The 288358-nt window shown below is 42.5% G+C and overlaps 4 protein-coding genes and 1 long non-coding RNA gene across 15 annotated transcripts; 3 read left to right on the top strand and 2 right to left on the bottom strand.

The window, feature by feature from the left end:
• Positions 1–6328: 6328 nt before the first annotated feature.
• Positions 6329–31846, top strand: TNNI1 (troponin I1, slow skeletal type). The gene is made up of 9 exons (XM_033918189.1): positions 6329–6425; positions 13706–13736; positions 14136–14139; positions 17983–18024; positions 23465–23596; positions 25840–25929; positions 28775–28951; positions 30119–30230; positions 31160–31846. Exons 2-8 carry the CDS (start codon positions 13726–13728, stop codon positions 30224–30226), a joined length of 564 nt encoding a protein of 187 aa, XP_033774080.1. The 5' UTR covers positions 6329–6425; positions 13706–13725; the 3' UTR covers positions 30227–30230; positions 31160–31846.
• A 722-nt stretch (positions 31847–32568) lies between these two features.
• LOC117347363 lies at positions 32569–55347 on the bottom strand. Its single transcript, XR_004536777.1, has 3 exons — positions 55214–55347; positions 35461–35550; positions 32569–33055 (listed from the first exon to the last, which is right to left on the bottom strand). It is a non-coding gene; the product is annotated as an uncharacterized LOC117347363 (long non-coding RNA).
• Positions 55348–55352: 5 nt separating this feature from the next.
• LAD1 (ladinin 1) lies at positions 55353–97428 on the top strand. Its single transcript, XM_033918188.1, has 12 exons — positions 55353–55572; positions 64054–64200; positions 65531–66227; positions 68048–68157; positions 74478–74688; positions 81997–82131; positions 83808–83851; positions 85455–85527; positions 87097–87231; positions 89653–89745; positions 91844–91915; positions 96327–97428. The coding sequence occupies exons 1-11, from the start codon at positions 55535–55537 to the stop codon at positions 91889–91891; spliced, it is 1731 nt and encodes a 576-aa protein (XP_033774079.1). The 5' UTR covers positions 55353–55534; the 3' UTR covers positions 91892–91915; positions 96327–97428.
• A 1181-nt stretch (positions 97429–98609) lies between these two features.
• On the top strand, positions 98610–136830 carry TNNT2 (troponin T2, cardiac type). Of its 10 annotated transcripts, none has more exons than XM_033917820.1 (16): positions 98610–99471; positions 108535–108583; positions 112021–112031; positions 112129–112143; positions 113937–113972; positions 116692–116754; positions 117455–117487; positions 119322–119340; positions 122422–122482; positions 123227–123343; positions 123443–123520; positions 126512–126625; positions 126712–126821; positions 128761–128851; positions 132779–132819; positions 136274–136830. In XM_033917820.1, the coding sequence occupies exons 2-16, from the start codon at positions 108549–108551 to the stop codon at positions 136320–136322; spliced, it is 873 nt and encodes a 290-aa protein (XP_033773711.1). In that variant the 5' UTR covers positions 98610–99471; positions 108535–108548; the 3' UTR covers positions 136323–136830. The 10 variants fall into 10 exon arrangements, with proteins under 10 accessions (XP_033773711.1, XP_033773716.1, XP_033773708.1 ...); XM_033917817.1 differs by having other exon boundaries at positions 98616–99618; positions 119319–119340; XM_033917818.1 differs by having other exon boundaries at positions 98616–99618; positions 112132–112143; positions 119319–119340.
• Positions 136831–151689: 14859 nt separating this feature from the next.
• PKP1 (plakophilin 1) lies at positions 151690–244140 on the bottom strand. 2 transcript variants are annotated; one of them, XM_033919014.1, is made up of 14 exons: positions 243690–244140; positions 225066–225160; positions 192664–193163; positions 189476–189620; positions 187233–187440; positions 182511–182688; positions 173424–173538; positions 172051–172218; positions 170125–170301; positions 162533–162686; positions 161901–162090; positions 159917–160001; positions 158132–158223; positions 151690–155049 (listed from the first exon to the last, which is right to left on the bottom strand). In XM_033919014.1, exons 1-13 carry the CDS (start codon positions 243910–243912, stop codon positions 158149–158151), a joined length of 2313 nt encoding a protein of 770 aa, XP_033774905.1. In that variant the 5' UTR covers positions 243913–244140; the 3' UTR covers positions 151690–155049; positions 158132–158148. The 2 variants fall into 2 exon arrangements, with proteins under 2 accessions (XP_033774905.1, XP_033774904.1); XM_033919013.1 differs by having other exon boundaries at positions 192664–193166; positions 243690–244139.
• Between the last annotated feature and the right edge of the window lie 44218 nt (positions 244141–288358).

Consider the following 288358-nt stretch of genomic DNA (forward strand, 5'->3'; position numbering starts at 1 on the left):
ATATAGCAGTTCTATATTCAGGTGCTCAGTCATTTGCCCCTATCTATCTCGGTGGGCTCACAATCTATCTAATGTACCTGGGGCAATGGAGAATTGAGTGACTTGCCCAGGGTCACAGGGAGCTCTTTGGGGACAACGGGCTAGAAAAAAAATAAATAAATAGAGTGTGGGATCACCACTCCAGCGTTCTGAGGCTTTATCTTTCACCATTAATATTAATCTGGTGCCTAGTTGTTTTCATTTATTGCTGGATCTGCAATGAATGCAATGGCTATATCTCTCTCTCATGAATATTCATTGTGGGTATCCTGAAAGCTTGATTGGCTGGGAATCCCCCAGGACAGGTTTTGGAAGCCACTGATCTACATCTTTTTTTAAACAACATGGACGAGACCATTTTAATTCAAGTGAACAGATCGTGCCAGATAGGACAGGCTAATCTAGTCTTAGTTTTCACCCACGGCATGTACAGACTTGTCCTGCTTTTTCATCTCCCTGGCTGCATGTGATGGGTGATGAGGGGGAACACCAGGATTTAATCAACTTTCATCCCTGGTGGCTTTAGTCTAAGTGATGACAGAACCTGATCACTTATGGCCCCTATCTTCTTTGAAATGAACGAACAGAAGCCTATTCCATTTTGGTTTGTCACCGTCCCCACTGTATCTTTCAGTAAATTATATTTATCCCCGTACTTGGGTCTGAGTTTCACTTTGGCTGCAAGAATGGATCTTTTCCACTTTGGGTGATAGCCCTCTACTTAGGATGTGTGAATGGTTTCCTCTCACAGACTTGGGTCCTGTCTCAGTATTCAGGAACGTCAGTTTCCATCAGGTTTTCTAAAACTCTTCTATTTTTATAGTTTTGGTTTTGTTTCGACATGGGAGCCAAACATTAGGGAAATTATAGCAGGGGGAAAAAGTCACCTCAAAGAAGCAACTAGGTGCAAAATTTGTCCCCACTATAAGATTATAATACAGGTGTGACATTAGTGACCCCTATGATACACTAAGATCGAATAATCAGTGCCTCTGTCCTACAAAACTGACAGTCCAGAAATGAATAGAGAGAGAATTCAGGCCACTAGGTGTCACTGTACAGCAACAGTGGAGCTTCACGGTAGTTATAGCCCTAGTCAGCCTAGCGCTATTGAATTTAAGACACCTACTTCGACCACTGAAGCAGCAGGCCAGTTCTTAGGTTTTATAAAAAGCTAGTGGTGCTTATTAGAGTCTAAGAACCCTCACGTCAATTATAACCATTCTCTGTGCTACGTTAATCTCCTGGCCTTGGAAGGCCCTAAAATAATAGCAACATCTAAGAGAGGGGGAGAGGACACTATGGGAGGGAAATAGTTGGACTGCTTCTATTTAAAGACTAGAAATGCACAGCTGTTGTTTGTAAGTCTATTGTAGTGGCAGAGGGACCTGGCTCTTTCCTGCAAAGGTCAGCACAAAAGGTTTCAGAAACTCACTGCTCCATTTCTGTGGAAACCAGGGCCCCGATTCACTAAAGTCAGCAGTCATCGCTAAACCAATTCACACAACGGCCCATCACGTGCTTTTCCCCTCGATCGCCCATTTTCCCATCCAGCCATGCAAATTAGTAAAACCCCATGCAAAATAGCCAAGCGATTGATTCACTTACATTGCTTGGCTATTTTCCATCGAGTTTTATGATCCTAAAAACCCGACTGCTGTAGACCTGTTGATACCAACAGGTCTGTCTGTTTTTTGACAGGTCTGCCTGGATTTTTAAAAAATCTTTTATCCATGGCACAGATATTTTGCGTGTATTACACATGCAAAATAACTGCCCCATAAAAAAAAAAAATGAAAAAAATCCCCCATTGCTCACAATGGCCCTCCCCCAATGACCCCCAACAATCATGCCCCCTCAAGCCACCGTTCCCCCAACCCCAAAAAGATGGTAGGAGGGAAGCCCACTCCCTCCTGCCATGAAGACTCCCATTGGCCTACCTGCTCCCCTGAAAAAAAGCAGCAGAAGGGATGCCCACTTCCTTCTGCTACCGCAGTGCTCCCGCCCTGCCCCTTCCTCCTCCCTGCTCCAGTGTCCTTACCTTCTGTTGGGAGCAGGAGGTACCACAAACACCTCCTGCTCCTGCTCCTCTGCCTGATCTGCTATGCCACTAGGTCTTAGGCCCCTCCTCGGTGTATCATGTGATTGGCTCAGACGCTTCACCTCCCTAAAGATTAGTGCACGCTACATGCTAAGATGCCCATAGAAATATAATGGATGTCTTAGCATGTAGCACGCACAAATCTTTTATCGTGCGCTAAGTCGGTTAGCGCACCTTAAAGGATCCCAAAATTAACTAAACATATTTAAAAATCATGCAGTCACACCACAGTGCTAAATGCTCAGATCTTTCTTTCTTTCTAATTGGGACAGCAGACCTCACAACGCAGTACAGCAGCTGGACCAATCAGATCGGAAGCAGATTTTGCTGTACATGTGGTTAGAATTATGTTTTCCTGCTTCTGTGAATTGCGGATGAACTTCTTTTAAAGAGATTTTCAGATCCCTAATGGGCACGATGTTGGAAAGAAGCTGCCTTACAAAAGGCTCTGGTACCCCCCCTCCTTGGAAGTATTTAAAGTCTTCAGAGGAGGAGGGATTGCATTGTACATCCCTCCTAACAAGGATGTGGGTGTTCTCACTGCGACCTTCTCATTATGCCAGGAAGTGGAAACCGTGAGGTGCTGGTGCCCTTGTGAGGCTCGGGATGGGGTTACGAGGGGAACAGGAAAAAGCAGTAGGGTACTCCGATTAGGATTCTTAGCTGGCAACTTCTTCCTATCCTGAAATCATCCCCCATCTCCATAACACACTGATCTCCACCCCATCTGCCTTACTGTTACAATCGGCCTGTTAACCGAGTCAATGATCTCATGATCTTAGGCCATTTGTAGCCCACTGCCTCACACTCTGGTACTGTAGGGTCATGAAATGGTTAACTGTTGTTTAAAATATTGCTCTGGCCTACATAGCTAAAGAAAGTTTACAATCTATTGACTTCATCTGCCTAAAATGTATGTCCCTGCCTTACCACATTGTAAGCTAAATAGATAAGAGTTTGAGTCATGATGTATCCTGCTCTTCTGTACATTTAACATTTAGAACTGTAAGAGTTAGATAAGTGACCTGCTAGTGTGAGCTTAGGACCAATAATAATTGTAGAAAGTTATAGAAGTAACAAATGAAAATTGTAGTTTTTGCATATATTAGTTTGCGAAAAGGGCATAAAAGTCCGTGTATTTCCTGTTTCTGACACTCTAGTAGGCAGGCTATTAACTGCACTAGAGTCCGGTATACCGTAATAAATCTCTTGTACTTTCTTCATGCCTCTGACTTTGTGAGTCTGTCCAAGTGACCTTTCAGTACCCCAGCTTGGATCATTCTCAGGCCTATGCAGGAGCCCCCAGATTTCAAGAGGGTCAGCCTAACCTGCACCATCCGACGAGATGCATCAACCCAAACCTACCCTGAAAGCTTGACCATAATAGCAGCAGGGATTAAAATAAAAAGGTATTGTCATCTCAAGACCATGGCATGTGGCAGAGGGAGCTTAATCTGATCTGTCGTAAAAATACTCAGAAGACAGGTGCAGTTAGACATTCCCTTGGCAAATCCCCTCCTCCAAATAGTTTCGTTGCCTTGTCCAAAGACAAAGGGTTTCTGATACCCTAATGACCAGACAATAGGGTGCTTGAATAGACAAGTCACCGAGAGATCAGCTATGCAGTATATACCTATGAACTTAGGGTTACCATATGGCTCCAGAAAAAGGAGGACAGATTGAGATATCCGGGTTTTACTTCTATTGCTTTCAATGGAAGCAAAACCCAGATGTCTCAATCTGTCCTATTTGCTCACATTGTTTTGAATGGAAGTAAAAACCCGGATGTCTCAATCCATCCTCCTTTGTCTGGAGCCATATGGTAACCCTATATCAGGGGTAGGGAACTCCGGTCCTTGAGAGCTGTATTCCAGTCGGGTTTTCAGGATTTCCCCAATGAATATGCATGAGATCTATTTGCACGCGTTGCTTTCAATGCATATTCATTGGGGAAATCCTGAAAACCCGATGGAATACGGCTCTCGAGGACCGGAGTTCCCTACCCCTGCCCTATATGAACTGAATTTTCCCAAAAGGAGGGATGAGGGTAAAGGTGTGTGACAATAACTGACCAGTGGGTCCAGGAGCATGATCTGCTTGGTTATTTTAAACTAGCAGTCATGTGGCAGGCTTTGCTCTAATGTTTTATCTGTACCAGTCCTGGTTTTACCCTCAGTGCATCTAAGGCAGAGGTGTCAAAGTCCCTCCTCGAGGGCCGCAATCCAGTCGGGTTTTCAGGATTTCCTCAATAAATATGCATCAGATCTATTAGCATACAATGAGAGCTGTGCATGCAAATAGATCTCATGCATAGTCATTGGAGAAATCCTGAAAACCCGACTGGATTGCGGCCTTCGAGGAGGGACTTTGATACCTCTGATCTAGGGACTTGTAGCACAGCTTTGTAAAACCAGGAGTGGCTCAACTCACCCCTTGCTGCTGACAATCTCATTTGGAAATATTGAAGCCATGTATCACATTTGAAAAAGATCTTTAAAACCCATTATTTTTCACCTATTGTCTTTGCATAACACTCCTTGGTAAACAAGACTAAGAATGTTATAATGCCTCTGTATCGATTCCATGGTGCGACCTTGCCTTGAGTATTGCATTCAATTTTGGTCGCCTTATCTCAAAAAATATATAGCAGAACTAGAAAAGGTTCAAAGAAGAGCGACCAAGATGATAAAAGGGATCTACAAATCCTGAGTGGTGTAGAATGGGTACAAATAAATCAATTTTTTTACTCCATCAAAAATTACAAAGACTAGGGGACACTCGATGAAGTTACAGGGAGATACTTTTAAAACGAATAGGAGGAAATATTTTTTCACTCAGAGATTAGTTAAGCTGTGGAATGCATTTGCAGAGGATGTGGTAAGAGTGGTTAACGTAGCTGGTTTTTAAGTTTAAACATTTTTATTGAAGGAACAAAATGAGAATACATTCATATAATATATCAAAGATATTTCTTACAAAAAAATTCACATATTTAAAAAACTTCCATTCCATATAATACATATTATCAAATAATATTATCATTCCTCCAATCATTTTATATTATAAACCATAATCCCTCAGTATTACCCTCCCTCTCTCCACTTCCCCCCTCCCTTCCTCACCTTCCCCCTTCCCTCCAACCCATTTTTTATTCTCCCTCCATCCCATTTTCCCTCCCCCTCCCCGAATGAAAAGTGACAAAAAACAGCCAAGATCTGGAATGTAATTAAGACAACCATAGTTTCAGTGTAATTAATTGAGAATTAAACTTCTCACTCTAGGTGAAAGTTTTTTGAATATAGGGATCCCAAGTCTTCATAAAAAGATGAGATCGTCTAGGAGATCGACAAACCTCCCAAACCTCAAATAAAAGTAAACGATACAACTGGTTCCTCCAATGCCCAAAACCTGGAGATTCTTTCTGTAACCAATATTGCATAATACATTTATAACCAATCATACATGCCTTCTGAAATAAAAGGCATCTCCCTTGACCAAATACCCCAATACGTAGCTGGTTTTAAAAAAGGTTTGGACAAGTTCCTGGAGAAAAAGTCCATAGCCTGCTATTCAGACAGACATGGGGGGAGGAGCCACTAGCCCTGGATTGGTAGCATGGAATGTTGCTATTTTTTGGGGTTTTTTTGCAGGGTACTAGTGACCTGGATTGGCCACCATGACGATGGGCTACTGAGCTAGATTGATCATTGGTCTGACCCAGTAAGGTTATTCTTACGGTCTTATGTTCTTATCAGAGAGTCTGAGGAAGGCCTTACCCGTCAGATGAAATTCACTGGGGTGATAAAGAAAGCTCTAAAAGGCGATTGACCACAGTGGTGTAGTGGGTGGGGAAAATGCAAACAAGACAGTAGATTTCAGGTGACCCAGGTGAAAAGCACAGACACCGTGAAATTTGTGGCCTTGCAGGAGAGGGATTGCACACCCCATCCTACCTCTACTAGTATTTTATAACAAACTGTAGATTTTCAGCAGCTCTAGAAAGACCACTCTGTCCGTGTGATCTGGGGAAAGAGAATGGCACAGGTATCCCAACTATCACAGGTAAGGCAGGTGCTCATGGCTTAACTGCATGCTATACTTGGGTAAATAGGGTAGGGTTGACTGACTTTATGGCCATCTATAAGGGGTGGCTCTCTATGAGTTATTTTTACTCCCCAGTCACAGTTAGGCTTGGATTAAAAACACTCCTCTCTTTGCATTCTCGCTGCAGTCTGCCTCTGTCCAACCTCCAACAACCATCTTCCAGCTGTCTGTACCACAGGAGGTAAGAATGGTGTGTGTGGGTGTGTGTGTGGGGGGGGGGGGTTACTGGGCATTGCCAATCACAGACTCGACCTACCACCCCAAAATGTGCAGGATTTCTGCTCCACTGAGCTGAAACTGATAGACTAACCTGACCGATTTTCAGAATTATGTTCCCAAAAGATAATCCCTGCTCCCATCATTTGGGAAACCGGCTCTCTGAATGCCACTACCAACTGAGAGCTTCCACCCTGCATATAGCCGCATGGGATCAGCCAGAGGCTGTGTGTGATCAAGGATCACAACCCACCATGCTCACGATTAAACTTTGCAAGAGTGGGATAGTGCTAGGGTAAATTTAATCTGTCACCTGGGAATGGACGTATTAAAAAAAAAAAAAAAAAATCCCAAAATGATATTTGTCTTTTGTGTTCCAGGGGAACAATATTTATTTTATGTTTTCTTAGGCTCCGGGGCTGGCGTCATGATTGTAGCAGGTTTCCGGGTCTTGCCGCATCTGTGTAGAAAGAACCGACGGCTGACACAGATGCGGCAAGACCTGGAAACCTGCTACAATCAATATCTATTTTACTTTGAGGTAAGAGCAAACTCTTAAGTAGTGGGGTGAGACAAGGATGGGGAGTTAAGAGAAAGGGAAGCAGCGTGCTGTATGAGAATATCCCCCTACCCCATAGCCTTCCATTGTCTTTAAATGAAAAAGACGAGGTAAGGACCCTAGATAGTTTCCAAAGGAGTTCTCTCTCTTTTTAATGGGTTGGTTTTTTTCCAAGTATCTTTATTGATTTTTTAAAAAGAAAAACAATAATGCAGCAGGTAACACGAGAATAAAGTCCAAGATATTCATATTGCCCAAACAGTCATTGCATAGATTAAAAGTGAAAATGTTTGGAGGAATGTTAGAATTTTATAGAATATATGGATTAGGATTTTAACATTTGTAAAATCATTTGTAAAGAATATCTTTCTATATAATATGTATGAATTTTTGCTCTATTCTTTCAATAAAATGTTTGAACTTAAAAAGTGAAAGTACGTTATTATACATTGTATGTGATTCAGGATATATGCGTCTGATAAGTTATTACATAATGATTCATAGGTTTGTCAGGAAGCGAGGCAATATTTGTCAAGATTTTACAAAACTGAGAGCAAGATTCGTTTTTAATAGTGATAATCTTTTCATACTTTCTTATCATGCATAAATAATTCCACCATTACATACAGTTGAGTCATGAGTTATCTTTCCAGTGGGATGCATGCTATCTCTCTTTTTAATATGTGTGTGTGGGGGGGAGGGGTCAAAAATGCCACATCGAGTTTCCAACTTTTATGTTATAACATTTTATTGAAGGAATCAAGTAAATATACAATAATATAAAACAAAGAAATATTCTTCACAAATAATTTCACAATTCTGATATTTCCATACATATTTCTATCATTCCTCCAAAATTTTTTTTATATGATCTACCCTATTCCACCTTTCACCCCCCCCTTTCCCTTTCTCCACTTCCCTTTCCCCCCCTCCCCCCCAGGATGGAAGGTGACATAGATTGCCAGGTCTTGGGACACAATGAAGGTTTCAAAAGCTTCAATGTAATTCATTAAGAATCATACTTCGTGCTCTAGAAGAAAGTTTTTGAATATAGGGGACCCAAATTTGCATAAAGAGACGAGTTTGTCTAGGAAATCGACGAACCTCCCAAACCTCAAATAAAAGTAAACGATGTAGTTGGTTCCTCCATTGCCAAAAACTAGGAGGTTCTTTCTGTAACCAATATTGCATAATACATTTATGACCTATCATCCATGCTTTCTTAAAATAAAAGGCATCTCCCTTGACCATATACCCCACAAGCAGCAGCCTTACCAAATAGCACCCCCTTGGGGATTCCACTACTAAACTATCCCATAACGCAGTGATTCCCAACCCTGTCCTGGAGGACCACCAGGCCAATCGGGTTTTCAGGCTAGCCCTAATGAATATGCATGAGAGAGATTTGCATATGATGGAAGTGATAGGCATGCAAATTTGCTTCATGCATATTCATTAGGGCTAGCCTGAAAACCCGATTGGCCTGGTGTTCCTCCAGGACAGGGTTGGGAACCACTGCCATAACGAACCCAAATATAATAGGATGGCAGACCAGAATGACTTAATGAGAGGACGTTGCCAAAAAGCACAAGATAACGTGTTGAGGCCTTTATCGCATTTAATACAATTTGGAGAATTTACTAAACCCGCATGAAAAGCTTGTATTTGTGAGAAATATGCCCTATGTATCATTCTATATGTACATTCCTTCCATAGGCAACCAATCTATCCTCTTACTGTTTTCCCTTACGTATCCATCATCCTTTTTGATTGTCTCCGGCTATTTTTATTATTTATGTTGTTACCTTTGAAACATTTGTACAAATGTTTTTCATTTTCTGTAAACTGCCTAGGTATTTAGGCAGTACAGTATATCAAATACAACAAACTTGAAAAGGATGACCATGTTTAGAGCAATGCGCCCTGATTCCCTCTGTAGCACTATGGAAAGCAAGCAGTCTTTATGTATTTATTTAATTTAATTCTCTATACCGTTCTTCCAGGGGAGCTTAGAACGGTTTACATGAATTTATTCAGGTACTCAAGCATTTTCCCTGTCTGTCCCGGGGGGCTCACAATCTATGTAATGTACCTGGGGCAATGGGGGGGATTAAGTGACTTGCCCAGGGTCACAAGGAGCAGCATGGGTTTGAACCCACTACCTCAGGGTGCTGAGGCTGTAGCTTTAACCACTGTGATACTCTAGAAATCAAAATGTAGCAAAAATGAGCCAAGTATAGGACAATCAAGCCATTGTGACATCACTGCTGAGGTTGGCTCTTAGGCATTAGTTGAATGAGGCATTATGATGTCACAATACCAGCTCTGGTTATCAGAGGCTGAAACTTGTCACACTATTTACTTTTTCAATTTTCTATCCCGTTCTCCCAGGGAGCTCAGAATGATTTACATGAATTTATTCAGCATTTTTCCCTGTCTGTCCCAGCAGGCTCACAATCTATCTAATGTACCTGGGGCAATGGGGGGGATTAAGTGACTTACCCAAGGTCATGAGGAGCAGCGTGGGTTTGAACCCACAACCTCAGGGTGCTGAGGCTGTAGCTTTAACCACTGCACCACTCTAGAATTAAAAATGTAGTAAAAGTGAGCCAAGTATAGGACAATCCAGCCATTGTGACATCACTGATGAGGTTGGCTCTTAGTCATTGGTGGAATGAGGCATTATGATGTCACAATACCAGCTCTGGTTATCAGAGGCTGAAACTTTTCACACTATTTATTTATTCAGTTTTCTTTACTGTTCTCCCAGGGGAGCTCAGAACGGTTTACATGAATTTATTCAGGTACTCAAGCATTTTTTCCTGTCTGTCCCGGTGGGCTCACAAGCTACCTAATGTACCGGAAGCAATGGGGAGATTAAGTGACTTGCCCAGGGTCACAAGAAGCAGCTTAGGTTTGAACCCACAGCCTCAGGGTGCTGAGGCTGCAGCTTTAACCACTGCGCCACACACTGTCTGAACTTTATAGCAGCTTCTAGGTGCAGCTTCCAATCAGCCTAATAACAGGAGCAGGTGGTTTGGTCTCAGCACACAGAAAATGTATTCCCAGTATATGGAAAAGAAAAGTTCCAGGACTCTGTGTGTCCCTAATACACAGAGTACAGGTTAGACAGTCCTTTCTGTATAAAATGATATTGTAGGCGAGGACAGGGTAAGCCGGCTTCTTAGCATTTGCTCTGCAGAATTTGAGCTTATAGATGCTATATGCCCTTCTCAAGGCCTTATTGTACTGTTTCCTCCTGCTGAGTCATGAAAGAAGTGAAAATCCTCAACAGAATTCTTTTTTTTATTATTATTATTTTTATTAAGGAATCAAAGGCAAACAGGCAACAATAAACAATGCCCAACAACGTTAAAAAAACATACACGATGCAAGCAATAAGATAGATACAGGCCTGAGGAACATCATACAGTGCCACAAACGCTACCAAACAACCTTGCCATTAAGATTCATACAAGCCCAGACTTTGGGGGTGGGGGGGGATCCAGGTGGGAGGAGGGGAGTGCCGACTTACAGAAGAATTCTACAGGGACCGACTATGATGGAGACAGGAGCGGTAGTTAGAAGAAAACTTTCTGTACAGCAATCTCCGCTGACTACCAGTCTGTCAGAGGTTCCTCTAGTGGGGGCACAGGTTCAAACAACATTGAGGTTTGTTCAGCACTAAAAGTCTGGACAGCTCCTGTGACAAGACAGATGAAGTCACATCCAAATTTTATCAGGTTGGAAATTAGAGAATAACACGGTGACAAAATTCATCACCGTTCCTGTCCCCGCGGATAACCGCGGGAAATAATCCCATGTCATTTTCTAGTGTCTATTTCAACCTCAGTCCTTCTACACTGCATTCTTCAAAGCAAAGCTTGAGGGTCAGTGGTTGTGGCCATTCATACTCTGATTCTTATGTGAGCCAAGGATAATGAAGCCATTGTGACATCACTGATGTGATTGGCTCTTAGGCACTGGTGGAATGAGGCATTATGACATCACAATATCTGCTCTGGATACCAGAGACTGTCATTCTTTTGTGTCTATTTCAACCTCAGTCCTTCTACACCGGCATTCTTCAAAGCAAAGCTTGCGGGTCAGTGGTTGTGCCCAATTATACTCTGATTCTTCCCTCTCTCCTTAAAGAATGACAATAAGATGGTTTCCCGCGGTTATTCACGAGGACGGGAACAGTGATGAATTTTGTTACCGTGTCATTTTCTATTGGAAATGTATTTATTTGGACTTAGCTCACGCATTTTTGGTTGTAGATCAAAGTGAGTCACATTCAGGTATAATCTAAGTTTGCACCTGAGCCAATGGAGTGATCTTATACCCTAGTAGGTTTCATGGTCACAAGTATTGCAAAGGTGACATTGATACCCAGACCCCCAAATAGCTGAACAACCACTGCTATGTTATGGTGATGGGACAAAAGTGCGCCGGACAAAGGCGAGCCGACATTACAGAGCAGACAATTGAGCGCAAGACTCTAGCGCGACGCCGTCAAAGTTTATTTTAAAGAGCTGCGAGGAAGGGGTGTGGGGGGTGTAACCCCCCACATTATAAAGAAAACTTAACTTTTCCCCTAATAAATACAGAAAAAGTTGTTTCCTCTATAATGGGGGGTTCCAACCCCCAAAACCCCTCCCCATGGCAGCGCGAACACTATTAAGTAAACTGGGGGAGCTTTTTAAAATAAACTTTTACGGTGGCACGCTGGAGTCTTGCGCTCAATTGTCTGCTCTGTAATGTCGGTGCGCCTTTGTCCCGTGCGTTTATGACTGTGATATGTAATATGTATTAATAAAATGCTTATGACCACTGTTCATGTGAGGTGAGAGGCTGCACCTTATGCAAGCAGAACTATTTGGTACATAAGATAGTGGATAGTTTCCCAAGGATCCTCCGATTGCCATCCGAGTAACCTAACTCGATGTTGGTTCCAATCTTCATCGATCCTTTTTTGTTTGTGCTCTGTTCTAAATACTATTAATGATAAATTTAACTTGGCTTTTCATAAAAGCACCCCCACCACCGCCAAGCTAAGTTAAATTTTAATGTATTTTATTTATTGTATTTTAAACATTTGTAGCCCGTATATCAAACTTCTATGCAGATAACACCATTACATGCATAATGAAACTATACAGACTTAAATCAAAATAAAACATCACCATTCAGTATACAATTCAAAAACATCTTCAAATAAATGAACTAAATAATAACAAAACTGTAAAATACCCAAATCTGAAAATGGCAGTTGAAAAAAGTGAGCTTTCAAACTTTTTTGAAAGGCCAAAAAGTCAGCGATCAAACGAATGCAGTCTGGGACTGAGATCCACAACGATGGTCCCGCTACTTGAAACGTGCGAGCACAATTCGCAATTTTGATCACAGAGTGAATTGAAGGAATAACCAAATAGTTTCTGCCTTGTGATCTAAAAGAACGAGAAGGAGGTTTAAGCCAAGGGAACCTGTCACCAGGAGTGGGAACCCTAGGATAGTAGACTTGGGGGTGGGTCAGTAGAGTGGGCAGACCTGATGGGCTATGGCCCTTATCTGCCGTCATCTTTTATGTTTCTATGTTTCTATGAATAGATTTAAATACCAACGTTAGTATCTTAAATTGTATTCTCCAAATGACTGGCAACCAGTGAAGCTCAACCAGTATCATTACAAGCATCATTAATAGAACAGAGCACAAACAAAAAAGGATCGATGAAGATTGGAACCGACATCGAGTTAGGTTACTCGGATGGCAATCGGAGGATTCTTGAGAAACTATCTACCATCTTATGTACCGAATAGTTCTGCTCGCATAACTGTTTACAGAGCGAAATGCTGCAGAGCATTTCTTGAGAAGTCCTATACACTGCACCTAAGGGCATACACAAATGAGTAGAAGAGCGGGAAGAATCGCCAAAGTTCATCCCGCTCCTGACGTCACCACTGCAAGCTGGGTCAGAACCCCTGAGTGACACATTCTGTGTTCTGATTTTGCTTTGCATGGGCTTGAGCAGCTGGTCTGGCTCCAAATTTGGAATGTGACACTCCCCCTGCCCCTTGCCCTGGCATAAGTTTGTCTAACACCAGTCATGGCTCTTACATTTAAACCGGGGGTGGGGTGGGTAGGTGGGACTCCTTTGAACATGTAATGGGAGAGGTATCCATTCCCGCAAATGAAAACTTACAATGTACTGCCAGAATCGACGACAGGATTCAAGTTAATGCAGTTCATTGTTAAGTTTATTGCATAAATAAGATTCCAGAATATATTAGTTAATCTTGCTGGATGACCTCCATATTTGGAATATTGTTACTATAGAGTTTAGGAGGGCATTTAGGACATTATATTATGTTATAAAGATGGATGACCAATTATATCAACTGCATATATTTTGTACTGTAAATCTGTGATTACCAATAAAAATTGTTAAACCTTAACACTGGGTTTTACTAAATGGCGCAAGAGGCTTTTAGCGTAGGTTGGCGAGGTAAATGCTCTCATAGGAATTCTATGGGCAGCGGAGCATTTACCTTGCTTGCCTTCGCTAAAATCCTCTAGCGCCGTTTAGTAACAGGAGCCCTAAATTTTGCCACAGTGGCTCCTCCTTGAAAAATAACCAATGATCACTGCACGGTGGGTCAATACTTTCTTTTCCACTTTTTTTCAGGGGAAGTCTCTGCTGTCATCATGCCTGAACTGTAAGTAAATAAACACCAGAAAGAAGAGTTTGGAAACCTCCATAAAAGTCAGCATTGAATCCGGAATTCCACTGAATGGCCAACTTACCCCCACCTCCACCCAGTGGCGTAACGTCTGGGCTGATGGCACATTGCCCCCTACTCTTCCCTGCTGCTTAAGTGCCACCACTCTTTTTGCCGCTTTAATGGCCCCCGCCCCCAGTGTACCTCTTGAAATGTTCACCGGAGCAAGCATAATCTTCCACCTGCTGCTCACGCAAGTCACGGCTTCCTTCTGATGTCACATCCTGGCCTGGTGAGCAGGAAGTGACATCAGAAGGGAGCCGAGGCTGGTGCAAGCAGCAAGTGGAAGATGATGCTCGTGCAGGCAAACATTTAAGAAAGTATGGAGGGGGGAAGAGAGGTGCTGGTGCTGCTGCCCCCCAATGAAGGCAGTACCTTGGGCGGTCCCCTGCCCCCCTTTCTATGCCACTGCCCCCACCCACAGCTCTAGTAAGCTTCTCAGCCACCCAGTTGTCAGTTCTTGGGCAAGACAAATAACTTGTAAAATTTCACTTCTGAGCCTACACAATTCCAGCCGGGTCCACCTTTCTATCGGACCAATTCTATAAATGGGCGCCTAGAAGTACAACGCCGCTTGCGTGCTCTATAATGACCTAAGTGTTGTGATGGAATTGGTGCTAAGCCCCCCCCCCACCTCCCATTGTGGTGCCTATTTCTAGGTGACTCTTTCTAAAAACTACTCTGATAGAAATTAACTCTCTATCCTGAAAAGTAAATGACAGCCCAGTCAATGATGTAATAAGGGAGGAGGGAGTAGGGATGCCAGCTTTTCTCCTTCCTCTGGTATGGGGGGGTCTATTAAATACATTCTTCCTCCATGCCTCTTGTAGCTGTCACTGGCAATGATCGGGGTCTCTCCCTGCTACTCACGCTAGCTTCAGCCCTCCCTCTGATGTCATATCCTGTTCACAGGACCTGGAAGTGATGTCAGAGGGCAGACTCAGCTAGTGCAAACAGCAGGTAGGTGACCCTGCTCACTGCTGGTGACATCCATAAGAGGTAGGGGGAAATTAATTTAAGGGGCTCCCCACCACCAGCAGTGGGGATGCCATCACCCCTCACTACAATACTAAACCCAGGTTGGAGCTATGTGGATCCCCTCACCTCCCTCTCCATTTTTAAAGTCTGATTACCCTTGCATTTTGAAATGTCTAAGAAAAAAAGAGCCTGCATTCTTCCTACCCAGACACGCAAGCACATACACTTATAACACTTCAGGGTCATACTTTCTTAGTACATTGTATGGCCCTCTTACTGACAAATATATTTTAATATGATTTCCTCTTTCTTTTTCATTCCTATTTTGTACCTTCTGCAAATGACTCCCTGAAGAGAGGTAAGGTGTCACTGCTTTTCTTTGTCTGGCACAACACATAAAAGTCTGGAACGAAACAATATCAGACACAGAAAATCAAGTAAAAAACCAAATAGTTTCTAGTTCAGTAGCCAGTGAGGAAAGAACAGTTCTTTGATTGTCCATATGCTTACGAAACTATAATGAAGGAAAAAAACCTCAGTGTTTGCTTAATTCATCTAGCTCTCATGTACCGGTAGCTTTAAGCAAAGCAAGGAAACAAAAAAAAAGAAAGACCCAAGCCTCGAGATATTATGAAGAACAGCAAAAAGAGGCAGACGTCACAGCTAGTGAGAGAAAATGATAGCTTTATTGATTTGAAGAGACGCTGACACGATTAATACTGTCTCCTGAAGAAGGCGACGTAGTTGCCGAAACTGGGTCCTAATTGGGACTTCATTTTAAAGACTTCAAATCAATAAAGCTATCATTTTCCCTCGCTGGTTGTGACGTCTCCATTGCCTCTTTCTACTGTTCTTTAAAGCAAACACAAAATACACTCCAAAAAGCTGCCAAAAACCTAAACTAGTAACAACAAAAAAGGCAGAAAGTAGTCACACCAAGGTTCACTAAGGGGGCGCTCAGGACCAAAACTGTGCACCCCATGCAACACCGCGTACAGACTATCATAGATAATACCAAAGTAAAGGGTGCTCTCAGTGTGAACAAGCAGCGATAGGAGTCAAGCTCCAACACTTCACGAATTAGGTAGAGGTAATAATATACCCCCACCCGCACACCATCATTGAGCACCCTGGGTGTGCTCTAAATCAAAGTGAAAATATCCACCGATCTAAACCAATAAATCAAAATAGGTGAGTTAACAGGTGAAACCTGAGCGACCCCAAAATGAACCCTGCCAGCCAAGACCCCGACAAAAATCAATCAAAATGAATCAAACAGATGCAAATCAAGAAGTTAATAGACTTAACTGAAAGATGAAAAAACCACATCGCTGAAGCATGACACTGAAGCGCACCAGGACACAGGTTCAAAGCAACACATCGCAGGGAAAAATGGCACTATTATGCGAAAGTTTCATAAGTAAGTATCAACCAAACAGCGCAGTTTAAACCAACGGCAACTCCCTGCAAAGCTGCTATATCAGAGCATTCAATCCAAAATGTAAACAATTAAAGGCACCTGCACTTATATTTCTCAAAGCTGCTCCGTGTCTTACTGTACAAGATGATCAGCTGCATTTTCAGCTCAACTCGTGGCCTTCCAGCTCAGAATTCCCGACAAGAGAAATTTCTGTTTAATTTCATGCTGACATATATACAAGCTCTATAAATTCTATAAGTTATACCCATGAGAGTCTCACCCAATCCCCACCCAGATTCTGCCAATATGTACAACCACCTGTCAGATACATGTATGCCTGTATACACACACATATATACCATTATCCTAAACATTTATGAGGCCAATCGGTGCATAAATGTTAGTGAGGATATCTTAATAAAGTATAATGTGTGTATCTGCAGAACTTAGGTGCACTCACCCTAGTTCTGTGGCTAGCATTTATACTTAGCCCTAACATATAAGCACATATTTTGGCTGTTAGGCTAATATTTTATAAAGATAACTAGGCACCTAAGTTTCTTTTTAGAATACATTCCTACCAGATGCCCTCTGGGCACCTATTTATACGAGCACAATGGTAGAATTACTCAAATACTCCCCTGATAGGGACACCTGATGGTCATCAAGGGAAATGAATCTCAAGAATGCTGCGCCCTGCTGCTCTTGGCCACAGGAGGGCACTGCTATACTCCATTAATCAATATAAACAAAGAAATGGAGACTGCTGCCTGGAGGTCATGGACAGTGGCTGTCCAATATGAGAACCAGATGAGAGGATGGGCTTGCAAAGGGAGATGAGAATGAACCATATGGGGGCACTATTCAGTCAATGCATAACGATAAGCTTACTTTTTACCTGTTTGTACAATCAATCAAGTACAGTATGTTTATCTAGGGCTTTTATAGATGGAAAAGCCTTTACAAAATGACCCTCTAATAGGGCTGGTCTAAGAAAGAGAGTCTCTATTTAGGCACTCTGATGTCACACAGTGACCTGGGTGCCCAGATTCTGTTATAGAATACAGTACTCCCCCACAATTTGGGGGGTTCCGTTCTAGGAACCCCCGCAAATTTTGAAAAACCGTGAATACAGTTAAAAGGCAGGAGAGGGCAGCTGGGGCGCTGGTGGGTGCAAAATCGCTCGCGGTATGCTCCTACCGCCTCTTCCTGTTACTAAAGTCAGGCTCCACCAATCAGGAGCTGCTTTGACATGCAGCTCCTGATTGGTGTAGCCTGAATTTAGTACAGGAAGAAGTGGTCGGAGAATACCGCAAATTAGTGAGTCTGTGATTTGTGAACCGCAAATTCGCGGGGGAACACTGTACTGGCGTAACACTTATACGCTTGAGTTACACCAGTCAAATAAATCTGGCATAACTTCTGTCGCATAAGTGTAGCAAGGGTGCACATGACTTACAGTATTTGTAGCTTACATGCATAAGTGACTGCTCTGCCCATGCCCCTGTCAGTCTGCACCCATGTAAATGCCCCCTTGCTTTTATGTGCTATGCAATTTCTATATGTCCTTACATAACAATGCTTAGTTGCATTGGTACCACTTATGTGCACATATGTGCACTTACCCTCAAAAGGTATGGTATTCTGAATATATACAAGAACAAGTGGTACGTGCATAATGCCAATGCCTGGTTACAGAATTGCCCTCTAAGTGCACATTTTAAACTCGGTCTTCTTGAAGAGGCTACGGAGCTTTAAAACATGTTCTATTCTCTCTGCCTTTAGAGGAAGTCAAAGATCTCAGCCTCACGCAAGCTTTTACTGAAGGTAAGTTCCTAGAAGCCTGAAAGCATTTCTGGTGTACCTATAAAGCTCCGTGCACAGAGCACACATGCTGGACCCCTCAAAAACACACGAAGGGATGGAGAACAGGATTTTTCTACTCCCGCTCCTCAAACCACTCTGAATCTTGTTTGCTGAGATGCCAAGTTACCCAGTTGTAGCTTGGAGGTTTGGATTTCTGACCACCCCATCCCGATGCATTATGGGCCTCGCATCAACGGACAAGATCAGGCACTACTGATCCCACGCTGCATTGGGGTGTAAGTTCAAAACCAGGACTGGGCAAAAATATCCAGCCTGGAACTGGGTAACTTGACATCTCTGGATCAAGCAGGTAAAATTTAGCTAGGCAGGTTACAGCTGGCTTCAGATCATCAGGGACAAACTGATCCAGTCCTGGTTTTATCCATGATGCATCGATGACTTAGTATTCCAATTTCCAAGTCCCTAAATCAGAAGTAGGAAAATGACTTATTAAACTTCTCACCCACAGAAGCCTTCTGTCTGGCCTGCAGTGACCAAAAACATGTCACATCTGTCTGGAAATCTGAGAGGACCACTGCAGCTAACTCTAGCCCCCTACTTGTCCTGTTTGTCTGTTGATTAAATTGTAAGCTCTACAGAGCAGGGACTGTCTCTTGAGTGTTATAATCTACAGCACTTTCTACATCTAGCAGTGTTATAGAAATGATTAGTAGAAATAGTAGTAGCACTACCCCTCAACCCCACCATAGAAACATGATGGCAGATAAAGACCACATGGCCCATCTAGTCTGCCCATCTGCAGTATCCACTATCTCCTCCTCTTCCTATTGGCTAAGGCTCTTAACATTTGCATCTCCTCTTCCTATAGGCTAAGGCTCTTTACACCTGCATTGTGATGTCATAGAGATTTATGGTTATAGAAACATAGTAACATGATGGCAGATAAAGGCCAAATGGCCCATCTAGTCTGCCCATCCGCAGTAACCATTATCTCTTTCTTTCTCCGAGAGATTCTATGTGCCTATCCCATGCCGTCATGAATTCAGACACAGTCGCTATCTCCACCACCTCTTCCAGGAGATTGTTCCATGCATCTACCACCCTTTCTGTAAAAAAGTATTTCCTCAGATTACTCCGGAGCCTATCACCTCTTAACTTCATCCTGTGCCCTCTCATTCAGGTGTCAAAGTCAGTCCTCGAGGGCCGCAATCCAGCCGGGTTTTCAGGATTTCCCCAATGAATATGCATGAGATCTATTAGCATGCAATGAAAGCAGTGCATGCAAATAGATCTCATGCATATTCATTGGGGAAATCCTGTAAACCCGGCTGGAATGCAGCCCTCGAGGACTGACTTTGACACCCCTAGAGCTTCCTTGCAAATTAAAGAGATTCGACTCATGCGCATTTACATTACGTAGGTATTTAAACCTCTTTATCATATCTCCCCTCTCCCACCTTTCCTCCAAAGTATATAGATTGAGATCTTTAAGTCTGTCCCCATACACCTTATCATGAAGACCACATACTATTTTAGTTGCCTTCCTCTGGACCGACTCCATCCTTTTTATATCTTTTTTAAGGTGCGGCCTCCAGAAATGTACAGGCTCCTATTCTGGTCCTCGACACCAAGAGTTTGCCTATTCCTCACATTCAGCAAGGACCAGACCAAGAATGAACAAGACTGCTTCAGTGACCTGAGGCCATATTATAACTCTATTCCCAGCTTCCAAACGCAGTGCTTGACAGTCTCATCTTTCAAATTACTGGAAATTTACATAGTGAATGTTTTAAAGTGATTTAGCCACAGGATGGCAATGTTACTTCAAAATTATCCCTAAGGGAGGTTATAAAGAATTGTACAGTACTTATATAAAGGATTAGCTGGACATATAAAGTTTTCTATGAGCAATGGAGGATCCCAATTAGCCTGCTTTGCAAAAGTGTATGCAGCCACCTCAGGGATAAAGGGCCATCGTCTCTGAAATGAGGAAGGGGGAACTATTTTGATTGTTACAGTTGTCCGCAGCAAAACCCGGACAACTACAATAACCATGACACCAGCTGCGGAAGCCTAAGAGAATGAATTATTTTGTTATGCATCATTTAGAAATGAGATCAAACAGGAGGCAGTAGGACAGGGGTAGGGAACTCCGGTCCTCGAGAGCCATATTCCAGTCGGGTGTTCAGGATTTCCACAATGAATATGCATGAGATCTATTTGCATGCACTGCTTTCAATACATATTCATTGGGGAAATCCTGAAAACCCGACTGGAATACGGCTCTCGAGGACCGGAGTTCCCTACCCCTGCAGTAGGAGGTGAAATGACTCACAAAAAGAGGCAGCATTAGCAGTGGAAGAAAAGCCCAGAGTTGCTGACTGTTCTAAGGGAAGGGGGGGGAAGGACTGAGTCAATGGCAGATTTGGGTTTAAAGGATTAGAGAAGTGAGGTACTGAGATATACAATGATTTGTGAGAGCCTGGTTCCAAGAGGCAGGTGATGAGCCACTAAAGTTGAATGGAGCATACTCAGCTGAGCCGGACCTCAAAATCTGGGGAACCTCGCAGCTCAGTTCATAAAGCAGGGTTACTTACCTGTAACAACGATTCTCCATAGACTGCAAAATTACAGTACCAATCAGCAGGTAGGGCCTATGTCCTTGATTTTCACTTCCAGTCCTCAAGGGTCAGTGAAAGGTCAGATTTTCAGGATATCACTAATGAATATGCATGGGGGGGGTGGAGATCTTCTTGCCCATTTCTCCAATTATATGCAAATCTCTTGTGCAATATGGACATACTTAAAACCTGACCTGTCGGCTGGTCATCAAAGACATGGGAATAAAACCCAAGGTCCTGCACAAAAAAACTCCACTTACGTCAAAAACAGAAATCACTCATACAAAAATTCAGTCCAGGTTTCTTAGTGAAAGTCCATAAATAATAATATTAATAATAATAATTTTATTTCTTATATACCACTATACCATAAGTTCATAACAAATAATTTATCTTCATTGCTGTTTTCACAAACTTGTATTGCTTTCAAATTTGTGAAAACAGCAATGAAGATAAGTAATTGGGGTTTTTTCTGCTAATTTTTGCTTACACGCTGCTTTTGTCAGTCTTATATGACGCTGCTGAAAGACATATGTTACAGCTTTGTGATTTACACCCATTGAGATTGAAATACATCATTGGTGCCATTGTTTAAAAGTCAGTTGTTTGTGGACTTTCACTAAGAAACCTGGACTGAATTTTTGTATGAGTGATTTTGTTTCTGATGTAAGTGGAGTGATTTTCCAGACCCAGGATGATTTGAGCTCTAGGGATTGCTATATTGGTTCAAGAGCTGCCTATTGCGGTCTGGTTTTCTCCACTTTAGTATTATTTTTCTTGTTTTCCAGTCTTTTTATGCATGAATGGGAGCCCCAATAATTCTTACAACACAAATAATAATTTAAGTGATAAGTTTTTGATATACATCTGGGTCCACTTGTTTGGTGGTATGCAGAAAAAGAAGGACAGATTGAGACATCTGGGGTTTTCTTCCATTGCTTTCAGTGGAAGTAAAAACCGGATGTCTCAATCTGACCTCTTTTGAGATTTGTTCTTCAATGTGATTCTCTGAAGAAGCGTGGCGACAAACGGGCCCGTCAGAATCACTTATATAAGATAAGTGGTGTTTGAATCACTTATATATGAAATGGCCTTGATAGCTGGACAATGATTAAAATGCTTTGCATATAGATGAAATGTTAATGAGCAGATGAACAAAAAGTTTTTTAAATTATTTATATAATTAATTTTTGCATAGTCAAAAATCTGCATTTTTGCACACCCAAATGATCTAGTTGCAGTTTGCACATTTATAAGCTTAAGGAGGTTGGCGGAAGATCAGTGATTAGAATATGGTTGTCTTGGTCGAACAGCTATTGTAGCTGACTTAAATTTTTAAGCAACCTATCTGAGATCTTTCCTCCAAAAATCTCTTGGGGCTGATTCATTAGATAATATCAATATTTTTATTTTTAAGTTCTTTTGGCAATTAATAAGATCCACTTGTGGTTTTGCATTTGGACTCTTTTTTTTTCTGGAGCCATATGGTCATCCTAGGTCTGTATCCTCTCCTCTTCTGAAGGGGGTCTGATAGAAGGTATCCTGACTAATTTGGGAACTAACAAATGTATTTAGCTTGTGCCTTTCCCAGTAATTCAAGGCAAGTTATACTTGGGTATACTTAGGGTTATCAGACATCTGGGACAACCCAGACATGCTCTCTTTTTAGAGGACGGACTTTCGGTCTTGGAGAATGAGATGTACAGTGTCAGCATCTATGAGACAAACTTGGTTCTTTTTATTACATAGAGCTTTTTGGACCCCAGTTTGTTTACAAAAGTTGGATAGCTCTAAATCTAATAGATGCTGGCACTGTAATCTAGAAGTGGGGACATTGGATCATCTAATTTTTTGTTGCCCCTGCATTAGGAATTTTTGGAATTCAATTTGGTCTCAAATAAATTGCTTATTGGAAAATCATGTGGAAATATCATATGATACTGCTCTGTTCGGTATGTCTAAGAGGAAAAAAAGTCAATTATCAGCACATAACAATAAGCTTTTGATGATAATGACGGGTGTTGCTATGCAACATATTACTAACAACTGGAAAAATTATAGTAATCTCAATTATACATTTTGGTGGAATTCCCTGTGTCATATTTACAAGATGGAAAGAGCAATTGCAATACAGAAAGGAAGTTATAAAATTTTTTTAAAGATATGGAGACCGATGGTTGATTTTTGTAGTGAATAGGCATCATTTTTCTTTGATAATATACATAGGGGGGGTGGGAAGATTGGAAGATAAGATGTAGCAAAATTGAAATTTTGAAGGAATATGATAGTTTTAATGATTGTATAGAAAGATGGGAGGGGGGAGGGTTTTTAATTAATTTACATATTAAGAATATAATGTATGATGTTCAAGTGTTATACGATAGTATTTCATGTTGTTCTTTTTGTGCACTTGATGTAAGTTTGAAAAAGAATAAAGAAATTAAAAAAAAAAAAGGATGGACTTTCCAAAACCCGACATTTGTCCGAGTTTTGAAAATCCCCGATGAGTTCCGGCCGCATCTGGAGGGCCTCTGAGCATGCATGGATGACACTACACATCCACACAGGCTCCAGGCCCTCCAGACATGGCTGCAGTTTGTCCAGAAGAAGAGAGGAGGGATTGGGGAGGAGGGGCTTGGGGAGGGGCTGAAGGTGGAGGTGGAATGGGGCGGTGTCCTGTGTCCGGGGTTTCCCAGAGAAAAATATGGTAACCCTAGGTATAGTAGGGAGTTCTCAAGATCACACAGAACAGCTGCTCGAACCACTCCGCCATTGTTCCTCCGGCCCTCATGCCGCGGCTTTCTGATTTTGCTTTGCAGAGCTTGCTACTTGCTAAGGCCAAAGAAGCCTGGGAACAGGAACAAGTGGACAGAGAAGGCGAGAAGGAGAGGTACCTCGCCGAACGTGTCTCAACCCCCAGGACCAGTGGCCTTTCCCGAAATGATCTCCAGGTGTGTTAAAAAGGAGAAAAAGCTCAGTCATTAAAACAGGGACAAGGTAGATGCCTTTTATTTCAAAAGGCATGCATGATTGGCCACAAATGTATTTTGCAATATTGGTTACAGAAAGATCCTCCTAGTTTTTGGCATTGGAGGAACCAACTCCATCGTTTCATTTTATTTGAAGTTAGGGAGGTTTGTAAGTTTCCTAGATGTACACGTTTCTTTTTGAAAATTTGAGACTCCTATATTCAAAATCTTTCCTCTAGAGCACAAAGTATGATTATTAATATTTTCATTGAAGCGTTGGAAACATTCATAGCATCACAATACCTGGTAATATGTGTCATCTTCCATTCAGGGGTGGGGGAGAACTGGGGGGTGCAGGGGTAAGATGGAATAGGTCATATAGAAATGTATATTGAAGGAATGATAGAAATATGTATGTAAATATCATAATTTATTATAATTTGATTAATTACTTCAATACAATCTTAAAAGGAGGGGGAAGGGGAGGGGAATGGTGGTGAGTAGTGGGGTTGATATGGGTCATATGGAAATATATTTTGGAGGAATGATAGAAATATGTATGTAAATATCATAATTTATTATAATTTGATTAATTACTTCAATACAATCTTAAAAGGAAGGGGGAAGGGGAGGGAAGTGGTGGTGAGTAGTGGGGTTGATATGGGTCATATGGAAATATATTTTGGAGGAATGATAGAAATCTGTATGAAAATATCATAATTGTGAATCTATTTGAAATTAAAATCTATTTGTATTAAAAAAAACAAAAACAAAAAACCCAGGGTTTTCCACACAGAGTACTCTTTTTCGTTTTTTGCCATGAGCTCTGCACATGACCTGCATCCCCCACAGATGGCCTCCACATTAAAAGAGTGAAAAGTGTCCAACTGACACCGCTGGAACCAGAAGTCCTTTCAACAGAAGGTTTTCCTGTTGAAAGTCTCAGAGCTTCCAAGTTACTCAGTTCCAGGAGGGAGATTTTAGGCCAGTGCTGGATTTCTGCCAACCTCATCCAGGTGCATTATGGGACCGGCAGCACTGATTTCAATGGGTAGAATCAAGGACTATATATACCGTACTGTTTTGAGATGTAAGTTTAAAACCAGGACCGGACAAAAAGTCTCCCTTCTGGAACTGGGTAACTTGGTAGCTCTGTTTTCTAATCAACCTCCAGGCCAGGGGTGTCAAAGTCCGTCCTCGAGGGCTGCAATCCAGTTGGGTTTTCAGGATTTCCCCAATGAATATGGCTGAGATCTATTTGCATGCACTGCTTTCATTGTATGCTAACAGATCTCATGCACATTCATTGGGGAAATCCTGAAAACCCGGCTGGATTCCGGCCCTCGAGGAGGGAGTTTGACACTCCTGCTCCAGGCCATGAGGAGTCAGTCTTGGGATTTCAGTTCCTCTTTCAAAATGTTATGGAAATTCTCAGAGAGGGTTTTAGCTTCAGCTGCTCCGTAGGGAATGACTTTGTATTATTTTTATGCAGAAATCTTAGAATTTTTCTTGATTTTTTGGGCAATATTTTTCAGTTAATTTTAAGCTCTTGGCTTAATACAAATTTCTCAATCCGTCCTCCTTTTTCTGGAGCCATATGGTAACTCTATAAAAGCTAAGAAATCAAAGAAGAAAGGGTGATCCATAGCATGAGTAAGGTAAGGAAAAAGGTCAAGAGTGGAAATCCAAAGCAAAATAGTATGACTTCAATTGCACTTTAAAAAATCTTTTTATGGACGTTTGGGATCCTTATATTCAGAATCTTTCACCAAAAATACGAAGTTTGGTTATCAATGATTTATTATGAAAATTAGGTTTAATAATTACATTCCAGTTATTTATTTTAATTCTTTATTTTTGTCAACTTTCATCCAGGGTGAGGGATTTCATTTAGGGGAAGATAGTGGGTAGGGGGTGGAATTAAGGGGGATGTAGATAAGATTGAATTAATTCATATGTAAATTAAATTTGTATGAAATATTATTGTAATTCTTATTGTATTGAATGTATTTTTGTATTATCCTATTGTACTGATTATTTGATTCTTTCAATAAAAATTGTTATACATAAAAGTCGCAAAAGATTTTTCGATGCGGAGGGAGGCATTAGATACCAGTTACTTACCTTATGCAATCATACAATCCATTGTGTTTTGTAGTCTGAGGCATTTATTTTGAATGGATTCTTTTTTAATCACGGGTTTGTTTCTTGTCCATTAATGGCAGGAGCTATGCCGAGAACTTCTTGATAAAATGCATATGGTGGACGAGGAACGATATGACATCGAGGCAAAGGTCATACACAACACAAGAGAGGTGAGGAGGGTTGAAGGTCATACAACATGCTAGAAATTTCCATTATGGTGACAGTGACACCTGAAGGGTGAAAACAGAAGAATGTGACAGACATCAACCTGGATAAGGAGAGTTATCCTACAAGAGATATACAGTGGGGCAGAAATCGAAAGGAACAGCATAAGATGGGAAGTGAGAAATTCGATATGCATTGAGCAGGGGGAAAAACTCAACATTGAAAACCTGTGTAAGAAGGCAGGGCCAGAGCAAGAAAGATACCAGTGTTCCAGTTCATAGGGGAAGATCATTGATGATGTCATTAGAAATGATAGTGGTAATAGTGCTGTACACGTGCCTAACCTGAAATTTTGTCTCCAGTTTTGGTCTGGCCGCTGGAACTGATTTAGAGAAAGTTGCCCACACAAGTACAGGTGGGACTTTATAACCTAAACACCGTATATACTCGGATATAAGCTGTCCTGAATATAAACTGAGGTAACCTTTTTCCCCCCAAAAGGTTGGCTTGAATATAAACCGGGGGTTAATATTCAAGTACCCTACCCCCCTGCCTCCCTGGCTCTGCACCCAGTCCCCCTTCCTCCCTGCCCTGCCAGGCTCTGCACCCCAAACTGGATATATGTTACTTTCCAGAAACACCCAGAAGGGGACAGACTGACACTCACCATCAAAGCTCTGTCATTTCTAGCATAAGTTAGATCAGTGTCTCTCAAACTGTGTGCCATGGCACAGTGGTGTGCCTTGAAGAGATCCTGGATGTACCCTGAACAGATTCCAGAATTTTATTTTTAAAAATTCCCTTCATAAGTATAACTAGACAAGATGGCATGCACGTCACGCACGCAAATATCTGTCAATGTTATGAGCATCTGTGTGTGCAATGATACAACCGCCCAGACAAATTCGTTCTTTGACGTGATTGGTCTTCTTATCTTTGTGAACTTGGATTTTCGGTTCTGACAGAAATTAAATAAACAGAGAATGAATGCAGATGGATGATGAAATGTGTGTTTGCTTGTCGACTATCGAGCCGCGTTTTAAGCTAATTTGAACTCAAAAACAAGCACATCCATCGCATTGATTAGCAATTCTATTCTATCTACTTTAGTTTCACCGTTGTTACAATTACCCATGCATACCTTAAAGAACTTTAAATAAATAACTCTCAGATTTACCCCCTTTTACTAAACCATGATAGCGGTTATTAGCGTAGGGAGCCACGCTGAATGCTCTGCGCTGCTCCCGAAGCTCATTGAGGTCCTATGAGTGTCAGGAGCCTTGTGGAGCATTCAATGCGGCTCCCTGCGCTAATAACTGCTATCGCGGTTTAGTAAAAGGGGGGGGGGGGTAATTTTTTGTTGTTTTTTGCAATTTTATCATTTCAATTATAATATGCCATGAAAAACATTTGCTCCGTTTAGTGTGCCAGAGCTAAAAAAAAGTTTGAGAGACACTGACACCCCTCCTCCCCCCTTTTACAAAACCGCGATAGCAGTTTTTAGCGCAGGCCGGCGTGCTGAACGCTCTACGCTGCTCCCGACGCTCATAGAGTTCCTACGAGTGTTGGGAGCAGCGCGCCGGCCTGCGCTAAAAGCCGCTATTGTGGTTTTGCAAAAGAGGGGGTGAGGTAGGTGCTCTTGCTCACCTTTAGCACCTCCTGGTGCAAGGAAGGACTGGCAGAGATCCGGCTTCCATGAGGCAGCGCCATTGTGAGCTGGATAATGAATCTTCTTTTGTAAAAATTCTGCCATTGTTAAAGCAAAATCAAGAACTACAAATGTAGCTTTTGTGCTGGATCCGCCTTACTTGCTTTTCAGTTCCGCCGCTTTTACAAGGCAGTAAATCTCTCCTTGAATTAAAGGCGATATAGGAAAGCAAAACACCAGGCAGCAATTAAGCACCAGCCCTGGACCCAGGTCAAAAATAACAACTACAAGGCACTTGAATCAGTTCAAATGGATGATCAAATAAGCAAAATCTATAAAGTTTCTTTTAAATATTTAGTGTTATAAGTTTGGTAAAGCTCTCAAGAGAAATCCTGAGCCTACGGAATGTGGAAGGAGGAGTGGGAGGTGCTAATATGTGGTTCTTCAGAACCCTTCCCCCACCCACCCTACCCACTCCACCCATCCAAGCAGAAATCAAATTCCTTCACCATAAGTGTGACTATGGTAGGAATAGCTAGAGTTACCTCAGAAAAGAAACTTTGTAAAAAAAAAAAAAAAATTGCTTATGCTGCCACAAGAAAAGGTACATACCTTTTAAACAGCGCATAAAGGTCGTCTTTTGTTATTTGAGACTTGGGAAGTTAGACGTTCGGCTAGGAAAATTCGTATATTTATGGAAATTTGGGATCCGTATATTCAAAATCTTTCACCTAAGGCTAGAAGTTTAATTCTTAATTATTTAAATTGAAGCTGTGATTATTTACTTAAAATTTTAGTTCTTCATTTTTATTATTCTTTATTTTTGACAGCTTCCATTGGGTTTGGGGGCTTTAATAACAGATTTACATATAATTAAAAAGGGTTGGGATGGGAGGAGGAGGGAATTGATTTAAAAAGGGGTTTGAATTTGATAATATATTAAGGTTTATTGTAGATAATATGAAATATATTTTGGAGGAATAATAGAACTATGTTTGATAAATATTTTTATGAATATAATTGTTATAAACTTAATTTGTATTCAATAAAAATGTTATAAATTAAAAGGTCCAAGAAAGAAAGGAGAATTAAGAAGAAGACCAAAAGAAGCCACATTTAGTGAGGAATCACGTGAGCGCAGAACTGGAACAGGCTCAGGTAGTGCTCAGTTATGTTAACTCTTTTTTTTTTTCTCCTTGCAGATTCGGGACCTAAAGATGAAAGTGATGGACCTCCGGGGGAAGTTTAAACGGCCACCTCTGCGCCGGGTCAGAGTCTCCGCTGATGCCATGTTGAGAGCTTTGCTTGGCTCCAAACACAAAGTATCCATGGATCTGAGGGCCAACCTGAAGTCTGTCAAGAAAGAAGACACTGAGAAGGTGAGGAGCCGGGACCGGCCTTGCGGTTCTAAAGAAGGAAGGAACCGGTATCGCTCCCCCCCCCCACCCCACCCCCGCGTGAACCGGCACCCCGCACCCGAACAACTTGAAACTTATCCCCTGTCTGGCACTGGCCGAGATTCTCGGCGAGAGGGAGAATTAGAAGGCCTTGAGCATACGCAGATGCATGCTCAGGGCCCGGCAGAGGCAGGAAGTTCTTCAAGCGGCACCGGCACGTCCTGTGGGCTGCGTGCTGGTGCCAGACGGGGAGGGGGGGTAAGTTTCAAGTTGTTTGGGCAGGGAGTGCCGGTTTGCACAGGGGGGGGGGGGCCTTTGCGAGCGGAGGGGGGGAGCAGCGCCGCTGGCCTCATGGGGGGGCGGGAACGTATCAATCGAGTTTCCATTATTTCCTATGGGGGAAACTCGCTTTGATATACGAGTATTTTGGTTTACGAGCATGCTTCTGGAATGAATTATGCTCATAAGCCAAGGTTCCACTGTATCTGGAAAACTTATTTTTCCAGAATCATTCAAAATCTGAGCTATAAATCTGACCCCTTTATTTACCCATAATCTAAACGTAACATTTGTCAATAAAATTTGTAGATTATTACCCATAATAGCATGCGCGGTATACGCGTGTGCACGCTATATTAAAATTTTATTGACAAATGTTACCTTTAGATTATGGGTAATAATCTACAAATTTTATTTGTCAAAACTTTTGTTTTATCTTCAGTTTATTTGAAACTTTCAGTCTAATATAAATGTTTAAAGGACATTAGAACCTTTTTAATGCATGCAAATCAATGGAATTCTTTTCGTTCCTAGGTTAACATGAATTAAAGTGAGCGATTTTGAATGCACTAAGGGGTCCTTTTACTAAGGCGCGCTAATCAATTTAGCATGCGTTAACGATTAGCACGCACTAAATCGGTTAGCGCGCCTTAGTAACAGGACCTCTAAAATTTTAAGGCACGTTAACCAAGCAAATGCAGGCTAATGCACATTCCTAGACCGTTCGTCTGTTCAGGACAGTGAATGATCTAAAGCAGCATTCGTCGATCAACCTTTGTCGGTGGCTTAGTTGATAATCGCCAACCAATGAGCCCTAAGAAAGTCAGGCTGGGAATGTCCACCAATGCCATGCTTGCTCTTTGCCGCTAGGAACGTCCCGTGGAAGTGAGTGACTGGCGTAAGAATGTTGAAGCCATGTCTGGAATGGAGGGCAGGAAGAAGATGTTTGATGCTGCCAAAGCACCAAGTGGCCAGTGAAAAGGTAACGACCTGTTTAAATTGCTCTAGAAAGCACCACCAGAAAATAGAGCTTGCAAAATCCTTAGACCAGAGACAATGCAGGGATGGGAAGTCAGATGTCAAGGTCTTATCCCATGTCATTAACAAGCAGAAAAAATATGACTCTGTGCGTTTGTTTGCTGCTAAGAGTGCAAAATCTTGATGGCATTCATCCCAGAACACCTCCCCCCCCCCCCAACACACACCAAAACAAAGAACTTGGACTACAACAGGCCAAGAGAATTTTCTGACTACCCATCCTTAGGGTTACCAGATATTTGGATTTTCCCAGACATGTCCTCCTTTTCAGGACATGTCTGGGGGATTCGGACGGCTTTTCAAAACCCAGCGCTTTGCCCGGGTTTTGAAAAACTTTCAACAAATCGCCGTCAGGCAGGAGGGCATCCACGCATGCGCGTATGCTCTCCTGCCTGACTAAAGCAGGCAGCAGGGGACGGGACGGGGCCAGGGTGGGATTGGGGGTGGGGCTGGGCATAAAGGGATGGGGATGGGTGGAACTGGGCGGGTCTAGGGATCCGGATTTTCCTTTTGGAAAACCTGGTAACCCTACCCATCCCTAGCAAATAGCAGATAAAGAACTTGGAGGGGGATGATGAAGGGAATTGGTGCTTGTCAGCTTGCTAAAGATGACAGAGAGCTCTCAGATTTCACACTTTTCCTCCAGGGGACTGGTAGGGGAATCAGATGACTCCATGTCATAAGGGGTAAGCTAGTCCAGTCCTATTTTACCCCAGTGCATGCATGGCTTTGTACTTGTCCTTCAGATTTCTCTTAGGAAAATGAATGGGACATAACCCTGCATAGCAGAATGCCTTCACACCATCTTGCGCACTGAGACTGGAAATGTTGTTTCATTCTGAGATATTTTTTTCTCTCTCTCTCCCTTTTCAGCTAGAATATTCCTGGACTCATCCCAAATGGTCCCTGGATATCCCCAGATGAATCACACAGCTTCCCTTCCCCCATCGTCTTTTTTCCCAACCTTCCACATCTCCTTCCATCTACTATGTTTGTCTAAAGCTCTCAAAACAGAGAAAATCATTGGACTGTTTCATTAAAAAACTGATATGGCCTCCACTGTGGCCGGGCATTGCTTGCCAAGCTCTCATTTTTCCCTTAGGTAGAACCAGAGAAGTTTAGATCAGTGAGGAACCTCAGCTGGTGATATGAGCTCAGTGCTGTCTTTTCATACCATTAAGTAAAATGTCATAATTGTGGTAAGGCTTGAACAGGTTTCTCTGGTTTCCAATGTGGTTCAGTGAGTTATGTACCTCGGATGTAGACCAATAACATCCCAATAAAATGGTCTTTCTTTCTAAACAGATCTGGTTCTCTCTCTGCAATGTGGTGTTCAGGCTGTAGCATATCACTACACTGTCTCTCTCCCCCCCCCCCCCCCTCCGTGATGCACAATATTTCAGAATGCACAAATTATAGTAGTTCTCTGTCAGGAAACAGTGTGGGATGGTAGGAGGTAGGGAAATCCCCTTCACCCTCTGTGTATGGAGTGTATTTAAATGCTGTCTGTATACTCTACGTTATAACTGTGTTCAATAAAATAATATTTCGGACAAACACGCTCTTAATGTCTGCCGACTTTGTTTCATTTTTATTGGGATATGGATTCTGATAGAGTGGTCCCGCATACATTTCTTCCAGTGCCTCTCAGTCCTGATCTGTGGAAGACCCCCAGCTACGAGTCGCAATAAAACTCCGCACACAGCTCTGCCAATGCATCTCAGCCGTTCCCTGCACCTCTCTCTGATATTTTGCAGATTTCCCAGCCCCTGGCAGCCTAAGGAGCAACAATCAGGTCTCTCGCGAAAGGTATCCAAGCGTTTTTTTTTTTTTAATTTCTCATTTTCTGAATCCTCTATAAAAAAAAAAAAACCCTAAACGTGCATGCGCACTTAGGGTTTTGTGATCTCTGGCACCTTTCTGTGTCCATCCGTCCCGAATTTGATTTCTGGTGCGTGGGGCGATTTCAGCGGCAGTTTGACTCCTGCGCTGCCAGGACGCCTCTTCTCACCTCCAACCCACCTCCACCAACCAGCAAACACAGCAGCCACAGGGTATTTGCTAGGCCGGCCCACTTCAATAATGCGAGGTGGGCCGGCCTAGAAAAAGCCCCAAGGCTGCCCGGGTTAGCGGATGCTGAACAGGGAGAGCAGGGAAAGGAGAAGGCCTACTGCTGGACAGAGGGAGCAGAGAAGAGGTGATGCTGGACGGGGGGGGGGGGGAAGAAAGGGAGAAGGGCTACTGCTGGACAGGGGGAGCAGGCAAGGGGTGGTAGTGGACAGCCGAGGAAAGAGAGACAGAAAGAAAGAAAGACAGACAGCGGCCAAGGAGAGAGAGAGAGAGAGAAAGAAAGACACACACATCTATTCTAGCACCTGTTAAGGTAACGGGCTTAAAGACTAGTGTTTTTATATCTGATGTAGGATTGTGATCCACCTACTCCACAAGCAGGAGCAGAAATTGGTGAGTTGATTTGATGATCTTTTCCCCATCCAAATTGTTATTTACATCTGACAAAAACTCGTGGAGTGCAAAGACTCTGAAAGCTTCTCCTCCTTAGCCTCATGGTCCATTTAGAATTGAAGCAATCTGGGATGCTGCTGTGCTGCTTGTCATCCTCCCATTTCTAATCCTACCTGCTGATTTCATTTTCATTTGAGTAGGTGAATTGAAATTTCTCTGTAAGGCAAATGATGAATCATTGCAAAAACTAGACTATAAAGAAAGATAGAGGGTGATTCATTCTGGACGAAAGCTGAGAACCCAGACCTATAAAGAAGAGTAACACCAAGGAAGATATTAGATTAGCAGATTTAAACACCAAGAAACAAATCTGAATGCATACGATTCCTTATCCACCACCCAAATTTACTACACCCCACCCCAGTATTTTCTGAAATAAAAAAAATGGACAGTACATATATTCTCTAGTGGTGACAGCCGGAAAAGTTTTGTGTAGTTTCATTTCCTGTTTTATATTCAGGACAATTTTCATTTTATTCGGGTTTTCTTGCTCATCCTCCCCCCTCCCCTTTTATGAAGCCGCGTTAGGGTTTTGTATCGCCGTGGCGGTAAAAAAAATCCTAACGTGCCTTCATAAAAGGGGGTTTTGTCATTAGAGGAGCAATGTTGTTAAAACACTAAATCTTCCACCACAAGACACCTGACTACGTTTCTGTCAAACATAGACAGTACACCCCCAGCCGTTCCCTCCGCTCTGAAGTGAAGAATCAACTCAGCATCCGCCCAGGGAGATCTCTCCAAATGGAAACGGCACGCAAGTGCTCCTACAGCCACTTTATCCCTCGTCTATGGAACCAACTGCCCGCACAAACCCAAAAACTAGACTCACGGAGGGCTTTCCGAAAGGCAGTAAAGAATCTCCTTGTTGGTCAATGATGACTTCAATAAATGGACTTCTCTCCGTAAAATGACTCCATCAATTAGACTCTGGCCCTTTTTGCCTCCTTCTATGTACTTCTTGAATATATCTGTCATGTCTGTGGAGTTATTTTGTGACTGCCTTCTTGTAACCCTCTGGCAATGCGTTCCAGAGAGCTTAACTATTCTTTCCTCCTCCAACTCTTACAATCCTGCCTCTGCCCCGTCATTTCTTCAGTGATATGTCTGAAACTAAGTCTTGTCACTTTCCTTCACCTCCTAAGATGAACATCTGTCTTGTTAGAGTTATAAAAAAAATGAGGTTCAATGTATGAAAATTTATGTTTTGAAAAAGGAAGCGCACCAGGTCATGACTATACTAAAAGATGTTGGCTTTTTAATCCACCTCCTCAGACTGTAAAAATATAGAAAGACAATTAAGACTTAAACCTAAATAAAGGACTCCAGAGAGCAAGAAATGAATCTTCACAGAAGCGCACTGTCCCTTTAACAAAATGATATTGAAAGGTAAAGTTAACTTTTATAGGGCTGCTTATGATCAAGGCATTGTTTACCAAGTTAGACTCAGTTCTTTTGCATTGTAATTATTTTCTGCTGGGCTAAAGTACACAGAACAAAGATAAAAGTTAAAAATTACACACTCTACCCCCTGGGCAGCCTGCAGTATGCTCTGGCACATTGTGGTCGGACGTAACCAGATTATTAAGGTATTGAACATTGTAATGATCTAATGCACACTGCAGTCAAGCTTATTCCAACCCGCCTGCTGAAGCTGGCATATAAAAAAATAACTTAATATGTCCCATTAACTAGACGTCCCCAGAATTCTTTTTGAAAAAGAAAAACTAAAGGTTTTCAACATGCAGCAAATGATCTGGCTCTCTGTCCGTCTGCCCACAAGCAAGCTAACTTTTGTTAACAAGGACCGCTGAATTGGATCACTCCATGTCTTCTAGACCAGTGGTTCCCAACCCTGTCCTGGAGGACCACCAGGCCAATCGGGTTTTCGGGATAACCCTAATGAATATGCATGGAGCAGATTTGCATGCCTGTCACTTCCATTATATGCAAATCTCTCTCATGCATATTCATTAGGGCTAGCCTGAAAACCCGAATGGCCTGGTGGTCCTCCAGGACAGGGTTGGGAACCACTGTTCTAGACCACTGGTTCCCAACCCTGTTCTGGAGGACCACCAGGCCAATCGGGTTTTCGGGATAACCCTAATGAATATGCATGGAGCAGATTTGCATGCCTGTCATTTCCATTATATGCAAATCTCTCTCATGCATATTCATTAGGGCTAGCCTGAAAACCCGAATGGCCTGGTGGTCCTCCAGGACAGGGTTGGGAACCACTGTTCTAGACCACTGGTTCCCAACCCTGTCCTGGAGGACCACCAGGCCAATCGGGTTTTCGGGCTAGCCCTAATGAATATGCATGAAGCAAATTTGCATGCCTTTCACTTCCATTATGTGCAAATCTCTCTCATGCATATTCATTAGGACTAGCCTGAAAACCCGATTGGCCTGGTGGTCCTCCAGAACAGGGTTGGGAACCACTGTTCAAGACCATGTTTTGTCATGCTATGTTAGCCATGTATGCCGTACTATGCTCATCATGCTATATTTTGCTGTATTAAACTCGCCATGCTTTATCTCATCATACCATGTTATGTCATATTATGCTTTACCATTAGCAGTCACATTAGCCTTCGCCATGACAATCAATAAATCTCAGGGGCTAACTTTAGAAAAAGTGGGCATATACTTACAAGAACCAGTATTCAGCCATGGCCATTTATATGTAGCTTTTTCTAGAGTTAGAAGGTTTTCAGACATTCTGATGACAGTTGTAGATGGCCCTGACCAAGGAAAAAAACAAAAGGAATTGACCCCAGGAAAACTATTACCTAACTCAAACAGAATCTTCACAAGAAATATTGTTTATAAGGACATTTTATAGATATACAACATAAAAGACCCTTAAAATTATCTTACTATTAACAATAAACCATACAATATTAACAGTAAATCAATCGTAAAATGGATATTAAACTACTCACGGTAACTTTTAACTAAAATTTTATCAATGTTAAGTCTGCACATCTATTCTAGCACCCGTTAATCTAACGGGCTTAAACACTAGTGTTATGTCATATTATGCTTTATCATCTCTGTCAGACAATGTTTACCGTGCGATCTTATGCCATACTATAGAAACATAGAAACATAGAAACATAGAAAGATGACGGCAGAAAAGGGCCACAGCCATCAAGTCTGCCCACCCTACTGACCCACCCCATTAAGTCTGAATGCTGATGACCTAGTTCCTTAATTCTCGTAGGGATCCCACGTGGATGTCCCATTTATTCTTAAAGTCGAGCACGTTGGTGGCCTCGACCACCTGCACTGGAAGTCTGTTCCAGTGATCTACCACCCTTTCTGTGAAAAAATACTTCCTGGTGTCACCATTAAATTTCCCTCCTCTGAGTTTGAGCGGGTGCCCCCTTGTGACCGAGGGTCCCTTGGGAAAGAATAAGTCGTTTTCCACTTCGACACGACCTGTGATGTACTTAAACGTCTCAATCATGTCACCCCTTTCCCTACGCTCCTCTAGAGTGTAGAGCTGTAACTTGCCCAGTCTTTCTTCGTATGAGAGACCCTTGAGTCCGGAGACCATCCTAGTGGCCATCCGCTGGACCGACTCAGCCCGAAGCACATCTTTACAGTAATGTGGCCTCCAGAATTGCACACAGTATTCCAGGTGAGGTCTCACCATGGTTCTGTAAAGTGGCGCAGGAGTTAAAGCTACAGCCTCAGCAACCTGAGGTTGAGGATTCAAACCCACGCTGCTCCTTGTGACCCTGGGCAAGTCACTTGGTCCCCATTTGCCCCAGGTACATTAGATAGATTGTGATCCCACTGGGACAGACAGGGAAAAGTGCTTGAGTACCTGAATAAATTCATATAAACCATTCTGAGCTCCCTGGGAGAGCAGAATAGAAAATTGAATACATAAACAGTGTGAAGAGTTTCAGTCTCTTATAACCAGAGCTGGCATTGTGATGTCATAATGCCTAAGAGCCAACCGCATCAGTGATGTCACAATTGCTTGATTGTCCCATACTACACTGATTTCTAGAGTGGCGGACTGGTTACAGCTGCAGCCTCAACACCCTGAGGTTGAGGATTCGACTCCACGCTGCTCCTTGTGATCCTGGGCAAGTCACTTGGTCCCCATTAGACAGATTGTGAGCCCACTGGGACAGACAGGGAAAAATGCTTGAGTACCTGAATAAATTCATGTAAACCGTTCTGAGCTCCCCTGGGAGAACAGTATAGAAAATTGAATAAATAAATAGAAAGCAGCAGAGCGTACAAAGGCGGAAATGCACAGAACTCTGGCACCGTTCTCTTCAGTGCTGGGGGGGAAAAAACCCTGATTTTTTTTAGAGACCAATGCTCAACACTAACAACATGCAAATGACATGCTCACAGTTAGTGTTGAACATTAGTTGGCAAAGGGCTTGGTGCTTCCTGGTGCATGCCCATAAGAAGTGTGCGGTAGGTAGGTGCAGCTAGAAGTAGGAAGCAATGGGGTAAGTATATGGAGGAGAGAAAAAGCTGCTGCTGCTGCCTCCAGAGGAAGAAGAAGGCAAGTGCAGCTGTAAAAATCACCCTGCCCTAACAACTAAAACCTACCCATAGCTCCAAAGGTAGGTTTTAGTTATTAGGGCAGGGAGTTTCCGTGTTCTGTTGTTCTGAACATTGCACAGAACTGCTAACGAGCTCATTAGCGTAAGACCTGTGGTCACTGCTTCCATGCGTGATAAAGCGGCAGCCGAAAGCCTCTGTGCATTAGCAGCAAAAAAACATTTCATTTAGACTGGCCAAAACCTGTCCCATCCCTAACAAGTGTTCGAGACTTCGGCAGATGAGGACAGAGCTCGCAGGGATGGGGAAGGCACAGGGACAGAACTCGTGGGGACAGGATGATGATGTAGATAGATCCTGCGGGGACGGGGGACAAATTTGTCCCTGTGTCATTCCCTACTCCTCACTGAGTTTTGCCGGCACCCAAATTTGGCCAATGCTTATTGAATCCAAATCTATATTTTTTAAATCTGAGTTTGTCCGCCAAGCCCCTTCCCTTACCATGTTTAAAAGCAGACTGAAAACCTACCTTTTTGATATAGCCTTCCATCTGAACAGATTGCGGCTATACTCTCTCAAAGAACGTAGGGAGAGGGGAGACATGATTGAAACATTTAAGTATATCACTGGTCGTATCAAGGTGGAAGATGATATTTTCTTTCTTAAAGGACCCTCAGCCACAAGAGGGCATCTGCTGAAACTCAGGGGCGGGAAATTTCATGGCAACACCAGAAAGTATTTCTTCACAGAGAGAGTGGTTGACCATTAGAACAAGCTCCCAGAGCAGGTGATCATGGCCAACAAGATGGTTGACCATTGGAACAAGCTCCCAGAGCAGGTGATCATGGCCAACAGCGTGCCTGATTTCAAGAATAAGTGGGATGCCCATGTCGGATCTCTACGAGGGTAGTGTAAAGGTATTGCCATCTGAGTGCGATCTCTAGGAGGGTAGTTAGGGAGGGTTAATGGAGTGGGCAGACTTGATGGGCTATAGTCCTATTCTGCCGTCATTTTCTATGTTTCTATGTTTCTATCCATAACCCTACTCCCCGCCCCACTGCCCACCAACCCAGCTGGCAGATTAACCGTTACTCTTAACTGTATCCATGACATCCTGTTTATCTTGTTTGTTTAGATCGTAAGCTCTTTCGAGCAGGGACTGTCTTCTTCTTTGTGACTCTGTACAGCGCTGCATAGGCCCGGTAGCGCTATAGAAATAATTCATAGTAAATGTTTTCAATGGCACACAGATCAAGAGAAAATAAGAGTTCACTCATGCTTTTCTTCTGCTTCACATGGGACGAGTTCTGTGTTGGACCCCCGGCAATGTTATACCAAGGGGCAGTTTGCAAATGTGGAAGGGCGCAAAATTTGCTTTTCGCCCACCGTTTCCTCTTATTGGTTGTGACAGTGATATAACAAATATTACAAATATATATATATATATATTTTAATGATAACATACAGTATCTGTAATATCAATGCAGCCCCATCTGCTCAACAAAATGAGGATGATTAACCATGAATGTCATGGCAGGTTGTTTGAAAAAGCCAGGATAGGGCTGGCCCTGGAAGGATGGGCAACACTCCATAACAAATATCAGTTATGCTTTCCATTTTATAAATGTGACATAATGAATTCCACCAGAAGGTATAATTTAATCTACTGCAGTTTTTTCAATTACTTGTGATATTTTGAATGGCGACCCCTGTCATAATCAATAAAAGTTTATTGTTGTTTGATGAAATCTGACTTTTTGTTCTCATTGATGTACCGAATAGAATCGTATCATATGATAAAGCTACATGATTCTCTAATAAACAATTAATTTGGGACCAAATTGATGTCCAAAAGGCCATGATAAAGGGACAATAGAATAATAAATGATCTAGAGTCCCTGCTTCAAGTTTACAATGCCAGCATCTATTAGACTTAGAGCTGTCTAACTTTTGTAATCGAACTGGGGTCCAAAAAGAAAGGTATTATAATAAATTTAAAAAGATCTGGGGGCCATTGACGACTTAACTGTAATGAGTAGACACCATTTTCTATTGAAAGTATATTTGCAAATGGGGGGAGGAGGGTGAATTAAAGTTTTACTATAGGTTTAATCAATAGTAAAGAATATTTATATTTGTATATTTTTGATTGAATGCTAAAGGAAAGGGTGGGTGGGAAGGGAATAAATTTATTTATTTGATGTTATACTAGAAAGAAATTCAAGTGAAACATAGAAACATAGAAATAGACGGCAGATAAGGGCCACGGCCCATCCAGTCTGCCCACCCTACTGACCCTCCCCTACCTTTGCCTAGTGAATAGAACCCAAGTGTCGATCCCATTTGGCCTTAAAATCAGGCACGCTGCTGGCCTCAATCACCTGCAGTGGAAGACTATTCCAACGATCAACCACCCTTTCAGTGAAAAAGAATTTCCTGGTGTCACCTCGTAGTTTCCCGCCTCTGATTTTCCACAGATGCCCTCTTGTTGCCGTGGGTCCCTTGAAAAAGAAGATATCTTCTTCCGCTTCGATGCAGCCCGTGAGATACTTGAACGTCTCGATCATGTCCCCCCTCTCTCTGCGCTCCTCGAGCGAGTATAGCTGCAGTTTGTCTAACCTTTCTTCGTACGGGAGATCTTTGAGTCCCAAGACCATCCGGGTAGCCATTCTCTGAACCGACTCCAATCTCAGCACATCTTTGCGATCATGTGGCCTCCAGAATTGCACACAGTATTCCAGGTGGGGCCTCACCATGGATCTATACAATGGCATAATGACTTCCGGCTTACGGCTGACGAAACCCCTGCGTATGCAACCTAGGATCTGTCTTGCCTTGGATGAGGCCTGCTCTACCTGATGTATTTAATTTTAAATGTTTTATTATTTGTACTCTTGTTGTAAGATTAAAAAATGAATAAAGAATTTTTTAAAAAACCCAAAAACAAATATCAGTAAAAGCACCAGTTGCCAGGCAGTGTAGTTTTCTGAGCCCTTTCTGAAGTAAAACTGTGTTTTACCTCTGCAGAAGTTATGTTTTTTAGAAAATCGCCCGACCTAAACACAGTAGAGCATGTGTCACTAGCACAGTCACATGACTTTACTGTACTGAGATGTAGCAGCCATAACACCCTGACCTCACCCTATCAATCTTGCCTGGGCCACAGCCCTTCTTTTCTCCACCTCTCCACTGCAATTACAGGGTGAGGCACCAGCTCAGGCAAGTGATAACAATTAACAACACAGAATCTGAGATCTTAGTGGTGACATCTTGTCCACAACTTTATTATATAAAAACTTGTAATCAACAATTCTAAGAACTGGTCGCCGTACATGAAGAAGGACACGGTACTACTCGAAAGGGTCCAGAGAAGAGCGACTAAGATGGTTAAGGGGTTGGAGGAGCTGCCGTACAGCGAAAAATTAGAGAAACTGGGCCTCTTCTCCCTCGAGCAGAGGAGATTGAGAGGGGACATGATCAAAACATTCAAGGTACTGAAGGGGATAGACTTAGTAGATAAGGACAGGTTGTTCACCCTCTCCAAAGTAGGGAGAACGAGAGGGCACTCTCTAAAGTTGAAAGGGGATAGATTCCGTACGAACATAAGGAAGTTCTTCATCCAGAGAGTGGTAGAAAACTGGAATGCTCTCCCGGAGGCTATCATAGGGGAAAACACCCTCCAGGGATTCAAGACAAAGTTAGACAAGTTCCTACTGAACAAGAACGTACGCTGGTAAGGCTAGTCTCAGTCTTTGACCAAAAGGACCGCCGAGTGAGCGGACTGCTGGGCGCAATGGACCACTGGTCTGACCCAGCAGCGGCATCTCTTATGTTCTTAACTATAGGTGAGAATACCTGAGCCTCTACATCTAGAGCTGCCTAGCTTTGTAGATACTGTGGGATACAAGAATTTTTAACAGTGGCATACCAAGGGTAGAGTGGTGGGCGCAGTCCATCCTGGGTGCAGGCAATAAAGAGCGCATTGAGCAGTCATGGAGCCACAGTCTACATGCGTGTGACTGTTAGCTCTGCCAGTCCCCTGCCCCTTCTGACGTCAACTTTCTTTGCTGGGACAGGGGACCAGCAAAGCCAGCTTTGCACATGTAGACTGTGGTTCTGCAATTACTCGACACACACCCTCACTGCCTGGAGGAGGGGAGTGGGTGCCCCACTCTGGGTGACAGCCAAGGTATGTGCATCACTGTTTTTTAAATAAATAAAAACCTAAGAGAAAGGTGGGGGACAGAAAGAGAGGAATCTGAGGGTGGAGGGTCCTATTAGGGAAAAAGGAGATGAGAGGAGTCCTGAGGAAGTAGAGAGGATGAAGAAGAACCCAGAGAACAGAGGCACTAGAAAAGGTTCAAATAAGAGCCACCAAGATGATAAATGGGCTGGAACTCCTCTCGTATGAGGAAAGGCTAAAAAGGTTAGGGCTCTTCAGCTTGGAAAAAAGACATGATTGAAGTCTACAAAATCCTGAGTGGAATAGAATGGGTACAAATGGACCGATTTTTCACTCCGTCAAAAATGACAAAGACTAGGGGACACTCGATGAAGTTACAGGGAAATACTTTTAAAACCGATAGGAGGAAATATTTTTTCACTCAGAGAATAGTTAAGCTAGAAGTTGTGGTAAGAATGGATAGTGTAGCTGGTTTTAAGAAAGGTTTGGACAAGTTCCTGGAGGAAAAGTCCATAGTCTGTTATTGAGAAAGACATGGGGGAAGCCACTGCTTGCCCTGGAATGGAATGTTGCTATTCTTTGGGTTTTGGCCAGGTACTAGTGATCTGGATTGGCCATTGTGAGAACGGGCTACTGGGCTTGATGCACCTTTGGTCTGACCCAGTAAGACTTTTTTATGTTCTTAAAAGTAAAAGAAATGGGGGAGGGGATAGGAGGATAATATGGTTCACCAGATAATCCTCAAATCCTCACACTTTTATAAAATCTTATGTCTGCCCACATGTATAGTTCTGGTTCTTTTGCTGTGTCCAGCCAAATTATAAAACAGGCCAATAGCTGTTTAACACAGGACATCCGACTCCTTGCATCAAGGACATGAGTTCTAGAGGCTAGAAAAGTTCCTGAAAGCAGATCTTGCAATGTTATGACAACCACAAAAATGCAGACCGTTTTAAACTTTGGTTCTGCTATATGGATTTTGCAATTCCTGAACTGATTGAATCTAGCTTCTTATTCTGTGACTTGCCCTGAACTATAACTGGAGAGAAATACTAGATAATGTCATCTAATGTAGTGTATTGCTCTCTAAGCGGTAAATTCTATTTACGTCACCTAATACATGGGCGCCAAAAAGGTTGTCGCTTAGTGTAATTCTATAAACCGTCTCCGGAGTTGGGCGCAGTTTATAGAATCAAGTGCAGCGCCCATCCACGGGACTAACATTTAAGCGCAAAACAAAAAAGAACCAACAAAAAAAACTGCAGTGAAAATGCAAAGCAAAAAACCAAACTGCAGGGGAGTGTACAGGGAGCAGGAATTTATTCCGTAAAATCAACATAAATCATAAAAACATATATGACATACTGTATATAAAATGAATACATAAGCTACAATAATTATATCCCAAAAATGGTCCTAATATTCGTGTTTTGGTCCGTGTTTCGAAAAACACTTCTTCCTCGGGGGTCCCTGAATGTTGGTATTTAGAGTATCAGAAAACCAGATTGGATTAAATAAACAAAATCAAAATTGAACAGACGTGAAAATCTCCTGTCTAAGGCACTGCATGCATGCCAATGAAAACCAAGCCTAAACACCTGCGTGGATTGGGCATATGCTTTAACAGTGCGTCTAAGTTTTAGGAATGCTCCTCCCCTATCCATGACCCCTTCTGAGATCGACTCATTAGAATAATACACTTAGAAAATTGTGTGTGTAAATTCTAATTATTGACAATTCATGTCAATAATTGCTTATTAATTGACAATTATCAAGTTTATTAGGTTTTTATATACCACCTATCAAGGTTATCAAAGCGGTTTTTACAATCAGGTACTCGTGCATTTTCCCTGTCCCGGTGGGCTCACAATCTATCTAACGTACCTGGGGCGATGGAGAACTGAGTGACTTGCCCAGGGTCACAAGGAGCAGCGTGGGGTTTGAACCCACAACCCCAGCACTGATTGATTTGCTAAACAATTAAGTTGTGCGAAGAAATTGGCAATGCGCACGGATTTGCGCACGCAACATTGGCCACAGTGTACAGAATCCGGGAGTAAGCGTCTCCACCGCCGAGCTTCCCAGTCGTAGACTGAGATTCCATATTGGTCACAAAACCCACTTTGGGGGTCGTGACCTGGATGGGCCATCTTTAGATGCATCGTTATTCTGTGCTTCCTGCGATCATGGGTTCATGGCCAAAAACAGATTGATAACCACTGCTAGAATAAAAGGACCTGCTTTTTTGATATGGGTGGTGCTGTTAATTTGACAGTGATGTGGGAACGGGACAGGTAAAAGAGTGACAAATGATATGGTAAGCAAAGCTATTGTCTCTTGAGGAGGGTGTCTCCCTTTCAGGAAGGGTGAAATTGGAAAGTTGGCCCATGAATGAGCCGGGTCCCACGTCCTGTTGAGTAACATGAAGAAGGTGTGGAAAGCCAAGCCAGGGGGGTGGGGAAACCAAATTTCCATGCCTGCTCCTCATGGTGAATCATTCTTTAATTGTTCTGCTGACTGATTTAAAGGAGCAAAGCACCGCAGCCTCTGACTGTGGAAAGGTGTGTGTTCACTGAAACAGCTGTCTCACGCTTTTCTTGAGCTGATGTTTATCTAGACTCATTTCCGAAAACTTTAAATCTCAGGTGGAGAATGACACGGGGACGGGTACCTGCAGTTATCCAGGGGGGATGGGGACAGAGCCCACTGGGCGGGGACAGAGACAGAGCCTGCGGGGATAGGGACAAACTTTGTCCCCATGTCATTCTCCTCTACTTGAGACTAGTATCAATGTGTAAAAACTTAACCCATCTTAGACAACTGACAACTGAATTCAATGATTAAAACAAACTGCAGAAGCTGCTTTTGGATTTCAATGAACTACAGTGCTCCCCCAAAATTCGCGGGGGGGGTTCTGTTCCAGGAACACCCGCAAATTTTGAAAAACCGCGAATAGGGTTTAGTAATGGATCGAAGGCAGGAGAGGGCAGCTGTGGCGCTGGCTCGGGGGTGCAGGATCACGCTTAGTATTTTCCGACCGCCTCTTCCGGGGACTAAAGTCAGGCCACACCAATCAGGAGCGGCTTTGACACGTTCTCTGGAAAATACCGCGAAAGACTGAGTCCGCGATTGGCGATCCGCGAATTCTCGGGGGAACACTGCGCTGTTAAATAACATCATTTGTGTCTTGTCTGCTTTTGATGTGGCAACAAGAGTCTTGTCTGTTGATCAGACGCCTACCACCCGCAACATAATTCCATCTTAGCCCAAATCCTATATACTGTGCTGGTATCGATCACGCATCAGCGCCGTTGATAGAATCCCAACTGTTTTTAAAACAGGCGCCTTAAGTGTGGGCCAGCATTTTAAAGGCCTACATTTAAGGCGCTTGTATTGCGCCTACAGAAGCGCTTAGGGTCACCTAGGGATGCCTAAGGCCACTTCTGGCATAAACCTCGCCAACGCTGGCCTCAGGCATCCTTAGGCGTGCCTGGATGCTTCCGTAGACGCGCAAATGATGCCTTCAATGTAAGTGCTCTTCGCCGCATCAATTTTTTTTTTTTTAAACCCATGCATCCCAATTGGTTAGTTAGATGGCGATAGGCTGCCTACAACTGCCTAATTTCAGGATGCCATTAGTCCAGATTCATGTGCCCAGCTGCTCAAACATCTGTTACTGCAACAGATCCATCGTTGCCGGCATCAAGGAGCATTTCCAATATTTAATAAATATTGTAGGGTGGTTTTTAGTGCCGGCCGAGGTGGTTACAGCTCCGACGCTCATCTCCCAATTGCCCTAGGTACATTAGAGCCTGCCGGGGCAGGCACAGAAAAATGCTTAAGTACCTGAATAAATTCATGTAAGCCATTATGAGCTCCCCTGGGAGAACGGTAAAGAAAATTGAATAAATAAATAGTGTGAAGAGTTTCAGCCTCTGATAACCAGAGCTGGTATTGTGACGTCATAATGCCTCATTCCACCAATGCCTAAGCATCAGTGATGTCACAATGGCTTGATTCTCCTATGGTTGGCTCACTTTTACTACAGTTTGATTTCTAGAGTGGCGCAGTGGTTAAAAGCTACAGCCTCAGCACCCTGAGGTTGTGGGTTCAAGCCCTCGCTGCTCCTTGTGACCCTGGGCAAGTCACTTAATCACCCCCCATTGTCCCAGGTACATTACATAGATTGTGAGCCCATCAGGACAGACAGGGAAAAATGCTTGAGTACCTGAATAAATTCATGTAAACTGGTCTGAGCTCCCCCGGGAGAACAGTATAGAAAATTGAATAAATAAACCCTCTCTATTAATGTAATGTAATTTATTTCTTATATACCGCTACATCCGTTAGGTTCTAAGCGGTTTACAGAAAATATACATTAAGATTAGAAATAAGAAAGGTACTTGAAAAATTCCCTTGCTGTCCCGAAGGCTCACAATCTAACTAAAGTACCTGGAGGGTAATAGAAGTGAAAAGTAGAGTTAGAGGAAAAATAAAAATAAAATAAACATTTTAACAAGACAGCATTGATCTAAATACTTTGGAAGGTAGAAGAGAGGAGAGAAAGGAATAGAAGCAGAAGGGGGAGCCGTTGAACAGTAGAATTCTGGAGAAATTTAAATGATAGAAATAGAACAAAACAAAGACAAAAGGCAAAACAATAGATAAGATTAAAGATAAATCATAAGCTGGAAAGAAAAATAAAATAAAACTTTGTCTTCAATCCACGTTTTCAGCGTCAGTGATGAAGTGGAGCAAGTAAGTTTAGGAGGAGCGATTGACGTTTCCAGAAAGGGCTTCTTCAGGGAAGAGACTTGGCAGACAGTCCCAGGATGCCTATGTCTCCTCCCCTGCGATGTTCTCCCATCCATGCATTCCCTCCCAGACACACTGCCCGTGCCCCAGCCGCTCCAAGGAGGCTGCCCCAGATGAGGCCCACGGTGAATGCAGGATTCTCTCCTCTGCGGGAAAGCCGCCCGGAGCCGAGAGTCGATCTTCTTAGCGGATTGCATGGGGGGAAGAGTTCACACAAAAGAAGGTGAACTTGGCAATAAAACGGAAGAAAAGAGAAATAACTGGAAACAAGAAACCGCCACGTACCACAGCTAGTTTATGGTACCATCTATCTTTCTGTAGCAGAGCTTAGCACATCTGTTTATATTTAGCCACACATTCAAACCCAGCTGTGATTGCAGCGGGTTGGTTACCCGACTGCTGTGGGTACGCCACTGACGTCCAAACCAGCACAATCGCTAGGAAATAACAAAAGAGCATTCACATGATTACCACAGTTAAAAATACCCAAACACAAACAAACAAAAAAAAAACAACTGTTTGGCAGTTGGCCTTAGATAACTAACCCATATCCTGTCGTACCAAATATTTTAGTTCACCAGACAGGAGAAACAAGCCAGAGGCAGGCAGAGTGGCCGCAACGCAACAGCAGCTTGCTAACCATCCTGTCTGCTGTAGAGAATGACATGGTGACAAAATTCATCACCGTTCCCGTCCCCACGGATAACCGCGGGAAATAATCCCATGTCATTTTCTAGTGTCTATTTCAACCTCGGTCCTTCTACACCAGCATTCTTCAAAGCAAAGCTTGCGGGTCAGTGGTTGTGGCCATTCATACTCTGATTCTTATGGGAGCCAAGGATAATGAAGCCATTGTGACATCACTGATGTGATTGGCTCTTAGGCACTGGTGGAATGAGGCCTTATGACATCACAATATCTGCTCTGGATACCAGAGACTGTCATTCTTTAGTGTCTGTTTCAACCTCGGTCCTTCTACACCAGCATTCTTCAAAGCAAAGCTTGCGGGTCAGTGGTTGTGGCCATTCATACTCTGATTCTTATGTGAGCCAAGGATAATGAAGCCATTGTGCCATTGTGACATCACTGATGTGATTGGCTCTTAGGCACTGGTGGAATGAGGCATTATGACATCACAATATCTGCTCTGGATACCAGAGACTGTCATTCTCAACCTCAGTCCTTCTACACCAGCATTCTTCAAAGCAAAGCTTGCAGTCAGTGGTTGTGGCCATTCATACTCTGATTCTTATGTGAGCCAAGGATAATGAAGCCATTGTGACATCACTGATGTGATTGGCTCTTAGGCACTGGTGGAATGAGGCATTATGACATCACAATATCTGCTCTGGATACCAGAGACTGTCATTCTGTAGTGTCTGTTTCAACCTCAGTCCTTCTACACCAGCATTCTTCAAAGCAAAGCTTGTGGGTCAATGGTTGTGTCCATTCATACTCTGATTCTTCCCTCTCTCCTTAAAGAATGACATGAAGATTGTTTACCGCTGTTATCCGTGGGGACGGGAACGGTGATGAATTCTGTCACCGTGCCATTCTCTATTTTGAATGTTCAAGACAAAGTTGGACAAGTTCATGCTAAACTGGTGAGACTGGATTCATTTGGAGCACTGGTCTTGACTTAAGGGCCGTCGCGTGAGCGGACTGCTGCGCAGGATGGACCACTGGACTGACCCAGCAGCGGCAATTCTTATGTTCTTACTGCTGCTTTGATTTTAAGAAAGGGTTTCATTTTCTAATTTTTTTTTAATTCCCTTTTAGACAACCAACTCTCCCTGTTTAAGAAGGGAGATTTCTTATTGGTCTAAAATGCAACTAAAATGTTCTCTTACCTAAAAATGTCCTGCTTGTCATGGAGAAATGAAGGCATAGCCGCCTGTTATCCACCAAGGGCTCCTTTTACTAAGGTACGCTAGCGTTTTTAGTGCACGCAGCAGATTAGAGCGCACTAACCCTGCGCTATGCGGCTAGAACTAATGCCAGCTCAATGCTGGCGTTAGCGTCTAGTGCGCACGGCACCGTAGCACGCATTATTCTGCGCGCTAAAGCCCTAACGCGGTTTAGTAAAAGGAGCCCCAAGAGTTTCTCAGATCATACTTAGTAAAAGAAAAAAAAAAAGAAAGTGTCCATGTGGCCCGGAAAGTTTATATTTCTTCTCCTATGTAATTAGAGCCAATAAAAGGTTTCAAAGACCACATAAAACACCCCCAAACCCGAAAATAACATTTGATTATCCCAATTAAAAATAAACAGATGAAATTAATAAGCACATAAGCAATGCCTCTGCCGGGTCAGACCTGAGGTCCATCGTGCCCAGCAGTCCGCTCACGCGGCGGCCCAACAGGTCCAGAACCTGCGTAATAATCCTCTATCTATACCCCTCTATCCCCTTTTCCAACAGGAAATTGTCCAATCCTTTCTTGAACCCCAGTACCGTTCTCTGCCCTATTACGTCCTCTGGAAGCGCATTCCAGGTGTCCACCACCCGCTGAGTAAAGAAAAACTTCCTAGCATTTGTTTTGAATCTATCCCCTTCCAATTTTTCCGAATGCCCTCTTGTTCTTTTATGTTTTGAAAGTTTGAAGAATCTGTCTCTCTCCACTTTCTCTAAGCCCTTCATGATCTTGTAGGTCTCTATCATGTCTCCTCTGAGTCTCCGCTTTTCCAGGGAGAAGAGCTCCAGCTTCTCCAATCTTTCAGTGTATGAAAGGTTTTCCATGCCCTTAATCATTCGTGTCGCTCTCCTCTGGACCCTCTCAAGTACTGCCATATCCTTCTTAAGGTGCGGTGACCAATACTGAACACAGTACTCCAGGTGTGGGCGCACCATTGCCCGATACAACGGCAGGATGACTTCTTTTGTTCTGGTCGTAATACCATTTTTAATAATACCCAACATTCTGTTCGCCTTCTAGATTTATGCCCTATTTGCAGCCAGACTTAGGAGTGTAATTTTTCAGCCTACCAACTTAGGTGCCTACTGGCTAACAATGTTTTATGATTGGTTTTTAATGGTGCTTTCTATTATCAGTGCTGATTAAGGCAATTAATTTTCTAGCCCAATGCTACAGAAAAGAACTAGGCCTCCTTTTACGAAACTGCGATAGCCGTTTCTAGCGTGGGGAGCCGCACTGAATGGCCCGCGCTGCTCCCGATGCTCATTGAGTTCCTATGAGCGTCGGGAGCAGGGCGGGCCATTCAGCGTGGCTCCCCTTGCTAGAAACTATCACAGTTTCGTAAAAGAGGGGGGGGGGGCTAGTCTAGGAAGCTTTAAATACGCAGGGCCAATATTCAAAGGATTCATGCGTCTAACTTTGAGACTTACACTTTCAAATCGGCCTTTCGGAAAATTTCCTAGGGCTGTAAGCCTAAACTTATGCTCAAAGTTTTACTAAACTCTATGTAAGGCCTTGGTTATGGTTTATTATTCATTATATAACACCCTTTTAAAGAGAAGCAAAGTGGTTTACAATAAAATCTTGTGAATCAGAAAATAAAAGATGCCTAAAATTAGTCAATTAGGCACCTAAAAAGAAAATTGACCCCCCCCTTTTTTTTTTTTTTTTTTTACTAAGCAGTGGTACAGCAGCGCTAAATACTGTACCACTCATGAGTGTCAGAGAATTTAGCGCTCCGGGCTGTGGTAAAAACCTCTACTGTGGCTTAGTAAAAGCGTGTGTGTGAGGGGGTGGGGGGGGTAAGTTAGGTGCCTAGATTGGCTAGGCGTGCTGAGCTAGTGCGTAATTTTAGCCATCTTTTTTATTTTCTGATTCACAAGATTTTATTGTAAACCACTTTGCTTCTCCGTTACAGGTGCTATAAAAAGAATAATAAATCTTAACCAAGGCCTTAGAACATAAGAACATAAGAAACGCCTTCACCGGATCAGACCGAGGTCCATCTAGTTCGGCGATCCGCACACGCGGAGGCCCATTTAGGTGCACCTTTTTGGAGACCCGGATTTCCCGTATCCCTCAATATGATCTGCAAGAAGGTGTGCATCCGACTTGCGTTTGAAACCCAGCACAGTATTTTCTGCCACCACCTCCTCCGGGAGAGCATTCCAAGCGCCCACCACTCTCTGTGTGAAACAGAACTTCCTGACATCTGTCCTGAACCTGCTGCCATTCAGTTTTAGGCTATGACCTCGTGTCCGCGTCACATCTGAAAATGTCAGTAATGCTGCTTCCTGGTCAATTTGATCAAATCCCTTTAATATTTTAAAAGTCTCTATCAGATCCCCACGAAGTCTTCTCTTTTCGAGGGTGAACAGTCCCAGTTTTCCGAGGCGTTCCATGTAGCTTAAATTCTCCATGCCTTTGACTAGTTTCGTGGCTCGCCTCTGTACCCTTTCCAACAGAATTTTATCCTTCTTAAGGTACGGAGACCAGTGTTGGACACAGTATTCTAAGTGTGGTCTGACCATTGTTCTGTAAAGTGGCATTATAACATCTTCCGACCTACTCGTGATCCCCTTCTTAATCATGCCTAACATCCTATTTGCTTTCTTCGCCGCCGCCGCACATTGAGCCGATGGCTTTAGGGTTCTGTCTATCAGCACCCCCAAATCCTTTTCTTGTTCGCATTTGGCTAATGTTTGGCTAAAGTTTGGTAAAACTTTGAGCAGCAGCCAGGGATACCCAAAAATGAAGAAAATAATTTTTGTTGTTGAAACCTGGGGTACTGGCTATAGGTGCGATATGTTACTTACGTCATCCTTTTAAATATGTAATGCGTTATTCTTCTCAAAAGTATGTATTTTTTTTGAGCCTGCTCAATTGACAACTTTCCTATCACTGTCACGACGGGAGAAGGGAAAAAAAAAAGATAATAATAATATTAATAATAACTTTATTCTTCTATACCGCCATAGTCGAAAGACTTCTAGGCGGTTCACATTCGAAGAAGGCTGGACAATCAGCGAATTACAGGAAGCAAGAAGTGAGGGTTACATAAGAAACAGGTAGAGGACAGGAAATTACGTCGAGGTAGAGAGAGGGGGAATATATCATTGAGAGTGGAGAGGCTTCTGTTTAGGAGATGAATTTGTCAAACACAACGGTTTTGATTGATTTTCGGAATGTAATGAGGTGATTAAGTCAACTTGATCTCAGTCAAGTCAGCCAATGTATTCTTCATTAATTTTTCTTTATTCCGTTAAGTTTAATCTTGGAATCAATTAATTGGGGACTAGAGCTAAGTTTAAGCATGTATTGTTTCTTTATTTAAATAATCTTTATAATATTATTATTTGATGCTTAAAGCTTTCTGTACAAGTTGTTAGCTTGATTGTTTAAATATGAAAATGATAAAAAAAACCACAACTTTGAGCATAAGTTTAGGCTTACAGCCCTAGGAAATTTCCCGAAAGGCCAATTTGAAAGTGTAAGTCTCAAAGTTAGACGCATGAATCCTTTGAATATTGGCCCTGCGTATTTAAAGCTTCCTAGACTAGCCCCCCCTCTTTTACAAAGGTGCGCTAAGCTTTTTAGTACGCGTTTCAAGTTCAAGTTTCAAGTTTATTAGATTTTAATATACCGACCATCAAGCAAATATCTGGCCGGTTTACATTAGAATTAAAAATGACAGAGAGGAGTAGGAACAATTGAAGAATTATTAAGTAATTTAAATAATATATGGTGAACATTAAAGACATTAACAAGACGGACTTGACAGTGAGGAGAGAGGGAATGGATGGGTACAGTTACATTGTAGGTAGAAAAAAGGAGAAAGAAGGGTTGGGAAAAAAACATGTTGGGTGGGAATAAAATATATGGAATGTTTATAAAGGAGAGAAATTAGAAAGAAGAGAATGCATCACGAAATAAAAAAGTTTTTAAGTTTTTCTTAAATTTGTCAAGGTGTTGTTCGTCTCGAAGTGGTTGTGGAAGGGAGTTCCACAATGTCGGGGCAGTTACCGCAAAATTTATTTTGCGTGTGTAATAAAACTCTTTTATAGACGGAATCAATAAGAGATTTTGATTTGAAGATCTCAAAGTTCGAGTAGAGCACTGAGGAATGAGAAGTTTGTAAAGGTATAGCGGTAGGTGAGCAGATTTTATTTTGAATGACAAAAGAATGATTTTGTAGGTGATTCGATGTGTCATGGGTAGCCAGCGTGCTTCTTTTAGTGCTGGCGTAACATGATCATATTTACCTAGGTTATAGATGAGTTTTATTGCGGTGTTTTGTATAAGTTGGAGGCGGCGAATTTCTTTTTGTGCGTTAAATATTAGTGCATGCTTAACACGCCCTAAACGCTAACGCGCGCATGTTATCCTATGGATGCGTTAGCGGTTAGCGCATGCATTGATTTAGCGTGCGCTAAATCCGCGCTACAACGCTTAGCGTGCCTTTTTAAAACAGGGCCTTGGTCTCTCTGTAGCCTCGGGCTCAATGTTCAGTCTCAGAGCCTGCTATGTGACTGATGATCCAAATCAGAATATTCCCTCAGTAACTGTTGCCCATAGGGTTGCAGAAGGGGCAGAAGTAGACAGACTACAAGGAGTGTCAGGGCAGAAAGAGACATCTACCCATCTACATCCCCACCCGCACCCTCCGCTCAGAAGCGGAGATACGCCTATGCATTCCCCCCAGAAGATCCATCCTCTCAGAAACCGCCCGCAAACGCTCCTACAGCCACTTCGTTCCCCAACTCTGGAACCAACTCCCCCCCTCAACTCAGACTACAGAACTCACTAATGACATTCTGGAAAATGGTAAAGACCCTCCTCTTCAACTAAAGATCACCCTCAGTCTACACCCAACCCCCTTAAACCCCACCTCTACCCTTCTTTCTCCATTCTAATCTTCTGCCTAAATTTCTGTATAGTCCACTCTCAGCCTATACTCAAATAACTTGTATCTAAACTAAACTACTTATATTTAAACTACTGTTCTTAATTTGCTGTATAGTCCCTATATGTATACTGCTGCACAGTCTCGTATGTCCAAGTATTTAAATCTACTGTATAATCTTGTATGTCCAATTCACTCCATTGTGAATGTTTACTTGTAAACCGTTCTGAGCTACTGGGAGGACGGGATAAAAATCTAAATAAATAAATAAATATTTTAAGGGTAACCATCCTAGAGTGAAGTGAACCATACCAAGCCTCTCCAATAAAGTCATATGGAATACCGAATTATCACTGCTGAATGACACACTGCACTGATAACTGGAAAGAAAAGGAGGGATGAAGGGATGTACCCTACACAAGTAAACACTCCCGACAGACTGATTCCCTAGCGGAATGCATTGCACTGATACCGTATATAAGAATGCAGGCATCGATCGAGTTCTCGATAAAATACACACCGCATGGATAACACATCAAAGCGTTTGCTTTACCAAAGACCGAAATCCTACGCTCACCACACATCGGAAGGACAGCATTGACAAGGGGGCAGTTTATCAAAAGAGCCCCACGCTGCGGCAAGGTTCCAGTTTCCCAAAGGCGCACGCCGATTATGCTGGAAAGGGAAGGGGTAAAACGCGGATCTCGGGGATCTCAACCGCACGTCCTTAAAAAAGCTTCAGATTTCATGTCTGCAGGTCCGCGTTTTGGCCCCTCATTCCACCGCTGTAACTGTTGCCGTTTCTGACCCTCATGGATCTTGTGCCGACGGTCTTATTAATAATAATTAATTTGAGGAAACACTTCAGCCAAGGGAGGTCTGCGATTTACCTTTTCCCTGCCGGAAACGTGCAGATTTAGCAAAGGAGTGTGGGAGTGTCTGGTGCAGTGGTTAGAGTTACAGCCTCAGCACCCTGAGGTTATGGGTTCAAATCCTGCACTGCTCCTTGTGACCCCAGGCAAGTCACTTAATCTCCATTGCCGGAAAGGGTAAAACGCAGACCTCACGGACTTGATGGACCTCGCGGATCTAAACCCGTACGTCCTTAAAAATCTGAGGTCCGTGCCGCTTGTAGGTAGCTTCTGGCTCTGATGGACTTTGGTAACAATTTAGTGCTGATGGATCCGTCTCAGCATAGGGAGGGAAAAGTATTACGGATCCGTCAGCGCTAAAATGTCACTGAGGTCGGGAAGGGGTAAAACGCGGATCTAAAACCCGCACGTCCTTAAAAATCTGAGGTCCATGCCACATGTAGTTCGTTTCTGGCTCTGACAGACCTGGATGACAATTTAGCGCTGACGGATCCGTCTCAGCATAGGGAGGGAAAAGTATTAGGATCCGTCAGCGCTAAATTGTCATCCAGGTCTGTCAGAGCCAGAAACTAACTACATGTGGCATGGACCTCAGATTTTTAAGGACGTGCGGGTTTAGATCCGCCAGGTCCGTCAAGTCCGTGAGGTCTGCATTTTACCCCTTCCCCAAAGGAGTGTGGGAGTGTGTGTTGCAATGGTTAGAGTTACAGCCTCAGCACCCTGAGGTTATGGGTTCAAATCCTGCACTGCTCCTTGTGACCTCAGGCCCCAGATACATTAGATAGAATAGGAGGCCACCAGGACAGGTAGGGGAAAATGCTTGAGTACCTGAATAATTAGTAATCCACATAGAATTGTAGGATATGCAAAAATATAAATAAATACAGTGCCACCATGACAAGATCAAGGCTTTACCACAGGAGCGCAAATTACAGCTCTGTAACCTTTAAGCTCATAACAACCCCAACCCCAGGTCCCACCTCTGGGGAGGCCGATATTCCATGACAACATCTGGCCTCCAGGAGTCTGGAAGAACAGGTTGGACCGTAGGAGCCTCCCTCTCCTACCGCAGTCCCTTCGGAAGGCAGCAGCAGCTGCAGCTCCGGCCAGAGCCACTGCCTCCGCAGCCACAAAAGCCACACAAAGGTGTGCATTGTAGCAACAAGTCGGTCACACCCTTCCTACCTGAGCCCTGCTGTCTCTTTCGGTTTGCTGGTAATGGACTTCTTGCACTTAGGCAGTGACAGAAGTGTTGAGACCATGTGATATCGCCCAGCTGCAGGGTAAAGGTGCACCGCCGTGCAAAAAAAAAAAAACAACACAAACCCCCAGAAGAGGCAAGGCGAGGAAGTGAAGCTTTGAACCTCTACCGTTTCACCTGGTCAGGGCGAAGCTCAGCCTGTCTCGCCTTCCGGCTTTGCTCGTTGCCAACTTTGTCGGCGGTGGATGGGGGAGGTTTCTTCTGCCAGCAGGTAAACTCGCCCTCCCGACCAGTTCCTGGCACCGATGGCTCGCAACAGGAGGGATTGGAGCAGCCTGTCCAGGTAAGTGGCTTTCCTGGCTCATTCACCCTTCAGGGACCCCCCCGGGGAGGGAGCCCAGCTGGAGAGGGCTGTGGATACGGACCGGTGCTGGGACCAGGACGTCTCTCTGCCCCGCTTCTAAAGTGTTTTTTTTAAACCCTGCCGTCTCGCACGGGCACTGTGCCTCTCTCCTAGGTGCGGGGCCGCGGGATTTTCAGAACTGGGGAGTAAAGCAGGGTGATGTAGAGGCAATTTTGAAACATTCTCTGGTTTTTGCCTTGCTTAGGAGAGGCAGGAGATTGGAATGTGTTTTTAGAGTTAGCAAAGTCGGTTGTTAAAAAAAAAAAAACGCAGAGCACAGCTGACTATCCTGCTGTCCGCGGAGAACCTACGTTACAGGTAAGTAACTACACTTTCTTACTGTATATAAGTAGTGCCGGGACCCGTTTTCTATACGAGCTGCCACACTGTCAGGATAGTTTGTGATGTATAGAGGGGCCCAGCTCCTATAGGAACTCCTAACATTATCCTTAGGGAAGCCAGGCAGAGCTCCAGGACCTTAGGAAGGAAGAGCTGACCAGTGGCAAAAAAATCCCCAGTAGCTGCAAATGGACTGGAGATATAATGGTTCAGTAGAGTCAAGGAAACTAACAGGCCCCCTCCTATAACAACAAAAAAAGGAACATTTGAGAGTTTCACTCTTACTGTAGTGCCACAGCTCATTTTCCAGGCAGGGTCTGGATTTGAACCCGTCTCTTCTTGATTCCACATCAGGCACAGAGAGCAGCCAAGCTAGCAGGATGCATCCATATATTATAATGTCATTTTTTTATGTCCTTGTCTCCCTCTCATACACAGTTCTAGCTCTTTAAGTCAGGATAGAAGTACCCTTCTCATACTAATTAAATATAGTTGACCCCCTACCCTTGGAGGAAAAGGAGCTCCTGAGATTGATCCAGATAACAGATGGACCTCGATTGTTTGTTATAGAACCTCCAAGAACCCAGCAAGTCAGCCAGAGTGGGCTGAGGCAGGACCACAAGACCAGGCCCAAGAGTGTCTGGCAGATGCCAGCACAATACAAGGGAAGGCGGAGCTGTGGCCTGAAATGCATGATCAATTTGTTCATTGGGTAGTTAATGACATCCAGCTGCATACGTGACCTGGGATTCCCCCGCCTTGTTATCACTGGGGTGGGGTTCCTAGCCATTACCGAAGGGAAATTTTGTTCTTCCTTAAACTGAAGCGATCAGTAAATGGCACAGCTAAGGATGCAATGGGATCTTTTGGGGAGGGGGATAAGCGTTGGAGGAATGGGTATGTAGATACCTATATCTGTGAACTCCGTCACAGAATCTGTCTCGGGTCAGCGCTAGAGAATGACACGGTGACAAAATTCATCACCATTCCCGTCCCTGCGGATAACCGCGGGAAATAATCCCATGTCATTTTTTAGTGTCTATTTCAACCTCAGTCCTTCTACACCAACATTCTTCAAAGCAAAGTTTGCGGGTCAGTGGTTGTGGCCATTCATGCTCTGATTCTTAAGTGAGCCAAGGATAATGAAGCCATTGTGACATCACTGATGTGATTGGCTCTTAGGCACTGGTGGAATGAGGCATTATGACATCACAATATCTGCTCTGGATACCAGGGACTGTCATTCTGTAGTGTCTATTTCAACCTCGGTCCTTCTACACCAGCATTCTTCAAAGCAAAGCTTGCGGGTCAGTGGTTGTGGCCATTCATACTCTGATTCTTCCCTCTCTCCTTAAAGAATGACATGAAGATGGTTTCCCGCGGTTATCCGCGGGGACGGGGACGGTGATGAATTTTGTCACCGTGTCATTCTCTAGTCAGCGCCTTCCAATAGGTTTGATTACCGCATCCCATGACGGGAGCAAACTCTTGTCAGGATAGGCTGGGTGCACGCTGGGCCTCGGATTTGCAGCCACTGCTTTCCTGAGTATTTGCATTCTGCCAAATGCCGCATCTTCTGCGGTGCCGCATTCCAAGGTGTACTTGGAAGTCTTGATCAGGACTGAGGTTCAAAACCAATTAGAACTCTTGCTGTTATCTTTCTGTCACATCCCCCTGGTCTCCACCTGCATCTAGGATGCGCATTTGGCTCATTAACTTGCCTTAAAAATTCTAGGGACCCTTTTAATAAAATGCATTCAAGGATAACATTTGCATAGTGTAGTCAAAAAGGCTTACAGCAAAATGCATGGAAGTGTTTTGCAGTAATTTGCCTGTCAGAGTGTGCTAATCACATGCAATTTATTTAAATTTTGTTGCTATATTTTCAGGAAGGGGTGTGTCATGGGTGTCATCTAGTTAGCATGTTCTCAGCAAACACCATGGGATCCTTTTACAAAGCTGCAGTAGAGATTTCTACTGCGGGCCAGCGAGATAAATGCTCCGACGCTCATAGGAATTCTGTGAAGTCAAAACATTTACCTGGCCGACCCGGCGTAGAAACCTCTCTTGCAGTTTTGTAAAAGCCAGCGAAACAGAATAAAGCAAATCCTGCACTCTAATGGACAAATTAGCAAACATAAAAAAAAAAATAAAAAGTCCTATTTTACTGGCACGCGGTAAAGTCCTGCATTTAAATGCGCTAAACCCATTCCTTAACACAGTATAAGGGGCTCTTTAAGGAACAAACCACAATGCAAACTACGAAACTAATGTCCAGAACTTTTTATTGAAAAGAACTCAACATGGCCACGTTTCAGCCTCAGACTTCATCAGGGGTAGAAACTTCCCTTCCCTTATTAGCTAAAAATGCTTCCAAAGCTAAGTAACTCATTTTACCAGCTCTGTCTCCAGATAGTTGTTTTGAATGCATTTTTAGCTAATAAGGGAAGTTTGTGTCCCCCTCCCTTATAGTTTCTGCCCCTAGAGCCTGAGGACACAACATGGCCACGTCAGTTTGTTTTCAATAAAACTTTCTGGACATTAATCTGTGAGTTTGCTTCGTGGTTTATTCCTTGCTGAGGTTTGCAGACCAATACCTCTATTTTTGTTAAGGGCTCTTTAATACACTACATATAATTTGTTAGTTGAAGGATAATTTTCTTTCTGAATGCCTGTAAACGTGAAGCTATTTTTTTCCCTAATCGCCTTCTACTGATGGTTAACCACTTCAAGTACAGATCTGCAAACTTTCCTTCAAGCAGCAAATTGATGATGCTATCCATTCTTTCTTTTTTTTTTTTTAAATTATGCCTCAGATCTGATTTCATCGACCATTTCTTTCCCGACCCCTAATTCACACTCTTCTCTTTGCTCTGGCCATTTATCATCTTAACTATTTTAACTCCCTTTATGCAGGTCTTCTCCTCTGTTTTCCTGAAATGTCTCCAACTCATCAAATCAATCGCTGCCAAACTTCTTCAACACATACATCATTCTGACCACATTATGCTACCTCCAGTCTTTGCGCACAACCCTGGTTCTCTGTCTCTGCCTGCACCTGATTTTTAAAGGTTGCCTTCCCACCACCCCTGAATACAGTAACAACCTACTTACTTATCCCTTACAACTCCCCATGTTCCTTCTATGAAAAGTTCTCAGCCCAACCAACCATCTTCTTAAAATTGAGCATTATTTTGTCGATGTAGCTGAAAAGAGTGTTATCTTAGGCCCTCCTTTACTAAGCCACGGTAGAGGATTCCACCGCGGGCCAGGGCGATAAATGCTCCGATGCTCATAAGAATTCTATGAATGTCGGAGCAGCTTCGGAGCATTCAGTGTTCCGGGCCATGGTAGAAATCTCTACCATGGCTTAGTAAAAGTGAAGTTATTTCATTAAATGCTAATTTGCAAAAACAAAATTCAGTGTTTTGACATTGATTGAACCCAGTGGCATAGTAAGGGAGGGTGGGGGGAGGCCATCTTTCTAAGGATATGGAACCCCTCCTCTTCCTCCCCCCTCCGCTCCTCTCCTTGGCATGCACGCACCCCTTGCCTTCCCCTGTAACTTTTTTACTTCTCCGGCACGAGATTGCTGCCCGCATCGACACGCTTTCTGATGTCACTTCTGGGACCCACACCTAGGAAGTGATGTCAAAGGGTGAGCCAACACTGATGTGGGTATGCTGGAAAGGGAAGGGGCCATGTATGCAGCAGGGGTGGGGAACAGGGCAGGGTAGAGGGGCACCACTTACCCTTACTATACCACTGTTTGGGCCATATCCAAGTCATTCACTTCTTGGTTGGGCTGAGACCTATTCAGCAGCACCCCCTTCCCCCTCCCCCTGTATTCCTCTTAACAGTAATCTCCTTGCTTTCTCTTCTCTACCTCTCTCTGGTTCCATATCTCGCATGAAACTGCTTTTAGGTACCTTGATCTAGAGCACCCAGAATACAACCTTCTGTTCCATCATTCAAATCAATGCTTAAAGCTCAGCTCTTTGCCGAGTCCTTTGGCCGCTTTCTTGATTAACCGACTTTCTCTCCTGCCTACCTATTTCCTCCCTTCTCTTATTCCCTCTTACGGCACAATTGTAAATCGCATTAGTCAACTTTTTCAAGTATATCTAGCATAGTGAATAATTTAAAAATTGCATTTCTTTATTTATTGACACAGATTTTAAAAAGTTGTTTCAAAATTTTTGTGAAAGAAACCAAAAAAGAAAAGCCCATACCTTTGTTTGGCCTGTTCATATCCTTCTCCGCATTTCTTGCCATTGGTAATTGTCTGTCTCTCCATACATAGTTACAGAACAATCCTAGGTACTGACACATTTTGGTATAATATCAGAAGCCGTGCGTGCTTTTCCCACCAGCATGGTGAGTTTTTTCACTTTGTTCACATTCATACTCGGTTCCCTGATCCCTCTATTAGCACGAGAGTCTTGTGTTTTTCTCTTTTACCTATAGATCTGGTTTCTAGGGCATCAGAAGCTTTTTTTTAAAATTTTAATTCTTTATTTATATTTTCACTAAATTTTTACAAGAAAATTAACTTTTTGTTACAGAAATACAGTAGAATAATGTTAATATACATCCAACAAAAATTTACAGGCAGCATAGTTATACATCCTTCCTTAGACCACAATTGAAGGAGAGTGCAGCCTATATAATGTGAGAGAATAAATCAATTTGCATAAAATAATAAGTAAGGCTTCACAATAATTTAAAAAATTTGCTACTATTAATTTATTGCACCTGTGTATACTTCATCGAGGTATCTTTTTCAGCTCCAAGAAAGATTTTAACTGAGCTGGTGAAAAAAAACACATATTTAATTTGGGTGTACTTTATAATGCATTTACAGGGGTAAGCCAGAAGGAAAGAAGCACCCAGAGTTATTACGTCTTGTCTTAAAGAAAGGAACTGTTCCCTTCTTTCTTGAGTAATTTTGGTCACATCTGGGTACGCCCATATTCTTTTACCGTAGAATGGATTTTTTGAATCCATGTCCTGTTGAAAAACAAAAGATATCAGCAGTGTTGCTCTCAACATTGACTCGGAGATAGATTCTTCAAGTATAGCAGATAAGTTCTTTAAATCAACCTGTGGGGGTTGAACGCTTTCCCCTTGGGCATCAGAAGCTTTTAATCTATTGATATAGGCATGCCTTGTGATTCTAAGGGCTCCTTTTACTAAGGTGCGCTGGCATTTTTAGTGCGCGCAAACCACGCGCTTAACGAAAATGCTAACGCAAGCTGTATGGAGGCATTAGCTAAAACCGCCAGTGCACCTTAGTAAAAGGAGCCCTAAGTTTGTAGAGATGTACACAAAAACTAGTTTCATTTTTGGTTTGTTTTGATGTTTTTCAGTTTAAAAAAAATAATACATTTTGGATCTTTTTAACATGCAGGCAACGTACACATGCTAGCGAATGTTAAACCAATTTTGTGTGCACTGGTTTTAAGGCATCCAAATGAACTGGATGTGTGCACAGTCCTACCAGCTTCCATTGTTCCGGGATTCTGTCTGGAGGTCGGGTGCTGGTGAAATCCATCCCGACGATTCTCAGTTCCCTATAATTTTATAGCTTCATACAGAATATTGTGTCTAGTTCTGAACGCCGTGTTTCAGAAAGAATAAAGCCAGTCCAGAAAAATTAAGGACCCCTTTTATCACGCTGCGCTAGAGGTTTTTAGTGCAAGCTGACGCGGTAAATGCGCCAACACTCATAGAATTCCTATGAAAGTCGGAGCACTTACCTTGCCAGCCTGTGCTAAAAACCTCATGCGCAGCTTGGTAAAAAGGGAGGGGGGTGTTTAAGTCAAAATGGTGGGGAAGAGGTCTACATCAGAAATCATATAAGGATCTAAATATGTCAACCCTAAGAGACATGAGCCAAAGGGGATATGATAAGAGACATTCAAATACCTGTACCTCAGAGGTATTAAATAATGCAAAAGTAAACCTTTGTCTAAAGAAAGAACTTTCTAGACTAAGGAACCATAAAAATAAAGTTCCAAGGAGGTAACATAAGAATTGCCATACTGGGAGAGACTGAAGGTCCATCACGCCCGGTATCTTGTTTCCAACAGTGGCCAACCCAGGTTCCAAGTAACTCGCAAGATCTCAAGCAGTAGAACAGATCTTATGCTGCTTATCCTAGGAATAAGTAGTGAATTTCCCCAAGCCATCTCAAGCACAGAGAATTTCTAAGGGAGAGGAAGAGACAGTAGAGCTTAGTAGATGGTAGAGAATGACACGGTGACAAAATTCATCACCGTCCCCGTCCCCGCGGATAACCACGGGAAATAATCCCATGTCATTTTCTAGTGTCTATTTCAATCTCAATCCTTCTACACCAGCATTCTTCAAAGCAAAGCTTGTAGGTCAGTGGTTGTGGCCATTCATACTCTGATTCTTATGGGAGCCAAGGATAATGAAGCCATTGTGATATCACTGATGTGATTGGCTCTTATGTACTGGTGGAATGAGGCATTATGACATCACAATATCTGCTCTGGATACCAGAGACTGTCATTCTGTAGTGTCTGTTTCAACCTCAGTCCTTCTACACCAGGATTCTTCAGAGCAAAGCTTGCGGGTCAGTGGTTGTGGCCATTCATACTCTGATTCTTCCCTCTCTCCTTAAAGAATGACATAAAGATGGTTTCCCGCAGTTATCCACGGGGACGGGAACGGTGATGAATTTTGTCACCGTGTCATTTGATGGTATGGATGGGTAGATTGGTTAGGCCATATGGTCTTTAGCTGCCATTATTTTTTATGTTTCTCTGTAAAATGTTATAGGATACTCCCAGAACATCCTTAGCTACAAATAGTGAAGGCTAGCAGAAGCATGACATACTGGTGCCACAAGCCATGGGGGTAGCCAAGGGGTAACATGCACATATCAGTGGCATGTTTGCAATAGCTGTTCAAAATGATTTCCATGGAGCAATGGTTACAGCTCACACAGATTATGTTGAGTTTCCAACTTGTCTGGACTGATCATGGTTAAAAGCCAAACTTCAATAAGCATGTGGAAGTCAGATGTTTTGAACAATGGCATAGCTTTGCTAGTTTTGGTAGATGTGTGGATAGTTAGAAAACTCAGTAATAAGACACTTAAGGGGCTCTCAGTAGTGAATCTCATGTTGGTTTGGTAGGAAAGACAAAGCCTGAAACAGCCTGCCAGTGGAGGTGGTACCAGTGTCGACATTCATGGCGTGCTTGGCCCTGCTATGGAGAGCACTGGTAGGAAAGAGGTTGAATGTTCAAGTGAAAGAACTGAGGCTTCAGGAGCTGGTGTTGAGTTGCAAATGGCCTTCAACATGCTTTCCTATGCACAGTGGAGGAATTCACATTAGGAAGACTAGATGGAGCAGACTGGTGTCTTTCCGCTGTCTAATCTAATCTAAATCTTAGACTTGTAGACAGAATCGTCTCTTAGAATTAAGGGCTCGATTCGGTTTACATAATTAGATTACAAAAAAAGAATCCATTAACACTCATCGGAACTGTTATCTAAAAAGTGATGGACCATTACAGTTTTCAGGATTTTGCAAAAAAAATCTGGAGAGATAAACAAGATCTTGTGTGCCGAGGTAATTCGTTCCGTATCGCAGTCAGTAAATATAGAAAGGAATGAGAGATTTTGCTAGCGGACGTGATCTCCTTTTATAGAAGGGAAATAGAGCTTCTACATATGAATTGATTTTGTGCCTGAAGATCTCATAGTGTTTAGAATTAAGGAAGTCAAGGGAACAAAGAGTCCGTGTACGATTTTAAAAACTATGCAGTCACATTTGAACTGAGCTCTCAATCGGAAAGGAAGCCATTGTAGCTTCCTCAACACTGGTGACACATGATCAAACTTTTTCGATCCAAAAATCAATCTGGCAGCAGAGTTTTGAACCAACTGTGGTCGTTGCTCACTTCCTTTACTTAATCCCACGTAAACAGAGTTTCAATAATCCAGCTGTACCAAAATGATAGATTGAACCAGTACTGCAAAATGACATTGATGGAACAAATGACGAACCTTTCTCAGCTGCTACTACGGTATTTGTTCTCCCCTAACAGCCTTGCCAGGCAAAGGACTCTGGAGGATGAGGAGGAACAGGAGCGGGAACAACGCAGGAGGAAACGAAACTTAAGCTCAACCACGGATGCAGACACCGGTGTCTCTGTGAGCCTTCCAGCCACGGAACAGCAGAAAGCAGGAGAACGGTAGGCCACAGCATTAACTAAACCTCTATACAACAGATTTACACTGAGCCTAAACTTTCTTTAGTTGCTGCTCATTAACAAGTTTGTGTTGTCTGCTGAAAATCCTTTCAAAGGTAGCCTAGTATACAGTACAGCAGGTAGAAGCTCCAATTCATGTTTCCCTCTGGTGCAGGCCTCTAGCTGGTCTGATTTTCATGACGGCTATCAAAACTAGGCAATGTTATCTCACATATGTTAACTGTGGCTCTTCTGAAAACCAGACTGATTAGGGGTGCTGTTGCCTCCAGGACTGGTTCTTGGGGGGGGGGGGGGGTCCTATTGATTTATTTGACTTGCTTGACCGCTTTTTGAGAGCAAAAAGTCCATCAAATTGATTTACAAGTGAAAATATCAAATGCAAATAATATAAAATATAAATTAATATATAGAATAAGATTCAGAATTTGTCTAAAAACACTTGGGAGAGAGAGAGAGAGAGAGAGAGGTCACCTCCATCTCTTGCTCAGTCCAGTTTGCGTCTGGGCGTGCTGGTTTCAGATTTGCTTGGATCATCAGATCACCCTTTGATCCCACTTTTTTTTTTTTTTTTCAAATCCAGATTGACATCATTTGTTTTGGATTTCTGAAAAAAATGTTTGCAGGTTTCTGCCATCCTAAAATGGCAGAAACAAAACAAAAGATCAAATCTTTGATTGATTATAAGGGCAAAGCTGTGAATATTTTTGCCAAACCTGGGTCAAAACTTACTCAAACTGGGCAAACACAGTGGTTTAGTAAGGTGGGGGGGAGTAGGAGGGGTGGTCTGCCCCGGGCATCATCTTGGTGGGGGCACTGGCACCCGTACTCCTCTTGGCCCCCCTGATCCTTCCCTTCCCCGGGGTGAACTTGCTGCACGCATCAGTGTTAGCACTCTATGATGCCACTTCCGGGTCCCACACCCAGGAAGTGACAAGTTCATGATGCTGCTGCGTCGGGTAAATTAAAGAGGTACAAGGGAAGTGAAGGGGCGTGCACGTGGCAGGGAGGGTTGGGGAGGGGACCACTAACCCGGGTGCCACTCACCCTTGCTTCTCCACTGGGCAAATATGCAGATTATGGATGGTCATTGAGTAAGAAACAGCTGGGATTTATACCCACTGATCCAAAACCTGTCCATGCTTAACTGTAACTAATCTAACCTCCCTTCCTCCTTCCACACATTGGATTTCATGAAAGCTATTATCCTAGTGAAGGAAGGGGTTTCCACATCTCTTAACCCCATGAGTTAGGCACGAAACACTTGATCTAAGAGGTGACTCCAGTCACTATTTAATGAGTTTGTTTGCATTAGGGTACAAGTCTTGGGGGATTGCGAGCCTCAAGAAACCCAAACCACCCAGGATGATGATCAAGAGTTCCTGGAGATACTGAAGAAGAGGGAGGAGAGGAGGCAGAGGCGGCGGGTGGAGATTCTGCAACACTCGAAAATTGAGCAACAGAATGGAGACTCTGAATCAGGAGACGAGCAACAGGATGCTTTAGAGCCCAAACCCAGAGAAAGGGAAGAGAAGTGTGTGGGAGAGCTGAGAAGCGGAGAAAGCGAGCAGGGACCTGGCGAACAGCAGCATGCGGCAGAGCCAAAAAGAGAGCTGAAATTAAACCAGCAGAAATATGCAGGGGAGATGATGAATGGAGGAAGAGACCAAAAACTAAACGAGCAGCCACATTTGGGAGAACAGAAGCCTGGCATAAGAGAACAGAGATTCAACAAGCAGAACTATGCGGGAGAGCTGGAAAGTGGAGAAAGAAATCGGCATGTGGGAGAACAGAAGAGTGGAATAAGACAGCAGAAATTAAGTGAACAGCCGCATTTGGGAGAACTTAAGGGTGTAGGAGGCGAGCAGAGACTTAGCAAAGAGAATTGTGTGAAAGAGCCAAAGAGTGACAGAAAGTCAAAAGAAGTGGAGCATCAAGATGACACACCGACAGAGGAGAATGGCCCATCGGATGCAAGGACCAGTGGAGATACTGCCGTGCTATCCACACCTGTAAGTCTCATTCACCCTTACACATCTTTTGGGTGGGGGTCTGGAGGGAGGAAGGGGTTCAGATCTTCTATTCTTTTCTTCACTATTTTCCTCAAACCCCATAAACTATTGTCTGGTCTTTGTGGTTGAAATGTAACCCTTTTACGAGGAATCTTCAAAAAGTTTCCGCACTTTTATTTTTTATTTTTAAAAACTATTTATTAAATATCTCGAAAGTAAATGACATCACTTTTCTACATAATCACTGGCTTACCTGCCTGACTAGTCACATGACATTCTACGACATGCCCTCTTACCACTTCTCCCACCTCAACCATTTCCTGCAAAAATACGAAAGTCCGGAAACTTTTGGAAAACCCCTCGTATTTTACTACCTTGGCATGGTATATTTCAAAAGGTCTTTATAATGTACCTTATTCCCTACCATCTGTCCTCCAAAATGGTTTCAGAGACTAGCATTTGAATATTAGTTAGCCTATGTAGCCCAAAACTGTATGTTCTCTCTCATCACAAAGATCCCTCATCCCTCCCCCTACTCCCTCCCTCCCTCTCTTCCCCCTGCTTTGACACTGCATGAGAGAGTGCACCCTTATCCAAGGCACCCCTCACCATACTCCAGTTTGTGTGAGTTCATTTTATAAGTAGCCCCATTGGTTGATTATTGCTAACACTGTGGCCTATATAGCAGTGAACAATTGCTATATAGAAACAAATAACTGGCAATTACATACCCCTGATGCAGTCAGAGGCCGAAACATGGCTACATCGGGTGTTTGTTGACCTCAGGCACAGCCTGTACTACTGATAATTGAGAGGGCTGAGGGGCCATCTCTCAATGCTATAGCAGGGAGCATGTCCATAATGAGAACTAGCCTTCTTCCTTTCTCAAAGATGAGCTTGTGCCTTCTAATCACATGCTTTCCATCTCCTCAGTGCTATGACAGCAAATCCATACTCTAGGGCTGCCACCTGAGCAAGGTCAATCCAAACAGACTGATCCAGGACTCCTGCCTTAGCTCCATTGCATGCACAGGGATGTAGTCTTGATTTTCTGTAAGAAAAATGAGAAGTGGGGCAGACTCAGGATTGGATAGGTCTCCTTGAATAAGAATGCAACTCTCGCACCATATCTAATTATCAGTCCATCTGAAAGGCCAGGTTCATTATTAGTGATAACATTACCACAGATCACCTTCTAATTTTCATTAGTTATTCTAAACATTCTAGAAGGTTCTATTAAGGTAATGATCTAGGGCAGTTGGGTGAGGATACTGCCCAAATGTGTTTTTTAGAGCCCTACCCACTTAATACCTTCCCTTATCCCAGTGTGTCTCAAACTTTTTTAGCTCCGGCACATTAAACGGAGTAAATGTTTTTCACCAACAAAAAATTAAATTTGAGAGTTATTTATTTCAAGTTCTTTAAGCCATGCATGGGTAATTGTAACAACAGTGAAACGAAAGTAGATAGCATAGAATTGCTAATCAACGCGATGGATGTGCTTGTTTTTGAGTGCAAATGAACTCAAAATGCAGCTTGATAGTTGCATCAACGTGCCACTATTATCATATGTCTCTATCACTTTTTCTCCTTTCCTGTCTTCTTTACTCTCTTACTTTGTCCCTGTCTTTCTGCATCTTTATGTTCCTTCTTTTTAATTTCTAACCATCCTATCCCTTCTTTTAAGAGCTTTTATGAGACCAGGACAGCGGAATTTAGTTCTGCAGGCTAAGACTACTGCAACGCATCCTGATTGCTCACTTTTTGTTCCTAGGACTCTTCTCGACCAGCGCATTGACTTCTTGTCTTGGTTTCTGCAGGCAAACGAGAGAGACTACAACACAACGCAGTTAATCAAACAGATGTCTCTGGAAGGACCCACAAGTCCCCTGAGCCCAACCCAGAAATATAGGTCGCAGGTTTTTGTAAGGTAAAATCCAAGAAATCAGGCAATGCTATCAGTCCTAGCAAACCATAGAAGTATATCATAGTGATGTCAGATTTGGTGTTGTCACTGACATGGACTTTTATTAGCCACATTGGCTTTGAAACATAAGCCAAGCCTTTCAGTATATCTAATGAAAGATCTTGATCATGCACTAATGGACTGGATTCCTTGTAAGTTATGTTAGTATAAAATGGATTAATGACAGGTTAGATGCTGGCTTTCTTCAGGTCCCAATATGGTTCTCAGAGCAGCCCATAACAGGGATTGGTGGAACGGTAAATATTCTTTAATCTGTAGGGATAAGGATACCAACTATTGTCCTAATGATTTTCTGACAATTGAGCTACAGGACTGGTGTTGTTTCCAAAGAGCTGTCCATTAAATTCAAGTTTTATTCTCGCTGCTTATGACAGAGGGCTTGCCCTAGCATTTGAGTGGTTGCTGGTATGGAAATTTTTTCCCCTCTTGTGAGCACGGTGACAAGAAATCTTAAACAATGAAAGAAGAGGCACTGGAGATGTCAAGACCAACCTGCAGTTACATATACTTTATTAATAGTTTGTACCAAAGTTCAATGGTAAGCCCTTAACATGCAAAACAAATGTAGTCCCGACTAGGATCCAAGTTTCGGCGACTCTGTCGCCTTCCTCAGGGGACAATTATGGCCTAAAAAATATAGCAAATTGACATTTAAAAATATACTTCCCCCTCCGTATGCGCAGAGATAGGGGATCAGCATGACCGTGAATACAGAAAAACTGCGAATAACTTTACGTTTGTTTGCGGTTTTTCTGTAAAAAGCCCGAAAAAAGACACAAAGCCGCAAATAACCTTACCTGTTCCCATGAAGAAAGTACCGCAATTTTCTCTGTACAGCGCTGAGAGGATCGATTCTCTCTGTGCATCGCTGGGAGGATCGATTTTTCTCTGTGCATCGCTGGGAGCAGCGAGTTCCTGTGATGTAAATTTGGGGGCGGAGCCTGCGCATGAAAAACCGCAAATAACCAAAACCACGGACAATGACACCGCGAATACGGAGGGGGAAGTGTAATATATTTGCATACACAGAAATCTTGGGCAGCTGATGTGTAGTCAGTGTAGACTTATGACATCCAGGTTACCCATTGAACTTGAGCTTCTTTGTTATCTCATCCAGCCACGTGAAAGCCACTCAGTAAGGCACCAACTCCAGTGACCCCAGTGGGATGTTATGCCAGTGAACTCCAGTTTATGAGCCAAGCTTCTTTATTTAATTTATTAATATTTTGACCACCTCATAGTCAATCAACATTATTAAAAAAAAAACAAAACCAACAACCCAACAGCTTTGAGCAGTAATCAAATAAACTTTAAGGAATAAACATTCAAAAACAGAGACAATTACTCTGTTTTATTTTAAAAATGAAATACTGTCCTGGAATTGAATTTCATGGATGCAACAGCTTCTCAGTGAAGTAGTGGGCCTTACCTGTGGAATCCCAAAAAACATACAAATGGAAAATAGAATCTTTTTTTTTTTTTTTATAGTTTACATAGAATATATAAAGTAAAGCCAAAATCATTGGACTACCATAAAAATCGGAAACCAATACAAAGCTTTATATCAATCACAGATAAATAAGGCATTTTTTTCATCCACTAATTACTACTGCTACTATTTAATTATTTCTATAGTGCTACCAGATGCACGTAGCACTGCACAGTCACAAAGGGAAAGAAAACAGTCCCTGCTTGAAAGAGCTTACAATCTAAACAGCCAAGACAGACAAACAGGATGTCATGGATACAGTTTAAGGGGAACGGTTAATCAGCAGGCTGGGTTGGAGGGCAAAGGGGAGTACAGGACAATGAAACCATTGTGACATCACTAATGAGGTTGGCTCTTATTGGTGGAATAAGGCATTATGACATCACAAGATCAGCTCTGCTTCCCAAAGACTGAAACAGGATGTCATGGATACAGTTAAGGGGAACGGTTAATCAGCTGGCTGGGTTGGAGGGCAGAGGGGAGTACAAGAAGGAGGAGGAGGAAATATGAATTTGACCTCTTTTATTGGAATCATTGTTGGAAGTGATTACACAGAGAGGTGCACTGATGGTGACTTTTGCTCCTTGGGGCTGCACACCCTGGTCTCCAGAAAACCCGGAGCTCGGAATGTATTAAGCCCTGGTAATAGGTAGCGATTCTCTTGGAAGTTTCAAAATATCCACCATATACTTTTTGAACATATCCATTTGAGAAACAAGAGGTGACTTTGGAGAGTTCAGGAATCTTAAGTTGATTCTTCAGGAATTCCAAACATCTAAGTGTGAAATTCCATTCCTTGAGCAAGACCACCACTAATCTTTCTATGGTCTGAATCTTAGATGGTAATACATCCATTTCTGAGATATGTTGGCCAGTCACCTCAGCTTGCATCATGATAGCATCAAAAATAATAGCAATATCTTCAGGATTCTGCTTATTTGCTATCAACGAAGAAGAATGCATGTTACCAATGGTGTCCCACAGCGCCTCCAGTCACCACAGCTGGTCTCTGAAGTCCCATTTATTCGGGCTGCTCACAGCTTCCTAATCCAAGACTCTGATTGAAGACTGCACTATCCAATCATCTCCAAGCACAGAAGCTAAATTCAGCTTGAACTGACCCCTCTGCACTCCTAGGTTATCCTCCAAATCTTGTGGGACCATGGGCATGCACTCCACTTTGGTGTAGCTGCTACCTGGGCACTGCCCGTTCCACGGGACTCAAAGAAACCCTGCTTAAACTACTTTCCGATGCTGCTGCTGCTGGGACAGGAAGGAAGAAGTGAGGGTCGGACCTGCAACCACATGGAACCACTCCAGTGTCGCCCATCTCAACGGAATGTCTGAGGAGGGAGCTGGGGAAGCCCACAGATATTTGCTCTCCTTGTCCCCATATTGCTTGAGCAACGAGCCCAAATGGCAGAAGATTTCACTGAAGTCTGGAGCCCAATGCAGGTGCATCCTTTCACCTCAGCACCATCTTGGATTGCCAAAATCAGAATCTATTTTTCTTTTGGGGGTCTGTATTTTTTACGGACTAGTGGTTAGAGCTGTGACTTTAGCCATCTCATTAAATCTTCTTCTACTCTCATTCTAATGCCAGCTCTGCCATGGATTTGACAGTCACTTCCTCTGCCTCTACCTTAGTTCAACCAATTGTAATGGGGAAATATTAACTTTAAACCTTCCCCGCTCTGCTTGGAATGCATTCCGTCATATGAAATAGAAGGGTGGCAGTGTTGGTAACCTGACATTCCATTCCACGTTTCTAAAGTATTTTAATTGCCTTTGACTTCCTTGCATGCATAGGAGGCATTCTAGAAATGTAAATTCTTACTTAATAAACATCTGTGGTTCTGTATTTGCTCTGTGCAACTGTCTGTGACTCTAAATAAAAGTTCAGAATCAGTGCAAGACATTCTATAATGGAACCGCAGAGGTGTCCAGTTACCCAGTTCCAGGCTGAAGATTTTGGGCATTCCTGAATTTCTGACTATGCCATCCAGGGGAATTATGGGACTTACACACACATTGAAAAATCGGAAGAACAAAAAGAAAATGGATGGATGATATCCGGGAGTGGATGGGACATCCAAAGTCAGTATATGTGGCTCAGGACAGGATAGAACCTTGGGCAAGCAGGATGGATTTCACCAATGGCTCCAATGGTCCCTAAAGACCATGGGGTACAATAATGATTATAATGGTGAAGCCAGCAGGTTCAGACAATATAATTGGCGTGCCTACAGTAAAGTGTCATTAGTTTTTATTTCCATCTTACTGCCTTTCATCCTTTCCATCCCAAACACCCCAGCCTGGATTGTCAGAAGAATTAACACTCCTATCTTCTCTTTCAAAATGCTAAACATATATAAAATGTATCCAGCTATACTTTTTTCCCAGCCAAATTTTTTTAAAAAAATGTATTCATTCAGTTTTCTTTACTGTTCTCCCAGGGGAGTTCAGGATGGTTTATGTGGATTTATTCAGCTACTCAAGCATTTTTCCTAGTGGGATCACAAATCTATCTAATGTACCTAGGGCAATGGGGGGGATTAGATGACTTGCCCAGGGTCACAAGGAGCAGTGTGGGCTTGAACCCACAACCTCAAGGTACTGAGACTGTAGCTTTAACCACTGCACCACACTCTCCCCATTCTCTTCTTGGAAGGGTTGAGAACTTTTCAGAGGCCCCTTGTATTGTGGTGTCATAATGCCTCATTCCACCAATGCCTACAAGTCAACCTCATCGGTGATGTCACAATGCCTTGGTTTCCCTATACTTGTGCCCATTGATGAGATGAATTTGCCTCACTGAAACAAAAATTGTGGAATAACTTGTAAGTTTCAAGGCTCCACATCATATTTATTTATTCAATTTTCTATATCATTCTCCCAGGGGAGCTCAGAATGGTTTACATCAGGGGTGCCCACACTTTTTTGGCTTGCGAGCTGCTTTTAAAATGATCAAGTTAAAATGATCTACCAACAATAAAATTTTAAAAAATACAAAGCACACTGTATGCAGAGAAAATGTTAATTATCATTTATATTCAGGTTTTCTTTTCAAAGAGGTCAAGACAGATGACTTTAAAATATGCAATGTCACCTCAGTAACATTATATTACATTAGGGATTTCTATTCCGCCATTACCTTGCGGTTCAAGGCGGATTACAAAAGAGTTATAGAAGGTGGATTACAAAAAATATCTGCTCATTTTCAGGGAAAATAAAGAGTAGAGTAGGTTGTTTCGGAGGGTTGGGGAGTTGGTGGGGGGAAAGAAGGAGTTAGTGGGGGGGGGGAAAGAACTTCCGGTTGCGTCAGAGAAGCTTCCACCCACACATGCACGCGACTGCATGAACATTCCGGCAGCTTTCAACAAGCTACTCAAACCTTAAAACACGCCACAAAGGTAAGGGGGAGGGAGGGAGATGCATGGACCATGCGAGGGGTGCCGAAGAGCAGTGAGATGGCGAGAGGGAAGGGGACGGGACGGTGAAGTGAAGGAGTGGTGAAGGGGGCAGATTTTTTTCCCCCGTGTCATTCTCTAGTAGTCATATCACATCCGCACATGCTCAGAAGCCCTCCATACGTGGCCCCTAGCTCAGGAAAGAGAGAAGAAGAGGTTCATGGGGTGGGAGGGGGGGCGGAGCTGAGGTGGAACAGGGCAGGGCTGGGTCGGAATGGGGTGGGGCTGTGACAGGGTCACATGTCTTCTTTTTTGCTGGAAGAAATATGGTAACCTTACTCAATGAGAGGCTTCCTTATCCACAAGCATAAATTTATTGATCTACTCACACTTTTGTAAAGATACACATCTTTGTTGTTCTGTAACCATTTTAGTTGGAATCCAAGAATCAAGAGACATAAACTTTTGAGATTATTTAGGGACCTTCTGCCATTCTAGTTTACTCGTATATTCTATGTTTCTCATTTTATCATAGTCCAGACACTATGATAAAAAGACTCCAGACCATACAAAACACCGCCCTCAGACTGATCTACTCACTCAGAAAATATGATCACATAACTACTGCCTTCTTAGACTCCCACTGGTTACCCATACAAGCACGAATTCAATTCAAATTCTACTGCCTGTTATTCAAAGCGTTACATGGCTCTTCCCCTTCCTACCTAAACAACCGCTTATACCAGATCTCCACCTCAAGACACAGAAGAACCCCAAACCCTTTTACCTTTCCCCCACTCAAAGGCACACTACGCAAGAAATTGTTTGACAACCTTCTGGCAACACAAGCAGCAAAACTCAACCATACCATCTCCAATCTGCTGACAACATCGGACGACTTCAAAACATTCCGAAAAGAAATCAAAACCCTGCTTTTCAAAAAATTCATCCAAATATCTTAACCATTCTTCACCTACCTCAAGATATTACGTCCCCAAATAACCCACCTAAACACCTTCCAAGCAAACAGACCCAAAAATTAGATGGTAATCTTACCTACTCTAACAATATTCTCTTTGTCCATATCACACAGTTCAGCACTGTCACTTTACTATCCAACCCCTAAATCCCCTTAGGAATCTATCCAGCTATCTCTCCTCTGTCAAAAAAAAAATAAAAAAAATTGTATCTTCACTGGAAAATGTCCAGTCAAATCTTTTGTAATCCGCCTTGAACTGCAAGGTATAGGCGGAATAGAAATCCGTAATGTAATGTAATGTAATGTTTCTGGTTTGCTGCCACTCGCTGGTGGTTTGTACAAACCTTGAATCAACGGCTTTTCTATTTTCATGCTCTTTTGGCAGTTCAATGAACATCCCAAGGACTAAAGGTGCCATAGAGGTGGGATCAGCCTGGAAGAGCATGGATTCTTCTGAGCAGTGTATGGATGGGAAGCTCCCAGTGGTAACAGACGAGGATGGAAAGAAGCCATCCACCTTGGAAGCCAAGGGAAGGAGTGTGCAAAGGACAGCTTCACTGAAACTGACGTTGTCTCCTGTTGGTGAGGAAAAGAAGGTAAAAAAAAGGGAAGTGAGAGAGTATACGTGTGAGTGCGCACAGAGCTGCCAAGTACTCGGCTCCAGGAGTACGGTTTACCAGACGTCCGGGAAAACCCGGACATGTCCACTTTTTAGAGGACTCCCCGGGTGCTTGGAAAAGCTCCAGCCGCATCTGGAGGGCCTTGGAGCATGTGCGGATGACGTCACATGCGTCCACGCTTGCTGGCAGGTCCTCAGATGTGGCCTGGAGATCAGGATTGAATAGACAAGGCTTTCTGGGGGGCGGAATAAGATGAGGCTGGGGGGTGGAAGAGGGCGTGGCCATGCATCCAGAATTTTACAATGCACAATATTATTTCTTTTGCATTTTTACTTTCATATTGATAATGGAGTGCCTCTCCTTTTGTTTAGTATTATGTAAATTGCTATAATGATATGTCGAACAGCAGTCTATAAATACTAATAAACAGAAACATAACCCTATCCAGGAGGGAGATGTTAGGTCAGTCTTATATTTCTCTCAACCCTATCCTGGTGCATTGTGGGATTTGCAGCAATAGGGTAGAACCAAGTGCTAATGGTATGTCATTGATTTTATAATTTTAAATGTATTCTGCACCACTTTGACAGTGTTAAGGCGGTATATCAAATTTTAATAAATTTGGAAACTTATGGATGTAAGCATAGTGCTGGGACTGGCCAAAAAAGCCTCCCCTTCCTGTTCCAGTCCTGGTTTTAATGCCACTGTGGCTATGCAGTTCTAGTTCCTGCTATTCTTAGAGAAGTTGATATTACAAAGCCATAAATACAGTGGGAGGAAAAACCTGGATTTGCATTTATTTTGTCATTTGTCCAGTTTGAAAACTAAGAATGTCAAGAATAATTCTGAAGAAACCAATTACACATTTATTTGGAATTTTTTGAAATCTTCAAATCAAAGGTTACTGAAGTCTTGACTGTGACAGCTTAATTTAGGGGTAGTAACCTCTTGTACTGGACCAACCAAAAAACTGTAGTGGTAGATTAGATCTGGGGGCTTTTTAGGTCCCTTCTCTAATTTATTTATTTATTTCAATTTCTATCCCGTTCTCCCAGAAGCTCAGAATGGGTTACAAGTAGACATTCACAATCGTTTGAAAACAGACTAGTCATGACAACAAATAGGTTACAGTAGACCAGTGTTTTTCAACCTTTTTTGGGCAAAGGCACACTTGTTTCATGAAAAAAATCACGAGGCACACCACCATTAGAAAATGTTAAAAAATTTAACTCTCTGCCTATATTGACTATATATAAAGTAATTCTCTTGAATAGGAATCAAATAAACACAAAGAAAGTATTTTATAATTACTTTATTACAAAATAAAAATTATAAAAATTATAAAATACTTTATTCAGTGCGAAACCTGGGCCTGTTTGGCTGAACACAAAGCTGATATTCTGGCTGGAATCGAAGAAAGACACACACGTAGCTCTTCGTCAACAGCTCTCAGTCTCTCTCTGTATTTGGTTTTTATAGCATACAAAAATAGACAAATATACCCTCCATCCTTTTTATTAAACCACAATAGCAGTTTTTAGCGCAGGGAGCTGCGCTGAATGTCCAGCGCTGCTCTTGACGCTCATAGGCTCCCTGCGCTAAAAACCACTATTGCGGTTTAGTAAAAGGTGACCATATTGTAAAATATAGACAGCAGATATAAATTCAGAACTGTGCATAGTAAGTGAAGGGAAGTTTTCATCTCTGGGAATTTACCCAGTTAACTATTAAGTTATTTGGGCAAATTCCTTTGAAAACTGTGGTAATACTGCCTCCACTTTGCTAAATTTAAAATAAAATCATTTTTCCTACCTTGTCTGGTGATTTCTGGTTGCACTTTCTTCTTCTGACTGTGCATCCAATCTTTCTTCCCTTCTATCAGCCTGTATGCTTTCTCTCCTCCACACCTCATTCCCTCCCCCAACTTTTTCTTCCTCTCTCCCTGACCTTTCTTTCTTTCTTTCTGTTTCTCTTCTTTCCTTCTGTTTCCCTGCCTGCCCCCTTTCTTTCTTTCTCCCTGCCGTTCCCCAAGCCACTGCCACTGCCATCGGGGAACAGGACCCACCAATGGATAACAGGCCCCAAAGCCGACGCCGACGCATGCTCTCCCTGACGTCAATTCTGCAATCGCAGAGGAAGTTCCGCCCAGCCAGGCAGCGATTGGCTGGCCCGAACTTCCTCTCCGACTGCAGAATTGACGTCGGGGAGAAGAAGACTTATCGGCTCGATAGATTAGATCGCCAAGACAAAGTGAGTCCTGGGTGATCGACTCACTTTGCCTTGGCGAGCTACTGGCGCCCCTGCCTCGGGCCCCCTGTCAGCTCCGGGCCCGGCGGCCCTGCGGCACACCAGGCAACATCTCGCGGCACACTAGTGTGCCGCGGAACAGCGGTTGAAAAACACTGCAGTAGACAATAAGAAAGCTTATTCTAGAGACCAGACTGGTCATAGTGAAGAGTACGAGGAGTATATTAAGGAGGCAGGTTTAATGGCCTGATTGGCGGAAGAGGAAGGTCTTTACTGCTCTGCAGAAGGTCATTAGTGAGTCTAGCAGCCTGATCTGTGTCGGTAGTCGGTTCCACAGTTGAGGTAGGAAATGGCTGTAGGATCTTTTGTACGTCGTACTCATTCGGAGGGATCTCCTTGCGGGAATGCGGAGTCTTTGTTCTGCTTTGGAGCAGAGGGGGCGGATAGAGGTGTATAGGCGTAGCTTGGATGCTATGTAGGCTGGGGCTTTTTGGTAGAATCTCTTGTGTGTCATGACCAGAGCTTTGAAGATGCATCGCTTTTTGACTGGTAACCAGTGAGCTGCATAGAGCGCTGGAGTAATGGGGTCATGGTAGCTGAGGTTATATAGGAGTCGAATTGCTGAGTTCTGGACCTTTTGGAGGCGTTTTAGATCTCTTGCAACGATGCCATTGAATAGGGAGTTGCAGTAGTCTAGTCTAGAGAGTACGTAATCATATAGCAGTTGGGCTAAGTCTGTTTCTGGGAGGTAGTATGTCTCCACAATATTTGCAGCTTCAGTCCAGTCTAAGTACTGCCAAGGAAGTAGGCAAAACAGGCCTCTAATAGACCATCTCTTTCCAGTCATATGTAGCTGAAGTAAAACCATTGGCTGTTTTCATAGGTCTGACCAGGGCAGGATTAATTTGTCGAGGGCCCCTAGGCACACAAGTACACTGGGCCCCCTGCCCCGCCCAACCCCACCATGCGCCCAGGCAGAAACAGGAAGCTGTGTCAGAGGGAAGCTTTGGGCAAGCAGCATCGCTTGCACAATTACAGTTCCCGTTGCCTTTCTTACCCGCATTGCTTGCTTGTCTTACTTTCCGTCAATGGGGGGGGGATGCATTGCCAATTGGGGTGGGGCCCGCGTTGCCGATCGATGCTGGAGGGGCCTATTGCCGTTTGGAAAAAACAATGTTGATGCCCTCCTTAATAGGGCCCTCCTGACCATTTTGGGCCCTAGGCATGTGCCTACTTGGCCTATTGGTTAATCCTGCCCTGGGTCTGACAAGACGCCTCACTGCCAGTAACAGTCAGCCTAAATATGTCCTCCTTTGGCAACAGTGTAGAAAAATGCCATACTCATCTGGTACTGACTGAATAGTGAGGAGGCATTTTCCAAATTGCCCTCGTGCAGAGTAATTTTTTTTAACAGACTGCCTAACTTGTCTGGCAAATATGTGAACACAGTAAGTTGCAAAATGTGTGCACATTGCCTTTATAAAGTTAGCCCGCTTTCTAGAAAAAATTATTTTTTTAATTTATAACATTTTATTGAAGGAAATAATTAAATATAATATAATACAAATAGATTTCATTTCAAAAAGATTCACAATTATAATATTTTCATACATATTTCTATCATTCCTCCAAAATATATTTCCATATGACCCATATCAACCCCCTACTACCCCTACCTCCCTTCCCCCTCCCCTTCCCCCCTCTTATTCACATTTTATTGAAGTAATTAATAAAACTATAAAATAATATGAAAGTTATCATTCCTTCAATATATATTTCAATATGACCTATTTCATCCTACCCATGCACCCCCCAATTCTCCCCCCCAAATTGAAAATTATTTTTTTTTCTTTTGTAAATCTTTATTGATATTTCAAACTTTATAATGTATACAATTGAAGAATCAGAAAAAACTATGTATGAAAATACATTGTTATCATCACATTATTACATTGAACAATTTTTTTATCTTAATTATAAACAATAATATGATATATTATACTATCAATATAAAAAAAATTAATTTTACTCTTCCAAATAAATATTCCACCCCCCACCCTCCCACCCTCCCTGGATGTGTAAAGGAATTTTTTAAAATTTATATACATATTTTATAAAATGTGCCCTTATGTGCAGACCCCATCCAAACTTCACCTCAGGAATACCTCTATGCGGTTTGTATGTGCCAAAATTTACATGCATATAAATGTCTACAGTAGAGGCCAGACGAATTTCAGTTTTGATTGGGTTGAAATTAATGGTCGACCTTTTATTTATTTATAAAAAAAAATTTTTTATACCAGTGCATTTTTTTACTAGAACCAAAACCTTAGGCTAGGTCCTTAGCTCTCCCTTCCTCCTTGAACACTTGAATCTAATCTTTTATGCAACATAAAGTAAACAGAAGGCAGTGATGTATGAAATTGAGAACAGTTGCTTCTCTTACCATTCCAAAATCACCTTCACGCAAAAATAATTAACTGATTTCATTTGTCAAAAGACATCCTACTGTATATACTCGAATATAAACCTAGATTTGGGGGGCCCAAAAAATGGTCCAAAAATGGGGGTCTCCCCCCCCTTTCAGACCCATTGCAGGCCTCTCCCCGGGCCTACCTTAAGCTTCTGGTCCAGGGTTAGCATATTTTTGACCTGAATAAAGAGGACACAAGACTCCACTCCCAGCTCTGCCCTGGCCCCACTTCCAGAAGTTAGTTTGGCAGGGCCAGCTTACAAGGAATCTGGTGGTTCTTCCCCTCTTACCTACTCGGTGCTGCAATTCCATTTTCTTCAGGCTACTGGAGCGCTGGTCTAGGTCCTGGCAACTCAGCTTCAATGCCAAAAAATGCAAAGTCATGCACCTGGGCAGCCAAAATCTATGCAAGACTTACACCCTTAATGGGATGATCGTCAGTGAGAACATGAAGACTGCAATCAAGTGGAGCAAGCTTCATCCAAGGCAAGGCAAATCATAGGTTGCAAACGCAGGAGTTTTGTCAGCCATAAGCCTGAAGTCATTATGCCATTGTATAGATCCATGGTGAGGCCCCACCTGGAATACTGTGTGCAATTCTGGAGGACGCATTACCGTAAGGATGTGCTGAGACTGGAGTCGGTTCAGAGAATGGCCACCCGGATGGTCTCGGGACTCAAGGATCTCCTGTACGAGGAACGGCTGGATAAGTTGCAGCTGTACTCACTCGAGAAACGTAGAGAGAGGGGTGACATGATTGAGACATTCAAGTATCTCACGGGCCGCATCGAGGTGGAAGAAGATATCTTCTTTTTCAAGGGTCCCGCAGCAACAAGGGGGCATCCGTGGAAAATCAGGGGCGGGAAACTGCACGGGGACACCAGGAAATTCTTTTTCACTGAAAGGGTGGTTGATTGCTGGAATAGTCTTCCACTTCAGGTTATTGAGGCCAGCAGCGTGCCTGATTTTAAGGCCAAATGGGATAGACACGTGGGATCTATTCACAGAGAAAGGTAGGGGAGGGTCATTGGGGTGGGCAGACTAGATGGGCCGTGGCCCTTATCTGCCTTATCTGCCGTCTATTTCTATGTTTCTATGTTTATGCCCCAGAAGCCACTTCTCTGCAGCGACTTTCTGTTCCTGTGGAGGCGGGACCTGCAGAGAGGCGGCTTCTGGGGCAGGCTAATATTGCTGAGCTGCCGGAAGCCTGAAGAAAAAAAGAATTGCAGCGCCGAGGAGGTAAGAGGGGGGAGGGCAACCGGATTCTTTGTAAGCCAGCACTGACAAACCCGGAAAGAACCCACAATTTTAAAAAAAGCCCATCTGAACAGTCCTCTAAAAAGAGGACATTGCCAGGTTTTCCCTGATGTATGGTAACACCATCCTAGTCCATTTGTTTTGTCAGAATTGGATGGGCTGCTGTTCAGAAAGATTAGGGATGCCAGATTTTCCTTTTGGAAAATCTGGACCCCCCCTAGCCCGGCCTCCAGGCCTGCCTAGTTCCGCCTATCCCCGCCCCCACTGCCTGCTCTTGTCGGGCAGAGAGGAAATCCGCGCATGCGTGGATGCTACGTGATGATGTCACGCGCACCTGCGCATGACGAATCACGTGATGGCTACGGCATGCGCGGACTTCCTTCCTGCCCGACACAGCTTTTCAAAACCCGGACAAAGTGCCGGGTTTTGAAAAGCCGTCCGTCTGCTAACCCTAAGAAAGACAGAGCTGCAGCAACAGCAGCGGTAGGGAGCTTTGGCCAGTGTGGCGGGCCTGGCAGACAGCAGCACACGGTGCAGACCAGGGTTACCAGATGTCCGGTTCGAACTGCACACACTGCGGAACACGGTTGATAGACTAAATTGCGCGAGACAACGGTGCGCGCCGAAGAAAAGCACTATTTTAAAGGGTTCCGACGGGGGGTGTTGGTGGGGAACCCCCCCTACTTTACTTAACAGACATCACGCTGGCGTTGTGGAGGGTTTGGGGGGTTGTAACCCCCCTCATTATACTTGAAACCAAACTTTTTGCCTGTTTTTTAGGGAAAAAGTTCAGTTTTAAGTATAATGTGGGGGGTTACAACCTCCCCAAACCCCCCACAACGCCAGCGCGATGTCTGTTAAGTAAAGTGGGGGGGATTCCCCCCACACACCCCATCGGAGCCCGGTTCCCCCCCACAACCCCTGTTGGAGCCCTTTAAAATAGTGCTTTTCTTCGGCGCGCTGTCAAACTTGCGCTCAGTTGTCGGCGCGCCGTTGTCTCGCGTGATTTAGTCCCGTCACCATGGAACACTGCACAATCTCTCAACTGCATTGAGGCAGTGCTGTTTCAGCCAACTGATTAATGCAGGTGAACCAATTTTAGCCAAACAAATTGCTGTAAAATTTTCCTCCCTATCTCTTGCACATTTTTTACTCAGATTTTCGTGTGGGTTGTACAGAAGCCGGAAGAGTTTTGGGTCTGGTTTATTAAACGGTTTATTCCATGGGCACCAAAGGAAATTCAAACCCTTTCCTAAACCAAATGCTAGATCTTTTAACAAAACTTTTTCTCCCCTTTGTTTTTTAAGGAGATGGGAACGGAACATCAAAATACACCAATATCTGCTAAGGATGAACCTGTAGATGCTGGAATTATCTCTCCCAGGGCTGCCACTGGTAGGAGCCCCCTAAGGCGATTCAGTCCCAAAACAAGCTCTTTCCGGGTAAGAGCTAAGATCAGTGGATGACTAATGTCTAGCCTCTTGACAGGGTCAGGGCAGGTGAGGGTGGTAACCAGCAGAGCCTGTGAGCCCAGAAGAACCACAAGGGGCCCTGCTGGCAAAGCTAAATGATGCCACTGAGGCGGTGCTTCAGGGTACCTGCCACTAGCCACGGGGAGTAGCCTAATGGTTAGTGCAGTGGGCTTTTGATCCTGGCAAACTGAGTTTGATTCCTACCGCAGCTTCTCGTGACCTTAGGCAACTCACTTAACCCTTCTTTGCCCCAGGTACAAAACTTACTCCCGGTGGAGTTCTGCAAGTGCAAAATTTGTGCAGAATTCCTCACCCCCTCAGGAAGCACAGAATTCAATGCAAACAGTGGAGGAAGTGAACTGCTGCACAGTGGGTCATTTCCTCCATCTGTGCCAGCTTAGACCTGACTATTTATATTAACTGCTCATAGGCGTCGGAACGGTGCGGGGAGGACACAGGGGCCATGACACCCCCCCCCGCCCCCTAAGCTTGGCAGTCGGAAGGCAGAAGAGTTAGTTATGGCTCTCCTGACTCCTTCCAAACTGTCGTAATCATAAATCTTTGGGCAGCTCGCAGTGGCACCGAGGTGAGCCTGCTGCCATTGGCCTGCCCTGGAAATATGCTCCATTCAGCAAAAATAATAGCAAATTTTAAGAAAAAATGGAGCTTTATGTAATCAGTGACTTTGAGGGCCCCCCAGGATGGGCTTTATAATTAAAAAAAAAAAATCATTTTCTGATCAAGCACAATCAAATTCATGGGGGAAAAAAACAATTTACGCAGTTTTTCTAACTTTAGGTTTTTCTGGACAACCTACTAGGTCAGCTTAGGGTTACCAGACGTCCGGCACTTTGTCCGGGTTTTGAAAAGCCTCTTCAAATCGGGCAGCGGGGGGCAGCGGGGGAGGAGGGGGCTAGGGCAGGACTGGGGCAGGACTAGGGCATTACAGGGAGGGGATGGGCGGAACTGGGCGGGCCTGGGGGAGCGGGTCTAGGGGGGTCCAGATTTTCCAATTGCAACATTCAGAGGGGATAGTAAGTGGTACTATCTGACTTGTGTGCTGAATATCCAAGAATGCCCACCGTGGCATAGCGAGGGTGAGCGGCGCCTCTCTCCTGCCCTCTTCCCTGCCCCTCCCCTGGCCTTGCATGTGCGCCCCCTTCCCCCTACCTTTATAATTTTGGCGCGAGCGGCCACCAGTTTGCTGCCCGCATCAGCTTCAGCGCTTTCTCTGACATCACTTCCTAGGGACGAATTCCTGAAGTGACATCAGACAAAGAGCTGAAGCTGACGCGGGCAGCGGGTTGGTGGCTGCTCGCGCCAAAGTGAAAAAGGTACGGGGGAGGGGTCCACACGTGTGGCAGGGGGAGGAGTTAGAAAGGGGGTGAAGAGGAGGAGGGGTGCCAGCGTCCCAAGCAAGACCACGCCTGAGGCGGAACGCCCCACCCCCTTACTACGCTACAGGATGCCCATTAAGTAGGGTTTAAGCGACCAGGAACCTCTCCTGCCTCCTTAAACCCCATTGAATATCTACCCCTTTATTTTTTGACTGTAGTGATAAACTTGTCATCACATCTGGAGAGAATTCGTTCAGCGTTTGGTCTTCTTTCAGGAACTAAAACTCCCTTTTTGTTTCTGTTTTCCAGATAATGATACAGAAAGACCAACCAGAGAGTTCTTTCACCAGAAGGTTGGTTATTTTCATTATTTTTATATCCAGTAAACCCCTGCGAATTCGCGGTTCGCAAGTCGCGGACTCAGTCATTCGCGGTATTTTCCGACCGCCTCTTCCTGCGACTAAAGTCATGGTTATGTCAATCAGGAGCTGCTTTGACACGCTATCTGGCGTATCAAAGCAGCTCCTGATTGGTGTAGCCATGACTTTAGTGCCAGGAAGAGGCGGTCGGAAAATGTGCCCGGCTTCGTAAGTACAATTTAAGCACCCGCCGGCGCCCCAGCTGCCCTCTCCTGCCTTCTATCAGCTGATAAACCGTATTCGTGGTTTTTCAAAATTCACGGGTGTTCCTTGAACGGAACCCTCGCGAATTTCGGGGGAGTATTTTATTATTTGCTTGATATTGACCAAACAAAATTTTTAAGTCCCAAAACACTGTCGAGAAGGAGATTATAATTAGCTAGAATCAGATCATTGTACTCCCCCTCCCCCCTCCGCGAGAGAGAGAGAAGCACTGAGGAAGATTCTCAAAACTTCACAATAAAATCCAATGGGTTGCTACTGTAACAATTTCAAAAAGGTGAGTCATTCTTAAAAGACCCCACATGCTAAATTTACTTGAGATGGGTCGCTGGTGGTAGCATTCAACACATTCGCAGAATACACCTGCATATTAAAAATAAACCAAACTGCAGAGCTCACACAACCTCCAGACTAGTGCTGTCCGACTCACCGATTCACTTATAAAAAAAAAAAAAAAAAAATTCAGACTCACCGATGTAGTGAGTTCTGAGTCTCCTGACATGTCTGGGCCAGTTAAATCACTCGTTTGGAGCTAACCAGTAATATTCAGCAGAGGGTTAGCTTTATGGTTAGTGCAATGGACTGTGATGTTGGGGAACTGGGTTAAATTCCTATTGCACCTCCTTGTGACCCTGGGCAAGTCACTTAACCCTCCATTGTCCCAGGTACAAAAACTTATAGTGTAATCCCACTAGGGCCAGAGAAAATACTTGCAAATACTGTGTACAGTACTGTGTACATCTATTAATGCTATAGATATGATTAGGAGTAGTATTACTATTCCACTTCAATGGATTGTTCCACTGAAAATACCTGTTAGTGCCCAATGCAAAGATGGCTATTTGGGGGATGTCTGGAGGTAGAGTCAACATTTGGCCTCTTAACCAAGATAGCTGCATAAAAGTCAGTCTTAGCTGCTTAAGTGCTGAATTTTTCATTTTAACTGGCTTCTTTTCGCCATCTCCGATTACCTGGAAATTCAGTGCTGGGGTCCCCACCTGGCCCAGCATTGAATTTCTGACGACAACCCCAGCTGCGATCGCAAAATGCTGATTGCCGCCAGCTGATTATCAGACCTGTTAATACCCTGCTAGGCTAGCCCTCTATAAGGAACGTAGATGCCTGCTTTCCTTAGCAGATTAAGCTCCTATTAGGTATCCTCTGGACCTTTCATTGTTGGCATCCTGTCACAGAGTCGTCCCCAAAGTGGGACCACTGGATGAGAATGCAATAGGCGGCAGTCAGAAAGCACAGCCATTGTCTCTGGTACCTGTTGTCAAATCCTGCATTTTGGTTTTATCTTTTAACCTACTAGTGCCAGTTTGAGGATCTCATCCAAGAATTTCAAGCTCGATGAAAAGTTAGAGAAATATGCCTCGGCAGTGCAGGTAAGAATCAGAACCAGTAATGAGCTGGAGGGGCCACTGAGAACACTTTGTTATATTAGAACAGTGGTGCTGACATCACTTCCGGGATGCAATGCACAGGAAGTGACATCATAGGGAGAGCCGACGGGTCATGAAGAGCGCGTTGTTGACCGCTGCAAGCAACAACTTCAACTAGAGGGACGGGGGAAGGGAAAGAAAGGGAGGGGGGGGCACATGCGGCAGGCAGGATTGGGGAAGGAACGTGGGGTGGTGGAGACGAGGGCAGGGGAGGGTCGCCTCCGCCCCAGGCGCCTCTCACTCTCGCTACGCCACTGTATTAGAATATTAAAACAGTGTCTCACCAGGGGAATTAGAGCTGGCAAGAGCCCCTTGGTCAGGATAGAATTCACTTGGCCAAACGCCAAAGTCTAACTCTGCTACCCACGTGTTCCTGCAGAAGATTGAACTGACCGGTTCAGTCTTTGTAAGTGTCTTTGCATGAATAATGCATTTCTGCTGATAGGAACTGACTCTTTAGAGAATGTCGCAATGAGAAGGGCATGGGAAGGAGTCCTTGCCAAATAAGCTTGTAATCATACACATGGATACTGATTTTCATAGGGCTGAGCAGGGCAGGATTAATTCGTTGAGGGCCCCTAGACACACAAGTCCACTGGGCCCCCTGCCCTGACCCACTCCAATCCAGCATGTACCCTTTTTTCTTTCTCCTCCCCACTTCCTTCCAACACCTGCTCCCCTCTTTCACCCCCTCCCCCTTCCATTCAGCGTCTGAACCCCTAAAACTAAAGCACCACTCAACTTCTTCCTCTTATCGGGCCATCTCCTTCCCTTCCCCTCACCTTTGCGGATGCTTTCTAAGACCAAAGTTATCTCTTTCAGATGGGCCCTGATGGAGAAGCTGTTCTCACAAGTTGCACACTTGTGGCTCCCCCGAAGCATTTCCTCTGATGCAACTTCCGGTTTCTGCTGGATCGCGTCAGAGGAGAAGCTTTGCAGCAGCCTCGTGCATGCAACTAGTGAGAATGGCTGCTGCATCAGGGCCTCTCTGAGAGAGAAAACTGCCATGAAGGTGATGGGAAAGGGAAGAGATGCCCGGACAGCGGGGCCCAAGGCAGCTGCCCTATTTGCCTTCCCCTAACGCCAGTGGGCCTCCCTGATATTTTCAGGCCCGAGGCACGTGCCTACTACGCCTACCCTTTAATCCAGCCCTGGGGCTGAGGCTTGTTTTCTGGAGCTTGGGTGTTTTAAGTGGCTCTTTGTGTAGAAAATAGGGTTACCAGATTTTACCAGGTACGCTACATGATTCTAACTTACATTTGGTGCTGCACATATGGCCGCCGTCATCACAGCAAATCATGTGACCAGCTAAGAGTATTTGGGCCTGGGCTGACCCTATCAGTCGTGAACATTGTTACTATTGCTTAGCAAGGCCTTTCCAACACATTCACAAGACCACATTCTTAACCCAAGACTAAGTCTAGATGGCGGACATCTGAGAGTTCCTCCTCTCACTTGCCTGCCTAAAATCTGTCCATTTTCTAATAGAACACCTTTTTTTTTTTTTTTCAGAAATCAGAGATGATAAAATCTCCTGTGAGTACAAAGAAAGATTTTATCTCATTGCCAACAGGTATAAACAGCAAACGGAGCATCTTTGAAAAGGAGGCCAAAGGCTCTGGAGTCACCTCACCAACCAGCAGAAAGGTAGGTGACATGCAACATTTGAGCATGGTCCATGGCTTTGACTATTTCCTCTGAAAGCGTCTTGTGCCCAGCATTGGACGAACGGGCCAAATATTGTGAATCTCCTCAACTGCAGCACATGTCGTGTCTGTTCCTTAAGAAGGAAGGAGCACTGTCCTTTTTTGAAGGTATGTGCAGCAGTCTTTGAGACGGACACGTTCGCAAACTAAAGTTAGTTTCCCGCTACATTCATCGTTTATAGACATATCAAATGGTCGTCTCCTGTGCCATTCTAAAATTGAAGTAGGATGAGGAATGCATGATAATGTTACCCAGCCAGTCGTTCCATTTACCTGCCTGGGAGGCAAGAGTTCTGTCCAGGAATCTTTTGTAGCGACAGTCCTTTAATGATGGATAGGTGAACATGTGAATTCTGCGTGTGGGCCTAATGGCACAGTCCAGATTAAATTGAGAAACCAGGTACATAGGGGCCAGGCCAAATATTGATTTATAACAAAGGCAAAAAAATTTAAGCAAAACTCATGCTTCCAGGGGCAGCCAGTGGAGTTTTTGATAATAGGGACTAATGTGTTCCCCATTTTTTCAACCCAAAAATCAGTCTAACTGCTGAATTTTGAATGACTCGGAGCCTATGGAGAGGTTTTTTGAAGGTTCCCAAATACTTCCATCCTGTACCTTATATTCGATGACTTTGTAATGTAACCAATTCGCTGATTGTCCAGCATCTGTTATTGTATACCGCCTCGAACTATTATGGCTTTGGCGGTATATAAAAAAATAAATTATTATTATTATTATTATTCCTTGGGACATCAAGAATCCGCCTATTTCTAGCTCTTCTATAGAGGCAATTTTGATTAGTTGCAGAAGAGGCACATACTTTCATGCATAAATCTTGTGGCTAATTCTCAAATGTAAGCTAGGCAGGTATCTTCCCTTTGAAAATTACGTATTATGAAGTGTGCGTGCTCAAAGCAGCCATGTTCTCTGCACCTCCTATTTAATTGAGTGGTGGAGGGGAATGAAATATTTATTTATATAATTCGTTTAATATTCCGTTATCCCCAAAGAGCTCAGAATGGGTTACAGGTTAAATATACATACAGTGGTACCTCGGTTTGCGAGTAACCTGGTTTGCGAGTGTTTTGCAAGACGAGCAAAACACTCAGCAAACTTTTGACTCGCAAACCAAGCACTGCCCCAATCAACGAGCACTTACAGGGGATTCCTCTTCCGTCTTCTGGCCAGCCTTCTACATCGGGTGCCTTCCGCAGGTTGGAGGATCTCTGTCTGGGCCTGTGCGGCCGGATGCTGTCCCTCCTGTGCATTGTATGTGAAGCGCACAGCGTCAATCATCGGTGTTATGTGTGTTGTGCGCGGCATGTGGGTGGGGCGGCGCTCGGCTGCGTGGGCTCGGGTGGGGAATCTCCAACATGCGAGGGGCATCCGACGTGGAGGGCTGGCCAGTGGATGGAGGAGGCATAACTCTGAAAGCACTGTGAGGTTCTCTGGTGGCTGGCATCCCCCCCCCCTGAAGCCGCACTGTGGGGTTCTCCGGCGGCTAGCATCCCCCCTGAAGCAGCACTGTCGGGTTCTTCTTCCGATAACGGACAGAGGAGGCAGACGGAGGAGACGGCGCTACAGTACTTGGCCCTGACAGGTACAGACCCCGGGTTCTGGAACTAATCGTTGCTGTTGCCACTATTGTCTATGGGGAACTTTGTTTTGATAAACGAGCATTTTGGATTACGAGAATGCTCCTGGAACGGATTATGCTCGTAATCCAAGGTACCACCGTATTATATAAATATACATATTATATTATTTATTTCACACCCCCCCCCTCCTCCCCTTAACTAATGAAAATAGAACCACATGTATAATTTCAATATATTAGATACAATGAATAATAATGTTTTCCCATCTCTCTCCCTGTACTGATCTACCTATATTAGCAACTCTATTGAATGTCAGTCTATCCATTGTAACTTCTTGACCCAACCTCTTGTAATGGATAGGTAAAGGTGGAATAGAAAACCTGGCTAACATAAACAGCATTTGGGGAGCCTAGGTCAGGGGTAGGCAATTCCGGTCCTCGAGAGCCGGAGTCAGGTCAGGTTTTCAGGATATCCACAATGAATATGTATGAGATGGATTTGCATACACTGCCTCCTTGAGATGCAAATCTATCTCATGCATATTTATTTTGGATATCCTGAAAACCTGACCAGGCTCTGGCTCTCGAGGACCAGAATTGCCTACCCCTGGCCTAGGTTATCAAATTGCCCTTCACATTTCTTGTGACTATACTTCCCAGGTTTGCTGTAGCGTCAGTGGTGCCTACCTCTGCCTAACCAGAAGGGCAAGCCAAGGACTTCACATCTGTCTACGCTTGAACAATGTATTCTGCTTCCTTTGTAGGAGACTCTGAACACATCTGGCCGAGTGGCATCACGTATCAATCAATGGCTTGGAAAAACCCAAGAAGAATCCAGCAAAAGCACAGAAACAAAGGTTATAGCTAATACTAAGAAAGCAAAAAAAAAGCTCAAATTCCCAATGGCAATTCTACTTCAGAACAAAAGCCTCATAAAAATATTTTTCTATGTATACCTCAGCAACTATGACTCACTATTGTTTTCCAAGCTTATTGACTGCCCTGTTATGATCATCTCCTAAAATGTGCTGTCCTCCATTTCTGGGAGTGAACGTCTTACCCACTCCACCCTCCATCCAGGCCACTTGAGTGCAATTCAGTTCCTTTGATGAAATACAGCTGCTGTTTCAAAGCAGGTGGAAAACAGCCATTCCTTCATTGCAGTCTTGTACATTATTATAATAGCACAAAATGTCCCAGTAGTGCAGAGCATTTCCTGGCTCTGCAGATAGCTATAGTCATTGACTGAAACATTTCAGATTTTTACAACTGGCAGCTTGCAAGGACCAGCCCAGTGGCATGGTGGTAAATGTGCACTGCATGAAAAAGGATTTGATTCTCAGCTCAGGTCCTCTGCTTTTGTGCAAAGGAAGAAGAGGCCAGGGCTTGGTACAAAGGGAAAGGGATTGGGACTTGTAGACCGCCTTTTTCTAGTTATACAACACTCAAATTGGTTTGCAAAGGCAGAATTCACAGCCTCCAGAAGGAGGGATTCTCTAGCCGTAGTCAATGGCATCACCTAGTGGCTAGAATTAGGGTTCCGGAGAAAGCCAAAGTTTGTGGCCTCCTATTCATGATCTGCCAATGCAATATAACTGGGCTGAGCTAGTTGGAATGGGATATAAAAGAGGGGGAAGAATTTCCCAAGTAATTGCAAATGATGACATGGAGTCTTTTTCAGCTGACACTGAAGAACTGTGTATTAGGCATTGCCATTTCTAGTTTTTAAAAATAGAGAATACTTCTAATATAGTACTTATATAAAAAAAGAAGATCAAGTTTAATCAAGTTTAATAACAATTTGATTAATCACTTAATCTAAATTCTAAGCGATGTACATGTTAAAAAAATTACAAAGTAAGGGGGATAATACAATAAATAATTAAAAAAAAACTAAGACTAACAAGACTATTGACAAATTTGACAAAACTAGGAACATAAGGGAGGAGATGGTTAAGAATTACAATTTGTATAAAAGTTGAAGAAACAAATAAGGGGGATACATAAGGAAAGGGAAGATAAAAAAAAATTACTTCAATAAAATTGTAGAAAGAAAGATAAAATTAGTTCAAAGACTAAATGATTAGTTTATAAAGGCATCTTTAAAGAGAAAACTCTTCAGTTTACCTTTGAATTTTTCTATATTGGGTTCTTCCCTTAAATGGCTAGGGAGAGAATTCCAAGTTTGGGGGGCCGTAACTGAAAAGATCAACTGTCGTCTAGTATTAATAATTTTAAGGGAAGGAATCGTTAGCAAATGCTGTTCAGCGGATCTTAATGTTCTATTGGAGGTGTAAGGAATTAATAACTTGTAGATAAAAGCTGGAGTTTTAGAAAGAAGAGATTTAAATGTAAGCAGACATAGTTTATATGTTACCCGATGGGCAACTGGAAGCCAGTGGGCTTTCTTAAGAAGGGGTGTTACGTGATCGAACTTCTTAGCTTTGAAAATGAGCTTAATATATGCTTTTAGGACTACTAAGATGTCTTTCACAGGTCATGTCCTAGTCTGTTCTGTTTCTGAATGCTTTTATTATATATTTCATATGAAACTACACTTCTCCCTGCATATTCGCTGTGATAGGGGATTAACAGACCCGCGAGTACAGAAAAACCGCGAATAACTTTTTCATATGTTGTTCGCTGTTTTCTATTAAAAACCATCGTGAAACCGCGAATAACATGGTGGGAGACCTGGCCTGTTCCTGAAGGAGAGGCAAAACGCGATGAAGAAAGCACTCGGAATCGGCGATTTTTGCTGGAAAGGCTTGGAATCAGCGATTTCCCTATGCAAGCTGACGTAATTTGGGGAGAGGGGGAGGGGGAGGGGGGAGGAGCCAGCAAGCTAAAAACCATGAATAATCGAAACCGCGAACACGGAGGGAGAAGTGCAATACAATTGCTTCTTTGAAGAAATAGTAAGGGACATCTCATTTTCTTTCTGTCATTTTAAAGGATGAAAGGAAAAGGAATCTCTCAGCCAAGCGTAACCTCTGGGACTGACCTGGTTCCTCTGTGGATGGGAAGGTGGGTAACGCGATGCAGCCCTGATTGCCAGAAAGTGCTGTGATGCAGCTATGGAGATGCGCAAGAATCAGAGGGACTAAAGTTTTCCAACTGGATCCAGATTCTTGTAGTCTTACGGAAAGCATTGGGGGAAAATCAGAACTACAAGTCCCTGAATACAGTGAGGGGTAACCCCGGGATTGGCTGAACTCTGTAATGTGATTCTGGATCTAGTTGAGAACTTTGTCTCTTAGACAGAGTGGAAGCCACTTATATAGGCGTGGAAGCAAAGACAGACCACCAAGGGCACTGTGACTGAGAAGGGCCAGGTAGGAATGCCCACAAATACATCCCACTCTTCAGCTAACCAGGGTACTTCTTTTGTCATCATGCCATATTTCTTCTCTCTCCATGCCCCAAAAAGTGCTGGTATACACACACACACACACACACACACTGTGACGCGTGCCACCAACTTCTTCACTGTCTATTGAGATTGTATCATCTTTAAAAATCCTTGGTGTCACTATTGACAATAACCTTTCCTACCATGATCATATAAATAATACTGTTAAATCATGCTTCTATAGACTTCGTTTAATTCGATCAATCTCAAAGTTTTTAGAACCAAAATCTCTAAATATCCTACTTCACTCATTAATCATTTCTAAACTTGATTATTGCAATTCTCTACTGTTAAATATTACACAAAAAGAAAAGAAACGCTTACAAATTATACAAAACACTGCCGTTAAGCTTATTCATAAAGGCAAAAAATATGATCATGTCACTCCCTTTCTGATTAAATCTCACTGGCTCCCCATTAATCATCGGATTACTTATAAACTCTTATTATTAACATTCAAAACTCTTGACACGAATGAACCCCAATTTATAAATAAAGTACTTATTCCATATAGTACCTCACGTTCTCTACGATCAAACAACCATAAACTTTTAACGGTTCCCTCCTTAAAGGTTATTGGAACCCGCCGACAAGATCTGTTCTCTGTATCAGCGCCGCAACTTTGGAACTCATTACCATTCCAGTTAAGAGATGAAAATAACTTAAGCGATTTTAAAAAGAATTTAAAATGCTTTTTATTCAAGGATGCCTTTAACGTATAAATTACTTCTGAGCTCTCCCTCGTTCTCTTTCTTCTTCTTTTCCACGCTTCTTTTCCTAAATCTTTTTTTTTTTTCCATTTTCGTATGTTGATATCTTTTGCATTATTATATAAATTTATTAGCTCATTATATATTTGTTATGTAAATCCTTCTGTTTTTTTTTTTTTAAATTGTATTTATTGTATAAATAGTTAGTTTTATAATATCTTATATGTTATTTCCTATTTTAGTATTATGTTTATTCATATGTTACTTTTATACACTGTAATTCGCTTAGAAATAATTTTAATTAAGCGATTAATCAAATATAAATAAAACTTGAAACTTGAAACTTGGGAGAGGCACAGGCAAAGGACCACTTCGGCCGGTGGGGCTTGGGCACCCTCATTAGCCACTCTATGGGTGCCACATTTCTGGAGAGGCCCCAGGCCCTTGAGGGCCCCTCATCCCCCCTCCTCCTGGTGGCTATACAGTCCATTCTAATCAGCCACAGTAGGATGGTTCTTGAAAATGTTCCCAAAACGTGAAATCGCAAATAGTGAAACATTGAGGGGCAGGTTCTCAAAACTAAAATCTGCCTTTAACGTGCTTGCTAAACTGTTTCCGGCCGGTTTAGAGTGCGTGTATTTTAGCGGCAGATTATCAGAACGGCTTACCGAGGTCTTTGCCAAGTTTTCTAGCAGTCTCCAATACTGCCATGCAAATGTAGCACATAAGAACATAAGAACATAAGCAATGCCTCTGCTGGGTCAGACCTGAGGTCCATCATGCCCAGCAGTCCGCTCACGCGGCGGCCCAACAGGTCCAGGACCTGTGCAGTAATCCTCTATTTATACTCCTCTATCCCCTTTTCCAGCAGGAAATTGTCCAATCCTTTCTTAAACCCCTGTACTGTACTCTGCCCTATTACGCCCTCTGGAAGCGCATTCCAGGTGTCCACCACTCGTTGGGTAAAGAAGAACTTCCTAGCATTCGTTTTAAATCTGTCCCCTTTCAACTTTTCCAAGTGTCCTCTTGTTCTTTTATTTTTCGAAAGTTTGAAGAATCTGTCCTTCTCTACTCTCTCTATGCCCTTCATGATCTTATAAGTCTCTATCATATCCCCTCTAAGTCTCCTCTTCTTTATAATCGTCAAGTGATTCTCTAACCTCGTTGTGCCACATTGCATCGTTGTCCCAAATTTGCATCCAAAATTTACCAACAGGTTTGAGCTGTCGTTGCCTTACTTTCTGATCAGTGCCTGAGCGCTGAGTGGCTCAGGCACTGACAGGAAAGTAAGGCTTGACAGCTCAGAACACCACCCCCCCCCCGCAAATTAAAATGAAATAAAATTTTAAAAACAACCCAAATTGAGGTTCGGCAGGTGAGATGTCCACTTTCTCCTGCTGCGTCGCCAACACACCCACTCTCTCCCCGCCAAGTAACACCCCCTGACACTTCACCCTGGAAGCGGGAGAGATGCACACTCTCTTCCCACCAAACAACATCCCCCCAACACCCCCTCGGCAGTGGGAGAGATGCCCACATTCTCTTGCTGCCAAGCAACATACCCCCATGCTTCCGACGTCCCCTGACCTCTCCCCCTTCCCTTACTTAGATGGCTTGCCGGAGGGATATCTACTCCCTCCAGCCAGCGGACCCGCCCCTTCAGAATGGCGGGTCTTCCCCTCCCCGGTGCATCCTGGGATGCACCGGGGAGGGGCATGAGGCTCTGAGTGGTGAATGATTCACTTTTTTAAAATTGCTACTATAACGGCTGCGACAGCGGCCCATCAGTTTTATATGCGGATTTTTGAGAATCTAGCCCTGAGTCTATGGTAAAATAGGATTAGGTGGCCCAGAAAGCCTCCAGCAGTATGCTTTTATTATTAAAATGTTCAGTTGTGCAGACAGAGCCAACCTACTTTACACAACTAAACAATCATGCTACCAGTACAGCATGAAAAAGAAGAAACGAAAATTGAAAGATAACCCCATTCACTTATTTTAATACCAGATTCCTCTCATGAAGAGCTACTGCCAACTAATTATTTCTATAGCGCTATCAGATGTACGCAGCGCTACACAGAGTCACAAAAAAGAAGAAAACAGTCCCTGCTTGAAAGAGCTTACAATCTAAACAGCCAAGACAGACAAACAGGATGTCATGGATACAATTAAGGGGAATGGTTAATCAGTGGGCTGGGTTGGAGGGCAGAGGGGAGTACAGGACAATGAAGCCATTGTGACATCACTGAGGAGGTTGGCTCTTATTGGTGGAATGAGGCATTATGACATCACAATCTCAGCTCAGCTTCCCAAAGACTCAAACAGGATGTCATGGATACAGTTAAAGGGAACAGTTAATCAGCTGGCTGGGTTGGAGGGCAGAGGAGTAGGGTTAAGAACTGAAGGCTATATCAAAAAGGTGGGTTTTCAGTCTGCTTTTAAACAAGGGAAGGGAAGAGGCTTGGCGGACAAACTCGGGTAATTTATTCCAGGAATAGGGGGCAGCTAGATGAACAAAGTCTGTAGCACAGATTATGCTCAATATGGTGAAATTCTGCCTAGCACTCTGGATGTTTGTGATACTTCCAACATAACTTGTTTAAAAGAGATTTGAACAGGTTCCTGTAGTAACATCCATAAACAATTATTGGCCAGGCAGACTTGGGAAAGCCATAGTTTACCCTTTGATGTGAGTTATAAGAAATACATTTATCATAAAAGATAGGCAGGTGATACATGAATTAATACAATACAATACAATACAATACAATACAGTACCATTTGGGATCTGCTGGGTCCTTGTGATGTGGTCTTTCCACTGTCAGATATAGGATATTGGGTTTGATGGATCTTAGTATACAACTCAACATGGCTATCTTATGGTCTTGTGTTCCTGTGAAAATTATGCCATTTATGGGTAATTCACCTTTCAAATGTGTCCATATGTGGAAATGCCCCCTGCCTTTTTTTTCCTGTCCACTACCAAAATAATCTTTGGCATAGTTTGTGGTCTGGTATACCTCAGATACTGTAGGGCAGGGGTAGGCAATTCCGGGCCTCAAGAGCCGGAGCCAGGTCAGGTTTTCAGGATATCCACAATAAATATGCATGAGATAGATTTGCATCTCAAGGAGGCAGTGCATGCAAATCCATCTCATACATATTCATGGTGAAGAACCTGAAAAACCTGGCCTGGCTTCGGCTTTCGAGGACCGGAATCGCCTACCCCTGCTGTAGGGTGATCTCAATGGATGAGATGCAGAGATAAGTGTGTGCTCTTTTGCCTTTTAATTCTGGTTTTGTTATGTATTTTCAGCTCTGAAAAACTTCAGAAACCAACCACCTGTGAAGATTGCAGGCTGATTACTGAAACTGCCTCCACATTTCCTCTTCATCATTCCAACACCCCTGCAGTTCTGATTCCATAATACAGTGGTTCCCAACCCTGTCCTGGAGGAACACCAGGCCAATTAGGTTTTCAGGCTAGCCCTAATGAATATGCATGAAGCAAATTTGCATGCCTATCACTTCCATCATATGCAAATCTCTCTCATGCATATTTATTAGGGCTAGCCTGAAAACCCGATTGGCCTGGTGGTCCTCCAGGACAGGGTTGGGAATCACTGCCATAATAGAACCTTTTCCTGGGAAAAGCTCTAATTTGGGAAGTCTGCCCTAGGAAAAAAAAAATCACTGTATACAGATGGGGCAGGGCAACAGTTAAAAAAGTTCTCCCTTTCATCATAGAAAAAAAAAGTCTAAATGCCCCTAAGCTTTTGCTGCCCCCTATGAGCTGCAATTGTCTATGCACTTAAAAATGGAATTAGTAGAGGGGTGAGAAGAGGATTTGTTCAAAGTGCCAGCCTTACTAGTGAGTTGTTCATGGAATAGACGGGATTAGGAGCAACTTTATAAAGATGACAAAAATCACATCTTTTTGATTCTGGATTTTCTGATCTGGACCATAGGAACCAATTTTTCAAAATGATTATGGATGCTAAACTCAATCCAGCTGAATGCTTCCTGATCTCAGAAAAAATAATTTGAGCAGCCCCCCTCCCCTTCCCCCCCAGTACTGAACACTAACAGAGCTGACACCTATGATCTGGCATTGCCTGTCAGGAGGGAAATTATGAGCAGTAGTGCCTTCCTGTGGTGCTGTTCCTCCCAGGTTACTAAATATGTACCAATCCTGGGCCACACTCCTCAGCAGAACACACAGTTTGAACTGGAGAGACTGGGAGAGGTCTGCTAGAACTCCATCGTTCCGCTTGCCCCCAGTATCTTATTCAGGATCCTTAGCCATTCATCCAGCCAAATTTAGTATTTCTTCTAGGCCAGGGGTAGGTAATTCTGGTCCTTGAGAGCCACAGGCAGGTCAGGTTTTCAGAATATCCACAATGAATATGTATGAGATGGATTTGCATGCACCGCCTCCTTGAGATGCAAATCTATCTCATGCATATTTATTGTGGATATCCTGAAAACCTGACCTGCTTGTAGCTCTCGAGGACTGGAATTGCCTACCCCTGATCTAGGCAGTAGGCACAAATATCCATTTTAAAAATTTCATTCACTGATTCATCAGGATCTTCTTTCAAAGAAAATGCATACTAACCATATACCAGGTAATACTCATAAAGGTAGCTAGTTAAATAAGCACGTTATATAACTGATCATTTTACAAGTTATATGTGTTTTATTTGAACACTTTTCCACTGCTATTTCACCTAAGCACTAGAAAGAAGCAACTATTTTTGTGGATGGATCAAAATATCAATGGCCTCCTGGGACCTGGATCTGATTGCTCCACACTGGTTATGACATCAAAAATAGCCTCTTATACAAGCATTATGTGAACCAATCAGATAACAGCTGGTGTGAAGTCATGTGCAATATGGCTGCTTCCAGGGCGAAAGGATCATGGGGAAGGAGTTTGTTTTAAAACGAAATTACACTTTAAAAAAAAAAATTATTCTGGGATTAATAGTTCAAAGCATACTGACAGAAATAAAGAGACATGTTCACTAAATTGTGCTAAGTGGTTAATAAAGAATTTAGCACACGCTAAAAGCTAAAATTCGCTAAAATTCCTGCTGTAACTGCTTCACTTAGGATGTGGGAGTTGGAATAAGGATGGAGATTTGACAAAGTGCATTCATACATGCTAATTTTAGCAAATGAAATTAATAGAGAACTTTTCTGTGCAATAATTGCAGGGCCATAACAAACACAAAAGTAGGGGTAAACCAAGAATTTTCCAGCACACAAATATAAGGGTCTTTTTATCAAGCTGCGGTAGGGGTTTAACGCAAATGTTAATGTGTAATACCGCACGTTAAACCGCCTGCCGCGCTAGTTTTTTAGCCGACCGCGGGGGTTAGCGCATGATGAAATGTCCAATGCGCTGACCCCGCTAGCGTGGCTTGATAAAAGGACCCCATAGAACAGGGGCAGGGAACTCCGGTCCTCGAGAGCCGTAGTCCAGTCGGGTTTTCAGGATTTCCCCAATGAATATGCATTGAAAGCAGTGCATGCAAATAGATCTCATGCATATTCATTGGGGGAAATCCTGAAAACCCGACTGGACTACGGCTCTCGAGGACCGGAGTTCCCTACCCCTGCCATAGAATATAAAACACTCTTTTACTGGCAAAAACACCGACAGATAAAAACATGGGACTATGTTTCGACAGATAACTGCCTGCTTCAGGGGTCACAAATATTGTCAGATGTGTTTTGGTGTCAAAAGAAGCCAAAGAGCAAATTTTGCATCCGATAGCTCACCTATAGTCTTGTACACACGTCTAGGAATTAATATATTTAATCCCTGTATTATGAAAGCCTTGACATTTTTGTAGGTTGAACCTTCCAATCCAGGTTTGCTCTGCAGTAACAAATTAGTAAAAATACTGATAGCCATCGCTTGCGGGCAATTGAGAAAGAAAATCCTCTTCAGTCCTTGGTAACGTCGCTCGAAAAAGTCTTACAAAGGAACACAAAGAAAAGTTAGACTTGAGACATGAGGAGGTAGCTAAACTATGCAATCCCTACATTCCTCATCCCAGGCGGACCCCATCATTCAGGCATTTGGTTATCTGACTCACTTCTAGGACACTTTAACAATGACAGCTGCCTGTGTTTGGTCACAGTTCACACTCCGATACAGTTGTCTAAAATAGCATTTCTCTTGGCCATGAACATTTAAGGCTTTGTATAAGGAACCCAAAAAAAAAAAGGTGCTTGAAGAACATGTGCATGGATCATTTGCCAAAATAGCAATGGAATAATTAAACTCTTGTGATTTTACTCTTCCCCCCCCCCCCCCCCCAGCCTTGTTCTGATCCTACCAATCAGGGGAAAGGGAAGTTTAAATTTTAGTGGTGATTTCCGACTTGAAGAGAGCACATTGATCAGCTGCTGTCTGACTAGGAAATCTTGGGCATCACCTACCAGCGCAGGTAAATTGATTGCTATCAATCCCTTATGTCGGAAGGGGCTGAGGCAGGGACCTGTATAAGATAAGTCAGGAAAGCAGGTTAAGTGGCATCTTTTGATTGGATTAATCTACGGCTGTGCTGTCTGGAGTGATGCTCCCCTTCCATAAGGTCAGTGCCAAGTGTTGCTGAAATTATGCAAACAGTTGACTGTTCCATGTGTGTGTTTTTTTCAGTCCGGTCCAACAGGAATATTACATTCCAGCACATTAGTGACTTTTATTCTGCCATTACCTTGCGGTTCAAGGCGGATTACACAACAGGTTCCCTTTTGAAAGGTGACTGTTCTCCACTATAATATGACCAAGGACCTTGGCGCTCATGTTGCATTGACAGCGACATAATGGTGGGAGAATCACTCCTGAATGCTAGCCACAGCTTACATTTCTGTATTTGTTTTAAGTGACTACAAAGATGAGATGCATGGTTGTGATGACTTATTTTATATGCGTTCCTTTGGTTTAGTTTGGTTTTCTATTTTGAAGACCAAAGGGAAACATTTGAAGGAACAAGAGTGAACTAGGAGCTTCCTTCCGCTCAATCTTTTCACCCTACGATTGTATAAACGTATCTGTAATGAACGAGGTGGGGGAAAGGTCCATCTTTTCACTGCGTTTGCAAGCTTTGGTGTTTTTAACTGATGAAGAACTGCAGAACTGGCAAATGTCGCCACTCTCCGTCTTTTGTATGGAAATTCTGTCTTTAAGTCAACAGTGAATGCTTTCATTTTTTCAATGTGCAAGTTGTTGAATATAATAAAAAAATAGTTTATTTTTCAGACGTCCTTATTCATTTCTGCCAGACCTGGAATCTAATACGAGCTGTGATAATGTATTAGCCTAGCAGGAATTTTCTATGAGATGATGTTGGTCAATATATTAGGAAAACAAAGATGGAGCAGAGAAGGCCAAAGGAGAATATTATGCTATAGGACTCATTCAATAAATGTATTTTTAGTCAAACCCAAATTTATTGAAAGAATCCTGTAGAACAGTAGTCTCCTTGGCCTTCTCTGATCCATCTTTGTTTTCCTTTGGTGATCGAAGAGCATGTTTCCGCTTTTTCTTTGCGATCAATATATTAGTCTCTGGGCTGAAAGATCCCTTCTGAAACCTCGGCAGTATTCTGCTTTATGTAAAGATGATAATTTCCCAAATTTTCCACTGTATAGTTGAAAGAGGGATGCAATATTATTTCAGTGAAGACCTCCAGTGAGATCCCACTTTGAAAACTGCTCTACTTTAACTAGATAGTTATCTGTCTACCTCTACCCTTCGATCATCCTGGTACTAATCCGATAGTACTGTGACATTCTCTGTGGATTTTCAATGGAATTATCTGGTTATATGCCACTGAAAATCTGAGGATCACCCAGTTAGTGCGAGAGAAGTGGGTAGAGGCCTCTCCTACTGCCTCCTGCTAAAAGTGGGCCCCTATGTCATCTCAGTTTCTACTTTTATTTGAATAGACCCTCCAACAATTTTATAATCCCCTGTTTTACAAGTCATACCCTCAGAGTGCTAAGAAGTTCAAGGTTCTAGGAAAGTCTGTCCACATCAAACATGTGAGCAGAGCAGGGGGAGAGGACTTCAGACTTCATTCTTCAAGGGCCAGGTACTAGTGACCTGGATTGGCAACCGTGAGAATGGGCTACTAGGCTTGATGGACCATTGGTCTGACCTAGTAAGGCTATTCTTATGTTCTTATGACTGTCTAGTTTCCCATTTTCTGGATACCACTGGCGAACATTCAGGTGTCTGTTCTGCAGGCAGAAGCCCTAGTTTACAAATAATCTGAAACTTAAGCTTGTTGGTGGTCCTTAAGAACCTGAAACACGTATCCCCTTTCTCTCTGCTAATTTATTAGAGGAGGGGTTTCCTTAACTAATTCATGAGTCTACAACCCACTTTTGCAGTGGCGTAGCGAGGGTGAGAGGTGGCTCCCCTCTCCTGCCCTCTTCTCCACCCCATCCACTCCTTCCCCGTACCCTCCTGCCGCATGTGTGCGCTCTTTCCCTTCCCCGTGCCATATTAACATCCCTGGCACAAGCAGCAACCCCAAACTGCTGTTCGCACCAGTGTTGGCTCTTCCTCTGAGGTCATTTCCTAGGCGCGGGTTCAGGAAGTGACCTCAGAGGAAGAGCCAATGCTGATACGAGCAGCTGGTTGGGGTTGCTGCTTGTGTCAGCAATGTTAAAGAGGTACAGGGAAAGGGAAGGGATGCACGTGTGCGATAGTGGGGGGGGGGGGAGGGGGGGGTCATAGAGGAGGATGAATGCCGGCGCCCCCACTGTGCTAATAAGAAGTGGGAAGAATGCCTTTTGTGTTATTGGCTTCATGCGTGGACTTATTTAACCCTAGCCATAGAGAACTGAACCCTTTGAGGCTATCTCTGGCTACTACCTGACTATATTATACTCAAACTAAAATTTCTAAGTGTTAAAGTATTTGTGTTGAATGTGACCATGCAGTGCACTGAGCGACTGGGATGGCCATTTTTGCTGCTGGATCGGTAGCATGGAATGTTGCTACTCCTTGGGTTTTGGCCAGGTATTAAGGACCTGAATTGGCCACTTTGAGAACGGGCTACTGGGCTTGATGGACCATATGTTTTTAGATGAGCCAAGTATAGGACAGTTAAGCCATTGTAGCATCTCTGATGAGGTTGGCTCTAAGGCACTGTGGAATGAGGCATTATAATAATAATAATAGTAATAATTTTATTCTTATATACCGCCATACCAAAAAAGTTCTAGGTGGTTCACAACAAGGTGAACAATACATGGGATACAGATAAAATACAAATTAGAATAATGGACTTAAAACCAGATACAGACAGAAAGCATTTACAATATAATGCAGAAAATACCGGCATGGCAGGGAAAGAAGTAATACATAGAACAGATAAAATACATCAAGTTGAAAAAATGAAGCAGACATCACAATCTCAACTCTGGAATGTGACTTTCATTGGGGTTCCAGAATCTTTGAAATGCTGGAATGTTGCTACTCCTTGGGTTTTGGCCAGGTACCAGAGACCTGGATTGGCCACCGTGAGAACGGGCTACTGGGCTTGATTGACCATTGGTCTGACCTAGTAAGGCTAGTCTTATGTTCTATCCCAGGGCTTCCCAAACCTGCTCTGGGAACCCTGCAGCCAGTCCAACTTTCAGAATGTGATTATGTAGGAGCTAAAGTCGTACATGCTGGGTCTGCAATGAATACAGATTTATCTCATGCACAGTCATTGGTCTACAGATCAAAATACTGATCTGTCAGTGCACATCCTTTAATATATTTATAGTTTAAAGAAAGGAACACAAGGATGAAAATACAGTTCAGTCACTGGCATCTGAGCGGGATGCCAAAACGACCCTTCCCTTAAACCTGGCACTCACCTTTAAGTGAGGCTTATTGGATTTTGATCACCAATTTTCTGGGTTTCTATTATGGCAATCTGCAAGCAGCATTCAGTCACTGCACCTGCAGGCAAATAATTTATTTCAATCAAGTTGGCACGCTCTTAGGCATGTGGACAACTAGCTATGCCTCCTCTGATGCATTGTTTATCTTATACTGGTGCAGTGATGCAACTGATGATATAATACATGAGATTGGCACAGGCAGGGCAGCTGCCCAAGGGCATAAGCCTACTCTGACTATTGGTAAATCCACCCCGGCATCCATCCTGATTATTAGTGGATGGGGGGGGGGAGGGGCGAGGGAGTCACAATAAAGCCAGCCTTTACATGTAATATGGGAATGATGTATTTTGAATATTAAAGTATAACAACAACAACTTATTATTATTTCTATAGCGCTACCAGGCACACACAGTGCTGCACATTGTACATGTAAGAGACGGTCCCTACTCAGAAGAGCTTACAATCTAATTATGACAGACACACAGGATAAAAGGGGAGTCAGAACAAGTGTTCAGATAGGGAATTAGAGGGGGGGAGGTCTGATGAGGTGGAATCACATAGGACAAAGAGGAGTCTGAGCTTAGTGCTAAAGAAGGGAATTGGAGGGTGATGAAGAGGTGGTAGGGGACTATTGAGGGGATGAGAGACAGACATCTTGGCAGGATTAGGATTTAAACTCAGCTTCAAATAATCGGGCTTTCAGTCTGGATTTGGATACCGCCAGAGACGGAGCCTGACGTAACGAGCCAGGCAGGTTGTTCCAGGCATGCGATGCAGCGAGATAGAAGGGACGGAGACGGGGATTCGCAGTAGAGGAGAAGGATACCGACAGGCGTATAAAATGGAATCTGCAAACATCAGACAGGCCAGCTCTCGATCATGTCTACATAACACAGCTGGTCGGGGATGAGTGAACAACGCTGCTTTCCTGGGATTTGGCTTCATTTCTTGGTTTATTAGTATTTATATACTTTACCAGCTTTTTGAAGAAATTCACCCAAGGCAGTGTACAGTTTGCTTGTTCAACCTCTCCCAGCTGTTTCTTTGACACGTATTTATACAGCATGTTTCTGGGGCGGGCACATACTAATTTCTGATGCGTACACCTATGGGGCAAGTTTGTACCTGCTAAACAAGGAGCTGCCTGAAATTCAGACCTGGCATTTGCAAATTGTGCAGGCCGTGATTTCCAGCTTATAATTGTGAAACACAGAACTTTTTTCAGACTGTGATATCATTTACTGAACCAATTATCCAGAGATGGTGCTTTAAACTTTCAAGCACAGCAATAATCCATTAAATAAAAACCTCAAAACTTCACCGAACAAATAGAGAAGCCACAAACCAAAACCGGTGCACGAAAACCGGCAAAGGGGAGTTGATGCACCGAAAACGCCAGGTTTATGCTTCGGCAGAAATCAATAAAAACAAAATCAGTTTCAACTGACAAAAGTTCAGTAAAATAATGGCAACAAGTTTGCAGCAATCGATTGAGGAGTAAGCCGTTATCTGTTTCACCTTGTACAAACGGTATCAGCAAAAAGAAGAGAACAGCAAATCCAATGTAGCTGGCTGGTGGTATAGCAGTGGTATGGAATCACGTGGGATCTCTCGGAGAGAGAAAGAGATAATGGTTACTGCAGATGGGCAGACTAGATGGGCCATTTGGCCTTTATCTGCCATCATGTTACTAAGTTTCTATAAATCTATATCCACATAGCACAACCTCAAGAGTATAGGATAACAAGTCCAAGTGTTACTCTTAAGGGAGAAAAGACCTCAGTGTCTAATAGGGAAAATCAAAGCAACCCATATAGACAGGCTAGTTGCAAATATCACTTGCAGCCAGCAGACACATCCTCGGTCAAAAACTCCCAAAAAGTTGAGGACACAATTTCACAGTGAATTTCAACAGTCTTAATTCTAAGTCTCAAAAAGTTTTCAAAAAAACACTTATCTGAAAATTGTTGTCTTCTCAATCAAATTGCAAACACAAGAATGTGATCCTGGAGCTTGGAAGCAGGAGAAAATCACTCCATAGGAGACAAACTCAGAGCATAGCAGCTACTAAATATCACCACTAGCATAATCCAACAGGGCTCCCTGTTTCGCTGGTGCGCTTCTTCAGGGATTTGAGCATCGATTCACCCGCTTCAATTTCTGCCCATAACGTTCTGTGACATCACAATGCAGATGTAAAGAGCCTTAGCCTATAGGAAGAGGAGATGCAAATGTTAAGAGCCGTAGCCAATAGGGAGAGAAAGAGATAGTGATTACTGCCGATGGGCAGACTGGATGGGCCATTTGGGTTTTATCTGCCATCATGTTACTATGTTTCTATACTTTCTACATAAAAAAGAATTAATATTTTTCAAACAATGCTTTAATTTAAATATTGATTAAAAACATCACAGTCAATATACCATACAAACTTATAAACACAGGATGCCTAGAATTCTTCAGCAGTGCTCCTAAGTTGAAATAAGCAATCATCTAAAAGTTCTAACAGTCCATCACAATGAAGAAGTACTTATCTCTTAAAAGTTCTCATCCGAAATTCTTATTTTCTGAAGTCATCAGATCATACTGGGATCAGATGCATCTTCCAAAGTGCTCAGTGCTCTCTCACAAAATCGCAAATGAAAAAAAACCACAAGTGAAAAAAGTTCATTCAAAAAAGTTCAATTTTAAAACAGTCATAATCCAAAATCATCATTCATAAATCCAGGAAGTCAATACTATTCAAACACCTGTAAGCTGTCAGCAGGCACCTGCGCCTCTCCTCCTCGCCAGTGTCTTGCGGCTCGCCTGGAATCTCGCTGTGGCACATTAGTAATTGTAAATATTAATGGAATTCAAAAAACTAAACATTCAACAAACAAATCAAAAACAAAATATCATACAACAAAAAAAGAATTTAAAAATTTTTTTATTTTTTTTTAAATGTGATGTGCTCAGTCAGAGTCGCCCATCCAACACTGGCAGCAGTGCATTATGTGGATGTTGTTTAAGCATCATAGCACGCCCTGCCTGCCTACCAATGTTATAATTAAATTGTCTCACGGTCAGTATTCAATAATTGCAGATCAAAGCTTATTAAAAGATTTAGGGCTCCTTTTACAAAGGTGCGCCAGTGTTTTTAGCGCACGCTATAGCACGCGCTACCTGAAAAACTACCGCCTGCTCAAGAGGAAGTGGTAGCGGCTAGCGCACACGGCATTTTAGCGCGCGCTATTTCGCGCGTTAAGGCCCTAAAGCACCTATGTAAAAGGAGCCCTTAGTATTTAGCTCGTCTCAATATTGCAAGAGTATCTTCAGGCAGTAAGGCGCAGCGCTGTCAGTTTTAAAGATGAACCGCTGCCGGACTCGTCCACGTGATAAATTAATTAAATCCTTGAAATAAAACATGAGACCCACAGCAGTATGGACTCGCTTGAAACTATAACATTTTTTGAGGGTTATGATCATTGTTTTATATTATTGACTTACTTTGTGTCGACTTGCGTTACTTTATGTTACTTCCGTTGATGCAGTGTTCAGGATAAGGAAAGTGTGTGGTCTACAAAAAAGATAGAATACCTAATTGTGAAACTATTTTTTTGCGAGCCATCGCTGGTCAGACACTTGTACAGCAAACGCATGTGACTAATTATAGTTTCCGACACAAAACCTGGCCTGCTCCATCTCTCTCTCCTGCTTCTCCCATGCCTCACTTCCTAGGTCAGAGCTTTGGGTATCATGAGCAGAGCTGAACGGAGCGAAGAGGGGAGGGGGTGGGGACTTGAGTTATCAGTAAAGAGCTATGACTTAAAGCCTCTTGTCTTCCATTTATGGAGAAATATTCAGATGAGTTCCAGAAGTGCTGGGGGGAACAGAGAAGCCCTCCTTGAGTCTTATCACACACAGGACTGCATTTTTAACATTCATCTGTGAAGAGTGAGGGGGAGAGTACGGAAAGCAAAACGGGGTAATCTGGGTGTGGGAAAAGAGCTAATAGAATAGGTCTTCCACTACCTAATAACAAATACTGAAAATTGAACCAGAAAAAATATGAAGATAGGAGAAAAATGTCTATACAATAATTTTAGGTTTTTTTAATTTAAATACTCCATACAAAAGAGAAAAATCTCACATTATAAATAGAAAAGGTATAATAATAAATATTTAAATAAGGTGCTCAGTGTACTATACTTGCCAGGCAACAGCAGTATAGAAAAGAACCAGCCCTTCCTACCTACCACAGTATGTAAAAAGTTTTTCTCTAGCAACCCCAATATAACAACTGGGTGAAATCCAAACAGAAAAAGTTCCCAAAAGACTGTGAACTAACAAAAACAAAAAAGGAAACAAAAAAACAAAATGAAAATGCCTTTAAACCTCGAAGATGCTCAGGAGAATTACTCCTAAAATGCTGTTCTACACACTCAAAATTTCATACAAAATCACACAGGTTTTCAGCTCTTTCAATGTGGAAATATGTTTTTAAATACACAGTACCTTAAAAATAAGAGGCTGAACTTAGACATAAGAACATAAGAATAGCCTTACTGGGTCAGACCACAATGGTCCATCTAGCCCAATATCCTGTCTTCATGGTGGCCAATCCAGGTCACAAGTACCTGGCAAAAACCCAAATAGTAGCAACATTCCGTGCTATCAATCCCAGGGCAAGCAGTGGCTTCCCCCATGTCTGTCTCAATAACAGACTATGGACTTTTCCTCCAGGAACTTGTCCAAACCTTTCTTAAAACCAGCTACATTAACTGCTCTTATCACACCCTCTGGCAACACATTCCATATTAATTATATTCATTTTTTCCAGGTTTTCTTTGTGTTATTTAAGCAAACATGGCCAGTGGCTCTCAGCCAAGGACGCTTGCTGTGAGGTCTGGGCCTGAAGATACCTAGCTGTGATAGAAAGTTCATGGCATCATAGGCACAGAAAGCTTTGAATTGAACTGGGAGCTAAAAGAAGCCAAGGAAGACAACTGTGGAAAAAAAAAGACATATATAGGGCTGCCAAGTTACCTGCTTCCAGGAGGGCAATTTTTGGGTCAGTCCTGGTTTTGAACAGGCATCCTAAAGAAGTATAATCTTTATAGTCCCCAGTTGGCCTTAAATCTTCCTTCTGGAAGTGAGTCACTTTACAGTCCTATAAGTAGCAGGAAAGAGTTATTTAAAAGTAAGATCTCTAGATTTTGGTGGGACTGGGTTTCAAATCCCAGCACAGTCAAATCTGCATTTTTTTTTTCTCTTTCTAAAGTACAGAAACTGGGACATTAGGTGAACATTAGGTATATACAGCAAACGCTGTGCAGTCAAGCAAAGTATTTCAGATAGAACCACTGTATCAAACACAGAATATTAGTGATAACAGATTAATTTTAAGGAACACATTTTCTGCCTTTTCCCAGTGCCATTCTAGTGATCATCCTTGGCCTTGTACTAGAACCCAGTACCTGTGTGCTCCTGTCTGGCCACAAGGTGTCATAGTTGTGCAACGGCAGAGATTCTTCTCACCCCCCCCCCCCCCCCAACATCCTTTCATTTCTTTATGAGTCTGTTAACTAGGTTAATGAAAACCACATCTGTTTCTTTTTTAGGTCCAGAGCTGAACATGTCTGATACAGAAGAGATCATAGAGGAATACGAGTAAGTCCATTACGACCTCATCTTCATTTCATTTATTAATATTTTTAAACCGCCTTATTCCAAGGCAGGATACAAAAAAAACCTTATGTACATAAATCCCAAACAAATGTGAAATAAAATTGCTTTATTAATTACTTAACAATTCTAGGAAACAATTTCTAAATTTAATGCTGCAAGAGCACAGAAAGGATGAAAGTAGTGGTTCAGAGGAGGGCTACAACCCCCCCCTTCCCCCGCCACACACACACACAGTTCCTGTAACACAAACTCTATCTAGAATGACTTATGGAAATGGAAAATGTTCTCTTCAGAGGAATAACATGAAAGTGAGATACCATGGAAATATTCAAATACCTACCAAACAGGTTCCCAGTGAGGGCTACAGACAAGTCAGACTTTCTTTGTACACTTCTCCCTCTGTATTTGCGATTTCCATATCTGTGGTTTCGCTGCTGACTCCACCCCCCAAAAAAATCATCACTAAAGTTTTGTACAGTACTAATAAAAAAAGTTTATCTCTGAAAATCGCTGCTTCCATGCTTTCTCCCACAAATTCGCTGCTTTCATGCTTCCCAATGTGCACTGAGAAAAAAACGCTGCTTCCCAACATCCCTAGAGAGAAAGGCTTCTTCCCAGCATGCATGAAATCGCTGGTTGCCTGCCCAGAAATCACTGCTTGCTTATTTCAAAAACTGCGAATAACACTTGAAAAGTTATTTGAAGTACTTTCAATAGTAAAAACGACGGCGCTTTCCCAAAACCGCAAATAATATACAAAAAGTTATTCACGGTTTTTCCATATTCACACCTATTGGCTGCCCGCATCCACCGTGAATATGGAGGGAGAAGTGCCACAATGAATATCCATCAGATATATTTGCATACATTTCATCTAAGAACAAAAGCAATTTGCGTGGCTTAGTTACACAGAGAACAGAACTTGTATGAGTTGAGAAGTCCTGATTTAGGAGGATTCATCACTTAAGTTCATAATACTGGCATTTTCCATGACAGAAGCAGTTCCAAGAGAAGGAGGTCCTGATATTAGGAAGGTTGTGCGTTCCTGAGAGTAACAGAGATCTTGAAGAGTGACAGAATTTGGTCTGCAGTGGGAAGATTTAGGGTGAAATGAGATGATTTTAAAAAACCCTCGTTGGACCATACCTGCCTTTCCATCGCCCCGTCTCACTCCTCCCCGTCGTATCCAAACTACTTGAATGTACTGTTCACCGCCGTTGTCTCGAGCTATCCTTGAACCTTGAACCGCTTCAATCAGGCTTTCGCCCCCTTCATTCTACAGAAACTGCCCCATAATAAATCTCCAGTGACCTGCTCTTGGCCAAATCCAGAGGCCTCTACTCCATCCATATCCTCCTTGATCTATCTGCAACTTTTGACACTGTAAATCACCATCTCCTCATTGACACACTGTCCTCACTTGGATTTCAGGGCTCTGTTATCGCATGGTTTTCTTCCTCTTTCTCCTTAGTATATGCTCTGGTAGATCCTCCTATCGGTTGGTATACTTCAGGGTTCGGTCCTAGGACCACGTCTTTTTCCATCTATACTTCTTCCCTTGGTACTTTAATCTCCTCACATAGCTTCTAGTATCACCTCTATGCTGGCGAATCACAGATCTCTCTCTCTCTCTACACCGGAAATCTCAGCCCAACCAAGAAGAGAATGATGTGGAGCCATGAAACTTACAAGTTATTCCACACTTTTCTTGACACTTTTCGTTTCAATGAGGCAAATGCATCTAGTAAGTGGGCACAAATATAGGGAAACCAAGCCATTGTGACATCACCGATGAGGTTGGCTCTTAGGCACTGGTGGAATGAGGCATTATGATATCACAATAGGAGGGGCCACTGAAACGTTCTCAGCCCAACCAAGAAGAGAATGAAGTGGAGCCATGAAACTTACAAGTTATTCCACACATTTCTTGACACATTTCATTTTATTTCATATCAGCAGCCCATCATATTTAAAAATGGTCAATATTAATATTCAGAATACATACAAAATTCACTGAAAAACTAATAGACAAGATTGACACGGAAAGGGAGGGATCAGAACTGCACAACAATTAATTCCAATGCAAACATTTGACAGACATAAAAGGGATTTTTATAATTACAAAAATCCTATTTTGGCAACATTTAGGGTACATTCAAAGCCTAGATAGCCACATCTTGATGCGTGTTTTATATTTCTTGCAAGAGTTTTCCATATAGATGTCCAAGGGGGTGTATTCTCAATGTGGAAGCCAGATGGCTGGATTCCTAGAGGGGTCTAATTTTAGAGCAGGGACTGGTGAGAGGTTTCTCTGAGAGTATCTGAGGGAATGATCAGGGATATAAGGGATGAGAACAGAGTGCAAATCTGCTGTATAATTTCTATTTAATGTGATTTGAAATCAGAAGCCAATTTGATTTTTTGTTGTTGTTTATTTTTTGCAATAAGAGGGTCAAATGTCATACCTTTTTCATTGTATGGCATCCAGAAGGATGTATTTTTGTAAGACGTGACGCCCTTTAATTTGACACAGTGGGGTTTCAGCTAGTAAAGAATGACAGTGGTGCAAACGATTTATAACAAGTGCATGTAACAAGACCTTCAATCTTTGCTTTAAGGAGCAAATTTTCCTTAAAGCTACAAGTGTCTTGGTCTCTGTCATATAGATTTGAGAATGGAAGCTAGTCAGATTACAGCATTCATCAATCAGTGAGGTCAGCAATGAGCTTAGAGTTATTAGAAGTGGTTCTAATCTAATCTAATCCTTAGGTTTGTATACCGCATCATCTCCACGTTCGTAGAGCTCGACGCGGTTTACAGTAGGAGAAATAGGAAGGAACTACAACAGAGGGTTAGAGGTAGAAGTGTAAAGAAAATTTAGAGGACTTGGGATGCCAAGATATAAGAGTTTCCTTGATTCCTAAATTGAAGGGAGACTTACATTTTTTGAGAAAAGCCAGGTTTTCAGATGTTTGGGGAAAACTTGGAGAGAGCTTAAGTTCCGAAGAGGGGAGGTAAGGTTGTTCCAGAGCTCAGTGATTTTGAAGTGGAGGGAGGTCCCTAGCTTTCCTGTGTGGGAAATGCCTTTTAGCGAGGGGAAGGATAGTTTTAATTTGTGGGAGGATCTGGTGGTATTAGGATTTGAGGAATTCCAAGAAAGAGGGATAAAGGGAGGGAGGATACCATATAGGATTTTGAAAGTTAAACAGGCGCATTTATAGTGGACCCTGGCGATTATCGGAAGCCAGTGGAGCTTGGCCAGGAGCAGGGAGACATGGTTCTATTAATTAATTTAGGGGGCAGTCAAATTGAGAACAAGGCAAAACCAAGACTGGTACCTGGTATCTGGAGCAGGAATTTGGGCCCCTAGTGAAATAGTAAACAAGTATCTTCTCTCTTTCTCTCTCTGGGCTTTCTAGGGAACAGGAAGGTAAGATCACCCTCTCTTCTCCATACAACGCTGCACTTATTCAAGGATCTTCATTAACACTTTGCTTGTTCTCTCTTTCCCTTTGTCACTCATAAAGAAGAATATGCAGAAGGTATGTCTGGCATAAATGTTATTTTAAAATGACTTAGTAACACAAACCCTGCCACTGGCTGAAGCTAGTCATGTGGGAATAAACAGTGGTGTAATAAGGGAGGGCAGAGGGCGGGACATCCCCAGTGGGGGTGCTGGCACCTCTCCGTCCCTCCATGCTATGCTCATGGCCTCCCTTCCCCCTATACCTCTTTCAGTCTTCACCAGTGCGAGCAACTTCTCTGGCCTGTTGCTCGCACCAGCCTGGCTCTCCTCTGAAATCACTTCCAGGTCATGGGGCCAAGAAGTGATGTCAGAGGGAAAGCCAACGAGTGTGGCATAGGGACCGAGGAAGGAGCAAGGGGGTGGGGTGAGGGCAAGAGAGGAGGGGTGTGTGGGTGGCTCCATCGCCCCGGGCACCTCCTACCTTCGCAATGTCACTGGGTATAAATAAATAAATAATTTATTTATTTAGTAACTGCCTTTATGAATTGAGATTCACCCAAGGTGGCGCACAGCAAGTTTTAAAATCTGATACCGTTAAGTATTTTTCCCATCTGCCCTGGCAGACGCACAATCTAACTATTGTATCTGGGGCAGTGGAGGGTTAAGAGACTTGCCTAGGATCACAAGCAGCAGCGCTGGGATCAAACCAACAACCTCAGGATGCTGAGACAGCGGCTTCAACCACCAGGCCACTCCTCTACTTTAAACAGATTTCCACTTGCCGTCTGATAAATTCTGAAGTTTTTTTTAAAAATCAAAATCATGTACAATCATGGTTCAATACTTGGCGCGCGTGTTGATCATCAAGACAACACCGCATCTATGGGGAGGAGTTGTCATGATTCTCCCTCTCATACCTATAGTTTTGCCCCTGCACACATCTCCCTCAACCCTTAGTTGCTCAACTCTAAACTGGCCCTAAGCGTTTTTTGGAGTGTGGTAAGTTTATATCATGTGAGTAACCACATATCATGTAAGGGGCATAAGTCATAACATCCCTAAGGCCTGAGACCCTTCCTAATAAGGGTGGAGGGAGGGTGCTGAACCGACCGTCTACTACAAGAACTGTTTGCTGTACAAAACATCAACCTGAAGGAAAATGCACACCTGCAATTTAACATGCCTCAGTCTTATGCACCTTGCTGGTTGTTTTGATTTGCATCTCAGCAGACCCAAAGAGCATGCGCTGCATCCCGGGTCCTCTTGTAGTTCTATTTGGGCCATTAGTTATTGTTCTTGATAAGAATTTCAGTAAACCCTAGGAAAGAAAACCGTTCCTAAGAAATCCAGCAATCCAATTGGTTCAATAGCCATCCACTAATACAGAACGCCATCTAATACCTATCAGAGACATCAACCAATCTGTGAACAGCTTTAACAATGACTAATGACATCACACAGCCCTCATTGGCTTTGCTCTGAGGAATAAATCTCCCATCCTAGATCAAGCCAATACTTGAATTGCTGCTTTTCTTATGGCAAAAGATCGCAGTTACCAGAATTGGGAAAAGAACCGTTTTATACCCACAAAGATAAATGAGCCTGTTAATCACTGGACAACCCCCCCCCCCCCTTCCCCCTGTCCGTCCCCCCGTATTGCTTTATACTAAATGTTTTGGAAAATGTATCATATCCTGTTTCACTGCATGAGCTATATCAGCACCGCAGGAAAACAAACTAATGCAAATATTGAAGGCACTGATTATATATGAATAATGATGAGAAAGCCTGGCCGCCTCTCATTTGTCACACAATCACCAGCTGGTCTCTTTAACCTCTCACTTATTCCTTTGACTGCTGACCTCTAAGATGAGGAAGAATGGATGGAAGAAGGAGAAGATGAAGGTAGTGAAATGTTGCTGTTTCTTCTATCTGTACGTCTATAGAAAATATTTGAAACAGGAGAAACCAAAAAGGTTCTTTTAATTTTAATAACTAGGATTTGAAATGCGATCAAGCATTTAATATCTATAGTTTTTCCATAAAGAGTGCCCTTTGCTTCCTCTTTCATCTATAGCAGTGGTCTCAAACTCGTGGCCCGGGGGCCACATGCTATTTTGAGGACCTCAGTACTATTTTGAGGCCCTCAGTATGTTTATCCTAATCACAAAAGCAAAATAAAACAGTTTCTTGATCATATGTCTCTTTAGCTATAAATGACAATATTATTATTAAGACTTAGTCAAAAGGAAAGATTTATAAATTATAAAGAGTTTTACCTCATGCAAAATTGTCATTTCTTTAATAAGACATTAACTATTTTTTTCTGAAGCCCTCCAAGTACCTACAAATCCAAAATGTGGCCCTGCAAAGGGTTTGAGTTGGAGACCACTGATCTACAGTATCTTATTAGACAACTTATAGCATCTACATACTAATCTATTATCAATCACCCACGAACTCTACAAGATCCATTGGTGACATTGATCAACTTCCTCTACATGCCATCTCCTATAATATCCGACCAAGTCAAAATACACCAATAGGCGAACTCTGTTTATCAAACAGATGAAAGGGAAAAATAATACTGATTGTATCAATAAATTGGTCAGCGTAAACCTGCTGAACCCCCTTTCAATGCAATGAATTCAACTTCTCATATAATGAATGTACATTTCTGAAAGTTATATGCTCAGAGACGCTAGAGGCCAGTTGGGGATGAATCCACAGTTTTAAGCCTCAACATCCAGTCATTGCATGGAACAATTATTCATTGCTCTATGTTAGTCTAGAATTAAATCTTCAAAGGAATGCATAACAAAACTTAAAGTGGTCTCTGGGTCCCAACGTGGACCATGTTTCGTTACTGCTTCAGGGAACCCAATTTCAAACTTTAAATATTTACGTTACTGAGGTCTCTGTGAAACGAAAAAACCATCATAAGATTCATATAGATGTTACATTTATGATTACAAAGCAAACACAAAAATATGTATTCTTTGATCCTAGCCAACTTACAACCTTCTTGTCAATGGCTTCTCTGAAAAAAGGAGAGGGAATTTGAGTACTCGTTGATTGTTGATTACCTTCGCAGCCTATACATCCTTTAGTCTTCATTTTATTTTGTAATATTATATTATATTTTCTCGCTGATGCTACATCTTGCTTTCCTTATTTAGAGGACTTGAGTTAAAGTTAAGCTATATATACATTTCTTATTAAGATAGCAGATAATCTGTTTAGTATTGTATTTTGGCTTGACTTTACCTTTCTGTACAAGTGGATACTTGATATGTCATTGAAAAATGAAATAAAATAATTGAATATAATTACAAAGCCGAACATTTATATTGATATTGGCTATGTCGGGAGAATACCTGACAGTTGAATACTCTTCTGAATATGCAATCTAAACACACTTGAGCCACATGGTCTCAACGAGATCGAATGGTGGGCATTTTTGGTGTAGGTTTTTTGAATGCTTCAGCTGGGATTTTCAATTGGTAGACTTTTGACAGCAACAATGTCACCACGCCCTCGCGTGGTTTCGTAGTGGATTTAACAGCTTTCAATTCTTGGCGTTTTTTGGCGGTTAATTTTCCTCTGGGAATGTTCATTCAGAAGAGTATTCAACTGTCAGGTATTCTCCCGACATAGCCAATAATAATATAAATGTACAGCTTTGTAATTATAAATGTAACATCTATATGAATCTTACGATGGTTTTTTCATTTCACAGAGACCTCAGTAACGCAAATATTTCAAGTTTGAAATTGGGTTCCCTGAAGCAGTATTATGTTCAGAGGGGATAAGTCATTACAGGAAAAGTGAATGAAGTGTATGGAGCTATTAGTGGACTGCATTGAAAAATAACAAAAAAAATTGTTTGAAAACTCTTTTCTTTCCTACTGAAGTAGATAAATTATTGAATGCCTCTCATATTTTAATACTCACGTATAAGCGGCCTATCAAATGTAAGAAATCCAATCCAATGTACACTAGCTCTATGGTTCGCATAAGTGCTCGCACCTAAGCACATATATGCGTATATACCTAGTTATGCTAGTAGGCACCTACTTTTCCTTATAGAATATTTGCTTATAAGATACCCTCTAGGTGCTTATATACTATATAGGTCAGGGATCTCAAAGTCCCTCCTTGAGGGCCGCAATTCAGTTGGGTTTTCAGGATTTCCCCAATGAATATGCATTGAAAGCAGTGCATGCACATAGATCTCATGCATATTCATTAGGGAAATCCTGAAAACCCGACTGGATTGCGGCCCTCAAGGAGGTGCATAGTTTAGAATTTCCCCATTAAAGCCATTCTTCACTATGTATCCACACATCAGCCTTACAGTAGCTATGACTTCTAGTCTCTCTCTACAACATCTCAACTATATTTTAGAATTTCTCTTATTGCTAATTCTTGGATTCTCCCAAAGGCCATAGAAAACTCTGCCCACAGCAGTCCATGCTATGGCTCTAATAATAACTAATCTTATCCCTTTAGGAAGCTGGTATCCACTATTATCCCTGCATGATGGTATTATTATTGATCCATCCTATCTTGTTGATCAGTTCATGATAATTTACTTCGATGCCCCTTTTGATTTTTCTTATAGAAGAGCAGGAAGAGGAGCGGGTAGCAGAGGAAGAGGAGCTGAAGGAGGAAGCAGACACTCAAGGTACACCATGAAATCCTTTGTTCAAATATTTTAGTGAGCATGCTCAGTCCATGTGAACTACAGTATACTCTCAGTTAATCGGCATCCATGGGAGTATGGGTGTCATTCACATTTAGGTCACACTAATCGTTAGCAAAGTGCCCTTTGATGAATTCCCCCATAAGTGTGGCAGGACCATGCATAATACGCTATTCTATAAGTCACATGCATGTGAGAGTCCTGCCTATGCCCCACCTATATCCCACCCCTTTGTGCGACCCCTAGCAAATACATGCTAAGTTAGGCAAGTATTTGTAGAATAGAATTTAGGAAGAATTTTGTATTTACACATACATTTGAGTACATAAGCACATACCTTTATTAGCTGACTGTACCTGAATCCTGCTTACCCATTCAATTGTATCTATTTTCGCTGATTGTACCTTTATTCGCTGATTGTCCAGCTCTTCTTTGTTGTAAACCACCTCGAACTACCACGGCTTTGGCAGTATATAAGAAATAAAATTATTAGTATCATTATATATGCTGTTATTCTAAACATGCATATACAAACTGGGCACGTACTTGTGGGCATATAGACTGTAGAATTACCCCTCACACAAATGTCCATATAGTGTATTTCCTTGGTCATCAAGAGACAGCCTGGAAGAGAAAAGAGGCTTTACCTATAGTTTATCTGTCTTTCTATCTGGACTTTCAGAAAATGAAGAGGATGAGAAGGAACCTGAAGATGGTAAGTGGAAAGGGGACAGAATAAGAGGACATGAAACATTTTTGAAAGGTGAGAAAATAGAGGAGGCGATTTAAAGGGGACTGTTTTTATTTTATTTCTTTTACGAGCTACTTTTCCCCATCATATGGTTGTCAACTCGTATTTTCATACCATATTAAACCAGTTGGGAGGGAGGCTAGAGGGGGGATCAGATACCTTCTGAAAGTTAATGAATAAAAATGCACAGTTTTTTTGGGGTGGAGGGGGACTTTTACCCAAGCCTCAACACCTGTAGGGTCCATATTTTTGTTGGGTGTCTTGTTTGGCTTCTCTGTTGTTTTTATTGCAATCTGTAGAGTATTTTCTTATTGATTGAATGAGCATAATATTGGAGCTGAAATTCAATTCACTTAATACAAGAGTGCTCACTCTTTGACTTACAGGTAGTTTACATTTTCATGATTTTGATATGTCAAGCTGTAAACATTGGCTGAACAGGTTCTAAAGTGAAATACAAGTTTGAGCACAATGGGCTCTTCCACTCCCTGATGGATCATTACCACTCAATAACTTTCCCAACAGAGGCCACCAGCCGTGGGAGTCATGGAATTTGCAAGAGGCAACTGTGACTATTATCCCCCCCCCATCACTTAATTGCAAAAGACAACACATCATTCCTTCGATCTGCTCCCCCTATGGCCTCATGAGACAAACCATGGTGTTACTCACCTCCATAGACTTCAGTGAAATGATCTCCCCCAAATACAGAGAATTACAAAAAAAAAAAAAAAATCCCTCTACTTTGAGGAAGAATAGGCATCTCTGTTTGTGCACAAGCCCAATATTTCCACCATTCATTGTTGAAGTCTGAATGAGTATCCTGCAGTAACCTACTGTGATTTCTGCAGTGGAGAAGGGAAGGAACAGGGTGAAGGTAGAGTACTGTGATACTCCCCATTGCAATCCTAATTAGGCAGGGCCAAAACTTCTGCATGTATCCCTCAATCATATCAAAGGCTCCCTAGAACCTTGGTCTGCAATCTCAGTCCTTGATGGCCACCAATGGGTCAGATTTTTAGGACATCCCTAATGAATATGCATAAAATAGGTTTGTATGCCTACTAGTCCCATTGTACCCAAGGCTTTATTTTCTACACAGAGATTTTCATCTTGTTAGAGCTTGAGTTATGGAAGAACAGAAGCTGAACAGAAAGTAACTAGCACACAACACCTTAACACCTAAATCTGAGCAGTGCCACCTTGTGGTGTTGCAATAGATTTCAGTGCTGAGTCACATGACATGGTTTCTTCTGAAGGATAGGCTACCAACAAACTCCAGGTCATATTGGACAGATTAAGCTGGACTTGGTATTACCTTCATTGTATCTTTGGACTCACATTCTTTCAGTTATAAGAATAAGCTTGTGCCAAAACACATAAAAAAGGCCTTAATTTAGTATATAGGGATTTTCTTGTTATAGGTTGAGATAGGAAATGAGAAGAATCACATTCAAGAGAGGATCAGTAAGAACAGGAACTGAACAGAAAGTAGCTAGCCCACAATGTTCAACCACCTAAAGCAGAACAGTGCTATCTGGTGGCCTTACAATAGATAGATATTAGTCTCTTATATAGTAGACGTTAGAGGCGGTTGTATTATCTCAATATTTTTTCATAGAGAAATTGGAAGTGTAAGCCATCAGCTTATGACACTGTTTGCTTGCAACCCTAGTAAGGGGTGAAAAGTCAGTCAAGAGCACTACACCCAGGTGCATTTTCATGTCTACTAATCATTTGGAAGAATAATCCTTCAGTTTTCTTTTCTTTTTTCTTTGGTTTATGTGGGCCACAGAAGAATCCAAACCAAGACCCAAGTAAGTAGAGCGTGTCTTCTGTGTCACTTTATAAACCTTAATGTATTTGAGGAATTCTAAATGAAAGGTGATATGGTAAACTCTTCTATGAAATGGTAAGAGCTGCAGAGGAGGATTTCACATGAATAGTTTATTTAAAATTTGATAAAATGCTTTACAATATATTTCAAAGGGTTGTACAATTAAAATCAAAAATAAATAATGGGCAAAGACAATACAAGGACAGACATACTAAGGGGGGAGTTAGGAATAAAACAAAAGGGAAGTGTGGAAAAAAATTACAATTTAAAAAAAAAATTAAAAACAGAGGGAAGAATAAAGGGAAGAATTTTAAAATTGATAAGAGATAAAGGTGAATTAAGATTGTATAAAATACATCAAAATTGAATCAGATACATTAATCATGTGCATCTTTAAAAAAGAAGCATTTTAAGCTGCTCTTAAATTTAACCAAGTTTTGTTCTATCCTTAACTGTAAAGGTACTGAGTTCCAAATAGTGGGTACGGTTACAAAGAAAATGTATGAATGACGAGTATTAATTATTTTTAGAGATGGAACATTAAGGGTAAATTGTGATGAGGATCTTCAGATTCTAGGGGAATCATATGGAATAAGTAGTCTGTCAATAAATGCTGGTGCATTAGTCTGCTGGGTCTTGAAAGTAAGGAGGGTGATTTTATAAATGATCCGATGATGAATGGGAAGTCAGTGGGCATTTTTCAACAGAGGAGTAACGTGATCAGAATTGCTCCTACAGTCCAAAATAGACTAGTGACAGAGAGATGAAAGACATTGAGTAAACTAGAACTAAGGTAAATCAGATGAAAATCAAGTCGGATCCAGGTTGGGGTGAGTGAGTCCCTTGACCAAATAGAGATGATATAAAAGTAGTAGGATTGTTGCGAAGGGTTATTAGAGGACTCTGGAGTGAGGAAAAGGGGTTTGACATCTGGTGGGTGTAGCTGCTTCCTTAAGAGACAGTTTCTTATCTATATTGTTTTTCCCTTTCTTGAATTTTCTCTTGATATTAAAGACCTACAGATCTGTTGAGAACATGATGAGAGGTCATTGGGTTACCAGAGCAAGCTAATGGTTGTGAGAGGATAGCAGGTGAAGGAGAAATTGATTTGATCCTGTAAGCTCTGCCTTAACCACACAAGCCTCAAACACTTATGATTTTAAAGTATTTGAGGCTTCTACATATGAAGACAGCGCTTGCAGGAATGGGGCAGGGACAAGAAATGAACTTAACAGGACGGGAAAATAAGTTCCCGTGGGGACGGGGAAAAATTTGACCCGTGTCATTCTCTACTGTCATTCTCTCTAGAAAATTGAACAAATAAATAGTGTGAAAAGTTTCAGCCTGTGATAACCAGGCCAGATCTGGTATTGTGACATCATAATGCCTCATTCCACCAATGCCTAAGAGCCAACCTCATCAGTGATGTCACAATGGCTGGATTGTCCTTTACTTGGGTCACTTTTACTACATTTTGATTGCTAGAGTGTTGCAGTTTAAAGAATGATATAGGGACAAATTTTTCCCTATCCTCGCAGGAACTCAATTTCCCCGTCCCGTCCCCACGAGTTTTAAGAACATAAGAACATAAGCAATGCCTCTCCTGGGTCAGACCTGAGGTCCATCATGCCCAGAAGTCCGCTCACGCGGCGGCACAACAGGTCCAGGACCTGTGCAGTAATCCTCTATTTATACCCTTCTATCCCCTTTTCCAGCAGGAAATTGTCCAATCCTTTCTTAAACCCCAGTATCGTTACTCTGCCCTATTACGTCCTCTGGAAGCGCATTCCAGTAGTCCACCACTCGTTGGGTAAAGAAGAACTTCCTAGCATTCGTTTTGAATCTGTCCCCTTTCAACTTTTCCGAGTGCCCTCTTGTTCTTTTATTTTTAGAAAGTTTGAAGAATCTGTCCCTCTCTACTCTCTCTATGCCCTTCATGATCTTATAAGTCTCTATCATATCCCCTCTAAGTCTCCTCTTCTCGTTGTCCTTATCCCTGCCCCTTTCCTGCAAGCTCTGTCCTCATCTACACAAGCCTCAAACACTTTACTATTACAAGAGCTTACAGGAATGGGGCAGGGACAAGGACAGGAAAAGAACTCACGGGGATGCGATGGGAAAATGAGTCCCCGCAGGGATGGAGAAAATTTTGTCCTCGTCTCATTCTCTAATACATTTCTGTCAATTTATCCGGGGGGTTGGGGGGAGGGGGGTCAACATATGTTGCACCGATTAGAAAGAAAACATTTTTGAGTGGCTTTTAACTCTCTACCTAAAAGCTATAATAATAATAATAATAACAGTTTATATACCGCAATACCGTTAAGTTCTATGCGGTTTACAATAGATTAAGCGAGGTACAAATTGATTGAATTTAAGAGGGGGAAAGAGGAGAGTTAATAGGACCGGAAATGCGTTGTTGAGGAGAAAGAGATTAATAGGACAGAGGAATCACTCAATTTTGGCAGGAGTTGAAATTCATCTGGAATTGTTTTGGCGCTGAAGTTTATTGGTACATCCTTAGCCTGGGAATGAACAGGCAGAGCTGGAAAACTGGCCCATTTGTGAGCTTTTCTGAAACAAAACAGAGGTGACCCCCCCCCCCCCCCCAGCTTGCTGCAGTGTTACCCAGTTTCATTTGTGGCTGGCATCAGGAGTTGAAGCAAAACAAAAGAACAATCCAACTGATCTGCAGTGTGAAGTCAAAAGACCAAAACAAGGAAAAAACTGCAGATACGATGTACAGCCAGATAGGAGAATTTGCGCCGCTTTTTTAAAGATTCTCGGCGTCTTTCTACATTCACATTTCGGACCCCTTAGGAAGGAGTGCTTTCCGAAACACGGACCTGTGGACTCACACAAGAGAACCAATTTTTTAATTTTATTTTTTTAATTCTCCACTAAAGATTAGTATTTTACACCTTGTACATCGTATCTGCGGTTTTTTTCTTTTTTTGACCAGGTGTTGAAGGCAATCCCATGAAATGCTAATTCAGTATGCCTAGCCTGCCACTGTTCTAAGGAGCCACTTTTTATGGATGACCACTGATATCTTTTGCAGGCCATTTATGCCTAACTTGGTACCCCCCAAGATCCCTGATGGAGAGAAAGTCGACTTTGATGTAAGTCTGGGAGGCTTTTTTTCACATTCAGTAGCATAGAACCAAACTCAGAGAGCAAACCCCTGGTTACAACTGCTTCTTTAACATAGCTCAGTGGTTAGATAACACAGTTCACTAACCCTCTCCTTTACAAAGCTGCGCTATCATTTTTAGCGCCGATTGTCATGGTAATCTGAAGCTCATAGAATTCCTGGCGGGCGCTAAAAACGCTAGCGTGGCTTTGTAAAGGAGGGGGTAAGATCTTCTTTTTTTGCTGTAAATTTAATCTCCTTTCTAAAATGTAATATGAGTGTATCGGGCCCAATTTTGCTGCTTCCAAATCCTACTCCTGCAAACTGCTTCTGTTACCCATAAGGTATGAGCACAACTGGTATTCACAAAAGGCTATAGAATGGCTAAAATTCACATTGAAGGCCAACTGACTATGTTGGAAAGAACCCCGGAGTAGAAGTTCCACTACAAAAATCAGGGCAGTGTCTACAATTGCGCACCTGTTCATCCTTGTGTTCCATTGCGCTGCAGGAGCTCCTTGGATGACATTGTTGTCACTAATTGTATGTGCTGATCTTATACATAGGAAGATCTGGTCTGTGAATTTTAAACACATGAACACACGGTGCCCCGTTGTGTGGGTGGCAGCAATAGCCTACGGGCAGGAATATAGTGGCACACCTGCCAGCAGGGTTGTCAACCATTGATCTAGCATCTGACTGAGACTATGCTTGTGTCTGATGCCCTCTGCAGGACATTCATCAGAAACGCATGCGGAAGGACTTGAATGAGCTGCAGACGTTGATCGAAGCCCATTTTGAGAACCGCAAGAAGGAAGAGGAAGAGCTGATTGATCTCAAAGACAGGATCGTAAGACTAAGAATCTCCTTTGTGCCAAGTTCCAGGTGTATTTCTCTCCCCTACGTGACTCAATAGCTCTATACCCTGTTTTTGCTTCCCCCACTGCAGGAAGCACGGCGGTCAGAGAGGGCAGAACAGCTAAGGATTCGCAATGAGAGAGAAAAAGAGCGACAAGCCCGAGCAGCTGTGAGTGTCCTTGTATAAAGCAGCTAGGCTATAAATATAATGAAAGTCAGCAGATAAAGACCCCCACGGGCCACCTTGACTACTGTGTTGCCCTGGCCTACAATGGTCAAGTTTAGGTAGGGATACCAGACGTCCGGGAAAACTCGGACATGTCTTCTTTTTAGAGGACTGTCTGTGTTCTCGGATGGACTTTCCAAAACCTAGCGTTTATCCGGATTTTGGAAAGCCCCTACAAGCTCTGGCCGCATCTGGAGGACCTCCGAGCATGCATCGATGACGTCACATGCATCCGCACATGCTCCAGACGTGGCCAGAGCTCATCGCAAAGAGAGGAGGCTTTCTGGGGGCAGGGTTGGAGGCGGAACGGGGCAGGTCATGTATCTGGGGTTTTCTTTTTTTCAATATGGTAACCCTAAATTAAGGATATATCCCAGTTATCACACGTATAGACATCTTCCATGTTTTCAAGGTTCTATTCTCTCCATGTAATAGTTCCTGTGGTAACATAATCTGCCTAACTAATTTATGTTAATTACTCTTACCCGTCTCTTCTTCTGACCTCATCTTCAGCCTGAGGTGCTCAACTTCACTAAAGGGCCATTATTTAACAGTTGGACCTGCAGTGCAATATTGCTTAAATAGACCACAGTTACAAGTTGAATCCCCTGATGGGTTATCTCTACCTCTCACTATATCAGTGGTTCTCAACCTTGTCCTGGGAATTTGCTTAGTCAGTTGGGTTTTTAAGAACATAAGAACTGCCATCTCCGGATCAGACCCATGGTCCATCGAGTCCGGCGATCCACACACGCGGAGTCCCAGTCAGGTATACACCTGATGTAGTTTTAGTCACCCATATCCCTCTATGCCTCTCGTAAGGAGATGTGCATCTAATTTGCCTTTGAATCCTAGCACAGTGGATTCCTTAATAACCTCCTTTGGGAGAGCATTCCAGGTGTCTACCACTCACTGCGTGAAGCAGAACTTCCTGACATTTGTCCTGGACTTGTCCCCCCTTAGCTTCAAACCATGTCCTCTTGTCCGTGTCACGTTGGACAATGTAAATAATTTATTTTCCTGCTCTATTTTATCGATGCCTTTCAGTATTTTGAACGTCTCGATCATGTCCCCTCGCAGCCTCCTCTTCTCAAGGGAGAACAGTCCCAGTTTCTTGAGTCATTCTTCATATTCCAAGTTCTCCATACCTCTTATTAGCTTTGTTGCTCATCTCTGCACCCTCTCCAGCAGTTTTATATCCTTCTTTAGGTTGGGAGACCAATGTTGGACACAGTATTCCAAGTGTGGTCTGACCATTGCTCTATAAAGCGGCATTATGACTTTCTTCGATCTACTCGTGATTTTTAGGATACCCTCAATGAACATTCATCAGATAAATCTGCAAGCGTGGTTGCCATTGTATAAAATCTATCTCATGAATATTTATTGAGGATATCTTGAAAACCCTAGTGAATATGTGTGGCCTAAAGACTGCTGCATTAGATATTAGGACCAGGTCACAGTAAAGTGAGATCTATTCCAAACTGGATTTTGACCCATCTCAGCTCTCACTTGGCAGCTGGGCTACCAAGAATGATCAATTCTAAATACCGTTCTGAAGGTCAGGGTAGGATGCCCTACTGTGGAAGTCTGTAAGCGGCACCCTAATTGCAGCCACCTTGTGATGCCTAAGTTCGGGATCAGTCGTCTAACTTTTATTTTTTAATTGGCTTAATTGGAGTGGTAATTGACCATGCCAGTTTTCAGCCAATCAAAATCACCCCAAACCCATTAATTATAAACTAAACTAAACTTTAAGTTTTATACCGCATCATCTCCATAAAGATAGAGCTCGGCACGGTTTACAGATAAATTCAATAAATGAGGGAAGGACATAATAAGAAATTAGAGGTTATGAAGAGGATAGCTAGCTTTACATTTTAAATAGATAGCTTTAAGTTTTGGAGAAAAGCCAGGTTTTCAGATGCTTTCAGAATAATTGGAATGAACCTAGGTTCCGCAGCGGGGCAGGGAGGTTATTCCAAAGCTCAGTGAATTTGAAGAAAAGGGATTTCCCTAATTTACCTGCATACATGATGCCTTTTAATGAGGGGAAAGATAGATTGAGTTTGTGGGCGGATCTGGTAGTGTCAGGTCTCGAAGAATTCCAGGATAGTGGGATTAGGGGAGGAAGAATGCCATGTAGGATCTTGAATATTAGAAATCACCGGAAGCCAGTGAAGTTTTCATCATTTTCACAATCCATTTACCTGAGTAACTGGCTGCTTATCCAAGTTAATAGCGTGTCTGAATATTGCCCTTCTGTTTCCGAGGTAGTGATTCATGCGAGGATCAATGGCTTCCATATTTTTATCCACAAAAAAAAAAAAAAGGAGAAACATAGAAACATAGAAAATGATGGCAGAAAAGGGCTTCGGCCCATCAAGTCTGCCCACTCTAATGACCCACCCCCCAACTTCACCCCCCAAGAGATCCCACATGCCTATCCCATTTTTTCTTAAAATCTGGCACACTGCTGGCCTCAATTACCTGCAGTGGAAGATCATTCCAATGATCAACCACCCTTTCGGAGAAGAAATACTTCCTGGTGTCGCCATGAAATTTTCCACCCCTGATTTTCAGCGGATGCCCTCTTTTGGCCGTAGGTCCTTTAAGAAAAAAAGATATCATCTTCCACCTCGATACGGCCTGAAGCAAAATTTAAAAGGTTTTCCTTTTACTTAAATTAATGATTCCTGAGCAAAGGCATCCAAAGCACAGGGGAACACAAAGCAACCCCATATAATCCAGCATTTGAAGTTCTTTGTGAGAACATGTTGGGCTGAATCCTGTCCCTCCCCTTTACCTCGTTTGGATGCCAGACATCTAGATCCTGTTTTGCAGTTAGCGCCAACTGAGCCACAATAACCCACTCGCCCATCCTCAGTGTTGAGGGAGACTGTAACCTATGATGCCATTTTCTGTTATTGTCAGGAAGAAAAGGCCCGGAGAGAGGAAGAGGAGAACAGGAAGAGGGCAGAAGAAGATGCTAAGAAGAAGAAGGCCATCTCCAATATGTCTTTGCATTTTGGTGGCTACTTACAGAAGGTGAGCTAATGATCTGGAACACATAAAAGTGCAGAGCCCTAGCTCTGCTTTGGTCTAACATGAGATATGTTTTTTGTCTACAACAGACAGAGAGGAAGAGCGGGAAGAAGCAGACCGAACGGGAGAAGAAAAAGAAGATCCTGACAGAGAGACGGAAACCCCTAAATATTGGCCATCTGACTGAAGACAAACTTAGGTGAGGAGATTTAGCATGCAGGCCAAACTCTTTAACATGGAAACACATACACACAGCCAAAGACACACACACAAGGCAGGGTGCTAGTATACAGGGCAAGGAAAGCAGGTAAAGAAAGGAAAGCAGGCAGTGAAATCTGCAGGAGGGATGTCCACTCCCATCTGCCATGCCAACCCCACCCTCCACGTGAGAAAAAATGGCAGGAAAGATGCCTCCTGCCATGACATGCCGACTTCTTCCTCCCTTCCCCCCTCCTCGTGTGAGAGAAAATTGGCAGGAGGGATGCGCACTCCCTCCTACCAATGGAACCCCCCACCCCAAATCCTCCCCCTTCTCCCCCTCTAAAAAAAAGGCAGGAAGGGTGCCCACTCCCTCCTGCCACCAGATGCTCCGCCGAAAATCCTCCCCCGGTACCTTTTTCCGAAGTTAGAAGCAGTGGTCATCCCTCCTGTCAATTTTCTCTCATGTGGGGTGGGGGGGGGGGGTCGGCATAGCCGAAGGGAAGTGGGCATCCCTCCTGCCAATTTTCGCTGGTGCTGGGGGGTCAGGGGGTCAGTCTCTGGTGCTGGTTCATTGGGGAGACATCGGGGAGGGCCGTCATTGGCATCTGTAACCATAAAAAAAAGGTTTTCTGCCCTGATTAGCTGCTTTGGGGCTTCCCCTGCCTCTCAGATGTTTAGGCTTCTCCTGCCAGTTCTGCACATGTGTGAGAGTCATTCTCACAGCAATCAATTGGATGAGAGAGTCGGGGATTACGACAAACCTCCACACGAATCATTTGCATGCAAAGGTTTTAGTGCATCAATAGCTCTTTTAGAATCAGCCAGAAATCGGATCGGAGCAGATCCACGCAGTCTTACTAATCCTGTTTAGTGCATCTACCCCCAAGTACCTAGGGATATAGTCAAGTGATATGTCATCCTATGGCTGTCATGCTCTAGTATTGAGAGGCTTTAGACAATGTATAGTCTTTGAGCCTGATTCTAAATAGTCTGCCTTAAGAATTGGCAACAACTCCTATGGTGCTAAGGGTGATTCTATAAAAGTTAGCTGCACTTTATAGAATCAGGCTTGGCACCGTCTAAGTGACATTAGGCATCCTAATTGTAGGCGCACTGTATTTATGCCAATATTTTCTTCTCCTAAATACCTGCACCTATGTTAGGCACATAACGGTGTCTAATTCAAAAAGAGGGACCTAACTCAACCCCATGATCTGTCCTCTAACCACACCCACTTTTAGGTAGGCGCTACTTTTTATAGAATCGCGTTTATCGAGTTAGGTACCGAACTTTCAATTAGTTCCAATTAGCAGCAATTATGAGGTATTATGTGCCAATTATTGGTGCCAATTAAGACTATCAACCAATTAAGTTAGGTGCCTACATCATCTAGGCGTGCCAATTAGTTTCTAACTTTAGGTGGGCTGTATAGAATTTGCCAGTTTATTTATTACTAGTTTGTATTTTTTTTTTTTTTATTTTGTTGTGATTATTTTGCTTTTATTTCTCATTTTTCTGTGGTATTTTAATGTTTTATGTAAACTCTTTGAATGATTTTTGTTCAGTCAAGTGATATATAAAAAAATAAATGAAGTAGGACCCCATTGGGCTGGGAATTGGAGCACCAGAACTGGACTAGCATCTTGCAACGTCCTGGAGTTAGATTTCCAGGGAGAGATCTGATGAATAACCTAATCCGGGGGTAGGCAATTCCGGTCCTCGAGAGCCAGAGCCAGGTCAGGTTTTCAGGATATCCACAATAAATATGCATGAGATAGATTTGCATCTCAAGGAGGCAGTGCATGCAAATCCATCTCATACATATTCATTGTGAATATCCTGAAAACCTGACCTGGCTCTGGCTCTCGAGGACCGGAATTGTCTACCTCTGATAATCTAATGTTCCATCTTCACTCTTTCTTGACGTGATCTTGCAGGGATAAAGCGCAAGAGATGTGGCAGTGGATATACGAGCTGGAAGCTGAGAAGTTTGACCTGCAAGAAAAATTCAAACAGCAAAAGTATGAGGTATGAGTCTCGTGTTATAAACTTCAGCTCTGTTTGTCTGTCTGGACCTTCAGTTCACATAGGGATTTCCTGGGTCTCGTCATCTTTATAGACTTCTAAGCCAGCATACTGATTGCTCTTTAAAGATGTGTGTATACAGGCAGGAACCTACTACACAGGTAGCGATCATTCCTTTCTGAGGAAAACTTCCTTCATGTGCAACATTTGAAATAAAGTGACCCTTCTTAATGCAGCAATATTATAACATAACAAGTATACCGCAAAACCATGTGGATCCTTGCGGTTTACAATAAGCAAGAGGAGCTGAACATCAAACATCGAGCTACAATTAAACAAATCAAAAATGACCAATTATAAAAATGTGTTATATAGATAAGCCTTGAGAAGTTTTCTAAAATTCACATAAGAAGAGGAAGTGGAAAATAATCGGCAGAGGTGCATGCACCATAGAATTGTTCTCTAGTGTCAGGGCATAGAAGTTAAAAATAAGGCCATTGGTTTGTGGTTTGAATAGCAGTGACGGCAACTATGTGATTCAGGGAACCTGGATGCCAACGGTTATTACTGTGGCTTTATTATTAGGACAACAGTTTGAAAGCAGGAGAGTGTTTGTCCTAGGGCAAAGCCTAGCAGGGCTGATCCATTGAGCTACCTAGACTCACTTACTAAGAAAGACCAGTATCTGGAAATGCCACCTTCTTTCTACCAGTCTCTCTTACCCTGTGCTACAGATCCTATGGTCATGCGCTTGTATGGCTGCTATTGAAATCTGTGGAGGTGAATGAGGTAGTGTTAAAGGGTGACTGTGTCCCAGTACAGCTCAGAGAATTAGTGGTGTAGGAGACCAGCATCCCCTGCACTTACCATGTTCACCCTTTTCTTCAATCAGCATTACTCTGAAATCTGTCAAATTAATATTATGAAACAGGAAATGGATCCTCATGGCTAAGGCAAAGGGCATGATTAACCATGAAGTTGGTCAATGGAGGCGAACAAACTGGTTTTAAATGTTGCTAAAACACGTTAAATCAAAGTTGAAGTCCTTCTCATTCAAAGATGCCTTTGATTTATGAACCACTATCACTAGAGTTTCCATCAGACAGGACCCCCTCCCTATTAGAAACATAGAAAGATGACGGCAGAAAAGGACCACAGCCCATCAAGTCTGCCCACTCTACTGACCCACCCCTTAGCTTAGTATTGTACTACCCTTTTGTTTCTCATTTTGTATGTAAGCCAACACTTATATATGACCCATGATTTTATATAAATGTACTCCGCTTAGAAATTCGATAAGCGGAATGGCACATTTTAAATAAACTTGGGTGTTTGTAGGCAAGAAGAATGAAGAGGTTTGGCCAATGGATGTGAGATTGAGAGATTTTGTGGTTTCATGCACAGGAAATGGGTCCTGCTGAGGTAGCCTGGCGTTGTTGACCACGCTCAACACTTTCTAGGAGTTACAATCCATGTTAACTCTAAAAAAGATGACTAGTTTGTCTCTTCAACAGCTGAAGTAGATGCAGTCATCAACAACAGTACCCAGACAGCTACACAGTAAACTTAAAACTCCTTATTTGCTTTCCTAAGTTAACCTGATCTGGGCACTGCCCAGACTCTGCCCTTGACCACCCAGGCACTAACCAAATAGTGCCATGGCAGTCTGCCCAGATTTTAAAGAGCACTATCAGGTTATGTGCCACTGAAAATCAAGGCGTGACCAAGTATGAGCATCTCCTACTGGTTAGGTAATCCTGAAAATTGGTCACCACAAAGACTGTCTTAAGTTAACCAAGTAGCTATCTGGGTACCACCATTGAATGCAGGCAGTTTCTAAGTAACTCCCAGTGACTTCCTTCTGCCTGGATATTCATTTCAAGTACTTGGATAGGTGCCGGCATTGAATATCTCTAGACACAATTCAGCCACCAAAAGCTAGCAGCTAACAAAATGCTCATTGGATATTACCCCCAAATTTTCTAGTGCAGAGAATCGTGATATGAGAGCAAAGAAGTTAAAACACAAAGAAAAGGGGTATGTCCACCACAAATCAGAAACCAAAACAAACCCCCAAAAAATGGCAATCCATACACCAGTACAGTAGAGTCATAGTTAACCGGGTCTCAGTCAACCAGGACTCACACAACCGGCAAAAAAAATCATTGGTAGAAAAAAAATGTCCCCCAAAGCACCAGTGGTAGCATCCTGAGCCGCAAATGCTCCCTCCCCCCTCCTCAACTTCCCAAGCCCCAAAGCAGCTACAAACTCCCTTCCCTCTCACCCTGAAGCATCAGCATAGCTGCGGTCCTGAGCCACAACGCCATCCTTCCTCCCTCCCTCCCTCAAGCTCCGAAGTGGCAGAAGCAGGCAGCAGTCCTGAGCCGTGAACTCCCTTGCTCCCTCCCTCCCCCCTCTTTTTCTCTCTCTCCTTTACCCGAAGTGCAACAGTTAGCAGGAGGCACAGCCTGCTGGTCGCCAGCCCTGGCAGGGCTTTTCCTCTGATGCTTCACTTCCAACTGCTTCCTGAGAGAGAGAGGGAGTGAGCGAGGGGGTTTGCAGCTCAGGACTGCTGCCATGCTGATGCTTCGGGGCAGAAGGAGGGGGGTGGAATTGAGAGTGTGTTAGATAAGGTTTGTAACACACTCTCAATTAAACAGAAAACCAGTTATCCAGTATCCACCAATTACCTTGAGTACCAGATAACTGAGATTCTATTGTATAAAGATGACCAGGAAAATTGTTTAAAAATCATATAAAAACCATATAAACATCTAACTAAATTTCTGATTAAAAATTATATAAAAATATTTCCAACTGGAACAGTACACAAAAGAGAGTTCTAAAACTGGACCCGATACGGTCCTTGTTTCGGCAAACTCTGCCTTCCTCAAGAGTCCATATATCTTCTGTAATCTGTAATCTGTTCAAAGAATGACTATAAAGAGTCTTAGTTCATTAAGCCAATACTAGCAATTGTCAGTGAACCTCAAAGACAAGAATAAAGCCATGAGGAAGGAAAAGAGACTCTTAATATATGTTATATGTTGGGTCCAATTGTACAACTCTCTTCTGTGTACTGTTCCAGTTAAGAAATTAAGTCAGGGCATCAAAAATCTGGTCTAGGAATATGTATAGTGAAAATGCATGAACCATGGGTTAGATGCAGGAATAATATAAGGAAACATTTCTTCACCTGAAGGGAGGTGGATACATGGAGCAGCCTTCCAGTGAAAGCGCTGAGGCAAAATTGATCCTGGAAATCAAGAACTCATGCGACACAACAAACAGATGATTCTTTGTGGTGGGAATTAGAGGATAAAACTTGAGACTGAGTAGGGTTTTTAATATTACTATGGGAAGGGAGAATGAGTAGATCAGATGGTCTGGTGGTATTTACCACCAATTTCTATGTTTGAGAACTATCAAATAATCTTGGAAAACACCCGATTAGTCAATGAAATTTCTAACACTACACTCAGGAGCTCCTCTTTCCTGGTAGACTTCATTTGTATCCATTGCAACACTTCAGTCAATGACAAGATATTTAGGAAGCACAGTATTTGCATGTCATGTGTATACACCATCACTATACTGTACTCAAATGAGTCAAATATGATCATGAGAACCTGTGACATTGCCAACATGCTGTATCAGCTGATGACTTTTACACTCTTTTGGCTGCGTAGTAATATCATATTGTGGTTGATGATTGCAAGAGGTTCTCTACCCTTCCAGTAGATTGCAAGAGGTTCTCTACCCTTCCAGCATTGCATCTCTCTTTTTCTAATTGAAATCTGATCTTGCCCATTCTGTTTCTCTCATCTACCGGTTCCTGTATGGAGGACATCTTTGTTTTTGGTTCCAGCTGCTTTTATAGGATTCCAACCTGCTTCAGCTTGTTCATACAGTTTTCTGCTTTCTTTCCAGATAAATGTTCTCCGAAATCGGGTCAGTGATCACCAGAAGGTGTAAGTATTCACAGTACCTTTGGCTATGCCCCTTCATCTAGTCTAGTGGCTTTCAACAGTCCTTACACCCTAAGAGGGTTTTCAATGTATTCATCTTCAAAAGAGCATGAGACTTTTGTGTACATTGACTTGGTTCTTAGATCCAGTATATTGCAACCAAGTGGATTGTGGACTGGGGTTGACAGTGGCTAGTCTGGGTCCTTCACTTCCTTCCCATTTGGAGTTCTTCAAAGATTGGATTCTATATTCTCTTGCATTTCTATTCTTTATTGTTACTGGAGCATGTAAATAAGCCAACTGCAGGCAGTTGACTTACAACATTTTTATCTTGGGCTGGAGATAAAACCAAAATCCAGGCCCAACTGCAGAGATGGAGACCTTGCAAAAATTTGTACCTCTGGGAATTTGGCAGAATGGAAACTCTTGAATCTAAAGTTTCTCAGTTCTGGGGTCCTGCATGAATTTCCTTCACTAATCTCCTGCTATCTTACCTACTACCTCCCCTTGTTTTATGATGGACAGTTGGGAGAACAGGAGGATGGAGGTGTCTGCATGTTCCAAGACCTCTCGCTTTTGGAGCTTGATCACTCCCACGTTTCTTGGTGTGTCAATTTTGGACTCTTCTTAATATGGGACCATACAGCTCCATGTTAAACAGGGACAAGTGAATCCAGTTCTGGTTTTAGAGAAATGTAATAGCTGTGTCTCTTAGGGAACTCAGTAGGGAAATCAGAACTACACCTCCTTGCATACCATGGAGGTAAAGCTAGGCCTGGATCTACCTGTCCAAACTGATAAGGAGCTAGTGGGATTAGCATAAGATTCCTTTAGTTTCACAGTCGTACAGTGCCTTCACCTTGTGGCTTCACACACTCCCACGTCCAGTAGCCTTTGAGGACTGAGAATGGCTTTTCCTCTGATAAGGCAGAATATTATATCTCTTAAGATCACAGTCACCTTCATCTAAACTTGCAAATTGCACAGACGTAGTAAACTGGTTATACTGTAGGCATTTTGTGATATCAATGCCAATTAATCTGTTTTCCTTGTGCCTCTGTTTCCCCCCCCCCCCCCCATCTCCTGCATAATTCCAGGAAAAGGTGAGAATCTAGATTCTAATGTGTTGCTTCATTTCTGATGTGAGAAACAGCAGTAAAGAAGAACTCAAATGTCCAAAAGAGTTTAGATTACAGAATGACAGGGGGACAAATTTTTCCCCATCCCTGCGGGAACTCATTTTCCCGTCCCGGTGAGTTCTTTTCCTGTCCCTGTCCCATTCCTGCAGGCTCTGTCCTCCTCTGCACAAGCCTCAAACACTTTAAAATCATAAGTAGCAACATTCTAGAGCTCCAATTGTGATGTCATAATGTCTCATTCCACCAATGCCTAAGCTCTGTCCTCATCTGCACAAGCTTCAAACACTTTAAAATCATAACTGTTCGAGGCTTGTGCGGTTAAGGCAGAGCTTACAGAAATGGGGCAGGGACAGGAACAGTGACAAAACTTGTGGGGACGGGCTGGAGAAATTGAGTTGCTGCGGGGAGGGGACAAATTTGTCCCCGTGTCATTCTCTAGTTTAGATTACGGTGGCATTCTACAGACTAGGGGCTTCAAGAGATCTGTGGTATAACCCAGCAAAGGGCATTAGTTATAGGGGAGAATTATCAACCTTTGGAAAGTGCCATAGAGTTAAAAGTAGGTAACTCCAGAAACAAAATTTCCTGGCCTGTCTCTCTGCTTCTGTAGTTTGGGGGACTTCACATTTTTCTAATTTTCCTGGGAGTACAGAAGTTGTTTTGTACACAAAACCGAAGTGCATTTGGGTCTCCTCTGTGACATATTCCCTGGCTGTGGCAGATAAGGGCTTCTGTTTGTTCTTTATGGAATATGGAATGCACAGATAAGATTGTCATGCCATTCCACCCTGAAACTATAGAAGAGTTCTGGGAACAATGTAAGACACACCTACAGTAGGGTTACCAGATTTTCCCGAAGGAAAATCTGGACTCATAGGCCCGCCCACCAGGCCCGCCCAGTTCTGTCCCGTTCCGCCTGTGTCACGCCCTGTACCGCCCCCCCAGCCCTGCCCCAAGATGGCATCCACGCATGCGCGGATTCGACACAATGATGTCACCGTATTACGTCCGCGCCTTTGTGGATGCCCCTTCCTGATACGATTTTGATGGGAAGCTTTTCAAAACCTGGACAAAGTGCCGGGTTTTGAAAAGCTGTCCGAACCCCCGGACATGTCGTCGAAAAGAAGGACACGTCCGGGAAAATCCGGACGACTAGTAACCCTAACTACAGGGTGAGTGGTGAAGGACACTCTTAGAATCGTGTCTTCAAGCTTTGGTCTTTCAGAGTTCCCATTCCATTCCATCGCTGACGTTTCTCATCCAAACATTTGGAGGATAATTTTATTGTATAGCGGGGTACCTGTCAAACTGAGTGAGTGGACAAATAAATGGCAGATGAGCTTCAATGTAGAGAAATGTAAAGTTATGCACATAGGGAAAGGGAACCCGATGTATAACTACACGATGGGGGGGATGACATTGGGAAAAGGCAACCTAGAAAAGGACTTGGGGGTTTTGGTGGATAAAACAATGAAACCGGCAGCACAATGCGCAGCGGCTTCAAAAAAGGCGAACAGAATGTTGGGCATTATCAAAAAAGGTATCACTACCAGAACCAAGGAAGTTATCCTCCCGCTGTACAGGGCAATGGTGCGACTGCATCTGGAATACTGCGTCGCCATACCTAAAGAAAGATATGGCGATACTCGAGAGGGTCCAGAGAAGAGCAACAAAAATGATAAAAGGCATGGAAAATCTCTCGTATGCTGAGAGGCTGGAGAAGCTGGGGCTCTTTTCCCTAGAAAAGTGGAGACTTAGAGTGGATATGATAGAAACTTATAAGTTCATGAAGGGTATAGTGAAGGTAGAGAGAGACAGATTCTTCAGACTGGCGGGGACAACAAAAACAAGAGGGCACTCAAAAAAATTGAAGGGAGATAGTTCAGAACAAATGCTAGGAAGTTTTTCTTCACCCAGAGGGTGGTGGACACCTGGAATGCGCTTCCAGAGGAGGTGGTTGAGCAAAGTACGATTTGGGGTTTCAAAAAGGGATTGGACGAGTTCCTGAAGGGAAAGGGGATCCAGGGGTACAATTAGAGGGTTACTATACAGTACAAAATGCTCTTGAGTAATAGATCACTACAGGTCATTGACCTGGGGGGCCACCGCGGGAGCTGGGCGTGATGGGCCTATGGTCTGACTCGGCAGAGGCATTGCTTATGTGCTTATGTTATGGTGTCTATTTCAGGTCTATTCTATAATGAAAAGTAAAAATGACTTTGAGATCCTTTCTAGCCCTGTAAATAAGGCCTAGAAGTCCAAATCAGGTCTCTTGTCCCTCTCCAGCAAAGTATTTGAATTTCTATTTTCTCTTTCAGTGCAAAGGGCGCCCGTGGAAAGGGTAAGGTAGGAGGCAGATGGAAGTAGACCAATCCTGCTTCTCAAGTGACAGCAGGTCGTGGAGGCAGCCAGACACCATTCCCCAGGACACTGATGAACCTCGAATGCACCCCCATCTCCCTGAGTGTGCACCGCCTACGAGAGGCATCCTTCTGGGACCACCACATCCTGTGCCCCTAGGAGCTACCTGTACCATTACAGGCAATGAACCTTTTCTGCTGCAGGCCTGGAAAGGGATCGCAAAACCTTTTCCCAGAGCAGTAAAGCCCTCTGAAAAGTGGCTGCTCTGAAATTTGTAATCACGTGGCGTGTCACAGAATCTCTTTCTCCTTCATGAACATTTTCTGAAAATATGCCAAAAAAAGTTACGTTGTAATCTATCCTATACACTGAACTTCTCCTTCTGCATCATTTATTGTTTATTTTATTTTTATTTTTCCTCTATCTCTACTTTTCACTTCTCTATTACCCTCCAGGTACTTTAGTTAGATTGTGAGCCTTCGGGACAGTAAGGGAATTTTTCAAGTACCTTTCTTATTTCTAATCTTAATGTATATTTTCTGTAAACCGCTTAGAACCTAACGGATGGAGCGGTATATAAGAAATAAATTACATTACATTACATTACATTACATGGACCATTTGGCCTTCATCTGCCATCATGTTTCTAGGTTTCTATAACCATAAAGCTCTATGACATCACAATGCAGGCAAAGAGCCTTAGCCAATGGGAAGAAGATATGCAAATGTTAAGAGCCTTAGCCAATAGGGAGAGGAGGAGATAGTGGATGCTGCAGAATTCTACTGTTCAACGGCTCCCCCTTCTGCTTCTATTCCTTTCTCTCCTCTCTTCTACCTTCCAAAGTATTTAGATCAATGCTGTCTTGTTAAAATGTTTATTTTATTTTTATTTTTCCTCGAACTCTACTTTTCACTTCTCTATTACCCTCCAGGTACTTTAGTTAGATTGTGAGCCTTCGGGACAGTAAGGGAATTTTTCAAGTACCTTTCTTATTTCTAATCTTAATGTATATTTTCTGTAAACCGCTTAGAACCTAACGGATGGAGCGGTATATAAGAAATAAATTACATTACATTACATTTTTATCCAAGAGGTTTCTAGTAGGATTAACTCTGCAATAAAACACAGGTATCATATTAACCAATAAAATCCTGATTGAATCCTTAATCCTCAGTAGCTCATTTGGAAGAGTTTCCCTGAGTTGTTTGCTTCTAAATTTGAAGAAAATTGACATTTTCCAGAATGCTTTTTACAGATTGTTTGCAATCTACAGGTCATTAGTTGCATGGATTTTGTGCTGTTTGACAGGTTAACTAAAGTTATTCAATGTTACAAATACTGCACACTCTTCTGAAAGAGCACTTTTAACATTGCTCCTATAATTAAACGAATACAAAAAACCCTGAATAAAATGAACATTCACATAAACAACATGAGAAATGACAAAATCACCTCTAAAATGTTCAGATTTTGTCATTTCTCATGTTGTTTATGTGAATGTTCATTTTATTCAGGGTTTTTTGTATTCGTTTAATTATAGGAGCAATGTTAAAAGTGCTCTTTCAGAAGAGTGTGCAGTATTTGTAACACACAGAAAACCCCATACTGAGACAGACTGAAGGTCCATCAAGCCCAGTACCCTGTTTCCAACAGTGGCCCGCCCAGGTCACAAGTACCTGTCAAGTTCCCAAGAAGTAAAACAGATTTTATGCTGTTTAAAGCAGTGGATGTTCCCAAGTCCATCATAATAGTGGCTTCTGGACTTTTCTTATAGGAAATTATCCAAACTTTTTTTAAACCCTGCTAAGCTAACTATTTCATCAGGTTCTCTGGCAATGAATTCCAGTATTTGGTCTATCACCAAGATACCTCTCTCCCCACTTCACTATGAATTGCACCAATAAGAAATCCCGCAGAATTCAGCTGTTCGCCTTCCCCTCCCTAAAATGATGTCAGCTCAAAAGATTCCTCGACAAAACCTTCGCCTTCCAGGCGGCTAAGCTGAACCCTTGGCTAGCCCAAATGATGCTCGAGGCCCCGACCTACCTCGATTTCAGAAAACTTCTCAAAACACATCTATTCCGCGAACAGGACCCTTAACCCTCATTCCCCTGCAATAAACCAACTCCCGCCCTCCCCCCTCCTTTCTCTTCCCCTCCCCCCCTCCCCATCCTTTGGTTCTCTCTCCCTGCCTCTTTCCTTCCAATCCAACCTTGTCGCTGCTTGTAACTCTGATAAATTTCTGCTAAAATGTTCCAACATTTCCTTCCTCGATGCTTGTAACTCCGACAAAATGTTGTAAATCCGTGTTCAGATCAGATCTTAATTAATTGATGTGAACCGCCTAGAACTCATTGGGTATGGCGGTATACAAGAACATAATAATAATAATAATAATTTGAAGCTCAGGGTGTGTACCAGATCCCAGACAACAGGATAGTCATAGTTTGATGAATGATCTTAGCTCCACACAGTAAGAGAGTGAGGAACATCTGGTTTCACTAAGCTAGCTAGCTAGAATATAGTAAACCGTCGCATGCCATCAACCCTAGGGTTACCAGACATCCAGATTTTCCTGGAAATGTCCAGGGGTTCGGACGGCTTTTCAAAACCCGGCACTTTGTCTGGGTTTTGAAAAGCTTCCCGACAAAATCAGGTTTCAAGTCATGTCTTTTGCTGAAATTGCCAGATGTCAACACCAGGTGGCATAAGAAGAGCTTGAATACAATAGGACAGTTCTCTGTTCTTCAGGGAGGCACAGCTAAGTTGGGTCTTCAGAGGAGTGGCCGAGTGGTTAGGGGCTGTAGCCTCAGCACCCTGAGGTTGCAGGTTCAAGACCAGTGTTGCTCCTTGTGGCCATGGGCAAGTCACTTAACACTCTGTTGCTCCTGGCATGCTAGTCAGATTGCGAGCCTTCCGGGAGAGATAGAGAGGAATACTTGAGTGCTTGAATGTCAACCACTTAGGTTATAAATGCTGAAATAAATTATTATATTGAATATACATGAGATAGATTTACATACAAGGGGGACTCCAACATATGCAGATTTATCTCATGCATACCCAACTGAAAAACCAACTGGCAGGCTGAGGGCTGAAAAGAGTCTGATACACCCAGTGGCATAGTAAGGGAAGGGGCGGGGGTGGGGGGGACGGTCCACCTCAGGTGCCATCTTGGTGGGGGCACTATCATCCTCTCCACCCCACTGAATTAATCTATGGGATTTCTTATTCCTTTTCTACAAGCTGTTTTTTAAAATCTCCTTTACCAGCAGTCATAGAATGATTAGAAGGCCTGGTTAGAAATAGCACAGAATAACAGTAAACCCTTTGGGTCTGATTCTCTAACCATGCGTCCCGGTTTTAGGCAGTCATAGGCGTCCTATCGCCGTCTGGCATCCAATCGGGATGGATATTTTTAGAAAAAAACTCAGGCAAGGAAGGACACCTACATTGTAGGCATTTGTTGTGGGTCCAGGGAGACGCATAGGGACACTTAAGCTCACCCAAGGAGGGGCTTGTGCATGGTACAAGTGAATCGATTTTTCAGTCCGTCAAAAATTACAAAGACTTGGGGGACACTCGATGAAGTTACAGGGAAATACTTTTAAAACCAATGGGAGGAAATTTTTTTTCACTCACAGAATAGTTAAGCTCTGGAACATGTTGCCAGAGGATGTGGTAAGAGCTGGTTTTAAGAAAGGTTTGGACAAGTTCCTGGAGGAAAAGTCCATAGTCTGTTATTGAGAAAGATATGGGGGAAGCCACTGCTTGCCTTAGATCGGTAGCATGGAATGTTGCTACTCTTTGGGTTTGGGCCAGGTACTAGTGACCTGGATTGGCCACCGAGAGAACAAGCTACTGGGCTAGATGGACCATTGGTCTGACCCAGTATGGCTATTCTTATGTTCTTACATGAGCCAAGTATAGGACAGTTAAGCCATTGTACATCACTGATGAGATTGGCTCTGAGGCATTATGACATCACAATCTCAGCTCTGGAATGTTGCTACTCCTTGGGTTTTGGCCAGGTACTAGTGACCTGTATTGGCCACCATGAGAACAGGCTACTGGGCTTGATGGACCTTTGGTCTGACCCAGTAAGGCTATTCTTATGTTCTTACGTGAGCTATGTATAGGACAATTAAGCCATTGTAACATCACTGATGAGGTTGGCTCTGAGGCACTGTGGAATGAGGCATTATGACATCACAATCTCAGCTCTGGAATGTTGCTCTCATTAGGGTTACAACAACCCTCCTAACCCCCCACAACGCCCCCACAACGTGGCGCGATCTGTATAAAGTAAAGTGGGGAGGGGGGTTCCCCCCACACCCACCCCCACCCCCGTCGGAGCCCCTAAAAACAGTTATTTTCTTCGGCGCATGCCTCCACACTGCGCTCAGTTGTCCGCGCGCGCCTTTGTCTTCCGCGGTTTTGACCTGACACCCTAAATCCATACTCAAAAAGATCTAATCCCTACCTTCTGCACATACTGGACTAATTGATCCAGTACAACCTTCTCAATCACTTTTCCTAGGAAGGGCAAAACTGGGATCAAACGATACACAGGCCAACAGAAACATATTTTTTTCTTGGTGCCTTGGTTGGGTTTTTTTTTAAACCTGTTCCTGGGCGTTGATTCAGAAAATTGCATTGGATAGACCACATCAGCTCTAGTTTCTTAGATATGGTTGAATTTATGGTTCTGTTCCAATGAGTCACTCCACCAGGATGAAAGAAGAGTACAAGGCCATCTCTATGGTCTTGGAAAAGATAAATTACCAAGAGCATCAACGGGTGATTTGTGTAGACTTGAAGACGGTTAATTTTCTTTTTGGCCAATTAAGTGGCTACACAAGGTATCCTTGCTCTTTATGCCAAACATGAACATTGGGCAAAAAAAAAGATTGGCCTCCTCGTATATGGCGATTGGAGGACAAAATGTAATCAGTGAACCTTTGGTAGCACGAGATAGAATCATACTGCCACCACTACATATAAAACTAGGCCGGATGAAACAATTTACAAAGGCTTTGAATAAAGACAGTTTATGCCTTGAATTCATTGCACATATGTTACCTGGACTTATCGTGGACAATCTGAAGGCAGGAATTTTCGATGGTCCACAGATCAGACAACTTATAAATGTCCCACATTTCATAGCATCAATGAATGAAATCGAATTATGTGCCTGGTTTTTATTTGTTCTTGTTCTGAAAAACTTTATTGGCAGCAAGAAGGCAGACAATTACATCCAATTAGTAGAGGATATGCTCTTTCATTTCAACAGGCTTGGCTGTAACATGAGTGTTAAAGTCCATCATCTGCAGAGTCACAGATCGCTTTCCAGAGAACCTCGGTGACTTAAGCGAAGAGCAAGGTGAAAGATTTCACCAAGGCATAAAAACAATGGAAGACAGATACCAAGGAAGATGGGATGCACGCATGATGGCAGACTATTGTTGGAACCTTATGCGGGATTGTCCTGGCAGATCCCACTCTCGGAAGTCTTATAAAAGGAGCTCCTTGTGTGTCAAATGACAGAACATAAGAACATAAGAAATGCCTCTGCTGGTTCAGACCCGAGGTCCATCGTGCCCAGCAGTCCGCTCACGCGGCGGCCCAACAGGTCCAGGACCTGTGCAGTAATCTTCTATCTATACCCCTCTATCCCCATTTCCAGTAGGAATTTGTCCAATCCTTTCTTGAACCCCAGTACCGTACTCTGCCTTATAACGTCCTCTGGAAGCGCATTCCAGGTGTCCACCACACGTTGGGTAAAGAAGAACTTCCTAGCATTTGTTTTGAATCTGTCCCCTTTCAACTTTTCCGAATGCCCTCTTGTTCTCTTATTTTTCGAAAGTTCGAAGAATCTGTCCCTCTCTACTCTCTCTATGCCCTTCATGATCTTGTAAGTCTCTATCATATCCCCTCTAAGTCTCCTCTTCTCCAGGGAAAAGAGACCCAGCTTCTCCAATCTCTCAGAATATGACAGGTTTTCCATACCTATTATCAGACGTGTTGCTCTCCTTTGAACCCTCTCAACTAACGCCATATCCTTCTTAAGATACGGCGACCAATATTGGACGCAGTACTCCAAATGCGGGTGCACCATCGCCCGATACAACGGCAGGATAACTTCTTTCGTTCTGGCTGTAATACCCTTTTTGATTATACCAAGCAGGAAAGTTTGTATCATAAACTTGTACTTTTGGTATGAAATAAGTAGATTTTCATGTTGTACACTTTTCTTTTAATTTTTAATGTGTTTCCTTTATGCTTATAAAGATGTTAATGTAAACATTACATTAAAATATCCTGATTTTTTAATGGATGAGCAGACTGAAAAATGGTATATGGCACATGTTCTGTATCTCAAAAACTAGAGCTGATAGGAGAAAACCATTTTTGGAATCAGCAGGTCAGATATACCCAGAAACAGGTTTAACATTTGAGGCACCAAAATGAGCGTTGGCCAGTGTAATTATTCAGAACAGCTGGGTCAAGCTTTTCTCTTTCGACATAGGCTTCACTGTTGCACATTTCACAAACATGGAAATGATCCTAAAACCAATGACTTATTAACAATAACTACCAAAGCAGGAGCAATCTGTTCATCCATCAGCCTTAATATTGCTGTTGAACAGGGATTGAAAAGCAAACATGGAGTTAAATTTTTCAGTCAAAATTCTAAACTCATCCCAAAGTTCTAATTCATTCTCATCTATCTTATTGCCTTGTTTTAAACAGAAAGATCCTACACATTGATACAACTGTGTGTTTTGGTCTGTGCTGTAGGGCAGGATTGAGGTGTCATGGTAGATTTGTGGGGGGGGGGTCATAGCAGAGCTATTCGCAAGTCTAAACTAGCTACTTATATGAGATTGGTGCTCTGGCACCCAAAGCATAAGAGAAAAGCAGACATTCTCTCAGTAAGAGGAAGACTTTTGAAAGCGTTTGTTTCTATAGGCTGGTTAGTCACAACCTACAGGGCAGAAAAACTGATGACTAGGAATCTTAGAGATTAGAGTTTGCATCTCATCCAAGTTTCTGTCTCGCCTTTGTTCCAGATGCATTTGGTTACAGCATACACCCAAGCACAAAGCGAAAAGCCTGGGAACAGACTGAGCCCTAAAAAAGCACCACTCTATGCCTCCAAGAAACTTACAGATCAGTGTCTGATTCAGCTCAGCTTTCTCAGAGGCAAAGTCTCCAAATGGGTTAGTTTTGTGCATACAATGAAAGCAAAGAACCTCACTCCAAATCCAGGGTATGTGATCTTAATCTGTCAGATTTACAGTATTAACACTCACTGGTTTGTTTGGGTTGGGTTTTTATTTCTTACCCTAGCTGTGAAATCCCTGAAAGTGAGAAAGAACATAAGATTTGTCATACTGGGACAGAACAAAGGTTCATCAAGCCCAATATCCTCTTTCAAACAGTGGCCAGTCTAGGCCACAAGTATCTGGCAAAATCCCAAAAGAATAAAACAGATTTTATAATTCTTATCCTAGAAATAAACAGTGGATTTTTCCACGTCCTTCTTAATAATGGCTTATGTACTTTTCTTTTAGGAATTTATTTAAAACTTTTTAAAACCCTGCTAAGCTAATTGCTTTTACCACATTCTCTGGAAATGAATTCCAGAGTTTAATAAAACACTGACTTCCAAATTCTATAAATGGTGCATAAAGTTGTACATCGATGTGCATAGCTGATGTGCATGCACAACTTAATTGATAAATTGGCCTAATTGGCACTGAGCATTGGCAATTAATACTTTGTAATTGCTGCTAATTGGGGCAAAACTCGGAATGCACAGTTCTGTAAAAGGTATGCACCAGTTACAGTGCGTGCACCTGAAAAGGGGCTGTGGGTAGGGGCAAATGGGTGTTGTTATGTGCAAGTTTATAGAATATGTACCAATGTGTGCACAACTTAGGCACACACATTTAGGCCAAGAAAAACCTGGCCTAACTAGATGCGCCTAAAAATGATCATGCATAACTGGCGCTAAGCGTAATTCTATAACATGTGCATAGCTTTTATAGAATCGTGCTTTTTGCCATACTAGTCAGCCTCGATTTTCTTTTTTTAGGCAACCTATATAGAATATGGTCCTGAGTGAAGAAATAGTTTCTTCAATTTATTTTAAATTTACTATTTAGTAGCTTCAGGTGGCAGAGACAGGTGAAAAAAAAAAAAAAAAGAGGCTGATGACACATGGCCTATGTCACTGTCTGATTCAATAACTGAGAAAAATGGGGAGACCCAATGATCCACAGTGAAAACAATCCACCAATGAAAACAAACATCTGTGGATACAGATGTTCTGGATATATGTATTAAACACTGACATATAAAACCATGAAAATTCAATTTAAAAAGTACAATGATAAAAAATAGTGATAAAAATCCAACCGGACCCTACACCGTCCATGTTTCAGTGAACACGCCTTCCTTAGGGGTCCAATGGTTTGCAACCTCACATATAAAGAATTGGACTGAAAACAGTTTATTGTCTTTAAACCTGTGAGCAAAGAACACCACAGACAAGCTAAAGTAGCAAAAAAATGTTCTTTGCCTTAGCATTTTTTGGCCCCAATTCTTTATATGTGAGGTTGCAAACCATTGGACCCCAGTAGTTTTTATCATTGTACTTTTTTAATTGAATTTTCATGGTTTTATGTCAGTGTTTAATAAATTATATCCAGAACATCTGTATCCACAGTTTTTGTTTTTGATTCAATAACTGAGCCATTGATCCCTACATTATTTATTTATTTGTAAGGGGGGGAGACTTTGGCTGTATTCTCAATGCATCTGTACCCCATCTTGCACCTCTCAGACATATCTGTTGGTCAGCAGCCCTTAGCAACAACCCAATATCCCAAGGCATCAGATCCAGGGTGTGGCTCACACTACCAAGAGCTATTCTCATTACACAGAGTCAGGGCCAACCCTACCACTAGGTGAATTAGACAAACACCTAGGGTGGCACTGGTAGTCATTCCCAGCCCTAAAGTAAAATTAAGACATTCTGAAGGGATGGGATGTGGCAGGTGTTGAGGACATTTCTCTGCTTTGCATAAGGGCTGGTCTGCCAGTCGGGCTTTTGGGGATAACCCTAATGAATATGCATGAGAGAGATTTGCATATAATGGAGGTGAAAGGCATGCAAATCTGCTCCATGCATATTCATTAGGGCTATCCTGAAAATCTGACTGGTTGGTGGTCCTCCAGGATGGAGTTGGGAACCACTGGCTTTCAACCTGGACCTCGGGGCACACTTAGCCAGTCGGGTTTTCAGGATCTCCACAATGAATATGTATGAAATATATTTGCATACCAAGGAGATAGTGCATGAAAATTGATCTCTTACATAGTTCATTGTGGAGATCCTGAAATCCTGGCCAGCAGGATGTGCCCCGAGGACTGGATTCAGAAGTTGCTCTATAGCAGGGGTGCCCAACCTGTGGCCCCGTGAAGTATTTTGTGCAGCCCTGGTCGAGGGCAATGCAGTGTTTTCCTCTGCTGCCCCCGGGTGCTTACCGTCTTGCCGGCTCCCTCCTCTGTCTTGCTGCAACGTTTGCGCATTTGTGCGGCCCCAGAAACATTTTTTCCGGCCAATGTGGCCCAGGGAAGCCAAAAGGTTGGACACCCCTGCTCTATAGCTTTCTCTTTAAATAGTGTACCTCTGTCCCCTTTTGATTTTGTCTCAATATAATTTCTTGGAATGAAATATGTGCTCTTTCAACAAAGTGAGCTTGCTGGATTAAAACTGTCCTGATAAAGAGGTTTCTGCTAATGTCACACTTTGAGCACAAAGAGCCCTGCCTGATTGATTAAGATTTATAGGAAAGGGTGGAACGTTTACATATTTTAAACCAACATCTACTCAGGAATGAAAGCACAGTGGAAAAGGACGGGTCCTGAGGATTTTGCTTGGGGCGTAAAAGATATTTCTTTCATAATAATTATCCTGCTTTTAAATACATAACTAGCAAGTTAAACCTTCCTTTGGCAGCTGAAAGGATGCAAATCAGTCCCAGAGCAAAGGCAAACAGCAGTGTGAGAAACTTCTGCAGCACCTACCTCCAGCCATGGTCTGCAGATCAGATCACCTTATATCAAAGGTCCTCAGTCCTGTCCTAAAGATACACTTATCTGCTCTGAGCTCTTTGAAAATGCATTACAGCAGTTTGCATTTATTGCATCAAAATGTTTGCCCCTTTGATTATCCACATCGTTTGCCAAACCAGTCCCAAATCTGTGACCTCACAGAACTTGAGTTTTCAGGAGATTTATGCTACATATTAATGAGAAAAAATGAGCATATACCAAGGTTTCAATATGTGCAAATATATTTCATGGATAGCCATTATGGATATCTTCAAAACCTAACTGTTTGGAAGATCTATTTGGAGGTTCAATAATGCTGCTCACTTTCTCCCGTTCTGCTGTACAATATACAATCCCCTTCCCCCTCTCCCATTTCTCTTTATGCAAGAGGGTGGGCCCTAATGCCTCAGTAGGAGGTTAGAGAATGATATGGTGACAGAATTTGTCACCGTCACCATTTCCATCCCCACAGATAACCGCAAGAAACCATCCCCTTGCCATTCTTTAAGGAGAGAGGGAAGAATAAGAGTGTGAGTGGGCATGACCACTGACCCTCAAGCCTTGCATTACAGAATGCTGGTGAAGAAGGTCGAGATAGACGTTAAAGAATGACACGGGATGGTTTCCCGCAGTTATCCACAAGGTGGGGACAGCGAGCAAAAGAAGACAAGGTTAGACAGAAGGAGAGCAATTTGGAATGGTTGTGTTTCAACCTCAGTTTGCCAGAAAATAATTTCTCAGCCTACTTTTAAAAAAACGAAAGTGTACCAGATCTACGTCTGTGTGTGTATGCTTCTGCCCTGACTTTGACATTGAGCGTGTCACCCACAATAGTTTTTTAGAACATGTTAGGGAGTCCAAGAGGATCTGGTGGTGGTGGTTATTATTATTAATACAGGAGGATCTTGGGTCTCAAAGGTATCTCATATGAGGAGAGACTAAACAAACTACAGCTTTACACTCTAGAGGAACGTAGGGAGAGGGGAGACATGATTGAGACATTTAAATACATCACAGGACGTATCGAGGTGGAAGATGATATCTTCATTCTCAGGGGACCCTCTGCCACCAGAGGGCATCCGCTCAAACTCAGGGGCGGGAAATTTCATGGCGACATAAGGAAGTACTTCTTCACAGAAAGAGTGGTTGACCGTTGGAATGAGCTTCCAGCGCAGGTGATCGAGGCCAATAGCGTGTTGGACTTCAAGAATAAATGGGATACATATGTGGGATCCCTACGAGGGTCAGAGGAGGAAAGAGGGGATCCCTACGAGGGTCAGAGGAGGAAAGAGGGGATCCCTAAGAGAGTCAATCTGACTAAATAGTCACTGGGTAAAGACTTAAGAGGAAGGGACAGTACGGTGGGCAGACTTGATGGGCTATAGCCCTTTTCTGCCGTCATCTTCTATGTTTCTATGTATTATTATTTTTGATCCACACAGGCATGTACCTTATGCAAAATAGGCATAATAATATTAAGCTCTGCAAAGAAGTCTTATATTTCAATCCGCGAAGACAGGGAACAGGTTTTCTACCAGTGAAGCTACCTGCTGTGGCCTGTTCAAGAGGGATCCTAGCAAACCAATAATTATCAGGGATGGGCTGAATTGGAGCCTTATTAAGTCTAAACAAAAAAAATATCACGCCCTGAAAATTATATGATGGAGACACGGAAGAAAATAAATAATGTTAATAAGCAACAGTACGCTGCAATTAAGGGACTTTATAATCAGAGGGGGAGAACATTAGGGAAAGAGTGCTTTACTCTGAACTGGAGCTTCCCAAACCTGTCCCGGGGATTCCACGCCAAGAGGGCTTTCAGGAGGTGCACGGCAATTTTACTGGAGATTAACTTGCACCACGCTTGAACAAAACAATCGATTAAAGAATTGTCTATGTAAACAATCCAACCAGTTTTCTTAAAAAAGTGATTAAACAACTGTATAATCAATGTGGGACTAGAGAATGACACGGGGACAAATTTTTCCCTATCCCCGCAGGAACTCAATTTCCCCATCCATGTGAGTTTTGTCACTATCCCTTGTCCCGTTCCTGTAAACTCTGCCTTAACTGCACAAGCCTCGATCACTTATGGTTTCAAAGTGTTTGAAGCTTGTGCTGATGAGGACGAAGCTTGCAGGAAATGGGGCAGGGGCAGGAAAAGAACTCACGGGGACGGGATGGGAAAATGAGTTCCCGTGGAGACAGGAGAAAATTTGTCCCCGTGTCATTCTCTAGTCCCACATTGATTCCTCAGAATCATATACTCACTCGGCAAATATGACCACATCACCAAAGCATACCTAGACTCACACTGGCTACCAATAAAAGCAAGATCCCAGTTCAAATTCTACTGTCTACTATACAAAGTAATACATGGAACAGCCCCCAGTTACCTAAACAACAGACTACACCGTAACCTCTCACACAGACTAAGGAGAACTCAGAGCCTATTCATTCACCCCCCTCTCAAAGGAACACGACGAAAGAAACTATACGACAGCCTTTTAGCGACACAGGCAGCAAAGATCGATACTACCATCACCAATCTACTGACCAAATCAACAGACATTAAAGCATTCCGAAAAGAAATCAAAACTCATCTCTTCAAAAAACACTTCCCATCATCATAACCTCACAAAAGTATTAGAAAATGCTCTCATGACCACCTCCATCACCACCACCAGCAACACCCGGACAGTATTATCTCTATTCGTCTAAACAACCTATCACTATCTACTACCTGCTATCAATTTCTCCTGGAAAAGTCCAGACTAATAATTGTAACTGGATACCTTCTTGATTACATGTACTGCAATGCTACTGGAAATGTCCAGTCTTCTAACTTGTAATCCGCTTAGAACCGCAAGGCACAAGCGGAATAGAAATCACTAATGTAATGTAATTCTCTTTGTGGGAACAGCCACTGCAAACCTGTTTGATTATGAGTTGGCGGTGTCATTTATCAAGCTATGACCTCATAGCAAACGCTTGAGTGTTAGATCTAGTCTTATATCCCACTCTTGCCAAATCTCACGTTCAATGTGTACTTATTTATAAAGTCATCAAATGCAAAGAGGCTTGAAAGATTCACCAACACGTCATAATGCAAAAAGGTTCATAGGATTCCTATGTTTATTTCAGCACATTTACCGCCACATAGTCACAAGTCAAAGATGCACGAAGCATTTGGCATCAACCTGGCGGTAGGTAGGCCTGTCTGCAGGTGAATATGTTTGTATAGCTAAGGTGAAGCGGGACAGGAGCGCTCTTCCTACGCTCATGCCTCGTGCAGAGCCGTCAACAAAAATGGCTGCCGTGAGTTCCCGCTCTAGTCTCGTGAGACCACGGGAACTCACAGCAGTCATTTTTGATGACGGCTCTGCACGAGGCAGGAGCGTAGGAAGAGCGCTCCTGCCCCGCTTCACCGCTAGACCACCAGGTAAGGTGTGGAGAGGTCGGGAGGCGGGGGTGGGTCAGAGTCGCCCCCAAAAGTTATTTGCGATTTTTCACTATATGTGGGCCGGCTCTGCCCCTAACCCCTGCGACAATGGAAGGGGGAAGTAATTTAATCAGCTCCTTAGCCAGACTGTAGCAACACAATCACCAATTCATTCTCAGATGATAAAAGGTTGCAGTTTGGGCTGGAGAAATAAATGCTCTTACAATTCAACATTGAACCTTGCATTGGGCTGGTTTAGAAATGTGTTATTAACTCTGTTTACATTAATTGCTGCCTGCAAGAAGGCAAGGGATTGTGGGAATTGTCCTAATCAGAAGCCTCAGAAGGCTTCTATCAAAGGGATTCTCCTCTGGGAAAGCCCTGAAAACAGTCCCATAATGTTTACTTCAGCACCTCCCTGGAGTTGAGCTCATCTGGGAAGGCGTTATCATAGTGCTTTAGATCTGGCAACACGAGTGCAAATTTTCAGTGGCAACACCCTGGATGTGGTGCACCACTATTGTGGATTCACTGGAAAGTAGACCAGCTAAGGGGCACTCAAGGCCCAGGCTGCAAAGCACAGCACTAATTCTCCCTCTTGACAGCAAGCAAAGCTTTTGAGGTAGCTGGTTCTGTTCCCCCAATTGGGGTACTGCTTTCACCTGGCTTTGACCAGCAGGTACAGACATTGACAAGCATCTTATAGAACAGGAGTGGGGCAACCACGATCCCCCGAGGGCCACGACCCAGTCAGGTTTTCAAGATTTCTATCAAGACTATGCATGACACTGATTTGCATATAATCCATTGCAAAACATTCTCATGCCTATTTCCTGTGGAAATCTTGAAAACCTGACTGGGTTGTAGCCCTCAAGGATTATAGTTGCCCACCACTATTATAGAAGTTAGCAGAGTTGTAACGAAGCATTTTGGTGTGAGGCAGGCAAGCCGATTTGCGCCACCATCCCCCCCCCCCCCCCATCCTGCTTCCCTCCTCCTTCATACTGGTTGCTTAAATTAGAGAATGACACTGGGACAAATGTATCCCCATCCCAGGGGGAACTCATTTTCCCATCCCATCCTGAAGAGTTTTTACCCCATCCCTGCCCCATTCTTGCAAGCTCCGTCCTCATCTGCACAAGCCTCAAACCCTTTAAAATCATAAGTGTTTGAGGCTTGTACGGTTAAGAGCTTACAGGAATGGGACAAAACTCACGGGGATAGGACGGAGAAATTGAGTTCTATAGGGATGATGAAAAATTTTTCCCCATGTCATTCTCTACTTTAGATCTCAAGTGCTTTTTCCCTGACCTTCCTTTGCCCTTCAGACTGTAAGATAGCAGTGTGTTTCCCGATGTTTAATCCACTGAATTTCAATAATTTTTCCTCTTAATAGGATTTGCCCCTCTCACCTATTCTTTGCTATGGCCAGCTTTGTACCGGTAGTCTTGTAGGTCAGAATTCCTGAATATAAAATTAATACTGTATATATATTTTTTTCAAACAGCAAGTTTCAGTTCTGGAACAAGTAGGTTTTGTCACACATGGCACGGAACCAAGGTGAACATACAGCAGAACAGGTATTCCCTTAATGGGGGGGGGGAAGGGATTTTGGATTTAACTCACCCCTTTTCAACGCCTTCCTCGTGAATAATTCAACAACAGGGGACACTGGCAAAATGAGCCACGCTCGCTAAACCCATACACAGGTCAACACTTAGGAAGCCCTCTGGGTGCCAGGGTGAGTAAATGCCACTTACCTTATGTATAGTTTGTAAGGATTAGAGAGAGCAAAATAATCCAAATCGTTTTTTAAATGTTTTATTTAAACAGCCAGACCTAAGCATAAACACAAACACTGTACAATTTATTGACAGATCAAAGCATTCATAATCCCCTAATCCAGTATACAGGCAAAATATAATTCACACACTGTTGATGTGTATAAGGTATTGCTTTTTCTTTACAGATAAGCACGTGGAGGGCAATTCTATTTACAGTGCCTCTTTATAAGGGAAAGTGGGTGTCTGCATTCCTTTCTAGAGTACTAGTGTAACAGGGCAGATATGTGAGGTGGTTTTCAGGCACCAGTTGCACTTAGATCACTACAGAAATTGTAGTAGTCAATAAATTAGGTGCATAACTGTGTGCCCTATCCACACTCTGCCAAGACTTTGCCCACCTTCAAACATGCCATCGCATTTAGAAGAGCATGTTGCATGAACATTGTATATATGCACCAATATGCACATATACATGTGTATATGCTAAGGCTGCCAAGTGGATCCAGATTCACAGGGCAGGGCAATCCAGTTCTGGTTTTACCCCAGTGCATACTGGGACTTGTAGTCTTGCTTTTCTTAGGCACTGCAAGGGGAGGGGAATCAGAAATACAAGTCCCTGCATGCAAAGGGGTAGACCCAGAACGGGATTAACTCTGCAAATTTGGATCTGGTTGGAAGACTTACCCCCCTCTTTTACAAAGGCGTGTTAGCCGTTTTAGCGTGCGCTGAACGCTAACATGTCTGTAGACTTATAATGGGCGCATTAGCGTTTAGCGTGTGCTAAAACACGTCGCGTACCTTAGTAAAAGGAGCCCTTAGTAAATGTAGATATTCTGGTCATTTACGCATGTTCTTGGTACCCTCCTTAATAAAATTACCCCATATTAATGCTACAGGAGGGGCTGTTGAAAAGTTCTCTGCTCAATTAACAAAGTTGGGGCAGTCTCCAATGATTTTCCACTTTTTTTGGTTCCATATTTTTCCAAAGGAATGAAAAAAGTGCCCCAGTGTATAGCCCTCGATGGAGCCTGCCCCAACTTTGTTGGTTGGGCTGAGAACTTTTCAGCAGCCCCTCATATGTTCAAAGGGTATATCATGAGCTTCTTGTCAGCTGGTAAGCGTACCGAGCTGTGTCGGATGTTTAGACTGTGGGAGCAATAAATATCACCACTGTCATCATTAAAATATGGCTGCAATAAAGCCTCCTCCCTCTCCCCCACATATATAAAACACTAGAAAAGAGAGGCATCCAGATTCCTTAAACCAGTGCTTCTCAACTCAGTCTTTGGGATGCAGTAGCCAGCCAGGTACTCAGAGTAGCCACAATACATACACGAGAAAGATTTGCATACAATTGAAAGAGTATATGCAAATTTATCTCATGCATATTCATTGAAGATATCTTGAAAAGAAGACTAGCTGGGTGTGTCCTGAGGACTAGAGATTGAGAACTCCGTTTTAAATTCATAATATACAAAGAATGTAATGCAATCAATACTAAACTTTTCTATTAGTATCAAACTATAATCTACAACCAGTGCAGTCCATAAAAACAGTCACATGGGATCACCAATGAAAATAATATATCCCGCTTGGAATGAAACAAATACAGATGTCCACAGCAACGAGAAAAAAAAAATCATCCAAACCACTTGGAACAACTAAGCAGTGCCGGTCATTCGGATGACTTTTTTTTATTCCTCTCTGCTCTTTGCTGTGGACTTTTGTACTTGTTTCATTCCCAGTGGGATACTTTATTTTTATTTGTGATCACATATGATTGTTTCTTTGAATTGTGTATAGTGTGGATTCTAGTTTAATTGATATATATATATAAAGTATATTTGTACCAAATGCATTACAAACTTTGTATATTGTTATTTAAAGAGTTTGCCAGTATTTTCTAAGATTATGGGCTCCTTTTACTAAGGTGCACTAGTGTTTTTAGCGCACGCACAAAATTACCGTGCGCTAAACCGCGCGGTACGCTTCTAGAATAACGCCAGCTCAATGCTGGCGTTAAGGTCTAGCACGCACTATTCCGTGCGTTAAGGCCCTAACGCACCTTAGTAAAAGGAGCCCTGCACATTCCATGTAAAAGATTGCGACCAGGTGACCCCAAAAGTTACAAATGAATTTTAAAAACTGAAAAGAAAATAGCTTAAACTCATCCTAAGTGCCAACACAACAGCAGAAGCAAGAGCAGCGTATATCTTAAATAAGACACAGGATACGCGGAATGACTATCGTGTTCTATTATTACCAATTTCCCAGGATATTAAGGTTATTCTGTCATCTCTTTTAGTCCCAACTGTTTCTTATTTTCTGTAGAAAATTATTAGTTTTATCATATATATTTTTTTACATATTTATTACATTAAAAAGATGTATAGCCCCCACCTCTGTCTTTACTTCAGACCTACAAAGCAGATCCATTCCTGGTTTTACTCTGTTGTGTGCATGGAGACCCAACTTTAACTTCCTTAAACAAAGCAGGAACTGATTTCCCATGCATGCAAGATGGGGAGAGGAAAGGAAGACCTAGAACGGCTTTGCCTTCTCTGGGTTGATGGGCTGAATAGAAAGTTTTTCATGGCCTTGCTTATGGGGGGGGAAAGCTACAAAAAAAATTTCCCATTGTAAGGCAACTCTTCAGTTGTCTTATTGCATAATAGGGTATGCTGAGCCTAAAACAAAAGGCAGAGGATGACGAACAGCACAGCATTCCACTTCTTAAATTTAGACAAAGGCATGGGAGAGACGTTGCTTGGTGGAACGTAAAAAGTGAGAGAGAGTGGAGCAGGGAAGACTTCAGTGACTCCAGGTGTTGGGAACAAGATGAAATCAGAAGCAAAAAAAAAAGGACAAATTATTGCTAATTTAACTGTTTTTGATCTAAGTGGCAACTGACTTGTTTTAAAAAAATACATACATATACACATCATTTTTTGGTACTATGACTACTTTAAACAAAATATACTACAGCCTTGTAACCTTCCAGCTGGTGCTGAACGATGGACTGAAGCCATAAACAAGTTCTTTAAAGGATTAAACAAAAGTCAGTTCATATTGAAGGCGTGCAGAAGACAGTGTTTGGGATTTTTTTCCCCCTTTTATTTTATATTATTCTATATTTAAAAGGAAGTGTGGATGTTGAAGACAGACCCCGTGTAACTCAGAAAACCACAAGTGATTAAAAAAAAAAGTTAAGGAAAAAAAAATAAAGTCAAAGAGAGGCCACTGAGAAAACATAGTGCTGGCAGTCATCCAGGGAGCTATGTTTGTATCTTTGCTTGGTGAAGGGATGAACTTGATACACTGGAAATTGTGGATGATCTCGTGTCAGGATGGGCCCCTTTCCGCTGTTTACCAAAGCAAAATCTGAAATGGGGGGGGGGGAAAAAAAAGACAAAAATTCAAGTGTTCCGATAGTTAACTTTTTCTTCCTACTCCAGGATTATTCATGTCCCCCAATATTTTTTCCTCATTCAGGACATACCTGAACCTTTGCATAACTTCTCAGGCTTGGGGGGGGGGGGGACCATTCTTCCTAATGGCTCCTGTCTCTTCCCCCATCACTCTGACATTACAGGTAGAGAATGACATAGGGACAAATTTGTCCCTGTCCCTGTGGGAACTCAATTTCCCCATCCTGTCCCCGTGAGTTTTGTCGCTGTCGCTGTCCCTGCCCCAGTCCTGTAAGCTGTGCCTTAACCGCACAAGCCTCAAACACTTATGAGAGTGTGGCACCGTGGTTAAAGCTACAGCCTCAGTGCCCTGAGGTTGTGGGTTCAAAGCTACGCTGCTCCTTATGACCCTGGGCAAGTCACTTAATCCCCCATTGCCCCAGGCACATTAGATAGATTGTGAGCCCACCGGGACAGACAGGAAAAAATGCTTGAGTACCTGCATAAACTTATGTAAACCGTTCTGAGCTCCCCTGGGAGAACAATATACAAAATTGAATAAATAAATAAATTTTAAAGTGTTTGAGGCTTGTGCAGGTGAGGACGGAGCTTAGGCATTGGTGGAATGAGGCATTATGACATCACAATCTGAGCTCTAGAATGTTGCTACTTATGATCTTAAAGTGTTTGAGGCTTGCACAGATGAGGACGGAGCTTAGGCATTGGTGGAATGAGGCATTATGACATCACAATCTGAGCTCTAGAATGTTGCTACTTATGATCTTAAAGTGTTTGAGGCTTGCGCAGATGAGGACGGAGCTTAGGCATTGGTGGAATGAGGCATTATGACATCACAATCTGAGTTTTAGAATGTTGCTACTTCGAAAAAGGGCCCTGGGACTCCTAGGTGTCAGTGGAGAAAGTGGCTACTTAACTCAGAACCAGTATTCTATCACTTTTTTTTATTTTCATATGACTAGATTTAACATCTGCTCCCTCATCTGCCTTCACAGTGTTCCTAACTAGTATGAGCAATTTTCAGTGGGACATATAATTTGAAGGAACGCAGTGGTCATTTTACCAGTGGACCCTCAAGTTAATTCTCAGCAGGAAATTATAATTTGTTCCTGTAAGGTTCAGGCGTACCAAACAACCTGCCAGCCGTGCTTCTGCTCTAACTGCAGGCGGGGGGGAGGGGGGAACACATTGGAGAACACCCTGTTCTCTCTTCAAGCCTCTGCCCATTCCCGAGAAAGGTCCCTTTTCTCCACATCTTAAGAAACTTGGCATGTACCTTTCATTTTATTTGACTTCCTTACACATCCAGGGTGGGTGGGTGTGGGGGAGGGGAATGTATTATTGTTTGCTATACTTAATTATCTATATTATTGAAATTAAATATGTACTATTTCTTCTAATAATTATGGGGAGGAGTGGGGGAGAAAATGACTGTTTTTTGAATTATTTGCGTATTTAAAGTGTGTTCTGTGTAGTGTTTATGTTTAAATTCATTGTATGGCACTGTTAACATTTGGAAAATTAATAAAGATTTATAAAAAAAAAAAAGAAACTTGGCAGTTAGGCTTGTCCGCTGAGGAGAAAACTCCCTTTGAAAACCGTTTTCTCAATATGCTATGCCGTACTTTCATTTGACCATGTGACTCCGTTGCTCCTGAGTCTCCATTGGCTCCCGGTTTATTTTAGAGTTCAATTCAAATGTGCTTGTGTTGTGTTTAAGATCCTATATGGTATCTTTACTCCTCTCCTTCCTTTATCTTGGAACGTTTACATATTTTCCTTTGCAAGAGGTAATCAACAATTTAAATGATCTCTTCCTTCCAAGAAAGGGATAAAAGGAGTCAAAATTTTTACTCAATCTCTGATTTTTAAGCTCTCTCAGCTTTGGAATGATCTCCCACTCCTTTTAAGGAGTTCCGGTTCACTCCAACTTTTTCGTAAATCTTTAAAAACCATTTTATTTGCTAAACACTTTGAAAATTAATCTTCCAAAACTTAGGGCTCTTTTAACAGAATGCGCTAAAATGCCGCGTGCACTAGCCACTACTAATTCCTCTTGAGCAGGCGGTAGTTTTTTGGCTAGGGTGCACTAGGAGCCTTTAGTCTTATTTTTTATGGTTTTTTTTATTTGCTAATTATTGTAAACCGAGATGAGCTTTCTTGGACTGATGTCTCGGTATATAAAGCCAAGCATTAGATTCGATTAGATTAGACCTATGGGTCTGATGACCCCTCTCAGGATCTCAAGCACCTTCCTAAATTCTGGGATCAGCAATTCATTTCATGGAGACCTATCTATCTTGATTACAGACAGATTTCTTACAGGTAGATTTCTTCTATCCATCCTAAGGCGTATGTCAGGGCAGCTATTCCTGCACATTCCATGTAAAAGAAATATATTCTAGTATTTCATTTCCAAAGTGAAGATGGCAAATTTAGAAGCTTTGCTGCTCCTGACCCTTCATTGTCCCCCCCCCCTCCTTTACAAAGCCACCCTAGCGTTTTTAGCGCCGACCATCGCGGTAACAACTCTGGCGCTCATAGAATTCCTATGAGCGTCGGAGCTGTTACCGCAGTGGCCGGCGCTAAAAAAACGCTACCGTGGCTTTGTAAAGGAGGGAGTGTATTAAAATAATTGTAGTTTGAAACACACTAATACCACGAAAAGTAGGCTGATGCTGGATTGAATTCAATTAAAATAACTGTAGACCGCTGTCACAGCCTTTAATAATCACCAGCAAAGTGATGAAGAAAAAAAAAAAAAAAGATTAAATTGCAATCCCCACAGCAATAATAAAACTAATGAACATCCAAAACCTTACAAATTTAGGTCACATTCTGTTACAAACTCAATGAAAATCCAAGACCAGAAAATCCATCCAATTATTTCTGGGAAAATGTCTGCATTTCTGCTCGAGCCATGACGCCACTGGCAATGCGAGATGGAAACATTTGGAATTTCAGACATCCACAGAAAATAAATTGAATACAACACATTTTCTTAAAAAGCGAAGGAGGGAAATTGCTCATGGCCTCACCTCAAGAAGTTCTAGTCTTAGAAGGCTCTTGATATGGCGTTCCTTAGAGTGCTACCAGTTAAAGCTCCCATCATGTTTTTATCCAGTCCTTGCTGAACCACAGAAAACAAACACAAAAGAGAAAAAGAAAAGCTATGAACAGGGCAGTCGTGGAACCATCTGTCATTTTATAGTTGATTTTCCTTCTAAGATCCCAGGTGCCACTCTAATGATAATTTAGGACTTGCAGAAACATAAGTGGATGCAGCCACTACAGAGATGGACAGATCGTTTAGAAAAGAAATAAAACCCATCCTATTCAAGACATCCTTGAAGACAAACTAACACCGCAAGACTCATCCCAAGCAGTGTCTCACTTCCGGTTCACCACACAATTGTTTCCCACGTATTCAACTTTATAGGACCCCCAGGGACCCCTGCAGAAGACTTTTTGTCGAAACGCGGACCGTGTTGGGTCCTGTATCCCTAGAGGACTAGGTCATTTAAGGCTTTTATGTGGATAACCTATTTTTATGTGGATGATTTTGGTGTACCTTTGGAACTTTGACTCTTTCAAATAAAGTCCATTTAGGAACATCGTCACTCCACAGAGTTTTTTTGGTTTTCTCTGGATTTTCTTCTCTGTGGATATCTTGGGGTCAATTCTTTTTGTTTTTCGAATGAGGCATTATGACATCACAATCTCAGCTCTTGAATGTTGTTCTCATTGGGGTTCCAGAATCTTTGAGATGCTGGAATGTTGCTATTCTTTGGATTTGGGCCAGGTACTAGTGACCTGGATTGGCCACTGTGAGAAAGGGCTACTGGGCTTGATGGACCATTGGTCTGACCCAGTAAAGCTATTCTTATGTTCTTACATGAGCCAAGTATAGGACAATTAAGCCCTTGTGTAACATCACTGATGAGGTTGGCTCTGAGGCACTGTGAATGAGGCATTATGACATCACAATCTCAGCTCTGGAATGTTGCTGTCATTGGGGTTCCAGAATCTTGCTATTCTTTGAGATGCTGGAATGTTGCTACTCCTTGGGTTTTGGCCAGTTACTAATGACCTGGATTTGCCACTGTGAGAATGGGCTATTGGCCTTGATGGACCTTTGGTCTGACCCAGTAAGGCTATTCTTATGTTCTTATGTGATCAAGGCCAGCAAGAGCTGAGATGTGTTGAAGCAACTGCTCAGTTCACCTTTTATACGATAAAGTGACATCTCACTTTTCCTCTCCTCTTTGGCTTAGTGGCATGGTCAAAGGTCATCATAACCAAAATGTTAAGACATTGGGGACGGGATGATGTGTGAATTTTGGGGGAGAAAACTTTAAAACACCATCCAAATGCACAAATTACTGTATGTCACTTGAATTTCTCATGTCCATTACATTTCATATTTGTATGCTGTGTGAAAGTAGACCAGTCACCTAACTCAAAGATCCCCCCCCCCCCCCCATCTACTGCACTTAACAAAGGTGAAGGACCAGCAACACTTGCTCTTCCCCTCAATGGATCTCTAAGGCAGAAGAAGGGATAGTAGATGTCATGGATAGGCGAACTCTATAGATAGAACCATATGGTCTTTATCTGCCTTCATTCTTTCTGTTTCCCTGCCCCCCCCCCCTCCCTCTTTCTTTGCTTTTCTGTATCAGAAGCCCTTGACCTGCTGAAGGGTTGGATATTCCTGTACTGTGGCCTTCAGGAAATTGCAGGGACTTTGTAGAAGGATTGTGTCAGTGCAACAATCCTGTTATAAAATCTACATAATATGATCAAATAAAAGGTGGCATCGTTACCTGTTTGAGAATGCCCTGGAACTCCTTTTGAGACCACATGTCGGACAGGAACACACGGGCTGCCTCAGCCGCTTTAGGTGAGTTGCTGCAAAGTGTGAAACATGGTAGGCTGAGTCCGTTGGCTGAAACTTAACCTCTATGCTATGGGGGCAACAGGGAGGGGGGCATCATCAACTATTTAACCATAGTGGAAACCAAATTAAAAATGTTTTAGATATCTTTGGTGGCAATTCTATACATTAGCACCATAAAGCAGGTATCACAAAAAAGCCAGTACCAGTCAGTGGCGTAGGAAGGGGCTGCGGGGGGGGGCAGTCCGCCCCGGGCGCGGTGTTCCTAAGGGCGCGGCACCCCTCCTCCTCTCTGCCCCCCCTGCTCCTCTCCTTGTTGCACGTGCGCACCCCTTGTACCTTTTTATTACTTCCCTGGCGCGCGGTGGCATCGGCGCTCTCTCTCGACGTCACTTCCGGGACCCGCACCTAGGAAGTGACATCAAAGGGCGAGCGGACACCGAGGTGGGAATGCTGCTTACGAAGGTACGGGGAAAAGGAAGTGGGCTCACGCATGGCAGGGGTGGGTGGGAAAGAGGGCATGGGTGCCACTGCCTCAGGCGCTGCTCACACGTACCACGCCACTGATGGCGCTGAAGCACACCTATACTGTTATGGCATTGGCTCACCGAAATATAGGTGTAGCTAATTATGTTAACTCAATGGTAGGAGTGAGCGAACACAGCTATGAGCACCAGGAAAAATGCACGTTACACACCCATGGTCCACTCACTTTAATGCCATCCATGTAGCTGTGCACTAAGGGACATAATAACACATTTTATAGAATAGCACTTATGTGCATAACTCCCAATTATTGGCACCAATCCAGGTGTATAAGTGTATGACGTGTATTTTATCAATATGTGCACAGTGGCGTAGCGAGGGTGAGAGGCGTCCGGGGGTGGAGGCGCCCCTCCCGCGCTCTATTATCCACGCCCCCGCTCGTTCCTCGATCCCCCCCCCTGCCGCAGGTGCACCATCCCTTCCCTTCCCCCGTACTTCTAGCTTGTTCACCGCCGCAAGTGACAACTTCAACATGCTCCTCGCGACCCCGGTGGCTCTCCCTCTGACATCACTTCCTACGTGCGGCGCCCGGAAGTGACGTCGGCAGGAGAGCCAACGCGGTTGCCAGGAATACGTTGAAGCTGTTGCCCGCGGAGGCGAACAACTAGGGGTACGGGTAAGGGAGGGGGGCGCATGCGTGGCGAGGGGAGGAGTGGGACGAGGCTGAGGGGGCACAGAGGAGGAGGGGTGCTGGCACCCCCATCAACATGGCGCCCATGGCGGACCGCCCCCCCCCTTCACCTCCCCTTTACTACGCCACTGTATGTGCATGGTATTGACACCTAACCTTAGACGCACCCTACAGCATTGCCCTTTTGGCTCTTTTCTCCTTCCCACACTGGCCTTTTATGTTCTACCCTCTCCATTTGCTACCCTTTTTTTTACGCCTCTCTTCATGCCACTGGGACATATTTCACATCGATCCTAGCCACGTTATCTTTACGACACTTCCAGTCAGACTGTTTCTCTCACCCCTAGTACTTCTTTTCAGATATAATTTATGTCATACCTGTGCTTTTCTAATTTATTACTTATAGGGTTGTTGGTATGGGCAGGCAGGAGAAGAAAATTTGGAAGACAGTTGGGTTAACCACAGACTGCCCGGACCAAATATGCCTGCCTGCTCTCTGAGCTGGCCAACAGAGGCCCAACTTACCCCCAAGGCGGGGGCAAGCCATGGAAGCTTTGCATTCAGCTGGGGAAAGTAAATCCCTCTGGGAGGGGACGGGGAGGGGAGGAGCTCTATCTTCCTAATGGCATCTCTGATTGTCCATTTATAGGACTCATCACACCCTTTATGCTCCCTTCCACATGGTTTCTCCCCCCCCCATTCCTAAGGGTTTTCCCATTCCACCCCCATCTCTCACCTGTTTTTGCACATGTTCACGATATTATTCAGGAGGCCGCCAGATAGGTTCTGTTTACCCAGCTGAGGATCAGCCATCACCAGATTCCTCATGGTGTAGCACGCAGATGACAAAATGTCTTCAGAGTTGCTGGTGTTGCTCCCCACTGGCTGTGACAGCAGACGAGCAACATCTGGAAGTATCTGGTTACCTTAATAGAAAGTTCAGAGAAACCAAATGAGCTAAAGTCACCCGGTGTTCCATGCCTGCAGAAAATGTTCATTGTTTTTTTTATAAATAGAAGGGGGGTATATCTTTTGTTTTGGTATTATTCCTGATGGTAATGATGGGTGGGGGATGGAATTTTTTTTTGTATAGATTCCGATTGTTTATAAGTGCTTATTTGATTATTATTATTTGTATGTAAATAGTATTGCACTTTTTGTTGGCATTAAAAACTAAATAAATTTTTTTTGGGGGGGGGTTAAAAAAAGGAAGCCCTGGGTTAGCCCAAAGGCCCAGTTGTAGTTTAGGATGACCTGATAGTGATTTTATTTATTTTTTCCAATGAATTTTCATCAACACAACTCATTACAGTTCCTGTGAAATTTCGTATCTTAGATTCCACTGAATGATGTGAGCATATCACCTACCCATGGATTTGTGTAATGAAGGATGTCGAGATAGGTTGCTTAGCAAAGAGGTGCCAGTCTTAACCACATCTGAATTCCCAGACTGAAGGAGCCGTGCAATCTGTGGTAGACCCTTCTCCTTCATCCCAATAATCTGACTCATTCCATTGGACATCTGGACAAAGAGAATACCATATTATCAGGACAGTGTTCCTATTTTCCATTGTATCACATTGTTGCATCAGATTAACGAAATGGTTTTAGAACCAATGGCAAGGCTGCTTTGTTGATACTAGGTTGGTACCATGTCATGCTTGGCTGCACTTACATTCCATAGACACACAGAATATTGGACAGATATTAAGACCATCTAGTCTTTCCAGTTGCATTCCAAAGGCAATGACACAGATTCCAGTGAATCTCAAATTTTCTTTTCACTTCTTTGTGATTAAAGATTCTCTGTGTCAACCCCAGGCTTTCTTGAATTCTGGTACTGCTTTTGTTTCCAAGTTTCCAAGTTTATTATATAATTTGATTAATCGCCTATTCCAAGTTCTAGGCGATGTACAAATTGTTAAAATAACCAAATATAGGTAACAAATCACACAAACATAAATCTAAGCAAATTAAAATGACAAATACAAACATTCCTATACAAAGTTTAAATCATTTAAATTAAATAATTTATACATACGACATCAAAACAGAAGGGAAAATTATTAAGGGATTACAATTATATTACATTACGGATTTCTATTCCACCTATACCTTGCAGTTCAAGGCGGATTACAAAAGATTTGACTGGACATTTTCCAGTGAAGATACAATTTTTATTTTATTTTTTTTTAAGGGGAGTAGCTGGATAGAATTCTAGGGGAACTTACGGGTTGGATAGTAAACTGACAGTGCCGAACTGTGTGATATTAGCAAATGGAATACAGTTAGAGTAGGTAAGATTACAATCTATTTTAGGGGTCTGTTTACTTGGAAGGTGTTGAGGTGGGATATTTGGGGGAGATTTATCTGGAGGTAGGTGAATTCTCTGGAGGTAAATTCAATATATTAAAGGTAAAAACATTAGGAGGGGGAATAAATATAATTTGTGATGAAATATTAGATGAAGAGAGACAAAAGCATTATGTTTATTCACTAAAAGCATCTTTAAAGAGTTTCCATCACCTCCCATATAGGCTGCACTCACCACCCTTTCTAAGAACAACAAATAGATTCTGTTATTCTTGTGTCCACCACCTGTGAGTCTCATATCAAGACCTTTTGTTTTACCAGACTGTTGGTGTTGGAATGATCATGACTGCTGAGTTTATTTATCAAAGTTTCATGGAAGGGGCAATAAGGGTCTGAAAGCTGAGAGGGGGGGGCAGAAGGTTGAAGGTTCACCTAGGATATCTAACACCTATGCACCTGCCCTGGGTTGAACCTGTAGGTGGGGGATGGAGATCCAACCTAGGGAGGGGTTCAAGTTAAGTTAGGAAGAGACAATGTGGGGCAGGTAAAATCCTAGAGAGTGAAATTGCTGGGGAGGCTGAGAAGGGAGAAAACTGGGAAGGGTGTTGGGCCTTATGATAGGGAAATTCTGTACAGAGGAAAAAAAAAATTAAAATGCTACATATTTGAATTATTTATCATCTTTGTATATAGATTTCTCCCCAAACTAATATCCTTTTGAAGGTGTAGTCTCCAACACTGGAACCTGGCTGTCTTTTTTTAAAAAATCAGAAATCTTTCTTTATATGAGGGACTAGCTGAAGCCCCGGCGTTGCACGGGTATTTAATTATAGCAATAACACTTTAAATGGATTCAAATAAAGATACTTTATAGTGGTGAATGAAATTATTTTTTTACAGTTTATAAAAAGTACAATATTCAAATTATAATGTGAAATATTTGACAAAATGAAGACAATACAACACACACAAAACTTGATTATAAACAACATTTTTAGTTTCACCTCCAGGAGCAAGAACATATAAAATCTTGGGTGAAGAGACCCCCAGAACATATCACCCCAGGTAGTGAAGGATCTGCATACCAAGTTTCGTTCAAATCGGTCAAGCCGTTTTTGCGTGATCGCGGCACATACATACATACACACATACATACCTCCGATTTTATATATATAGATATCCAAACCCTACTTGAATGAAAGTGGAACGTGATGGTTTCTGAGCTCTTGAAGACTGTACTTCCTAGGCTGCTTACATCATCAGCCAAAAAATTCAACTACCAGGTCTTAGCCAAGTAAGCTCTTCCCCCAGCATTCCGTTGGAAAAATCAATATGCTTGCTTTTAAATATTATCAGAAGTAGGAGATCAACTGCTTTTACACCTAAGCAGCCTATAATAGGAGCCCTTGCCCCGATCCAACCAGGCATGTGAGCTCCTCCCCCTATATCCCGTTTAAGAGATCAATCTACCTGCTTTAAATATCAGCAGCAGTAGAAAAACAACTGCTTTTACATACAAGCAGCAGCGAGACCTACCGCAACCACCAAGAGCCCACAGACCCGATCCTGCCAGGAGTGTGAACTCCTCCCCCTGCAGTCCATTGGAGAGATCAATCTGCCTGCTTTTAAATATCAGCAGCAGTGGAGATCAACTGCTTTTACACCTAAGCAGCAACGAGACCAGCCACAACCACCGAGAGCACACAGACCCGATCCTACCAAGAGTGTGAACTCTTCCCCCCATGCAATCCGCTAAGAAGATCGACTGTCGGCTCCGGGCGGCTTTCCCGCAGAGGAGAGAATCCTGCATTCACCGTGGGCCTCATCTGGGGCAGCCTCCTTGGAGCGGCTGGGGCACGGGCAGTGTGTCTGGGAGGGAATGCATGGATGGGAGAACATCGCAGGGGAGGAGACATAGGCATCCTGGGACTGTCTGCCAAGTCTCTTCCCTGAAGAAGCCCTTTCTGGAAACGTCAATCGCTCCTCCTAAACTTACTTGCTCCACTTCATCACTGACGCTGAAACCGTGGATTGAAGACAAAGTTTTATTTTATTTTTCTTTCCAGCTTATGATTTATCTTTAATCTTATCTATTGTTTTGCCTTTTGTCTTTGTTTTGTTCTATTTCTATCATTTAAATTTCTCCAGAATTCTACTGTTCAACGGCTCCCCCTTCTGCTTCTATTCCTTTCTCTCCTCTCTTCTACCTTCCAAAGTATTTAGATCAATGCTGTCTTGTTAAAATGTTTATTTTATTTTTATTTTTCCTCTAACTCTACTTTTCACTTCTCTATTACCCTCCAGGTACTTTAGTTAGATTGTGAGCCTTCGGGACAGTAAGGGAATTTTTCAAGTACCTTTCTTATTTCTAATCTTAATGTATATTTTCTGTAAACCGCTTAGAACCTAGCGGATGTAGCGGTATATAAGAAATAAATTACATTACATTACATTACATTACATGGACCATTTGGCCTTCATCTGCCATCATGTTTCTAGGTTTCTATAACCATAAAGCTCTATGACATCACAATGCAGGCAAAGAGCCTTAGCCAATGGGAAGAAGATATGCAAATGTTAAGAGCCTTAGCCAATAGGGAGAGGAGGAGATAGTGGATGCTGCAGAATTCTACTGTTCAACGGCTCCCCCTTCTGCTTCTATTCCTTTCTCTCCTCTCTTCTACCTTCCAAAGTATTTAGATCAATGCTGTCTTGTTAAAATGTTTATTTTATTTTTATTTTTCCTCTAACTCTACTTTTCACTTCTCTATTACCCTCCAGGTACTTTAGTTAGATTGTGAGCCTTCGGGACAGTAAGGGAATTTTCCAAGTACCTTTCTTATTTCTAATCTTAATGTATATTTTCTGTAAACCGCTTAGAACCTAACGGATGTAGCGGTATATAAGAAATAAATTACATTACATTACATTACAAAAGCATTGCTTTTTGGAACACAATTGGCCCATTCATTGGTCCTTACCAATGTCAGCTTCTCTGCCAGAGAAGGCCTAATCCACCTCAAGCCTGGGCAAGAGTAGCCCTAGTACTACTAGAGGGTGTAGCTGTGCTATTGAAAAAAAAAAAAATTGAAGGATTTCTCTGGTAAAATAAACTGTAGATTGCAGAAGATCTGAAATTCAAGCACAGCAGAGCAAACAGCAGACCAGCAATCGCAGAAGGTAAAGCAAGGACTATAATTCAACCAAAGAAATATGGCGGAATTCGAGTTCTTGCTATCATCTTCTAGGATTGTTGGTCTTCTGTTTGTTCGGCGGATTTTAACAGCCTGATGCATCCACACAGTAGCATAGCAAGGGTGAAAGGCGCCTCTCCCTCGCCCTCTTCTCTGCCCCCCCCCATCCGCTCCTTCCCCGCCCCCCTCCTGCCACGCATGCGAGTGCCCCTTTCTTTCACCTGTACCTCTTTAACACTCCTGGTGCAAGCAGCATCCCCCAACCTGCTGCTCGCTCCAGCGTCGGCTCTTCCTCTGATGTCACTTCTTAGGTGCGGGTCCAGGAAGTGATGTCAGAGGAAGAGCCGATGCTGCTCATGCCACGAATGTCAAAGAGGTACGAGGGAAGGGAAGGGGCGTGCGTGAAGGAGGGGGGGGCAGAGAGGAAGACGGGGGCTGGCACCCCTACCAAGATGGTACCCAGGGACTGTATTCCTTTAATCCAAACAAACAGGAAAACAACCAAATTTTTTTTTTTTTTTTGGGGGGGGGGGGTTTCTTCTGTCATCAACAGTGTAATATTGATACAATATAGGGTACAATATTAACATTATTGCCCACAAAACAAAAAGCATTTAACCCAAATAAAAGAAACAGAAAACCACCTAAATGTCGCAGGCAACTTACCCCCTCTTTTACTAAGGTGCGCTAACCGATTAGCGCTCGCTAAACATTAACGCGCCCAAAGACTAACATGCACGCGTTAGCGTTTAGCGTGCACTCATTCGATTTGCGCTAATCAATTAGTGAACCTTAGTAAAAGAGGGCCTAAATGTTTGGTCTACAGACCCCTAAGCCATGCTCAGTCCATTAAAGGCTGTCCTCAGTCGAAGGCGCTAGACCCCAGACCTGCTTGAAACAAATACAGGCAAATTTGAACAGAATTCGCGCCTCCATTGGCAACCAGTGCAACGTTTTGTAGTAAGGGCTAATGTGGTCGTTTTTCCTCAATCCGAAGATCAGACGAACTGCTGTGTTTTGCACTATTCTTAATTTAGTGCCTTTTACCCCACGGTAAATTCTTAATTTAGTGCCTTTTACCCCGCGGTAAGCACGCAATTAGTACAAGGGCCTCTTACTATGTAAACTGTCTGGCACTGGGCTACTGTACTATCAATTTGTTCTCTGGTTGGTCTGTTTCAGAAGACAGGTGATGGAGATAGAGGCATTGATGTGGCTTTACCCTTACATGGTAAATGCACAGCGCGGAGATGCCTGCGGTTGGCACGACTTCCAGCCGTTCACTGACTGAACATATGCCAGCTTTATTCTTTTTTGGATTCTTTTATTCCTTGCCATTGTCTCCACACGCTTCTCTGAAGAGACAGGCAGACGGGGTTGGACGAGATGCTGAGTTACTGTAGCAACCGGCTGGTATGTGATCCCTCCAAAGCCTCGGCAGCTGACTGCCCAGCAGGAAGGGAAAGGAACTGCCTCTGCCAGTAGGGCAAGTCTCTATTTGCAGAGAGAATACGTATCTGCTGGGGATGTCTAGTATCCTTCATGAAAAGAGAAATAAAATACTCGTAACAAATGATCTGATCTGCTCTACTTTAATTCTTCAGCTTCTGTCCTGGGAATTTCTAGGGATTTTTATCTGATCTGACAATTCACTATAACTTCTTTGAAAAAACACACAGGACAGTTTTCACATCTTGGGCTTTGGTACCACCAATGGCAGATTGTATAGAATGACACGGGGACAAATTTTTCCCCATCCTACCCCCGCAAGTTTTTTCACTGTCCCTGCCTCATTTCTGTAAGCTCTGCCTTAACCTCGAACACATGATTTTAAAGCGTTTGAGGCTTGTGCAGATGAGGACGGAGCTTAGGCATTGGTGGAATGAGGCATTATGACGTCACAATCTGAGCTCTAGAATGTGGCTACTTAGGATTTTAAAGCGTTTGAGGCTTGTGCAGATGAGGACGGAGCTTGCAGGAATGGGGCAGGGACAGAAAAAGAACTCTCCAGGACGGGACGGGTAGGAAAATGAGTTCCTGTGGGGATAGGGAAAAATTTGTCTCCGTGTCATTCTCTATCACTTCACAATCCAGGCCTGGATGTCAGTTTGAATATTAGGTGTGGAGTGATCAGGATTCCTCCAGCCCTAATTACTGTTAGTAATAAGTAAGAAAACAATATTTATTTATTTCGAAAAGAGGCAACAATGACGGACTGTTAGGGAGCTAAAATGGGGGTGAGGAGGTATTAACTGAGTGGGCTCCATGTCAACAGGGCAAGTTCAATCAAGCCTGGTATTGCTCCCATTAAATTAAGGAGCTTGCACTTCCAGTTTCTTTAAAATGTGTGTTGACGTGTGGTGATCTCTTTCCATGTGCAGTGCAGTTAGTCACCCTAGCACAGGGATCTCAAAGTCCCTCCTTGAGGGCTGCAATCCAGTCGGGTTTTCAGGATTTCCCCAATGAATATGCATTGAAAGCAGTGCATGCACATAGATCTCATGCATATTCATTGGGGCATAGAGGGATAGAGGGGCATAGAGGGATAGAGGCATAGAGGGGCATAGAGGCATAGAGGGATATGGGTGACTAAAATTACGCCAGGTGTACACCTGGCTGGGCCATCGCTGGACTTGATGGACCGAAGGTCTGATCCAGAGATGGCAGTTCTTATGTTCTTATGTTTTACTACTTGGGATCTAGCTAGGTACTTGGGACAATCAAGCCATTGTGACATCACTGCTGAGGCTGGCTCTTAGGCACTGGTGGAATGAAGCATTATGACATCACAATCTCAGCTCTGGAATGCTGCTACTCTGGGTTTCTGCCTGGTACTAGTGACCTGGATTGACCATTGTGAAAATGGGCTACTGAAAGAAATCGACAAAATAGAGCAGGAAAAAATTATTTACAATGTCCAATGTGACACGGACAAGAGAACATGGACTGAAGATAAGAGGGGACAAGTCCAGGACGAATATCAGGAAGTTCTGCTTCACGCAATGAGTGGTGGATATCTGGAATGCTCTCCCAGAGGAATCCACCGTTCTAGGATTTAAAAGCAAACTAGACACACATCTCCTTATGAGAGACATAGAGGGATATGGACCGAAGGTCTGATCCGGAGATGGCAGTTCTTATGTTATGTTCTTATGTTCACTTTTCAGTTGCCTGTGCTGTATTTACACTTTTCTGTACACTTGTGATATCCACCTAAGGAGTCTGATAATAAATTGCAAAGCAGCCCACACTTCACCCCCCCCCCCCTTCACCAACTTCCCTGCAATTTATTGAGGTTGAGTCTGTAGGACAAACTTTCAAAGACCTGAAAATCTAGTAAATCCTCAGAAATGCAATACAAGCTTGACAAAGAGGGAATCTGAGTGGTTTTAACTGTGAACCACACAACGGTTGAATAGCACCGGTTCTTTCAAAAAGGTCTGATCTCCTTACCAGTCCCTTGCTGGCGGTGAGGTTCTGCAAGGCCCCGGCACATGCTTCCATAATGGAATCCTTCCTGCTCAGTCCCAGCAGAGCCAGGTACATCCGGATGGTATTGGAATGGAAGAGCAGGTTCGCCCCCTTGGGATTGGACTCTTCCTCAGGAAGAGGCAATTCAAAGTTGTTGTTCTATGAAGAGAAGAAACGCTAAAACTTCAATTTCATTTGATTAAACAATCAGAAGGTTTGGGAGTATGTGGATAAGCTTCTTGCAAGAACATGCTAAAAGCACTATAAAGCCTCTTGGGGCTCCTTTTACAAAGCCGCGGTAGCAGGGTTAACGCGCTAACCCCCGCGCCGGCCGAAAAAACTACCGCCTGCTCCAAAGGAGGCGGTAGCGGCTAGCACGGCTGGTGGTTTCATGCGCGCTATTACATGCGTTAAACCGTTACCGTGCCTTTGTAAAAGGAGCCCTTGGCGTGTTCAACAAATGCAGTCACTGCAAGAGAGTGACACAGGGACAAATCTGTCCCCATGCCCGCAGGAACTCAATTTCCCTGTAAGTCAGCGATAAAACAAAAGCCTAACACAGCTTTGTAAAAGGAGCCCTAAAACACATCAAAATATTAAAACAGACAAATATTGAGAGGATGAGGTAATAATATAATTTGAAATGATTATAAATTATAACTTTTGGGGTGGAAACATTGTGCCAGTTTTATACGTTTGAGAGAATAAACTCAATACAATTGGGACACTATAATTTCAATGAAACCTGGCGAAGTATGGCAAGAATTGACCATTACTATCACCCTTTGATTTCTGAATGAGTGTCATACACATCTAGGATGGGTGGGAAGGGGTGATTTTATCTTATTATTATTCAATTGCTATTAGTGCTGTTAATTGTATCACTTATGTATAATTGGTTGCACTTTGTCTTGGTTGTGTAAAAATGAATACAGAATTGGACCCTCCCCCCCCCGACAAATATTGGTGTCTGAATAGCAGCCCGTAAATCTTTGAGCAATATCTATGACCCTAACAACTGAGCACCTTATCATTGATTTATTTACAACGTATGTACTTTATTGCGTTTAACTGTATATACCAGAGCAAGGCAGTGCACAATTAAAACTGTTTATGAAACTACACAGTGTTACTACATTTTTGCAATTCCAGTAAGAATTCCAAAACACAGAACCTGCAATGTGAAATATTGATGAGTGATATTCTTCCAGCCTAACCTGATGAAAAGATGCAACATCTAACAGAACAAAGTGCAGTTTAGTGGCTTTGACCTGGGGGCAATACATATTCATAACATTTGGGGAGCTGAAGATAAAAGCAGCCCTGGAATTAGGGTTATTATCTGGTTCCATGTCCTAAGGACCAGGCAATCCCATCCTGGTATTTGCCTATTGCATATACAGTAGGCTTTCAGTTAACCGGCACCCATGGGGATTGATAAATGCCGGATAAATGTAGTTTCTGGTTGCTTGAGAGTTAATATTAAAAATTTCCCTAATACTATATCCCATACTATGCCATACCATAAACTGTTCCAGATAACTTACCGGACACATGGTAGACAAAGAGTGGGCATACTCAGGTGTGGTGTGCCAAGTTTACGCTTAAATTTCTGCCAGAAATTGATTTTACTTTCATTTTTATTTAAAGTATTACAGTAATTTTTTGATTTTTTTTTCTGGTTGCTTGAGAGTTCTGGTTAACAGAAAGTCTACTGTATGTACTTTTATGTCCAATTGACCCTTTGATTTTGCTAAGCAAATGAGAACTATAAGCCCCAGCCTGCACTGGAGTAAACCCCAGGTCAGGATTATCCTGTACCTTATGGCGTGATGCCTTATCCTAAATTAGCGCTCCAGACCCCTATAATCTACCACAGCGTCCTTCCTACTCAAAGTTCATGATTACCTGCACCTTCTCGCTCTTGTTGCTGAAACAACCCATGGAGGTTTTGTCTGTCTCACTGTTCCTGGCCATGTAGTTCTGCTTCTCGGTCAGTTCGGTGTATTTATTTGGCACCTCAGAGTCCAGGTGGTATGAGAGGTTGTGCAGAATGCAGGTACAGTTCTCTACTGACTGTCATCAGAAAAACAGAAAGAAAACTGCTGTTTAACAACTTTGTACTAAAAAATAACTGGGCTCATGGTAGCTTACTGGCGAGTACACAGAGCACTGAATCTAATCTAATCAGGGATGGATCGCTCAGTGCCTATAACGGTTCAAGATTAACAATTGGATAAGAGCCCTTGGAACAACAAAGTCGTCGTTACAATATTTTACAATCAAGAGCTTTCAGAGGTAATCGGCACAACATTTTACAAACAAGAGGAGAAATACAAGCGAGGCTTGTGGGAGAACCGGGAGGCAGGATCATGAGAGTCAGGGCCTGGAGCCCTTGGAAGTCTAATGGGTCATCTGATTGGGAAATGGTTGCTGTAAAGGAATGTTTTCAGGTTTCTTCTGAAGTTCAGGTAGTTGGCTTACGATGTTGCTTCAATGGAGAGGCAGTTCCAGTTTCTTGTCACAACATAGGTGTATAATGTGTTGAATGTACGTTTGTGTTTGACTCCCTTTGGGAAGGGGAGGAGCATTTTGGGGGTGTTGATGATTCTGAAAGATGAGAATTGGAGTTTAGAGAAGATATGGGTTATTGCATCCACTGAGTTGGTGCGACGTATCTGGTGCAAAATGCAGGATGCTTTGAAGTATATTCTGGTCGCTATAGGTAGCCAATGAATCCTAGTGGCTCGCAACCTGTTTGAACTTCTCAGGAGAGTGCGTAAGCATCTGATTTTGATTATTCTAATGGAGAGCACTGACAGTGCACCATAAATCAGATTCATTTTCGGGGACTAAAGATATGGAACATCTGGATAAATAAGTTCAGAGTTTCCCTCATCTAGTGGGGAGAAGTATTTCATAATACAAAGATTTCCTAAACAGACGCAGACCAGAGTTCCCAAAACCTGTTTGGGGACCCTCCTGTAAGTCAGGTTTTTAATGGTACTGTATCCACGCTGTATAGGCATGAGACAAATTTGTCCATAAATTTCCCGTGTATGCACAATTCTCATTCATGTATAGTGTAGATATACTGAAAAACCTGACAGTTATAGAATGACCAGAATAAGTTTGGGAAGCCCTGAAAGAGATTGTTGACCAAATTCTGTCAGATTTATATTTGGAGAGAAGTTTTGAACCCTGAATCATTGGGAATGCGTGTTTGGAAGAAAAGATATTCTTGTAGTGATACTAGGAGAAGAGTTTGGAGCAGTTCATACCTTGTCATCAGCCTGGTTGTTAGATACACAGGTCTGGCCATAATGCACAAGAGAATCGACCAGTCCTTTACAGTTCCGCATGGTTTGGCGCCCAGCATCTGCAGAACTCAGGTTCCTGGAAAAAAAGAAGGGGAAGGAGACAGAGGATCAGAACATAGGAAAGAAAGAGACCAAGACACAAAAGAATAAACAATAGTACGTCAGGAAGAGACAAGAAGAGGGGGGATGTAGACAAATGATAGAAAAAAAGAGAAACATGAGAAGAAGTGAATAAATAGCACAATTGGAAGAGAGAGAGAGAGCAGAGTTGAAAAGAAAAGGCAAGGATTTAGGTGGACAAGAAGAGATAAAATAGAAACATGAGTAGCAGCAAGAAGACAGGAAAGATGAAAAGAGACGGAGGGGTAAGAAGAGCGGGAAAGAAAGGATAAGAGCAAAGACAGAGATATTGATAGAAAAAAAATCAGAGATCATGGAAGAAGAAAAGAGGGAGACAAGAAACATAGAGGGAGTGAGAAATAGAAACAGGGGAAAGGTGCATGAGAAGAAAAGAAAGATATGAAAACTGTTAGTAAGAAATTAATGCAGAAGAGTGGAGAAAGAGAACAATCATCTTGGATTATTCAGATCCCAAAGTCATGTGGTCACTTTTTTAGTCCACTTGAATATGTGGAAATAAGGCGCAGCAAACATACTGAACATTTGGGTTGAACATGAGTGGTCTAGACGTACAACTGTTGGAAAAATGATACTAGGCTAGATGGACCCTTAGTCTGACCCAGTAGGGCATTATGTTCTTATTGTCTTCTAAGGTCACACTGAGCAAAATGTAAGATTAGAGGAAAGAAACAGGTCTTAATCAACAGAGGGGAGAAACTGAAGTCCTAGGCCTCTGATCCACGCATCCCTCAGTCAGCTCAGTACAACAGTGATAAGATTCCTCTCTCTCCCTCAATGATCACCTCAACTCCTTGGCAAAATCATGCTTTTTCAGCCTCCACATGCTGAGGAAAGCTAGATCCTACTTCAGCCAACAACACTTTGCCATCCTTGTCCAATCCATCATCCTCTCCAAACTAGATTACTGCAACGCCATCTACTTAAATCTATCAAAAAAAAGTATCCTAAGACTCCAGCTAATCCAGAATACTGCAGCCAAACTGATCTTCTCAAAACGCAAGTCTGGCCATGCCTTCCCACTCCTTGCCAAACTTCATTGGCTCCCAATAATCTCCAGAATCCATTTCAAATGTTCCTGCCTGGCTTTCAGGATCATTCACGGAATCCTGCCTCCTCTTATCCCACTGTCTTTCAACTCCTCCAGTCCCGACTCCTCCCAGAACTGCCCAAAGGCTTAAACTAGCCTTCCCCTCTCCACGCGGCATCCACTATGCAGGCAAACTGGGAAAATCCCTTCTCTTCAAAATCACAGGTCTTTGGAACGACCTCACCACCCCGCTGCGGAACCTGAGCTCCCTTCAGTTATTCCGCAAACAACTGAAAACCTGGCTTTTCAGCAAATTGTAGCTCTATCCTTCCCCCCTTTCTCTTCCCCCTTCTACACATAAGTTCATGTAATCCTTTTTCTTCTTCTCTACCCACTATTTTAAGTTCTTGCAAACCGTGTCGAGCTCCATTCTCATGGAGATGATGCAGTATATAAACTTAAGGTTTAGATTAGATTAGATTAGATAAGTATATACCAGGGGCAGAATGGGGTGGGCCACATGGCCTCTTTTTTTAATGAAGAAATCCGGTAACCTTCTCTATAAGAACATAAGAATAGCCTCACTGGGCCAGACCAATGGTCCATCAAGCCCAGTAGCCCACTCCCATGGTGGCCAATTCAGGTCACCAGTACCTGGCCAAAACCCAAGGTGTAGCAACATTCCATGCTACCAATACAGAGTACAGTACTTCCACTAGCCACAGAGCTGGTATAAGTGGGTGTGCGTGTGCCTAAGTTCCATTGATATGTAGTGTGTAAGTTACATGTGGCCGAGTCCTGCCTAAGCCTAGACAGCATCTACATATAAGATATGTGTGTAGTTAGAAACGGCGCTCAGGTAGAATTTTGGCATTTACATGCATATGTTAATATTCTAATGATTTACACATGTAATTAGCATGTAACTGTTAGCATACAATTTGTACAATTACTCTTACTATGTGTGTGCATGTGTATTTTTATAAAATATGCAAGTAAATTGTAATTATACCCCACACATAAAATGGGGGCAGAACAGCCATTTTTTCAGGCGTCTGCCGATTATGCCACCACTTTTAGAATCCGGGCCTTAGTACTGGTTTTCTCCTTTACTTTTCATTTATTTATTTATTTCAATTTCTATCCCGTCCTCCCAGGAGCTCAGAACGGGTTACAAACGGACGCTCACAGTACATTAGACGATTACAGTGACTTACATATCTGTTTATAGGGACAGTTGTTAACTGGAGATGGGCTTCTCTTGATGCAGCATATTTGGCGAAACAAGGATTTGCATATTCTTTTGTTGATATATGAGTGTAACATCGATGAGACCCAGGAAGCTGCTCTTCGGATTATAATCGTCAGCTGAATTGCTCCTATGAGACTGCACAGTAATGCAACGCTATGTTAAGTTGTGTGTTTGTGAACCATGCCGATTATTTTGTGAGTGTGTGAGCACGGAGGGTTCTCTTCTTCTGTTGTTTTTCGCTCCTCCTCTTTGTAATTGTGTATAGTTTAATGTCTAGTGGTCACTGCAGGAACTCTTAAGCACAATAGTTGATGCCCGGTTTGTTTGTTTTTTTTTTTTTTTTTTTGGGGGGGGGGGTTTTGTTGTTTTTTTTTGCTAGAGTGTATTTTACTCCTGTTAGGTAGTTTTTTACCCTCTAGTTTGTTTTCCGGAGCAGACCTTGTCTTCACTTCAATGCCGGAAATGTGACTGCAGTAAGATCGTTGCGTCTGTGGATCGCGATCCTGGCTTACATCAACAGCTGTGAAGATAAGTGTTACCTTTCTGAAAGTTCTTTTTCCTGTTCCCTGTGCACAGTGGTGAAATATTTTCCTATTTTGAAAGATTTCATTTAGAGAAGTAGTGGAGTTTTTTTGCCTATGATACAGAGTAGAGAATGACACGGGGAAAAATTCTGTCCCCGTCACTGCCCCGTTCCCGGACCACCTTCCTCTTCACCGCCCCGTCCCCCCGTCCCCTTCACCGCCCCGTCCCCATCTCTGCCGACCCCTTCACGCCCTGTCACCGTCCCCGCTGTCCCTTTCATCGCCCCGTCCCCGTCTTCAGTATCTTCTCCTCTCTATCCTCCCACCCCCAGCACCCTTCATGCGGTCCAGTAGCTCCCTCCTGCCAGCCAGCCGTGGATTTCCCTCCCTCCCTTTCCCTTACCTTCTCTTCTCTTGTTGAAACTAGCAATTTCTATAAGGCTATGCGCTGTATTACAGCCGGAGCCTCGAAGTCGCGTCGGATTGCCTGCTAGAAAAGTCTCCTCCGATGCAACTGGAAACAGGAAGTTGTGTCAGAGGAGACTTTCCCAGCAGACAACGCAACGCAACTTCAAGGCTCCGGCTGTAATACAGCACATAGCCTTATAGAAATCGCCAGTTTCAACAAGAGAAGGTAAGGGAAAAGGAGGGAGGGAGGGAGATGCATGGCCGGCTGGCCGGTGGGAGAGAGGGGGCTGCCGGATTGACCTCTCTTCACCGCGTGTTCATGCTCGTTCACCGCGCGTGATAACCATTCACCGCTCCAAGGGGCGGTGAATGGCCTTGTCCCCGATCTCGCGGTGACCTTTTTTTTGGTCACTGTTTTGGCGGGTTACCCGCGGCTAGCCACGGCCAGCTGCGGGTAACAGCCACCGTGTCATTCTCTAATACAGAGTAAGAACGGCTAAAAAACTCATTGGGTTGCCGTCTGCATATAAAATTAGTTGAGGCTTTTTTCTCCACTTTACTTAAATTTTTCAAAGGATAGTTCCACCACTTGGCTTATAACATTTTTGCAACATTTTTTGCTGCAGTAATTTAATTAAGATTGTTATTGTTAGCATTGTTTCTAGAGAGACGTTTAAATACCCACGTAATGTAAATGCACATGAGTCAAGTCTCTTTCATTTGAAAGGAAGCTCTGGAATAAGAGGGCATAGGATGAAGTTAAGAGATGATAGGCTCCGGAGTAATATGAGGAAATACTTTTTTACAGAAAGGGTGATAGATGCATGAACAGTCTCCCAGAAGAGGTGGTGGAGACAGAGGCTGTGTCTGAATTCGAAAGGGCCTGGGATAGGCACGTGGGATCTCTTAGAGAGAGGAAGAGATCATGATTACTGCGGATGGGCAGACTAGATGGGCCACTTGGCCTTTATCTGCCATCATGTTTCTATGTTTCCATCAGGAGAGATCTTCCTTTACTAAACTTGATAACTTACCTCAGGTAACAAATTCTAATATAGGATAATCAATATAATTTAAAAAACAGTATCCCTATATTAATTAAAAGTCAAATTTAAAAAAAAAAACATGCATTTTAAATCAGTTTTACATGTGGAAAAACATTGAAATTGATGCAAAGTTAATGATGCAGAATTCCATAGTATTGACCCCATCACTCCCAATGTCCAGTTTTCACGCACCAAGCGGTTTAATGATGGGAATGTAAACGTCCCAAATTATCACAACTTCTTCCTTCGTCACTGTTTGATCACGGCTGTGAGATCCCAGTTTTTCTGGCCCAGAAGTTATAGTGTTTATTGTTTCCAGCAGATGAAATGTGCCACTTTATTGTTCCTTTCTATATTTAGACGTTCTGACATGTTCATGTCACACCCAGTGATGAGATGTGCGACTGTTTCCAGTCCTGTACTACAGAATCGACATTGTCTTTGCATTTTCAGGTTTTTTTTTCTTTTTTCTATGCTGGCAGTGAACCATCGTATTAGTGGCCCATTTCCATTCTGTCTGTAAGCCACTTGGCAGGGAGGGCAGTGTGGTTTTTCCTGGACAGGTTTGTTTCCAAGGATTATATACACAGTTGATAAGTTCTGCCTTACTCACCCTCCAGGAGCTGTAGCTCTAGACAGCTGGAGGCTTCCTATCCTGGTCCGGTGTCTCTCACTCTGACCCCCACACATTGCCGCTGTTTCATCGCAGCCATGCTAAAATGGCACACTGAATCATCCCATTCCACGTCAGGACGCCCGGCAGACACTCAGTCCTGCCCTGGGAGAAGGAATGACAGCTGGGCAAAGCCGAGGGGATGCAGCACTAGCACAAAGCCCCAATCACTGGGAGTCCCAGAATCATTGGCGGGCGGGGTTGGCAGTCCCAGCGTCTGTGGCACACCACACTGGCAACAACAGAGCAGGACAATGCAAATGGTCCATTGAGTGCCTGGCCCCATCTGGCCCCTGTACCAGAGTAGCACAGCAGAACGGCGGACATGAGATGCCTGAAACAGAAGGTCCAAAGCACAAAGTGCCTGTCCGACGAACCGTGGTGATGGGGGAGGATAAGCTGGGCGAGAGCGAAGGGGTGCCAACGGCTGAAGGAGGCTTGGATGGGGGGGGAAGAAGGGGAAGGTTTTGGGGGAGTGAGGGGCATTGCCCCGCAAAAGCTGATCCGTAAAGACCCACACTCGGAATAAGAACATACGAACATAAGAACATAAGCAATGCCTCTGCTGGGTCTAACCTGAGGTCTATCATGCCCAGCAGTCCGCTCATGCGGCAGCCCAACAGGTCCAGGACCTGCACAGTAATTTTCTATCTATACCCTTATATCTATACCCTTCTATACCCTTTTCCAGCAGGAAATTGTCCAATCTTTTCTTAAACCCCAGTACCGTACTCTGCCCTATAACATCCTCTGGAAGCGCATTCCAGGTGTCCACCACACGTTGGGTAAAGAAGAACTTCCTAGCATTTGTATTGAATCTGTCCCCTTTCAACTTTTCCGAATGCCCTCTTGTTCTTTTATTATTATAAAGTTTGAAGAATCTGTCCCTCTCTACTCTCTCTATGCCCTTCATGATCTTGTAAGTCTCTATCATATCCCCTCTAAGTCTCCTCTTCTCCAGGGAAAAGAGTCCCAGTTTCTCCAATCTCTCAGCGTATGAAAGGTTTTCCATCCCTTTTATCAGACGTGTCGCTCTCCTCTGAACCCTCTCGAGTAACGCCATATCCTTCTTAAGGTACGGCGACCAATATTGGACGCAGTACTCCAGATGCGGGCGCACCATCGCCCGATAGAACGGCAGGATAATTTCTTTCGTTCTGGTTGTAATACCGTTCTTGATTATACCTAGCATTCTATTTGCTCTCTTAGCGGCCGCTGCGCACTGTGCCGTCGGCTTCATTGTCATGTCCACAATTACCCCCAAGTCCCTTTCTTGGGTACTCTCATTCAATAACATCCCTCCCATCGTATAATTGTACCTCGGGTTTCTGCTTCCCACATGTAATATTTTACATTTCTCAACGTTGAACTTCATCTGCCATCTTGTCGCCCATTCCCCTAGTTTGTTCAAGTCCCTTTGCAATTCTTCGCAGTCCTCTTTAGTCAGAGCTCCACTAAATAGTTTGGTGTCGTCCGCAATACTGAAATAGCCGTGATTAACTGGCTGTGATGAAATGGCCATGAGGAATCATTCTAGACTCGCGCAGAGGTGGGTCGGGGGGTGCTGTGAGATATAGAATACCAGAGGTTGCGTGCCTAAACACTCCCCCCACCCTCTTTTACAAAACTGTAGCAATGGTGTTTTAAACATTTTTTTAAAGACCTTTGAAGGGTTTTATCGCCATTGTCCCCTTTTGTTCGTTTTATGTATAAAGCCAGCATTTCTGGTCTTCTGTGTATAAGTTATACATAGAAACCCTGCTATTTGGAGCTTCTACAGGTCACTATGCATAATCTATATAATAAAACCGTAGGCGGCGCATGCGCAGTCTTATCAGCGTGCTTCCATGATCCGTATGTCCGTGGCCGCCAAGACTGCAGCATGCCCCGCGCTTACTACGGCCCCACGCGCAGCTGAGTTCGGCACGGCGGTTTCCCCAGATAGGGGAAGTCGAAAAACTCACTCCCGACGCGCAGCTGAGTTCGGCACGGCGATTTCCCCGGTTTCCCCAGATAGGGGAAGCCGAACTGCTCACTCCCGTCTCAGCGGCCTGCACATCGACGATTCAACCCCCTCCCCCCCCCCCCCGGGGCTGCCTAAAGAAACAAAGTTTCACGGTGCTTGACCCGCCAAAAATTCCTGCTGTTGCCGAAATTTGCCCCACCGTTCCTTCCCTTCCTCCATCAGGTCAGTTCAACTCCGCCTATGTTAAAAGGAGCTGCTTTGAAATTGGAGCCCTGCCGCCACCGTAACACGTTCCTCTCTGCCAAGGCAGAGGGGAAAGTGCTACGGCAGTGGCAGGCCTCCGATTTCCACGTGGCTCCTTTTAACATTGGTGGATTCACTGCACCTGATGGAGGGAGGGAAGGAAAGGTGGTTGTGCGGCGCGGGAAGGGGGCGGCAAGGGACTAAGTTGGCCGGTAGTGCTGTTTTTCCATGAAGGAGGAACACGTGAAAAGAAAACAAAATAAAGAAAACGTTGGCCCCCGCCGAAGAAGTGGAATGTGGAGGAGGGGCGCGAGGAGCCGGAGAGCTGTATGTAAGTGTGTGCGCGCGCGTGTGTATAGCCAAGGAGGAAGTGCAGCAGGAGCAAGGAGGTGGGGAGAGTGGATTTCCCCTACTTGGATGTCAGTAAAAGCTTTGGTCCTGTGATCCTCACTCTTTTCCTGGGGCTACTGCTGGACAGAGGGGGAGCAGGACATAAAGGAGAAGAGCTACTGCTGGACAGGGGGAGGAGGGAATGGGAGGGGTGCTGCTGGACAGGGGGAGATAAAAGGAGAAGGGCTACTGCTATATGGGGGGAGCAGGGAAAGGGGGAGAGGTGTTGCTGGACAGGGAGGAGGTAAAAATAAGGGAGAAGGGCTGCTAGCACCCGTTAATGTAACGGGCTAAACAACTAGTTACACATATAATATACTAAAGTGAGTTAAACACTTAACACACAGCTCATGTGTGAAAACGGTGGCAGGTCAAATGCACGCAAGGCAAAAGCGCGCAGACAAGCGAGCGCAAGACAGTTGAGCGCAATGACAATTGAGCACGACACTATTGTCTTCGCGCTCACTTGTCTGCGCGCAATTGTCCGCGCGCATTTGACCATGAACCACGAAAGCAGGTTACCCCGCGACCGCATGAAGGCATTTTGCGGTGGTTTTCTGAAGGGGGCGGGAGTGGTCTAATGGTTACTGCAGAAGCCTGAACTGGGTTCAAGTCCCACAGCAGCTCCTTGTGACTCTCAAAGGTGCCGCATCGAATCTGGACTTAGCATATGGTAAAATCCTGCATTACAATGCGTTAAGCCCAGATTCTAGTCTACTAGTGGTACAGTCAGTACTGTTAGCTCATGTAAACTGCCGCTGAATGCCGAAATAGTTTAAATTGACATTATGAATTTTTGATTGTTGCTGTTTTCTGGGTGTCGCCACATCTGGGTCGGTAGAACCAGCGTTTCAGCCATCATGCTGTGGCTTTCTTCAGGGTATGCTGTGTGAAGCCTGCAGTTTGTCTTTATATATAAAACATATATACAGTATATATGTTATATATATTATATATTATATATTATAAATATATTATATATAATTATATATATATATATATATATTATATATTATATATATATATTATATATAAATATATTATATATTATATAAATATATTTATATAATATATAATATATTATATATATATTATATATAATATATATATATTATATAAATATATATAAATATATTATATATATATATATATATATATATATATATATATATATATATATAAAGACAAACTGAATAATTGACCTGAAGATTTTTAAAAATTTTCCAGTTTTTCAATTTGCTAAGAAACAGTTTGTATAATGGGAATGACAAGCACAGACTTTGTTTTCTTTGGGAGATTCCTGTGATTTTTCTGTAAAATGTTTTCTAAGACAAGAGATTTTTTCCAAATGTAAGCCGCAAACCACTGGCTGACTCACCTCAAACACCCTGTAGCATTGAAGAACACTTCTGGATCAATCCCAATTCTTTGGGAATGGGTGTTGTGTTCAGACCAGCCAGAGTACGGAATAATCACATTGTCGGTCAAAACGGGCAAAGCTTCCCGGATCAGTTCTGGTTTCAGCTCATCAGTAGAGGAAAGATTCCAGAGGAGCCCTATGGAACAGGGAAGAACAAGAGCACAGAGTGAGAAGAGCCAAAAAGAAATCTTCCCACTACCCAGAATCAAGGGGGAGCAGGGTCGGCTTAAGGCATGAGCTAGGTAAGGCTTTGGCACAGGGTGCAAAAGTTCAAAGGTGCCAAAAGTCTGCCTTAATGGCTCACCCTTCACAGCAGAAACTGTGCTGCTCTAATCTAATCTAAGGCTTGGTTTTATATACCGAGACATCAATCCAAGAAAGCTCAACTTGGTTTACAATAGTTAATTTAACAAATAAAAACCATGAAGAATGAAACTGAGTTTCAGGAAATTAATTTTCAAAGTGTTTAGCAAATTAAATGGTTTTTAAAGATTTACAAAAAAGTTGAAGTGAACAGGAACTCCTTAAAAGGAGTGGGAGATCATTCCAAAGTTGAGCAAGCTTAAGATTGAGTGAAAATCCTGACTCCTTTTATCCCTTTCTGCTCACACCATGGTACTCTTTCATGTGACACCACTGGTAGATGAGAACAAATGATTGCATATGGAAGAGATCCCAGCAAAAGCATAAGGAAGACATTTGAGCCACTGTGTAAAGGAAAGGTAAGGAGCTGTTACTGGCAGCTGATATGGGGGTTAGTAGAGGAAGCTGGCTGGGAGATCCCCCAAGATGGCAGCACCAAATCAAAAGCCGGCTCAGGGCACCAAAACCCTTTGAAACCAACCTTGAAGGGGAAATCATTCAGTCGTACAATCTAGTCACAGGGTACCTGAGGAGATATTGAGTCACACCTAACCAAGGAAGAAGCATCCAGTCATGCAGTGCCAAGAATGAACTGTCACATCACACAACACGAGGGAGGAACCACCTATTTTCACAGACCCAAGAACAAAATGCCTAATTAGGCAGTGTCAAAGGAGGAACTACCCAGTCCTTGAGATGCAAGGAGAAACCTCCTCAACGCAAAGGACCAGGGAGGAACTATCTAGTCACAGGGATCGAAGGAGAAACCACCCAGCCATACAGAAAGAAAGAAGAAGAAGCCATTCATCCAGTCTAGATCATCATGTTGTATAGCTCAACACAGTTTAATCCCCCCCTAAATTACCTATCCTGATGCTCCAGACCATTTCACTTATTAGATTTCTAGCTCACCCTTTTGCAAGGCATCCGAGAGAGGTTATAAGTAAAAATCAAACATGGGCAAACAACCTACATGTAGAATACATAAAACAGAACATCATAACAACACAATAATTCATTCTCAGCAACCACCCTAAATATCACTCCCTTAAACTCCTAACCCCACCTAACCTACACTGCCTTTCTTCCAGCAGAGGATACCTAACTCGGATGCTATCAAAATGTACAGGAAAAGGGCGTGAGAATTCCCTACTCCTCGACCTTCCTAAAGGTTCTAGGAGAAAAAGCTAACTGTCACTCTCCTCCACTTATTCATAGAGATGCAAAAAAAAAAACCAACCCCAAAAAACCCGCCATGAAATAACACTTTGATCCCAGTGGGAGTGTTTGGTGCAGTGGTTAGAGCTACAGCCTTGGCACCTTGAGGTTGTGGGTTCCAATCCCGTACTGCTCCTTGTGACCCTGGGCAAGTCACTTAATCCCCATTGCTCCAGGTACATTAAATAGAGTGAGAGCCCACCGGGACAGTTAGGGAATAATGCTTGAGTAACTGAATAATTTGTAATCCGCATAGAATTATAGGATATGCGGAATATAAATTATATATATATTTTTTAAATACAGCCATGTTGTTCTCCACTAAACGTAGGAGCCAGCTCTGAACTGCCAGTACATGCTGAGCACCCAGTGGCGTGGTAAGGGAGGGGCAGGGGAGGCGGACTGCCGCGGACACTGCCTTGGTGGCACTAGCACCTCTCCTCCTCTCTGCCCCCTGCTCCTTCTCACTCCTCCCCCGCTGAGCATGCGCCTTCCCTCCCCCCTCCTCTACCGTACCTCTAACTCTTCGCCGTTGCGAGCAGCAGCTCCAACCTGCTGCTTAAGCCGGCTTTGGCGCTCCCCTCTGACGTTCCTTCTGGGCCCGTTGACTAGGAAGTGACGTCAGAGGGAGAGCCGACGATGGCGGCAAATTGGGAGATGACACTCGTGCTGGGGAAGCTAAAAAGATGCAGGGAAAGGGAAGGGGCACATGTGCGGCGGGGGGTGAAGAAGAGGGCGAGGGGGGTGCCACCGCCCCAGGCACCTCTCACCCTCGCCACACCAGCGTGAGCACCCTCAATATTAAGCAAACTCCTTCATTATGTCCGGGGAGGGGCAGTTCGGATTGTGTTTGGCACTCTCGGTCATTTTGAAACGTTGGCACTTATGCAACTAAGGGGGGGGGGTCAATGTTCAAAGCGATTTAAGTGGGCAGCAGAGGCTCCTGGGCACTTTAATTGCTTGTGTGGGGCTGTCTGCTGATATGAGCAGTTATTAACTGTAGCCAGCTATTTTGTGGGCGGTCTGGAGGCGGAGTTGGCACTTAGGCGGTTGTGCAGAAATTCAGTACTTAATAATAATTTATTTTTTTGTATACCGCTATACCAAAAGTTCAAAGCGGTTCACAACAAAGTAAAAAATATACACGATCAATATATATAAAATACATTAAAACAGTCACAAAATGCATCAATTAAAAGTAGAAAAGCAAGAGAAGTAAACAGAGCCACAACTAAGATGTAAACATATTAAACAGGCATGTCTTTAGCGATTTTCTAAAGTCAGAATAAGAAGTAGCCTCTAGTATAGGTATTCCCAGCCATGTATTCAATTTAGCGGCCTGAAATGGTAACATTCTATCAAAAAACTTCTTATAGTGACATGATTTTAGAGAAGGGTAATTAAATAAATTTATTCTGCGTGTATTTTTGTTAGAATAATTCAAAGAAAACTGAGAAGCAAGATAATCTGGTAACATCCCAAATACTGCTTTGTAACAAATGCGGGAAAACTTGACCAGGACTCTGGACTCTACTGGCAACCAATGAAGTTTCTGATAGAAAGGGATGATGGGCTCCCATGTTTTTAGTCCAAAAATGAGACGAACCTTTAATCAAGCTGCGCCAGAGGTCCATAGCGTAAGCCGGTGCGGTAAATGCTCTGACATTCACAGAATTCCTATGAGCATGGGAGCCCGTGCTAAAATCTTTAGCACAGCTTGATAAAATGGGGGAGGGGTAATTTAACCTGACAAATCGGGCACCATAAAACTTAGTCCTATCTTTATTCGGTTTCACTTAGGCGGTTGAGTGCTGAATATCGTACTTAACCAGATAAAGGGGTAGCTGGTTGCACAAACCCAGGTATCCAGTGCCAGTGCCTAGACGTGGCCCGGTTCTGAATATCCATAGACAATACTGGTGGCAGCCCAAAATAACCTCTCACCTCCACCGGCTGAGTCATTTTCAAGCATGTTCTTTACATTAAATTCCTACTGTAAATCCTTTACATTAAAAGGAACTTATAACGGGTGGGGGTATGGTATTCTCTGGGGGTTGGGGGGATTTCTTTGGAGAGTTTCGGGGATTTTATAGTATTTTGGGGAAAGGGGGACGGGGTTCATTTGTATTGCAAATTGTAGGACTTTTGTTGTTGTACACTTCTCCCTCCGTATTTGCAGTTTCAGTATTCGCGGTTTCGATTATTCACGGCTTTTAGCTTGCTGGCTGCTCCCCCCAAATCACATCAGCTTGCATACAGAAATCACTGATTCCAAGCGTTTACAGAGAAAATCGCTGATTCCCAGCACTTTCTTCATCGTGTTTTGCCTCTCCTTCAGGAACAGACCAGGTCTCCCACCATGTTATTCACGGTTTCACCATATTCATGATGGTTTTTTAATAGAAAACAGCGAATAACATATGAAAAAGTTATTCACGGTTTTTCTGTATTTGCGGTTCTGTTAATCCCCCTATCACAGTGAATACGGAGGGAGAAGTGTACTGTTGAATTGGATGGCTGGGTTTTTTTTGGGGGGGTTTACCTCTGTGGAGGAAGATATTTTCTTTCTCGAGGGACCCTCAGCCACAAGAGCGCATCCGCTCAAACTCAGGGGCGGGAAATTTCATGGCGACACCAGGAAGTATTTCTTCACCGAAAGAGTGGTTGATCATTGGAACGAGCTTCCGGTGCAGGTAATCGAGGCCAACAGCGTGCAAGATTTTAAGAGTAAATGGGATGCCCATGTGGGATCCCTAAGAGGGTAGAGTTAAGGAGATGGGTCATTAGGAGCGGGATCTCTAGGAGAGTAGACAGGGGGAGGGTCAGCAGAGTGGGCAGACTTGATAGGCTATGGCCCTTATCTGCCGTCATTTTTCTATGTTTCTATGTTTCATTTTTATATATATATATATATATATATATATTTATATATATATAAAAGGAACTTATAACCCACATTTACCCACTGAAGTTCAATGCAGTTTACAAGACATCATCTAGGAATTCCATAGTACCAAACTACAGAACATCAAATTATTCGCAGTACAAACAGCCTATAGAAAAATGTGCAATGACACATTCTTTGATGCTGATCCCTACCTGTTAGCTGTTTCTGCAGCTCAGGGTTGGTCGTCCTCTTCAGGAGGTGCACTGCCTCCCTTATGCCACCCCGCCGACTGGTCTCAATCTTGTTGGCGGTATTCTTAAACACTAGATTCCGAAGGGCCCCCGCAGCCGCTTGCTGAACATTATGGTTTGGGCTCTGCAGCAGGAAAATGAGTTTCTCGATCCCGTTTAGCTGACAGACCTGATGGGTTGGGATAAAAGGGAGTCCGCAGACCAAGGACAGAATCAGAACGGTATCCGAGTTTAGGTGACTAATTTAAAAAGACAAAGGTAAAAGAGCTCCCTCCAACTTTTCCATAAACATCTGAAAACTTGGCTATTCTCAAAAATGTAATCCTTCCTCCCTCTCTGGTATACTAAGCCCCTCTAAACATTCTTTATACTAAGTCCTATAACCCTCCATTGGAGTTCCTTTTCCATCCCAGCTCCTGTAAACCGTGCCGAGCTATACGATTGTGGAGAGGATGTGGTATACAAACCTAAGGTTTAGTTTAGTAAAAGTATCTAAGAGAAGAATCATCCTTAATGTGATTTTATTTATTTATTTTACAATTTATATACCGGTTTATACATTAACTACATACATATTATCCTGATCGTCCTTTAGTCACTAAACATATGATATGATACAAAGAGCGGACAAACATAAATTCCCCATCCCCTCCCAAGAAAAATAATACAATATCAAAACATAATATCGATACAGGCATTATCAAATCATAATTTCAATGAATAAAATGAAGAGAAGCATTATCAAAATTAAAGGCCTTTCTATTCAAAAATGCCTTCAACCTATAAACCGTGTCAAGCTCCACTTCTGTGGAGAGGATGCGGTATATAAACTTAAGGTTTAGTTTAGTTTAGTCCTTTTATGGACACGCAGAAAGTTTCTTTCATTTTGTAGGAACGCTTTGAAAAAATTACTTTTTTTTAACAGTATTTTAGAACCCACTCCTTTTGTTTTTGCCTTCTTTGTATCTTTCCTAGTATATAATGTATTTCTTGCCTCTTACCTATTGCGTCAGTCTGTTTGTCTGAGTTTAGTGTTTACAGTGACTTGTATAAATCTATAAAAACCTAATTTTTTGTAACTGTATACCGCCTTGAAACTTTGTTTAAGCGGTTTAAATAAACTTGGAAACTTGGGTGAATGACCTAGAATGGCGCAGACCAAATCAGTCTTTGAAAGAGCGCCAATAAAAGCTGCTTATGAAGAAAACGGGCAGTAGTTATGTAAGTCATGGGGCTCATTTTCAACGCAATTAGACACACAAAGTACGATAGAAACCTATCTAAGTGCTTTGAAAAAAGCCTCTATGTCTACAGAGGGTTTTCTTCTTCCCTAAATGTAAGACCCCTCAGCCTGTGAGCATAGAACTTGAAAAATCCATAATGGTGGACACTTTGAGACCCTCGTATAAAGAAACTGTGAAATGTGTGAACATGGAATATGATAGCAGATGAAGGGTTTTAGAAGATCCAATCCAATCCTTAGCTAACTAAAATTATTAAAAATATATTTTTTTTATATTGGCAGGGGGGTGTTAAAAAATGATTGGCCCGGGTATCACATACCCTAGGTATGCCACTGGGTGTGGGTATGAACACTTCTACACTTGAATTTAAAATTTTAAATATATTATTTAGAGTTATATTTTTTATAATAGTATTATAAGTGAAATATCCTATGTTGAAAGTTGGAAATCTAATACACCTTCGGCATTGAGTGGAGCAGTGGATCAGATGTGCAACAGTGACTTTGAAGCCCTCGTTAATGGGACAGTAAGAATGCAGCCCTCACCCTGAAGCAAGTATCAAGTATGCATTATCAACGGTATTTATTTATTTATTTTTAAAAATGTATATTCCGCATATCTCACAATTCTGTGCGGATTACAGTAAAACATCCAGGATCATGAACATACAGGTAACAAATTGTGACCTTACACTAATAACATATATATAAAAAAACTTAAAACAACATAACATAACATCACATAAAATAAAATAAAATATCCCATCAGCATGGCAAATTCCCAACCTCCCATATTTTGACTGTGAAATAACTCTTGGCAATTCACTCACTGCTATAAGTGCAGAAATAGAATTGTTTTACGTTCCTTCCTAAAGCATAACACAAAAGAGGCCTGTCTAAGTTCCAAAGGAAGCTTATTCCAGCATCTTCTTGTGGTAATGAAAGAAGGCTGAAGGCTTACCCGGTTTTTAGCATTCTCATCCTGGTAGCACGCATGCTGGATGTTATAGGCTCCAGAGATCTGGTACTTCTCATCCTGGCAAGACAGAAGTTCTACTGCTTTATCAATAGGCATCCCACTATCAAATTCGTCTTTAGAATCCAATCTAAAAACAAAAGAAAAGTTTTTAAAACCCCCATTAAAACAAATCAACATAGAGATAAAAAAAAGAAGCCGAGTGAAACAAAGGCAATGCTTGGATCTGTCTTCAACAGTAGGACACGAACGGAATCTTTTTGGGTTGCCTGATGTCGAAAGTCCTGTTTGTGAAATGAGGCCCAGATGCACTAAAGACCGTGTGGGTCCACTTCGATCCAATTTTTGACCGTCTCTAAAAGAGCTATTGATGCATTATAAATTTTGCATGGACTTGATTCACGTGGAGGTTCGTAATAATCCTCATCTCTCCCGTCCGATTGATCGCTGTGAGAGCGACTCTCACACAGGCACAGGGCCGGCAGGGGAAACCCTGAAAGCATCCTCCTGCCACTCAACTGTTCAGAGCAGGAAATTTTTTTTTTTTTAATGGACACAGTTGTTATGTGTGTGTTACACTTGCACAATATCTGTCCTGTTAAAAAGAAAAAGAAAAAAGGCCCCCCCCCTTCCCCAGTCAATGACAGCCTTCCCTGGTCAATGACAGCCTCCCCAACGTCTCCCCAAAGATCCAATACCAACTCCGGCACTAGAAACCAACATTGGCACCCGCCAAGGCAATGAAAATAGCTGCTATCACAACTCCTCCCCATGTGATAAAAAAATGGCAGGAGAGATGCCTCAATCTCAGATGCCACATTCTTGATACCACCTCAAGGGTTTTTCTTTCCCCCCCCCCTTAAATCACACTTCAGTTTGTCTCCAGAAAGACATACATTCCCTTTCAGCCCCTACAGAATATTACTTATGAAATCTGGGGCTGATTCTATAAATGGTATTTAAATTAGACGGCGCCCAGATAAAAAGGCACTGGCTATGTGTCAATCACGCTTTGGCTCCATTTACAGAATAGCGGCTAGTGGTGCCTATATAAAAACTTAGGCACCTGAAATGTAGGCGAGGGTTTTTTTGAAAGGCCTACATTTCAGGAGCATTGTGCTTAGCAGCGCCTAACTCATGCTCCGACCATGGACGTGTCCACTTAGGCATTAGGGCACCACTAAGGACCATGTGATAGGTGCCTATCTTTTATAGAATCAGATAGCCGCCTATCGCCCAATTAAATTATTTTTAGCAATTACTACTATTCAAAAAACATATTCGGTTAACCTAACCTAATACGAATCCCATCATGCTGGAATCTTCTTCTCTATGTCACAAAATAACCTGAAACCTTACTATGTAACTTGAAACCAACTACCTTCTAATGTAATGTAATTTCATGGAAATGTCCAACTTTCTTCCAATGTATCTTCCTGGAAATGTCCAGCTATCTTCCAATGTAATGTAACTTCCTGGAAATGTCCAGCTATCTTCCAATGTAATGTAACTTCCTGGAAATGTCCAGCTATCTTCCAATGTAATGTAACTTCCTGGAAATATCCAGCTATCTCCCAATGTAATGTAACTTCCTGGAAATGCCCAGTTATCTTCCAATGTAATCCACTTAGAACCGCAAGGTACAAGCGGAATAGAAATCCGTAATGTAATGTAATGTATTTTGCCAATAAGTTAGAGAATCAGCCTCCTAAGTGAATAAAACCTGCCCCTGTGACTGATCATTGTGACATTCCATTGGTCACTTTCCTGTCCTTAGAATGAAATCTATTTATCTCTTCCCACCCCTCCCTCTTAATTGCTCATCACTCAATGAATTTCCAATCCAATTTCCTTCCTCAGCAGTATTCTATATAGGTCTCTCAAAATTGGGCACACAAGGGAGAACGATATAGAAAATTGAATGAATAAATAAATAAATTTTGGGCGTGGATTGCAGATCAGCTTGCACATTAATTGGCTACATAGGTGATAACAATAAATTGGTGTTAAGAAGTACTAATTAGCAGTCTTTAGTAGTTACATACAGTTCGGCCTTGTGCCTCTGTTCTATAACCTGAATGCCTAACTTATTTCATACGCAACTCCAAAGGGGGTGTGGCTAGGGGAGGGGCATGGATGGGTCAGGGGCGTTCCTAGGATTTAGGTGCATGGTTATAGAATACTTGAACTGCTGCATCTCACTGACAGTAGTTGGGTGCAAGTATTTACATGGGTCTTTGGCATAAATGCTTAAAATTAGTCAGAAAATTGCAAGCCAATCTAGCATTCTGTAAAAAAAAACCCAAAAAAACCAACCCAGATTCATGTAGAACTGCTTTTATAGAATTTGTGCTTAGCATATATTATTCCTAGGGTTACTGGATGTCTGGGAAAACCCGGACATTTCCTCTTTTTAGAGGACTGTCCAGGTGAAAGGTCACTTTGGGCAGCCACAAAACTTAGAGACTTGAAGAAAGCACAGATGTTTTATTCAGCATATGCGGACCCCTGAGCCCCAAGCTGGCTTCAGAAATCCCGAAACCAGGAAGTTACAGAAATATTTATACATTCTTCTGGCTATACAACTGAATTCTAGAAAAAACTTTTCACGTGTTACTTTTCTTAACAATCATTGGTCCTAAGCTCACACTAGCAGGTCACTAGCAGGTCACTTATCTAAGCCCTGCAGTCTTTCTGTTACATGTCCAGGAGGGCGGAATACAATATCGTATGCTGAGATAGCCATAAGAAGCTAGAATGCCCAAGCTAAAACACCCAGTTCAGGCAGGCTAGAACATGAGATAAGTTAGGTCTGCAACTAAACATAATTCAGCATTTTATTAAAGAGAAAACTTAGTTCAACACTTAGGAAAACCAGTCTCCTTCACAGGTACCCGGATGGATTTCACAAAACCTGGCAGTTTGTCCGGGTTTTGGAAAGCCCTGGCAACCTCTGGAGAGTCTGTGAGCATGTGTGGACGATGTCACACACCTCCGCACGTGCTCGAGGCCCTCCAGACACGGTCCAGAGGTCAGGGGAAGATTAGGCTTTCTGGGGGGGTAGGGCTGGGGCAGAACAGGGTGGGGTTTTCCCTTCTCAAAATATGGTAACCTTAATTATTCCAGAGTCTAATTTTGGGCAACCTTTACTGAATTTCCCCCTTAAACTTTACCTTATGGGTATGTTTGCAGCTCCATATATGTCTGGCTTCTGGAGCGTATTGTATTGGGTTCCAGAGTATGATTCTTGTTTTTGCATCGTGTTGTACATGTGGGTATGGCCATTTCCGTAGACTTCCTGTCTGGCACCTGAGATGGAGGATGGCGTGCGTGTTGGGGTGAAGCCCCTCTTCTTCTGCTGGATGCTTGGCTGAGTGCTGTAGTTGCTGTAAAAGCTGTATCGGCTCTGCGTTGTCCTTCCTCCTCCTCCTCCTCCTCCTCCTCCTACTCTCTGTGCTTGCAACTGGCTCTGTTTTCTTAACGTGGCACGGGGCTCAGCAGTCAGGTCTGGCTCACTCCGGCTGTTCTTTAAATTCTGCATGTAGATAAAATCACTGCCCGGGCTGGTAGGGCTGCCCAATGACTTATACTGCCTGCTCCAGTTCTCCATTTGGCTGTAAGAGCTGAAACGCTTGTTGTCTGTATCCTTCTTAAGGGTCCCATTGAAGACTTGCTGCTGTGGAAAGAAAGAGGACAGTGAAATATGTTGTCATCAATGATTCTTTTATTTCAGGGGTGTCAAAGTCCCTCCTCGAGGGCCGCAATCCAGTCGGGTTTTCAGGATTTCCCCAATGAATATGCACGAGCTCTATTACCATACAATGAAAGCAGTACATGCAAATAGATCTCGTGCATATTCATTGGGGAAATCCTGAGTAGCTTTAGGTCCCTAGGGCAGGTTTGGAAACTAATGATCTAGAGTAGGGATTCTCAATCCAGTTCTCAGCCTAGCCTGTCAGGTTTTTAGAATATCTGCAATAAATTTGCATGCATCACCTCCATTGTATGCAGATCTATTTCACATATATTTGTTGTGGTTATCTTGAAAACCTGACTAGCTAGGAGTTTTCCAAAGAATGGGTTGAGAACCCCTGATCTAAAGGATGCGATTTTCCCTGGCTGGGACATAATAGATTTTCCCTCTCCTGAAATCACTATTCTCTTTAGGTGGCCTTTGAACTAGGAAGAAATAAGACTAGTAACAGTTCTCATGGATGTGGCATACACTTATAGATCTAGTGCAGAAATTCATTGACTAAGTAGCATTTGGATGTTTGCCAAACTGTGAAAGAGTTATTTTCGGAACTACTCTCCCATTTATTGTTTTCATTAGGCTGACAGTGGTCACCCATTCCTCTAACTGCATTCTACCCAGACCTGGCCAGCGCTGACTTGTTAGTACAAGCTTCAGAAGAGAGTTCACAAGCTTGTCCAACTAGGAGAGGCTTATTCCTCACCACCACACCCATGATGGGTAGGAAGGAACACAAACCGGATTGTCATCTTAACTCCATGCCATCATGAGATGTGGGTCTAGCCATGGTTTCTGGATGTCATCCCTTGTAATCTTAATTTCCTAGGGAAGGTGCATGTGGAATAGGGGTACAATGCTCTCCTGGAAGGTGATGAGAATGACAGCATGCTTTATTAATCTTCTGCTATGGGGGGAGGGGAGGTCTGCAAAAGAGGGGAAAAGAAAAACAGACAGTCCAGAAGTCTATCAGAGTTATAAAGCTAGATGCACTAATAGGTGAATTATTTTAAATATCTCTGTCTATATTAGTGGTCTCAAACTCACTGCCCGGGGGCCATATGCGGCCCACCAGGTACTATTTTGAGTCCCTCGGTATGTTTATCATAATCACAAAAATAAAATAAAACAGTTTCTTGATCATATGTCTCATTCGCTGTAAATGACAATATTATTATTAAGACTTAGCCAGAAAAGGAAAGATTTATGAACTATAAAGAGTTTTTACCTCATGCAAAATTGTCATTTCTTTAATAAGACATTAACTATTTTTTTTTCTGAGGCCCTCCAAGTACCTACAAATCCAAAATGTGGCCCTGCAAAGGGTTTGAGATTGAGACCACTGGTCTATATGTTTCCATGTAGGGTTATAAGTCATTTACATCATGGTGAGGTTTCTAAGCATTATGGATCTCTGCATAATACAATTCTGCCTTCATCGCATCCTTATCTTATGTTTATTTTACATGGTTTTAAACCGCACCTGTTTTTTGAAATGAGGAGGGAATTCAAGTGTCTCCTTTGTCTGAAAATTCATGAATTAATCCTGAGTCAGTACTTTCCCAAGTGAGTCAGAATTAAAAGAATTTGATGTTTCAGAGAAAAGGATTTGGACTTGAGTGCTGCGAAGGGGAGAATGTGGGAGGCAGGTGCTAAGAAAGCAATCACAGCAATGGAGAGGGAAGGGGGATTCTCATATAAGCCATAGAAAAAAGTGTCCTTCTTTTAATCATTGTCTCATATAAAGTAGAAAAGAAAAGGAATCAGCTTTATAATTATACAAATTATTTTTTTTTCAGTCTAGAGTTACATGAAAAATAAGCTTAAAAGTTATAAAAAAATTACAAGGAAAAAAACTACAAAAAAAATTATTCACAATCTCTATTTTATTTCCTGTAGAGGATAGGAGAGATGGAAATATATCTAATGAATATCTCTAATGAAAGAGACTATACGATGGGAGGGCTGTTATTGGGTGAGAGTACCCAAGAAAGGGACTTGGGAGTAATAGTGGACAAGACAATGAAGCCGTCGGCACAGTGCGCAGCGGTCGCTAAGAAGGCGAATAGAATGCTAGGCATAATCAAGAAGGGTATTACAACCAGAATGACAGAAGTTATCCTGCCGTTGTATCGGGCGATGGTGCGCCCACATCTGGAGTACTGCGTCCAATATTGGTCTCCGTACTTTAGGAAGGTATGGAGATACTCGAGAGGGTTCAGAGGAGAGCGACGCGACTGATAAAAGGTATGGAAAACCTTTCATATGCTGAAAGATTAGAGAAACTGGGGCTCTTTTCCCTGGAAAAGCAGAGACTTAGAGGGGACATGATAGAGACCTATAAGATCATGAAGGGCATAGAGAAAGTGGAGATTCTTCAAACTTTCAAGAACTACAAGAACGAGAGGGCATTCGGAAAAATTGAGAGGGGACAGATTCAGAACCAATGCTAGGAAGTTCTTCTTCACCCAAAGGGTGGTGGACACCTAGAATGCGCTTCCAGAGGGCGTGATAGGACAAGGTACAGTATTGGAGTTCAAGAAGGGTTTGGACAATTTTCTGAAGGAAAAGGAAATAGAAGGGTATAAATAGAGGGTTACTATACAGGTCCTGGACCTGATGGGCCGCCGCTTGAGAGGACTGTTGGGCATGATGGACCTCTGGTCTGATCCAGCAGAGGCACTGCTTATGTTCTTATGTTCTTTTACAAAGGCTCGTTAGCCATTTTAGTGCATGCTAAATTTATGTGTACGCTAACGTGCCCATTATAAATTTTGTCGGTATAGTAAATTTATACCGTGTTTCCCCGAAAATAAAACCTACCCCAAAAATAAGCCCTAGCATGATTTTCGGGGTAGGTCTTAATTTAAGCCCTACCCCAAAAATAAGCCCTAGTCCCTGGATTCACTGGCAGCAGCGCTTCCCCTGTTCCCCCATTCCTCTGCCACCACCCCCGCAGCGTAGCCGAACCCCTGCTGATCCTCCCATCTTTTCATCTCTCCCTCCCGTCCAAACCCCACCGACCATCCGACTGCAAGACCTACAAAGAGCAGCGTCAGCAGCACTCTAAACAGGCTGCTTCATGGCCTTCTCCCGCTGGGGCATTCCTTCTGCCGCATCATTGATGATGTCATCAGCAACGCGGCACACGGAAGGCCCTGGCGGGAGAAAGCCGCGAAGCAGCCTGTTTAGAGTGCTGCCGATGCTGCGCTTTGCAGGGAGGTATATAGGTCTTGTGGTCGGCGGGGTTCAGATGCGAGGGAGAGATGGAAGGATGGGAGGGTCAGCGGGGGTTTGGCTGCACGGCGGAGGAGGTGGGGCTGCTTAAGGGTTCTGCTGCACGGATGGGAGGGATAAAAAGATGCTGTGCAAGGGTTCTGCTGAACGAGGGATGGGTGGGAGGGAGAGATAGAAAGATGCTGCAGAGGGAAGGCACAAGGGGATGAGTAAGAGGGGAGGAAAGATGATGCACATGTGGGGGAGAGAAAGGAAAGAGGAAGAATTGGGATGGAGGAGAGGAAGGGAGAAATGATAATTGTACATGAAAAAAATAAGATCTACCCCAAAAATAAGACAATGTCTTATATTAATTTTAGGTCCAAAAAACGCACTAGGTCTTATTTTCGGGGAAACTCGGTAATAATAAATTATACCCACTACTTATCATTTCTATAGCACTCCCAGACATATGCAGCACTATACATTAAAAACATGTAAGAGATCATCCCTGCTTACAACCTAATCAAAACAGACAAACAGAACAAATACCTCTGGGATGAGTCTGTCTTTACTTGATGCCTATGGCACAATAGATTTCAGAATGAACTGACCCTTCCTTTTCTGAAGCCACGTTAGACTTTTTTTTATCGCCGGCAACAGCAGTAAAAACTCTGAGGCTTATAGAATTCCTATGAGCGTTGGACCTATGACTGGTGATAAAAACATAGCCTTCTTAAAAGGGGGCCTGAGTTTGATATCTACCAGGGCCCAGATGCAGCCCTGCCAAAACACAGGAGCATGTTGGGTCCATGCTTTCTCCAAAGGAAAGTAATGCTTCAATGTTTATAATTTTTATATAAGAACATAAGATTAGCCTTACTGGGCTAGACCAATGGTCCATCAAGCCCAGTAGCCCAGTCTCACGGTGGCCAATCCAGGTCATTAGTACCTGGCCAAAACCCAAGGAGTAGCAATATTCTATGCTACCGATACAGGGAAATATTCTGGTATCACACATAATTATAGGATTTATGTGGAACCAGTAATTGTTCAGATTTTTGAAATGACAACATTCACTTGTTACTCTATTCTGTGGATCCAAAATTATTTTCCTTAAGAGTAAGTTTTGTTTTTGAAAGAGAGTGTATTCTGAATGATTACTCTGGCGGCTTCTTGGGTGTTTGGATTTTCTGGCGTGGAGATTATTCAGTACTTTTGATTCTTGGACTGTGCTCTGCAGGAGGAGATGTATAACTTTCAAAGGACATTTCCACCCTGTAGCTATTAACCTCATTTTAAGGTGTGGTAGGAGGGACCCTTCGGAAAACCTGCTTGACTACTACTGACACCTTTCTCATGTCTTCAACTCAACACACCCTATGTTAGTTCCAAAGGATACTCCCTTCTCTGCAGAATCTCAAATGCAACCCCGTAGTCGTGTGTGCGGGCACACACACAATGACAGAAGACAATAGGCCCACTCTGTGTGTGTGTGTGTGTGTGTACGCATGCAATGACAGAAGAAAATAGGTCCACTTATGCTCTAAAAAAGTTGTCAATCTGTAATCTAGGGAGAATGTCTCATCGTAATGTCTACTGGGTTTTTGCAGAGCTCCTTCGGGTTCCCCAATATTTCAGAGGCAAAAAGGAGTACGTTCATTTCAGTAAAACCAACTGATAAAGCATCCCGAATTTGGGTTGCCCTTTTATGTGAATTCGAGTTGCAGTGTCCATGCAAATGATGATAGGTTTTTTTTCACTTGTGTTGCTATTACATCTTGTGACATTTTGTACAGTATGATATGACGTGAAACGTTGAGAGACTCCTGAGGCAGGCCTTGCTGGCCAAAACACGCACAGGTCGAATCATTGGGTCACTTTGTTAATAAACAGCACTGATGGTTGGACATCTCCACTGTTTTATTTTTTTGAGTGAAACCAAGCACAACATTTTTTTCTCCATTTTCCCACAAATCAGCCAGAATGGATTTACTTCTGTCTTTGCAGGTCAGAATACTCGGGGAAGTTCATCAGTGGGTGCCACAGTTAAGACGGGTTATTTTAGCACATGAAACCATTTTATCCAATGAACTAGAACGACTTGTGATAAAATAACCCATTGACGAATTACACCCTCAGTGTGATTTAATCGTAGGAAGGCTCCCACCAAGTTAAACCGGTGGCAAGTCAAGTTTCAAGTTTAAGTTTCAAGCTTATTTAAGGCTTGATATACCGACCATCACATGTATCTGGACGGTTTACAATATTAAAAATTAGAAAAATCTAATAAAATTTAAGATTTAGTTGAAATAAAATAAAAGGAGGGTAAAACTAAAACTATGACAAATTAAGACTTATTAGAGATGAAATATACTAGGGGATAGGGAAGTCAAATGCGCACAGACAATTGCACGCAACACAATTACACGCAAACACAATTGCACACAACACAAATGCGTGCAACTACAATCACATGCACGATAACTGAGCGTGACACAATTGCACGCAAAACAATCACGCGCAGGATTTATTTATTTATTTAGATTTTTATCCCATCCTCCCAGTAGCTCAGAACGGTTTACAAGTAAACATTCACAATGGAGTGAATTGAACATACAAGATTATACAGTAGATTTAAATACTTGGACATACGAGACTGTGCAGCAGTATAAATATAGGGACTATACAGCAAATTAAGAACAGTAGTTTAAATATAAGTAGTTTAGTTTAGATACAAGTTATTTGCGTAAAGGCTGAGAGTGGACTATACAGAAATTTAGGCAGAAGATTAGAATGGAGAAAGAAGGGTAGAGGGGTTTAAGGGGTTGGGTGTAGACTGAGGGTGACCTTTAGTTGAAGAGGAGGGTCTTTACCATTTTCCGGAATGTCATTAGTGAGTTCTGTAGTCTGAGTTGAGGGGGGGAGTTGGTTCCAGAGTTGGGGAACGAAGTGGCTATAGGAGCGTTTGCGGGTGGTTTCTGAGAGGATGGACCTTCCGGGGGGGATGCATAGGCGTATCTCCGTTTCTGAGCGGAGAGCGCGGGTGGGGATGTAGATGGGTAGCTTGGATTTTATGTAGGAGGGGGTGGTGGCATAAATTCTTTTGTGTGCTATTGCCAGGGCCTTGAATACACAGCGTTGGCTAATTGTGAGCCAGTGTTCAGCGCGGAGTGCTGGGGAGATGGGATCATGGTAGTGGAGGCTGTGTAGGAGGCTTCAATGTTTGCGCGCATTTGACTATGAACCAGTTAAAACACACTGACCAGGAATGACAGAATTTTTCAGCAGCACTCACCAATATAGTGTCACTGAAAATCTGAGCAATCTCAGAGTCTATGTGGAGGTAGGGGGTTATCCGGGCACCACTGATATTCAGTGGCAGTATTCACTTCCTGTTTAACAAAGAATAGAAAAAGGCTATCCTAAGTAACCAAGTAAGTATCCAGATATCAGATATCAATGGTACCCAGGAATCTGAGTGTTGAATATCCAAGCTTGTAAAGAAATGTTGGCCACTGCAGATTCAGTATTGACCCAATTGGTAAATACGTTGCATGGTACCTGATTAGCAAGGAATAAAAGTTGTCTTAAACTATTTTAAACCGATCACATAGTATCTTTAGAAAAGGCCATGTTCAGAACAGTATATATGGATGACAACAAGAATAGTTCTAATCTAATCAGGATTTTTAAATCACACTTTTCCAGTACAGGTTCAAGGCGATTTACAGAATAAGAGGCCTATGTATCAGCTTGGGGAAATAGTTACAACACAGTGAAGAAGGAAGTTACACACGTGCATTGACAGAAGAAAATAGGTCCACTTATGTGTTATGTGTGATTTCATCGGTGACATCATAGCCAACATGGAACATCTGCAGATCTTAGGAACCAACTTTTTATAAATGATTGGGGGAGCTGAACCCACAGGAAATTAGCTTATCCCCGGACATAGTAAAAGAGTTTGCTCAATATTAGGGGTACTCAAGCACCCACAGCATCTCAGAGCTAGTTCTTACGCTGGAGATAATATGTAAATTTTATAGTCATGTGGGTTTTAAAAGGTTCAGATAAATTCCTGGAGGAAAAGTTTATAAACCATTATATAGGTAGACCTGAGAAAAGCTATTGCTTGCCCTGGAATTGGTAGCTTGGGATGTTGCCACTATGGGCTATTGGCTGACCAAGAATAGCAATTCTTATGCTCTTAAATAACATTTTCCCCTCTTATATATATATATATATATATAAGAAACATTCAAATATTTCAATAGGTGTGAAAAACATACAAGAAGCAAACCTTTCTCAGAGAAACTGAAATATTTCTTCACCAAAAGAGTAGTGGAGGCATGAAATGTTTTTACAGAGGAGGTGATAGAGATTAAAGGACTAACAGAATGCAGAGAAGCCTGGAAAGCCCAGAAGATCCCTGGAATGGCAGAGATCAACTGGGATTTATGGTATGCTCCAAAAGATAAAATGGGCAGACTGGAAGGGGGGTGTATGGGCTTTATCTGCTTTCATACTTCCTGTTTTTATGTCAGAAGACTTGGCTATTTTTCTTCTGCCTTTTTTAATATTTGAATTTGTAATTTTGCAGATTTGTTTGTTAAATTTTTGTGTTCTTAACTGTTGCTATTATTTTAAATGATTTGTATTTGATTGTATTGTATTATTCTTTTTATGTAAACCGCTTTTAAACTTTTATATGTTTATTAAAACTTGATATACTGCAATAGTATACTACTGTTCATGGTGGTTTACAATACAATATATTAAGAGAAAAGGAATTCCATTAAAAAAGAAAAGACCTGGCTTAAATAGAAATAACATTTTATATTGCTGTTTTTTGCAGATTAATTCCTTAAATCCTACCCGGAAAGGATCAATACAAACAATCTATAAATATGGTCATTCTGAGGAATGTCCTGCCCCCAAATGCTAGATTGAATAAATATGTTTTCAAAAGTGTTTTAAAAGCTTTAAAATTCATTTCCAACTGAATCTAAGTGGCATATAAAGTCAATGAATCAAATTGCTCTATGCCAGGGGTGGGCAGCCTCAGTTCTCAAAGGCCATAACCCAGTCAAGTTTTCAGGATTTCCCCCAATGAATGCGCTTGAGATCTATTTGCATAAATGGAAGTTGTGCATGCAATTAGATCTCATGCATATTCATTGGGGAAATCTTGAAAACTCAACTGGGTTGCAGCCCTTGAGGACTGAGGTTGCCCACCCCTGCCCTATGCCAAAAGGCACAAGCAGATCCAGTCCTAGTTTTACTCTATTCAGTGCAGAGAGAGGTAAATCTGTCTTTCATAGGTAATTCCAATAAGGAAAATTGAGCTACATCCTCTAGGACATCCTATTATTATATATCTGTCATGAAATAGGAAGAACTTGGTTGTTGTTGTTGTTAAGTGCCATCGACTCGTGCTCGAGTCCTAGCGACTTGATGAATTGCGGATGTAGAAAGAAATTGGTTTTGTGCTAGTCTGTCTTCCAGCGTCATCCCCAGGTTGTTTTCAACGTGTCCAGCCATCTGATTGTAGGTCGCCCTCTTTGCCTGGTTCCTTCATTCTCTCTCTTCTGATGGTGTGACCAAAAAAAGACAGCCGTAACTTCATTATTTGGGCTTCAAGTGACATATATCTGTCATGAAATAGGAAGAACTTGGTAGAGGGGCTGATATCTACCACTAACTCTTGTAGGTAATGACTGTCCACAGTCTAGTGGCAGAATGGAGGATCTGGCTTCCATGACTGGGCATCATTGCATCTCCAAGTCTGATGGATAACTCTGGTGCTGACAAAGTCCAGTGTTTCAGAAACAGTCTTTAAATTGTTATCTTTTGCTTCATTTTTTTTTTTTGCACAATTTCTCTCATCCCAAAGGAACAGACCAGAGTCTGATATCTGATTCAGTACAGACACGCTCAGAGTGGGTCTCTCCCATGCCTTAGGGGAATGCTAGGTCAATGAACTCAGCAAAACAGGTTCCACCCTGATCGTGAGGCTTGAAGCAGCTCATCTGCTTATTTCAAAATGCGTGTCATTCCCTGTTTCCTCCTCTTATGCATCTAGGCTCTCATGAACAATCAAGAAAACCAACAGAAACAGTTTCCACATCTGAAAATGAGACCTATAAGAAAGGCTTTGACAGCTCATGTGTCATCACATCTTTGGATAGTTCTTTTATCAGTGCAATATAAAGCATAATGGCCTGGAGGATGGAAACAAGATGACCTGACAGCGTGTGCTAAGCTATTGCTTAAAAAAATAACATAGAGAAACAGGGCTGACATGCAGGGTCCCGGGGCAGAAATTGGGAAGGAGCCCCCAAAACCTGCAAACTAGGCCTTGTTCAGCTTGAGGCAGACTGGGGCCCCCTGTGGCATGGGGGCCCAGGGCAATTGCCCTAATTGTCACCATCTACTGCCAGCAGAAAACAGAAACAGCAGAAACCAGCCAGCAGAAATTGCCAGCAGAAACCAACAGAAACAGTTTCCACATCTGAAAATGAGACCTATAAGAAAGGCTTTGACAGCTCATGTGTCATCACATCTTTGGATAGTTCTTTTATCAGTGCAATATAAAGCATAATGGCCTGGAGGATGGAAACAAGATGACCTGACAGCGTGTGCTAAGCTATTGCTTAAAAAAATAACATAGAGAAACAGGGCTGACATGCAGGGTCCCGGGGCAGAAATTGGGAAGGAGCCCCCAAAACCTGCAAACTAGGTCTTGTTCAGCTTGAGGCAGACTGGGGCCCCCTGTGGCATGGGGGCCCAGGGCAATTGCCCTAATTGTCACCATCTACTGCCAGCCCTGCATAAAAAAAGAACTACAAATTGCAATGGTGAAGTAAGCATTCAAACCAGACAAACAGATGACAGGACGGCTGCACAAATTAACCTATTTCCAGTCCATATAGGCGTCCTATGCCTCAGTTTAATAAGTAGATCAGGGGGACCACAAATTCAATACTTGATGTATTGTGAGTGATTAAAGAGACTATTGCAAATCTGATGCAAAATCACTCCCATATATTCAATAGTATTTCTTGGAAATCATATCAATTTATAGAGAAGCCAGTGCTCAGAGATGTGGAGGTGAAAATAAGGGGCGAACCCCAAAACTATCACCTCACCACCCAATCATCGCATATTCAATATATTTGATCAAAAATGATGGCAGATAAGGACCTTAAAGACAATTTAGTCTGGCCAGCTTCATTTTTTGTAGAGTGTTTTAAACTCCAGTTGACCTCTGGCAATCCCCTCTTCTAGAATTGGTTAATTTTAGCCTCTTTGAGGGAGTGTATGTTTTTGTGCTCTTTGAAACAAGCAGTGCTTACGCTGTTTCTAAAGAAAACAAATTTGGATGTTTCAGATGTAAGAATTACCACCTTGTGGCAACCCTCCTATTTTTAGGGAAAATTATTGAAAAGGCATTAGCATAAGAATCAATCTGTATTTTGTCCATATTATAACACTGAGATGATGCTATTAGAGCTCCACAGTTTTGGCCTGTCCATGGTGTTCAAGGGAAGGACTGTGTGATTGTCCTGTTGGATTTCAAATCAGCATTTAACACCTCCGACATTTTATTGTTGATGCAATGGTTAAGTGAAATTGAAGTGGGCTGTGAGGTCCTGAAGTGGTTTGGTTCATTTCTTATTGAAAGAACATTCATAGTTCAAACGACAGAAATTTTTTTTTCCAGAATGAGGCTGATTTTCTTGGAGATACCTCAAGGATCTATTTTATAGTCCATGTTATTCAATATTTACTTGGCACCATTGGCAGATACAGTATTATTGAAGCTTATGGCTTTCACTTTCATATCACTGCAGATGACATCCCACTTGTGGCAGTGGCAGATAGAGATTTACAGGATGTGGTTATTCAATTTTTATAATTGTTTGGATAGAACTTCAGGCTCTTAAAACAAAATTAAACCTACATGCAAGTCTTTGTGGCTATCTTGTCTAAAGAGAGATCTATCATATTCAATTGATGTAGTGGAGGTTCCAATTAGTAATAAATATTGGACTCAGAATTATCTTTTAATGGCCTGATTTCAGCAGTGGTGAAGCTTCCATTTTGTGAGCTATAATTATTGCATTACTTGTGACTTTATTTGCCTTGTCAGGATCTTTGGTCAGTTGCCTATTCCCTAATAGCATCTTGGTTGGATTATTGTAATTCTTTATATTATAGTGGAACTTAGATATCAGGCAGTCCCTGAGTTACAGACACCTGACTCAGGTACGACTCATATTTAAGAACGCAGTCATGGCTTCACTGAGCAGTATTTCCAGTCTCCTACACTTCTCCTGCAGCAGATTCAGGAATGATGCATGGCCACATTAAGAACAGTGTGTGGTTGCGCATGCTGTACCTTAGAGGGAACACTGGTAGGACAGTTGGCCCTTTTGTCATCTGGGAGCAGCAAGAATCTTAAAATCTACAAGTTCTGAGTTACATACAAATCTTTCTTTGAGGCCGCTGCACATTGCGCCGCTGGCTTCATTGTTGTATTGGTGCATACAACAATGAAGCCAGCGGCGCAATGTACAGCGGCCTCAAAGAAAACGAACAGAATGCTGGGCATTATCAAAAAAAGGTATCAATACCAGAACAAAGGAGGTTATCCTGCCATTGTATCGAGCAATGGTGCGACCACATCTGGAATACTGTGTCCAATACTGGTCACCATACCTTAAGAAAGACATGGTGATACTTGAGAGGGTCCAGAGGAGAACAACTAGGATGATAAAAGGAATGGAGAACCTTTCATATGCCGAAAGGTTAGACAAACTGGGGCTCTTTACCCTGGAAAAGCGGAGACTGAGAGGAGACATGATACAGACGTATAAAATCATGAAAGGCATAGAGAAGGTGGAGAGGGACAGATTCTTCAGACTAGCGGGGACAACAAAAACAAGAGGTCATTCAGAAAAACTGAGAGGGGACAGATTCAAAACGAATGCAAGGAAGTTTTTCTTCACTCAGAGGGTGGTGGACCTGGAACACGCTTCCAAATGAGGTAATAGGACAGAGTACAATACTGGGTTTCAAAAAGGGACTGGATGACTTCCTGGAAGCGAAGGGGATTGCAGGGAATAGATAGAAGGTTACTCTACAGGACATAAGCGAAAAGCGTATGAGAGTTTTAAGGTAGGAGCACTATCAGGTCCTGGACATGAGGGGCCGCTGCGTGAGCGGACTGCCGGGCATGATGGACCTCCGGTCTGACCCGACAGAGGCAATTCTTATGTTCTTAACTTAAGAACAGCTTTAAAAACGTAACTCTTTCTTAACCTGGAGATTGCCTATACTGTATCTATTTGATTAGTATAGGACAGCAAAAAGGCTGCCCTCATAAAGTTTTGAAGGAGTATCCCACACAAGAAACAACACACATATCAACCAACACAGAACAATCAAACAGTCAGGCAAACCCCTCTCAAGCTCCCCATTCATACAGTTGTCCCCCCCCACCCTCGCCGGAGAACCAGAGGCAACTGCAGAAATACCCTCCAAAGAGCCAGATAAGCCAGCACCTCAGGGTTAGAGGAACGTTTAAGATAGCAAAGTTCGAAACGTGCCAGCTCAATCATCTGAGTGAGCCAACTGTCTAATGGAATAGGCCCCGCCTGAACCCAATATTGTAAGACCATACGTTATGAGGCTACCAGGAGAGGCGGGCAGTTTTTATTCTTAGCCAGTTTTGTGTTTTATTGGAATATCTTGCACTTTTGTTGCTGATTGTTCTGCCTCTGTACTACTTGCCAGTGTTTGCAATTTTACTGTGTCATTCTGGACCCATGCTTGTTTCTCTTGTGGTCTCGTTAATAAAAATGATGTTCAAAAAAAAAAAAAAAGGCTGCCCTAAGTTAAAAGGGTAACTGAACATCGGGCAACTCCTGGCAGGCTGCCACATACTCAGATATTAAGTGCCGATAATCAGGAAAGAGCCGATACTGAATATCCAGGTCTAATTCAGCTGGTGGCAGCCATTTTTATTTTAACTTCTCTTTATTCAGTACAATCAAAGGTGAAATGCAGACTGCTCTCAATTGAATATTGCTCCCTACATGTTCTGCAGAACACAATAGCTAACACTTTGACTTATTCAAGTTTGGGCTCTTGCTTCATCATTATTGACAGCCTTGCATGGGCTTCTGGTGAGGAAAAGTTCAAATTGTTTTTATTTTGTTTTTAAGTTACATGAGGGAACTGCTTATAGACTATGTCCCAATTGGGCTATTTGGGATTGCCGCCACTAATATAATGAAGTTACAATATACACAAAAAAACACTTTTATATATCATGGGCCATCTTTACAGTGGTCATTACTAGTGTCCTTCAGGTTTAATTACATTTCTTTGAGAAGGAAATTGAAGAAATATTTTGGTTTGTTGTTTTTTTTTTATGGTGTAATGTGTTCTACATTTGTGGGGAAGGGTGAGGGGGTGTTTTTGTTTTTATAAAAGTGAGGTATGCTTTTATTTTGTGGTTGAAGAGGGAGGGAGTGGTAATTGGATTCGTTATTGTTGTATGTACCGTAATATAAGGTTCTATTATTATTTGCTTCGAGATTCCCTGGGGGAATCATAAACAGAGTATCACATTAAATAATAAACTACACCATGTTACATTTCTTACAACCTGGGACCTTCTGTGCTTTTACTAAGCTTTTTTGGATTCTGTTACTGTTTCTGCTTCTACCATCTCCACTAAGGAGCCAGCTGAAAAGAATGAGCAAAATGAGTTTCTGCGATCCTTTCTGATCTTGCTATATGCATCACAACAACAAAATTTCTCCTGGGCTAAAATCTGTCAAGCTCGGCAGCACTTCAATAAAGTGCATTAGGGGTTGCACATGGCTTAGCTTGAGTTATGAACACCATTGGTTGTGCTACCTCGGGTGGCCTCTGTTAAAATGAGTGTTGCATTGGTTAGAGCTACACCCTCAGCACCCTGCGTTTGTGGGTTCAAATCCCATGCTGCTCCTTGTGACCCTGGGCAAATCACTTAACCCCTCTTCTATGAAACTATGCTAGCAGTTTCTAGCACGGGGAGCCGCGCTGCTCCCAACACTCATAGGAACTCCATTTTGAAGAAGAGGGGGGTTAATCCCCCCACTGCACCAGGTACAGTGTGAGCCCACTGGGACAGATAGGGGAAATGGTTGAGTACCTGAATATAAACCACTTAGGCTATAAGTGGTATATAAATAGTAAAAATAAAATAAAAATAAGTTTTGTGCACAAGCTACGAGGGTCATTTAATAAATAATGCACACTATATATATTTTTTTTATTACATGGGGTTTTTCTTCAAGTATTTCTTTACAATCCTTCAATATAGTCTCCCTGCTTTGCAATGACCAAGTCCCAACATCCGGGAAGCTTCATTATTGCATCCAAGACACCATTTTAGTTCAGTTGCCAAATGGCTCAGGCACTGGCGGAAGAAAGCTCTTCAAGAGATGCGAAACGATGTCCACGCATAGGTTGTTTCTTTGGAAAAGGGTCGAAGTCTGGTGGACTCGTGTCTGGACTGTAGGGAGCATGAGGTGACACCTCCCAGCCGTATTCGTGTAGTTTTTCAATGATGACATTCCCTATGTGTGGGTGAGCGTTGTCCTGAAGAATGAGTGGCCCAGCCAAGAGCAACTGAGGTCGGGTTTTGTGCATTTTTTGCAAAAAATCACAATACACTGCTGTGACACTTCTTCCACATGGAACTTTGTCTGCGATGATGATGCCTTCAAGATCATAAGCAAAAATCACCATTTGTTTGACTTTTGATTGAGCTCGTCGAAATTTTTTTGGCCATGGGGAAGATGGAGCTCTCCACTCGTCATTGAAAGACTGCGCAAATACGGCTGGGAGTTGTTACCTCATGCTCCCTCCAATCCAGACATGAGTCCACCAGACTTTGACCTTTTTCCAAAGTTGATACAACCTATGCGTTGACATCGTTTTGCATCTCTGGAAGAGCTTTCTTCCGCCGGTACCCGAGCCATTTAGCAACTGAACATAAACAGTGTCTTGGATGGAATAATGAAGATTCCCGGACATTGGGACTCGCCATTGCAAAGCAGGATTGAAGGATTGTAAAGAAATACTTGAAAAAGAATAAAAATAAAACATGTAATGACCCTCGTGACCTGGTGCAAAGATTCACAGTGACATTATCCCAAAGCTCATTTAAATCCCAAGGCAATAAAGTATTCACTGTTAAAGGCAGATGCAGAAAACCTGAAGGTTGAGTGCAGGGTTTTCGAACACTGGGGCTTTGGGCAAAGTCTGAAGAGGTGAAATAGGTGTGGATTTCGTGCCTGTTTCTTCTCTTTACTGAAGGCATAAAAGAACAGCACTTTTTTATGGCTTTCTTGAAGGGGGTGGGTAAAACATAGTGGCAGGGATGAAGAGATGAGGAGGATGTGTGCTGTAGTGTTGCGAAATACACAGAATATTGTTTATGCACAGAGTTGCATGTCAGCACATGTTTCCAAGTTTTCAAAGTTTATTAAAATGTACTACTCGCGCCTTGGGGAAACCTTCAGTGTGGCTTACCCTCTAAAATACATACAATGGGTACAATAAAATCATAATTAAACATAACGACACCGCACGGAGGTCACGACATAATATAATAGAAATGAAAAAGAGGAGAAAGCATTAGGGAGGTTCCATTTTACTTGATACCCTCAGCGCTGTACGTTGAAAAGGGAATTAGTATGCGTACAATATAATTGCTGTTAGCACAGCGGTGTGCACAAGCATCTTGCATGCTCTTCCATCTTAGTACAAAATTTATGTACACATCTTATTTGCATACTATTTGGTTATTGCATTGGTGAGCAAATATGTTTCTTTATGCTTGCACTGCCTGAAAAGCTTCGCTTAACACAAGACTATCTTTACTTCAAGACATAGGTGAAGTAACTAACTTGCTAGTCACACGCCCAAGGAGTGATGCCAGCCGCACATATTTTAGCAGGACTTTTTATCCACTCCCTACCCTAGCTGAGATAATATTCAAGCACCTTTCCTCCCTTCCGTGCAGCTTTCTTCAAATTAGACCCCTTATTTTCTTACGCCTGTTTCTCTGTCTTATCTATTTATATGTTCCATCTTTGCTCACACCCTATACTGTCTACTAAGATATTTTATCACATAAGGGTCCTTTTATTAAGGCGTGCTAACCAATTTAGCACACACTAAAGATTTGCACGCACTAAACACTAAAGCGTCTGTTATATTCTATGGGTGCCTTGGCGTTTGGCGTGCACTAAATCAGTTAGCGCATCTTAATATAAGGACCCCCATATCGTGTTGACATTGTGTAATGTAGAAAAGATAAACACAGGAGAACCAAATCCATAAACTCAAAGTCGCAAAATAAAGAGTGGAAATGTCCTAATAAAATTGGTGAACACTATTTATTACATGACAGTCCTTTAGTCATCAAATATGTGGTTCAAACTCAAAGACTCGACATGTACATGTTTCGGCCTCAACTGGCCTGCCTCAGGAGTCTTATGGGTGAACAAACACCCAGAACTACACAAATTTCCAATGTAATGATAAATATATTGATTCATTAGGACCTAATATCCATGGATAAGTTTTAATTTCAGCATGTATTAGGTCCTACAGCTGAATGCTCCTCCAGGATGCCTCTTTCAACAAGCCCTCTCCCTCCCACTTCCCAAAGTGAACCCTTAACTACGTTCCCCATGTCTACTAAGTGTTAAATCCTATCTCAAAGACACCACTCATTTTTTTTGCATATCTTGTGCTCCCTAGATAAAACTATAGCCGATTCTAGCTTTTTAGTCGTGTTGGACATGAGCTCGTTGTACACTAATAATGCACAGTCTGAGGCCTTGGTGGGCATTGTTTGGTGTTGTTCTCAGCCTTATTTGATTCCTACCCAATTTTTGGTTAAATAAAGTCGCCATGACTCAGAATTGCCTATTTCTTCCAATATATCTTGAGTATTGTCATGGGTACGTTGTTTGCACTCATGGTGGTCAATCTTTACATGGCTATGTTTGAAGAAAAGTGGATATACTCGCATTTCTCACTTTTATTTTTGCCCTTGTTAAAAGTTGGGTATGTTATATTGATGAACAAAATGATAGACTGGTAAAACTTAAGGTTTAAGATACCAAAAGTATTTGTGTACTCTCAGATACCCGTCTCTTAGATCATCAAAGTTCTCACTAAGGTTGTTTATACGGGTTCAGATATCAATCATTGAGTACCAAAAATGCAAATAATACTATAAAGTGCTATAAAGTGCTGAGTGAAATCAAAAATATATAAAGATAAGTATAAAGGTGAGTATATTGCACTTATCTTAATGCACCCGATATTCCCTACGGGACCCGTTTCACCCGATATGGGCTTCTTCAGGGGTCATGTGTAAAAAACGTACAGACTGATTACCACTAGAGGATGAAGATGAAGAAAAGGACGAGATATCAGAGCTCCCTGCTCCCTGATTAGTTGTTCCTTCTGCTTCAATGTTATTCATCCAGGGATAAATTCTATGATGGATGTAATCATTTTCATCGCGTTTAAATTTGCGAAGTTTGCCTTTCTTCAAATTTTCTCTGACCCGAGACAACACTAGTAAGTTTTTATCTTTCATGCATTGATGTATATTTTAACATTGTAGGCACGTTTACACGTTTTATTCTTAATGGTTTAAGATATTCTTAACGGTTTAAGAAATTCCTAATATAATTCTACATGTATGTATTTATTTTTAGATACTTGACCCCTGAAGAAGCCCATATCGGGTGAAACGGGTCCCGTAGGGAATATCGGGTGCATTAAGATAAGTGCAATATACTCACCTTTATACTTATCTTTATATATTTTTGATTTCACTCAGCACTTTATAGCACTTTATAGTATTATTTGCATTTTTGGTACTCAATGATTGATATCTGAACCCGTATAAACAACCTTAGTGAGAACTTTGATGATCTAAGAGACGGGTATCTGAGAGTACACAAATACTTTTGGTATCTTAAACCTTAAGTTTTACCAGTCTATCATTTTGTTCATCTGCGGATTATTTAGACTTGGTACATTGCCTTATATGTTATATTGATGACATCTGTTTATGCTGGCAGGATAGAAAAGAAAGGTTATTGTAATTTTGGGATTATCTATACAGCTGTCATTCCACGATTAAATCTGAAACGACATATCATCAAGGGATTACCGTATGCTTTTGGACGTGTGAATAGAAAAGAGACGGAGTGAATTTTTCACCAGATTTTTTTCCAAAGCAACTGATAGGAATATGCTGTTGCATTTTTCCCGGTATGCATCCTGAACATACCTGGTTGACTGTACCGTTTTCTTAAATATTGAGATATAGGAGAATATGTGCTTCAGATATGGAATTCAAAGAAAAACTGTTTGATAGAGGTTATCCATCTGGGGTTGTGAAAAGAGCTTTTTATAATCCCCATGATGAATTATTAACTTATAAGTGCAAACAATGATGCCATCTGTTTATAACTAAATATACTTTACTCGATTGATTGAGCTGAAGAAAATAGTTCAGAGACATTTGCTAGTATTACAAATTTACCCTTGTCATGCTAATGCAAAATTTTTGTTTTCTTTTGAGAGGAATTGTAATAGGTTGAGTCAAAATGATATGTGGTCTGTTAAACATACAGATCCTACTGGAGTCCTGGGACATTGTAAATGTGTTACTCATATAGAGAAAAATACCACTTAACATTGTAAAATCTCGCAAGACTGGTGCTCAATGAATCAAGTTTTCAAAGATCTGGAAGTTTGTCCAATATATATATTAGACTACATGGGTACTGTATCAGATATATAACCCCTATAGATAAACATGTGGCATCTCACATTTTTTTCCCATTAACTGATGAACTAAACCCGAAGCTTCCATCATGATAGTACACACAGAACACTGGCCACATTTACAATGTAAATATACTTAACCCAAGTGGTCAAAAAATCACTTACTCATATAGAGAAAAATACCACTTAACATGATATATCCACTGTGTAGGAAACTTAGAGGAGGGCCTCAGATTCGGAGCATACGTGTAGTCCTATCACAGACTCAACTGTCAGTGTATTTCTATAGCTCCATGCTCCAGTCATAGGCCCATACCCCAATTAAATTTTTGAAACTTTTTAATAAATAGACCTTAAGTGTAGTGACTAAAATTCAAGACTCTTAAAGGTGAAGTTAAGATATTAAAATTCAGTCCTATTCACAGTGTATCCTTATTTAATAGGCAGCTAAATCACTTATCTCAATCTGCTTTTTCTTTTTTTCTTTATTAAAGGCTTCCACATCAAGTTCTTTTATTTAGCTTAGCCATTAAATAGGCTAAATAAAAGAACTTGACGTGGAAGCCTTTAATAAAGAAAAAAAGAAAAAAAGAAAAAGCAGATTGAGATAAGTGATTTAGCTGCCTATTAAATAAGGATACACTGTGAATAGGACTGAATTTTAATATCTTAACTTCACCTTTAAGAGTCTTGAATTTTAGTCACTACACTTAAGGTCTATTTATTAAAAAGTTTCAAAAATTTAATTGGGGTATGGGCCTATGACTGGAGCATGGAGCTATAGAAATACGCTGACAGTTGAGTCTGTGATAGGACTACACGTATGCTCCGAATCTGAGGCCCTCCTCTAAGTTTCCTACACAGTGGATATATCATGTTAAGTGGTATTTTTCTCTATATGAGTAAGTGATTTTTTGACCACTTGGGTTAAGTATATTTACATTGTAAATGTGGCCAGTGTTCTGTGTGTACTATCATGATGGAAGCTTCGGGTTTAGTTCATCAGTTAATGGGAAAAAAATGTGAGATGCCACATGTTTATCTATAGGGGTTATATATCTGATACAGTACCCATGTAGTCTAATATATATATTGGACAAACTTCCAGATCTTTGAAAACTTGATTCATTGAGCACCAGTCTTGCGAGATTTTACAATATTTAGTGACCCTCGGCGTTACATATTATCCGTTTGTTTCTACTGTATGTTTCACTGCATTTTTTTGTGACACATGTTTTTTCCCTTTTCTACCATGGACCCCTGATGAAGGTTGTCCGAATCACGGACTGTGTTGGGTCCCTTGTTTGGTAAAAAGGTTTTTAAATATATTTTGGTTGTCACAATAAATTTTGCCTGCATCGTTGTACATAACTGCAGTTTTGGTTTATTTGCACCAGTCTTGCATACAGATGGAAAAAAAATGGAAGCACCTATGGTGGCATACTGCAAGCTGAAGTTGCATATATTGGTGCATAAGAACATAAGAAATAGCCTTTCTGGCGCAAACCAATGGCTCATCAAGACCAGTAGCCCGTTCTCACGGTGGCCAATTCAGGTCACTAGTACCTGGCCAAAACCCAAAGAGTAGCAACATTCCATGATACTGATCCAGGGCAATCAGTGGCTTCCTCCATGTCTTTCTCAATAAGAGATTATGGACTTTTCCTCCAGGAACTTGTCCAAACCTTTCTTAAGACCAGCTACGCTATCCAAGTTTCAAGTTTATTAAGTTTTAATATACCGCCCATCGAGACATCTGGCCGGTTTACAATGTTAAAATAGTACCACTCTTACCACAACCTCTGGCAATGCGTTCCAGAGCTTAACTATTCTCTGAGTGAAAAAAAATTTCCTCCTACTGGTTTTCAAAGTATTTCCCTGCAACTTCGAGTGTCCTCCTAGTCTTTGTCATTTTTGACGGAGTGAAAAATTGATCCTCTTGTACCCGTTCTACTCCAGATACAATTTATCCATCCTCAATACAATTTGTCAAAGTTACTATGACAGAAGGAACAATCATGAATCTATTACTTCACTTGAATGGAACCGTATGGATTGAATGTTATCATTTTTGGAATTTTTTTATAGTTTTTTTTCATTGGCTCCCTTTTAAAGAACAGGAAGGTGTTGGATGACGCAGCTGAAGTTTTGAATCTTGGCGTCTCAGTGTGTCCAGTTCAGTTGCGGAAATTGCAGAAGCCATGGAACAGAGTGGATTCCCCTGACGCAACTGCTACTTTTTATTATTTCTACAGTGCTACCAGATGCATGCAGCGCTGTAAATTAAACATGTAAGAGTTGGTCCCTGCTTGAAAGAGCTTACAATGTAATTATGACAGACATAGAAGACAAAGGTGAATTATACATGATACTTAGGTGGAAATTACAAGGGTCTTAAGAGGTGAAAGGGGTAGGGTAATGTGAAGGAATGACAATAGATATGGGTGCTTTAAAAGTTGGCAGGACTTCAAAAAAGTGGGCTTTCAGCCTGGAATTGAAGACTACCAGAGATGAGGCTCAACCCACTGAGTCAGGCACGTTGTTCCAGGCATATGACACAGCAAGGTAGAAGGGATGGAATCAGGAGTTGGCACTAGAGGAGAAGGGTACCAACAAGAAAGACTCACCTGATGAATGGTGTTGCTGTGGCGGATTATAGGGAGAGACAAGAGAGGAGCTGCAGAATGAATGCACTTAAAGGTCAGTAAGAGGAGTTTGAACTGTATAGAGAAACGAACAGGGAGCCAGTGAAGCGAGGGGATTGCGAAGATCTGCAACGTGACATAACCAAGCTCGAGAAATGGGCATCGAGATGGCAAATGAGGTTCAACGTGGATAAGTGTAAAGTGATGCATGTCGGTAACAAAAATCTCATGCACGAATACAAGATGTCCGGGGCGGTACTTGGAGAGACCTCCCAGGAAAGAGACTTGGGTGTTCTAATCGACAAGTCGATGAAGCCGTTCGCGCAAATGCACGGTGGTGGCGAAAAGGGCGAACAGAATGCTAGGAATGATAAAGAAGGGGATCACAAACAGATCGGAGAAGGTTATCATGCCGCTGTACCAAGCCATGGTGCGCCCTCACCTGGAGTACTGCATCCAGCACTGGTCACCGTACTTGAAGAAGGACATTGTACTACTTGAAAGGGTGCAGAGAAAAGCGACTAAAATGGTTAAGGGCCTGGAGAAGTTGCCGTACAGTGAGAGTTTGGAGAAACTGGGCCTCTTCTCCCTTGAAAAGAGGAGACTGAGAAGGGACATGATCGAAACGTTCAAGATACTGAAGAGAATAGACTTAGTAGATAAAGACAGATTGTTCACCCTCTCCAAGGTAGGGAGAACAAGAGGGCACTCTCTAAAGCTGAAAGGGGATAGATTCAGTACAAACGTGAGGAAGTTCTTCTTCACCTAGAGAGTGGTAGAGAAATTGAACGCTCTTCCAGAGTCTGTTATAGGGGAAAACACCCTCCAGGGATTCAAGACAAAGTTTGACAAGTTCCTGCTAAACTGGAACGTACGCAGGTGAGGCTGGATTCATTTAGAGCACTGGTCTTTGACCTGAGGGCTGCCGTGTGAGCAGACCGCTGGTCTGACCCAGCAGCGGCAATTCTTATGTTCTTATGACTTGAGGAGAGGGGTAATGTGAGCATAATGACACTGGCAGAATACAAGGTGTGTAGCAGAATTCTGAACAAATTGACTGGGCTAGAGATGGCGTAGCGGAAGTCCTGTAAGAAGCAAGTTGCTGTAATCCAGGCAAGAGGTGACATGAGCATGGATGAGAGTCTTGGCAGCATGCTCAGAAAGGAAAGGCTGGATTTTAGCAATGTTGCAGAGAAAGAAACACGTTTTGGCGGTCTGTTGGATATGCGAAGAGAAGGAAAGAGATGCGTCAAAGATGACTCTGAAGTTGCGAGCTGATGAGACAGGGAGGATAAGTGCATTATCCACTGAAATAGAGAATGGAGGAAGGGGAGAGGCAGGAGAAGCAACAGAAGCAAAACAGGGATTCCCTGCAGGGTAGTCAAGTTTGTCATCAGTTAATGGCTTATGGATCATTGAGAGAGTGGCCAGATAAGTTTTTGCAACACAGTTATGTCACTGAAATGATCTGAACTGGCAATTGAACTGCTCCTGTTAGACAGAAGTAGTGCCACCATCTGGGACAAGTTTTTTAGTTTTTTGTGCAACTTGATTTTAATGGAGTTTTCTGGCCTGTGATGTAGATGAAGTTAGGTGTAATGTAATGTAATGTAATTTATTTCTTATATACCGCTAAACTCCATTAGGATTCTAAGCGGTTTACATAAAAAACAGACAATAGGGTGCATTAAAATTATAAGTAAAATAGGTTCTTAGATATTCCCTTACTGTCCCAAAGGCTCACAATCTAACTAAAGTACCTAGAAAAATGACAATTAGTAGAGTAATGAAAACATAAAATAGAGATAGATGAGAAAAAATAAGAAAATAAACATTCTAATAAGACTACAATGGTCTAAAGGACTTTGAAAGGTGCTTCAGTCTGCTAATACTAGTTTTTTTCCTGAGATCCTTTTCTCCACTTTTTTTGTTATTGTGCTACAAAACAATTTCCCACTGGGTTGCTCTTCTGTCTGACTATAATATAATCAACACAATAATTTTTGATTTCTGGTTAAATGTTGGATCCATTAATAATAGTCATAGTATGCTTCGTACAATGTCAACACAATACACATTAAAACATGTTAATATGTGCTACTCAAATTGTATGCCATTTGTGAGGAGATGATAGAAGACAAAAAACACAAGGTGGAGGAAAATTACATCCTATTAAACACAGAGGGGCATTTTCAAAATAACAAAATGTCCAAAAAACAGCATAAATCAGCACTTGGACGTTTTTACATTACATTACATTACATTAGTGATTTCTATTCCGCCTGTGCCTTGCGGTTCTAGGCGGATTACAAATTAGAAGAGATCTGGACATTACCGAGAGAATTACATTACATAACACTGATTCATGTACTTTACATGGTGTGGTAGAGGATTATAAATTATAGGATATCTGGATTTTTCCGAAAGAATTTCAAAGTAGAGAATCAAGTAATAACAGTGGAGAATATCAGTATATACTGGTTACAGAAGAAAAAGTTACCTAACAATGAAGGAGGAAGTTTGTTGGTTACTGAAGGAAGATGCTTATTTAGGAATCAGAATATTTTTGGAAGGTAAGGTTCTAGAAGTTGACTAATGTGTTAGAGGGTGAGCTTGTGCGAAGGGGGAGGAGATTAGTAGTGGTGACGTTTTTAAATAGAAATGTTTTGATTTAAATAGAAATGTTTTTCTCACCAAAATGCTCACGTGTCGATTTTCAAAACAGTTAAGTTTTGAAGATTATATTAAAAATCCTTTCTTACACTACAAACACTAAGAAGAATAAGACCCTAGGTCTCAACAGCACTACAAGATGCTAGTGCAGTCAACAATATTGTCACTACTAGACTACTGCAATGCTCTACTCTCTGTGAAATTAATGAAAACAACTCCAAGTGATACAAAACACTACAGCAAAACTCATATACTACAAATCAAGATTTGATCATGCCACACCATCACTTATAGAACCACACTGGTTACTGAAAGAAAACAGAATAGAATTCAAGTTATGCCACATAGCATTTAAAACACTATTTGGTGATGTCCCTAATAGCTTCCCCAAACTTACAGGTCCTTTTACAAAGACGCATTAGCCGTTTTAGTGCACACTAAATGCTAACATGTCCATAGACTTATAATGGGCGCGTTAGCATTTAGTGCATGCTAAAACACATAGCACACCTTAGTAAAAGGAGCCCACAATGAACTATTAGATAGATCTCCAGACCAACATAACTCTAACAACCTGACCCTATCATTCCCAACTCTGAAAGGTATAAAACACAAGACATCTCAGAGCAAATCATTCAACCACCAAACAGCAAAACTGGAACTCACTTCCCATCAAAATTCACACAACCACAATACACAAACTGTTTCAAAAAAAATCTAAAAACACGGCTTTTTAAGAAATCTCTACCAGGGTTCCAAGGAGACTTAGATTAATAATACAAGTCACCCAAAACAAGCTGCTATGTACGATATATTACCTCAGACTGTACTGTATATATAATTTAGTAACAATTTGATAACTTTATGTAGCATATACAATTCTTTGCAACACATTTAACGCTATACACAATTCTACATAATAATAGAAGGGTGGTTTGAAAAGTTCAGTAAAAAATCCATTTTAAACAAACATTTTTTAAAATTTGACAAAACCATGGGCTCCTTTTATTAAGCTGTGCTAGCGGTTTTAGCGCGCGCTAGACGCTAACGCCTCTACTGAGCTGGCGTTAGTTTTTCAGCGTAGCGCAGGGGTTAGCACACGCTAAAAACACAGCTTAGTAAAAGGAGCCCCATATTTTTTCTGATGAATGGAAAAATTGAAAACTCACTGGACTAAGGGTCCCTTTTATCAAGGCGCAGTAGGGGTTTAACGCGCAGAATACCGCATGTTAAACCGCCTGCCGCGCTAGTCACTAATGCTTCCATTGATGAGGCGTTAGTTTTTTGGCTTGCTGCAGGGGTTAGTGCGTGATGAAATGTCCGACATGCTAACCCCCGTAGCGCACCTTGATAAAAAGGAGCCCTAAGTGTATAGCTCTCAATGGAGACTATGTTGAGAAATATAACTGATTTTAAAATACAGTATATATATTTGTTGAACTTGATTTTTTACCGAACTTTTCAAGCCACCCTCGTATGTTGCCTGTAACCCACCTAGAACTCTAATTAATAAGAGTTCAGTGGGCTATAAGATTGCACATAACATGAACAGATTGGAAGAGATTAAGGAATTGAGAAAAAAGCTTCAGAGCTTACAAGGGCACTTTTATGGCATTATAGTGTTCACTTGTTCCGCCATTAGCATATAAAACCTCCATCTTATCTCTAAATCTAATCTTTAATCAACATTACACAAATTTTGATGATCAATGAATGATGCAACTTTCTATTCAAAGCAAGGAACTTAGCTGCTCTTAACCACTCCTGTTGGCCCTTCTGACATTGGCCAGTGTTTCGCAGAGTTTTACTACTGCATCAGGGACTATAAAGTGGACCATTTTATGGGGTTTTAGAAGTTCAGCCTTGCCTTTTTGATAATGAGGCCTAAAGTTTTGTAAATAGGGACCTTGTTTTTCTAAAAACTTCCATTTAATGGTATGATGAGATTTAGGGATGTCATATGTTTTTTTGCTACATTTCTCAATTATATCTTATGCAAATGTTCCATCATGTCCTCCTTAGTTGTGTAATGGGCATATGCCTCTAAATATTCTTTTTTCCTTTTATCCTCCTGTTCTGTAGTAATCACAGAACTTAACTGTGGTCTACAGTAATCACAGACCTTAACTGTGGACTTTGGATTTTGCGATGATGATGTGGGTTTTTTTTTCTAATTGCATCATTTGGTGTGAGATTGTCCCCCACCCACCATATCTTTTTTCTTGTTTAATTTGTATTGTGAACCTTTTCTCTCAATTCTTATCTTGAGAAATATGTATACAGTAGATATATAAATACATTTCTTTTAAGTGAGACCTTCATGTGTCTAAGTGGTGATAACCCTGTCCCCTCCAATAATAGATAACCTGAAATTAGTTAGCAGGAGATGATGTCAGAGAATGTGCCACTGATAGAAAAAAAAAAGTGCAATGGCCACAGAGAAAACTGGAAGAGAAAATCAGAAGTAATATTTACTGTACAACCTTGATTTGTAGAGGCAAACACAACATTAAGCCTCATAGAGTCAGTACAGAATATCTTGGGCTTCTGTAGAAATGTACAAGTCAGCTGAGGGGTTGAAGACTGCTCTAGATATGCAGATACTTAGCAACCTTGAGTTGGGGGTGTTCTGAAATTTATTATAGATTGATGGGGCTGTGTTTGAACTCTTGCGCTCTCTCTCTTCCAGTCCATTCACATCTTTCATCTCAGAAGCACCCCATCTTGCTTGATCATCCTTCCTTCCTAGGGTGACCCCAGTAGTACTCTGTCCTCTGTTTCTAAGACAGAGCCTGGCACTCTCCCCCTTCCCTCAGAACCAAAACTAGAACTCTCCTCTTGGCTAGGAGCAGGTACACAGAGCTGATGAAAGGAATCTGGCTTAGCAGAGAAGAGCCTTCTGCTACCTGCTCCAGTGTCTCCCTTCCAATCCAATGTGAAGGAAATAGGAGGGGATGAGAGGAGGCTGAGGCTGAAATTCTGCTTCCAAATCCAGCCCCTTCCCTCCTGTGGTGCCTCCTTGTCTGTTATCTTGAAGAGGAGAGGAAAGAGAGTGAACCTGGCGCAAACACAGCAGAGAGAGAAGTTACACAGCTTTCTAATCCAATCCTACCCCTCATGTTGTTTCTCTCCTCCCCCACCCCTCATTATTCTGTAGAGAAGAGGAGACAGGGCCAGCTTCCAAAGCCTCCCAGGTTTCTCCAGATTTTGTTGAATTCCTCAAGCTAGATCCAGAGCGTTCTCAGGTATGAATATGCCCAATACGTCCAGTAAGTTATGAAGAATTCAGTAGAGGTCCCCTCCCTTTGATAATTCTTTACAGCTAACAATAACAAAAAGTGCCCGCAGCAACAGGTCTAAAGACAGCTCTGAAGTCAGCACTAAAGTATGCCTAATCTTTCCCAGCCAGACAAAAGTCATGTCTGGCAAACAGAACAAAAGGCTACAAGGCCTGATTGACCTGCTGCACCAAATGAAAGAGGGGGGGAAGGGAGAAGGAGAGAGAGAAGGAGAAAGAAAGAGAGGAGGACAGAGGGAGAAAGGAAGTGGGAGAGAAAGAAAGAGAAAGGGAGAGGATCAATGGAATGTTACACAGTGAATAAACTCTGTAGGATACGTAATTTAGGGTGAGAGCAATTAGTTCACACCCATGCTCATGAACATAGGCTGAAAAATCATGACTACCACAAACCTCCAATTATGCATAAATGCCTAACTTTTGCCTGGGGTTTATGATCAGGACAGATATCACAGTTTTCCAGACTGCCACTGGATTTATTAGCTAAACTCTGCATTAGATGAAGTATAAAATTTCCTAGGCAGAGACTCAGCAGGTACATCTCAGCTTGGCACTCGGGAAAATCTTCACGAACAATCCTGAAATGATACAACAGCTGTAGACATTCAACAGCAAGACTTTTCTGTCTTTTCTCACTGTGACCTGGTGCTGTCTCCTCATTCTTCTACCCCAGCCTTGTTATTGACCTCCCCTCTCGAGACTATGACGGGAACTCCCCTCAGCCATTTGCTATGAGTGATCTTCACGGGGCAGGAGCGTAGGAATATCGCTCCTGCCCCGAAAGCTCGCTAGACCACCAGGTAAGGTCTGGGATGCCGAGAGGGAGGTGGGGAAGGTCTGGATTGCATCTTTATTAAAAAAAAAAAAAAAAATCGTGAATTACCGAATCCGCGGATACTGAAACTGCAGATTCAGAGGGCTCACCGTATAGCCAAGCCAGGATTAAGGTACAAGCAGACTAAGGATGCACTTAGCCCCAAATAATAAGAACATAAGAATAACTTTACTGGGTCAGACCAATAGTCCATCTAGACCAGTATCTCGTCTTCATGGAGGCCAATCCAGGTCCTGGCAAAAACCCAAATAGTAGCAGCATTCCATGCCACCAATCCAGGGCAAGCAGTGGCTTCCCCCCATGTCTGTATTAATCGGCACCATTAATTGGCATTAATTGGAGTTAATTGAACTTGGGCTCAGAGCTTATCGTTTATTGAAAGCTTCTATACTGCTACTGTTGACTAGGGAGTCAATCCAGAACTGTTTACACGAGCTTCTATAAGGTGTTACAATATAGCAGTGTGCTCTGGCCGATTCCAGGTGTGCCATGAGATGCCGGTGAAGCGCAGGCTGTCTGCTTACAAGATGTGCCTTTCACAGCGAGAGCCACATCCTGCAGTCAGTCAGCCAGCGCCTGCGCTTCTCTTCACCTCTCCTTCTGCTACACCCCATCACCAGACATCTGCGCATGCGTGGACTTCGACGTGATGCTATCGCATCGACGTCTGCGCGTTTCCGTGCGCATTCCAGCCGCCACCAGATTAGTGTGCCATACCCTACAAAGTTTGCGACACACTGCAATATAGCTCGATAGGAACATGGCATAAAGTGGTATGTGCCTGGTGCAAAGCACATAGTTAAAAGTGAACATAAGAGTTGCCGCTGCTGGGTCAGACCAGTGGTCCATCATGCCCAGCAGTCCGCTCACACGGTGGCCCTCTGGTCAAAGACCAGCGCCCTAACTGAGACTAGCCCTACCAGCGTACGCCCTTATTTAGCAGGAACTTGTCTAACTTTGTCTTGAATGCTTGGAGGGTGTTTTCCCCTATAACAGCCTCTGGAAGAGCGTTCCAGATTTCTACCACTCTCTGGGTGAAGGAGAACTTCCTCACGTTGTACGGAATATATCCCCTGCTAACTTTAGAGAGTGCCCTCTTGTTCTCCCTTCCTTAGAGAGAGTGAACAACCTGTCCTTATCTACTAAGTACCTTTTTATGTTCTGTTCCAGTAGGAACTTATCCAACCTTGTCTTGAAACCCTGAAGGGTGTTTTCCCCTATAACACTCCAGAAGAGCATTCCAATTTTCTACCACTCTCTGGGTGAAGAATAACTTCCTTACGTTTGTACGGAATCTATTCCCTTTCAAATTTAGAGAGTGCCCTCTCATTCTCCCTACCTTGGAGAGGGTGAACAACCTGTCTTTATCTACTAAGTCTATCCCCTTCAGTACCTTGAATGTTTCAATCATGTCCCCTCTCAATCTCCTCTGTTCAAGGGAGAAGAGGCCCAGTTTCTCTAATCTTTCGCTGTACAGCAGCTCTTCCAACCCCTTAACTATCTTTGTCGCTCTTCACATTGGCTGCTGATCTCACACAGAATAACATATAAAATTGCGTTACTAACATTTAAAATTCAGAAAACTAATACTCCAATATTCTTATATCGATATTTAATACCATATTCCCCAGCTAGATCCCTTAGATAAGCAGATCAGTATTTGTTGACCATTCCATCATTGAAAATAATTGGCAGGAGAAGAACTACAATTTTCTCTATCTTGGGACCCCAGCTTTGGAATAAACTTCCAATTTTTCTGCGCGCTGAAACCTCCTTAGAAAAATTTAAAAGCAAACTAAAAAGCTATCTTTATAAAGATGCATATGAATCTTAGATCAGATAATCTTTTTTGATTTTCCTATTTACTTCTAGATTAAGCCTTTTTTTAGCATTTTTTCAAACCAAATTTCATAAAAAAAATTTTTAATAACCTTCCTGATGTTGTTCCTTTCCTAAATGTTTTTCTATTTTCGGTTTTTTTTTTCTTTTAAAACAAATGTAGTTTTTCCTGATATTCCTTATGTATCTTTAATTAATTATGAATAGGTTTGTATGTTTATTGTCTCAAATGATTTTATTTGTTCCCCCAAATTTTTATTATTGTTATACGCATTGAAAATACTTGATATTGCATTTAAATCAAAACTACAATAAACTTGAAACTTGAAACTTTCAAGTAGTACCGTGTCCTTCTTCATGTATGGTGACCAGTGCTGTATGCAGTACTCCAGATGAGGGCACACCATGGACATGGTGGACATAGTTAGTGGCAGAAGGAAGGCTTCCGGCTTAACCATGGGACATGCATTGGAGCCACCGCTGCCCGCGGCTTTGTGCAGAGAAACGACTGCGGCTTGAAGGAGGAGGGAGCTGGCCAGAAGAAGGTAAACACACACAGGAGGGAGGCACGTGCTTGGGGCACAGAATGGAGGAAGGGAGGGAGAGAGAGGGTCATGCTGGAACTCGGGAGAGAGGGAGAGGGGCGTGTTGGTACACCGAAGGTAAAACAGGACCCCCTGTACGTAAGTATGAGTCCAATGTTAAGTCAGATGTTCGTAAAACAAGGACTGCCTGTATTTTGCCCTGGTAGGCCAACAGCTGGCCAAAAATAAAAATAAATTTTAAAAATTATGTAGAGGAGGAAGGAGAGACAGGGCCACTGCTGCCCACAGAAGTTTGTCTATTCTCTCCCTTCTGTCCTCCTGTGCCTGTTTTGCTTTGTTGTTTGAACCATACGGAGCACCGTTTGTGGCATTTTAAAATGTATTTACAGTACATTATGATGAAGGGACCTAATGCACCTGTTGCCTAGGCCTCAAAGGGTTAATCCATCCCTGAATTAACAGAAACTCAAACGTTGTGGCCCATATCAGACTTCTGAGAATTTGTGAAATTCTGCTGCACACCACATTGGTGATCTTTGACATGAGGAGAATCATGAGAGCTGCTAAAACCAAGATCATTTGAATCTACCGCCTATAGAAGAGACAACCATTTTTTAAAAAATAGGTCATGATACAATAGATTTATCTGGGCCATGCCAGTTTCTTGTAACCAAACTTGTACAAAATTAGAGAGGTGATGACCTTCCAATCTTATTACCGGTGGTCAAATGGACAACTCATCTTCACCAGAGACACACTATGAGGTTACCACAGATAGTACCATGAGTCATGTTCTTCAGAAATGAGATTGCCAAGCACACTATAACAACAATTTAACAAAAGGTCAGCTCCCAAGAAGACATTAGGAAAAAAAAAAACACAATACATTACCGGATAACCCCAGGAGGAATTTCCTACTTGCTGCTTGGAGTAAAACTGAGTTCGACCGGTGTTATAATTGTCATTCATGCCTTCGTACATTGAACCTGCAAACAAAAGGCATAGCATTAGAAAAGAAAAAGCCAGGGCCAAAATTTATGGAGTCCAAGATAGAAAAGCGAACATGCTGCTTTGGGAATGTCTTCTGTGAAGGCCGTGCAATCGTTGTGAGGTGTGGTTGATCTGGCTTTTTGAGGTCCGGATGATGGTTCATGGCTCGTGAATGATTTTTAGGGGGGGAGGAAGCTTTGTGTGACTAATGTGCTTAATACAAGCCTTTTCAATTTTTTGTTAACGCTGTTGGTCCAGTTTGTTGGCCCTCCTTTTGAGCCTCTAAATCATCTATGGTACGTGTTGGTTCAATTCTATAAAGTGTGACAAAAATTTAGACACCAAGACGTGGTACATTAAGCGCACGTTCCATAATAGAATCCTGGCATCTAGATTCCATTACATAATACTAGCTTAAATTGGCATTTACCTGCGAGCATTAGCCATCCCCATTTATCCCATGTCGAGATAAATGCGCATGCCTAAAGTGTCACTTTAGTATGTAAATGCAAGTTTTTTTTTAATAACCTATGCACTCACATGTTTGACAAGCCCGTGCCCCTCCCATGCATTTCTCTGGTTTATGCCCCCTTGTATGTGCTATATGACTTGTGCACTTATATTATAGAACACTGCCAAGCATAAGCCTAACACTTACACATGCACGGGTCAATGTTCAAAGCAATTTAACCAACCTGAAAATTGTTTGGGGCTAACTAGTCATATTCAGGAGCACTTAACTAGATCGCTTTGCTGAAACTGTCCAGTTAGCGCCCAAAGAGAAACCAGCCATGGTAGCCACATAAATAGGAACTAGAGAATGACATGGGCACAAAATTTTTCTCCGCCCCCCTCACCTTGCCTGGGTCGACTAATGGCTGAGAATGCTGTCCGGTGGCGTCACGAAGGGGGCGGGATAAAGCCAGATCGGGAGGGTGTTCCTTAAAGGACGTTTTCGCTGCTCCCGCCGGCTTCTTTGCTTTTTTTGAACCATAGCAGTGGCGTACCAAGGGTGGGGGTGTATGTCAAAAAAAATGATGAGCCGGGAGGGGGTGTCAAAAAATGATGGGCCGGGAAAGGTGTAAAAAAAATGATGGGCCCCGGGTGTCACATACCCTAGGTACGCCACTGAGCTGTCCCACTAATGAGTTCCATAGCTTAAGATCTGCAATACAAAAAGCAATCGCTCTGGTATCAGCATATCTCCCTCGCATTATCAGGTCTAATATGTCAGAGCAAGTGGTTATTCTTTATTAGATAAGAATAAAGAGAAGATCCTCAAATACCAAAAAAATGCAATCATAGACCAAGGGAAAGGGGCAGAAATTGTACCAGGTGCCCGCGACCTCATTAAAAAGAATTTCCAAGAATGTTTTGCCTGCGGACGTGGCACACCAACAGTGAGACGTCCACGCTGCACAAAATCCAAGAAGGCCAAAGGAAACAGCGAAGAGGGCATCGTTTTGTGGGCATTGACCAACCGCATATTAATACCCTGGACTCCTGTTGCAGGCTCACTTGCCGAAACACAGCGTTTGCTTACAAGATTTCTTGTATAGACTGTATTGGTTGCTATTAAAGTGTGGTTCATTTGAAGACCTGGTCCTCTCTGCTGTTTCCTTTGGATTGCCTGTGCATAGTGCACATTATGAACACCAGAAGGAGGCGCTCTTTGGCACAATGCAAGTGTTAAAACAAGCACTAGCTAAGATCGTACTCTAGATACCCTGACAAAGGGGCAAGGCTCATTCCTACTATGAGAAGCACAAAACTAACCCATATGGAGACACTATCCCTGCAATATTAGCTAATAATGGCTGACCTTTTTGCATGTTAAGATACGTTTTATTGGACTAAGACAGAGGTAGGCAATTCTGGTCCTCGAGAGCCGGAGCAAGGTCAGGTTTTCAGGATATCCACAATGAATATGTACGAGATGGATTTGCATGCACTGCCTTCTTGAGATGCAAATCTATCTCATGCATATTTATTGTGGATATCCTGATAAACTGACCTGGCTCCGGCTCTCGAGGACCAGAATTGCCTACCCCTGTCTTAGTCCAATAAAACGTAACCATCATAAAGTAAATCTAACTCATTTGGTCACTGGTCACCTTTATTTGATATATGACCCATCAGTATAATTATCTCATTTCCAAATATCCAGAATTAAAAATATTTAGCAGTTTGGGCCAATGGGTAGTATAATGACTATTAACAATTACAAAATCTCTGTGTCTCTAATGCAGGCGTTCTCAACCCAGTCCTTGGGAAACACCTCACCAGTCAAGATTTCAGAATACCCACAATTAGGGTTACCAGAAGTCCGGGAAAACCTGGGCATGTCCTCTTTTTAGAGGACTGTCTGGGTGTCCAGACGGGTTTTCAAAAACTCAACAGTTTGTTTGGGTTTTGGAATGCCCCGAGCTCCGGCTGCATCTGGAGGGCCTTCAACAAGCATGTTTGGATGACGTCACACTCATCCGCGCATGCTGGAGGCCCTCCAGATGCAACCCTGAGGTCAGGAAAGAAGAGACACTGCTTTGTGGGGGGGCGGAGCTGAGGGCAGAACAGGGTAGGGCTGGGGGCAGAACAGTTACTCCCAAAGAGATCTGAAATTGGATAAAGAGGCTCTCAAACAAATCATCCTGCCTGGATATATGTCCATCACTAACTAATTTGGCTTAAATATTATTATTTCATTGAGTGAGGTCAATATACATAAACCAAACTTCAATTGGTACCACACTTAGTTATTCATAATATTATTTCATTGTTTCACAGAAATTTCATATTGAATTTCAAAAGTTGTGTCTCATTTCAAACCTCTATTCTTCTAATCTTCATTCAATACAATTAGATTTCACCAGTGGCTCAGCGGCTGCACTCAGTCCCATAATTAATGTAAAACTTGAGCATACCAGCAGCCAGCCTCCTCATCGGCCTTTAAATATTTTAATTACTTTCCCAATGATTTAAATAAACAATTTAGTTTAAGAGAAACATATCTGATTCTTATAAAGATATACTGAATGGGGCTCCAACGTGAATTCAGCGTTTCGCATTCTGAGCTGTTTCAAGGAGTATTCCCCATTTAAAAACTAACACCATTATCTTCGGGAGCTTTTTTTTTAAAAAAAAATGTGCTTCCCGATTGACTGCCAGATGACAGTAGGACACCTACCACTGCCTACAATTGGGACACCTGTTTATAGAATCAGTCCCTAAGTGGCTCCCTGGCAAAGCAATGGCCTCTTCCTGGCCCTATGTGGACAAGTGATAACATGACAATTCATGGATGGCGCCCCAGAAGTGTCAGTTTACAGTTTATTTAAAATTTGATACGGTCGTTAGTGCTGGTTAGCACTGTCTTCATCGGGACAGGCAGTCCCGCAGCAGCCCGACCCAGCCAGCTGAGAGGGTCCTCCGGGGAGCCTTAAAAATCGGTGCAGCCGCCGAGGGAGCCTGTCGTTAGTGCTGGTTAGCACTGTCTTCATCGGGACAGGCAGTCCCGCAGCAGCCCGACCCAGCCAGCTGAGAGGGTCCTCCGGGGAGCCTTAAAAATCGGTGCAGCCGCCGAGGGAGCCTGTCGTTAGTGCTGGTTAGCACTGCTTCATCGGGACAGGCAGTCCCGCAGCAGCCCGACCCAGCCAGCTGAGAGGGTCCTCCGGGGAGCCTTGAAAATCGGAGCAGCCGCGGTACGCGGCCCGCGGTCGCGAGCCTCGGGTCGCGAGCTGAAGGGGCGTGGCTAAAGGGGCTTGCCCCTTTTGAGCCCCTTCGGAGCCTAAGAGGAGCAGGGAGCAGGACTACCATCTCTTCAGCATGGGTAAGAGGAAAGCTAAGGCAATACCATCTGCTGCAACAACAGGCCCGATGGATCGCCATCTTGTGGTTCCCATCTTGCCTCCTGTTGAGGAACAGGTAACTTTTAATATTCAAGCTGTCTCCTTATCCTCTGGGGAACCAACACCACCTCCTCAACCATCATATTCCTTACGGTTAGAAGAATCTGCTTCCCCTTTTAAGGAAGGAATAATTTCTTCTTCCCTTCAATCATTGTCAGTATCTGGTCTGGAGGTTTCAGGACAGTCCCTGGGGCAAGCTAAAGAACTAACCCCAGTGCAGATGAGTACTGGGCAAAGCTCAGACGCTCTCCCCAGGGATAAAGTGATCACTCTAAATGATGTTTGGCTTAGTATTAACAGAATAGAGTCATCCCTACAAAAAACCGTTTTGAACTTATGTCAATTTTCATCTGATGTAACTGTGAAAATTAAAGAACAAAATAGTAAAATTGGAGAAACAGCTGTAAAGGTTGAAAAGTTAGATCAGGCAGTAGGTAATTTACAAGCTAGTGCTGTTTCTAATATAAAGGATAGTATGATGTTACATGCTAAGTTAGAAAAAATGGAAAATGCTATTAGAGTTAAAAACCTTCGCTTGCTAAATTTCCCTACCACACATTACCTTTCTGCAATGGAACTTTTGAAAATGTATTTGAGGGAGATATTACATTATAACAAAGTGGAGACCTTTGAGGTCGATAATTTATATTACATTTCAAGAGATTCCAAAGAAAAGGTAGAGGAAGGTGGAATGGATAGAATAGTATCACCAGAGAGTTTGAATGTATCACAGTTTTTGGAGTCTTCTAAAGACATAATTGAGAAACGAGCAACTCTTCTCGTGACCTTCAAGACAGAACTTGAGAAACAAGATATTTTGAAATTATATTTCCTGAAAAAGCAAGAGATGTTTTGTGGTCAACGGGTGATAATTTTTCCAGATGTCTCTAGACAAACTCAGTTTAAGAGGAAACAGTTCCTTCAGCTAAAGCCTAAGGTTTTGGCAGTCGGAGCTACTTTCTTCTTAAAATTTCCATGTAAATGCCTAATATCATATGGAACTGATAAATATGTGTTTTTTGACCCAGCCCAGGTGGAAGATTTTATCAAAGAGAAACCTTTGTTGAAAGTTTAATTCCTTATTTTGGTTTACTTTTGGAGGATGATGTATAATATATATAATAGCCATTTGCCTGTTCCTAGAAAGTAGATAGAAAGATTTGCTTTGATGTTTTATTTGCACTGGCGATCAGCTTTAATGTGGACTAGGATACGGTTGAATTAGTTTTCTTATATTATGTTAATTCCCATTTGGGAATTTACATTTTGTATTTTGTATTTTATTTTGTGTTCATTCATGTATGTTTGTTACAGAGATATTGTAATGAATAATCCAATAAATAAAGAAAAAAAAGAAAAAAAAATTTGATACAAGCGCTTAAAAATCTCTAAGCGGTGTACATATTTAAAAATAAAGGTGACAAGCTACCTCACCTCACCCTGAATTCTTTTTTCCTCATTATAGGTACCCTATATTCTCCGTCTGCTATAATGTCCTCTTCACAATTGTACCCAGCTACTCGCTGGTGTCCGAGCATTTTCAATGTAATATGTAAAAGTTAAGTCTTAAACTGTAACCTATGTATATTTTTCTTCTAACCAATTTGCACCTTGTAATCACTGACCGCTCAGTGACCTTTTATCTATTTATACACTGTAATTCGCTGACCGTACAGCTATTCTTCATTGTGAACCGCCTAGAAGTCGCAAGATTATGGCGGTATAGAAAAAATAAAGTTATTATTATTATTATTATTATTAAAATAGATTAAAATACTAAGACAAATGCAGACATAGACAAATCTGGCATAAGGGAAGAAGGTAGAACTACAATTTTGAAGGAGAAAAGGGCACAAAAAGGGCTACAACAATAGGATAGGGCAGGGGTATGCGATTCCGGTCCTCGAGAGCCGGAGCCAGGTCAGGTTTTCAGGATCTCCACCATGAATACGTATGAGATGGATTTGCATGCACTGCGTCCTTGAGATGCAAATCTATCTCATGCATATTTATTGTGGATATCCTGAAAACCTGACCCGGCTCCGGTTCTCGCGGACCGGAATTGCCTACCCCTGGGTTAGGGAAAACAAATGCTGCAGATCATATTAAAATAGATAAGAGTGCATGAGTGGACAAAATATTCATTATCAGGACCCAGATTCAAGGTTTATTTTTCGAAGCAACAAGAAAATTGACTCTGAGCCCTCCACAAAGGGAACACGACCAATAAAACAAAAGAATTGCGGAGAGTTGATGTCCAAGATCAGGGTGTCAAAGTCCCTTCTTGAGGGCTGCAATCCAGTCGGGTTTTCAGGATTTCCCCGCTGAATATGCATAAGATCTATTAGCATACAATGAAAGCAGTGAAGGGACTTTGACACCCCTGTCCAAGATGAAGGCTTTACTAAAACAAATAGATAATCCACATAAAAATGTCTAGGGCCTGAACCTCTGAAAACATGTGGACCCAACACGGTCAATGTTTCGACGCTATAGTGTTCTTCAGGGGTCCTATGGATAAAATATAGGTGTTTTTGAAAGCATCCTTATATAAAAAGTCCTTTAAGGAACTTTTGAACCTATCTAAAGCATCTTCTTCTCTGAGATAAGAAGGGGGAGGGGGGAGTTCCCAGAGCAAAACGTAAATGGAAAAGATGAAGGGAAATTATTATTATTGTGACTGAGAGAGATAAGCAGACAGAGAGGACTGAACAGAAACATCCAGGAAAGGATGGCTGTTAAATGCCTGAACCCCCTTCCCCCAAAAGATTATTAATTCCTGAGACTGGGAAAGCTCCTACGAACCCCAGATGAACCATTAATCTCTCTAGACCATTTTAAAGGCAAGCTGTAAAGCTTCTTGTTCAGGGACGCCTTCGATTTATAAAGTCCAACAGATAGGCATCCCACATTCAGTCTTTAAGATAACTTTCCGTAACTTTTCCCATCCTTATTGCTTTCGCTTTTAATATTCCTCTCGAGCCTATCCTAATATAAATTCCTTGCCTAATCAGATGACTTCTCTCATGTATTCTTTCCCCATGTTTCTCCAATTTATTATGTAACATCCTTCTTCTTGAATTTTGTAATTCGCTGATTGTCCAGTCTTCTTTCTATGTGAACCGCCTAAAAGTCACTTTGATATGGCGGTATAAAAAAATAAAGTTATTATTATTATTAATATGATTGCAGTTCTCCCCTCCCTCCCTTTTGTTTCAATTTGTTTGTTTACTTCATCCTTGTAAGTAATCAATATGATTGCATGTTTAAAATTGTACCCAATTTAATTTTGCACATCGCTTAGGAATCTGATAAGCGATCATCAAATCAAATTTTAATAAAGCTTGGAAACTAATCTTTAGCGTCCTTTTTCTCCAAAATCCTGTCCTGCTTCCTTTTCCTTTTCATTCATTCGGAATTGTTCTGCAGCCTCCCTATGCCTTGACGGAAGCATCCAATCCATTGTAAGAGATGAAATAGAGCTCCTCTTAGATTTAGCTAAAACAGGTCCCTAATCTGCTGAAGTGGGCTGGATGACTGACCGCCAGATGCTGGATGTGTAAGAGATGGGTTTTAGCAGACTTCATCCAGGCAAGATATTCAATAACCTAAAAATCAACTTCAACCATGACCTTCGTCTTTTCTGCTTGTTTGGTAGTAGAGAATAACACGGGGACAAATTTGTCCCTGTCCCCACAGGAACTCAATTTCCCCGTCAAGTTTATTTAAAAATTTTTATTAAAAATTAAAGTTTCAAGTTTATTAAAAATTTGTTATACCACCTTATCATGTATTTCAAGGTGGTTGTACAATTAAAAATTAGGGTAATATAAATAGTATATCAAAACAATTAACAACAAACAAAACATCTGGACAATTTATAAAAAGACTAAACAAACAGGTACAAAAGAGAAAAGGGAGAACTACAATGTAATATTAAGGAAAGAGAAGAGGGCGGAAGAAAAACATGTCAGTCCAAAAGAAATGGACCAAAAAAAGGTTTTAAAATCCTTATAAGGACAGTCAAACTTGGAAAGCATCCTTAAAAAGTAACGTCTTAAAAGAAGACTTGAATTTATCGAGTGTTGTTGTCTCTCTTAACGAGTTCAGGGCTGAATTCCAAAGGGAGGGAGCAACCATGGAGAAGACGGTATTTCTCCTAGTATTTATATGGCTCAGAGATGGAATGACTAGCAAATTTTGTTCAGAGGACCGTAGGGTGCGTGATGAAGTGTATGGAATCAAAATTCTATTGATAAATTCAGGCTGAGCTGTTTTTCTAGTTTTAAAAGTCAACTGTAGTGTTTTATATGTAACTCGATGATTGATAGGGAGCCAATGAGCTGTCCCTGCCCCATTCCTATAAGCTCTGCCTTAATTGCACAAGCATCAGACACATATGATTTGAAAGTGTTTGAGGCTTGTGCAGATGAGGACAGAGCTTAGGCATTGATGGAATGAGGCATTATGACATCACAATCTGAGCTCTAGAACAGTGTTCTTCAACCACCAGTCCATGGACCAGTGCCGGTCCACAGAAATTTCCTGCCGGTCCACATGGCCAGCACGTGCATCAGGACCAAAACAGTGTTCTTCAACCACCGGTCCACGGTGCGATCGATGCGGCGTTATCTTTGAGCCAGCTCCCTCTTCCTAACTGATTCAGTGCACAAAGCCACAGGCAGTGGCTCCTACGGGCATCCTGCGCCTGAACTGGAAGCCTTCTCCTGACTTTGCAACGTCAGAGGGAAGGCTTCCAGATGAGGCACGGGACGTGCAAGGTGCAATTAGTACTATTAAGGGGGCGGGGTCTGGGGTGGAGATTGGGTAGAGATGGGCGGGGTCTGGCCCACGACGTAGCCCCGTGTTCCTCAACCGCCGGTCCAAGGACCGATGCCGGTCCACATTATAATTATTTTATTTCTGCCGGTCCATAGGTGTAAAAAGGTTGAAAAACACTGCTCTAGAATGTTGTTGCTACTTATGATTTTAAAGTGTTCGAGGCTTGTGCAGATGAGGGCGGAGCTTAGGCATTGGTGGAATGAGGCACTATGACATCACAACCTGAGCTCTAGAATGTTGCTGCTTATGATTTTAAAGTGTTCGAGACTTGTGCAGATGCGGACGGAGCTTAGGCATTGGTGGAATGAGGCATTATGACATCAAAATTTGAGCTCCAGAATGTTGCTACTTATGATTTTAAAGTGTTCGAGGCTTGTGCAGATGAGGATGGAGCTTGCAGGGATGAAGCAGGGACAGGAAAAAAACTTGCAGGTATGGGAAGGGAAAACAGGGAAAAAATTGTCCCCGTGTCATTCTCTATTTGGTAGTGCTTCCTGCTTATACACTAATAATTTCACTTCTAAGAGAGTGGGGTTTTATGAAGACTTGAGGGAGGGCTTACTAACAGAGATGCTTACAGCATGCCTTCTCTCTCCTGAAGCTCTCCTGACAGCATGTGCACCCACAAAATACCTTGCTCAAAGTTATATCAGGCCTGACTCTTGTCAGGAATCCACCACATCCTATTGTGAATCTCATCCATCTTATTGTAAACCGTTATCAACCTTATTGTAAACCGCACTGAATCCCAGTTGAAATTTGCGGTATAAAAGAAACCATATGATATAGTATGGTTTGGTATGGTTTGGAACTCAACCATTATACACACTTTTTGAAACCAAGAGAGAAGATAAAAGGTACGTTTTATCGCTGCATATGGCATCTGAAGAAGATACCTCCATGGTCTCAAAAGCGTACAAATAAGAAAACTTCTCTGGTGATTCATCTATTGGTTCAATAAATAGTAGCACAGTCTGAAAACACTTGCTATTGGGTCAGGAGAGAAACCCTCTCTCATTCTGGTTTGTAGTCTGTATATGTGTCTTTTGTTAATATCGATTAACCTAACATTGTCTTGTATAAGATTTTAATTTGAATTTGTTTTGTCTCTTTTAAAGATATCTCTTTTATTATTGCTGTACACCGCCTAGAAATCTGAATAAGCGGTATAAAATTTTTTTTAATAAACTTGAAACTTTTTTAATAAACATATGCATGTGGAGAGGCATTTTCGATGGGCCGTCTAAGTCTGTGTTTGGACGTTTTGGGAGAGGCATCCAGAAATCCAGCAGAGAAAATGTTCATTTTCAAAACTGCAAGATGTCTATCTTTTTTATTTATTTTTTTTTTTAATAACATATAGAATTGTTTTGGGCCTTGGTACATCTATCTTTTCTGGCCATTTCCGAATATACAGACATCCACATGAAAAGTGCAGCAAAGCAAGCTTTCCCGATGTCCAGGCAGCCTGAATTCTTCGCAAACTAATTCAGACAGCTGAAATAGCACTGCTGAGAAGTACTGTAGTGAATTTCGCATAAAAAGTCACAGGCACAGATGTCCCTATAATTTGCTTATATTGCATGGTGAGCCCTCCAAAACCCACCCAAAATTTACTGTATCCACCTGTACACCACAACAATACCCCTTATGCCTGCAGGTGTCATCTTAATGTAGGTTTTGAAGAACCCATCATACAATAAGCAAGTTACAGGGGCATCTGTACCTGGGACCTTTAGTGTGAAATTCACTGCAGTAATCCTTGAAGTGCCCCTCTGCTCTCTGGGCTCAGAATGATGTCTAAAGTGCTGAAAGGCGTACACAGCACTGTACATTTTAACGGTCCCTGCTCAGAAGAGCTTACAATTTAATTTAGACAGGACATTTCAGGTCATTTTGCGCACCTTTTAAGCATTTAGATGCTTCTAAAACAGGTTTAGCCTCAAACATTTAAAAAAAATTCCTGGATGTGTTTTTTTTATTGATTTGATTATCCCTGCCGAGTGTCCTAATCCTAAACCCACCCGCCCAAAACATGACTCTAACACGCCCCCTTAATATTCGGAGTCAAAATGACCAGAAAGATGTCTAGAAAGGCTGTTTTGAGAATGCCCACTTGGACGTTTTGACCAGTAAGACGTCCAAGTGTTGGCTTATGCTGTCTTTTGGACATCTATCCTTTTTGGAAAATGAGCCCCATTGACAATATATTTCAATCTGCTTAAATAATTTGTAATCTGAGTTTTAAGAGACAGGCTCATTTTTTTAGCATTTTGCTCTCCTCAAGGCAGATGGTATCTCAGTTCCTGCAAGGATCCTAGAGCTGGGATGCCTGATGCTGGACCAGTTTGAGAACTATCGAAAGGTGCGGTGGTTCATAATTCTGAGCTGTCACAAAGTCCTTCTCCTCATACAAACATTCCCTTTGGCAACAACACAGTGGCGATTGGGCAATCTGGTAAATTTGAAGCATGGAATTATACAATTACTAGGGACAGGCCTGGTGGCTTAGGGGCCAGGACCATGTACAGCCGCGTGGAGAAACCCCAGTTCGCTTTCTGGACTGGGTCTCAGCACCCTGGATCAATGCTACTGAAATGGGAAGAGGACAGAAGTGACGGTCATCGTGAAAAGGCAATATCTTCTGGCCACATCCCAGGCCCATGGTTATAGATGGCGGTTTACGTACGGGAAGAACGCAATTTAGACAGATTCAAGAGCAAGTTAAAATGCTTTCTTTTTAAAGATGCATTTTACAGCTAGAAAGCTAGATTAGAGGCCTCAATTGAATCTTATTTCCTAACTTTTTTGAAGCCCACTGCTCTCCCCCTTCCTACTGTTTTTTTCCCTTATTTGTCTTATTTACTATCAATAACTTGTATTTCTTTCCCAGTTTTTTCCTTTTGTATTATATGTTCTGTCAGGTTAGTCGTATTTATTTGGTTTGTTTCCCCCAGAAATTTGTAATTTTACTGTTTTGTACATGGCTTAGAATTTTGAATAAGATATTAATCAAATCCAAAATGAACTTGAAACTCGATAGACTTTCCTTGTGAATGTGTCATTTACTTGGATCAGAATACTTTTGTTTTTTATGAACCTTCCCAATTGCAGTATTTTTTGGAAGGGAAGGGAGTGATAATGCAGAATTCCAAATGACCCCAATTTACTGGTCTGATTTAAAATGAAGACAACGAACCACCATTAGATTTTGATCTTGTTAATTTAATTCTTTATTTTTTTTTCATTTCCAATGAATGTGAATTGTTTCTCTCTTTAATGTGGACTATCCAAAAGTTTTTATGTATATCAATTTTGATCGAATTTCACTTTCTTTGACTATTTTAATTTGGAAAAGCTTTTGTTTGTTCAATAAGTTTATTTTGTTGAAATAATGATAAAGAAATAAAAAAATAAAAAAGAAACTTGATAGATCCTCTACTCGGGAATAATGCTCTTAACACACCCACAACTTTTCCCAAGTACGCACCCGATCTTAAATACAACTTTATCAGAGCTTATCTTTGGGGAGACTTGGTACTGAGGATCCCTGCTACAATATTTGGGCTCAGCCAGGAGGTGGGGGTATAAAATTTGATGACTTTTTATTTATTTATACCTTTCTAGCCCACCTATTCCATAGGCAGGTTACAATCAAACATACAATCATCCTAAAAATAATAACAACAGGCAAATAATAAAATCTCTGCTCCATTGTAAACTAAAATGCAGTAGCCATCAAAATCAAGTTTCAAAATAAAAGCCTGTACTCGTACAAACAAATCCAATGCAGTTCATGCTAGTCCCAGCACCAATTCCAGTTGAATTGGAAACCTGAAGGAGCTGAAACTGTGCTCTCTGAACATTGCCCTTTTTTCTGCATGTAATCCCTTTAGCAGCCTCTAAGTGAACTAACGACTTTCAAGAACAGAATTAAAGCTGCAGCTTCAGCGTCTCCTTAGTAATTATCATGCTTGCCGATACCTGCCTAGACCCAGGGATAGGCAATTCCAGTCCTCGAGAGCCACAGCCAGGTCAGGTTTTCAGGATATCCACAACGAATATGCATGAGCTAGACTTGCATCTCAAGGAGGCAGTGCATGCAAATCCATCTCATGCATATTCGTTGTGGATATCCTGAAAACCTGACCTGGCTGAGGCTCTCGAGGACCGGAATTGCCTACCCCTGGCCTAGACTATGCAAATAAAATAAAAATATGTCTTCTACGAGGGAGTGCTGAAAAGTTCTTAGCCCAACCAAGAAGGGAATGGCGTGGAGCCATGAAACTTACAGCTTATTCCAAATAGCACATCTAAGTTTAACGCAGTTGGCACGTTGTGTCTGACGTTTCTGTAACCCTTCCAAAAAATACTCTGACGTTTGGTCACTAAATACTGCTCCGCTGCTGCTATCACCTCTGAATCACTCAAAAATTGTCACCCTTTCAAATTCTTTTTAAAGTTTGGAAACAGCAAATAGATGGAGCAAGATCTGGTGAGTAGGGTAGATGGTCTATGCACTGAATCCCCAACTGTGTCAAAACATGCATCATTTTGCCAGCCTTGTGAGCAGGTGCATTGACTTGCAAAAAAGAGAATTCCTTTCCGCAGCTTCCCTCTCCTTTTTTCTTTCAATGCCTCCTTTAATCGGCACAGCAAGCTATATGAGTATTCTACATTAACTGTTTGGCCCCTTGGAAGATAGTCAGTCATTACAACACCTTCTCCTGATCCCATAACACTGTGGCTATGACCTTTCCTGCTGACTTTTGGGTCTTGAATTTCCTTGGCCTTGAAGAACCCGAGTGCCGCCATTGCATGGACTGTTTGTTTTTGACTCAAGATCATAGTGGTGTAACCGTGTTTCATCAACAGTAACTAGTTGTTCCAAAAAGTTGGCACCAGTTTGCTGAAAATGTTGCAAAATCAACTTGGAAATGTCCACTCAACGTAATTTCTCATCAGCATTCATACATCAGGGCACCCAATTGGCTGACAGCTTCTGCATATCCAGCTGCTTGTGAATTATACACCTAAAGGTTTCCCTGGATATCTGTAGCGTCTCAGCAATTGTTTAAGCTGATATTCTCCAATCTGCCATAATCAGATAATGGACATGATCAACATTTTCAGGAGTTGACACCGTTTGAGGCCTCCCAGACCTTGCTGTATCTTTGTTCTCAAAATCTCCATGCTGAAAGTTTGCACACCACTTATTCACTGTGGAGTATGATGGAAATTTGTCACTCAATGTTTCCATCATACATTCATGGATTTCCTTGGGGGTTTTCTTCTGTAGGAATAGGATTGGCTTGGAGTTCCACACTATAAAACTCCACACTTTTCAATCAATGATCTGAAACAATGGCAAAACATAGCATTGCAATTCTGCAAATTGGCACTTTGCAAAATAAAATAGCACTCTTTTCAGCTCCGGTGATCTGCTGACAATTTCTCATTGAGGAGCTCACACCAGATTTGCAGTCTACATTCCTTACACCAGAGAGACATGATAAAGCGCAGACTTCCATTTCTTATCTCTGCAACCTGCAGTATATTCTGGCTTTGGCTTCTGTACAAACTCAAAGTCTACTGAAACTCCCCCAAATAACCTTACCAGGGCACCTCAATCCTGCCCTGTAGCACCCCTTGTTATTCCAGTACTGAGATCCCCATACAGCTTTGCCAATGCTGATAGCCACCTTTTTCATGATGAAGTCACAACTGTCTTATGTTGGTCACACCATCAGAAGAGAGAGTTTCCTGGAGAAGGACATCATGTTTGGGAAGATCGAAGGAACCAGGCGAAGAAGACGACCTGCAACCAGATGGCTGGCCACGTTGAAAACAACCACGGGGATGATGCTGAGGACCTTTCCGGACTAGCACAAAACCGGTTTCTTTTTAGATCCACGATTCATCAAGTCGCCAGGACTCGAGCAGGAGTCGATGGCACCTAACCACAACAACATACTCCAGTATTGTATAAGACCGTGAATCAATAGAGCCATTTCATTAATGAGCCTGGCTTAACTTCAGGTCATAGCCTGATCTACTGGAGTGCTCTAGGTAAGCTTTGGTTATAGATGTTTCATGTAGTAACATTGATCACTGAAAGATCACCTGCTTTTACAAGTTACAATCACTCAGCCTCTGGAGATTTGGTTTGTACTTTTTCTATTTGGTTGATTATTAAATGATTATTTCTCTATTTCTCAGTCTTCTTTTTGTCTTTTTCACATCTGTAACTTAATTCCCATGTATGTTTCCTTTCCTTAATCATTTCTTTTTTTATTCTGGAGAGTCAGAAAAATGGAAGATAATTTGACCTTTTTCATTTTTTTGTGATGCTTCAAAAGAAGAAGAAAGATTACAGTAAAACCTTGCATTGCAAGTAACTTGGTTTGCAAGTGTTTTTGCAAGACAAGCAAAATATTCTATCAAATTTTAACTTGATATACAAGCAACGTCTTGCAATACAAGTACATACAGTATACACACATCACAACTGAGCCGATGGTTCTTCTCTCTCTGACACTGCAAGAGTGTAGTGACTGTTCTAAACGAGCGAGGTCTTGCAATACTAGTACATACAGTATACACGCGTCACATCATCACAACTGAGCCGATGGTTCTTCTCTCTCTGATGCTGCAAGGATGTAGTGACTGTTCTAAACGAGTGAGGTCTTGCAATACAAATATGTTTAGTATTTTGTATTAAAGTTTCTGGGTTGTGGAACGAATCGTCTGAGTTTCAATTATTTCCTATGGGGAAATTTGCTTTGATATACAAGTGCTTTGGATTACAAGCATGCTTCTGGAACAAATTATGCTCGCAAACCAAGGTTTTACTGTATTTGAATACCCGGTCAGATGATTCTTTGCAGCCTATGGGGCATGGATACAGCTCTCCTGTTTCCTCAAGCTACTGCTTCTTCTAGCTTTGTTTCAAAATGTCAATAAAAGGCATGGCATTTTTTTTTTCATGGGCACACTGTATTAAATCCAGATCTCATCAGACTTTTTTGTTTTCAGGAATACAGGATTATAGGCCTCAGATAATCAAAGTTCAACCTAGTCAAGCCATGAGTCTCTTCTGCTAATTCTGAGTAGTGTATATTCCCCTAGTTGGTATCTTCTTTGATCTGTTCTGGAGGTGAACATTTTGCAGAGTCCACACAGCTGTACAAAAATATCCAAATGTTTTAAATCATGATTTAGATCGTCATGCCTGAGAACATTTACAAATCCAAACCAGTGCAGCTAACCCCTTAAACAAAATATTATATATATAATATATAATTAAGGGATTGATTGAGCTGGGATAAGGGATAATTTCACAAAAGTGGGAGAAATCTCTTACTGAAGCCTCCTGCAAATCATAGAGTACAACAAACAGACCAGTGAATAAGATCAACAAGTCAATGTCAACAGCCATCCTTGATACAAAGACTAGCAGCTGTGCTGAGTCCGTTGTCTCTGTGCCTAACACTCTATACTTTGTCTGTGTTTCCAAAATTTGCTCATTCTATTGTTCCTCTTTAGTCTCTTTGGTTCACTAATGCGCTCTCCAGTACTGGATTAGCTAATCTGCCATCAGACCTTGTGGATTCACAGTTAGAATCCCACTCCCCTCCAGCTAGGTCTTCTAACAGGGTTCTTCTACCTCCCATCTTCTCATGGATTGCCAGATGAGAAATCATGCAGCTTGAGATGCTCTAAACAGCACACAGAAAAAGTCCTAATGGAAAGGTGTTTTGTTATTGTTGAGGATACATTGAAACCCTCAGCTCAATGGGCGGCGGCAGCTAAGAAAACAAATAGAATGTTAGGAATTATCAGGAATGGAATAGAAAGCAAAGATGAAAATGTTAAAATGTCATTATATCGCTCTATGGTACGGCCGCAACTTGAATACTGTGTGCCGTTCTGATCGCCGTATCTCAAAAAAGATATAGGGGAATTAGAAAAGGTACAGAGAAGGGTAACGAAAATGATAAAAAGTTTGGGATGACTTCCCTATGAGGAGAGGCTAAAATGGCTAGGGCTCTTCGGCTTGGAGAAGAGATGACTCAGGGGTGATATGACAGAGGTCTATATAATACTGAGAGGAGTGGAAAGGGTAGATGTGAATCGCTTGTTCACTCTTTCCAAAAATAGTAGAACTAGGAGATATGCAATGAAGCTACTATGTAGTAGATTTAAAACAATCTGGAAAAAATATTTCTTCACACAACGTGTAATTAAATTCTGAAATTCATTGTCAGAGAATGTGGTGAAATCAGTTAGCAAAGCGGGGTTTAAAAAAGGCTTGGATAATTTCCTAAAAGAGAAGTCCATAGTCCATTATTGAGATGGCTTGGGGAAAGCCACTTCTTATTCCTAGGATAGGCAGCATATAATCTGTTTACTACTTGGGATCTATCTAAGTTCTTGAGACCTGGGTCAGCCATTGTTAGAAACAGGATACTGGGCTTGATGGACCTTCTGTCTGTCCTAGTATAGCAATTCTTATGCTCTTATGCTTCATGCTCTCTATATATCTACTTTTCACAGTGGCATATATTACACTTGTACAGCATCCACAGGGCAGGGAGTCCAAAAAAGAGAACTCCCATGCTTTGGGGGGCCTTGATTTGGACTTCTGCCACTGCCTTTTAATTGAGTCTGGAAGATTTGATCTTTAATAAGTCATAAGGAGGCACACACGATATCAGAAAAAGCTCTTATGATATTTTGAAAACATATATGCATCATGATCTTGTTGGCCTAATAAAGCTTTCACATTCATACCCTATAAAGAATCAATTTTTTTCCGAGACCAGCACAGCTTCTAGATCTCTGTATTACAGCCGCATCCTGAAATGGACCCCAATCCCAAACCACAAATCACGCACTGTGCCTCAAGAGTCTGGGAGAGGAATCACAAGGACCACAATGCAGGATTAAGAGTATATAAACTTCCGAATCCAAGAAATCAGCGTTGGAACCCCTTTCCCCCCCCCCCCCAACATCTTAAAGCAAAGCAAAGGATGGGGCCCAGCAACTCTCCATGTACAGCTACAAGGCACCAGACCCAGTTCTTGGCAAGATTTAAACAAAAAAGCTCCAGGTGCAAAAGCCGACAATTAAAAAGAACCCTAAAGCCCCAGCTAGCATTCTGATGCACAGAAATGTATTGTATTGAAATATTGAGCCATGCTTTCATGTGGAAAAGTGAAAGTAGCATGCTCGTAGATTTGCAGCCACATGGTAAATATCACAATCAAAAAATCTATATTTCATATGTTTCAGTTACAGAAGATTTCAGACAGCCAGACACACACGTGTGTGTGTGCATGTGTGTCTGTCTTTATATATACATAAAAACATAGCAATGTGTGTGTCTGCCTGTCTGTCTTTATATATACATAAAAACATAGCACAAATGCTCTGCATGATTAATTTGCTTTTAAATTATATACATTTGGATTTCGCTAATAAGTATCTGTCTGGATAATATTTATATTTGTTCAATAAAAGGGTAAATAGTGTTCCAGGTCTAAGCTTAGAGGCACAGACACCTACAGCAATTATTTGAGGGAGGGGGGGAACAGGAGGGCATATTTTAAAAAAATTAGGAATGCATTTAAGCAAAGTCATATACATAGTTATATGAACAATTATTCATTAAAATTCTAGGGGGGGAGCAAATGATCCTACTTCCCCCTCCTGTGGGCACCCATGCCCAGGGGCCTTGCAGCAGCATGGAGGGAAGACAGGGATCTGCTGCTCTTACCTCGAGTGTTGTAGTTCAGTGTGGAAGACTGGAGTGTGGAAGACTGGGATGACCTGGGTTTCTGTCTCCTGACTGTCATCATCACTTGCTCTTTCACCCTCTGGTCCCCTGAGGTCCTGTTCAGCAGAAGTTTGTCCGAGGGCACAGCTAGGGAAGAGTCGTTCTGCCCTTGGAACACATCATAAGCCAGCGCGGTCTTTAAGGGGGCTGGGGAGGCGAGCATGGTTGCAACGGAATCAAATGGGAAGCAAAAAAAGTCACTGGGAAGGGAAATTAGAAGGAGAAATGTACAGGCAGGTCAGCAGGTTGCAGTGTGAGGATAGGCAGCAGGCTTCCTCAGTTCCATAAATGGCACTTTCGGCAGAAACAGTAGAAGGTTTGAGAGCTTGTAGCCTTCAGTCAGACAGAATATACCTGCACCTCCCACTCCCAGCTGAAGTCAGGAGCAGAAAAGTGCTAGGACTGGAGGGAGAAGGCGGCTGCTACAGCTCAGGACTCGCCCACTCTGATACTGGTTTTACCTATTGCATAAATGCCACCAGGCAAGAAAGGGAGGGGAAAAGAAAAACAGGGAAGAAGTGGGGTGGAGGAGGGCAGGAGAGGAGGAAAAGAGCTGGGACTCTCAGTAATTTTAAATTTAGCAGACAAATTCCCTTGGCTGGAGTGTGTATGAATCACACAATTACAGTCACAAATACACACACACACACACACACATTTATATAAATAGTAGCAAAAGGATCCAAAACTGCTCTCCCCATTCCCCTCACCACCCCCACCTAAACCCCTGATGGATGGATCTCAAAGGCACTACCTAATACACCAAATGATATCTCTAAACTCGCAGGCCACCGCAAATATAACATGAACTGCCACCACATTCTCCGACAACAAAGATGTTAGAAAAGCTATGCTACCTCCATGTTATATCTACACTGTAAACGTTGCAATTTAATCCACCCTATGTCTACTAAGTGGATATTTAACTCTGCATACTGTAAATGCTGTAAAGTCTGCATTTCTCACTAAAGTTTGTCCTACCCATACTATGAATGTACTTTTGTAACCCGTTCTGGGCGGTGTCAGGTCAAAAGCGCGCTGGGACAAAGGTGCGGCCAGACAATTGAGCGCAGCACACGCCGCCGCGCCGCTCTAAATTACTGTTTTTAGTGCTCCGACAGGGGGGCGTGGGGGAGAACCCCCCACTTTACTTAATAGACATCGCGCCGCGTTGTGGGGCTGTGGGGAATGTGGGGGGTTGTAACCCCCCACATTTTACTGAAAACTTCACTTTTTCCCTGCTTTTAGGGAAAAGTTCAGTTTACAGTAAAATGTGGAGGGTTATAACCCCCCAAACCCCCCATAACGCCGGCGCGATGTCTATTAAGTAAACTGGGGGGGTTCCCCGACAAAACCCCCCGTCGGAGCCCCTAAAAACTGTAATTTAGAGCGGTGTGGCGGCGCGCACTGCGCTCAATTGTCGGCACGCGCTTTTGTCTTTCGCGCCGTTGTCTAAGAACCGTTCTGGGCTCCTTTGGGAGGACGGGCTAAATAAATATGCAATGAAAAGGTTCAATTTATTTGATATATTGAAAATCTTAAGCAATTTGCAAAGTTAAAAGAAATAGGAGTAGGGGGAACAGACAGAAATGAGGACAAGACAGTGAAAAACTAAAATAAAAGACCCAAAAGGAAATATAGGGGTAGGAAAACCCATGAAGAGGGTGTTACATATATTTTCCCTGTTTCAACTGCGTTGTCAGGGAGGCAGTGAATAATATGAAAGAATGGGGAAGCCAAGATGCAGTTGGAAAATAATATATTTTTAGATGTGATTTGAACTCAGCAAAGGAGGTTTGTTTGGGCTTTTTAAAAAATATTCTTTATTCATTTTTAAAACTTACAATAAGTGGAATAGCATATAATATCAATACTTAAATACATCACTTACTATCTTATTACAATCTAATTTATATCACATATCCCTCCCTCCCCCACAATCAATAACCTTTTTCAATATAAGAACAAATAAAATAACCCCCCCTCCCCATATTATTTGCATTAATAAAATAACTGAAATATCCCCTCCTCCTCCCCCCACTTCGGATGCACATATTCAAGGGGGAAAATGATATTCAATCTTTACAGTATTTTGTTAATGGCTCCCAAATATCCTGAAATTTCCTAAAATTCCCCTGCTGCATGGCAATTACTCTTTCCATTTTAAATATATGACATAGGGAGTTCCACCAAAAGTTATAATTCAGATGATCCCAATTTTTCCAATTTCTCAAACCTAAGGTAAGGGGGAAGACTAGGCCGGAGGGTAGGAGCTACTACACTCATTAGTGCCCTGATATACTTGTTGGAAAGATCAGATGGTTAGGCGATGTTGTTGCCTAGAAGGAAGAGCCCTACTGGTCAATTAAAGGTCAAGGTGGGTAGCTAGAAAAGCGGGAATGCCTAAGGACAGAATCTGGTGACAAAAGATGAAAATCTTATAGGGGTCCTGTAAAGGACTGGGACAATGCGCAGTGGTTAAAGCCACAGCCTCAGCACCCTGCGGTTGTGGGTTCAAACCCATGCTGCTCCTTGTGACCCTGGGCAAATCACTTAATCCCCCCATTGCCCCAGGTACATTAGATAGATTGTGAGCCCACCAGGACAGACAGGGAAAAATGCTTGAGTACCTGAATAAATTCATGTAAATCGTTTTGAGCTCCCCTAGGAGAATGGTATAGAAAACAGAATGAATAAATAAATAGTGCAAAAAGCTTCAGCCTCTGATAATCAGAGCTGGTATTGTGACATCATAATGCCTCATTCCACCAATGCCTAAGCATCAGTGATGTCACAATGGCTTGATTCTCCTATAGTTGGCTCACTTTTACTACATTTATATTTCTAGAGTGGCGCAGTGGTTAGAGCTACAGTCTCAGCACCCTGAGGTCATGGGTTCAAACTCTGCACTGCTCCTTGTGGCCTTGGGCAAGTCACTTAATCCCCCCATTGCCTCAGGCACATTGGATAGATTGTGAGCCCACCGGGACAGACAGGGAGAAATGCTTGAGTACCTGAATAAATTCATGTAAACCGTTTTGAGCTCCCCTAGGAGAACGGTATAGAAAATTGAATGAATGAATAAACACAAATCCAACACTTTTTAGAACAAATAACACACCGCAGATTTGCTCATTGTAACAAATAGCAAAACACTTATCTGAAATAGGCTTTAAAAAATTGTAAGGTTGTTTAAAAAAGCTAAAACAGCTTGCAGAATAGCTATAATTTGTAATTTTTTAATTTGTACTTTATTTTTCTTATTTTTTTTCATTACTTTTTATCCTTTAGAGATCCTTTTACTAAGTAGAGGTAATATGCAATCTGCATTAATTTGTATTAATTTGTACTGATTCGTGTTGATTTGGGTTTATTTATTTCATATACCAGTTTTAGTGGATATGTTTTAGAAATGTTCATTTCTTTGATGCTCTCAAATTCTGCCAGTGACGGATCTGTGAAGTGGGCTATGCCGGGAGTTGTATTAAGACCTGCACTAAAATATGACTGTTTGCTATCAGGCCACTTCAGAGACTTTTCTATCTCTTAAATCTGTCTTATTTTTAATTTTTTATCTTCTTTCATTATTTCTATTTTCTATCTCTTTGATTTTTGATCTTGGAAATGCGTTATATGTTATTATTACATATTTTTAGTATACTTTAGCTCAGTGATTCCCAACCCTGTCCTGGAGGAACACCAGGCCAATCGGGTTTTCAGGCTAGCCCTAATGAATATGCATGAGAGAGATTTGCATATGATGGAAGTGATAGGCATGCAAATTTGCTTCATGCATATTCATTAGGGCTAGCCTGAAAACCCAATTGGCCTGGTGTTCCTCCAGGACAGGGTTGGGAACCACTGCTTTAGCTAGATTGTGAGCCTTCGGGACAGATCGGGTCGTTTTTCTCAAGTACCTAATTTCATTTTAGTTTCATACATTGTAAACCACTTAGGTCAGTAAAATGCAGGAGTAGTAAATCAAATCTTAAATAAACATAAACACTAAGCCAAGGTGCGCTAATTAGTTAGCATGTGGGCATTGATGTGCACTGACCAATTAACATGGGAGTCTTTTACCGCCTACAAAATAGGTGGTGGCAAGGGCTCATGCGCTAATAGCCATGCGCTAATTTTGAAATTAGTGCGTGGCCATTTTAGAGCCACACTAAGAAGTGGCCTCAGTGCACGGGAAACTCATACGCTAAAAATAGTGCGGGCCACTTGTTAGTGTGGCTTTGTAAAAAGGCTCCTTAATTTTTTTAGGGCCACATTTTGATTAAAATTTGTAATCATGATTAATCATGCAATTAAGGCCCTCTTTGACAAAGGCGCGCTAAGCGTTTTAGCACGGATTTAGTGCACGCTAAATCAACGCGTGCGCTGACCGCTAACGCGTCCGTAGGATAACATGCACGAGTTAGCGTTTGGCACGTGTTTAGCGTGCGCTAAAAAGCTTAGCGCACCTTTGTAAAAGAGGGGGTAAATGGGGGGGGGGATGTTCCCGCTGCAGCTTCTTGTGACTCTGGGCAATGGAGGATCCAGTGACTTGTCCAAAGTCACAAGGTGTTGAGGTGGAGAAAAACAAACAAAACGACATACTTTTAGTCACAATTCAAATTGAAATGCTGCTGTACTTTCTTTGTTGAACCATCTCTCGCATACACAGACATGCACAGACTAGACTGTTCCAGAAAATGTATCAAACTATTGACCTTGGCAGCTGAATACTGTTAATGCCACAAGGCTTATACTTTTCAACTGGCTACTTTCTGCCCAGAGAGAAATAAGGTCTGGAACTTTTGTTTTGGAGATTAAAGATTATGAAATGAACTGCAGAGATAACTATTTCTTACCAAAGACTACTCCAGTTAAAGAGTTTCACCATGAATACATACACTCCCATCCAGTAAAATTGAAGGAAAAAGGCTCAGATGTCACAGGGCAACACATCCCAATGTGGTAAGAGCTTTAAAATACTGCCTCTGTGTTGTAACATCCATCACAGGCATAGAAAACCTGTATAATAATCCTCAGTACAATAATCCTCAGTACAATAATCCTCAGTACAATAATCCTCAGTACAATAGCTTAGTAACATACACTATTGAACAATACAAATTGCTTACAAGCCATAAACCCAAAAATGTGAAGACAAAAAAAAAAAAAGGTGCTTATCTGAAGCCAGTCTATAATCCCCCGAAGGTGGCCATCAAGCCACAGCTTCAGGGCTAAAGGAACTGAAGAGAAACATCAGGAAGATTGCCAAATAATTTTGGAGACAGAAGTAAGGTGAGAAGATATGTGGAGGGTCATTTTCGATGTGACATCTAAATCCGAGCTTAGATGATTTGCGGAACACACACAAAATTCAGCGCCCATTTCAAAACGGCAAGATGTCTATTTTTTTCAAAAATGGATGGGCTTGTATCTTTTTGAACCATTTTTTGAAGAAAAAAAAAAAAGCACATTGAAAAGAAATGCGCACAAAACAAGTCATTGGGACGTAGGAGGGTCCAGCATGTCTAGTAGACTGGCCCAGTGGAGGAGTGTGAGCGGTGCCCGGGGCAGTGGCACCCCTCCCCCACACCCTGACACGTGCACATCCCCTTCCCTTTCCCCATACCTTTTTAACTTATCTTGCATGAGCGGCATGCCCACATTGGTGTCAGCTCACCCCTTGACGTCGCTTCCTAGTCGCGGGTTCTAGAAGTGACATCAGAGAGAGAGCGCAACCTCGCACTGGGGAAGTAAAAAAAAGGTACGGGGGAAGGCAAAGAAGCAACCGGACGAAAATTGCTAATCTCCCCAGTTCCCAATTTCTTATCTTTCATCAACGGTTTAATCGTTGCAATCCTCAACACATCAGGCAACTCATAGTCCTTGGGGAACATGATTCAGTCAAGTTTTCAGGAGTTCCACAATGAATATGTAGGAGATTCATTTGCCTGATCTGCTTGCATTCTATGCAAATATTCATTATGGGAATCTTGAAAACTCGACTGAATTGTGGCCCTCGAGGATCATTATTGCACACCCCCTGTGCTAGATGCATCACCGGGCAAGTCTTCGTTCACGTTAATTCTGCTGCCAGATTCTTGTTTTGCTACTGCCTGGGCTCATGAAGGCTGTGGCCATGCAAGGCTGCTGGGGGAAGCAAGGAAAGTCAGTGGGAGGAAAGAGGATACTGCAAAGAGATGGGGGGGTGGACAGAAGAGGAGCCTGCACATGGAAGGGCAGAGGGACATCTGGCATTCAGTGCAGGAGGAAGCAGGTCTCTCTCATGCCTGAGCAGCAATGGCAAAACTGTGGGATGGTAATCTAAATCAGTGATTCCCAACCCTGTCCTGGAGAAACACCAGGCCAATCGGGTTTTCAGGCTAGCCCTAATGAATATGCATGAGAGAGATTTGCATATGATGGAAGTGATAGGCATGCAAATTTGCTTCATGCATATTCATTAGGGCTAGCCTGAAAACCCAATTGGCCTGGTGTTCCTCCAGGACAGGGTTGGGAACCACTGATCTAAATTATCCCTTCTTACCACCCTAGACAGAGCACACCTCATCTTAAAGGAAGAAATGGGCTGGGTGCAATAGTGCAGCTGGCAAAGATCCCAAGGTCCTACCAGCCAAAGACACCTGAGCCGCCAGAGAAGCAGGCAGGAGGGATGGGCTGTCGTTTGAGATGAAATATCATTAAAGAAATGCGCATGCTGTCGGGGAAGGAGTGCACTCTTTAAGAAGGTGGCAATATCTTTGCAAAGAGTGCACACTCTTGATGGCATTTGTTCTGGAACACAAAAATCTAGGAAAAAAAAAAAAAATGACACAAACATTTTATAGCTGCCGTGCCTAACAGCCGGAGCCTGTCCCTGCATCCCATCATGCTGCTTCCACATTGTCCATGCCCTGGGTTCACAGGGGGACAAGACAGATCCCAGTTATTCCTCTTCAAGCGGTGTCTTACTCCAAAATGACACTGACTGACCTGAGGCTGGCACCACTTTGGAGTACAGCAGCTGAGGGGCAGGAACTCCTGCCCCCCTTTAGACCCTAAAGGGCTCATAATCAAAAAACTAAAATGTCCAAAAAAAACATCTAAGTTGGTACTTGGCCGTCCTAATTTGTCGGGACATCCAAATGCCAATAATCGAAACTGTTTTTCCTGGACTTCTAGCGAGACGTTTCATCTGCTGTGTGTCCAGAGTTCATTGGGGGGGAGGGGGAGGTGGGGTTGGAAGACATGTTACGGGTAGGCTTTGGATGTGTTTAACGTGGACGTCTTACAGTCTTACAATCGAACCTTTTCTAAGATGTCCTGGATGGAACTTAGACGGTCAGAGCTGGACCTATTTTAGAAGCATCTAAGTGCCACAAAGGTACCTAAACTGATCAGATGACCACTGGTAAATTAAGGTATGACCCCCACACACACTGCCTCACTGCTCACTAATCCCCTTCCACCCCTCAAAAATCTGAATGAAAGAGTACATTCCTGTCTCTAGAACATCAACACTTGGTATGCGAAAGCCTGGTAGAGCATCACACGGGTGTCTTCAAAACCATAGAGAGTAGAACCCAGGCCCATAAGCCACTCTGCCCGCTACATTTATGGTGGAAAGCGTGAGACCAGCAAAACCCTGCTAAATTGCCATGTAGGTGCCACATGAGGCCACGAAGGCTATTGGGGTGGTAGACAAGTGGGTATAGTTTTTTTTTTGGGGGGGGGAGTTTTGTATGGCTCGCCATAAATTATAAGGGGTATATGGTGAGATGCGCTTCTGGCACTCTTTGTGTGAAGTTCACAGCAGTGCCCTCTAAGGCAGTGGTCTCAAACTCAAACCCTTTGCGGGGCCACATTTTGGATTTGTAGGTACTCTATTTTTTCTGCAGCCCTCACATTTAAAGTTTAATATCTTTTCTTTCTCAAAACTGGCACATTTCAATCACTATATTGAAAATAAAATCATTTTCCCTACCTTTGTTGTCTGGTGACTTTATTTTTCTGTGCTTTCAACTATGTTTCCAGGGCCTTTTTGTCCTTTGACTGTTTTTCTCTCCGTCTTCACTTTCTACCTTGCAGCCATCTTTGGCATTAACTTAATGTTCAATTTTTCTGCTTTCTTTTCAAAATCTACGTTTCCATGTCTTACCTTCCCTTCCTATCTCTCTCTTCTTCCGTCCTATTTCCATGGTCTGGCATCTCTTTCCTTCCTTTCTCTCCCTCCCTCTTTCCTTCCTTTCCCCTGGTCTGGCATCTGTCTCCTTCCCTTCCCCCATGCCCTGGCATCTCTCCCTCCCCCTCCTTGGTCTGATATCTCCTTTCCTTCCCTCCCTCCTATGAACTTCGCTTCTTCTCTTGTTTCTCTCCTCTCCTCTCCCTTCCCCTTCCTTCCTTCCCTCTCTTTCCCCAATTGTGTGCAGCAGCAACAGAAGCAGCATTTCCCTTCCCCCTTTCCTGTGCAGGAGAGGCATTTATCTTCCCCTTTCCCTCCCTCTCCCTTTCCCTATGCAGCAGCAGAAGCAGCAGCATTTCCCTCCCCCCTTTTCTGTGCAGGAGAGGCATTTCTCTTCCCCTTTCCCTCCCTCTCCCTTTCCCTGTACAGCAGCAGCAGCATTTTCCTAGGGTCCCCCTTTCCTATGTAGCAGAAGCATTTCTCTTTCCCCTCCCCTTCCGTTCTCTTCCTTGTGGAGCAGCAGCGTGTCTGGCTAGTTCGTTCCGTTCAAAGCCGCGGGTGGCGGCTCCTTGCGAGATCCGCGCCTGCGTCTGAAGCCTCTCTGATGTTGTGATGTCAGAGAGGCTTCCGATGCAGGAGTGGATAGCGCGAGGAACCGCCAACCCGCGGCTTTGAATGGAATGAGCCGGCCAGACAAGCTGCTGCTCCAAAAGGAATGGAAAGGGGAAGAGAAATGTTGTTGATCGCGTCCAGACTGCGGGCCGCAAATAAAACCTGGAGAGTGTTTGAGACTGCTGCTCTAAGGTGTCCCACTGCTCTGTTGGCATGTCTGTGAGGCCAGTCCATTACAACGATGGCTACTTCCATGTTTATTTAAAGTTTGTTATACTGCCTAATCACGCTTCTAGGCAGTGTACATTACAGTAAAATACATAAATTATAGTTAGAATTGACAAATGTGGACGGGACAAGTAGTTTATTGAGTTTATTGTCCAATTGGTCTGGATTTGGATGTTTTGAACTTGGACGTTTCTTTGGTCAAAAATGGGGAATAAAATTAAAACATCCTAAGGGTTGTATATTTTGTCAACCTAGATGTCCAAGTAGGTGATTAAAAAAAAAAAAAAAAGAAAGAAAAATGTTGGATGTCTAGCAGTTTGGCTTTCGAAAATGGATGTTTATATGCTTCCAACTTTGGATGTTTCGCAGGAAACATCATAAGAACATAAGAATAGCCTTACTGGGTCAGACCAATGGTTCATCAAGCCCAGTAGCCCATTCTCATGGTTGCCAATCCAGGTCACTAGTACCTACCTAGCCAAAACCCAAGGTGTAGCAATATTCCATTATCTCAGAGTAAGCAAGATTCTGGAATCCCAAAGAGTAACAAAAGATTCCAGAACCCCAAAGAATAGCAACATTCCATGCTACCAATACAGGACAAGCAGTGGCTTCCCCCATGTCTTTCTCAATAACAGACTTTTCCTTCAGGAACTTTCCAAACCTTTCTTAAAACCAGCTACGCTATCCGCTCTTACCGCATCCTCTGGCAACATGTTCCAGAGCTTAACTATTCTCTGAGTGAAAAAAAAAAATTTCCTCCTATTGGTTTTAAAAGTATTTCTCTGTAACTTCATCAAGTGTCCCCTAGTCTTAGATATGCTTTTTTGAAAATGGCCCGCCACGTCTATAGGATACAATGGAAAGAGATAGGGTCAAGTCTGGAGGCTTTTTTCTTTTTAATTCAGATGAGTTTGAATTGACCTGGATGAGATGGCAACCCTATATGATATCCATATGTGCAACAGAGTAAAGTCAGGACTGACTGACCAGAAACCCCCCCCCCCTCCCCCCCAGAATAAGTTGGTAATGCTGGGAGTATGAATAGAATATCTCTCTCTGTGCAATACTCATTTTCAGTTTGCACAACACAAGCCCTTCCCATATTTCCTTGTAACACTTTCCAGAAGAAGGCTGCAGCAGGGATATGCAGAATGAGTAGGGCTATTCTGTGCCAGGTACAGCACTGTATCACTAACCTAATCTAAAGTGATTAACTTGTATATTCTGGCACTATCAAAGCCAAAATTCTTTGATGTTTTGTGGTGGCTGAAAAGTCGGAAGAGCTCTCGGGTGGCCACCCCTCTTGTGAGTGACTGCTCCTTTTTCAACAGTAACTTGGTCAGCTGCCAACTTCCAACAATAAGACTCTCTCACATACTGAATGCTGCAAAGAGAAAAAAAAAAAAGTCCTCTTTTTCAGCTACCTTTGCACATTCTTGTCATGGGTTGATTGCCAAGTATTAGATCTTTGTAGAAAGATCAGGCTTCCTTGCTGGTGGGGCATCCTGATACATTTATTTACTGTTACATTTGATCTGTTACCAGCTTTGTCCAGATGGGTTGGGGTTCTGGTCAGGAGTGCTGCAGAGCTAACAAAGCTGCCGTGGCACTAAAGGTGTGTTCCGAAACCTTTGCAGGGTTCCCAGCGGGAAGGATACAATTAGGATACACCCATTGTAGTTTAGACCAGTGTTTCTCAGCTCGGTCCTGGAATACCCCCTTGCTAGTCGGGTTTTCAGGATATCCATAATGAATATGCATGAAATAAATTTGTATATAATGGAGGCAGTGTATGCAAATCAAGTTTATGCATATTCATTGTGGATATCCTGAAAACCTGACTGGCAAGGAGGTACTCCAGGACTGAATTGAGAAACACTGGCTTAGACCTCAAGCGAGGATCTGTTCCAGGAAGTTCAAAAAGTGTAGTTACTTATCTGTAACGTAGGTTCTCCGTGGACAGCAGGATAGTCAGCCACATATGGGTGTTGTCCCAACAGCTCCTGTGGCTGACTCATCCTGCTTGTCCTAGGAGAAGAAAAGCAACACTCCGAACCATAAAGATAAGCCTGAATTGCTCTCCCTTCACGTCCACTCTGGTTTACGGCACACTTCTTGTGCTCTCCACTTGTCAATTAGTATTCAAAATTACAGAAGATCCTGTGACTTCTGCTTTCAGAAGTGATGAGAGATTGCAGCTAAAAGTTGGGTGTGGGTGTGTATCTCTAAATATTGAGGGATAGTTTTTGTGACAGAAGCTACGATATGTAGGGCTGGCTTAACCTATGGACCAGGGCACCGGTGCAAATAGGTACCAGATGCACAGACCAGTGACATCATTGACCCTTTAGGTTAAGCCAAGATAGACTCGACAAATCCCTGGTGCCCAAATCCTTGAATTTTTCTCTACGGACTTTTGTGCTGAAAGTGCCCAAAAAGCATTCTCTGCTTGCCTATTCTTCCACTATTGCATGGCTCAAGCTTATAACAGTGCAGGAAAAGAAGCAATGTGAAGGAAATTGTTGGCAAGAGAGAGAATAAGACTGGGAAGGGGAGAGATTAGAGAATATGAGACTGGGGAAGGAGAAATATGAGAGAGAGAGAATGACACTGGTCAGTCTGTTCCAGGCATACAGTGCAGAAAGATAGAAGGGAAGGAGTCTGGAGTTGGCAGTGGAGGAGAAGGATGCAGTTAGGAGGGACTTACTCAATGAACGGGATAGTGTCGAGGCAGTCTGTGATGATGTTAAGTGCCATTGTCCAGTTAAATGCCACCGAATACGAGAACGGGAGCTAACCAGCTGGATTTAACCAGGTAGCCTTTCTACCAAGATAAATTTTGCTGAATATAAATATCAGTCCTAATGACGTTGGTTAGTTTAATTTGTCTCTGGAGGATATCTGACCTTTTATCAACATGTTGTTATGTGCCTTTGGAAACTGAGCTACAATATTGGTTAAAGACTTCTTTTTCTTCTTTAACAGCTGGCCTGCACGCATACTCTGTTCCAAGAAAGATATTTACAAAAATAAAAATGCAGAAGACACAGTGACTTCACTAGCAGATGAGATAAGACAAATTGCAGCAGAAATGGAAGACCGCTGGCGTGCTAGAACAGGCATGAACTTGTAGAACTGAAATGGGAATACAAATTTCCTTTATTTTGAGATATATTGAACAGAAAAATCAAAAGATAGCCTTCACTGGGTCCTGGAGGCACAGGACATAGTATAGTATAATACAATACAATATTTCATATGCCAGTGGTCTCAAACCCGCAGCCCGGGGGCTACATGTGGCCCGCCAGGTACTATTTTGAGGCCCTCGGTATGTTTATCATAATCACAAAAGTAAAATAAAAGAGTTTCTTGATCATATGTCTCTTTAGCTGTAAATGACAATATTATTATTGAGACTTAGCAAAAGGAAAGATTTACAAACTATAAAGAGTTTTACCTCATGCAAAATTGTCATTTCTTTAATAAGACATTAACTATTTTTTTCTGAGGCCCTCCAAGTACCTACAAATCCAAAATATGGCCCTGCAAAAGGTTTGAGTTTGAGACCACTGCACTAGATAGATTGTGAGCACTGCCAAGACACAGGGAAACATGCTTGAGTATCTGAATACATTTATGTAAACTGTTCTGAGCTCCCTGGGGAGAACGGTATAGAAAACCAAATAAATAAGATCAGGACTTTGGGTTTTTGGGAGATCACACCTTTCTCCTTTCAGATATGACATAATTTCCCAGCCCTAAAGGAGTATTTTTTTTTTTTTTTTGGGGGGGGGGATAATTTGGATGGATATTTCCAAAGGGGTTACCATATGGCTCCAGAAAAAGGAGGACGGATTGAGACATCCGGGTTTTACTTCCATTGACAGTAAGGAAAACAGATTGAAATATCTGGGTTTTTACTTCCTTTGACAGCAACAGAAGTAAAACCCGGATGTCTTAATCCGTCTTCCTTTTTCTAGAGCTACATGGTAAAGCAACCAAAGGTAGAAATACAAAAAAAAACCAAGAAGATACGATGACTGAAAAGCGCGGTCAAAAACCGCCCCGAGCACATAGTGCAGTGCACTGCAGTTGGCGGGCGCGGCGGGGCCACGTGACTCTCCTTCCCAGCGGAAGGACGCGAGGGCAGCCGCTGCTCAAGCAGTGAGTCAGCGCACGGAGGATGCACGCCCGGGGCCTGGCCGGACACGCCCAGGTTCAGCTGACAGCTTCAAAGCCAGGACAGGACGAGCGCCAAGACGGCGGGGCGGGGAGTGGAGCGATGGCTGGCACAGGCCTAGGGACGTGTTGCCCAAAGGCTCGGCGGACCCTGCCTCGGCTTGTTCGGGGCATCTGAAGTGGAGCAGATGAAACAGAGTCGTGGCGGAACGGCGAAGCCTCCGCTGCTTTTTGCCATCTTGGCCGAGTTCAAATCGCACCACCCACAGAAGTAGGCCGCACTCCCCGTTGAGAAGTGCTGCTGCTGCTCCATTGTCGGTAGACTGGATAAGAGGGATTTAAGTTTGCCAGCTTACCCCCCAGGCCTGTTCCATGCGTTTCCCAGTGATTTACTCTAATCAGAACTACAAAGCCATGCGTGCAGTGAAGCAAAATCAGGACTGGATTGGCCTGTTTGACCGGCCTGGGTTGGCAAATAATGTCCTTCCCTCACCCCAACTCCAATGCACATAACTCAAAACCTGGAGGCTGGATCAGTTTGAAACAAACACTTTTTTTTTTTTGCAAGGCTTTTATGCTCTAAATTTTTAGGAAACTAGGTTTAAAAAAAACCAACAAAACAACAACCCAACTTTGCTAACATCCCAATTTAGCCTCAGGTGCATAAAAAAAGAAGAGTCGCACTATATGCTACACCAGGGGTGTCCAATGTCGGTCCTCGAGGGCCGCAGTCCAGTCGGGTTTTCAGGATTTCCCCAATGAATATTCATGAGATCTATTTGCATGCACTGCTTTCAATGCATATTCATTGGGGAAATCCTGAAAACCCGACTGGACTGCGGCCCTCGAGGACCGACATTGGACACCCCTGTGCTACACAATAATTTTTTTACATTTTTTTTTCCTTTCCAGAAGTCGCAACTTCTCTGGATGCTTCCCTACTACTAGCCATCCAGTCATGTCCAACCCTTGAATGCTCTATAGGCCAGTTCTTGCCATGCTTCCCTGTTTTTCCACAGCTTCTTTCAATTGCTTGATGTTCATTCCCCTGTCATTCATGAGGGTAAGAACATAAGAATAGCCTTACAAGGTCAGACCAATGGTCCATCAAGCCCAGTAACCCGTTCTCACGGTGGCCAGTCCAGGTCACTAGTACCTGGCCAAAACCCAAGATGTAACAATATTCCATGCTACCAATACATGGCAAGCAGTGGCTTCCCCCTTGTCTTTCTCAATAACAGACTATGGACTTTTCCTCCAGGAACTTTCCAAACCTTTCTTAAAGCCAGCTACGCTATCCGCTCTTACATCCTCTGGCAACATGTTCCAGAGCTTAACAATTCTCTGAGTGAAAAATTATTTCCCTGTAACTTCATCGAGTGTCCCTAGTCTCCCTCCCCTCTACCATATGCATGATTTCTCCCTCTCACCCCTTTCTACCTTTTTGTTGCATCTCCTTTCCTCTTCTCCAGCCCAGGTCCAACAATTCTTTCTCTCTCCTCTCTTGCCCAATGTGCAGCAGCTTTCCATCCCTTCCTCCCATCCCCTTGTGCAGCACTTCCATATCCAACTGACACCCCCCACCGTGAGACTTGACATTCCTTCGGGCCTCCAACAGCAGCAGCACCGGTGGACGACTGTTAGAAGCAGCACCAAATGAGCTGTTTGCAGAGTTCTGCCTCCAATGGCTGGCCACCGCCACCGCTGCTGTAGAAGGCAGATCCGAAGGAATGTGAGTTCTCTCTTTATCGGCAGCCTTAATTCGCTGCTCTGCCGGTATCGGGCCTTCCTCTCTGCCGGTCCTACCCAGTTCCTGCTTTTGCAAAGGCAGGACCTGGAAAGAGGAAAACCCGACGCCGACAGAGCAGCAAAGTTCCTGATCTATGACGCTGACCCTGGGAACACTCCTTAATGGTCTGCACCCCTTAATGGTCGGCCCCCACCCTTGGTACACCAGTGGTAGAATCCAGAGCTTTATCATTGTTCAGGACAGAAATAAATTGTTCCAAAAATTGACAAACTGCTTCCTGTTATGTAACATTTTACGAAGCTCCAATTTTAATGTTTGGTCCCAATACTAATGGAATACGTTCTTTTTCTTCAGTCGAAAAACTCATTATCAGGTGATCCAACAGACGAACTTGAACTGCTGTTATTTTGATTAGAGAAGACTCTGTTTTCTTATCTGTTTTCACTGAGCTCAACAAGCTTACTGGGTGTGGGTGCCAGAGGCAAGTGTGCCACCATTAGGGTTACCGTATTTGAGAAGACAAAAAAAAAAAAAGAGGACACATGGCCACGCCCCTGTCAACACCCAAGCCCTGCCCCTGGCCTCGCCCCCAGTTCCGCCCCAACCCACCCCTAGCTTCGGCACTCCCCTAGGCAGTTGCCTGCTGTCAGGGCTGTAGCAAGCTATAATTGCACCCCATCCTTTCTTGCACTGCCCCCACCCGCTTCCCTATGATAGAGCAGACTTTCAGTTGTGAGTTTATTGAAAATTAAATACAATCCTTTTTTTCTATTTTTCTAATCTTGTTGGTCTCAGTCTCTGCTTTCCTCTGTCTTCTCTTAACTCTCATACCAGGGTTTTGGGTTCATTTGTCATTTTTCTCTCTCCTCCTCTCTTCTTCATCTCCTCTACTACATCCATCTCTAACATTGGTTCATTCCTCTCAGTGTTCTTCAGTTTATTTTTCTCCCTCTCATTCTTACTCTGTAGTCTTCATTTTCCCTCTTTTTACTGCCTACCTACAGCTTTCTAGCTCTTGTCTCTCACGCCACACTTCTTATTTCCTTTCCTCTTATTCCCCAGTCTTTCACTAACTCTACTCTCTATCCCCTTCCATCCAGCATGTCCTTTCTCTCCCCCCCCCCCCCCCAATGCCCTCATCATCTCGCATTTAGATTACTGCAACTCGCTATGCTCAGGTCTCCTGCTCTGCCATCTGTCTCCCCTTCAGTCTGTCCAGAATTTAGCTGCACAACTCATTGCGTGAGAGCTTCTAGGCTCACGTTACCCCTCTCCTAAAGTTGCTTCATTGGTTTCCCATCCGTTTCTGAATACAATTCAAACTCCTCTTATTAACTTACAAATGTATTCACTCAGCTGCCCCTCACTATCTCTCTTCACTGATCTCCCCCTATGTCCCTCCCCCCACCCTGAGCTCTGCTCAGCTGATAAGTCCCTTCTATCTATGCCCTTTTCCTCCATTCCCTTTCATCTTCAATCTACCTCCATTACCATATTTCTACCCTTTGTTATATCTATCCTCATTAATGGTAGAATATATAACCTGGTGGAATACTGTTTATCTAACTGCTAAAACTGAACGTGTTTCTGCAAAAAGATTAAATGCGTTAAATAAATTTAATAAAGTATGGGAGCCATTAAAGCATTACAGTCATGCACCTATTAAACCATGATGAATTGTTTGAACGAGGTATACATCCATACACCTACACACATCCATACATATTTATGATAGTATCAATGAGTAAATGTTAATTGTTGTTTGTAATGTTTCTTTTTTCTCTCTTTTATATATACACCTATGACTCATATTATAATATATTATTCTGTATTTTGTGCAAATACTAATAAAAAAATATTGAACTAAATTAGCTATAAAACATAATACAGATTAAACGTGTCTCCTGTTGCAGGCCTGTATGGATGCATGGTGGGGGATCCAATGTATATTTGTATAGGAGAATGGGGAGGGTGGAGATCAGAAAGAAGGAAGGACTGATGGTGTTAGGGGAAAGAGTGTTGCCTGACAAGAAATGCACTAATGTATTTTTATCAATGAATAAAAAGATCAATAAAACCTACATTTTTATTGCAAGGCTCAGTCTTGTCTCGAGTATGTTGAGAATAGGGTGAATGTGCCCCTAGCAAAAAAAAGTTGCAAAATAAATAACAATCCTGCCCTGTAACAATGTTGCTCCTTGTCAAAGTCCATTGTGAATACAATGGGTAGAATGACTGTTTCTTTGTTTAGAAGATCCTTGACCCAATTCCAGGGATCCAAGGGCTTGGTTCTGTGCGTCCTTTGAATGGACCTTCAGGGCCTTTAACAGCTATAGCAATATGGTTGGAAGTGACAGAGCAAACAGAATTATGATGGGAGGAGGAAGAGGAGACGGATACTGAGTGTGTTTGAGGAGCTGAAATGTTCTCGTTTACAATGGATACAGGGGCTATGGTGGGCAAAGCGGTATTTATTTGGTCTCAACCCCTCACAATTCAACAACACCTCTGTGTAATTGTCATGTTGATTTAAGGAAAGGTGTCAAAACCTGTAAAGGATCCATTGAACTTATATTCCAGTTACTGTTTGTTAAGAATATGAGGCTACAGGCCTACAGATGAAATGAGTCCTGGATCAGTACATGAGAACCAAAAAAAAAGAAATGGGGAAAGGGCACAGTCAACCAACTTCAAGAACAATCAATTTATTGAACATATACAAATAGCTACAACATATACAAGAAATGATGCAAGCTTAACAGAGAGTCTTTCAATCCTTTTTGTATTAGACCCCAACATGGTCCGTGTTTCGGCTTGAAAAAGCCTTCCTCAGGGGTGTATGAATGAAGCCTATAAAAACAGAACAGCAAAAATGTATCTACACATACATATAAATAAAAAACATACATGAGAAACTATCAGAGTCACATAACAGAAGGCAAAGAGACTCCAAGCAGAGCGGGGTTTAGGGGAAAGCTCTTTCCAATATTTCTGTACAAAATCGAAACGCCGTTTAGTTATGGGCAGCAACCTGCATCCACCCTGCAGGAACTGGAAGAAGTGAGGGGAGGGGGTACAAAACATGGAGTATGATGCCAGCAGAGAACTTCTGGGAGGAAATCATGGCCCAGCTGGACCCCGTGAATGACGATGTCAACAAGACCATAATCTCAACAGCCCTTGATAAGATAGCCCAACTGAACTCGTAAAAGTGAAAGAATAATAATCCGTAGTTCCCGGATGGATTAGTAGCTCAAAGGACAAGGGTACGAAGACAAGTGGGCATGGAAGAAAAGCAAAAAAGAGCATTACATTAGTTGGAGAAGAGAAATTGAACCCCAAATGTCTGTTCAAGATCTTTACTTCATTAATATCCAATAAAGATATTACCACAGACCCCTCCACACTACAACCTAATAAAGATAGCCTAGCTGACTACATAAGAATAGCCTTACTGGGTCAGACTAACGATTCATCTAGCCCAGTAGCCTGTCCTCACGTTGGCCAATCCAGGTTATTGGTACTAGAGAATGACACGGTGACAAAATTCATCACCGTTCCCGTCCCCACGGATAACCGTGGTAAACAATCTTCATGTTATTCTTTAAGGAGAGAGGGAAGAATCAGAGTATGAATGGCCACAACCACTGACCCGCAAGCTTTGCTTTGAAGAATGCTGGTATAGAAGGACTGAGCTTGAAACAGGCACTACAGAATGACAGTCACTGGTATCCAGAGCAGATATTGTGATGTCATAATGCCTCATTCCACCAGTGCCTAAGAGCCAATCACATCAGTGATGTCACAATGGCTTCATTATCCTTGGCTCCCATAAGAATCAGAGTATGAATGGCCACAACCACTGACCCGCAAGCTTTGCTTTGAAGAATGCTGGTGTAGAAGGACCGAGGCTGAAACAGACACTACAGAATGACAGTCTCTGGTATCCAGAGCAGATATTGTGATGTCATAATGCCTCATTCCACCAGTGCCTAAGAGCCAATCACATCAGTGATGTCACAATGGCTTCATTATCCTTGGCTCACATAAGAATCAGAGTATGAATGGCCACAACCACTGACCCTCAAGCTTTGCTTTGAAGAATGCTGGTGTAGAAGGACTGAGGTTGAAATAGACACTAGAAAATGACATGGGTTTATTTCCCGCGGTTATCCGCGGGGATGGGAACTGTGATGAATTTTGTCACTGTGTCATTCTCTAACTAGTACCTGCCAAAACCCCAAAGAGTAGCAATATTCCATGCTACTAATCCAGTGCAAGTAGTGGCTTCCCCCATGTCTGTCTCAATAACTACTTCCAAAACAAGATCAGAGCCTTAAGAGAATCATTTACCCATACACTAGAAGGCAACAGAAAGACGAGTACAGCACAAGATGAGAATGAAGGAATTCCTGCAGACAGGTGCTGGAAAAAGTTCTCTACAGTTACCACAACTGAGATCTCTGGATTACTGAAAAGGGTCTCAAAGAAACGCTGCCACCTTGACATCTGTCCCACTAGTTTGCTGGATCGAGCACCCACAGTTTATAACTTGGCTGGCGGACGTTGTCAATAGGTGTTTGACAAAGGGGAGCTATCCCACATCGTTATCGGCCATCTTGATGATACCTATACCCAAGGCCACAGGTCTGGACCTAGCCAAGGAAGAAAACTACACGCCAGTAGCTGGCATACTGTGGTCAGCTAAATTGGTAGAATTCTGCATTAATACACAGTTATCCAAATTCCTAAACCTGGTGAATGGCTTCCATAATTCACAACACAGCTTCAGGCCAATGCACAGCATGGAATCCCTTCTAGAATTAACATCAAAAGCAAAGGCAAGCAAGCCATACTGCTGCAATTCGATATCTCAGTGGTGTTTGATGCAGTCAACCATTAACTATTACTTCTAAAATTGGAAGAATTCGGAGTGTATGGGTTAGTGATGAAATGGTTCACAGAATTCTTGGGCAAAAGGACGTTTGAAGTGAGGACAGATCACAGGAAGATCTAAATCTAGGAAGCCTGCTGCAGGGTTTTACAAGGCTCCCCTCTCTACCAACATTATTCAATGTATACATGAGTGCCTTAGGAAAGTGATTCTCCTTCCCACAAGTCCACACTTTCTCCTATGGAGATGATCTTTTTATCCTCTGTGTAGCCAAAGACTTCTTCACAGACACAATGCATCTCATATAGAGACTGACTGAGGATCTAAGTGCATGGTCACAACAAAACTTCCTCAAGTTAAACAGAAGATGAAGGTGCTCTGGTTCAGCGACCATATCTCATGCACTCAGAGCTCATCCTGTCCTTGGGTGAAATGTTAACAATAAACAAAACATTGAAAGCACTTGGAGTAGTCCTTGACTCAGATCCTTCCATAAGAGAGTAGAAAACCTCACTGGTCAAAAAATTCTTCTGCAAACTGAGACAAGTAAGGGTGATAAGATCAGCCCTGAGCCCGACTAGCTTTAGGATAGTAGCTTAAGCAGTCCTACTTCCATACCTAGACTATTGCAATTCTCTATACTGCAACATTCCAATAAAAAGTCTTCAGAGGCTACAGTTACTCCAAAACACAGTGGCTAGACTGATCCTTCACAAGTCTCAGTTTGAAAGGGCAAGCCCACTACTGGCAGAGCTATAGTGGCTACCATTCAAGAACAGAATCCAATTTAAAGTCGCATGTATGATCCATAAAGCTATATATGGAGAAAACTTGACTGGACTAAAATCTGTCATTCAGGTCACACATTCCTTCCACAACTCAAGAACAACCCAGCGCTGTAAACTGCTGCTTCCCTCACCACACCAAGGCCGGAGGAGATTTCTCTTTGAGTCCACCTTTGAGTTCCAAGGCCCCAAAATTTGAAACTGCCTCCCGACCTGTTTGCGCCAGATCCTCGTGACCCCCATCAGCTCTCATGTTAACATCATATCCTATGCGCAGCACCCAGAAGTGACATCAGCAGGAGAGCCAATGGGGTTGCGAGGTTAAGGAGGGACTGGTTAAGGAGGGACTCAGCTGAGTGAAACTCGCAGAGGGGAACATAGGGTGGAGATAAGTGAAGAGAGATAGCGAGGGGCAACCGAGTGAGTGCATTTGTTGGTCAGTAAGAGGAATTTGAATTGTATTCGGAAACACATGGGAAGCCAATGAAGTGACTTTAGGAGAGGAGGAACGTGAGTATAGTGGCTCTCGCGGAATATGAGCCGTGCAGCTGAATTCTGGACGGATTGGAGGGGAGTGAGATGTCTAAGCGGAAGGCCTGAGAGTGGCGAGTTGCAGTGGTCTGAGAGCGAGGTGATCAGGCCCCTGGCCCCACACCTGCTGAAAATGTTCTGCAAGTGCCCTGATTCATTACCTAACACTATGAACCTGCAAGCAGATCGTGTTTACTAATTGGGAGAATCAGAAACCATGGATCACAAACATCAGTTTCTGCTTCCCAATCTGCCACCCGGTGGGAGTCCAATCAGGGGAAATTACTCATTCCTCACCTTTTGCCCCCTGCACATCTGTACTTTAAATACACCAAAAACATCTGCAAATCAGCAGGGTAGTCACACCAAAACCTTTAAAAAAAAAAAAAAATCATAAGAGACAACCCTAAATCGCAAACAATGAATCACAATTTCTGAATCACAGGGTGGGTTTGCAAAAAGGCCCTTATGATTTAAGTATCACTAATCAGGAAATACAACAGCCCAACATTCTTCCTCCAATAGATTGTTATTAACAGTGAGGGAAAGGTAAGCATTGGCATCTTAACGTGACCCTGTGTTGTTCCAAGGTCTCTAGAGCTAAACTGAATTCAAAGTCACTGTCCCGGCGAGGGGGGGGGGGCGCTCTGGTTGCATGAAATCATCTTGTCCCTTGACAAGTCTGCCACAGAATAGTAATTCAGGCTTTGTGGTATTGTATATTGTATGCAGGAGTTTGCGCTTATATATGGTTACGAGGATGACTCGGATAATAATTAGTACTATAGATAGGAAATAGTTGGATTAACAGAGCACGTTAGTCACTCTTGAAGGGTCTCACAGGATTTTCAGTCACAGTAACAGTCTCACATAAAACCCAGAAATGGTTTTATGTGAGACGGTTGGTAGTATCTACAGGGTTTATAGTTCATTTAGCATATCTTGTCAATGTCCAAATACTGTCAGCGTCTGGTGTTAGGCATTGGATTGTGGTTTGAAAAATTATGATTTTTCTTTTCTTATTTTCAGAAGCTTCTCTCTGGGGAAGCCCATATTCCATTTTGACACTGCCTCTAGTTTAGAGCTTTCCAGAAGGGTCTGAGGAACTGAAGATGGGGGAGGAGGGGGTAGCGGGGGAAGGATAGGGGTAAAGGACAGCTGTTCAGTCTGCTTTTCAGAGGAAGGAGTCCACCTGCCTCCCTTTAAATCCAGTACCCTGGGATTAGCAGGAATGCAGCTCAGTGATTCATCTCACTATGTGAAACAACCCTGACAGGTTTCATTAATGGACTGAGAAACCACAAAACTTATGTAGCTTCAACAAAGATCTAAGAAAACAACAGGACCGTCATAAACTAAAACAGATATTATATTCATGCTGTATGCATTCCAGAGAGCTGTACAAATAAAGCAATCCATGCTCCCTGGATCTTAAAGGCTAGTTAAGAATGATAGAAAAGACACACAACAAAAAACATATAGGAGGCCTTGGGTGAGACAGGTCATAACTGAGATTTATTGTAGGTGGTCTTAAGTTTCAAGTTTTATTTTAATTTGATGAATCGCTTAATTTAATTTTTACTAAGCGAGTTACAGCATTAAAAGAGAACATTTATTTATACATAATGTTTAAAAAAAAAACTTTTTATTTTTAAAACAATAATTAGGACCGACAGACATACAGTCCAACCGAAACACTAGGCAAAAAAAAAAAGGGCAAAACTACAGTTCAATATTTTCCAGGGTTTAGAATAGAACCATAAACGAAGGGAAAAACAGGAGAGGGAAGGTGAAGATATAAACGAGGGACAACTTAGATAATCTTGGTACTCAAGCATTTTTCCCTGTCTGTCCCAGTGGGCTCACACTCTATTTAATGTACCTGGAGCAATGGGGGATTAAGTGACTTGCCCAGGATCACATGGAGCAGCGTGAGATTTGAACCTGCAACCTCAACCTTTTGTTGATCCTCCTTCAATCAAGAGATCAAAAAATGACTGTGTTTTCTGTGTTACAAGACTTTCTTTCTTTTTAAAAAAAAAATTCTTTATTTATTTTTAATTCAAATACAAAGTGCAAACATATGAACAACCAAGTAATATCTCAAAGTGCACTCTATTCCAACAAATAATATACAGACTGCTGAAGAAGGGAGGGAGGGAAGAATGGAGTCTGAGCTGGGAGACAACTTAGGTGGTATCAGTCCTGGGCCAATAAAAAGCCAGGGTTTTGTGCTGGGAGATTCTACACACACACACACACACACCAAAAAAAAAAAAAAAAAAAAAATTACAAAGGCGGCAGAATTTTCAAAACTGTTGCATTTTTTGCACAGAATTCCCCCAGGAGTATATGGTGTCACAAAATAAATAATGTTTAAAATGTAATCAAATATAATTATGTCTAATGTTTTTAACTATTTAATGATAAATCACAGAGAAGACTGAATGAGCCGTGCCGAACAAAAGCATGCAAATAATACAGGGACTGGTTAGCCAACTGTGCAACAACTTACATAACAAGCGGGCAGAAATGCCAGTTTAGGTGACTGTGTGTATGTGTTTTGGTCTGTCAAAACAGACTTTCAGATGTTTCCTTAAGTTAAACAATAACAGGGCCCAGAGACTGTTGAAGGTAGGACCTGGTGTGAGATGTATCCTGACCTGTCTAGCTGGGATTACATAACAGAAGGAAAACAGGCTCAGAAGGATGAAGAGATACTCAGGTCAGGTGACACTTTTGAAGTGTTAGCCCTCATCCCTGACAAACATATTATTAATATTAGCATTTATTTACTACTTTGTTTTAAAGAAATTCACTCAATAGGGTGTTCAGAAAAGCCCTCTTTTACAAAGCCGCGCTAGTGGCTGCCCTGCGCTAACGGCCCCAAAGCCCATAGAGATTTAAAGAGCTTCGGGGCTGTTGCCACGCGGCAGCTTCGTAAAAGAGGCCGTAAGTCAAACTAAGTGTGAGTGTGTGGCGCAGGGGTTAGAGCTGCGGCCTCAGCACTCTGAGGCTGTGGGTCAAATCCCTCGCTGCTCCTTGTGACCCTGGGCAGATCACTTAATCCCCTCTCTGCCCCAGGTACACTCGAGTTTGAGCCCACCGGGACAGATAGGGAAATATGATAAAGTACCTGAATGTAAACCACTTAGAATATAAGTGATACATAAATAAATATGCAATAAAAAATGACAGCAATGAAAATATTGGAACAACAATAAAAGATATGGCATCCTGTGCTACATTACAATGTCAACACAATGTGTAATAAAGTATTTTAGTAGACAGCAAGCAAAGATGGAATGTATATCCCTCTTTTATGAAGCCGCACTTGGATTTTTTTTTATCGCTGGTCACGGCAGTATTAGCTCCGATGCTCATAGGAATTCTAAGAGTGCTGGAGCTAATACCACCACGGCCGGCGATAAAAAACGCGGCTTTGTAAAAGGTGTGTGTGTGTGGGGGGGGGGTATACATGGATAAGCTGAATTGGGCTTTGACGCTTTATGGATCCAACTCGACTTGACCGCAGCTCACATCTGAAACTCCTTCAAAGACTTAAGGAGCTTGGTTTGTAGTCCTTCGTCTTACAATGGTTTTCCTCCTACTTCACTAATCGTTCCTGTTCAGTTCACTGGAACATTGAAAGGTCGGGAAAAGAGACCCATCAAATCAGGAGGTCCACAGGGGTCCTTATTATCACCAACTCTTTTCAATTTGTATCAAAGTTATTAGAGTCCCAGAACATCAAATTCTACATCTTTGCAGATGATATACAGCTGTTAATATTTGTGGGTAACAACCAAGAAGTAATTTCTGATCTCAATAGAAAGTTGAAGGATCTTAACATCTGGCTAGCAGTCAACAATCTTAATTGTAAACGCAGACAAATCCACAGCTATGTGACTATCACGCAGCCAATCCGCCCTACATATACTTCCAGAACTCGCTGGCAAACCCGTCCAATTTAATTCTGAAATTCTGACACTGGGAGTAAATGGAAACCCTGAGCTAAGCTTCAGATTTCAAATAAGCCACGCAGTAAAAATGTGCTTCTACCACCTAAAACTACTGCAACAATTAAAACCTGTGCTAACTACAGATAATCTAGCAAAACTAATTTATGCTCTTATTACTAGTCGGCTAGATTACTATAACACATTATTTTTAGGGTCAAGCAAAGCCAACCTCTCCCGCCTACAGCTAATTCAAAACACTGCAGCCAGGCTTCTAACAGGCACGCGCATTTTTGGGGCCTAAAATTAATATACGACAATGTCATATTTTCAGGGTATGCACAAAAACTCGGATATGGTGAATATCACAATGAATACAAAAAACACTTTCACCAAAAGGAAAAAATTGAAGGTATATGATAAACAGAAACACAAGCAGAGACCAGTTTATACGGAGGAAAAAGCCTCAGACAGGGGCCCACCCACCTCCACAATGGTGGAATAACGGTGTTCAGGCGATCACTTCACTGGCATAAAACCTCCTTCTATAGTGGTCATAGCAATGTGTTTAAAAATTATTGTTTTCACTTATACTTTTGCTTTCAGATTTGAATGGTAAGAGAAGATAATGACTTAACTTTCTCCTTAGGGATCGGGACACCATCCCTAAGGAGAAAGTTAAGTCATTATCTTCTCTTACCATTCAAATCTGAAAGCAAAAGTATAAGTGAAAACAATAATTTTTAAACACATTGCTATGACCACTATAGAAGGAGGTTTTATGCCAGTGAAGTGATCGCCTGAACACCGTTATTCCACCATTGTGGAGGTGGGTGGGCCCCTGTCTGAGGCTTTTTCCTCCGTATAAACTGGTCTCTGCTTGTGTTTCTGTTTATCATATACCTTCAATTTTTTCCTTTTGGTGAAAGTGTTTTTTGTATATATTTTCAGGGTATGTACATGATCATCTCTCCCTTCATCTCCTTCACCCCAATTCTCCCTCTCTCCTTTTTCTCCCCCACATGTGCAGCATCGTTCGTCCCCTCTCTCGTGCAGCAGGATCCTTTCCCAGCTTCTGTGCTTCCCTTCCTCCCGTCCCTTGTGCATCAGAACCCTTGAGCAAGCAACCCCCCCCAAGCACCTGCCCCCGCAGCCAAACCCCCATCCTTCCCTACATACCTCCCTAAGCAGCGTCGGGCTGGCAGCACTCTAAATAGGCTGCTTCGCCTTGTCCGCCCATGAATTCACTCTGCCGTGTTACTGATGACATCATCAGTAACGCGGCAGAGTGAATTCACGAGTTTAGAGTGTTGCTGGCCCAACACTGCTTAGGGAGGTATGTACTAGGGCTCGCTCACAGTCAGCGGGGTCAGATGGGAGGAAGGGAAGGATGGGGGTTTGGCTGCGTGATGGGTGTGGATGCTCGAGGGGGGGGGCGGTGCTCGCTCAAAGGTTCTGCTGCACAAGGGATGTGAGGGAGAGAAGGGGAACTGCTGGTGAATCCTGGGACTGGGGCTTATTTTTGGGGTAGGGCTTATATTAAGACATAGAGCTTATTTTCGGGGAAACAAGGTATCAACTTCATAGAGCTCTAAGATCATCTCAACGTGACCGATTTGAAATCCTAGGCCTGAGAGAGATAAAACTACAATCAACTAGAAAGAGAGCCTTTTCATATGCGGGTCCTATTCTATGGAACTCCATACTTCAAGGATTCATTGAAAAAATTCCCAGACGTTTCCTTCCAGTAACAATTGAAATCAACTCTGTTCCGCCAGCGCTATAGAACCCTATGTGATTACTCACCACAATCTGCCTACGTCTGCATTGTCTTATGTTGTCTTTTTGTTTGCCTATACTATTCACAGTACACCTCTTCTCTTCATATTACTCTAGCACGTATTTAAATACTTCTTACATACTCGTAGATATTACAGGGTAGGCCACGGAAAAGTAGCCCACCTCTGGCGATAGTATGACAAGATCAATGTTCGTGGTACACCAACATATCTTCGCGTTGATTTTCCAGGGCTAATTGCAATCCATGCTGAATGGCACGGACGACTTCGGGCGTCCGGACTGACGGAGGCCTCGATTTCTTCACGTTTGCAGCAGAGTCCGTTTGACGCCATTTCCGAACCAGACTCTGACTACAATGTGTAGCCGGTGGCTTTGTTCCTGGGTATTTGTCGGCGAAGGCTTCTTGCATTTCCTTAATCGATCCGCTTCGCACAGGGCCTTCCACAATCACTAATTGCTGTTGCAGGAAGAACACTATCTTTCCGGCACCGGTATTAGAGGCGGGCTATTTTTCTGTGGCCCACCCTGTATAATTGGATTGTGAGCCCACTGGGATAGAGAGGGAAAATTTTCTAATGACTGAAAATATAACCCTCATTTCTGTTAATAACTAGCTTCTAACTTTGTTAATTCTACTTAATTTGTAACATCTTTTAACCATTGTAAACCGCATAGAACTTCACGGTCCTGCGGTATATATACTGTTATTAATAGTAGTAGTAGTATTGTAAATCGCTTAATACTGCAGTATATCAAATATAATAAATCCAATCCAATAAGGGGACTAATTTAAAGAACGTTAAACATGAAATAAGAAAGGTGCTTATCAACTCCTACCCTAGCTGAGATTATATTCTAGCACAGGGGTAGGGAACTCCGGTCCTTGAGAGCCGTATTCCAGTCGGGTTTTCAGGATTTCCACAATGAATATGCATTGAAAGCAGTGCATGCAAATAGATCTCATACCTATTCATTGGGGAAATCCTGAAAACCCGACTGGATTACGGCTCTTGAGGACCGGAGTTCCCTACCCCTGTTCTAGCATGTGCTGCTATAGTATGTGCAGCCAAGTGTCACTCCTTATATGTGTGACTAGCAAGTTAGTTACGTCTTTCATTAAAGGCCTGGGTGAGGAGCCAAGCTTTCACCTGCTTCCTGAAGCAGAGATAGTCTTGTGTTGAGCAAAGCCTTTCAGGGAGTGCATTCCAGAGTGTGGGGGCTACTCCGGAGAAGGCTTGCTGGTGGGTATCACATTGCGTGATGTCCTTTAGACCAGTGGTTCCCAACCCTGTCCTGGAGGACCACGCGGGCAGTTGGGTTTTTGGGATAACCCTAATGAATATGCATGAGAGATTTGCATATAATGGAGGTGACAGGCATGCAAATTTGCTCCATGCATATTCCTTAGGGCTATCCCAAAAACCCGACTGGCCTGAAGGTCCTCCAGGACACCTTTAGAGCAGTGGATCCCAACCCTGTCCTGGAGGACCACCAGGCCAATCGGGTTTTCAGGATTGCCCTAATGAATATGCATGAGAGAGATTTGCATATAATGGAAGTGACAGATATGCAAATCTGCTCCATGCATATTCATTAGGGTGATCCTGAAAACCCGATTGGCCTGGTGGTCCTCCAGGACAGGGTTGGGAACCACTGCTTTAGAGAGAATGTGGTTAGGGACACTCCTTAGAGAGACCTTAGCAACCATAGAGGTAAGCAGAAGAAGAGCCAAGTCTTCAAGCATTCTGGACCATTTCTTTTAAGAAGATTTGGGAATTCCAGTATAAAAGTTTAAGTGGAACACCAGTGCACTATAAAGTACCTCCCCCCCAACCCCCCCCCCTAAACAAACAAATTGCAAGTCTATAAATCAGTATAAAAAACAATAAGGTTGGAGATGGGGTGAGGAGACAGGCAAATTAGGAGAGAGATGAGAAGTGTGGATAAGACAGAGAGAGAAATGGGAAGTTATTAGCATTACAGAGTTATGTGTAATGAAATTGAGCACTCATCCCATAATATTCATCCTATTATGATGTAAAGGATTGCCTAATATTAGAATTATATAATTTTAAAATCCATTATACTGTAACTAGTATTTTAGCCTGTTACATTAGGGTGCTAGAATATATGTCTGTCTGTCTTTCTTTATTTCTATCTCTCTTTCCCTCCCGCTGTCTTTTTGTCTGTCTGTCTCTCTCCCTGGCCCCCTTTGTCTGTCTGTCTTTCTGTGTCTCTCCCTGCCCCTGTGTCTTTCTTCTTTTCTTTCTGTCTCCCTACCGCCCGCTGTCTGTCTTTCTTTCTATCTATCTGTCTCTCTCTCTCCTATGCAGCAGCATTTCTCTCCCCCCACTTCCCTATGCAGCAGCCACAGCAGCATTCCCTCCCCCTCCATTTCCCTGTGCAGCAGCATTTCCCCCACCCTACTTCCCTGTGCCGCAGCAGCATTTCGATCCCCCCCCACTTCCCTGTGCAGCAACCACAGCAGCAGCATTCCCTCCCCCTCCATTTTCCTCCCCCCCCACCACTTTCTTGTGCAGCAGCAGCGTTTCCCCTACGCCCCCTTTTCCCTTCCCACGGTCTGGCAGGCTCCCTTAATCCCTTGCCGCCCCCCCCCCTTCCCTTCAGGTGGTCCCGACAAACCTGCCGACTCCAGCAACGTCTGCAGCACTCTACACACACTGCTTCGGGGCCTTCTACTGCCCTGATTTACTCTGGCACGTCCCTGATGACATCATCAGAGACACGGCAGAGCAAATCAGGGCAGTAGAAGGCCCCGAAGCAGCGTGTGTATAGTGCTGCAGATGCTGCTGGAGTCAGCAGGTTTGGAGTCGGGACCACGGGAAGGAAAGGGGTGGGCGGCAAGGGACTATGTGAGCCAGTCAGACGTCAGGAAGGGATGGGAGAGTCAGACAGCGAAGAACTTACTTTTTTTAAGTTTAAAGGTGTCGCCATGGCTCCTCTCGATCCTCGCCAGCGTCGGAGGCCTTCTCCGATGCTGGTGCGGCTCGTGAGAGGAGCCGACACCGCGATCTTGTAGAGAGCAGGGAGTCTAGCGCTGGTGGCCTGTCCTGCTGGCGAGTGTAGTTAGGTGCTGTAAGGGTGGGGACTCGCGCATGCGCACTCCTGCTGCCACAGACCTACTGATCACAGATCAGAGATCACGGAAGCACGCAGGTAAGAGTGCGCATGCGCGGCTAGGGTTTTATTATATAGGATAACATCTCTCTCTTGCCCTTACCTGTCACATGGCAGCTTTTTTTAAAGGGATATTTCAACTAATTTGAGAACTATTTGGAGAAACTAGCTGTGCAGCAATCTCTAAACAGGGTCCCACCTTCTTCTGACAGATGGGCAACTAACTGGCACTGTCATTCAGCCACTGTGGTTTCCCCAAAAGGAAGTTTCAAATTCAGCTCCTAGGTCTGGTAACATTACACTTCACCATCTTACAAAGATCTGCCCACTGACTGTCAACTCCTGGTCTACATCAACCAGAAAACTGGAATCGCTTCAACTGATACTCCCGTCTCCCAAAGGGGTTAAACACAAATGCGTATTTGAATCGCTCTTCATATATCTTGGCACCAAGACCTGGAGCAACCTTCTGACTGACATCAGGATGGAAACATTTTACAATGGATTCTGAAAAAATTTAAAACTCTCTTCTTTGAAAGCATACACACCGTAGATGAAACAAACAAGATCTGTTTCTTGGTCCCGAAATCGTCCTGCACACACTCTGTCATCTGAGTACAGATATCCGGAGGCATTCTCCTTAGAGAGAAAAGATACATAGACAGTGTTCCAAAGAGATTGCCTGTTTTTATTATCAGTGTACATTCATTTATATATCTTTTACATGGGTCAGTGGTATTAGCAGATGACGTAAGTACAAACCATATCTGGTGACAGGATACATAGGCTTCAAAGAAGTAATCAACACTAAAAAAGGGGGGGGGGTGAATGAGCAGGATATGCACTTCATTGTTTAAAGCTAAAAGGTGTTAAAAGCTTCCTTTATCTATCTCAACCGGTACATGGCAGTGGGGGGTTGAGCCTTCATTGTCTCAGACAGCTAACTTCGTTAGCATGATTAAATGACCTCTTCCCAAACATCAAGTTTTTGATTACCTCCAGCATAGACAGAGACAGAAAACTTATCCTTTAAAATGTGTCCTTTCAGTAGACAACGAACTTAAAAGATCTAATAGCACTAAATTCCACCCTCTACTCAATACAATCAAAGAACCTCCATTCTCTCATCTCTATTACCCTATTTATAATTTTGTCCTCCTCAAACTACTGTAATGTAGTATATTCATTCTGTAATTCGAAATATTGTAAGTCACTTTGAACCTGTTTCGTCATAGCGCCACTCAGAAATACCAGATTAGAATAGATTAGACTGGCCCACCAGATGCAACCGGTGATGATGATGGTTTGTAAACATTCGTCTCTCTAAGCTAGGATTTGTGGTCTTGCATTGTTATAGCACCTTAGAATGCCCAATCCCAGAATGCCAAGGATTGGGTTCAATTTTGTCTAATTAGCTTATAAGGGACCCTCTAAAATGCACTAACAGATTCCAAAGCACTGCACAAAAGTCCATTAGAACATGATGGTATATTCTTCATTGGGTGTTGATAATAGAATGTGTCTTCCCATTGGGATGAGTTTTGGATTTACAGACTAGTGAAGTTTTGTGTGTCGAGTGTACATAAAGCAATTTATGTTACTATTGTATCCCATATCTTTCATACTCCTTTCATACTCTTTGCATGCCAGATATCATTCACAGTTTCACATTTTATCACCACTACTATTCATAACTTACATGCATTCTTAATGTACCCCTCATTATTTATAGGACCCCTGAAGAAGACTTTTTGTCGAAACGCGGACCGTGTTGGGTCCTGTATCCCTAGCGGACTAGGTCCTTTAAGGCTTTTATGTGAATGATTTACTTTTATGTGGATGGAATTATTTTATGTGGATGATTTACTTTTATGTGGATGGAATTATTTTATGTGGATGATTTTAGTGTACCTTTGGAACTTTGAGACTTTCAAATAAAGTCCATTTAGGAACATCGTCACTCCACAGAGTTTTTTTGGTTTTCTCTGGATTTTCTTCTTGTGGATATTTTGGGGTCAATCCTTTTGTTTTTTACTATTGTATCCCAGAAATACTTTAAATCAATGATTATCTCTTTCAAAGACCATCAGAGGTGACATTCTCGAATCACTATCCATGAGAATAAGCTTCACCAATTTCTTCATCGGTCCAATATTTATCATAGACTTGTTGATTCACAAAAACAATTTTTCTTTTTTTCTTATATAGCAAACAAATTGCAGTTATCTTAATTCACGTCCGGGGGAGCTATGTCAGCCGACATGAATCCATGTTTCGCCCCACTGGGCTGTTTCAAGGCAATATCCCCCCTGTACTCCAGTATCTCATTCAACTTCAAAAGTGATTTAAACCACTATGTTGAATGAGATACCGGATTACATGGGGGATATTGCCATGAAACAGCCCGGTGAGGCGAAACATGGATTCATGTCGGCTGACATAGCTCCCCCCGACGTGAATTAAGCTAAGTGCAATTTGTTTGCTAAATAAGAGAAAAAAAAATTTGTGAATCAACAAGTTTATGATAAATATTGGACTGATGAAGAAATTGGTGAAGATTATTCTCATGGATAGTGATTCGAGAATGTCACATCTGATGGTCCTTTAAATCGTTGATTTAAAGTATTTAAAACTATAAAATCAGCACCGTGTTGTCACAGATTAATATACTAGAGAAAATATAGCCAGTGAATAATCTTTATCCACTCAGGTTATTTCTGTATCATAGATTAGTAAGAAATTCCCTTCCTGGTCAGGACAAAATTCCTATGAGTTTATTGTGAAAGTAATGCCTTTTTATGAAGTCAGAGTTTCTTTGCTTAATCAGATTTCATAGCTCACCTTTCCTTTATACTAGATTTTTTTGGTATTCAGAAGCAAAAAAATTTCTAAACAAACCTATAATTGAACATTTGTGGTGAGAAAATATGCAGTGTCTGTTGAAAACTGTTTGGGAAACCTTTAAAAAGTAGCCAGATATGCAGAAAAGCATGCTGTATAGACCAGTGGTTTCATACTCAAACCCTTTGCAGGGCCACATTGTGGACTTGTCGGTATTTGGAGGGCCTCAGAAAAAATAGTTAATGTCTTATTAAAGAAATGACAATTTTGTATGAGGTAAAACTCTTTATAGTTTATAAATCTTTCCTTTTGGCTAAGTCTTAATAATAATATTGTCATTTATAGCTAAAGAGACTTATGATCAAGAAACTGTTTTATTTTACTTTTGTGATTATGATAAACATACCGAGGGCCTCAAAATAGTACCTGGCGGGCCACATGTGGACCCTGGGCTGTGAGTTTGAGACCACTGGCATAGACCATGTGATCCTTATTTCCTGACATCTTTTATGTTTCTGAGTGGATCAGATCTCCAAAAAGTCAACTAGGAAAGTATGCACAATTTAAACCAATTTAGGGATATATCTGGTCAAAGCAATTTATGTTACTAACATATCCAAGAATTACGCCATGAGGAGGAAGAACAAGCAGGTTTCTTACCACACTTATGGAACAGTTTAGGATTTTAAATGTTTGAGCTGGCAGCTGTCGTGGATGCCACAACAGAAGCAAGAGCCAACAGGGAAGGCAATGAAAGAAGAGGAGGGGAGGAAGAGGCAATGAGAAGCAATCCGAAGGATGGTGGGAGAGAGAGACTGTGGCCTAGAGGAGGATCAGCAATGGCAGCAGGCGTCATTGGTAGAACAAGCAAAGACGGGGGAAGAGGTTCTAACTTTGTACTTTCAGAACTACATTGATTATATTTGATCTACATATCAACCTATTCCCAAACTAGCAACAGGTCAGACCTGTGACTCATTAAGAATGCAAAAATATATTTTTTTTAAAACAAATTTTAAAATGTTTGTAGCCAAGCAATATACTTGTAAAGACTTTGGAATGTTAAGAAGATTTGGGAGCAGGTTTAAGGCTTGGCATCTATGCAGAAGTTTGGCTTTTTTGCAGCAGTCCATCGCCTGTGGAAGTCTCTCCCAGTTCTGATTCGTTCTGAGTTATCGTAGATAAAATTCAGATCAATGTGGCTACTTATGATTTTAAAAAGTGCTTGAGGCTTGTGCAGATGAGGACGGAGCTTGTAGGAATGGGGCAGGGACAGGAAAAGAACTCACGGGGTTGGGACGGGAAAATGAGTTCCCGTGGGGATGGGGAAAAATTTGTCCCCAAGTCATTCTCAGCTCTGAGATAAACAGAAGTCTTGGTTCTAGAGCAAAGTGGAACCTCTATGACTTTTATTGGGTGCTATAAGAATTATCCAGAGTGAGCTTTTCAGACCACATAGCTCCCTCTTTAAGGAATGAACTTGGTTGATTTCCAATCCTACATCACCATGGGCCTAGTCTTTCAGCTGGTCCAGTAGCCATACGATGCTCCTTAAACTGTTTCTCGGTCCCATGCCCCTCTTGCTACCTCCAGGTGCTGCTTCTTGAGCCCTCTCACCTCATCTCTAGCCTCTCTTCCACATCCAACCACTCCTATTTATTTATTCAATTTTCTATACCGTTCTCCCAGGGGAGCTCAGAATGGTTTTTACATGAATTTATTCAGGTACTCAAGCATTTTTCCCTGTCTGTCCTGGTGGACTCCTAATCTATCTGATGTACCTGGGGCAATGGGGGGATTAAGTGACTTGGCCAGGGTCACAAGGAACAGCGTGGGTTTGAACCCACAACCTCAGGGTGTTGAGGCTGTAGCTTAAACCACTGCCACACTCCCCCTTCTGTTGTCTTTTTATGCATCCACCCTTGGATTCTGTATATGTATTTGTACCTTTGCTTAATCTTTGTAAACCGCATAGAACTTCACGGTATTGCAGTATATAAGCTGTTATTATTATTATTATTATTATAACCTACTAGGAACTCAGTCTTCATGCCTTCAAGCTGTAGATATAGAATCTGCCAGCAATCTACCTAAATTACTTCTTGTAGACCCCATTCATCTCTGGTTTTCCTTTGACATCTAAAGATCCTCTGTGTTTAGCCCAAGCATTTTTTTTTTTTTTTTTTTTGCTTCCATCGTTTCCACTGGAAGGCTGTTCTATGCACTTACCATCCTTCCAATCAAGCACTTTATTTTGAAAAACATGTCTATGCAGCTGTACTCATCAGACCTCCCACCCCTGGCATCTTTCCCAGTACAGTTTTCTCTAATTAAGCACTATTCTTGCTTTCCAAATTTACTCCACCTATACCTTTCCGAGACCATTTTATTTGTATGCTTAGCCTTCATTAGTACTTCTAAAGTTGAACCTTCTGCACACTGTACTGACTGTACAAAATGGAATTCCCTATTCTTTGCGTTTCTGAAGGGGCTTGAGTGCGCATTGCTCATTTTGCTTCTTCACTAGGAGTTTCACTCTGCATATAAGCGAACAACTTTCAGCATCATTATGTAATGAGGCTAAGTGCTGCCTCCCGGCTTAATGTACACATCCCTGCATCTGTGCAGACATATCATTTTAGCCCTGACATGCTCTGAACCGCCCAGCCATTTAAGGTTTGTCACTGGCAAAAACTAAGGGCTCAAGCTTGACAAATTTTCCAGCAATCTGAATTTAAAGGGATAAGTATCTGTGGGACCTCACCTAGAAAGCCATCTTCCCCAAGCTTCCCATCCTCACCGTGTTACAGGGACATGAGAACGCAATGATAGGTCAATACTGCAGCCTAGAGCAAAACAGAGCTGCATGTCAGGTCCAGGGACTCCACTAAGTTTTAAAAATAAACCCAAGAAAACACAGTAAATGAAGAGACTATTGTTTACCCACAAGCACAAGTTTCATAGCCAACATGGATGTCAAATCCTAGAAACATAAGACATAGCGCAGTGTACCCCCTTGCCAGTCAGGTTTTCAGGATATCCACAATTAATATGCATGAAAGAAATTTGCATATAATGGAGGCAGTGTATGCAAACCAAGTTTATGCAGATTCATTGTGGATATCCTGAAAACCTGACTGCGTCAGTGTTTCTCAAGTCGGTCCTGGAGTACCCCCCATTCCAGGACCGACTTGAGAAACACTGATGCAGAGGATACAATGTATCAATTTTACCATTTCTGATTTCAGAGCCAGATCTTATAGTTTCTTTTTTCTTTTGTGGCATTGTTTTTTTTTGTGTTTTTTATCCAGGTTCCAGCTGTACCTGTCAACACAATGATACTTTTTACTGATGCCCGTGCAGGTGAATCTGTGAGAAAAGAAATGCAGAAAAGTGTGTTGCTTTTTTGCTACAAAGATTTATTTGACAAAACTATGGTCATTTTTAGGTCTCTAGCTAGTCTGGTAAGTATTATGAATACTAAAAACATACTGGGTCAGACCAATGGTCCATCTAGCTCAGTTTCCTATTTCCAACAGTGGCCAATTCAGGTCACAAGCAGTGGCTTCTCCCATGTCTATCTCACTGGTAGCCTATGGACTTTTCCTCCAGGAACTTGTCCAAACCTTTCTTAAACCCAGTTACACTAACTGCTGTTACTGCATCCTCTGGCAACGAGTTCCAGAGCTTAACCATTCTTCAAATTTAATAAATTTTAATAATAATAATGAACAAATATGTCCTCCTATTTGTTTTATAAGTATTTCCAAGTAATTTGAGTGTCCCCTGCCTTTTATACTTTTTGACAAGGTGAAAAATAAATTCATTCTTACCCATTCTACACCACTCAGGATTTTGTGGACCTCATCGTACCCCTCTCGGTTGTTATTTTTTTCCCCAGCTGAACAGCCACCCTCTTTAGTCTATCCTCATACAAGAAGAATTCCATTCCTTTATTATTTTGGTCACTCTTCTTTGAACCTTTTATAATTCCGCTATATCATTTTTGAGACAAGGTGGCCAGAACTGTGTTAACATATGCAATGAGGACAACACAAAATATACTAACATAACTGCAAAAAAAAAAAAAATAAAAAAAAAATGTTGCATGATTGTGGCCACTGAGAGGCACCCCAATTCAAACCCAGCATGCACCCAAAATATGAAGGAGAAAAAAAAGCCTCAGAATAATGTAGCAGTGCATACACCAAAAGGTACAAGATAAACTGCTTTCAATACTGTCATAGGCAAAAAAAACCTCCCTCACAAACAGCTTAGGTTTAGAAAATGGCACCCTGAAGCACATTCACGGACTTAGTGGAAAGGGACTTGAGCAACAACGCTGTCATGTCTCTTCAAACCTCCCAACAAGTGACCTTGTTTCGCTAACCCATTGGCTCATCAGGGGGATCAGTGAACAAATCCTTGAAATGTGCAGCCACTAAGCGAACAGCCCCGAAGCAACTGAATACAGACCCCAACGCGCAAGAATGTCAAAATTACATCATTTTTGGTCAGCCTTCTCCAATCACCACATAGATGTCAAAACTTCAAAACAGCTGACCTGGTTCAAGCGTGATGATCCAGGTCAGCTGTTTTGAAGTTTTGACATCTGTGTGGTGATTGGAGAAGGCTGATGGAAATGATGTAATTTTGATGCTTTTGTGCGTTGTTGGGGGGGAGGGGTTAACCGCTGTGGGTCTGTATTCAGTTGCTTTGGGGCTGTTCACTTAGTGTCTGCACATTTCACTGATCCCCCTGATGAGCCAATGGGATGGCAAAACAAGGTCGCTTGTTGGGAAATTTGAAGAGACGTGACAGCGTTGGAGCTCAAGTCCCTTTCCACTAAGTCCTTGAGCGTGCTTCTGGGCGGCAGTACCCTTTTCTAAACCTAAGCTGTTTGTGAGGGAGTTTTTTTTTTTTTTTTGCCTATGACAGTATTGAAAGCAGTTTTTCTTGTACCTTTGGGTGTATGCACTGCTACGTTATTCTGAGGCTTTTTTCTCCCTCGTATTTTGGGTACATGCTGGGTTTGAATTGGGGGTGCCTCTCAGTGGCCACGACCAGAACTGTGTACAATACTCAAGCTGAGATCGCACCTTGGAGCAATGTGGCAGCATTATAATATTCTTGGTCTTATCTACCATCCCTTTCCTAATCATTCCTGAAAGGTCACTTTGGGCAGCCACAAAACTTAGAGACTTGAAGAAAGCACAGATGTTTATTCACATATGCGGACCCCTGAGCCCCAAGCTGGCTTCAGAAGTCCCGAAACCAGGAAGTTTCAGAGATATTTATACATTCTTCTGGCTATACAACTGAATTCTAGAAAAAACTTTTCACGTGTTACTTTTCTTAATAATCATTGGTCCTAAGCTCATACTAGCAGGTCACAAGCAGGTCACTTATCTAAGCCCTGCAGTCTTTCTGTTACATGTCCAGGAGGGCGGAATACAATATCGTATGCTGAGATAGCCATAAGAAGCTAGAATGCCCAAGCTAAAACACCCAGTGCAGGCAGGCTAGAACATGAGATAAGTTAGGTCTGTAGCTAAACATAATTCAGCATTTTATTAAAGAGAAAACTTAGTTCAACACTTAGGAAAACCAGTCCCAGACTCCTTCATTCCTAGTATCCTAATTGCTTTTAATGCTGCAGCCACACTACTGCATCATTAGTAAATGTTGGCACAAGACAAAGCAATCCATCCAGTCACAATTCCTCCTAATTCTCTAACTTGAGCACTCAAATTTGTACACATAAGTTATAGAATAAAGTCAGATGCATATATAACTTAATTCAGTAATTGGCTAATTGACACCAATTACTAGTTAAATGGGTAAGTCCTTAGTTGCTCTTCTGTAAGTTGCATACTCAAATTCCAGTTTGCACAACTTCAAGGGGAGTGTGAACCTGGGAAAGGCATGGGGATGTGTCAAGTAAGTTAAAAAAACACCAAATATTGGTGCTAATTAGCTTATTATTTAATTAAATTGCACACACAAATCATGTATTCATTCAAGTTTGCATACACAAGTTTCGGTGCTTCTCACAGACACAGTAGCCAAGCTATATGGATAGTAGAGACACAAATGGAAAAGGTGGTTTGGTCAAGGTCATTTAGACAAGTTCAATGTCCATCCCTTCTCCCTTTTGTTTCTATTGTTTTTGTTTGCAGAATTGAGCCCCGACGCTAGACCAGATGGATTTTGGCTAAGAGACAGCCTTGAAGGACAAAGGCACTGGGAGAAGATGCAGTGGGAGGGGCAGAGGCGTGAGATTTCCACGCTCTGAAGAACAGAGTCTTGTGAATCAGCAAGTGACTCAATGTGTGCAGCCTCCATTCTGGTTCTTCAAGATCTGCAGCCAGCACACCGATAATTCAGATTTCTGCTTACCTGGATCTTGGCTTTATGCTTCCTAGTTTGAGCTCTCTCCCCCCCCCCCCCCCCCACCTTCACCCCAATGTGTGTTTTTGTTTCCTCGTACATTTTCAGGAAAAATAAAACATACATTTTTGAATTATGAACACAATATTTTTTTGGCTTGAGCTCTATTTTTTTATTATTATTATTTATATATCACATTCAGGTACTTTATCATATTTCCTTATCTGTCCTGGTAGGCTCAAACTCTATCTAGTGTACCTGGGGCAATCAGGGGATTAAGGCCCAAATTCTGTAACCGGCGCCATAATGTTAGGCACCTATTTCGGAGGTGCCTCTCTAAATTGATTAACAAGCTCAATTAAGCTTTGTAATCAGAGATAATCGAAACCTAGGCGCCTATCAAGAAAAAGCGATTCTGTAACAAGGCGCTTCTAAAAATTTAGGCGGCCTTCAAAACAATAGGCGCTATGCACGTTAGGCATGAGCGTGGTTACGTGCATAGCGCCTTGTTGCAGAATCGCTGCGCTTAAGCGTTCACATAGGCGCCTAACTTTTAGTTGTGCCTAGAGCTGGCCTATTTATTGGGCGCTGTCCAAAATAGATGCCGCTCAGCGTGATTCACTAAACATCACCCAATTTTACTTGAATCGCGCTAAACGGTGCCTAATTCAGCGCCTAACTTTTGGGCGCTTCTTATAGAATTTGCCCGTAAGTGACTTTCCCAGGGTCACGAGGAGCAGCGAGGGATTTGAACCCACAGCCTCAGGATGCAGAGGCTGTAGCTCTAACCCCTGCGCCACACACTCCCATCATGCTTTGTGTATTGTTAGTGCATTGCCGGCAGAGTATTTCACCTATGGGTCAGATCAATGTCTCAGCTTTATTTAATTGTAGGAAAGACTAAACAGGAGGTACTCAACATACTCTCCTCATAAATCACATTAAAAAAAACAAAAACCCACCCCCCACCCTGAAGAAAAAAATTGAAGAAATCTCCTAACATCAGCTCGAGTTAATAAACATCTTCCCCCACCCCCAACCCAATCACAGCTATTAAAAAACAGAGCTTCAATTATAAACATATTTACAACACAAAGGGAGATGTATTTACAGAACACATTTATGCATCTGGTATTCTACTGTAACAAAAAACTGGAATAACAGAAAACATATAACTATACTGACAAGTACACGCCAAGCACTTAACACCCAACCCAGCTCACACCCTGGCATGGGATTAATTCACATATGGCAATACCACATGGCCTAGTAATGAGACAATTCCTGGCGCTTTACAGATAACGTGATGAAAGTTCTTGGTCAAACCTGAAACACTAATAATTAGCTGGCATGCAAGAATAAATAATGTACGGTATATTGCATCAGGAAGGCTTGGAATTCTTCTGCAACTTAATGAGTTTAGCCTTGAAAAGCACCCCCCAACCCCTCCCCCCCCACACACAAAAAAACAAAAAAACGAATCTGTAACAAAATGCATTTAGAACTGCCATGTGCTCTTTTCCCAAATTTTTAATACATAGGGGAATTGACTATACACTCATTTAGAATATTATGTACAATTCTGGAGGCCGTACCTTCAAAAAGATATAAAATGGATGGAGACGGTCCAGAGGAAAGCTACTAAAATGATGTGTGGTCTTCATCATAAGGCGTATGGAGACAGACTTAAATATTTCAATCTGTATATTTTGGAGAAAAGATGGAAGTGGGAAGATATGATAGAGACGTTTAAATAACTACGTAATGTAAATGCGCATGAGTCGAGTCTCTTTCATTTGAAAGGAAATTCTGCAGTGAGAGTGCATAGGATGAAGGTGATAGGCTCCGGAATAATCTGAGGAAATGCTTTTTTACAGAAAGGGTGGTAGATGCGTGGCACAGTCTCCCGGAAGAGGAGGTGGAAACAGAGACTGTGTCTGAATTCAAGAGGGCCTGGGATAGACACGTGGGATCAGTGGCGTATCAAGGGGGGGGGGGCGGGAGGGGGGAGGTCCGCCCTGGGTGCACGCCCCAAGGGGGTGCACAGCTGGCCACCCACCGGGGAATAGGCTGCCGCCAGGGAAAGGCTTCCACTGCCGTCATCGGGAACAAGCCGCCGAGTTCTCCCTTCTTTTCTTCCCTGCAGGGCCGACCAACTCTCGCTGGCCCAGAACGTCCTCTCTAACTTTAGAATTGACGTCGGGCAGCACAGAGTTGGTCGGCCCTGCGGGGAAGAGAAGCAGGGCGAACTCGGAGCCGGCCTGTTCCTGATTGCGGCAGTGGCAGCCTATTCCCCAGCGGCAGTGGCATAGGGGAGGGGAGGAAGAAAAAAAGAAACAGGGGGGGGGGGACGATGACAGGGAGCCATAAAGAAAGGGGGCAGGGTGAAACAAAGAAAAAGAAAAAATGGGACACGGAGAGAGAGAGAGAGAAAGAAAGAGGGCATGGAGAGAGAAAGAAAGAAGGGGGTAGGGTGAAACAAAGAAAGAAATGGGACACGAAGAGAGAGAGAAAGACAGACAGAGAAAGAAAGGGGACATGGAGAGAGAAAGAAAGAAGGGGGCAGGATGAAAGAAAGAAAAAGTTGGGGAAGGGAATGAGGTCTGGAGGAGAGGAAGCATACAGGAGGCTGAAAGAAGGGAAGAAATATTGGAAGCACAGTCAGAAGAATAAAGCACAACCAGAGACTGATGAAATTACCAAAGTAGGAAAAATAATTTTATTTTCAATTTAGTGATCAAAATGTGTCAGTTTTGAGAATTTATATATGCTGTCTATATTTTGCACTATGGCCCCCTTTTACTAAACTGCAATAGCGGTTTTTAGCACAGGGAGCCTATGAGCGTTGAGAGCAGCATGGGGCATTCAGCGTAGCTCCCTGCGCTAAAAACCGCTATCGCGATTTAGTAAAAAGGGAGGGGGTATATTTGTCTATTTTTGTATAGTTGTTACTGAGGTGACATTGCATAAAGACATCTGCCTTGACCTCTTTGAAAACCCATGGAATATAAATGATAATTAACATTTTCTCCGCGTACAGTGTGCTTTGTGTTTTTAAAATTTTATTGTTGGTAGATCATTTTGACTTGGCTACGAAGGTAAGGGGGAGGGAAGGAGGGAAGCTGCTGAAAGACATCTAGTAATCCTTGCAGGCTTGACTGTGCAAGGAATTATTTTTGTAAAATCATGTTTTGTTGTGTGACTGGCATTATTTAGACTTTAATTTCTATGAATGAATAGAATGAAAATGATATAAAATTACTTACTTGTTTTTATGTGCGAGTGCTGAAGGAAAGTGGAGAGAGAGTGGGCTGAGGACGCTGAAGGGAAATGGGGAAGAGAGAGTGGGGAGAAGACGCTGATTTATAAATTGACAATTGTACAGAATATTGTTTCTTTTTATACTTTAATATAAGTTCAATATAAAACAATTCAAGGCTTGTGTGGATGGAATCAGGTGGTTTGCGGGGATGGGGAACGAGCTTATGGGGATTAGTCCAATAAAATGGTATTTTCTTATTTCTCATTGTTTATTTTTATTTGTTAATTTGTAAAGTGGTGATTGTTATGTATCAGTTTTTTCAAATTTACATCTACTGTCTTTATATTTTGCACAGTATTAGAGGACATGTATTACTGTTTTTGTGGTGTTGTAGTGTTGCATTGTATGCAGAGTCTGGTTTCTTGGCGGTTCAGTTTAACTTTTGTCTACATATTTCTATTTTTAGTTTGTGATTATTCCATATTGGATGAGGGTGTATCTGTCTGTGTGTATGAAAGGGACATGGCTTTCTGATAGCATTGACTATACAGGACCAATTGACTGTACAGGATCTGGCTTGTTTAGTTTTACAATGTATGTGTTGGTGTTCTAGTGCTCACTGCAGTGTTTAAGATGCTGCCTTTTCGTAGGTACACTCTTGTTGTGCGATATGTGGATTGTTACTAAAAATCATATTTTTCATATAGATGGGGGTGTGTGTGTCAAAAAATGATGGGCCCCGGGTGTCACATATGCTAGGTACGCCACTGCGTGGGATCTCTGAGAGAGAGAAAGAGATAATGGTTAACGCAGATGGGCAGACTAGATGGGCCATTTGGCCTTTATCTGCCATCATGTTTCTGTGTTTCTAGGACTAGCTTGCTACACACACTGTAACAAAATCAGTTCCTTAGATATTACGGGGCTTATAATCGAACAGAAATACATCTAAAAACCCACCCAAATCGGCATTTGGATGACCTAAAAGACAGGTTGTCCAAGTGCCAATAATTGAAATAGGTTTTTAGATGTAACCAGAGACTTTTTAGGCCTCTGAATCCCACTGTGTGCCCAGAGCTGAAAGGGGTGTTTTTGAAGGAGTGGTTAGGGCGGGAAGTGGGCCAACCTAGACTTAGTCACACTGCAGGGATGATCAAAAGTTTTATGAGATTGCCTGGACGGAACTTATACGTTGTGACTTAAGTGATCTAAAAAGTCTAAGTGCCCAGAAGGTATTCAAACTGACCAGATAACTACTGCATACAAAGTATAGACCCCCTCACACTCCCCTAGTGATTCACTGACCCCCCTCCCCATACCGCCATAAAAATCAGAATAAAAACGTACATACCTTTCTCCAGAATATCAGCACCTGGCATAGGAAAGCCTAGTAGAGCTGCACAGAGGTGGTTAAGTAGTCTTGGGGGGTGGGCTAGTGAACCATAGAGAGGAGGATCCAGGCCCATAACCACTGCATTCATGTTGGAAAATGAATGTACTGTCATATAGGTGGCACCTACAGCCATAAGGGCTATTGGGGTTGTAGACAGGTGGGTATAGTAGGTTGTTGTTTAGGGTTGTTTTTTTTATTTTTTTTTTGGGGGGGGGGCTCACCATGATCTGAGATATTTATGCGGTACCTTTTTTGTGAAGTTCACAGCAGTACCATGTAAGGTGCCCCACTACTCTGTTGCCATGTCTGGGTGGCCAGGCTATCACTTTTCTGGCCTCTCCCACATCCAAAAGCTCTTGTTCTATGCGTTTGGAACTTGGACAATTTTTTTGATGAGAATGTAGTATAAAGATAGACATCCTGGTGGTCTGGACGATCAAACGGCTGGATGTAGTAGACGATTTTTTGTGAAAAAAAAATTTTGGACGTATTTTTTGATAATGGACTTTGGACGCTGCCGACTTTGGGTGACTAGCGCCATAGGCCCAAAACGGACTTAGACATTTGTTTTGATTACGCCCCTCCACCTGTATAAACATCTTGCCTTGAATTCTGCCTCTCATCTGTTTATCCCAGGGGTAGGCAATTCCGGTCCTCGAGAGCGG

The sequence above is a fragment of the Geotrypetes seraphini genome, chromosome 13 (assembly GCF_902459505.1).
Source record: "Geotrypetes seraphini chromosome 13, aGeoSer1.1, whole genome shotgun sequence".
Taxonomy (NCBI): Eukaryota; Metazoa; Chordata; class Amphibia; order Gymnophiona; family Dermophiidae; genus Geotrypetes; species Geotrypetes seraphini.

Coding starts and splice junctions, on each gene's coding strand:
- TNNI1 (XM_033918189.1), top strand. Junction 18,025..23,464: donor CACGCAAGCTTTTACTGAAG/GTAAGTTCCTAG, acceptor TTTGCTTTGCAG/AGCTTGCTACTTGCTAAGGC. Junction 28,952..30,118: donor AGAAAGAAGACACTGAGAAG/GTGAGGAGCCGG, acceptor CTTTGCCGCTAG/GAACGTCCCGTGGAAGTGAG.
- TNNT2 (XM_033917817.1), top strand. CDS start 108,549: ATGTCTGATACAGAAGAGATCATAGAGGAATACGA. Junction 117,488..119,318: donor TGAGAAGGAACCTGAAGATG/GTAAGTGGAAAG, acceptor TGTGGGCCACAG/AAGAATCCAAACCAAGACCC. Junction 122,483..123,226: donor GAGAGAAAGTCGACTTTGAT/GTAAGTCTGGGA, acceptor TGCCCTCTGCAG/GACATTCATCAGAAACGCAT.
- PKP1 (XM_033919013.1), bottom strand. CDS start 243,912: ATGCTCGCCTCCCCAGCCCCCTTAAAGACCGCGCTGGCTTATGATGTG. Junction 162,687..170,124: donor TCACCGCCAGCAAGGGACTG/GTAAGGAGATCA, acceptor CTCTTTGTCCAG/ATGTCCAATGGAATGAGTCA. Junction 162,091..162,532: donor TTCATTACACAAATCCATGG/GTAGGTGATATG, acceptor CTTTCTATTAAG/GTAACCAGATACTTCCAGAT.
- LAD1 (XM_033918188.1), top strand. CDS start 55,535: ATGGCTCGCAACAGGAGGGATTGGAGCAGCCTGTCCAG. Junction 87,232..89,652: donor CCTCACCAACCAGCAGAAAG/GTAGGTGACATG, acceptor CTTCCTTTGTAG/GAGACTCTGAACACATCTGG. Junction 89,746..91,843: donor GCAAAAGCACAGAAACAAAG/GTTATAGCTAAT, acceptor GTCATTTTAAAG/GATGAAAGGAAAAGGAATCT.